Below are 216,016 nucleotides of genomic sequence, written 5' to 3'. Positions count from 1 at the left end.
AACAATGTGCAATTTATGTATCAGTTATGTGTTATGTGATATTGATGGTACCACATTTATGAGTTAATAACCACAGCAAGAATAAATTAACTGTCTAAAAAATTATCTTTTAAAAATAGGTTTTAATGAAAAAAAAACGGTACTTTCGTCCCTGCTCTCTCCTACATTTTATTTTCTGTTTTCCTAAGAAATATGTGAGATTTCAGGTCAAATGAGTTGCATATGTTGTTTTGTGTTGTCTTTAAAGTGCTAGTAGGGCAGTCATTGAAATGCTCATTGGAAGAAAACCCTGGAGTATTACTGGTATGACTTTTATAACTTTGAAAAAATGATACTGTAGTCTGTGTAATCATATATGGGTCTTTGCCTGATAAAGGGTTAACGCACATTTAATTTTTACTTTGTATCTAAAACCACATACCAACTGTTCTCTACTGTATACTGCATTTAGGTTTAGTTTAATGAACTGGAAGCGTCTGTTTTCATTGGTGCTACTGTCTGCGTTAGTGTTCCTGACACTGTTGAACACTGATAGGATTTCTTTTGAGCCAATAGGAAAAAGTCTTATGTTTTTCTCATTAGAAGTCATTGTGTGGTTCTTTTTAGCGCAGATTCTTGCCTTAAAATCTAAATGCTCTTTAATTTGAAACAAACTCATTCATTTTCCTTTCTTTTAGTCCCTTATTTATTAGGGGTCACCACAGCGGAATGAACCGCCAACTATTCTGGCATATGTTTTATGCAGCGGATGCCTTTCCAGTTGCAACCCATCACTGGGAAACACCCATAAACTCTCATTCACACACATACACTATGGCCAATTTAGCTTACCCAATTCACCTATAGCGCATGTGTTTGGACTGTGGGGGAAACTGAAACACCCGGAGGAAACCCCCACCAACATGGGGAGAACATGCAAACTCCACACAGAAATGTCAACTGACCCAGCTGGGACTTGAAACAGAGACCTTCTTGCTGTGAGGTGACAGTGCTAACCACTGAGCCACCGTGCTGCCCTGAAACTAATTCACCTGTTGGATAATACAGAAGATAGTACTAATAATAATACAGTTGAATATTAAAGAACTGCAAATATTCTTTTTATTTTTATGTATTTTAATAGGTCATTTTTAGTTTGTTGTTGCACTGGTGTTGTAGTTTAAATATTTCTTTACTATTGTTAAATACAGAACTTTAGTAATAACCAGTATGTTATAATGACACTACTATTCAATTCATATGCAACAATGACAGTGAATCTATGTAAATATTGAAACACGATAAGAGCTAAATCTGATACAGAGCCTTCACAGAATGATTATGTATGTTTTATATTCTTCAGATGCATTGATTTTGTTTCGGTAAACCCTCAGTATTTGTGTGTGCAATATTATTGAATTCATATTTTCACTGTACGTCACATAAATCTGCAGCTTTTTACAAATTTTGTATCTAAAATGTATTCCTCGTTTCTTTATAGAGGACAAACTAATAAATTGTTGATTTCTACAAGTCACTTTCATCATTGTTTTTGTATGTTTGGTAGACTCTGAATATAAAATAAAACAGCTTTAAAAGCAGATACATTTTAATAAATGTACACAGATAAGCAAAATGTTTAAAATACAAATTCCATTTAAAGTTACAGTAGAAAATAAGCAAATCATTTTAATTATAAAAATGTAAAAACGAATTAAAACTGGCCCATAGCCAGCCTGGTGAAAGAGGTGGTTCTTTTTTCTAAAAAAGTTGAACTTTTTGCAATTATAAGCCATATTTTAAATTTGATTATGACATTTAAATACTGCATTTAAGCACTATTATGAATTAGCTTGTCGGATGGTCATCATGACCACACTTTTTGACTATTTTATCCAAAGTAGGTTAAATAAACGCAAGGCCCTAAAAATGATATGTTCGTGCCCTATTGATTTCTTTATCTAATATATATTTTGGCGGAATTAGTAAGTTTGAGCACATATTCCTGTATGAAGTCACAGCACTGACTGCGGGCACGCGCGAGCAATGTAGCAAGGTGAAAGCGCGTCAGTGAGGAAGAAACTAGCGGAAAATTCGGAAGAGCTGGATGTCTAAAACACAAATACCTTGGTCCAGCTTGGGCAGAAGAATGTGTTCGTATGCCTGAGATTTTCACCATTGCAATGGCTCATTTGTCAGCGGTCTCCCATCATGCGATGCGCCACCTGGTGGCGGCTGGGTGGACTGTAGCTAAAGTGGTAAACTGCTGCAGTCAGTGTGTAAGACAGAATAATTAATTCAGATCTTTTGTAAGTTTTGATAAATATCGATACTTGGCGCCAGAATATGTATTGCGGCCGTTAATAACATTATAAATGGGCATATATTTTGTCCCACCCCATACCACAACCCAACAAACTAAAACGAAAGTCACTTAGTCATTTCATGCACTCTTGGGGGCCCCTGGTGGCCACGAGGTCCTAAGCAGCCGCTTAGTTCGCTTATACCTTGGGCCGGCTCTGTAAAGAAACAATACTAGACGAGATTACCCAATTACAGAGGCATATTCCTTTGGGGTTACAGGAAAATCATTGAATGAAAGAAATTCCCCATATGTCATCATAGTATCCTTCATTGTTCAACAACTATCCTACCAATAGAATCCCTTTATCAAGTCATCCCTACTGAAAAAAACAGCTTAAACCAGCCTAGGCTGGTCAAGCTGATTTTAGTTGGATTTAGCTGGTCATTTTCCAGCCTGACCAGCTAAGACCAGGCTGGAAATGCCTGGAAATGGCCAAAACCCCTCTAAAACCAGGCTGGTCAACCAGCTAAAACCAGCCAACCAGCCTAGGCTGGTTTAAGCTGGATTTTTCAGCAGGGATGTTTTCATGAATATACTCTTGTGGTTATATAGAATATGCAATTATTCCACATTTTAATGGCCAGTTTCTCAATTTTATAATCACACATTAACAAAAATGGGAGACCACCAAGCTGTTCAAAAAATGTACTAGAAACTATGTTCCACATTGAAGAAGAGTTTTTCAGATAATACTTCAGTTAATCTTGAAAGTATTATTTAAAATAGAAAAATCTAAATAATCAAGACCACCATTCTTATATGAGTTGACTATCACAGATTTCCTTATGTAATGCACACTTTTTCCAAAGAAAGTTTAACATTGTTTGATCAATTATCTTATTAATTTTAGAATCTGAATGAATTGAGGAAGCAACAGTAAGTCTAGAGATGCCCTCTGCTTTAGCCAACAAAGCACGTCCTTTAAGAGATGAATGGCTTTGCAACCAGATGTTAAACCTGTTTTGTACTTTTTTGATAATCGGAAAAAGTATTTGTTAGCATTGGCCAAAACTTATTAGCTGATGTCACACTGAAGCGACAGCCAACAGAGGATTCTGCTTGGTCTTAAAGCCTTTTTCAATGGGTTATTTTCACTATTTATGATGGCAAAGCAGTCCCAATAGGGCAAATGAGCTCATGTATGCAACAAATTCTTCTTCTTTTGCATACCCAATTGCCAGATTATTTAGATTTTATTATTATTATTATTATTTTGCTTGTCTGGAAAATGCTTCTTGAATTCTTTTTCTTTTTTCTTTTTAGATATTTGAACTAAAAACACGGCAATAATTTAAGTAAGAAAAGCATTTTTGCATGTTGTTTTTATTCATTAAAGCTTTATATTTGCTTATTTGTTTAATCATTGTACAGTAGCTACACGATAGTCATGATTTGTCTGTAATCTGCCTCTGCAATCTGATCCTGATGGTTTCCCGAGTAACAGACGTGGCTTTGTTTTAATCATGCATCATTAATGCAGATAAACTCATTGAGCAGGTGAGACACTTTCTCTCTCTCTGTGTTTGCATTACATAAGGTAGAACTGCTGTTTTTGATCGCGAAGTCAATCTGATTATGTAGACTGCATGTGCGTTTTTTTCATTCAGATGCAATTAAATAGAAGCATCATTTGAGGATGGAGGAGTGTTTGCATCTGGTCTGCGAGTCTGTCGGTGTTAGTGAGGATGAAGAAGTCGGTGTGGATTTGATCTGTTCGCTTTATAAGAGCATCTTTCTCATTTCTGCCAGTCTGGACGAGACAAAGACAGCCATTTCACAGGTGAACCAGAGCTGAGTGCTGTAAATGAGATGCAAGAGAGAGAGGGAGGATATGATCGATCTATCTATCTATCTATCTATCTATCTATCTATCTATCTATCTATCTATCTATCTATCTATCTATCTATCTATCTATCTATCTATCTATCTATCTATCTATCTATCTACTGTATCTATCTATCTATCTATCTATCTATCTATATATTGTTCTGTCTGTCTGTCTGTCTGTCTGTCTGTCTGTCTGTCTGTCTGTCTATCTATCTATTGTTCTGTCTATCTATCTATCTATCTATCTATCTATCTATCTATCTATCTATCTATCTATCTATCTATCTATCTATCTATCTATCTATCTATCTATCTATCTATCTATCTATCTATCTATCTATTGTTCTGTCTGTCTGTCTGTCTGTCTGTCTGTCTGTCTGTCTGTCTGTCTATCTATCTATCTATCTATCTATCTATCTATCTATCTATCTATCTATCTATCTATCTTAGTGAATGATAGTGAATGAGGCTATAGGGGGTGATTTGGGATACAGCCTGAGTGTCTGGTGTGTTCAGGTCAGCGGTCGGAGCGGAGGATCATCATGTTTGGCCAGAGCAGTCCTGCATGTGCTCCTGCTCATAGAGCAACAGAGGAAACACAAACAACAGGTATTTATTATAGCCTACTATAAGAGACAGTTCACACAAAACTGAAAACGCTGTCATCATTTACTCACCATTCACTTGTTCAAAACCTGTTTGAGTTTCTTTCTTCTGTTGAACACAGAAGATAGTTTGGAGAAAGCTGGACACCTGTAACCATTGCCTTCCATCGTATTGTGTTCAGTGGAATAAAGAACCTCATAAAGGTTTGTAATCATTTGAGGATGAGTAAATATTGAGCCATTATTATTATATTTTTGAGTGAACTATCCCTTTAATTCCTTCTGTATTTCTCATAAAGTTTATTTTTGAGCATCAAAACAAAAAAGTGTATAATATCTTAAAATCATGATATAAAAATGTGTCCTGTATGATTTTAAATTTGTTTGTTTGTTTATTGAGCAGAAAAAAAGACTATCATGCATGATTTACAAAAGACATTCAATAAAATGTTATTTAATGTCATATTGCTAGTTTAGAAACAAGATTTTTAATGGTCATGCATATATTTTATATAAAAAATGAATGCCATAACATGTAATGCCATTTTTAAAGACATTAGGTTGTGAACCCACAAATTAAATATAAATATAAATACTTTTACTTTTTATTTGCACTATATGCAAATTGACATTTTTTAAATACATTTTTGATACTTATTATTTGACTAGAGAATTCTGGGGTTGGGGATTGAAAATTATTATTACTTTTTGTATTGACTGATTTATTTTATTTATTTGTTTGTTTGTTTGTTTGTGTGTTTATTTAATTTTATTTAATTATATTTTTCTAGCTGTACTGGGAGCTCCAGATGTTGAAGGCTGGTCGAATCAATAACACTCTGAAACAAAACACACACTCCTCCATGATCAACTTCAGCTCCATACAACAGGTAAAATCAAGTTACGTTATGTATGGTATGTTATACTCATGAACTTAGAATAATTATTTTATTTTATAATTTATTCTGTGCTCCGGTTTCCCCAACAAGTCCAAAAACATGGGCTATAGGTGAATTAGGTATGCTAAATTGTCCGTAGTGTGTGTGAATGAGAGTGTATGGGTGTTTTCCAGTAATGGGTTGCAGCTAGAAGGGCATTCGCTGGATAAAACATAAAACACATGCTGGATTCATTCACTTGTCAAGTTGGTGGTTCATTCCGCTGTGGTGACCCCTGATTAATAAAGGGACTAAGCCTTACAGAAAATGAATGAATAAATTTATTCTGTATATTGATTTATCAGCTATTTGTATATTAAATGCGCATTTTCAGATATTTAAGCTGGAATGATGATCATGTTAATCACTTTAGAGAAAGGGTTGTGCATCCTTTGTGATTATTCATGTTGTTTTTCTTCGATAAGCAGGACCCAGCGCAGATCAGTATCCTGTGTCTTCAAAACAGAGCCAGGAAACTTTATACCAAGTAAACGCATACTCTTTCTCATACTCATAGTCTGTTATTGCTTATAATTCACAATGGACAAAATGAGCATCAATTCCTCCTCTTTTCTTTTCAGACTTGTTCTTGATGGGGTTTGGAGTGTCCTTCCATCGATTACTCAGAGAAACGCTGGCATAATTCGACCAGGAAAGATTTATCCCAGCATTTCTAACATCCTGGAACTCCTGGATTACAAATATAACGTGATCAGAGAGCGACTGTACAGAGAGATGTTACAGGATGAGTTTGGTAAGTGATGATCAGCCTCATTACGGATATGTACCTAGGTCTACATTTCCGGGGACAGCAAAATAATGTAACTGGAGGTACGTCTGCTCACAGTTTTTGTATTTGCAATCCACCAGAGGCCGCTGTGTATGCTTTTTTTATGATCTTAAATTTCTCTCACGCGTCCTCTCCTCACATAAATCCACCACAGGGTGCAATATATGCTTCAGCCGACCAGGCCAGCTTACTGTCGACTGACCGACTGACCGACTGACCCACTCAACCCCCTCCCTAAACCCAACTGATAGTGTTTTCATAAGGAATTTAGAAAAAGAAAAGGCCACATGATTTCACCACGTTTTCACCCTGTTGTTTATTTTTTGCTTTTGTTTTACCTGGGTTGAGGCAGTGGCGCAGTAGGTAGTGCTGTCGCCTCACAGCAAGAAGGTCACTAATTCAAGCCTCGGCTGGGTCAGTTGGCGTTTCTGTGTGGAGTTTGCATGTTCTTCCTGCGTTCGTGTGGGTTTCCTCTGGGTGGGTTTCGTGTGGGTTTCCTTTGCATGTTCTTCCTGCGTTCGTGTGGGTTTCCTCTGGGTGCTGCGGTTTCCCTTACAGTCCAAAGACATGCGGTACAGTTGAATTGATTAGGCTAAATTGTCCATCGTGTAAAAGTGTGAATGAGTGTGTGTGTGTGTGTGTGTGTGTGTGTGTGTGTGTGTGTGGATGTTTCCCAGAGATGGGTTGTGGATGGAAGGGCATCTGCTGCGTAAAAACCTGCTGGATAAGTTGGCAGTTCATTCCGCTGTGGCGACCCCGGATTAATAAAGGCTCAAACCCTGTTAACTAAAAGTCAGTTTTAGTTTTAATGGTTTTGTTAGTTTTAGTCCATCGGCTTACGAGGCAAGCTACTGGGTAAACTGGTAACGCCAGAAAAGCTGTCCGTACGGAGGTAAGTGGTCAGCTGGAGTGCTAAAATCGGTGGCATCACATCACCCCGTAGTGTTTACTTTAAAGACGAAATGTGGCCATACGTACCTCTGACTACATAATTCGTGCTCTCCAGAAATGTAGACAGGGGTACGTATCCACAATGAGCCTGTGTTGCAACATATTTTTTGATAAATAATGCAGTTTCCGAGTGCTCTCTTTGGAGAATACTTCAACTGTAGTTTTTATACATTATTACAGGTGTTGTTCGGTGGGACTCGATGTCAGCTTGGGATCAGACAGAAAGTGTTTGTGAACTGGGAGCGTCTGCAGAGCAGGCTTTCAGACACAGAGACTGGCTTCGGGTGTGTGGGCTCCCCGGGGCCCTCCGGTGCTACAGGTATGGCAAGTTCTTTGTGCATTTGTAAGTGGGTCAAAGAAGAGACTTAGTTAACCTAATTAACCATTAAATTAATGACTAATTAAGTCATTAAAAGTCACTTTAAGTTAAATACTAGTATCTTCAAAAAATATCTAGTCAAATATTATACTGTCATCATGGCGAAGATAAAAAAATCAGTTATTAAAACTATTATCTTTAGAAATGTGTTGAAAAAAATCGTCTTTCCGTTAAACGGAAATTGGGAAAAAAATAAGCAGGATGGGGGCTAATAAATCAGGAGGGCTAATAAATCTGACTTTAACTGTATTTGATGATTGTAGGAGCTGTGGTTCTGTGGTCCTGCGAGGCTGTGCTGAGAGTGTTAAACCCAGGGGTCAGGCTTGGTCGTCCAAACCGAGGGAACAGGCTTGGTCTGCCGTCATCATTCTGTCAGAGCTGGAGTCACATTATCAAGATGAGAAGGAATCCATCAGTGCGCTTATGAACAGGTCTTTTGCTATTATTCATTGGTGGATCAATTCTTATTGGCATTTTGAAATACTGATAACGTGTGATAATACATTGAAAACTCAAAACTGCAACATGTTTCTTGTCTCGTCACATTCAATTAGTAATAATACAAATAACATAAATGGTTCACAGCATTATAGTTTTGCACTTTTAAATTAGTTATTATTTTGATGTTTTTTTTTAAATTTGCTGTTTATTTGAGTTTGTTTTAATAGTTTTGTTCATTTTAGTTTAGCTTTTATTTCGTGAACACACTTCTATTTATCTTTTAGGTAACCCTTTACCATAAGGTTGCATCAGTTAATGTTCATTCATTCATTTTTCTTCAGCTTAGTCTCTTTATTCATCAGGAGTTGCCACAATGGAATGAACCACCAACTTATCCAGCATATGTTTTACATAGCGGGTGCCCTTCCTGCTGCAACCCAACACTGGGAAACACCCACACACACCCATTCTCACACACTTATACACTACAGCCAATTTAGTTTATTCAGTTCACCTATAGCGCATGTCTTTGGACTGTGGGGAAAACCGAAGCACCCGGAGGAAACCCACGCCAACACAGGGAGAACATGCAAACTCCACACAGTAATGTCAACTGACCCAGCCGGGACTCAAACCAGCGACCTTCTTGCTGTGAGGCGACAGTGCTTACCACTGAGCCACCGTGTCGCCCCTTAGTTACTATATTTACTAACATGAACAAACAATGAACAATATGTTTATTACAGTATTTGTTCATGTTAGTTAACCTTAGTTAATGATAACACAGTTGTTTAATGTTAGTTAGTGCATGTTAACTCACGGTTAACTCATGAACTAATGTTAACAAGCATAAATCTGGATGTTAATAATGCATTTGTTGAACTATGATTAATAATTGCTTTAATAAAAGTTCATGTTAGTAAATAAATATATAAATAAATGAATGTAACCTTATATTGTAAAGTGTAACCAGTTTTGAAATATTTCATTGTCATTGTAGTTAACAGAACATGTTTTTGTCAAGTTTAGGGTTTAGTTTAGTGTTTGCACATCTTACATTAACTCTTGTGCAAACCTCTTAGTGATGAAAATAAACCCAAAACCACACAAATGCAATGAGTAAACGTAAAAAAAAACATAAACAAATCAGACAAACGTCTTCATATTACAGATCATACTGTATATGTTCTGTAGTTAAACATGAAAACACCATTAAATTTGTACAGTAGACTGTTAAGTATATAAGTGTACAGTGTAAAGTGAACCATTTGGAAAAAAATTGGCAGGTATACTGAGAGGGGTCTGGATGCAGACCTGGAGCAGTGCAATCTGAGCTGCATCCAATGCTTTTTAATGTGCTTACCTAACCCCAACCCTAACCCTACCCATCACAGTGACGTCACTCACTCCATTGAGTGCATTGTGTCTGACATTTCATTGCTGAGTGATGCAATCTCAGCTTGCATCATAAAGGCTGCATACAGATACTATTGAGTATACTCTGCTTAGCAAATATATATTTTTAATTATTATTATTTTTTTTAATTTAAAGATTTGCAGTGACAGAACAGTGTCTCAGTCAACAGTGTATAGATGTCTCAATTATACAGTCGTCCATCAGAGTAATTCAAGTCTTTTGTGAAGGGTAAAATTAACAAAAAATATACATTCTCCAAAAACACCCATAGAGGATTCCAGATATGCCAGAAATCATCAGATTTCTGATGCAAGTTGTAAATCAGGGTAAGAAAATGGTAATCTGATTCATCTACATATTGACTGAAGGAATGTTAGGAGAAGACCACAACAAAATAATACATTTTCTTGCTAGAGAAGTACAAAGGTGTAACAGATTCTAGTCCATGGCTAAGGTGTAGACCAGCTTTAAGTAAAAGCCTTTAAAAAGAAACCCAAGTGGACTTAGTAAATGCTGTATAAAAGGGCTGTCAAACTTATTTTCACAAGTGCAATGCAATGCGTCGCTTGCTCTTGATTTGCATGAATTTCCGCTTTAACTTTCTGCTCGAGTTGAATATTTTAAACACACTATTGAAGCGATTGGGCTATATGCACGGGGACGTAATTTTGAATAAACCAGCTCAGGTGCTTCTGATGAACATGATGTGATACATGCCATTATAAAAATGCTGCATTTAAGATCCGATTTTGTTTTAAAATCAATGCTTTTACTAATGGCAGCAGGAGTAGTGAATGTGATTTGTTGCTCCTGCAGAGTGAGTCCTGAAGCTCTGCATCTGATATATCTCAGTATGTGTGTCTCTGTACGGAGAGCTGAGAGAGAAGATCAGTCCCACACGGCAATGCTGACCGCCAGACAACACTGGGACAGATGGTGAGTTACGCTAATCTGAAAGAACCCATGTGTTGAAACACTGCATGCTTACATATATAGATACTAGGGGCGTCAGTTATTTTATCAAAATTATTGCTTTAACAACATGCGAACTTAATAAGCACTTTGCAGAAAAAACATCTATACAACATGTCCAAACTAGGCCGCCACCTACTGGTGGTTTTATTGTTTATTTATCCAAAATATAGTTGAATAATGCTATCAAAAACTCCAAAGATATTTACATATTATTTTTATCAATACTGTACACCTCCACTTTAATTCTAGTGGCGCAAACTTGAATGAAGACCATCTCTGTGTGCTTTAGGCCTTATATGCGAAGTTCAGTCAGTCAGGACCTCGCTACAATTTGGCTTCAGGAATATCTAGATCCCACTGCTAAAAAACAGCAGGGATGGAAAACAGGAGCTTGTGCACAACAGGTATTGTGTGTACACGTGATATTCACTGCCTGCTAGTCCTCCCCTACTGAAAAAAAAAAAATTTTTAACCAGGTTAGGCTGGTTGGCTGGTTTAAGCTGTTCGACCAACCTGGTTTTAGAGGGGTTTTGGCCAAACCAGCTTGACCAGCCTAGCCAGGCTGGGAGCCCAGCCAAAATCAGCTAAGTCCAGCTTAAACCAGGCTGGTTAAGCTGGTTTTAGCTGGATTTAGCTGGTCATTTCCAGCCTGACCAGCTAAGACCAGGCTGGAAATGGCTGGAAACCAGCCTGGAAATGGCCAAAAACCCCTCTAAAACCAGGCTGGTCAACCAGCTAAAACCAGCCAATCAGCCTAGGCTGGTTTAAGCTGTATTTTTCAGCAGGGTCCAGATTCTTATTTGTGCTTTTATATGTTGTGTTTATGTTTGTGTGTATTATATATATATATATATATATATATATATATATATATATATATATATATATATATATATATATATATATATATATATATATATTTTTATATATATGTATATATATATATATATATATATATATATATATATATATATATATATATATATATATATATATATATATATATATATATATATATATTAGGCATGAGACGATAACCATTTTCAAGGTATTCCGCAGTTTGTAAAAGTCAAGGTTTTAAAACTGCCAACATTTTCAGTTATACCGTTCCTACGGTATATGTAAGAAAGATTGTTTTTTTTCTTCTAGGACAACAGTATGTCCAGCGGAAAAGATATCCAGAAATGCCATTTTAAATTGTAAAGAAATCTGTGTTTGAAACTAATGAAGACAGCAGAAGTCAAAGATTCATTTGAATTATTAAGCTAACATGTTTACTGCTCCAAAATATTTAAAATGTTTCTCAAAATAAAAGATATTGGCTGCGTCCAAAATCGCCTACTACTCAGTAGGTCCTGCGTTTGAATTTACTAATCGACCGATAGAAAAGCACATTCTATACAGTATGAATGTGAGTAGTATGAATGGAGCTCAGATGTACTACGTCCGCCATTTTATCATTATCATTCATGAATTCTTTCCATTCATGAATTCTCTCGCAGTGCATCATGGGATAGCATAGCATCCAGGTACTTCTCGCATACTTTATAAAAAATAAATATACTATGAATTCGGACATACTACTCATACTACTACTAAGATTAATCGTGATTTATCACATCCAAAATAAAAGCTTATTTAGATACAGTATGTGGATGTATTATGTATGTGTGTGTGTGTGTATATATATATGTGTATGTATGTATGTATGTATGTATGTATGTATGTATGTATGTAAATATATATACACATACATACATCCACATACTGTATCTAAATAAGCTTTTATTTTGGATGTGATAAATCACGATTAATCTTTGCCAACACAAATCATTCTTGTGCTCCAGAGAATGAGGGAAAATGTAGAGAAACCAATCAGAAATAGTTTTTTAGTATAATAATAAATATGTTTGTTTCAGTAGATTGAGATTAAGGATTTCCTATTTAGCAAGGATGCATAAAAAGGTGGTAAATGTATTGTGCAATGATTTATTTGTTTGTTATATTTGTTATTTGTCATATGTTTACTTTCTTACCCATCAGGCTCTGCTGCAGTTGTTGGTTTTGTGTCAGGAGCAGGAAAGGAGGCGATTGGTGGAGATTTTGCACAGGGTTTCTCTGAGTGACCTGCAAGAGCTCAGAAACACACCCGAAAACAACGGTTAATCAACTACACACGATTAAACAAATCATTAAAGGGATGTTTCATCCAAAAATAAAAACTCAGAAATGATTTAATCATCCTGAAGTCATTTCCCAAGATATTTTGAGGTGGTAAATTTGCCTTAAAGGGATAGTTCACACAAAAAAATTTAAATCTATATTCGTATATTCATCCTCAAGTGGTTCCACTTATAATGAATTTCTTTTTTCTGTTGAAGATATTTTGAAGAATGTTGGAAATTGGTTTTTCATTAGCTTCCATAGTAGGAAGAAAAATACTATGGAAGACGATGGCTACCGGTTTTCAACATTCTTTAAAATATCTTCTTTTGTGTTCAACATAAGATACTCCAAATTGGGAAAAAAAAGACATTGAAACGCCAGTGTCTCTCTTCTTTTTGACCTTTTGATCTTGCAAATGTACATTTTACAGACATTTATTCCTGCATAATGTATTCTCCTACACAAGGGTTGATAGAGTTAAAACCAAATTGTTACTTGAATTTTTTTATTTTATATATATATATATATATATATATATATATATATATATATATATATATATATATATATATATATATATATATATATATATATATATATATATATATATATATATATATATATATTGCTAATAACACTTTTCATTTAGTTTAGCTTGATTTTCTAAATGAAAATGAATCAAAACATACAGTGGGCGGAAATAAGTATTGAACACATTGTCATGTTTTTTCCTGGGAATAATATTTCTAAAGGAGCTGATGATATGGAGTTGAACCAGTTTTGTGTAAAACCCCAAACAATACAAACATAAAAAAATCTGGAAAATTTGTAATGTGTAATAACAATGATTTGACAGAAGGAGAAAGTGCTGAACTACTGAAATGTATTTAATACTTTATATAAAAGGCTATTTTTGTGATGGCTGCTTAAAAACGCCTCTCATATGGAGAATGAAGTCAAGCACAGTGAACATGCATTGCTCCGGTGTAAAAAATCTTGTTGGTTCTGTGGGTCTTGTCTATCACATCTGATCTTTAATTTGTATTTTATGTTGGATTCGAGTCAGGTGATTGGCTGGGCCATTCTACAGCTTGATTTTCTTTCTCTGAAAGCATTAGAGAGTTTCCTCTGTGTTTTGGATCATTGATTTTGTTGAAATGTCCACCCTGGTTTCATCTTCATCATCCTGCTAACATAGATGTTGGACTGAAGCAGCTAATATTCATTTACATTGAAGAAGGGCAGGGGGTTGCTGAAGAACTGCTGAGAGATTTCAGCTACTGTCTGAGCTTTCACTGCCTTTTCTACGCCTCTCTTTCTTCGTGTGCTCAATACTTTTTCGCTGCATCATTTCATTTCATTACACATAACTTCATTTGTAAACTAATTAGTTTTGTTTTCTTTGCATAAATGAATTTCTTTGGATGTTACTAACATCCGGGGATCATTTCATGTCAACGGCATCTTTAGAAATTCAGTCATTCATTTTCTTTTTGGCTTTCACTAGTACTGCACGTCTTTGGGCTGTGGGGTAAACCGGAGCACCTGGAGGAAACCCACGCGAACACGGGGAGAACATGCAAACTCCACACAGAAACGCCAACTGACCCAGCCAAGGCTCGAACCAGCGACCTTCTTGCTGTGAGGCGACAGCACTACCTACTGCGCAACCGCATCACCATCTTTAGAAATATGTTTTCTAAAAAAAATGTTCAATACTTATTTTCCCCGCTGTATTACAAACATAATAAAATAAATGTTATGAAGCTCATCCAGGTTTGGCTGAAATCTCCCCTTAAGCACATCAGCAGTAAAATACACCTCTCTGATTTTGACTAACTCTGTGTGCATGTGTCTGTGTGTGTTTAAGCTGTGCCGCTTGGAAACGAAGTGGACCAGAGCTGTGTTTTCAGCCTGCAGCAGATTAAATCCTCTCTGCAGGAAGCTCATGGTTCTCCTAGCGGACCCTTCGCCCCAGGGTGTTCTGGGATTGATGTCTCATGGGGCGACTCTGCCATTCATTTGCTGAACCAGCTGACAAATGCACATGAAGACGAGACCTGGACTGTTCTATACTCTCTTCCAGATTTGGTAAATCTCTCACGCACACACGCAGGTTTATTATTCCATATTCGAATTACTATATTATGATTAAAAATTGTTAGACACATTGAATTGAGTCGAATGTTATATTTGAATAACAACGATTATAATAGCATTTTGTTGTAAACATACTGCAAATTTATACGATTCCAATTGTTTTTTAATTTAACAATGGGGTGGCACTTTGGCTCAGTGGTTAGCACTGTCGCCTCACAGCAAGAAGGTCGCTGGTTCGAGTCTCGGCTGGGCCAGTTGGCATTTCTGTGTGGAGTTTGCATGTTCTCCCCGTGTTGGCGTGGGTTTCCTCCGGGTGCTCTGGTTTCCCCCACAGTCCAAACACATGTGCTTTAGGTGAATTGAGTAAACTAAATTGACCGTAGTACATGAGTGTGTGTGAATGTGAGTGTGTATGGGTGTTTCCCAGTATTGAGTTGTGGCTGGAAGGGCATCCGCTGTGTAAAACATATGCCAGAATAGTTGGTGGTTCATTCCGTGGTGGTGACCCCTGATAAATAAGGGACTAAGCTGAAAGAAAATGAATTAATTAATTAATTTCGCAATGTTTCAATATTCTGAACGTGTTGTGACAGGGAGCAGAGCAGGTGATGTTCATTGAATGTCTGTTTGTCTTCTCAGGATGATGAGGGTCTTTGGACTTTGCTCCACAAGTATGAGCGTGAGCTTCACAGACCCAGCTTTCACAACCTGAGTGAGGTTTTACAGTCACGTGATCCAGAACAAGCCAACAGAGATGCCAGCGCAGTCAACACTAACACCGTAATGACAGACTAAAATACAGCTACATAATGCTCTGCACTGACATCTGCAACAACCTTTAGCATCTGTATAACCTTTATGTACAGTTGAAGTCTGAATTATTAGCCCCCTTGTATATATTTTCCTCAATTTGTGTTGAACGTAAAGATTTTTTATCTTTGCTATGATGACAGTACATAATATTTGACTAGATATTTTTCAAGATACTAGTATTTAGCTTAAAGTGACATTTAAAGGCTTAACTAGGTTAACTAGGCAAGTTAGGGTAATTAGGGAAATCATTGTAACCAAATATTGCTTAAGGGGGCTAATAATATTGACCTTAAAATGTTTTTAACAAATTCAAAACTGCTTTTATTCTAGCCTAAATAAAACCAAATCAGACTTTCTCCAGAAGAATAAATGTTATAGGAAATACTGTGAAAAATTCCTTGCTCTGTTAAACATCATTTGAGGGGGAAAATTCAAAGGAGGGCGAATAATTCTGACTTCAGCTGTACATTCCATAAAACCATCTTGGAAATGCTTACATTTATTCAAGAAAGGAAAAAATTTTGGACCTTAATGGTACAGTATGTAAATTTGACACCCAGTGGTTGACTCAGGTATTGCAGTTCTGGATCAAAACAAACGCAGGTTGCCAGATTAAAACAAGCAATTGCCAGATTGAGGACAGGAGCAAGTGATTTAAACCGTGTTCTGAATAAAAGCCGCGGCACCGACAGAAAGAATATTATCCATATTAAAAGGAGTTTTTGTCCTAGCCAACACCTCAAATTGATATTTTAGAAACGGCTTTAATTTCTCATAGATGAACAACAGGATAAACTTGATGACAACGATCACCTCAGGAACACCTCATGTGTTTTATTCAGTGTTAAATGCTAACAATGTGAGTTTGAATGCCATTTTACATCATATTTATTGCCATACCACTGAAAGCAGCAGCAGATAGTTCACCTCAGGTCTTGAAAATAAAATAAACCGTTTGAAATTGAACTTTAGAACACATATCAGTGATTCAGCATGTACATTTAATAATGTTAAAGAGGGTTAATATGTATTAATTGGATTATAAACCTTACCATTTCGTGAGTGAGTGCATATTCTGTGCTTCTGAATGGCTGTATTTAAATTTCTGTTGTGTTTCATCTGCAAACAGCCAAATTGCTCATCACTGCAAATCTCGTCACGAAGTGTTTGTTTGGACCCGCGGTTAAAATGTAACCTGCACACCTAATGTTTATGCTGGTAGTATTTATATTATTTGCTAATTAATAACCTCATGCGGAACTGAATGTCTCATTTCAGAGTCTGCTACTGTCCACCGGACGTCGTATTTCAGTCACGGACGCATACTTTCAGAGCCTTTCCAAATGAATGAATGAAATACGTAGTTTTCCAGCAAGGCAACCCGGAGTGCTGAAATATAATTGGCTGAATTGGCATTGGGCAGGTTAAAATTACCAAAACAAAGACAGCGTTCCGGCACGGAAAACACATTTTCAAAGCAGAATATCTGACTTCAGCACTGTTTTTCAGATAAACAAGAATGTTCATTTGGCATGTTTACAAACAGCACCTTTAATTATTAGAAATGTTCATAGTCATAACTATATTTATGTCTGCAGACCATATTGCCAATTCAAAAGCCCTGCACAGTATGGGTGTGTGATATTTATCATTTACATTTTTTTGTCTTAACGATGTGAAAGTTGACATTACAGAGTAAAGAAATACACTAAAGATAAAACAAACAGAAACCTGTTTTGAAAGTTCAAAAGCATTTACTGCTGAAGATTGTGCAGTGCAGACAACACAAATCAAGATGTGAAAAAAAGCTGTATGTCCTCATCTTTTTTAGGAGAGAGAGAGAGCTGAACAGAGACGAGAAGAGCCGACAGAGGGAGAAAAACAAGAGATCTGCACTGGTAAATGACACACGTTGATTTGCCTTGATTGACTTCATATACAATTGAAATCAGAATTATTCGCCTTATTGCGTTTTTTTTTTTTTTCTTCTTCAAATATTTCCCAAATGATGTTTAACAGAGCAAGGATTTTTTCACAGTATTTCCTATAATATTTTTTTCTTTTGGAGAAAGTCTTGTTTTTTTTTTTGTTACGACTAAAATAAAAGCAGTTTTTAATTTTTTAAAAAACATTTTAAGGTCAATATTATTAGCCACTTTAAACAATATGGTTTTCCATTGTCTACAAGACAAACCATCGATATACAATGATTTGTCTAAATACCCTAGTTAACCTAATTAACCTAGTTAAGCCTTTAAATGTCACTAAGCTGAATACTAGTATCTTGAAAAATATCTAGTCAAATGTTATTTACTGTCATCATGGCAAAGATAAAATAAATCAGTTATTAGAAAGGAATTATTAAAACTTATTTTAGAAATATTTTGAAAAAAATCTCTCCATTAAACAGTAATTGGGGAAAAAAAAGATTTAGGGGGGCTAACGTTGAATGTCAAGAAAACAGTTTCTATGTGCTTTTCAATAAGAAATAGGCCTGTACGGGATACATTTGAGGTGCTGATTAAAAATAAAGTTATTAAAGAAGTGTATGAATTTAAGTATCTTGGCATAACTCTAGACATTAATTTAAAATTTGATAGTCATGTTAAAAATATGAGTAAGAAAGTTAAGCCAAGTCTAAACTCTTTTCGTCTTATTAGAAGGTTTTTAACATATCAAACTGCAAAATTATACATGCACACAATGATATTCTCTCACTTGACGTATTGCATTACATCATGGTCACAAGCCTCTTTAGCTACATTGGAGCCTATTGACTCGATATATAAACAAGCAGTTAAAATTATGGACTTAAAGCCTATGCGATGGCATCATTGTGAAGTTTTATGTAAACAGAACCGTTTTAGTTTTGATAGTTTTATTAAATTTAATTATCTTAAATTGTTTTTTAAATGTTTAAAAAATCATGTTCCAATCCTGTTTTCTGATTTAATCAGTAGACATCAAACCTCTCACAGAGTCACACGGGCAACTGCTAATGGTGACTGTCTAGTGCCAAAGTGTAAGACCTCATTTGGTCAATCTGGCTACTCTGGGAGCCTAACTGTGGAATGATTTACCTGTTAGCTTAAAATCAGAAAGTAATCTAAATATTTTTAGTAGTGTTCTTAAAAAGTGGTTAAAAGCAAAACAGCAGTGTTTGCACAAATAGTCTACTGTTAGTCTGTTGGATCATGTCGCCTTTGCTTTCGCCTTTGCTCCAGTAATGTTTATGTAAAGAATTATGATGCTGTGTATATGTTTTTATTATAGTTACATTTTGTCAAATTTGTCAAGCCTCCTGTGGACAAGTGTTGAGAATTAGCAAGTTTGCCAAAACACTTAAACAAATGCAATTGGTTGTCCAGTGTAATTGTGATAAATAAAAAATAAAAAAATAATTCTGGCTTCAACTGTATTTGCAAAAGTAATTTATTCTTGTGATTTGAAGCTGTATTTTCAGCATCATTACTCTGTATGTCACATGATGCTTCAGATGTGCTGATTTGCTGTACAAGAAACATTTCTTTTAATTATTGTTGAAGACAGTTAAGGGATGGTTATTCCGAAGAATGTTGGGAGAAAAAACAATGAAGTTCAATGGCTGTTTTTCCCCCCAACATTCTTCAGTGTATCTTCCTTTGTGTTCAGCAGAATAAAGAAACTAAAACAGGTTTATAACAAGTGGAGGATGAGTAAATGATGAGAGAATTGACATTTTTGGGTGAACTACCCTTTATAGTACTTGTTGAGATATGTTCAATGCATTTATTGTGTATTTTTGTGATTGAAGGATGCGGCATGGCTTTAGATCCAGAAGACACTCCATATTTAGAGATCCTCTGTGTCCGGGACCCACGAGATGAAGACAGTGTGATGGAGAGGAGAGATGGAGAAAGAGAGAGAACAGAAGAGCATGAGGAGATTTCAGTGGAGAAACAAAACTCTCTGATCACACTGGCCTGGAGCAGACCAACACACACTGACGATCACTTTCAGGTACACAAGCACACACTCATGCACCCTTTCTGTATTAAAGTTCCCCTGAAGTGCCTTAAAGTCGGCATTAAATCAAAATGTAATCTTCTTAAACTTTTATTGGAGGAAAGTTTACTCGCACATGAGTTGTTTGAACTACTTTGGTCCATTTAGGAACTTCGCCGTGTGAAAATGAATCACGCCAAGAACATAAAGCAGCATAGTAACAGTTTTAATCCCTGTTTGGTACAAAACAATTGATTTACAGGTGTTAAAGCATCCTAAGTTAACAATGTTTCTTCTTATAATTATTATTGTTGTTATTTTTTAGTCAGTTTTAAGTTATTTTTATTTAAAATAACACCTTAAAACTGACTCATAAGGGTAATGGGATTCAAAATAAATATTTAATGCTGTTACTACATATTTAATTACTATTACTACAATATTTAATAGTAATATTATTAATGCAACAATAATTATTTACAGTGTATTAATAGTAACACTCAAAACACTTTTGGTTTCAGGGAAACTTTAAAGGGATTGCTCACCCGAAAATTCTTACTCCTAATCCAAAGCTGTATTGATTTTATACAGGCATAAGTGAATGATGACAGTCTTTTTATTTTGTGCGGTTTGTCTATTAAATCAGCACACAATTATTTATTCATACATAGAGATATTTGATTCTGCAGGAAGTGAGCTCAGCTGGACAGGAAGAAGAGGTGGTATCTGTCACGGTGCAGAAGGATAAAACTGAAAACACACCCGTACCTGATATTAATCCTGCAGATGGGAACATTTACACGCACCAGGAGAACACGAGCAGCGTCTCCGTGCAGCACAGCGAACACTATGAACAAACACATTCAGATCACACTGATTGTGAGGAAGGAGAAACCCTGGAGGATTCAGGCATCATCATGGTGAGATTATTCATTCAAATGACTTTATCTCAGTCTGACCCATAATAAAGTGTCTTTGACATATTATCTGTAATATATCATCTGTCAAATGAGGAATGGTTAGATCACAGGTTTTCAACCTTTCTTTTCTTTAGCTTAATCCATGTGACATAAACTATATATGATTATATTTAAGTAAAGAGTAATGAATCAAAAATGTAATGAATCATTTGTAAGTGTTTTAAAATTAGTTTATTTGTAGTATTTCTACATTGACAAAGGTTAGAAAAATACTAAAACCTTATTGTTCACTAGGGAAATAGGAACTGTGCGTGTAAAAGAAAACATATATAGATAAATAAGTCAGTTGGCATTTCTGTACGGAGTTTGCATGTTCTTCCCGTGTTCATGTGGGTTTCCTCCGGGTGCTCCGGTTTCCCCCACAAGTCCAAAGACATGCAGTACAGGTGAATTGGGTAAGCTAAAATTGTCCGTAGTGTATGTGTGTAAATGAGTGTGTATGGATGTTTTCCAGTGATGGGTTGCAGCTGGAGGGGCATCCGCTGCGTAAAACATATGCTGGATAAGTTGGCGGTTCATTCCGCTGTGGCGACCCCAGATTAATAAAGGGACTAAGCCGAAAAGAAAATGAATGAATGAATAAATAACTATTTAGTTATAATTTTATACTGTCTTTCACAAAGCCTCGACCAAAAGCTAGAACCTAAATTAATAAGTAAATGAAAGATTAAATTAAAGTCTTTCTTTCAGATTTTTGATTTCCTGTCACATTGTCTTTCACATGACAATCACTAGAGCATTTCCACACAAAAGACCAGATATATCTCAAGTTGACCCAAAATAAAATGTGTTTTTTGCAGAATATCTGTAAATTGTGAAGTTAGGAGCGTTAGATCACAGATTCTCAGCCATTTTTCTTTGACTTAATCAGTAGAATATAAACTCTATATGAAAAATGTAAGTAAAATGTATAAATAATTTGTAAGTATTTTTCTAAATAATTTATTTGTATTTCTAAATTGACAAAGGTTAGAGTAATACTAAAACCTACCATATTTTGTATTTTCCTCTTTCTTTTATTCATGACAATAAAATAAACCCCATATACAACTGAAGTCAGAATTATTAGCCCCCGTTTATTTGTTTCCCCAATTTTTGTTTAATGGAGAGAAGATTTTTTTCAACACATTTCTAATCATAATAGTTTTAATAACTCATTTCTAATAACTGATTTCTTTTATCTTTGCCATGATGACAGTAAATAATCTTTTACTAGATATTTTTCAAGACACTTCTATACAGCTTAAAGTGACATTTAAAGGCTTAAGTTGCTTAATTAGGTTAACTAGGCAGGTCAGGGTAATTAGGCAAGTTATTTTATAATGATGGTTTGTTCTGTAGACAGTCGAAAAAAATAGCTTAAAGGGGCTAATAATATTGACCTTAAAATGGTATTAAAAAATTTAAAACTGCTTTTATTCTAGCTGAAATAAAACAAATAAGACTCTCTCCAGAAAAAAAATATGATCAGACATACTGTGAAAATTTCATGAAAATATTTAAACAAGAAAAACTTTTCAAAGGGGGGCTAATAATTCTGACTTCAACTGTATATATATATATATATATATATATATATATATATATATATATATATATATATATATATATATATATATATATATATATATATATATATATATATATAATAATTTTATGATACCAAGACTTAAAGCTAGAACCTAAATTAAATCGTTAAAAAATAACAAAAATATCTATCTATCTATCTATCACAAAAATAACCCCTATAAAATTATCATTATGAAGTTAAGTTGAGTATGATGAACTGCGCATGTAAAAAAAGACTAAAGAAAAGATAAATAAATAAACACATTAGTAGTTAGTAGTATAATTTCATAATAATGTAAAAAAGCTTAAATGTAGAACCTAAATTAACAAGTGAATTAAAAAATAAAAAAAACAGTATTGTGTTTCTCTCAGAATTCTTTTTTCAGATATAAAGTATATATATATATATATATATATATATATTTATTGAAATAAAATGTAATGAATCATTTCTAAGTATTATTTAAATTAATTTATTTGTAGTATTACCAAATTTACAAAGGTTAGAATAATACTAAAACCTTTCTATTACAGTTGTTGTCAGAATTATTAGCCCCCCTTTGGTTTTTTTTTTTTCTTTTTTAAATGTTTCCCAAATGATGTTTAACAGAGCAAGGAAATTTTCACAGTATGTCTGATAATATTTTTTCTTCTAGAGAAAGTTTTATTTGTTTTATTTCGCCTAAAATAAAAGCAGTTTTAAATTTTTATGAACCATTTTAGGGTAAAAATTATTAGCCCCTTTAAGCTTTATTTTTCAACATCTTTATACAATAACTTGCCTAATTACCCTAACCTGCCTAGTTAACCTAATTAACCTAGTTAACCTTAGTTTAAATGTCACTTTAAGCTGTATAGAAGTGTCTTGAACAATATCTAGACAAATATTATTTACTGTCATCATGGCAAAGATAAAATAAATCAGTTATTAGAAAAAAAACTGACAAATAAATATATAAACAAATACATTAGTTGTTAGTTATTATTTTATAATGATTAAAAAACAGAATGAAAGCAAGAACCCAAATTAATAAGTAAATAAAATTTTTTATTAAAACCACTACTGAGTGATTTCTCTCAGATTTCTTTTTCCTAGATTTCATATTACTTAATTACACAGGAAATACTGTATGATTGTTTTATCCAGGCTGTTCAGCAGCAGGAGGACATTAGAGATGGAGATTTTGCCCTCCAGCTTCTCATTGACATCCATCAGCCCGACTCAACAGCACTGCCTCAAAACACTGACACAACAGACACAAACACACACACACCACCAGCAGCAGCACATGTGTGTTCCTCAGAGAGTGATGCCACACACACACTGGAGATCCCCGAGGAGCAGCAGATGCAGAGAGAGGAGACCATGAGGTGTTTAGTGGACATCCAGAGGAGAGCAGAGCGACGCTGGCAACGAGACCGAGACCGACAACTGCTCAGAGTGAGGAAACACAGGATCCAGAACATCACACCCACAACTGCACTGTATAGTGTGGTTTCTGGATGCTAGAAAATTGGGGGGGGGGGGGGGGGGGGGGGGGGGGGGGGGGGGGGGGGGGGGGGGGGGGGTTGGGGGGAGGTATGTAATCCTAATATATTACATACAAATGAGATAACACTTTTTTTTAAGCTGACCTAATGCTCTTTACAAACTAGAGTAATTGAGGCTGGGCGATATGACAAAAATATCATATCACGATACAAGTAATCTCATATCCTGATAACGATATATATCATAATATAGTACTTTTGGTAACACTTCAGTTTAATTACTATTTACTACTGGTTTATTACCTGCCTATTATGAAGATATTCACTGTTTATTAGTGAATGTTATTCTGTGAATCCAATCAATTAATAATTTAGAGATACTAACCGGCCACTTTATTAGGTACACCTTACTAGTACCTTGTTGGACCCCTTCAGTACTGCCTTAATCCTTCTTGGTGTAGATTCAACAAGGTACTGGAAATATTCCTCATAGATTTTAGTCTATATTAACATGACAGCATCACGCTGTTGCTGCAGATTTTTCGGCTGCACATCCAAGATGCGAATCTCCTCTTCCAGCACATCCCAAAGGTGCTCTATTGGATTGATCTCTGGTGACTGTGGAGGCTATTTGAGCCATCAGAAGATGGGTACACTGTGCTCATAAAGGGATGGACATGGTCAGCAACAATATTCAGGTAGGCTGCGGGGTTGACACGATGCTCAGTTGGTACTAATGGGCTCAAAGTGTGCCAAGAAAATTATTACACCATTACACCATTAAACCATTGATGCAAGTAGAATGGATCCATGCTTTCATGTTGTTGACACCAAATTCTGAACCGACCGTCTGAATGTTGCAGCAGAAATCGAGACTCATCAGACCAGGCAACGTTTTCCAATCTTTTATTGTCCAATTTTGGTGAGCCTGTGTGAATTGTAGCCTGTTTCCTGTTCTTAGCTAACAGGAGTGGCACCCGGTCTTCTGCTGCTGTAGCCCGTCCGCCTCAAGGTTAGACGTGTTGTGTGTTCAGAGATGCTCTTCTGCATACCTTGGTTGTACCGAGTGGTTATTTGAGTTACAGTTGCCTTTTTATCAGCTGGAACCAGTCTGGCCATTATCCTCTGACCTCTGGCATCAATAAGGCATTTTCGCCACAGAGCTGCCGCTCACTGAATATTTTCTCTTTTTCAGACCATTCTCTGTAAACCCTAGAGATGGTTGTGCGTGAAAATCCCAGTAGATCAACAGTTTATGAATTACTCAGACCAGCCTGTCTGGCACCAACAACCATGCCATGTTCAAAGTCACTTAAATGACCTTTCTTCCTCATTCTGATGCTCAGTTTGAACTGCAGCAGATCGTCTTGACCATGTCTACATGCCTTAATGCATTGAGCTGCTGCCATGTGATTGGCTGATTAGACATTTGTGTTAACGAGGAGTTGGACAGGTGTACCTAATAAAGTAACCGCTGAGTGTATATTGTCCATATAAACAGTTGTTGTTGTTGTTTTTTTTACATTTTAAAGTGTGTACTCAAAAACCTCCTCATTTATAGGTGTTCATATTTCTCTATTTAAAACTTCAGTGCAAATGTTAGATAAAAAGTCAATAATTATGACAAAAAGTTGCAATTATGTGACAGTGGAAGAGATTAATTAATTAAGAGTAATTAAGAGTCAATTATGATAAAATAAAATATGATACTTATTTACATAAGTAATTTAAACAAGCAGCGAAAGTAACTTTCTGAACAAAAAAAAAGTGAACGAGATCTTAACAGTTATGATATAAAGGCAGAATTATGATGCAAAGTTTAAAATGAGTTGCTAATGTAAAGTAACAAATACTCAAATTACTGTAGTTGAGTAGTTTTAGAAATGTGTACTTTTACTTTCCCCCAGTACATTTTTAGCGCTGTATCAGTACTTTTACTCCTCTACTTTCCTTTAACCTGCAGTCACTACTTTATTTTTTTTCTTGTCTATGGTGATTAGAAAAATCAGTCCTGCGAGTCCAATCAAATCACACACAGAAGGTAAATCACATCATAATGAACTACCTCAAGACAGGGATGATTTATAATTGCAGCAAACTGTTTGGAAGTATTCAAAGTGTCCAAGAAGATCTTTACACGCATTGACCCAGAGACTGTTTAGATGCACGTCACTGATGACAAGATGACGGATGTTTACTGTATGATGACCGAAATGGCCTTAAACACCCAGCAGGCACAGGACATCAACATGACGTCAGACTGACGTTGTACCCCAACGTCATGGGAACGTGCATTTTGTTTGAAAATGAAAATCAAGTTGACGTTAGAACTCAACGTCAGGCCAACGTCCAACCTAAAATCAACCAAATATCAACATCTAATGATGTAACAGCTTGACGTTGTGTGGACGTTACCACTATTGACATTTATCAGACGTTGGATTTTGGTTGCCATACCTGATACATAAATGTCAGTATTTAACGTCAATATGATGTTGATTTTAGATGTTGGTTGACGTTGGATCTTGGTTACTTTCTAACAACCTAAAGTCAACCAAATATCAACGTCATTTGACGTCATTATTGGACATCAAAATAACATTGTCCTTAGACGCTGGCTAGACATTTTGGTCACCTGACGTCACAACCTAAATCTAACCTAATATTATCGTTCGATGATGTTGTGTGCCTGCTGGCCAATAACTAAATGCACTACAGAATGTTACGTTTACACACATCCACAAATTACATGTAAACGCATCAGCTTTTTACAGCGTAATACTCACTAATCTTGAGTACTTTTGAAAGGGCTACTTTTTACTCATACTTTGAGTAATATTTACAACCGATACTTTTTACTCTACTTGCACTACATTTTTAGGCAAGTAATGGTACTTTTACTTAAGTATGATTTTTCAGTACTCTTTCCACCACTGCTAATACTTGATATGAGGTCAAAATGATTGGTCAAAAGTTCAATTATGATAAAAGGGTTGTGATAAATAGTCATATTTATTATATGACATTTGAGAAAACAGTTTGTTTTTAATAACATGAGACACAGTAATGCACAATAGGAAAAAATTTGTTCATTCTGATTGCAAACTGACTTCAATCACAATGAAAACGTTTGGTAACACTATATGGTATTAACAAACTAATTAACAAACTACTAATCAGCTTTTTTTAATAGTTAGTAAAGTAGGATTAAGGATTTAGAATTAGATCATACTTTACAACTACTAATGAACAGCTAATATCTTAATAATAGGCAGGTAATAAACCAGTGAATTAAACTAAAGTGTTACCAGAGGGTTGTAATTGTAAAGTGAATTGTTAGTTGATTGTTTTCTTCTGCTCAGGTTCAAGAGCGTCTGGCCATCGTCCAGAGCCGGAAGGCAGATGAAGATCTGTTGGGCCTGACACAGGAGGACACACTCCGACATCTGACCGACACACTGCGACAGGTACACACTAACACACACACACTTTCAGACATCAGTGTGCGGATGTGATGTTGATGAGTGGATGTTCCAGGAGGATGAGCAGCAGCAGAAGACATTAGTGCGAGAGAAACTCCAGCAGATGAGGAGAGAACGCTCCTGCATCCTCCAGACCAGACGAGAGAGGTAACACACACACAGTCAGAATTATTCACCATCCTGTGATTTTTTATTTTTTATTTTAATTTTTCCAAATATTTCCCAAATGATGTTTCACAGAGCAAGAAATTTTTCACAGTATTTCCTATAATATTTTTTTTCATCTGGAAAGTTTGATTTGTTTTATTTCAGCTAGAATAAAGGCAGTTGTTAATTTTTTTTTAAAACCATTTTAAGGTCAATATTATTAGCCCACTTATGCAATATTTGTTTTCGATTGTCTAATTATCCTAAAACCCTTATTTTATTACATCCAATCAGTTCATGGATAAAAACGAACAAACCACATCCTCTAGCTGTATCATTCAGTTTTTAGTTTCTCTTGTGTCTTATGTGACAATACAAAAAAATAGGTTATGACACAAAAAATTATGAGCTGCTGGTAGTATTTATGAGATAAAATGTTGAAATTATGCCAAAGAAAGTTGAAATTACAATAAATATTGTCGACTAAAGTTTTAACAGTGTAAGAATTTGACATTTTCTTCTCATGTTTATGACTGTCATTATTTTGACACTTCATCCGATAAATATTACAATACAGAAGTTGGTTATGACACAAAAAGGCTCATTCAAAACAGGCTCATTCAAAAAAAACTAGCCCTGCATTTCTGGAGATCGTGAATTATGTAGCCAGAGGTACGTATGGCTGCATTTTGTCTATAAAATGAACGCTACGCGGTGGTATGACGCCGTTCCTTTTTACACTTACCCAGAGGCGTAGCGGACATTTTAAAAGTGGGGGGACGACTGTATGAGATCATACACTCATATAATTATTAATCACCTGTTTCTAAATGGTCTGTCTCTAAAAGTGAGGAGGACGTAACCCCCTCGCCAATCCCCCACCCCCCGGTTGCTACGCCACCGCACTTATCAGCTGACCGCTTACCTCCGTATAGACGGCTTTTCCGCTGTTACCAGTTTGTCCCATAGCTCGACGAGTCCGTCCGAGGATTTGAGATGCAGAGCGGAGTTGACTGCGATGATGGGGTGTGAGTCGGTTCCAAAAAAAGGTAAGAAAAATAAAAAGCCAAAAAATAAAATAAACAAGTAAATAACAGGGTGAGAATGTGGTAAAATCTGAAAACGGGGTGAAAAATCACGCGGCTGTGAGGGCTTTTCTTTTTCTGGATTTCTTTTGAAAACACTGTTAGTTGGGTTTAGGGAAGTTGGAGGATGGGGGTATCAGTCAGTCAGTCAGTCAGTCGACAGCGGCCTCTGGTGGATTTACGTGAGAAGAGCAGGTGCGAATGGCACTCGTGAGAGAAATTTGAGATCTCAAAAAGAGTACACAGCGGCCTCTGGTGGATTTGCGAAAACAAAAACTTCAAAAAAAAAAAAAAAAAAAAAAAAAAACAGCTCTTGGAACGTATTTGGCACTTTCCAGAAATGTGCATAGGGGTATGTGTCAATAATGAGCCTGAGTTGCAAAAAGTTGCCGTTATGAGGTGCTAGCAAATATGAGAAAAAATTTTGAAATTACAATAAATATTGTGGACAATAGTTTTGACAGTGTAAGTATTTCACATGTTTTATCTCACAATTACACATTTTTGTGTCAATGGTAAATATTTACAATATTTTTTGTAAATTCTAACATTTTTTGGCATAATTTCAACATGATATCTAGAGATGCACCGAATATTAGGCAAACGAAAATTTTTGGTTTTCAGCCGAAAGATTTTTAGCACCGAAACACGGTCAAAACTGTGATGACGCAAACAGAAACCGCGGCCTGCACGTGCTTGTCTGAGCAGAGCTTGGTGATGTCTATTCAGCTCCTCAGTACTTCATTGTGACAGTACTCGATCTGTGATATAAAGATCATTACTTGAATGTGGAAATAAAGCAGCGCGGACACAAAATGATCCTGACTGCGATGGATGCAGAGAGGGAGTAGTGCATTTGTAGTTCATTTGGTGATTACTATTACTACAAAAACCATAGTAAAACTATAGGTCATTTTGTGGTTACTATGGTTTTACTAGAGAAAGCATATTTTAACTATGGTTCATTTTCATAATGGTGACAGTTAAGAAGTTCATTGCCATGATCTTAATGAAATCCCTTACCTTTTTTCACCCTTTAGTTAAATTTAACAAAATGAACTACAGGTAAACTATGGGTTTTTTTTTTTGTAGTAATAGAACCACAAAATGAACATTTTATTTTATTTTTAAGCCTAAATATTTATTTATGCAATTGCAATGCCTCGATTATAGTAAGGTTAGTAACAGTCATAGCCATAAAGGGAATGTTGCTAATAATTGGCATAATTTCTTTTGGTGTTTTGATTCTGTCAATAATTTTCATTTCGGTGCATCCCTAATTATATCTCATTAATGTTACAATACAAAAACAATGGTTACAATACAAAAGGTTGCAGTTAGGTGCTTGTTATGAGGTGCTAGAAATTATGAGATCAAAGGTTGAAATTATGCCAAAAACTGACATTACAAGAAATATTGTCGACAATGGCTTTGACTGGAATCATTTCACAATATCATTATTGTGAAACTTTATCTCATAAATATGACATCATAATTTAACACTTCTTTTACAGTATGAGTTTCAATTTCATCATTTGAATCTCAAGTATGACTTTAATTATTTTTATTTTCGAAATATGACTTAATATGCCCTAATTTAAACTGTCATGATTTTTTTTCTTGTGGTAAACTGCAGAAATGAGCTTCATTATGACACTGCATGTGTCTTTTCAAAAAAAGAAAAGAGCAGCATCAACATTCTGCTAAACAACTTCTTTTAAGAGGAAAGAAAAATCACAACTGAACCATGAGATCAAAATATCTCTCAGAGAAAAAAAGAGCTTATCAAATCCGCCTTAACCTTTATCTGTTCTGATTTTAACTCTCATGATTTCTTTTTCTTGTGGTAAATGGCAGAAATGAGCTTCATTAACACACTGCGAGACCACTATAACATTTATTTGTTTGATTTCAACTGCCATGATTTGGGCTTCCTTATTACACTGCATGTGATTTAAAAAAAAAAAAAGAGCAGCATCAACATTCTGCTAAACTTCTTCATTTACAAGAAAAGAAAATGTATCTTTCTAAGAAAAAAAGAGCTCTATCAAATCCGCCTTAACCTTTATTTGTTCTGATTTTAACTGTCATGATTTTTTTTCTTGTGGTAAATGGCGGAAATGAGCTTCATCATCACGCTGCATGTGGTTAAAAAAAATAAATAAATAAAAAAGAGCAGCATTAACATTCTGCTAAACTTCTTCATTTAAAAGGAAAGAAAAATCACACCTAAACCATGAAAACAAAATGTTTATCTATCAGCTCTATCAAATCCGCCCTAATCTTTCTTTGTTCTGCTTTTGCAGAAACACCGCTGGCTTTAAAGAGCTTCTAGCCCCCACAGCTCAACGTATGACAGAAACTGAAGAAGGACACTAAACACCGATTCCCACAAAACACACAGCGCACACGGTCAAAACATTCATCAACTTTATTGATGTATGAGCACATAAGTAACTGTGTTTGAACGATGGCAACTTGTGTTCGCGGTTCAAACACTTTCCTGGTTGCCAATGATAAATGCCGCCCCCTACAGGCTTATATTAGTGCTTACGACGCATGCACACGTTGGCTGTTGATCTCAAGAAGACTGTGGTGTTTCTTTGGCAAATAATAAATTGCATGACTCGTTTACCTTAAAAACGCACTATTGGGGTTGTTAATCTCAGCGTGTCGCCCACATGCATGTTACTCCGTCCCGCAGTTGAATACAAACCAGCACTTTTATCCCAATTGACCATACAAGATGCGCGAGTAACTGGCAAGTACATAATGAAACACGTCTGAACATTTTGTTGAACCGCCTCAGTCTTGAACACATTTGTGCGTGCGTGTTAGTTATAATTTAAACAACAGCGTCTGCCTCGCTGATTCAGATATTCAGAGAGCGTATATACTGTGAACGACTACAATGGAAATGAAAGGAATGATGAATAAATTATTATTTCGCTTTGCTTTGATTCTAGTTATGCTTGTCTACTCTTTTAAAAACAGTGCATGGATGAGTGTCGATTTGAGTAAGTGGTCAAGCTTTACTATAAGGTTCCATTAGGTAATTTGTACTAACAAGAACTAATTATGAACAGTTTTGTACAGAATTTATTAAAATGTTAATAATAAAGGGATAGTTCACGCTAAAATTTCAATTGGCTCACTTTTTACTCTTCCTCAAGTGGTTCCAAACCTTTATGAGTTTCTTCTGTACTACACATAAGCAGATATAAACCTGTAACCATAATAGTAGGATAAATATACACTATTGAAGTCATTGGTTACAGTTTTTCAGCATTTTTCTAAATATCTTCTTTTGTGTTCAATAAAAAAAAATCTTTAAAATGTTTGAAACTACTAAAAGGTGAACAAATAAAAATTTGGGGGTGAACTATCCCTTTAATGCACTGTGCCTTAACAAGAACGACTATATTTTCAAGCAATAATGTTTATAAAGATGAATAAATACACTATTGAATGTATTTTTTGTTCATGTTAGTAAATACACTAACTAATGGAACCATATTGTAAAGCGTATATCTATACATACTGTAAGTGTGTGTGTGTGTTCAGTTCACTATAATATGATGATCGTGGATTGAATCTGTCCGACAAAAGGGAATCTTAACATTTCCCCTAAGAAAACAAAACAAAACAAACAAATCAAAGAATTGTGGGACTACTGGTGGGCGCACTGAACACCAGGACCATGTGGACCTCCTTCCTCATCGGAGCTGTCGTTGTACGCTTCGCGTCGGTGTCCGCCGGACGACCCCTGACTGATGTCAAAGTCTTGCAGATCCACTTCCTCTGTGTCCGCTGAGATGACAGGAACTTCTGTACGAGACGGCAGCAGATCCTCCAACTCCTGCAGAAATGAACACACACATGAAAACAGCTTCTTGAGTGTGTCTACATAAGGTGGAGATTTTGGATGAAGACGTTCAAACAAAGACCTAGTAGTAAGTCATTTTGGAAAGCATTTTAATAATTTATGACTTTTACTGTCAGACGAACACAGTTGTAGTTTTACATTTTATCCACCTCCTGCAGGAACACACACGCACACTTCTACATAAGAAAATGGAGATTTTGGATGAAGATGTTCAATCTAAGACCTAGTAATTCATTTTGGAAAACATTTTATGGGTTGTGTCTGTAGTATTAAAGGAATATTTCACCCAAAAATGAAAATTACGCCTTAATTTCTATGACTTTTTCTGTCAGATGAACACACTTAAAAGTAGTTTGACATTTTATCCAACTCCTGCAGAAACACACACATAAAAACACCCTCTTTAATGGGTTTACAGTAGAAGATGGAGACTTTGGATGAAGACGTTCAATCTAAGACCTAGTAAGTCATTTTGGAAAGCATTTTATGGGTTGTGTCTGAAGTAAAATTAGGCCTTTAATTTATTCACTGTAGAAAGAGATTAATTACTTTTTAAAAAATGGAGTAAACTCGTTGCCTTTACTTAAATAAGCAAATAAACCCATTGCAACGTGATTTAACTTAACTATTTATAATTGTAAACAGTTCTGTTACTTCATAATTGAAAGGCAACAGGTTTACTCCATTTTAAGTCTACTAATTGTTTTGAAAGCATCAGGTTTGCTCAATAATTTTAAGTAAACTCAACTAATCATTTCTTACAGTGTATGACTTTCTGTCAGAAGAACACTGTTTGGAGTAGTTTTAAATTTGATCCAACTCTTGCAGAAACACACACATGAAAACAGCTTCTTGAGTGGGTCTACATGAGAAGATGGAGATTTTGGATGAAGACGTTCAAACTAAGACCTAGTAAGTCATTTTGGAAAGCATTTTATGGGTTGTGTCTGTAGTATTAAAGGAATAGTTCAGCCCAAAAATGAAAATTACCACATGATTTATATGACTTTTTCTGCCAGACGAACACAGTTGGAGTAGTTTTACATTTTATCCAACTGCTGGAGAAACACGCACGCACGCACACACAGCTTCTTCAGTGCATCTACATGAGAGGATGAAGACGTTCAAAGACCTAGTAAGCATTTTATGGGTTGTGTCTTTGTAGTATTAACCTAAAAATTGTCGTTATACACTGTAGAAAGTGATTATTTACTTTACTTAATTGAGTAATACCTTTGCCTTAAAAGCGACAAGTTGCCTTCACTTAATAATAATAATAATACTGATTATTAATCATAATAATTAATTAATAATAACATATTAATAATTCCCCAGCCTGACCAATAGTAACAGATCTGTCAGCCAATCACGAGAGATTTTCTGTTTTTAAAAGTTGTGGCTTCATCCATTCAGAGTCAGACAGAGTCTGCAGACTTCACAGCTTCACCTTTCCACAGTCCCCTCCCCAAACTGTGCTGTTTCTGAGAATTTCCCCTTCTGTAAATGGAAACTTTCTCTGACATCCTCAGTTTTTCTTTATTTCAGCAAATAAAATTGTAAATAAATGATTTGTTGTAGTCTCCCATTCACTGCGCTCTAAGTCACCCAACTATGATGACTTCCACTACTGAGAAACCAGGAAATGTGACTGCTGAGCCATTGTGAAAATATTTTCTAAGGAACTGTTGAAAAAAAAAAAAAAAAAAAAACTCACCGATAGTTTCTCCGTGCTGATCCAGCCGTTCTCAGGAAACTGCACGTCAAACTTGATGAACAGATCTCCTTTCTCAAACGGGTTTCTGTACTGAGGCATTCCTTCCCCCCGCACAACCCTTACAGAACCTGACAACAAACCAATACCAGAATTCTTACACATTTTTCAAAGTCATATTTAAGCTTACTACAGATGCGTTTTCAAACCGGTCCAGGACTTTACTAAGTGTGGCAAATTACATATTTACATACTTCATACTATATTATATGAGATGCTATTGGTTATAGCATTCTGTAGTATAGTATAGAACAGTACAGTGCAGTATAATATGGTACTCTAATGAAGATCATAATTTTTTGATGGTATGTTTGCCCCAAGCCCAACATTGAATTAGTCATTTAGTCTCTTAAACGTAATTTACTCACATCTTAAATGTAAACAAACAAACAAACAAACCAGCAAGATCATGCTACAGACATATGCAGACTCAAGTTTTATTTTGAATTTTATACAGAAGCAAATATATTTATTTTATTGAAATAGTTAAGTATCATTACTTATTTAGAAACAGATTATTAAGAAAGCAAAACAATGACATTTTCAAGCACTTTATCCAAATTAAAGCACTTTTCAAACCTTGATTAAACACTAGATTAAAATTCCAGCATTTACCATCACCCTTAGGAACCCTGCAATACAACTCAAATGTCCTCAAATATGCTCACCTGGCTCTATGACTTTGCCAGGAGGATATTTGATGACGAGGTGCCGCCCGTCGAGGTGTGTGAGCATGAACTGAAATCCACACAGTGCCTCCACCAGCCCAATCTTGTGGCCAATGTGCAGATCATTCCCATCACGACGAAACTCCTTCACGCAAAATACAAAGACATCACAGGCTTTAACAGTAGCAGAACCATGCATTTCAATGACTTCATTTTTAATAGCACAAACATTCTTATTATGCAAAGCACAGCACATCCTGACAGCAAGTCATTAAATACCGCTTGCTGCATTTCTTCAAATTGTTATGTATTTATGAGTATATTTGCATGCATGTATGCAAATTAATCAACGGTAACCTGATCATTTATCAAAGCAATAGTCATGGTTCAACATCAAATTCATATTTAATTAATTATAACAAACCTGGATGCAATACAAGGAATTATGTTTTTATTATCAGTGATTTTCCCAGGACTTAAAAGATTCAATTTGGGGCCAAATCAAAGTCCATTTAAGGCAAGTCAATTCACTCAGCGGTCATGTTTGAAACAGCTCTCAGACGGTATACTCAGGCATCCTCTCTGAATGGGGAAACATCAAATTCTCCAAAACTGTTAGCCAAGCTTACGATTACATTTCATATTTGGAATCACCAATAAAATTAAACAGCCGTCTCAGAAGTTTCGTTTCTAAACGTTCGAATCAAACTAAATCCGCATTATTTTCACGTTCCCGAGCTAATGTGCATGCACACTCGAAAGGAACGAGATCACGACACCAACCTCATTTATGGCTGTTCTACACTTTATCATTCTCTGGATAATGATCGTCTGATCACGCTGCTCTTCTGCAGTAATTCACAACATGGTCTTGATGGCAAATCTTCTCCAGAAATGACAGCGACTGTTTGTTTACAAGTTTGTGGGCGTTTGAGTAATCACTGTCATGTGATGTGCATTTGACAGGACGGACTGTACCTCGCGTTCATTTCATACAGATTACAAAAACAGAAAAGTTTTGTTTTCAAGTATAGTGGGTTCAAGCTTTATGTGGATATAGGTCTTATGTCTGTGAAGCAATTATTCGTTGAGATTCCAGTGCGTTTGTTGACCAAATAAACTGATGTAAAAGCACATATCTGGTCTGAGCTTCTCCCCCAGAGAAACGTCCCTCTACAACAATCACTGATTGGTTCCTGTACTAGTGGTTGGGGCTTCATTTGCCATATTGACGGTTACACTTTTCCCCAGTCAAAACTATATGAGTGACACGTCTTGTGTATTCTACACTCTTAGCAAATATACAACGACAGTATTGTTTATTTTTTTAAATAGCTCTTTTCATGTAAGCCAATTATTAATAGCCAAATGAATAACTGTTTCTGTTTCCAGCTTTTATATCAAAAGTAAACCAAACTGAAATCCTCTATGCAGAAATAATGATTTTATGCACAATATGGCCTATAATTTTAACAGTAATACTATTAAAATTATAATCATTTTAAATAAAAGTTTTAATATTTTTTAAAAAGTATTAAAATATGTATATAAAATATTTAATAGATTTATAAAATATAAAAATACATATAAAATTAAAATAAAATGAATATACAATAAATCTTTTATTTATTTAATATTTTTATGCATAATATGGCCAGTAATTTCAACAGTTATACTGAAAATATTTGTTTTAATAGTTTTTTAAAAAGTACTAAATATTTAGATAAATGATATATTATTTTATATATTTATATAAAATGAATGTTTTATTAATAAATCCATTGTTGTGTAAATTCATGACCGAATGCATAAAATTTATTTTTAGCTTTTATATCAAAAGTGAAGTCAAACTCTATGAACAAAATATTTTTATGCACAATATGGCCAGTAATTGTAACAGTAATACTGAAAATATTTATTGTAATAATAAAAAAGGATGAAAATATTTTATTAAATACTGGATACATTTATATCAAATAAAATAAATATTTTATTAATAAATATTTAATTAAATAATTTCAATTTAATCATTAAATTATCCTTAGCCTTTGGTTTAGCATTCAAAGGTAATTATTGCTTTGATTTTAACCATTATACAGTATTTTAGACCATATAAATCCTTTATAAACAGAAGCTCGCACGTAATGGAATGAGAATAATCAACTGCTATGATCCGACTCTGCATTGCTCACTGTGTGTGTGTGTGTATTGTACCTCATGATCCTTCTCCTGCAGCACCAGTATAATGTCTCCAGGCTCTGTATTGGGTGACTGGTCTGCTTCTCCGCTGAACGTGATCTTCTGTCCATGTCTCATTCCTTTATCCACGTGCACCTCCAAGACCTTCACCTCTTTACACACTTTACGACCGTCACACTCTTTACAGCGGTCTTTCTCATGAATCACCTCGCCTACAAACACATCATCAAGTTAATAAAGTTCTTCACACATCATTTTAAAGGCATGCATGTAGTGAATAGAAATAAATGTTCACCCTCTCCATTGCAGTCGGTGCAGACGGACTGCATCTGCTGGACCATGCCAGGAGCCAGCTGTCTGATCATGATCCTCATGCCACGGCCCCGACATGTGCTGCACTTCTGCACAGCGCCTGTTTTTCCACCCTGACTGAGAATCAGAATCACAATTTTGTTTATTGCAATGTAAGTGAAAAGATTTCACTTTGCTGTTATTATCTCCAAAAATTGTTTAAACCCTCAAATTATAGTGCATAAAACACACTCACCCATTGCAGGCGCTGCAGAGGACGTTCTTGCTTAGTTGTAGTTTGGTTGTTTTTCCATTGTACAGGTCCTCCAATGACACCCTATTGGATTTTTAAAAAAAATCAAGTTTTAAAATGATTGTTTACATTATTGTAAATAATGCACTGCACATTATAACTCGCCACTTCTCACCAGCAAACAATAACTGGAATAATGCATACAGATATCATGAAAAATAGGAATATGCATTATGCAAAAAAACTCATTAATAGAATAATTTAAAAGAGCTATAAGTATTTTTTTTTTATAAATAGATAGATTTTTTTTATTGCCACTTTCTATTGCTACTTCCTAAGTTGTATATATGCTCACTGGCCACTTTATTAGGTACACCTGTCCAACTGCTTGTTGGTGCAAATTTCTGCTCAGCCAATCACATGGCAGCAACTCAGTGCATTTAGGCATGTAGACATGGTCAAGACGATCTGCTGCAGTTCAAACTGAGCATCAGAATGGGGAAGAAAGGTGATTTAAGTGACTTTGAACGTGGCATGGTTGTTGGTTCAAATATCCAGTGATGGGCATTTCTGTGGGCGCAAATGCCTTGTTGATGCCAGAGGTCAGAGGAGAATGGCCAGACTGGTTCGAGCTGATAGAAAGGCAACAGTGACACAACAAACCACTCATTACAACCGAGGTCTGCAGAAGAGCATCTCTGAACACACAACTTGTCTAACCTTGGGGCAGATGGGCTACAGCAGCAGAAGACCACACCGGATGCCACTCCTGTCAGCTAAGAACCGGAAACTGAGGCTACAATTCGCACAGGCTCACCAAAATTGAACAATAGAAGATTGAAAAACGTTGCCTGATCTGATGAGTCTTGATTTCTGCTGCCACATTCGGATGGTAGGGTCAGAATTTGACAACATTATTCATTGGATCCATCCTGCCTCGTATCAACGGTTCAGGCTGGTGATGAAGGTGTAATGGTGTGGGGGATATATTCTTGGCACACTTTGGGCCCATTAGTACCAATTGAGCATTGTGTCAACGCCACAGCCTACCTGAGTATTGTTGCTGACCATGTCCATCCCTTTATGAGCACAGTGTACCCATCTTCTGATGGCTACTTCCAGCAGGAAACGCGTCATGTCATAAAGCGTGAATCATCTCAGACTAGTTTCTTGAACATGACAATGAGTTCACTGTACTCAAATGGCCTCTACAGTCAGCAGATCTCAATCCAATTAGAGCACCTTTGGGATGTGGTAGAATGGGAGATTCACATCATGGATGTGCAGCCAACAAATCTGCAGCAACTGTGTGATGCTATCATATCAATATGGACCAAAATCGCTGAGGAATATTTCCAGTACCTTGTTGAATCTGTGCCATGATGGATTAAGGCAGTGCTGAAAACAAAAGGGAGTCCAACCCGGTACTAGTGAGTTGTACCAAACAAAGTGGCCAGTGAGTGTAGAAGCACATAGACTGATTTTTATTTTAAATGCATAGTTCACCCAAAAATGAAAATTTACTCTCCCTCAAGTGCTTATAAACCTTTATGGGTTTCTTTTTTTATGAGATTTCTTTTTTCTGTTTAACATAAAAGAAGAAAATTTGAAGGAATCCAAAAACCTGTAACCACTGACTTCTATAGTAGGAAAAACAAATACTATTTAAGTCAGTGGTTACCGGTTTCCAGTTTTCTTCAAAAAAATCTTCTTTGTGTCAAATAGAACTATTAGGTTGAGACATTTTGAAATTCTTAATTCTAATTTTAGTGTTTTTTTTATGACTTGATATATTCAGACTCTTCTGCTTTTGTTTTCATATTCACTCACTTCAGAGGATGTATCATGTCCTCTCCTCTTCGTCGGCCACCATTTCGGCTCTTGCTGCTCTGCCCGCCCATAAAGCCGAACAGACCTCCGCCAAAGATGTGAGAGAAGATGTCCTCCATTCCGGCTCCACCACCACCACCCTCGCGCAAACCCTGTTCCCCATACCGGTCATACAAGTCCTTCTTCTCCGGGTTGGTCAGTACCTCATAGGCAAAACTGATCTCCTTAAACTAACATAAAAAAACAGAATGTTGAATTAGAAGTATTATTTCATTAATGGCTTTCAGAACTTGGGTTTTCATAAAATGAGCAGCACTCACCTTGTCACCTGCATTGGGGTTTTTATCAGGGTGGTATTCTTTCGCCAATTTCCGATATGCCTAAGAAAATGAAAATATCAAAAACATCACTTAATATTACTTCTCATTACAAGCAGTATTAATACTCATAATCAGAGACAGAGTCAATAGTAATAATAATTTACTACAGATTTACCATGACACAAAAAAGAAAATACTATAGTAAATACTAGGGATGCTCAGATCACGGTGTTTGCAGCTGATACCAAGTACCGATACCTTGTCAAGGTGATCGGCCAATACTGAGTACCAATTCAGATGCTTTAAGCTTTATAATGCATGAAGTACATTTTGCCTCCAAGTATGATACTTAAGTGGAAATCTCTTCTTACCTCAGGAAATAAATGAAGAATGCTGCATATAATCCCTAAACACATGTCTTTTAACCATTTAGTGTGGACATGTCATGGTGAGAAGCAGCTTTACAGAAAATAATAGATTAACCAGATTAATAATAGATTAAACAGACAGAAAAATTGGTAAGAAAAATGACTAATAAAGCAATTTAACAACTAACAACACTCATGTCACAGCAGCTCAAAACACTGATATGCATCGGCTACAACAAGGAGACCATCACTTACACAAGTCGTGCCAATAAACAGTACAACCAGAGGCCGCACCACATGTATATGTATTTTAGCTGTATATGTATATATGTATATAGTATTTTACCCCCCGCCAAACATCATTTACCTCCTCACTTGTTATAGCACTGCTGATGAGCGCGTGTGCCCATAAACAAACACCTGTGATCGGTTCATGAGATTGGCCAGATTGGCGAGTACCGATCGAGTCATGAAATGTGATTATTGGTCAATACCGATTTCCGGCCGATCAATCAGAGGATCCCTAGTAAATACTATTCTAAAGTAATATTAATAGTCCAATACTTTTCTAAAGATAATCATCTAACTAGATAACATTTAGCATCTACCCAGTTTACCCTAGCAACCAAATAGTGCAAAATGCTTTGATTTATAATTAACTTATAACTATGTAATTAAAAGTACTTTTTAAATAAATAATGTAATTAAATTAGAAAATAAACATTTCATTAAGTTACTAAACACAAAGTGATAAGAAAATAAAATGACAAGTTATAAAATATATATTGTATCTCCAAAAATCAAAACTGAATTATTAATAATTACTTACTCCCAGGGCTGTTAATAAGTTGATATTAGCTGCACCCTGTTGGTGTTTCGTAACATCTAATTTTTACGAGGTGGGTCATTAAATGTGGAATGTAGGGGGAAACCCCGCGAGGAGAACATGCAAACTCCACACAGAAATGCCAGCTGACCCACCCAAGTCTCCAACCAGCGACCTTCTTGCTGTGAGGCAACTAGGCATGAGCCGGTATAAGATTCTGGCGGTATGATAACCTTGGATAAAAAATGTGGTTTCATGGTATTGTGATTACTGCTCTAAAATATGTTCTTTTTAAATGTCTTGGTAAAAAAAAACTATATATTTTATTTTGAGAAACATTTGTAATATTTTAGAATAGTAAACATGTCACTTAATAAATTTAAATGAATCATTGACTTCTGCTGTCTTCATTAGTTTCAAAAACACAGTTTTTTTTTTTTTTTTTTTTTTACACTTTAAAACAGCATCTTTGGATATCTTTTCTGCCAGAGATACTGATGTCCTAAAAAACAAACAAATAAAAGTAAATAAAAAGTCGTACAAGTACCTTAGGAACGGTATAGCAGAAAATTCTGACGGTTTTAAAACCTTGAATTTTTCAAAACGCGGTATACCTTGAAAACGTCGTAGAGGAGACAGAGCTAGCCACTGTGCCACCGTGTCACTATTATTATTAATTACAGTTTTTTTTTTTTTTTAAACATATATTTTGTCAAACTTGAATTATTAAAAATCCCAATCCTGATAGGTAATACATTTTAGTTTCATAATATTAAACATGTTACTTTAACTGCATTAAATATTCTGTGTAGGTATAAAAAAATAACCTTTTTAATATACTATCAATTTTATACTATACTGTAAAATATAAATATTTGAGTGGACAACAAAATGGGAGGTCTTGCCTTTAAGTATATAGCATGTCACATAGCTAAACATTTGGTTGAAAACCTTTACAATTTGAACACTTACTCCCCTACATATTAAACTAATGCCATTACTGAGCCAAAGACCCCAATCCCCCTCCCCAACATCTGACTGATCAAAGCAAGCAGATTTCAGAGCTTGGACAAAACCCTATCAGGCCATTTCCCACTAAGCCCATCACATGGCATTGTGCCTTTTCTTAAACCTACTGGCTTTAAATTCACAACAGCAGTTCCTTCATATACACCTAATGTGTGGGTGTGTGTGTTCCTCCTGATAACCCACATTAATGAAGATCTCACTCTGAACTCTGAAATCCTTTGTGTGCTCGGTCAACAACAACAACAACAACAAAAGGCCAACAAAACACTCAAAAACAACCTGAGCATTAAAGTCAGAGCCTGTTCGCCTTCCAAACTAAAGACTGAACACAAACAATGAGGATTCACTTCTAAAAAATAGCCAACACAACACGTTCACATTGGATTAAGCATCACTAGGTCAAAGCATATGAGCTGGTTAGCTAAGCATCTCCGTTGAACTGGAGCAGCACCTTCAGCTGTCCGCAGCACCAGGTTAGCAGACTTACGACACCACAAATCATGAACAAATTACATTTTTGACTGAGTAGCTCCTACATCCATCCTTAAATCGTTCAAATGAAGGCCTCACTGGAGGATTTGAGCAAAACACAGCAGCGGCTCCCCAACACGCAGCATCAATTCCGCGTCACGCGCATCTCCGGTTTTAATGCTAACTTATATATGATACGCAGGGCGGAAACCCGCGCGTCTAACGTTACCTTTTTGAGCTCGTTTTCGGAGGCTGATGGAGATACTCCGAGGAGGTCGTAGAGTTTTGTGTCTGCGACGTTCGCCATGTCTGCAGACCCAGTGCAGCAGCTGCGCGAGGAGGAGCGGAGAGAGCGAGAAAAGCCGGCTGCGTGACGTCACGTGCGCGCGCGCGTCTGTCAGGGCGGTGCGCGCACTCGCTTGCACTCCTGCGCCACAACCGGTATGTGATATTTATGATATATGTGTGTTTTTATATATTAAACAAATGCTGATTTGCCTTTTCTTTTTTAGAGATGAAATAGTGTCATATGTTGCCTCGACTTTAAAAGTAAAATGAACTTTTGAAAATCTTCTAGTCTGTAAGGACTGGATTTTACTTTAATTTCTGGTTCGTTTTTTGTTTAAATGTCTATTTAAAATCTAAATAAAGGATTTTTAAAGTTTATTATTTAATTGTTTGCCTTAATTCATTGGTTTACATAAGGAAAAACACCAAATGGTTTAAGTAAACACTATAAAGTTAAAAGTAGCCCACGTTAAAATTTACACTGCATAAAGTGCAAAGGTACACTGCAAAGTTACACTGCATAATATTATATAGTAATTTAATGTATTTTTTGTAATGTAAAATTAAACATAACATTAAATATGTAAATATTATTTTAAAAAAATTATACATTGTAATAACATGTATTAAATTGTAATTATGTGTTATTTTATATTATTTTATGTTGGTGCATTTGTTTTTGTATTTTTTAACTTTTTAATATAAACCTTTTAATACTGTTTAACATAATTTTTAAATATAGAACTTTCTTTAATTTCCTCTAATTTCCGGTTTTTGTTTAATTGTTTCAATGTCAAGTTAAAATTAATGAAAATATATTATAGAAGCAGCATAATATAATATAATATAATATAATATAATATAATATAATATAATATAATATAATATAATATAATATAATATAATATAATATAATCATATTCAGTATATATAAATAAGAGTAGAATTATTTTATTAAACAAAACCATGATATATATATATATCTCTTTTGTTACAATTCTTCAATAATTAACAGGAGCGGTATTTTCCCTTCCTCAAAACTGATTGTAAATGGAACCGATCCCCAAGCGCGTCCACACGCACATCATCATGCGCGTTCACGTCTCCTGGTCGGCCATTTTGACTTGAGAAATAATGTCAAAATCTTTTTCTGCTCACAGTTTAAAGCTCTGAAGGGGCCCTTGTTGAGGCAGGGCTGGTGAAGGAGGGAGGACACCGGGGCATCTGTGGATGCGGGACGATGCATCGCACACCGAATATCACCACATCTCCTCTCTGACAGCCTCCAGGACAGCTCTGATCACAGATTGCTGCTTGTCTGACATCTCCAAGTGTTTCTGGTAAGTTCACAGCAGTCCATTTGTTTACTGTAGTGCTATTTAATACCGCTAATGTGCCAGTCGATCATTTCCGATTGACAAAGCAGGCGCGTTTATGACCTGCATATAGACTCACGTGACATCACGAGCAACGATTAAATAATATACTATGATTATGTTAAACAGATATGCATTTCACCTTGAAGTGTGCGCTCATATTACAGCCTTCTAATACATTTAAATAAAATAGCTGTACGTGTTGATATGGTCATTGAGTATGTCATGCTTCTTGAGTATGTTTACTTTAGTTTATGCAAATGATTTTAATACGAATTGAACGCTTTTGGCAGCGGAGGCATTTGTAATGCTTTGCAACATCCAGTAAACAGGCATGCAAATTCCCAGCGTTCTGATTGGTGCGCGGAGTCTCGCCTCTGCGTTCTGATTGGTGGATTCACGGACAGTGACATTGAGGGACGCCTCAGTGTGTCTGTCTGACATTGATCTTGAACGAGGGATTTGACTTCGCCTCTTCGAGATAAAGTCGTTTACTGTGTATTTTTAGTGGAAAATATCGTGGTAATGAGGGGAACTGCACAGTCGCCAGGTTGTCATTGAATACTCGTAGCCCCACACGCAAACGTGGGCGTGAAGTGTGTTAGACTCGTTGGACTGTATGATTTGATCTCACACACACACTCACATGTTGATCTCTGCAGCATTTCTGCATTCACCTGTTCACACAGTAAAAAAAATCAGATGATTTTAGATATTCATTCAGGCATGAACATTTTAATACGTATATGTTGGGATTTTTATTTCTTTTACCATCTGCCTGTCTGACTATATTTTTCCGTTGTTCATTCTACCACCTGTTTGTCTGTCTGTCATTGTATTGTTCTGTTCATCTGTCATTTTGTTGACCCGTCATCTATCTATCTGTCTGTGTGTCTCTGTCTCTGTCATAATCAGTATTATATACAATAGTACATAATAAAACAACAGACATTTCTGTCTATTTAGGTAGATAGATTGTTGTTTTGTTCTGTCTGCTTCTCTGTCTATACATTTATCTATCTGTCTGTCTGTCATTCTAAGGTTCTGCCTACCTGTCTTTCTGTCTGTTGTTTTATTTTGTCTGTCTATTTAGGTACATTGATTATCTATCTATCTATCTATCTATCTATCTATCTATCTATCTATCTATCTATCTATCTATCTATCTATCTATCTATCTATCTATCTATCTATCTATCTATCTATCTATCTATCTATCTATCTATCTATCTGTCTATTTGTCTGTCTGTCTATCATTGTATCTATTGTTCTATGTATCGTTCTTTTATTCTATCTCTCATTCTATTTTATGTAACGTTTTCTTAATTTTACAATTGTTCTATCTAACGTTCTATTGCTGTATCTAACATTCTGTTGCTCTATCTAACGTTCTATCTAACATTCTATCTATCGTTCTAATATTCTATCATTCTATGTATCGTTCTATTGTTTTATCTAACATTTTATTGCTCTGTTGTTTTATCTAACATTCTCTTGCTCTAACGTTCTATCTTAAGTTCTATCTAACATTCTATATATCGTTCTAACATTCTATTTTTCTATCTATTGTTCTAACGTTCTATTATTCTATGTATCGTTCTATTGTTCTATCATTCTAACGTTCTATCTATCGTACTATTGTCCTATCATTCTTTCTATTATTCTATCGCTCTATCTATCATTCTATCTATCATTCTATCATTTTAATGTTCTATCATACTATTTATCATTCTATTGTTATGTCTTACATTCTATTTCTCTATTTATTGCTCTATCTAACGTTCAATTGCTCTATCCAATGTTCTATCTATCGTTCTGTCTATCATTCTGTCTAAGGTTCTTTCTATCCTTCTATCTAATGTTCTATCTGTCGTTCTATTGTTCTATCTATCATTTTATTGGTCTATCTATCGTACCATCTTACATTCTGTCGTTCAAGCTAAAATGCTATCAATGTATCGGTCTATTGTTCTATCTATCATTCTGTTGTTTTATCTAACATTCTATTTGCTCTATCTAACGTTCTATCCAACGTTCTTTCTAACATTCTATCTATCGTTCTATGTAATGTTCTATCGTTTTAACGTTGTATCGTTTTGTCTGTCGTTCTATAGTTCTAACAATCATTCTATCTAGCAGTCTAAAGTTCTATGTAATGTTCTATGTAACATTCTGTCTATCTTGTCATTTTATTTGTCATTCTATGGTTTGATTGTTCACTCTGTCTATCTCTCTATCTATCATTCTGTTCAATGATATTCTTATGCTGCAAAAGTCATAAGCATTAATTATATATTCAATAGTGCATATAGAAGTGAATAATAATCCTGTATACCGAGTTATACAGTGCCTGTAAGTTCTAGAACTCTGCTGACATATTTCCTCTGTGATTTTTCATCTTTATGAATGAGTGTGTGTTGTAAGTAGATGGATTACAGTAATGTGATGTAGTCTAGGAGGTTGGCGTCTGACCTCACATCCGCTCCCGAATCTGATTAATCCCATTATAAGACTTAAAAAGAGTATGCTGCTTTCTTTGGGTGTGCGAGCAGCTTCATGTGTGCTTAAACAAGAGCCCAAATTCAGGTCGTATTACTGGACCGTAATGTGGCTTAGTTCAAATGTGCATGTCATGCTTCTCTGGCTCATCTGATGGCCTGTGTGTCTCATTGCTCTTGGTCATTTCTTGATGACTTGTCTTTGTGTCTTATAGGTGTTGTGATGTGAGACGGCCCCAGTGGATGGATGTTATCTGACCACTGACCACTGACCACTCAAAACCCAGTGTGTGTAAACTGGTCTCTGCATCCCAACTGAGGAAACGGATCATCTGACTGAAGGTAATTTACTGTTTAATTTGCTGTTTATTAAGGGAATATCAAACAGTCCCAGCATTACCTGCCATGTGATTGGACAATTAAATATTTGTGTTAAAGTCAAAATTTACAACGTTAATTTTTTCACCTTGCGGCAAATGTTCCAACAAAATATGTAGAAATGTAAAATAAACATGAATAAATTGTAAAAACTTTTCAAAAACTAATGATTACAGTCGGGCTGCACGATATTGGACAAAATCTGACATCGCGATGTTTAGTTTGTCTGCGATATATATTGCGATATGAATATAATTTCACGAAATGACTTGTAACTCTATGTGGAATGAATTCCTGATTTTACATTGATTGGGATTATTTTGTAGAGGAGTGTCTGCATAAAATACAATATAACTGAACAGATTAAAATGGATTTTTACGTTTTTCTATGGGATGTAACAGTATTGAGGTACAGATATTTAATAATAATATATAAAATAACACTGTATGTTGTAGAGCAGGGGTGCCTAAACTCGGTCCTGGAGGGCCGGTGGCCTGCAGATTTTAGCTCCAACTTGCCTTAACACACCTGCATGGATATTTCTAGAAATCCTAGTTAAGCCGTGGTCACACTGCACTTTTCTCCCCATAGACTTCCATTCATAGGCATACGAATGCAACAGACCAGAAACGCAACCATGTGCGGCAAGTTTTAAAGTTGAAGCTTGGTGAACTCTGACCGGCGAAATCGCATCACATGGCTGCATGAGACCAATCAAAGATCAAAACATGTCTCTCTGTACAGAAATGTAAAATATGGATCAATCGCTCGCTGTTTTATTTGTCTAATCATCTTGTTTAATCACGCCCTTTTTTGCAGCGGCATACAACAGAATGTTGCATGCTCAAACTCTAGTGTGACCACAGCATAAAGCTGCGGTCACACTGGGCTTTTCTCCCCATAGACTTCCATTCATGCGCACACAAATGCGTCAGACCAGAAACATCATGCGTCAAGGTCATGCGTCAAGTTTCACAGGTTGCTGCGGTGCAAAGTTCAAGCTTGGTGAACTCTGACCTGCGAAATCGCATCACTTGACTGCGTGATACCAATCGAGGATCAAAACATGACCTCTGTAGACAGAAATTTAAAACATGGAGCAATCACTCGCTTTTTTAAATGTCTAATCATCTTGTTTAATCCCAGCCCTTTTCGCAGCGCCACACGACAGAATTTCGCACACACAAAGCCAAGTGTGACCGCAGATTAAGAGCTTGATTAGGTAGCCCAGGTGTGTTTGATTGGGTTGGAACGAAACTTTGTAGGACACCAGCCCTCCATGACTGAATTTGGGCAGCCCTGTTGTAGAGTCTCCATTTTATAAATAATTTAATACATTAATTTTGGTTTATACTATTATAAACTCTCGATTTAAGTATGCTTAAATCTTACACAGTCACAGGTCTTAAAAACACATTCAATTGAAAATCTTTCACTTTATTTTAAGGTTAAACTTTGCGATGACCACAAAAATCTGATGTTCTTTAACTGTGGTGCTGATCAACTATAATCCCAACTTGACATTGCTGATCCTGCTATGTGACTATTGCATGTTCACACATTGTGATATCAATGCTGAAATGACTGCCCTAAATTACAGGTCCAACATACAAATAAAATGATCAGGAAATAAAATGCAAAATGTAAACATGGTTCTTTCAAGATTTCAACTTTCTCATAATGCTGTTATTCATGTTTCTATCTGCATTCCTGTTCTGGCTTTTAATATTGTGCTTATACACTCACTGGTCACTTTATTAGGTACACTTGTCCAACTGCTTGTTAACTTGAATGTCTAATCAGCCAATCACATGGCAGCAACTCAATGCATTTAGGCGTGTAGACATGGTCAGGAGGATCCGCTGCAGTTCAAACTGAGCATCAGAAGGGGGAAGAAAGGTGATTTAAGTGACTTTTAACGTGGCGTGGTTGTTGGTCTGAGTATTTCAGAAATTGCTAATCTACTGGGATTTTCACGCACAACCATGTCTAGGGTTTACAGAGAGTGGTCCAAAGAAGATAAATTATCCAGTGAGCGGCAGTTCTGTGCAAATGCCTTGTTGATGCCAGAGGTCAGAGGAGAATGGCCAGACTGGTTCCAGTTGATAGAAAGGCAACAGTAACTCAAATAACCACTCTGAGGTATGCAGAAGAGCATCTCTGAACTCACAACACAAACCTTGAGGCGGATGTGCTACAGCAGCAGACCACATCGGGTGCCACTCCTGTCAGCTAAAAACAGGAAACTGAGGCTACAATTCGCACAGGCTCACCCAAATATGAACCAGAATTTTTGAAGAATATTTCCAGTACCTTGTTGAATCTATGCCACGAAGGATTAAGGCAGTTCTGAAGGTAAAAGCGGGTCTAACACGAAACTAGTAAGGTTTGCCTAATAAGGGGGCTGGTGAGTGTATAAATGATGAAAAAGTCTTTGTAAAAATCTTCGCCACGATGACAGCACATAATATTGTACTAGATATTTTCAATATACTAATATTCAGCTTAAAGTGCCATTTAAAGGCTTAAATAGGTTAATTAGGCAAGTTAGGGTAACTAGGCAAGTTATTGTATAATGATGGTTTGTTCTGTAGACCAGTTTCCCAACCCTGTTCCTGAAGGCACACCAACAGTACACATTTTTATTCTCTCCCTAATCATACACACCTGAAACAACTCATCAGAACATTGGAAGAGACTCCAAAACCTGAAGTTAATGGGTCAGATGAGGGAGACATCCAAAACATGAACTATTGGTGTGCCTCCAGGGACAGGGTTGGGAAACACTGCTGTAGACTATTGAAAAAAAATATTACTTAAGGGGGCTAATAATATTGACCTTAAAATATTTTTTGTAATGTAAAACTGCTTTTATTTTAGCTGAAATAAAACAAATAAGACTTTCTCCAGAAGAAAAATTATTACAGGAAATACTGTGGAAAAATTCCTTGCTCTGTTAATCATCATTTGGGAAATAGTTTTAAAAATTCAATAAAATCACAGGAGGGCGAGTCGTTTTGACTTCAACTGTATATTTTCATATTGCACAGCCCTATAAGTGACTAATAGCTTCTCTCTGTCTGTCTCAGGCTCTCTCTTTCTTTCTCTCTCTCTTTCCTATAGGCTGCAGGCATGTTCTGGAAGTTCAACCTGAACAACTCCTCTCAGGTGGAGAAGCTTTTGGAGAAGGAGGATCTGACTCTGCAGGAGTTGCTGGATGAAGAGGATGTGCTGCAGGAGTGCAAAGCCCAGAACCAGCGCCTGCTACTCTTCCTCACGCAGGACAGCAGCATCCTGGAGCTGGTCAACCTCATCACGCACGAGCCCCCTGCTGACCGGGAGGAGAAACTGCGCTATAAGTGAGTGCAGAGATCTCTCTGGATTATCAACACTTTCTGAGCGCACCAGAAATAAAGTGGCTTGAAACTTGGATGAAAAATACAGTAGTCAAATGTTTTGAAGTGATACAAAACATTTCATCAACGTTGTCCTAGAACTATTGATCAACACTCGTTTTTGTTTTAGGACAATTTTGACCAAAAATGTTTTGAACCATTTTAAATGTTGACCACTGTACACATTGATTGATCAGTAAGGCAATGTTGGACCAGATTAATTGAACAGGTGATTTTTGAATTGATCAGATCTTACAAAAAAACTAAAACATTTTAGGCCATTTTAAGTAAAGATCAACCAATATTGATATTACTTCTATAACCTATAACCATGGGCGTCGCTAGGCAGATTTTAGGGTTTGGGTTAAAATTTGACTCTTCATTTGAAAATTTGACTCTTTATTTGAAAATTTCACCCCCTAAACCCTCCCTCCTGTAAAATTTTGCCTGTCACATTATTTGCATGTACATGTGCCCAGTGTGTTTGTTGTGATGCTTTGATGCAGTGGTCTTGTGTGCAAGTTTTAAATCTACCTAAAAAAACAAAACACTTAATATTGTGAAAATGTCACTAAAACCAAAATCAACTGATCACTAATTTTAATATAATAAGTAAAATCTAAATAATTATTTGTTTGTATTTATTTATAGATTAATAACCAAGATTAACAATTACTCAGTATGTATCCCTGCGTTAAGTATTATTTATGCTATTATAATATTATATATTTATATTTTCTGTTTTTAGTTTAATGTTTAAGAGCTTACGTTATGTGCCTTTGTTTTTTCTGTTGTATGTTCTGTTAACGTAAAAGTCTACAATAAATTATAAATATATAATAATATGAAAAGGTCTGTTCTGTTAACATTAAATGTCTTTTATAATATTTTGGCTTGACTGTAACTTATTTATTTTCATATTTACGTTTTATTTTATTACTTCAGCTACAGTATATTTGTATGGATATATGTATGTATGTATCTATGTATATGCATATATACACTACCTGACAAATATCTTGTCGTCAATCCCAGTTGTAATGGCAACAAATAATAACTTGACTTCTAGTTGATCATTTGAAAAATTGGCAGAAGGTAGAGTTTTTTCCCATGAATCATCTGTTGAACTGCATCCCAATTATCACAAACACTGCAGAAGACCTATTGGAAACCACATGGACCCTCAGAAATCAGTCAAGTTTGGTAAAGGAAAAATCATGGTTTGGGGTTACATTCAGTATAAGGGTGTGCGAGAGATCTGCAGAGTGGATGGCAACATCAACAGCCTGAGGTGTCAAGACATCTGTGCTGCCTTTTACATTACAAACCACTGGAGAGGTCAAATTCTTCAGCAGAATAGCGCTCCTTCTCATACTTCAGCCTCCACATCAAAGTTCCTGAAAGCAAAGAAGGTCAAGGTGCTCCAGGATTGGGCAGCCCAGTCACCAGACATGAACATTATTGAGCATGTATGGGGTAAGATGAAGGTGAAGGCATTGAAGATGAATCCAAAGAATCTTGATGAACGCAAGAACGCTTTCTTTGCCATTCCAGATGACTTTATTAATAAGTTATTTGAGTCATTGCAGAGATGTATGGATGCAGTCCTTCAAGCTCATGGGAGTTATACACAATATTAATTCTTTTTTTCACTGCACCATGACTTTATATTCTATACTGCACATTATTTCTGTTAAGTGACAAGATTTTGTCTAAGCAAAGTCAGTTTTAATTAAATAATTAAAAATCAGGGCAGTCGGTGCCAGTGGTGTAGTAGTTGGTGCGTTGGCACGTGATCCTATGCCGATCCTTCCCCTCTCTCTGCTCCCCACACTTTTCTGTTAATGCTCTCTACTGTCCTATCGATTAAAGGTGAAAACTCAGAAAAAAATAATTATGAAAACAAATCAAGGCATGAACATATTTAGGTAAAATAAGCGTAATCCAGAGGCCTTTGCCTTTCGTATAAGCCACTTCTGATACCAAATGATCAACTAGTAGCCAAGTTATTATTTGTTGTTCCTAAATCTTGGATAGGCAACAAGATTTCTCAGGTAATGTATCAGCATTTATTTACTTGGCGAATAAATATTTTGAGCAGCAACACCGATATTGGGTGGATGGGGGGGCGCTGATTAAAATATCATAATAAAAATTAAATAGAAAATGTTTAGAATTACAAATATGTTTGAATTATTAAAGAAATATCACCTGCTTGTCATTTTTAAAATGTACATAAAACAGCATTATGGGTTAAAACGCATTCCCAGACATTTTCTAAACTATTTGGAGTGAATACTGAGAATATTAAGTCTGCTTTATCCATTTAAATAAATCAGTCACCCGCGTGTCATATATAGATTTTTCTCTCTGTTGTGCAGGTATGCCAATGTAGCTTGTGAGTTGTTGACGTGCGATGTGTCCCTCATCAATGATAAAGTGGGTGGAGACGAGTCTCTGCTGAACACACTGTACAGCTTCCTGGAGCAGAAGCCGCCGCTGAACCCCCTGCTAGCCTCCTTCTTCAGCAAGGCCATCGGAAACCTCATTACCCACAAGGCAGAGCAGGTGCACAAACACGCCTCACTGTGTTCAATTAAAAATCTTGCATGTGTTTCAGCTTTTCATCCTGATTATTTACCTTATAAAACATATTAGAATTATTAGCCCCCCTGAATTATTAGCCCCCTGTATATTTTGTGAAATGGAAAGAAGATTTTTGCAAGACATTTCTAAACATAACAGTATTAATAGCTCATTTCTAATCCCTGATCTATTTTATCTTTGCCATGATGACAGTACATAATAGTTGACTAGATATTTTTCAAGACACTAGTATTCAGCTTAAAGTGACATGTAAAGGCTTAACTAGGCTAATTAGGCAAGTCATTGAATTAGGATGGTTTGTTCTGTAGAAAGGTGAAAAATATTGCTTAGGGGGGCTAATGATATTGACCTTAAAATGGGTTTAAACTACTTTAATTCTAGCCGAAATAAAACAAATAAGACTTTCTTCAGAAGAAAATATATTATAGGAAATACTGTGAAAAATTTCTTTCTGTTAAACATCATTTGGGAAATATTTGAAAAAGTATTGGGCTAATAATTTTAACTTCAACTGTACTTTTGTAATGCCCTATTTTTAATGTTGTCAAACAACGATTTTTATCTGGAGAGACTTTAAAGGGAATATTTATAAATGGGAATCCTTCAAAAACGGTAACATTTTTGTCAAAAGTAAAGCTTAAAAATATTAAGGATCTTATATATTTATTGTTGTCGATGTCTTTTTATTGTTATTATAGAAAAGTGATATTTATACAATTTTGTTTATTTGATCTGGTTTTACCATGAAATAAATAGCCAGATAAGCTGCTATGGCAATATATTCAAATCTCTCTCTCTCTATTGATTTTCCTTATTGATCAGGTGATCGGTTTCCTAAAGGATAAGGAGGACTTTTTAGGGCAGGTGTTGAAACACTTGGACACGTCGGCTATGATGGATCTGGTGCTGCGTCTCATTAGCAGTGTGGAACCTGTCTGCTTCAGGCACGAAGTGCTTACTGTGAGTGCACACACACACTTATATAATGGGCCGCACTAATAGAAATTGTGTCAGATGGAATAATCAACAGTTGAAATAACTCATCTTTCTTTATAGTTTTCCAATACTTTGAATGTATATGCTGTTAAATTTGTAAATAGAAGTCTTTAAAATGGGTGGCGCAGTGGCTCAGTGGTTAGCAGTGTCACCTCGCTGATTCGAGTCTCGGCTGGGTCAGTTGGCATTTCTGTGTGGAGTTTGCATGTTCTCCCCGTGTTGGTATGGGTTTCCCGCACAGTCCAAAGACATGTGATATATAGTAGGTGAATTGAATAAATTAAATTGGCCGTAGTGTTGAGTGTGTGTGTGTGAATTTGAGAGTGTATGGCTGTTTCCCAATACTGGGTTGCAGCTAAAAGGGCATCATCTGCGTAAAACATATGCTGGAATAGTTGCAAAAAACTCGCAAAAAATACACACTGAGGCCCCGTTTACGCTAATACGCCTTAGTTTTAAAATGGCATTTTAGAACGAAAATGATCCACGTCCACACTGGCATTTCGTCTAGTGTATCTGAAAAGCCTTCTAAAGCTGAGGGGAAATTGCTAATTCTTTGCACAGTCAGGTGAGCAAAATGAGTACATTTTCTACCCCACTAAAGGCTTCTTTCTCATTCTGTAGTTAATAACAAAAGATATACTACGACCTCGCATTGTTTCCATGTCATTTCTCGTATGCGTTTGGTTGTGAGACGTAGTTTTCGGACCGAGACAAAGTTGTCAGCGATTCTCCTATTGTAAAGTCATGCAGTGTGAAACCCCCTGTCACCGATCCATCTTGCAGTATAAACAAAGCACTGACAGAACGCTACCCCAGATAGTCATGCAGTGTGAAAACATCCGTGACACGACTACTTTGAAAATCCTGCAAATTCTGAACTCGGCATTACTCTCTGAGAAAAGAGTGAACTTGATGAGCGGCAGCTCAATATGACTTCAAAAAGAGCTGGGCCATCAAAGTAAGAAGCAAATCAAACGAAATAAAAATGTACAAAAATCACAGACATCTCAAAAGGGTGCAAAATAATTTTACCCAAACGAAAGTTAAGCAAAAACATCCAAAATCAAAAAGCAAAAATACACAAAAACAAGATCAAAGGAAAACGCACTCTTTTCTCCGCTCTTCCTGGCGTCCTTTTTATATGGCCGCCCAACGATGACGGACCGGTCTCCTGACCAATCAGCTTTCAGCGTACGAGGACCTAACAAAATGACAGGCACAGAGAGGGAGAGGGAGAGGGAGAGAGAGAGAGGGAGAGAGAGAGAGAGAGAGGGAGAGAGAGAGAGAGAGAGAGAGAGAGAGAGAGAGAGAGAGAGAGAGAGAGAGAAAGCAAGAACGGGAGGAAATCCAATATAAGTCTATGGAAGTGACAAAAATACAACACATGCAAATATAGAAATGCACTGCAAATAGCACAGACAAGAACGAAAATGAGTTCGGGGACCCCAAACAGTTTATAGATTGTTTATTAGACTTCATAGAGATGCAAATAGTAAACATTAATTCATCAATCTCATACTAAACACGTGCCAGAAAATACTCACAACACATGCAAATACAGAAATGCACTGCAAATAGCACAGACAACAACGAAAATGTGTCGGGGGACCCAAAACAGTTTACAGATTGTTTATTAGATTTTATGGAGATGCACTCTCACTGCAGAATCATCCCAATCTAACATTATAAATTCTGTCCAATTAGAGATATTAAAGGCGCAGTATGTAAGTTTGACACCCAGTGGTTGAACTTGGTATCCCACTCCTGGATCAAAACAAACGCAAGTGCAGGTTGCCAGATTGAGGACTGGAGCGAGTGATTTTAATTTTCTAAATTAAAGCCACGGCACCTGATAGAAGGAATATTTTTCATATTAAAAGGAGTTTTTGTCCTAACCAACACCTCGAATTGATATATTAGAAACGGCTTCAATTTATCACAGGTGAACAACAGAAAACTATGACAACGATCACCTCAGGAACACCTCATGTGCTTTATTCAGTGTTAAATGCTAACAATGTGAGTTTGAATGACATTTTACATCATATTTATTGCCATACTACTGAAAGCAGCAGCAGATCGTTCAACTCAGATCTTAAAAATAAAATAAACCGTTTGAAATTGAACTTTAGGATTAAACACATATGAGTGATTCAGCATGTACATTTAATAATGTTAAAGAGGGTTAATATGTATTAAATATAGATTATAAACCTTACCATTTCCTGAGTGACTGCATCGTCGTGTTTCGTCGCCAAATTGCTTATCACTGCGTATTTCATCACGTAGCATGTTATTGGGACACGGTACAATGTAACCTGCTCACCTAATGTTTACGCTTGTAATATTTATATAATTTGCTAATTAATAACCTAATGTGGAATCTGCGTCTCATTTCGGAGTCTGCTACTGTCCACCGGAGGTCACATTTCGGTCACATACGCATGCTTTGAGAGCCTTTCTGAATGAATGAATGAAATGCCCTGTTTTCCACCAAGGCAACCCGGGCTGCTGAAATATAATTGGCTAAACTGGCAGTGGGCGGGTTAAAATTAACAAAACAAAAACAGCTGTTCCAGCACGTTTGGCACATTTTCAAAGCAGAATATCTGACTTCAGCATTGTTTTTCAGATAAACAAGAATGTTCACTTAGCATGTTTCTGAAATATCTGCAAACATATTATGGTATTTTCATGCTTTAGAAGAGTCAAAAACTTACATACAGCACCTTTAAGTCATCTGCTGAAATTGTATACATATGGAAATGTATATCCCTATGGTAGATTTTTCCAATATCGTGCAGCCCTAGCATATGTGTGTGAGTTTGTGCATGTGTGTGTGCGTTTATGTGTGTGTGCATGCGTGTGTTTTTTTTTTTTTTTTTTTTTTTTTTTTATAAAGATTTATTTTTGGCTTTTTTGCCTTTATTAGATAGGACAGTATTTAGATTGGAAGCTTGGGGGTGGCGGGGTGGTAGGGAAATGTCCTCGAGCCGGGATTCGACCTCAGGACGCCCTGATGTGCTACTGCAACATATGTCCACGCGCTAACCACTAGGCTATTGCGCCGACGCATGTTTGTGTTTAATGCTTGTTGTGTTTTCAGTGGCTGAATGAAGAGCGGCTGATCCAGAGACTGATTGCGCTGATTGGTCCTTACACTGACAGTGAGGTCAGAGACTGCTTGACATTTTCTGCACTGTCAGTTACACAACAGAGCTTCATGACCATCTGATCAAACCCTTCACCATGATTATAATGAACGTGTGTGTGTGTGTGTGTGTGTGTGTGTGTGTGTGTGTGTGTGTGTGTGTGTGTGTGTGTGTGTGTGTGTGTGTGTGTGTGTGTGTGTTGACAGTGGCAGTCGAATGCGTCTCAGGCTCTGTGTGATATCATTCGTCTAAGCAGAGATCAGGCCAGTCTGATGCAGGACACCACAGAGAGCGACCCTCTGCTCACAACACTGGAGCTGTGAGTGTGTGTGTGTGTGTGTGTGTGTCACTGAGTGATTGTGTGTGTGTGTGTGTGTGTGTGTGTGTTTGGGTTTGGGTGTGTCTGTCTGTGTTTTCTATGTCTGTATGTCTTTGTGTGTGTGGTTGTGTGTGTTAGTGGTTGTGTGTGGACTGGGAGTGAGTGAATGTGTGTCTTTCATGTGTGTGCATGTCAGTCTGTGTGTGTGTGCGTGTGCGTGTTTGAGTGTGTCTGTCTGTGTTTTCTATGTCTGTATGTCTTTGAGTGTGTGGGGGGTTTGTGTGTGTAAATAGTTGTGTGTGGACTGGGAGTAAGTGAATGTGTGTCTGTGTGTGCATGTCATTCTGTGTGTGTTTGGGTGTGTCTCTGTTTTCTCCTATGTCTGTATGTCTTTGTGTGTGTGCCGTTGTGTGTGCCGGGTGAGTGAATGTGTGTCTGTTTGTTTTTGTGTGATCATGTGAGCCTCAAGTTGTGAGTGTGTCTGTGACCAACAGTTCTTGGTCTTGTTTCATATCGGCTAGACAGTAGAGGTGTGTGATCTTGATGAACATTTTTTTTTTTTTTTGCCCTGTATAATAAATAGTGTGTGTGTGTGTGTGTGTGTGTGTGTGTGTGTGTGTGTGTGTGTGTGTGTGTGTGTGTGTGTGTGTGTGTGTGTGTGTGTGTGTGTGTGTGTTTGTATGTTTCAGACAGGAGAATGTTGAGGCTCTGCTGAAGAACATGCTAGAAGGGGAAAAGAGTGAAATGAGCATCGTCTGTGGAACACAAGTCTTACTCACATTGTTGGAAACACGGAGACCAGGGTAACACACACACACACACACTATTTTACATCACCACATTTATCAAGATTGACAATAAGCAGTTATTAAAGGTGCAGTAGGTGATTCATTCATTCATTCATTCATTCATTTTCTTTTCGGCTTAGTCCCTTTATTAATCTGGGGTTGCCACAGCGGAATGAACCACTAACTTATCCTGCATATGTTTTACACAACGGATGCCCTTCCAGCTGCAACCCATCACTGGGAAACATCCATACACACTCACTCACACACATGCACTATGGACATTTTAGGTTATCCAATTCACCTATACCGCATTTCTTTGGACTTGTGGGGGAAACGGGAGCACCCGGAGGAAACCCACGCCTACACGGCGAGAACATGCAAACTCCGCACAGAAATGTCAACTGACCTAGCCGAGGCTCGAACCAGCAAGCTTCTCGAGCTACCGTGCAGCCTCACAGTAGGTGATTGTCTTCAGAAACATTTTGCGTTGTGCTGGTTGAAAATCTCTTCACATTCCATTAGTAAAGATTAAAGTAAATGATGTAAATGTATTTATATATTCTGGTTAAGGCATATAACTAAAAAACGTTCGTCCAATTAAAATAAGTCAGGCCGACAATTCCTATAATTCTGATAAGTAGCCCAAACTGTCTGCCAACAAATGTAGATTAGTACATCTGCAGCCATTCACGCAGATCCGCCATCTGCGTGTGCATGCTTACTGTATGTACGCGCATTCACCTGCACATGAGAGAGAGAGAGCAAATGCTGAATCAAAACTTTGAATCAATATTGGAGTTACTTTTGCACGCTGAAGGAAGGACGACACCATGGCTGAAGTATTTCTGTTAGATGGGTAATGTTCTGTTTTAAAAATATTTTAGTCACGTAAAGCATGAAGTATTACACATTATGACAAGTTTTGCTGCTACACAACTGAAAACCTGCTAGATATAATAGTTTTTTGTTGAGAATTGTAGTATTATAAAGCCTATAAAGTTTTCTAACTGGCGAATGACATGATCTAATGGGTCATCTTTAATGTGTGCGTTCACATGATTTAGATACCCCTTGAAACTGAGATTTTTCAGGAGCACACTCGAAACCAATGGGTACGGAAATTTCCCAGAATACACCATCTACAAAGGCAGCTTGGCTGCACACGGAAGTAAAGAGATGCACAAATTAGTATTTTTTTTCTAATAATTATAACAAACAAGCACATGTTTTAATATATTCATAACCGCGTACATGTTTTACCGTCATGGTAAAAAAAAAAAAACGCTAAAATAAAACCGCTAAATCTCTTCACTGGCTATAATCCATAATAATAACTCCTGTACAGCAGTCCCACAACATTCTGACACTCGATGACACTCGAATACCCTGTCAGAAAAGTCTAGTGGCTTTTTACAGTGTCTGCTATAATGTTGATGTTGTTTTTGTTTGTTTAGATGAATATGGCCCCGGTGTAAATGCACAGTACAGTTACGATCTTATTGCCACATTATATCAGTATGATAACATGATATCATTGCCTTCAGTAATTTCCTGAAGATAAATACCAAAAACTAACACAACTGTATTAACTACAGCAGTCGCGATCGTCTGGTCTCATATGAAGTAAGAGATCGCGATGACATATGATGACGTGTGCAGGTGCTGTAGTGTTGTCCCATTTCTTAGGGGTAAATTTTGAAACCCTTCCCCTTCACACTCTGTTTTGAGGGCCAAGGGGAAGGGGAAGGGGTACAAAAATAAAATTGCGATTGGGCCTAAGCCAAAGGAAAAATGAATGAATGAGTGAATATTACAGATATAGAAATGTTACTGTATTCTTGATCATAATAATGCATTCCAACTGTTCCATTAATTGTAATCAATAAAATGTGTCCTCGTGTGAAATGCAGTACTGTTAATAAAGTGTGTGTGTGTGTGTGTGTGTGTGTGTGTGTGTGTGTGTGTGTGTGTGTGTGTGTGTGTGTGTGTGTGTGTGTGTGTGTCAGTGTTGAGCAGGTGATTGACCCGTGCTCTCAGGGATTGGAAAAGTCTTACACTGTAAACAACAGCATTTTAATGGGCATCCAGCCACATCTAAAGCACTTTCACCACCTTCTGTTAAACCCACCCAAGGTTGCTCCGCTCATCCACTTTAAAGCTAAATATAATCCTACAAAGACGTCACGCATATTTCGTATTTTAAGGTGCTCTTGACTCTCTCTCCTTGCTCAGAAATGTGCGATGTTGACCACAATGGGCATTTTGGAGGAGCCGTTTGGGAATGCGCGACTGCATACGTCCAGACTGTTGGCGGCTCTACTTTACACCCGAGCTCCCAGAATCCACCATGAGCTCTGCCGACTCAACATCATCAACCTGCTGCTGGTAGGAGTCACGTTATAAGCTGTTTCTAATCTGTAATTAGATGTTTTAAGACGAAGATGTACAGTTGAAGTCAAAATTATTCGCCCTTATGCATTTGCGCTGCACGTTCACACAATGCAAACACATTGATAATACACCTGCGTTTTCTCACAACACTTTTAAATTGCACAAAACACAATGGAAATGTTTCAAGGGGACCCTAAAGCGTGACGGACCTGGCTAATTAGGTTACGGTTTTTCAGGCTAGTAAAAAACAAAAGACAAGAGAATCAGGATTTTAAAATAAACAAACAAAAAACTCTCCTTTCAGAGATCACCTACACTTCACTGAGCAATAGGCTGCGTCTGAAACCGCCTACTACTCAGTAGGTACCGCATTTGAATTTAAGCGTACTACTTGGCCGTTAGAAAAGTACGTTCTATACAGGATGAATGTAAGAAGTATGAATTGAATTCAGACGTACTACATCCGCCGTTTTGTCATGATCACGTGACCTACCTGCGTCAGTTGGGTCGCTTTATTCGCATTCATGAATTCTCTCGCAAGGCATCATGGGATAGCGCAGCGTGCATGGGATGCGCACTTCAGAATCTCGCCGGAAGTAATAAGTCAACCGGGCACTTCTCGCATACTGATTTTCGAATTCTATGAATTCGGACATACTAGGTAAAGTCTAGATCGGATACGTGGCCAGCCGGAAGTGCGGTATGCACATCAATTATAGTAGCAGTTTTTTATGACACTGTTTAACAATAATTAATATTTTTACAGAACTGTGACGGTTGGGGTAGGCCTTAAAAAATACAATTTATTGTGTAATTTAATAGAGAACATATATAATACTCGGTACAACTACCATTTTTACATTACTGTGATGATTGGGTTTATGGTTGGGTGGGGGTGGACGTTAATAAAATACAATAAATGGGAAATTTTATAAATAATATAAATAATTCTCGTTAACTTCCGGCCGCATCCATATCCGATCTAGCAACAACCGACATACTACTCGTCTCGCATACTGATTTTAGCGTACTATATAGTATGGAAGTATGCGGTTTTGGATGCAGCCATAGTCACGGCACAGCGGCATCCGTCACCTTTCTGGGTCCCCTTGAAACATTTTCGTTGTGTTCCGTTCTTTTTGTAAGTGTTGTGGGAAAATTCAGCGCTTTTGTAGTGTGTTTGCATTGTGTGAAAATGCAGCGCGTTTTATTAATGTGTGTCAGCCTGCCTGTCAGACATTTCACACTGGATGAAAGATCATCATCTTCAGCTTAACCTCGCGAAAACGGAAATGCTTGAAGTTTCTGCCATCCCGACTCTACACCATAACTTTTCAATCCAGATGGATGGGGCAACCATTACTGCATCCAAAATAGTAAAAAGCCTTGGAATAACGATTGATGACCAACTAAACTTCTCTGACCACATTTCTAGAACTGCTCGATCTTGCAGATTCGCACTCTATAACATCAGAAAGGTCCGACCCTTCCTATCTGAACATACAGCTCAACTCATTGTTCAAGCTCTTGTTCTCTCCAAACTGGACTATTGCAACTCTCTTCTAGCCGGGCTACCAGCTAATTCTATCAAACCTCTTCAGCTGCTTCAGAATGCAGCAGCACGAGTGGTCTTTGATGAACCCAAAAGAGCACATGTCACTCCGCTACTCACCCGTTTGCACTGGCTGCCAGTTGCTGCTCGCATCAAATTCAAAGCTCTGATGTTTGCTTACAAAGCGACCTCTGGCTTTGCTCCTTCGTATCTGCTCTCACTTCTGCAGATATATGTACCCTCCAGAAACTTGCGTTCTGTGAATGAACGTCACCTCCTGGTTCCATCCCTAAGAGGGAAGAAATCACTTTCCCGAACTCTCACATTCAATCTGCCCAGTTGGTGGAATGAACTCCCTAACTGCATCAGAACAGCAGAGTCACTTGCTGTCTTCAAGAAACGACTAAAAACGCAACTGTTTAGTCTCCACTTTCCTTCCTAATCTGCAACTGCCTCTCTGGCTATACCACTAACTGTGCCCTCTCTCAAAAAAACATTACTAATGCTTTGCTTCTTAGACTTTACACACCTGAAACTTGTCTATAGCACTTGTTCACTGCTGCTCTTATAGTTGTGTAAACTGCTTCCTTGTCCTCATTTGTAAGTCGCTTTGGATAAAAGCGTCTGCTAAATGACTAAATGTAAATGTAAATGTTTGTGTTGTGAGGATTTGCAGCACGTGTGCTGTCAAACGGATGAAGATCTTTTCTCAATTTGAATAAAATTTCTGGATAGTAAAATATTATTTACTGTCATCACGGCACAGGAAATCAGTTATTAGAAATGAGTTATCAAAACTATGATCTTCAGAAATGTGTTAAAAAAAATCTTCTTTCCTTTAAACAGTAATTGAGGGTCAAATACACAGTAACAGCTAATAATTCAGGAAGGTTAATAATTCTGAAGGTGCCCTTTAAATACGCCTCAATTGTTTTTTCTGAATCTCTCTTTCTCTCTTTAGGATTTGTTTTTTAAGTTCTCCTGGAATAACTTCCTGCACGTCCAGGTGGAACATTGTGTCTCTGCCATCCTTAACCCGACAACACAGAATGGAAAAACACACGACAGTCCAGATCAGTTTCAGCTGGAAACAAAAAACTCTGACGCACAAAACTCTGACAAATCTGACATGTTCACACGCGCTGACCTGATCAAGCATGTGAGTATGACCCTCAGTTATTGATGATGATAATAATACTTTTTCTCATGTTGGCATTCAGTCACTTACAGCTGGGCAGGAATTAAGACCATAATGAATTACTGGTTTGTGTAAAATGTTCATTTTAATATCTTAAATCAATTTGAAAGTAGGTGTTATGTAATTATTTATGATTATTTTCTTAGTTACTTTAAAGGAAAGCATTTTGCAAGAAGGTGTTATGTAATTATTTTCATTCATTCATTCATTTTCTTTTCGGCTTAGTTCCTTTATTATTCTGGGGTCGCCACAGCGGAATGAACCGCCAACTTATCCAGCATATGTTTTACGCAGCGGATGCCCTTTCAGCCGCAACCCAACACTTGGAAACTCCCATGCACTCTTGCATTCAGTGGGGGAAACCGGAGCACCCGGAGAAAACCCACGAGAACACAGGGAGAATATGCAAACTCCACACAGAAACGCCAACTGACCCAACGGAGGCTTAAACCACTAAGCCACCGTGATGCCCTATGTAATTATTTGTCTGCAATTTATTATTTTTTTTTATTCAAAATTTCAAATACAAATATTGTTATTTAGAGCAGGCCGACAGGGTGGTTAGCACTGTCGCCTCACCGCAAGAAGGTTGCTGGTTCGAGCCTCGGCTGGATCAGTCGGCGTTTCTGTGTGGAGTTTGCATGTTCTCCCTGTGTTGGCGTGGGTTTCCTCCAGGTTCTCCGGTTTCCCCCACAAGTCCAAAGTCATATGCTATAGGTGAGCTAAATAAACTAACTTGGCCGTAGTGTGTGAGAGGGTATGGGTGTTTCCCAGTACTGGGTTGCAGCTAGAGGGGCATCCGCTGTGTTAAATATACAAAGTGTATAAGTTGGCGGTTTATTCCTCTGTGGCGACCCCTGATGAATAAAGGGACTCTGCCCAAGGAAAATGAATGAATGAATGAATGAATATTAGACTAACACTGCACAACCCTAATATGTTAGATTGAGTAATAAATAAATACCATGTTTTATGGAAATATTATTGTGTGTGTGTGTGTGTGTGTGTGTGTGTGTGTGTGTAGCTACTGAAGGACTGCAGGCTGGTTCAGAGGATTTTGGATGCTTGGGATGAAAATGACAAGACACAGTAAGGACTTATTTGAAATATGAGTAAGAGTCAATACACTCTTACTGCTTTAGTATGTCTTATGTGTGTGTGTTATAGGGAAGCAGGAGGCATGAGAAAAGGGTTTATGGGTCATCTGACCAGAATGGCCAACACTGTGGTGCAGAACGCAGAGCGAGAGCAGGAACAGACCCACATCACACAGCTCATACAAGGTACTGCAGTGGAAGTGAAATGGGCTCCCAGTAGCCCTAAATAGAACCAAACCTTTATGAATATATTTTGTTTGGTGTTGTGCCGGTAGCCTAGTGGTTGGTACGGCAAATATGAGCTTTGGGCGTCCCAAGTTCGAATCCAGGCTCTAAATTCAGGCCAAAAGCTAAATCAATCAATCATCAATCAGTCAGTCCATTCCATCTATCTATCGTTCTGTCTATCGTTCTGCCTATCATTCTATCGTTCTATTGTTCTATCATTCTATCTGTCTGTTCAATCGGTCTATCAATCTATTGTTCTATTTATCTTTCTGTCTATCGATCTATTCTGTCTATCATTCTATCTCGGGCTGGGCGATAAAATTGGTATGGGTATTTATTGATTGAACACCACTGTCAATAACGATAAAAAAAAGTTTGGTATGAAGTTTCGTCATGAAGGCTGTAGTTTTAATAAAGTGTGTCTGCTGAGCGCGCGCCTTGGAAGCAAGGCCAATAAGCTTAGGGTGTAAGTTTGTCATTTCCAATCGAGGCGCGCAACTTTGCACGACACGCACATGGGACACACGCGCACATGGTGTGGAAGCATGTGCGTATTTTCCAGTTACACCTAGTTAAAAAGAGTTCAACTTTTCCGAATGCCACGAGCGCACCGTGATTCATGTAAGTAGAACAAACCAATCAGCTTCACGCTTTGTATGGAATAGACACGTTTCAGTAACGGCAGACTAATTACCTCAGACAAACACAGAGCATGCAAACACTGCAGTGCTTTTTATTTTTCTCCATAAACTTGTATCAGAGCTGCAGCAATGGTTTGTCCGTTTGTCATCCTCTGAGAAAACGGTTGATGGTCGCCTAGCTATGAGAGACGGCATAGAAAATGGTGAAGGAATCCACGCACTCGCGCTTGTCACTTCAGGTCAGAATAACAACACATGCGAAAATGAGTGCCGTGTAGCAGCAGTGAGGAGATTGTAAATAAAAAAGGATGTAAGGATGTTGCGTAAGGATGAGTGGCTTTTTGGTTTCTTTTTCTTGTGCATCCCAGTCACTAGCACCCCATATGAAAGATTTTTTAGCATGGGGGTAATGTATTGATCCAACTTCACAATGTGTAATGTTACAGTATGTATTTCAATAATGATGGTAAGTTCTTTTACTTGAAAGCTCAGATTTGATGATCATCATTTGTTTTGTTTACAGAGTTTGAGGTTTACTATCTCATTATTATCGACACCTTACAGATGTTGATCTACCTTTACCATTGCACACACTTTGTAAAATTTTATTTATCTTTTATTTATTTAAGTTTAAGAGGTTTCTTTAACACTGTTTATTTTATTAGAAAGAGATCAGATATTTGGTTTAAATATTTTAGCCTGTTTTTTTTTTTTGTTATATAATAATTTTTTCTGGGTTTTCACCTTTATTGGATAGGACAGTAGAGAGTATTGCCAGGAAAGTGTGAGGAGCAGAGAGAGGGAAAGGATCAGCATAGGACCACGAGGCGGAATTGAACTCTGGTTGAACAAGTGCATGTGTCAACGCACTAACCACTACACCACTGGCGCTGACAATATTTTAGTTTTTGACTATTAAAACTATTTGCTTTAGTAATGTTGGTAAATTAAAATAAGGTGGTTAAATTAATAAAAAATCCTAATATTCCTAAATGGATTGTTAAAAAATATTCAATAATTATCGATATCGAATGATATGAAACATGATATCGTGATTTATTTATTTTTTTTGCAATATCGTCCAGCTCTAGTTCTGTCTATCGTTATATTATGCTATCTATCATCTATCTATCGTTCTATCTATTGTTCTATTGATCTATCGTTCTCTTGTTCTATCTATCGTTCTCGTTCTATCAAGTGTTCTATGTATCATTCTATCTATCTTCTTAGTTACTTTTTAGGGAAAGTAATTTAAAATGATGTGTTATGTAACTTTTGTGCTTTTTCCTAAGATTGTAATATATTGCTTTTAAAAGTAACTTTACCCATCACGGCACCCTTACTTCACAATAAATCTTCTAAATATAACTTTATTCAGAACAGAGAAAGACAATTCAAATATATTCACTATTAACTGGAAAATCAAAGAGTCACTTGTAAATGTTCATTTTTTCCGGATTAATAGTTGTGTTTTGATAAAACATACTGTAGATTTGTTTTATTCTGTAAACTGCTGATGACATATCTTCACAATGTAAGAGCATTTTTTTTTGCTTAAAATAACAGGAAAGTGTCATTTTCAGCCACATTTTCAACACAATACCAATGTTTTGACTTTAGAAGAGTTAAGAAATCAGTGTTTGGTCACATCTTTAATGAAAACTTTTTCTTTACTGTCTAAGTGTCTGTTAAAAAATAAATAAATCACAATATTTTTACATGGAAGAAATACTATCAGACTTTTAATGAATAAAACACTTTACTCAAAAACATACCTAGTAGATCCAGTAATCTTCAATAGCTATTTATTTATTTATGTTTGTTTGTTTGTGATTGACAGAGCTACCAGAGGGCTATAAATCTCGCTGGGAGCAGTTTGTGAATGAAACTCTAACAGAAACTAACAAGAAAAACACTGCAGACATGGTGAGATTTCACATAAACTCATCGCACCTATAAGAAACCCGACAGTCCTCAACTCACTTTTGACACGCGTCTTGGTTTTAATGCAGGTGTTCTCGGATTATCAGATCCAGCAGATGACCGCAAACTTTGTTGATCAATTTGGACTGAATGACGATGAGTTCAGAGAGCATGATGGGAGTATCAGGTGATTTCTGCACAGACGTTTGCATGTAGAGTTAAATGTAGATTCTGGTATTAAGTGCAAACCTTTATTTTAAGAAAACACCTTAAAATTGTACATTTAAACACTATTGTTTACAAAAACTATTCAACTAAAAACGGTGGCATGGTGGCTCAGTGGTTAGCACTGTCGGCTCACAGCAAGAAGGTTGCTGGTTCGAGTCCCAGCTGGGCCAGTTGGCATTTCTGTACTTCGGTACTCCGGTTTCCTCTACAAGTCCAAAGACATGTGCTTTAGGTGAATTGGGTAAGCTAAATTGTCCGTAGTGTATGTGTGTGTGTGTGAATGCGAGAGTGTATAGAGCTGGAAGGGTATCCACTGTGTAAAAATAGTTGGTGGTTCATTCCACTGTGGCGACCCCTGATAAATCAAAGACTAAGCCGAAGAAAAATGAATGAATGAATTCAACTAAAAACTATAAAAAAACTAATAATTTTACAGAAAATAGCTTACATTTGGTTCCTCAGAATGCAGAAAAAAGTAGCTTTGTTAGTTTAATTAAAAAAAAACTATGTCATTTATATTCTTAAGTCTAAATTTGCATTAAAATTTGATTATTTAAGTGAAGTTTCATAAACTAATTTCGAGAGGAGAACGTGATATGACTGAGCATGTCTGGCCACTCATCTGTAATCAGTAATAATCCAATTAGAGTGATCCTAGTTTACTATAAATGGATCATTTTCTCCCTACTGTTTCTATCTTCATTTGGAAGAATCCCCCCTTCCACCCCATCTCCTCCTTTTCCTCCCTTTTCTAAAGGGGGAGCTCTCGAGACCTACCTGATCTCGGATCTCCTGATATGCTTATCGATCAAATATCTCCGAGCTCAGGGTTCTCTCCCGGGACAGCATGCCAAACCTGCTTTATACGCCAAGCATATCTAAGTGGGAACTCTTAAAATCCTGGTTATTGTCAATTCTCTGATTCAAGCTTTTGAATTTGACGTTTATATCACAGTTTGAAGAGTTTACGCTATCTTGCAATTCATTTTATTTTTTGTTTTTGCTATTTTGAGTTTATATCTCTCAATTCTGGTTTTATGTTCTAATTCTACATTTATATCATCTATTCTGACTTTTTCAGTTTCAGAAAGTCTTGTCATTAAAATCTCACAAAACTGACTTGCAATTGGGAATTTACATCTTGCACTTCTGAGCTCATAGCAACATTTGCACGTCTGAATTATCTTTTGCTGAATTCATGATGTTAAAAGTCAGAATTATGAGATCTACACTTGTAATTCTTTTTGTTCTCTCAGAATTGCGAGATATAACATCACAATTGGGATGAAAATAAATTTAAATAAGGAAACATTTTAAAAGTGCACGTTCATACACTATTGTGTACAGAAACTATTAAACTAAAAACACTTTAAATATCTACTAATAATTTGACAAAAATAATTACATTTGGCTTCTCAAAATGCATGAAAAATTAGTTTTGTTCATTTAATTCAAATACAGTATTAATAACTTTACTGAGCAAGGTAGAAGTGACATGATTGCACCAGCAAGGTGTGAATAATCTTGTGGAGTGGTGTGACAAATGCTCTTGTGATTAACCTAAAAACAGAGGAAAATTTGTTCAGGTCCACAACATCTGATGTATATACAAACTCTGTAGTGACACATAATGTAAACATCAGACAGGTCGACAAATATAAGTATTTGGGTGTTATAATGGACAACACGGTTTCATGGAAAGATCCTATTGATGGTGTGTGTAACAAGATCTATTTTTGTGGCATCTTCGATCTTTTGGAGCATCGAAAAAGTTTCTTGAACATTTTTTTTAATGTGGGTAATTATGAGTGTTCTGCAGTATTGTAATACTGTATGCTATATGAGTCTAAAAACAAAGTTGATGAACCATATTAAAATCAGTTCAAAGATAGTAGGAAAGCCTCTTCAGAAATTATAATACAAGAGCCTCACAAGGCTGGCAAGGAACATCATTTTGAACCCTAGTCATGCCTTGAATCATAAATGTATACCATTAAAATCTAACCCTTAATTTAGAGTGCCAAGTTTTAATAAAGTTAAAAATAAAAAGTCATTTGTACATCAGGCTGTCTTGGAGCTGAATAAGGTCTGTGTAAAATGAATTATTATAATTATTTTTTATTAGTCTTTGTCTCTTTTGTAAGGAGTATTTATCATGCTGTTATGCAAGAAAAATTTCAGATGCAAGTCTCGCAATAAAGTTTTGTATTGTATTATAAAAAAACAGCCCAATGTCATTTATATTCCTTTCTAAAATAGCCTTTCACATTTAGTGAATTATTATTTTGCATGTTAAGAAAAAATGATATTTAACAGGTTAAAGTTCTGGTTATGGCCATTTTCTGAGGTCACCTTTGTGTGTGTTTTCCTGCAGTGCCACGTTTGATCGAATCACAGAGATCAACTTTAACTTGGTGGATGAAGGAGTGAGTCCTGATCATTGTCAATTCTCTTATTCCAGCTTTTTAATTTCTGTTTTGGGCTTATTTGATAACCACGTTTTTTATTTGATTTTTTATTTGATGTTTTTCTTTTTTTATTCTCTCATCTCAGAGGGAAAAAAGATCTTATGCGGTATTAGGATTGTCACGATACTGGAATTCGGCACCAATTGATACTGAAATTTAAAAAATGTCCATTTCCCACTAACATTTGAGCGCATTCTTAAACGGCACTGATTTGCCATTGTGTTCAAGTGCTCAACAGAAATGATTGTGATTGGACGGGAAGGTCATCAGTTCACCGAACTCACCGCTGTTTACTGAATGCAACCACAGGTACAGGGACACTGGAGTACTTTAAAGCACGAAGATCAGCTGGTTTGTCTATAAGCTGACATACGAGCGATCTGCTGATGAATCGTGACAACCCTATGCAGTATCTTGTAGTTCTCCTTTTGCAATTTTGAGTTTATACCACAATATAATAAAAACTTTTCCTTTTCTGATCAACTGGCATTTTCTGTCCACATAAATAAATCACAATATTTGTACATTCAGAAGAAAGGCTATTAAAGACTTTTAAAGAATAAACATTTTACTCAGAAACATGCCTAACAAATCCAGTAATTCCTGAACTTTCTTTCTTTCTTTCTTTCTTTCTTTCTTTCTTTCTTTCTTTCTTTCTTTCTTTCTTACCTTCCTTTCTTTCATTTCTTTCTGTTTCTTTCCTTCTTTCCTTTTTTCTTTCTTTCCTTTCTTTCCTTCCTTTCTTTCTTTCTTTCCTTCTTTCCTTTCTTTCTGTCTGTTTCTTTCCTTCCTTTCTTTCTTTCTTTCCTTTTCTTTCTTTCTTTCGAGTTTAAGTTGGCTTCTTGCAAATCCTTTTTTGCAATTTCTTTTTGCAAGTTTTTTCCTCATAATTCTGACATTTTTAGATGGAATTTTAGATTATATTAGAAGATTATACACTATCATGCAATTGATTTAACATTTTGAGTTTATATCTCACAATTCTGACTTTTTTAATTCTCAAAAAAATCATTTACATCTCTCTATTCATAAATCTTGAAATTCTGTTTATATTTAGCAATTCTATGTGTATATCTTGTATTTGGACTTAATTTCTCACAATTTAAAATAGATTTTTTGCAATTCAGAGTTTATATCTCACATTTCCTACTTTTTTTTTTTAAATAACAAAAAATTGTTTTTCATTCTGGATTTTTTGTTTTTTTTTTTTGCAATTGAGTTTATGTCTCACAATTCTGGTTATATTTTGCAATTGTACATTTATATCTTGTTTTCTGGATTTCACAAGTTTGTTTCTCAATCCTTTTTTGCAATTTAGTTATTATTCCTTCTAATTCGGACATATCACAATTAGAAGATTATACACTATTTTACAATTCATTTGACATTTATATCAATTTATCTCACAAAACTAGGCATGGGCTGTTATAAGATTCTAACGGTATGATAACCTTAGATAAAAAAATCACAGTTTTACGCTATTGTGATTACTGCTCTAAAATATATTCATTTTAAATGTTTGGGTAAAAAACAAGAGCTTTTTTCCACTTTGAACACAATGGCCACGTCCGAAATTGCATACCTCCATACTATATAGTACGCTAAAAACAGTATGCAAGCTGAGTAGTATGTCCGAATTCATAGTATATATATTTTTTTACATATGCGAGAAGTACCCGGATGACCTACTACTTCGGGCGAGATTCTGAAGTGTGCATACGATGGACGCTATGCTATCCCATGATACACTGTGAGAGAATTCATGAATGGGAGTGAAGCGGGTTTGTCACGTGATCATGATAAAATGGCGGACCTGGTACATCTGAGCTCCATTCATACTACTCACATTCATACTGTATAGAATGTACTTTCCTATCGGTCGATTAGTAAATTCAAATGCAGGACCTTCTGAGTAGTAGGCGATTTCGAACGCAGCCAATATATTTTATTTTGAGAAACATTTTAAATATTTTGGAGCCGTAAACATGTCAGGCTGAATAATTCAAATGAATCTTTGACTTCTGTTGTCTTCATTAGTTTCAAACACAGATTTCTTTACAATTTAAAATGGCATTTCTGGATATCTTTTCCGCTGGACATACTGTTGTCCTAGAAAAAAAAAACAATCTTACATGTACAGTAAGAACGGCATAACAGAAAATTTTGGTGGTTTTAAAACCTTGACTTTTACAAACCGCGGTATACCTTGAAAACGGTTATCGTCCCATGCCTACACAAAACTGACTTTTTACTTGCAATTCTGAGCTTATAACAACACACGTCATGATTTTGCCAAGTATGATGGAATCCTGGATTAACGTCTATGTTGACCCAACCATAACTGTGAATTATTCCCAAAATCAGACGGGAATAATAGTTGGATAACAATCATGTAGAAGTGCATAAACCCAACCATAAACCTAAATTAAACATACACCTTAAAGGTATCCCTTTATTCTGATTGGCTGATTGGAATGTTGTTCCAGGATCAGCATAGATGTTAATGCAGGAACATGTCCTACTTGTTTAAATCAGGTTGACGTTTAGCAACATTTGCACTTCTGCATTATCCTTTGCTAATTCGTGATGTAAAAAGTCAAAATGATGAGATCTACACTTCTTGTAGTTTGGAGATCAAATTAACTAAATTGCTAATTTTGTAGTTTCCTTTCTCAGGCCTCCTCTCTTTTCTTTCCTCTCTCAGGCGAGCTCCGCAGTGTTTGAGACTCGTACGAAGGAGAGAATCCGTCCATTCGATGAAGCCGAGGAGGAGGAAGATATTTGGGAGGATAAAGAAATCAACTATGCAACACAAGTGAAGGCCAGAAGCAGGTTGATAAATCACGCACACTAAACATCCACTACTCACACTGCTGTCGTGCTTTACATATTTATTTATTTCTCTTCTAATGCCATATCAGCAGCATTAACTATATTCATAGCAACATCAGTAACAAATATTCAATAAATAATTTAACAACATTCTAGAAAAAACATTCCACATGACAACAATTCTGATAAAAGGTCATCTTTCAATGATAAATACTCCACAATTCCTCCAGGAGAGGAGCTTTTCAAGCGTTTCCCTTCAAATATTTCCTGAATCGAAATGTTCTCCAATATCCTTTAAAAATAAGCAGCATTCTACTAAAATATGTTTTATTGTCAAATACTTTAGACAAGTCACAACAGTTTTCCACCCTGAATATTTAGAATTGCATGAAGACAGACCCAATTATATCAGTCCTTTTGGAATTCGTATGAAACCCCACCTGAAGAATATGGGTGTTAATATGGAAAAACTATCAATACCTGATTTGAGCCATATTCCTCCTTGGTGCAACACGAAAATAAGAATCTTATGGAACTTAACCAAACAGAAGAAGTCCTTGACTCACCCAAATGAATACAAACAAGAATTCAAACAAATAACAGGCAGTCTCCCTCATCATGAACCCATATATACAGATGGATCGAAAACAGACAAAGGAGTAACAGCAGCAGTGGTGTTTAAAGATGATGTCTTTGGTTTTTGGACGGTTTACACAGCAGAAGCTTATGCAATAAGTGTGGTTTATTCATAAACTAATTTCGAGAGGATCATGTGCTTATAATCAACACGGCTGGCTCCTCATTAGCTCCGTAATCTAACCAATTAGATGATTACGGACGCATTATAAATAACCAGAGTTTTTCACTCCAGTTACCTTCGTCTTGAAGCTTCCCCCTTCCACCCCTACTTCCTCCCTCTTTTTCCGATGGGCGACACGGTGGCCCAGCGGCTACGCTGTGGCCTCACAGCAAGAACACCACTAGTCCAACTTCCTATAGGACTGGTTGGCGTTTCTGTGCGGAGTTTGCATGTTCTCCCCGTGTTCGCGTGGGTTTTCATCCGGGTCCCCCGGTTTCCTCCCACCGTCCAAAAACATAAAACATAGTCAATCGACTAAACATTATCAATGAAACAACCCTAGTTTACACTTTTCACGCAGCGACAAGCAGGGGAGTTCTCGAGACCTACCTGAGCTCGAACTCCCCTCTCGCCCTTCTAACGGGTGGGAGCCCCGGGCTCGAGGATATTACGAGCTCAGGGCTCTCTCCCGAGACAGCATGCCAAATACACTTTATTGATTATCAGCTAAGTGTGAACTCTTGAAATATGGCTTTAGAACAAATGGAAAGGAAACAGCATCGTAACTTTAATCTGCACAGATTTCAAATCCTGTCTTCAAGCACTCGAAGCTGCTAAGTGGGATCACCCCATAATGTCCATGATATTAAAGAAAATGACAACACTAGAAAATCAGAAGTTCAACATTATCCTCTGTTGGGTTCCAGGTCATATGGGACTAGGTGGAAATGAACTGGCAGATGAAGCAGCAAAACAGGCTTTCTCCTTGAATGTGACAGAATGTTTAATTCCTCCTGAGGACTTGAAACCCACAATCCATACATAAACGAAACTTGGCTAAGGGAATGGGACAACTGCATAAATAATAAATTACATGAAATTAACCCGAAAATACATGAAAGACATTTAGCAAATTATCATTTTGAGACCAGGCATGATCAGACGTTCTATACTAGATGTCGAATTGGACATTCTAGGTTGAAACATTTTTATTTATTGAATAACAAAGAATCAACTAAATGTAATTACCATAATTACCGCCAGACTGATCTTACCATAAAACATATTTTGTTGGAATGTAGAAGTTTAAATTCCATTTGACAACATTTTTATAAGGAGAGCACTTTGATGGACATTTTTAAAAACGTACCACCATGAAGAGTTTTACATTTTTTTATAAAAAAATGTAATTGAAAAATCATATTTAACTTTGAATAAATTTTTGTGTGAATTTTATCTATTTATATATTATATATTTATCTAAGTAACTTTTTTAGTTTAATACGAAGTAGTTTTTTATCATGTAATATTTTATGTATTTCCATTTGGCCACGAAATAGCAATAAGTTGCTGATGTGGCAATAAATAAATAATAAATAAATAAATAGACAAGTCACGAAGGTTTCTCTTCCACTTTTAGTAAATATCAGTGTGTAAGTCTTTAGTGGCCCATTCTAAATCTCATATGTACAGGCTCGCCGTGTCTCTTTTCAAAATGGTGATTATTTCTTTCATTTACTAATGGATTCACTTCATACAATTTGTTGTTTGTACATTCATCCCGTTCCACTTGCCATTTTTTTAATAATGTAAAGATTCTTGGTAGGTTTGAAATCAGAAACTGTATTTTTAACATTCTGTTTCCTCCGACTGTATCGCTTCCTTAGCTGCTTTATCTGTCTGTTCATTTTCATTTAATCCCGTGTGGCCAGTAGGGATGTAACGGTACAGCAATAATAACTGTGTATTAAAGTAAGATTCAAAATCGAAATCTCTTTAAATGAAAATGCAAGCACTCTGTGTCCATCATAACAGCGGGTGCAGCATGTGTGTGTGTTTATATAGAGAAGAGGCTGACTTGCGTGCACATGTGATGAGACGGAAACTCATTATTAACTCTTATTTCCGTCAGCGCCTATAGCCTAGTGATTAGGCGTGCTGACATATAGCACCATGGTGCTCATGGCGACCCGAGTTTGATTCCCGGCTCGAGGTCCTATGCCGATCCTTCGACTCTCTCTGCTCCCAACACTTTCATGTCTGTCATCCTCTATCCTATCATATTAAAAGGTAAAACCCCCCTAAAAAATATTTCCATTGTTTTTTTATGTGAACTTAGTTGACGGATTTGTGTGACCATCATACATTTGCATCTATTGCAAGCAGCAACCTCCTGCTCTCCCTTGTGGAGCTAATACAGAACTGACACTGCAACTCATCGACTGGCCACTGGGGGCTTACTCCAAAACAGAACAAATTTACATTCACTCTAATTTAAAATGCCCAACATTACAGAAGGACATTACATTTTTTGCCGTTTATAGCTAACATTACCTTTCATGACAACTGTGAAGGGGGTGAATTTTTTTTGTAACTCATCCGTTTCACTTTTATTAGTCTTTAAAATTCTGCATAATTAGAACGTGGCTACTTGAGTGACATGTCTCCGCAGCTCACCATCGCGTCATCTTACATCACCTGATTCCGGCTGATTCTTGCAGCTGAACGCAGCATATATATCATATTTTTTCTTTTGTTTTATTTGTATTGTGCTCCCAAACCATTCAAGTCTGGCCTAACAGACACTTTGTTCATATTTTTTTACAGTCTATGGTATTTTGCAGCATCTCACACATGAGCACAGCTTTTTTTACATGCTGTGTGTCGATAAAAGCTTTGAGATTTTACACAGAGCATCGCTCATTAATGTCAGTTCCAGAGTACTCAGAGGCGAGACTAATATTGCAAGGTTCTGTTTACACTGTTTTAATATTACTGTTTCTGTTTTACAGTAACAAGTTGGCATGACAACAGCAACATGGCGGAGCATTTCTGAGTGTTGCGTCTTGCATTTTCAGAGGCAAAGATGTGTTCTTTGTGAATAGCTGCTAAGTTGTTGCTCTGCTGTGGTCTTTTATTTATTTTTTTTGTCTAACTCCAGTGATTGGCACATCTGGACCGAAACATGACCCTTAAACCGTGATGATTCTGTATGAATACATGTATTATTACACCCCTAATGGCCAGATATCCAACATAAAATACCAGTGTCTTCTTTTTTTAAAAGTTGTGCTTTTATTTCTGAAGGTTTGGCCTGGTGACGAACCCTCAGAAGAGCGAGGCGGACGGTGGCTCTCGTAAGCGTCTGGGCTCTCCTGACATGGAGTGGTTTCCAGAGATCAAGCCCAATCCAGACCAGAGCAAGATCCAGGAAGCGAAGCAGCCGAGTGATCCGCAGAGTATGCTCATAACTCACAAACTTTATATTGTTCATTTACACTATCAATATTATTTACACATCTCACATGTACAGTCAAGCACAAAATTATTGACACCGCTGTCAAATTCTGACTGGAAATGACTCCAGCTTCTCCTAAAAGATAATTAGACGATGTATAAGAGGCATCATTGTGAAAAAAAAATCTCAGCTTTTATTTACATTTAAACAAAAACTTTGTCAGAATTTGCCAGGGGGATTAATAATTTCGAGCTTGACTGTATATCTCAAATACAGTCAAGCCCGAAATTATTAATATTCATCTCAAAACTGATCTAAAAAAATGTCTCTGCCTTAAATAAAGGTTAAAGAGAGTAAACACGTTTACTTGATTTTACTGCATTTGATAGTACTGCAAAATGTCTTGTAAACAGTGAATGTGCTCTTCACTGTCCCCATCAGGTCCCGGCTGGATCGCGAGTTTTGAGGATGACTTCAGCTGTCGGGATCTGGCCAGTATAGCGATGGACACGGGCTCCAGTGTGTGGGGCGGCTCTGGCTCCGGCTCTGACTCTCAGCTCAGTCAGAGTGAGGACAAAGGCTGGGCCACTTTTGGAGACTTCCAACCCTTCTGCTGGTGAGAAGGAGCTGGGTTTTAACTCATTTCTGTGTTTGGAAAATTAGCTTGAGAGTGTAATAAAAAAAAAGTCCAAATGTTGTGTGTTCGAGCTGATGTTGTCTACTTGTGTCACTCTGTGCTGAATGCTCTTGTGTCTGCAGTTCAGATGCAGGACCCAGATGTAGTTCACCTGTCAACCCAGAAAATCCCAACAAACAGAGCGAGACTGAAGAACGTAAGTGCTTTATAGACATTTCTCTAATAGTATATTCACGCTATTCAAGTGTTTCAAATTTTGTATAAAATTAAATTTTCATTATGGTTGGGTTGATAGACGATGCCATCGTCCATCACTGATGGCAGATAGACATCACGATGCTGAGCTGGCATCGCGATCCTCCACCCCGCCCCCATCGCAGCAGCAACCCACTCGCAAAAAATACACACTGAGGCCCCGTTTACACTAATACGTCTTAGTTTTAAAATGGCATTTTAGAATAGAAACGATCCACGCCCACACTGGCGTTTCATCTAGTGTTTTTGAAAAGCCCTCTTTCCACACTAAACCGCTGAAAACGCACATCCCATGACCACACACACATACTCTGTCATGCAGCGTATGTGCACGTCTGAGCTCCAGGCAGTCAGCTTTGAGCACAAAACCCCAGAGAGCAGTGCAGGTCGGACGGTTTATCAAGGATGTACTGCTGGATCGCGTCTCACTAAAGTTGTTAAACGTGATATTTAATTCATTTTGTCTCTATCTAATGACTCTTTGTTCTTTTAAATCTATCAGGTAATGTGTCATATCGTCAGAACACAGCTTCAATCTTTCGCTTTCCTGCTTGTACTAAGTAATATTAGCAAAAACCTCAGATACTGTTGGTTGGTTCCTGTTGTTTTTGCACTTTTTTACCAACCAAGTATGTGGACGCCATTATAACAACACAGATCACTCTGCCTATTCATGCCAGAGTCCCGTGAAAAAAGTGATTAACAGGTGGTAATTTTGTGTGTAACTTCTCTTTATTTATTCATGATTTGGTTATGGGTAAAACAAAGACCATACGGGTCAGGTAGTTGAAATGGTAGGCTACAAAGAATTAATCAGTTATGAATTAATGAATTATTCAAAAATAATTAATTCACCACCGCCTACGACGATGATGTCATCGTCCATCGCGATGTTTCACATTACACATCGTACGATGCCAAATTTGTCGACATTTGTCGCCCAACCCTAATTTTCATCCATATGTATTTGTAGTATTATTTAGGTAACTTTACTTAGTTGTAGTGTTTTGCATGTCATTTTAACGTCTTATTTACTGTAGAGCTGTGGCAAAAAAATAGATTGAAAAATGTGTGTATTCTCTCTTGAATCAATACTGTGCTTTGTTTTTTTGTTTTTTTACAGCAGATGGCACTCTATGATAGTTTTGAACAGTAGATGGCGCTCTAGGCTAGTTTTTAACAGCAGACGGCACTCTAGGCAAGTTTTTTAACAGCTGATGGCACTCTAGGCTAGTTTTGAACAGTAGATGGCGCTCTAGGCTAGTTTTTAACAGCAGACGGCACTCTAGGCAAGTTTTTTAACAGCAGATGGCACTCTAGGCTAGTTTTGAACAGTAGATGGCGCTCTAGGCTAGTTTTTAACAGCAGACGGCACTCTAGGCAAGTTTTTTAATAGCAGATGGCACTCTAGGCTAGTTTGAACCGTAGACGGCACTCTAGACTAGTTTTTTAACAGCAGACGGCACTCTAGGCTAGTTTTGAACGGTAGATGGCGCTCTTGGCTAGTTTTTAACAGCAGTCGGCACTCTAGGCTAGTTTTGAACAGTAGATGGCACTCTATGCTAGTTTTTAACAGCAGACGCACACTAGGCTAGTTTTTAAACAGCAGATGAGCAGATGGTGCTGTAGGCTAGTTTTGAACAGTAGATGGTGCTCTAGGCTAGTTTTTAAACAGCAGCTGATGCTGTAGGCTAGTTTTGAACAGTAGATGGCGCTCTAGGCTAGTTGTTAACAGCAGGCGGTTCTCGGCTATTTTTTGTCACCTAGAGTAATGTAAACACAGCTCACTGTGAACTCTCTTAAACGCTCTTTGCTTTAACCTTTCGTAACGTTCTTAATGATTATTTTATGTAAATAAATAAGTGGTATTTGTAAAGAATTAGATGCAAGCAGAGTATGACTGATTGCAAAGCATACAGCGCCATTTGCTGGTAAAAACTAAGATCTGAATTGATTTAAGAGAGAATAGCGACGCATTTTGAAACTCACAGTATTGTTATTATTACTGTTAGTATTGTATGTTTATGTGTGTTAGTGAAGGGCTCGACGGCTTGTGTGTGGAGTGTGTGTGGAGCGAGGAAAGCTCCTCTAGTAGCGTCTGACAGCAGCTCCAGTGGATCAGACAGCGAGGAAGAGGAGGAAAAATCCAGCATCATCACTGAGAGCAGCGTCAAACTCAAAACGGACGCAAAACACGAGAAAGCAGTCTACAGCAGGTAAACGCACAATAATACAATACAAACACACATTCATGCCAACTTATTGCCAATAGTAATGCTGTATTTTCTATTAAGAATAATTTTAATTAGAGAATTATCTATTGTTGCTTAAAAGTGAAATAATTATTATTTGTAGGAATTTTATAATTTTATTTCATTTTACTTTTAAATATTATTACTATTATTATTAAATTTAATTAAATCAAAAGTAGCACTAATAATAGAACTAAGAAATATAAAAGTAAAAAAGAAATATTTAAGATTAAAATGTAACAACATTATTAGTATTATATTAGTATTATATTACATTTATATTAGTATTAGTAATATTTTTAATACTACTGCTAATAATAAAGTAAATAAATTATGATTATTAGCAGTAGTAGTAATAATAATCTTGTTATATTTGAAACATTTTACTGTTACTGTTATTAGCACTTCTATTTACTTATAAGAATTATTATTGTTATTAGACATGGGTCGGTATAAGATTCTAACGGTATGATAACCTTGGATAAAAATATCACGGTTTCACGGTATTGTGATTACTGCTCTAAAATATATTCATTTTAAATATCTGGTTAAAAAAACAAGAGCTTTTTTCCACTTTGAACACAATGACCGCGTCTGAAATTGCATACCTCCATACTATATAGTACGCTAAAAACAGTATGCAAGCTGAGTAGTATGTCCGAATTCATAATATATTTATTTAAAAAGTATGCGAGAAGTACCCGGATGACCTGCGGGTGTGTCACGTGATCATGATAAAATGGCGGACGTTGTACATCTGAGCTCCATTCATACTACTTACATTTATACTGCATAGAATGTACTTTTCTATCGTTGAGTAGTAAATTCAAATGCAGGACCTACTGAGTAGTAGGGGATTTTGGACGCAGCCAATATCTTTTATTTTGAGAAACATTTACAATATTATGGAGCAGTAAACATGTTAGCTTAATAATTCAAATGAATCTTTGACTTCTGCTGACTTCATTAGTTTCAAACACAGATTTCTTTACAATTTAAAATCTTTTCTGCTGGACATACTGTTGTCCTAGAAAAAAAAACAATCTTTCATGTACAGTAAGAACTGCTTAACAGAAATTTTGGTGGTTTTAAAACCTTGACTTTTACAAACCGTGGTATACCTTGAAAACGGTTATCGTCCCATGCCTGGTTGTTATTATTATCCTTATCACTTATTGTTGTTCAAAATTTAAGTGTAAAACAATTATTAGCAGAGTCAGTATGTATAATAATTATTTTATTTTCTAACAATCTTACTTTGAAGCAGTATTATTATTTCATTATCATTACCAGTACTACTACTCCTACCATTACTAATAATAATTTTATTCCACTTCAAAACATTATCATTATATAGATTTGCCACTGTCATTATAATTATTCCTACTAATGAAACTGTAACATCTTTTAAATTCTTTTGTCCTTCTGGAAGCTGTTAATCTAATAATGTCCATTTTTATACAAAGATGCGTATTTCTATAGTTAATAACAACAACAACAATACTAATAACAATAATAAAATGCTCTAATACACAATTCGCATGCATTTTTGCAGATAGTACAAATTATCAGCTGCTTTGACTCAAGACGTCTCAGAAAGTGTTTTCAGGACTATGATGTCCATAATGCTTCCTTCCACTGTCTTTCAGTGACACTAATGCCAAAGCAACAGGTGGCATGACAACAGATGTCAAAGCAACAGGAACCATGGCGATGCCCATCACTGGTACTCAGTCGCCCAAGGAGAAGAAGTGAGTGTTTTACCACAGGAGCTTGCTGGACATATGTTTGAAAGGAAACCCGAGGTATTCATATTTGTAAGACGCATATATTTGGGTTCATAGGATTACAAACTCCTTATATTCATCATGAAGCATGTGTTTAATTACTGAGATGCTACTGAGATTTCAAAAATGTTTTTAAAGTCATCCCCATGAGAAACAATTGGGGCACTATTTACGTTACATTAAGTCACAGAAATCTTAAAGGAATAGTTCACCCAAAATTGAAAATGACCTCATCAAAAGGACAAAGCCTTGCTGCAGCTCTGATACAACTTTTATTTATGGAGAAAATGAAAAAGCACTGCAGTGTTTGTGTGCGCTGTGTTTGTCTGAGGGAATTAGCCTACTGTTATTACTGAAATACAGTGTTGGGCAGGCTACTTGAAAAATGTAGTGAGCTAAGCTATGAGCTACTCTACTTAAAATGTGGCTTAATCACACTAAAAGCTAGCCCCTGGGAAATGTAGCTTTTAGCTAAGCCAAAAGCCACTAGCCAAAAGTAGCTCAGCTACATCTAAGCTATTTTTGTAGTATTCATTTTTAAATTAAAGCAACTTAAATCCAAGTCAATCATATCTTAGTGATCAATAAAACTGCCAATGAAACATATAAGGTATAATTGTTCAGTTCAGTTATTTACTGTTATTAATACCAAACAGAAACAAATTATAGTATATAACAGCAAAAACAAAAAATCCAATAAAACCGGGTGTTACACAGTATTTAAAATACTATAGTAATTTATAGTAAAGGGAAATATTCAGGAATAAGCATTGTATTGTATATATATTTACAACTCTTCATGAATGAATTACACTATATAATGTAGCATCATTCGTAACAATCATGAACTAATAGTAATTACCATTACAAACTTTAGCCTTTACTACAGTAAGCTATATATATGTATATTTAGTAAAATCACCACAGCAAATTAATTCCTTAGAGTCCTTCACTATTGTGTAGTTCAAAAACATTATTTTTATATTTACTATAAATTGCTAAAGTATTTTTGTAGCCCTATATGGATGCACTTGGGCTCATTTGCTGGACAAACTATAAGTTAATTTAAAACCAACTCAACTAACAAACAACATTTAAAAAAAAATCTAATCACATTTAACAAAAGCACAGCATCAGAATTAACGTTATTACAACTTAACATGTACTTCTCAAGGTGTAGTTATGAGGAAACCTGCTTCAGAAATAACCTTTCTCCCTCAGTCTCGTCTTTCCATCAAGCAAGTTTCTCATGTTAGCCTAATTGTTTGGCGACGTCACCGGCCAGAGCGAGAGGTAGCAGTAACGCACCAAAAAGTTTTTTGTTGACCACTGTAAAACAGGAAGAAGAAATCATCATTTTTGCCATCATATGGATTTACTTTTATCAGCTAGACACCGGCTTCACAGCTCCGTGAATGTCAGTGCCGTCACTTATTGATCTGTGATTGGTAAATGTAGCTTGTGTGGACGCTACTTGACTAAAAAAATAGCTTTGCTTCTGAAAAGTTATTTGATTTAGAAAGTAGCCACGTTACTGCCATGCTACTGAGAATCGTAGTTAAGCTAGCTGCGTCACTACTTGTACTTGTACACTACTTATATTCCATACAAAGCATGAAGCTGATTGGTTAGTTCTAGTCACAGGACTTGCTGTACGCTTGCAGTATTCTGAGAGCCTGAAAAATGAGAGTGTGGACGTTACTATTAGGCATAGGAAAGAAAATACTATGGAGGTCAATTGGTGCCAGCTACAAGCATTAGAAAACAAATACTATGAAAGTCAATTGGTGCCAGCTACAAGCATTAGGGAAAATACTATGGAAGTCAATTGGTGCCAGCTACAAACATTAGGAATAAAAATACTATGGAAATCAGTTGCTGCCAGTTACAAGCATTAGAAAACAAATACAATGGAAGTCAATTGGTGCCAGTTACAAGCATTAGAGAAAATACTATGGGAGTCAGTTGGTGCCAGCTACAAGCATTAGGAATAAAAAATACTATGGGAGTCAATTGCTCCCAGCTACAAGCATTTGGAATAAAAAATACTATTGAAGTCAATTGGTGCCAGCTACAAGCATTAGAAAACAAATACTATAGACATCAATTGGTGCCAGCTACAAGCATTAAGAAAAAGTTCATATGGAAGTCAATTGGTGCCAGCCACAAGCGTTAAAAAACTTTGGAAGTCAATTGGTGCCAGCTACAAGCATTAGAAAACAAATACTATAGACATCAATTGATGCCAGCTACAAGCATTAAGAAAAAAAATAATATGGAAGTCAATTAGTGCCAGCTACAAGCGTTAAAAAAACTTTGGAAGTCAATTGGTGCCAGCTACAAGCATTAGGAAGAAAAATGCTATTGAAGTCAATTGGTGCCAGCTACAAGCATTAGAAAACAAATACTATAGACATCAATTGGTGCCAGCTACAAGCATTAAGAAAGAGTTAATATGGAAGTCAATTGGTGCCAGCCACAAGCTTTATAAAACAAAAACAATGGAAGTCAATTGGTGCCAGCTACAAACATTAGGAATAAAAATACTATGCAAATCAGTTGCTGCCAGCTACAAGCAATAGAAAACAAATACTATGGAAGTCAATTGGTGCCAGTTACAAGCATTAGGGAAAATACTATGGGAGTCAATTGGTGCCAGCTACAAGCATTAGAAAACAAATACTATAGACATCAATTGGTGCCAGCTACAAGCATTAAGAAAAAGTTCATATGGAAGTCAATTGGTGCCAGCTACAAGCATTAAGAAAAAGTTCATATGGAAGTCAATTGGTGCCAGCTACAAGCATTAAGAAAAACTTAATATGGAAGTCAATTGGTGCCAGCTACAAGCGTTATAAAAACTTTGGAAGTCAATCGGTGCCAGCTACAAGCATTAGAAAAAAAAATTATTTTGTTTAACAGAAGAAAGAAACTCAAATAGGGTTTAAACCAGTTAAAGGTGAGTAAATGATGGCAGAATTTTCATATTTGGGTGAACTATCACTTTAATTATTAAATATTCTTTTAAAATCTCTAAATATGTCATTTGACCTGTCTTGTTCTCCAGGGGCGACTCCAGTAGTAATGGCCCGATGTAACCTCATTCTCCTCCATCCTCACGACAGCCGTCGCTCCATCTGTGAAATGCTAAAGGCTATGGGCTTTCCTGTTTTCAGACACGTCTCCTCTCCATGTGTGTTTTTGGTATGAGCATGAGCGGTACTCTGCGTGATCTCCGTCTTCCCTGATGAAGACACATATTCACTGTTGGAAACACTACACTTTACATCAACACCCACAGGTCAATCCTCACATATGCATCATCCAAAGGCTTGATTTATTGTGTTGTTTTTTATGTTTCTGAAGCAGTATTTTCCAGTTTGAACGAGGCAGGAGATCAAGTCTGTGTGTGTGTGTGTGTGTGTTTGTGTCTTGATCAATATCTCTGTTTGCTGTAGCCTTTAGGCCAGGTACTGACATGATTTCAGTACTGATTTGTTTGCACTTGCGTTTCCACCGCATTTTTTTTCCAGCTCCGACCAACATCCATAAACATATTTATATGAGCAAAAATAATTGGGAGCAGGTCTCAGTGGTTGTTTTTTAACTTTCTTTTTTTATTTTAAAGGGATAGCTCACCCAAAAAAAAACGGTCACACTACTTTTTTTCCATACAAGGAATTCGGTTCCAAAAAAATGGGGAAAAATCACAGAAAATTTCATCCTTTCTTGAAATGAACCAAAAAAAAGTGGCATTTTTCCATTGTCGGTACTGTTACACTGTTATTGGCATTAGTAAAAAAAAAAGAAAAGAGAAAAATGGTATTTAATCAACTGTAATCTGTCTTATATCTTGGGGTGTGTGATTTATGACTATATATCTATATCAGTATATTTAGGGATTTTTTTCTAGTAACAACTGTATGTGTATATAAATATCAAACTTTGACTCGTGGTTTGTTGAAACCAGTTGATTTAATTTGGAAACAGCCATGTTTATGGATGAACAATTAAATCATTCTGAACCAATCAGCTGTTTTCAGTGAATCATTTCATCAAACCAAGTAACTTTATAAATGGGTCATTGAATCATTGACCTAAATGATTTGTTCAGGAGCGCTGATTCATTTAGAAATTAAACAAGTGACTCTTTATGAATGGATCTCTTTTTTTCAGGAATACTGATTCAATTAGAAATCAGACAAGTAAGTCTATGAATGGTCCATTGAATCACGTGATTTGAACCACGGAAAAGAATGAATCACGTAAAAACTGTTGGATTTATTTAGAAATTATATAAGTGACTCTTTATGGATGGTTCATTGAATCAGTGACTCATGATTTGTTCAGGAGCGCTGATTTGTTTAGGAATTCTACAAGTGAGTCTCTTTATAAATGGATCATTCAATCACTGAATCAAATGACTTGTTCAGGAGCACTGATTCATTTAGAAATGAAACAAGTGATTCTTTAGGAATGCATAATTGAATTATTGACTTGAATGATTTGTTCTGGAGTGCTGATTCATTTAGAAATTATGCAAGTGACTCTTAATGAATGGATCATTGAATCATTGACTCAAACGATTTGTTTAGGAGCACTGATTCATTTAGAAATACAAATGACTCTCTTTATGAATGGATTGTTGAATCATTGGCTTAAATGATTTGTTCTGGAGCACTGATTCATTTAGAAATTATACAAGTGACTCTTTATGAATGGATTATTGAATCATTGACTGACGTTATTTGTTTGGGAGTGCAGATTCATTTCGAAATTATACAAATGACTCTCCTTATGGATCATTGACTCAAATGATGTGTTCAGGAGCGCTGATTCTTTTAGACATGAAACGAGTGACTGTTTATTACCGGATCATTGATGATTTGCTGAAACCCGCTCTATTAGAATCTAAGAATGAATCACGGACAACTGAATCTGAATTGAACACTGCATTGTTGCTCTGAGATGCACAAGTATTTTGCTTCATCTTTGTAATGTTTTTATTGACGGAATAATAAAAACAGACAAGCGAATGACTTTATTCCGAGTATTGAATTTTAAGGTTTTCAGCAAATAACCATTTCACTTCTGGTCTTTTCCATATGCAAGCTTGTTTCAAAACTTCTTAAAGGGACTGGGAATTTAAATAGGCATTTGGCAGAAATTTTATCCAAAGCGGAAGGTACACTGTTATCAGTTCTGGAATTCCATGGGCATTGAACCCACAACCATGGCATTGCTAGAATCATGCTTTTTGTGTGAACTATCCCTTTAAATCTTGTTCTTGTCTGTGTGGTTGATATCAGAATGAACTCTCAGGTGAATGTTGTGTGTGTGGAAGAGGAACCGAAAGAGGTGCGTTTTGTGTGCCTTCAAACTAGAGAATGGACACATCAGTATGTTTATTGTGTGCACAGATATCTTTAATCACATCTTCCTATATCACTGTCAGGTCTTAGTAATACTCGTGTGTTCTTTATGATATATTATATTTTTATGACTAATTACTAGCGAAACACTAGAGCGCTGCAGTGTCCGTTTGAAGCTAGAGCGATAGCAATAATAGTACTTGTTTTGGGATTCATTTTCTCTTTTTTTTATTAGAAATGTAGCTTTTTGACGAAATGTGCACACAAGCTGTTTGTAAGAGCGAGTGTTGTGTGTGTGTATTAGAGGCTCGGTGTGTTTTCAGTTTGTTTTGCACTTTTAAAAACTTGATTTTGATACCAAATGCAAATGTTCGTGGCGGTACGATGATGAAAACGAGAGCCAGTTTTTGTGCATTGTTGCGTTTACAGTTAGTTGTGTATTTTTTTTTTTTTCGAGCACGATTGAGTCGTGTTAGTGAGCGTATACAAGCAAGACGCAGGAAATATTAATTGATCAGTCTCTGTGCTTGAATGTAATTCATATTTTTATAAGTTTATTATCTTTTTTTTTTTGCCAAATATTCCGTCCGTCTTTCCCCATTCAGGATAACAGGGTTGTATTCTCTCCTCATGGAGATTAATACATTAACGTCATTTCAGATAGTTTAATCAATTCAGTACTTACAAACTGCCACTTAAAATAGTACAGCGGTATTTGCTAGAAATAAAAGGTAAGACACTAACTCCCATTGATCTTGTCTTCCACTTGTATAAAGCTTTTTATTAAGCGCTCTTTCTGTTTAATCTAGTCCAAGCATTTCTGTCAGTAGCTGAACTAACATGTTAAGTTAACCTGTCAAATACACACATTTAACCAGTTTTGCTGCTGTTAAAGGGTTGGTTCTCACACTGGGTTCCACACAATGTTGTTCCAACACAAATCGGTTAAGTCAACTTAATCATACTTACAAATTTAAGTAGATTGAACATAAAGGAATTAAGTTGTCCCCCCCAAAATGTAAGAATTGTGTTGTTTCAACTAGGGCTGGGCGATATGGCAGAGTTGCCATCTAGATCAGGGGTGTCCAAACTCGGTCCTGGAACGCCGGTGTCCTGCAGATTTTAGCTCCAACTTGCCTCAACACACCTGCACGGATGTTTCTAGAAAGCCTAGTAAGTGCTTGATTAGCTAGCCCAGGTGTGTCTGATTGGGGTTGGAACTAAACTTTGCAGGACACCGGCCCTCCAGGACCGAGCTTGGACATGCCTGATCTAGATAATTATTTTCCATATTCAACTATAACAATATATATGAGCGATATCACACAAGTGCACTGGTGGGAGGCGTGCATTATCTCACCTGTGACGATATACAGCCGTATCGCACTGCTTAGAATGTGATATTGTATTTATACACCAATTCAACAACAAAATCATGTATATAAAGAAGAAAATCAAACACGAAGAGACTAAAAACCCTTTTGTATGAGGAACTACTTTCTTCCACAATTCATTCATATCTGCAGCTGGTGTCAGAACAGCAGAAATCGCTGCTACTTCACCCAACATTACACTAGAAAATCATTTAAATACTAGCTCTTACGTGATGTCTAAAATAATGACAAAACAGGTGATTTTGCTCACATTTTAAGATTATAAGGCTGAACGGCATCAAATGCAATCAGTTTAGAGAGATTTCCCAGTATTTCTCTATTGCAATCAGGAGATCACAATAATTAACCCAAAAAAAAAAGCCAAAGTAAAACAAATACTACCAGGTTACTGTGGTATAAATGCAGCAATACAAATTAGAGAGAGATCGACTTAGAAAGTAATTTACCTGTTTTATAATGATTTGATCAGCTGTAGTTTGAAATTATGCTGAGTTTTGGCATGATGACAGGTTGATGGATGCCAGGCTGTATCTCAGAAATTATAAATATTTCCAATTGCCACTATTCTTATAAATAAACTGCATAGTTGCAATCTAAACAACTACATTCTCGCCTAAAAATACCTCAAAAATACATTATGTTGTCCAACAGCTGCAATATTTGTCAAACTGTAGTGAGTTTATTGATCTGCTGTCCCTCTATGTGGGCGGAGTAATACAGAAAGGTGAAAAGGCCATAAGAGTGCTGTTATTGCAGAATATCACACTGCTATCAGCCAATCAGATTCAAGAACCAGATAGAACTGTTGTATAAATTTCGATATACGCTGTTAATGCTTCCAGCTTTAAAACATTATCCCAACAATGACCGAAGATACAAAAATTAGAGGGTTCATTAAATAACATTTTAAAATATTGTTATTAACAAAACAGATTATGCATTACTCAGAGTTTTACAGATTTCTGCTGTGTGATTGGCTCTTAAATCATTATCGAGTAAAAATGTCCAGAACTTATCATCATTATCGACACTCGCTATGCGATTCAAAATGATATCGTTTATCGGCCCAGCCCTAGTTTCAACTCGTTTGAAATGCGTAGTTGGAACAAGAAGCAAAAGTCATTTCTTGAGTGCAGGTAATACAATTTTGGTAGCCAAAACTAGTTTCTGATTCCAAGAACGTTTCCAGAATGTTCTGCATTGGTTAGCCAGATTTTTCTTCTCTTACTTTAGGGGAACATTATGGGTTTGTTTCACCTCAAAATGAAAATTGTCATCATTTACTCCGTCATTCCAAACCTATTAGATGCTTCAGATCACAATGAAGATATTTTACATTTAAACAGTATTTGACCAAATAAATATCCCTCCATTTAAAAATTTAAATGCTTCAAAATATTTGTAAAGAGAGAAGAGATGCAAAAGGGATAAAAATGGAAATTTGCTGTTAATTTATTTAAATTTTAAGCTAAAACTGGTTCTTGCACTGTTGCAAGTCAAGGATTACCAGCAATATTTGTTTCTAGTTATTAAAAGTTCAAGTGATCATATTATATGTTTTTGGATTTTTGGCAAATAACAGTAAAAAAAAAGACTAAAAATAAATCTATAAAGAAAATATATAAATCAGATCAACTTAAGCGCATACACTGAAATAAAAACAACACCATACCAACAAATAGAAAAGAATATAATGTGTCTTAACAAAAACTAAAATTGATCAATCTGTATCACACAATACACTTACAGAGTCAAATATAGGCATACAGGCGACACAAAATGAATCCCTGCAGCTCCTGGTGGTTTACTATGAAGCAAAACTTTATCTTTTTGACTCTGGAAGTGCTGATAGCCACTTACAAGCCTTTTAAAAATCAGGAAAACTTCTGGGAAAAAGGTCACATATAATTTGAGAGTGCCATTACCATTTATTTATTTAAAAAAATAAATAAAAAAAAATACAAATTTGAGGTGAACTAACATTTTAGAAAATGTCTTTTTCATCATGTCAAGTCATTGTGCCTAGTGTAACCCTTGTGTGCTGTTTGGGTGATGTTTTTATCCACTTTAAGGGGATTTTGAGTCTTTATTTGGCCACAACTTTCTCTGTGTTTCAGTAAATGGATGATAAATCTTATTTTGACGCATATTTTGGGAAAATGCTTTTAAAATGTTCAAAAACTCAAAGATACACTCTGGCAAATCAACTACCCTTTCGTTATGTTAGTGGCTGTTTTGGACCATTGACTTCCATAATAATGACACTTTCTGATTGCAAAGCCATGACACAATATTATCTTGCATTCTTGATTGTTGGTGGTTTTCCCTGGTGGTAGAGGTAAAATGTGTAGATTTACTGCATTGAACTCCATACAAAAGGCAGAAACTGTTTTGCCCAGGTCTATCTAAAAGGTTAATGGTGGATACAACTGAAGATCAACAGTAGAAATGACACATTTTACCTCTTCCCAACAGGGAAAACCACCAACAATCAAGAAAGCATGATTATACTGTATGCTGGCATGGCTTTGCAATCAAAAAATGTGGTTATAATGGAAGTCAATGGAGCAGAAACAGCCACCAACATAATGAAAGGGTAGTCAGTTTGAACAGCACACAATGGTTAATCTTATGTTGATTTGCTGGGATAGAAGCGGTTCAGATTTGATTTCAGATTTGATTAAAACATTCTGTGTTACATAAATTCAAGGTCTGGAATGACATGAAGGTGACTATTTTAATTTCATTTATCACTTTAATAATAGTCATAGTTTGTCAGCACATTAGCAGGAGAGAAGGAAGAAGTTCTGAGGTTTTTATCAAAACTGTGATGTAACGATTAATCCAACGTAATGAAACACAATCTAATTTTATTTTGCACATTTAAAGTTTCATATTTCCCCATGGAGATTTTCTAGCTCAATAATGGATGCATCAGAACCTGCGATGTGAAGTCTATGTTCATGTTGTTGGGAGTTTTAACTCTTAAGCTCTTGTATGTGTACATGTACCTAAAACACACACATACTGTACGTACGTTATGACCTGGTACAGTATTTCTGTGGCATGTTCTGCCTCGAGCATCCGTCCATGGTGTGAAACTGAAACACAGGTCTTTGTCATTTAGTCAAATGCCCTTTTTAATGTACATTGATGCTGGTGGTTTTCTTTTTTGGTATAATGCAATACTGTACCTGTTATCTGTTGTCAGAGTTAGGCTTTAAAATCAGATATAAAACCAATAAATATTTCAAATGGGGTTCTGTGTCCTGTGTGTTATTTGGACTATGTGAAATTACTAAAATTTAAAAAGTAGATGTGTGTGCATTAACACAATGTTTAGCATGAAATATAATATAATATATAAACATCTGACAAATAGTTTTATTTTTCTTTATGTAAGTGCTGTTTGAATTGCTATTACTATTACTATAATACTATTTGAATACGTTTAAATCAGGATAAATAAAAAAAAAGACAATTAAACGCACTGTAAAAATGACGATCAATTAGTCATGACAACATGTTTTTAGTTCAGTGTAACTTAATCATGTTCTAACTTAAAACAGCTTGCAAATTAAGTCAGTTTAACATAATATAACATATGGTTAATTTCATTCAGCTTAAAAATTTAAGGCAACCAGGATTTTTTACAGTGTATTTATTTATTCATTAAAAATACATATATTACCTGGGTAAACATACAGCCTGTAAACAAACTGTTTGTGTCATTATTAAAATAATGGAAAACAATATGCAAGTTGTCCACATACTTTCATGTACTTTTGCATATCAGAGCAAGTGCATTCATTAAACACATTTCATACACAGTGATCAGTGCTAAATAATGTCTGAATTACATGTGTGTGAAAATGTTTCTCTTGTAATTCTGATTTATATGCGAGTAAAACATTTTTTTTTTTTTTTTTTGCAAAATACTGATCATTTATTTTAAATGTAAAATTTCTAAATATTTTTTTTTGGCATAAAATAATAATAAGGTGTTATCTCTCATTTGGGGGAATAATCCAGATATTTTTTTTTCAATCACAAAAAAATTAAAACATTTGTTATTCTGATCGTCAATATCTGATTAAATAAAATCTTTATATATTTCTTCCCTTATTTTTAAGGTGATTATTTGTTGTTTTCTGGAAATAAAGGCTGTAAATTATAATATTTCAATTTGAAAATAATAAAATAATGTAAAAAAAGAAAGAAACTTGTCCACATGTTCATATACAATAATCAGTGCTAAAAACTGAATCACACACACACGCACGCACGCACACACACACACGCACACATACGCACACACACACACACATATATATATATTTATACACACATATACACCCATAAACACACACATATATTAGACAACAGTACCAATGTTTCATTTTCAGAAAAGTTAATCAACATTTGGTGGAATAACCCTGATTTTCAAATCGCAACAACTGATAACATTTCTTATTTTGATTGTGATTTTTGAGAACAAAAAAAACTAAAATATTTTTGAGCATATCGTTACCTTTTTGTATTGTTTTTATTATTTATTTGAAATAAATAAAATAATGTGGAAAAACAAGAAACTTACCCACATATTTTCATATTCATATTCATATACGGTGATCAAAGTGCTAAATGTGTATATATATATATATATATATATATATATATATATATATATATATATATATATATATATATATATATACACATACATATATATATATATATAATATAAATATATGAATTACATATACATATATATATATATACATATATATATATATATATATATATATATATATATATATATATATATATATATATATATATATATATATATATATATATATATATATATATATATATATATATATATAAATGTTGACTTTGTCTGAACATTTCAATGTGTGTTTGAGTAATTTAACAATATATATATATATATATATATATATATATATATATATATATATATATATATAATATATATATATATATATATATATATATATATATATATATATATATATATATATATATATATATATATATATATATATTTTTTTTTTTTTTTTTTTTTTTTTTTTTTTTTTTTTTTTGCATTACCAATGTTTTAACTTCAGAAGTTAATTAATCAATATTTGGTGGAATAACCCTGATTTACTATTACAACTAATGCAAACATTTGTAAAAACACATTTAAGGTGATTTTTTTGTTGTTTTTTCTGTAAATAAATCCTTTAAATAATAATGTAATATTCTTATTTGACAATGTACTATTATAACAAAACACAAATGTATTCAGGTATATGATAACCTTGGATAACAATATCACTGTATCACAGTATTTTATTTTGAGAAACATTTCAAACATTATGGAGCAGTAAACATAATTCAAATGAATCATTGACTTCTGCTGTCTTCATTAGTTTCAAACACAGATTTCTTTACAATGGAAAACAGCATCTTTGAATATCTTTTCAGCTGGAGATACTGTTGTGCTTAAAAAAGTAAAATAAAAAATGTTAAATAAAAAATCTCACACATACCTTAGGAACGGTATACCACAAAATTTGGAAAAAAAATGTCAACATATATGTTTAGTTTTAAGTTTAACATTGTATAAGTATATTAAGTATGTTTATTACAGAGGAAATTAGATGAATAATCAAAAATATATACAGTTGTTGGTTTTTGGTGCAAATGGATTGAGTATAACTCCTATTCAACTTGATGTGTTTCTGCTATAAAGCCTTAAGCTTCATGGCTATTTATAAACATTACTCCCACTCCCTCTTACTTCTGTAAATAGTTTTGTGGAAGATCATGTAAAGGGATATGTTGCTCAGTTATTATCAAGAGTATTTGTGTATAACTGTTTTTAGTTTAGGGATTTCAATTTGGAGAATTTGCTGTGTCTCTTTGCAATAAAAACACTTTAAAAAAAGTTTTATTGAGATATATTGTTGGTGATTGGATGGATCTCGGCCCGATTGGGTAGCTTTCCTAGGACAGAGAAAGTTTAAGACCTGTTTAAAATTATTTAAGACCTACAATACAATATTTCAGTGAATTTAAGGCTTTTTAAGGTCTAAAAAATGTTGTTTTGAAAATGTAAGGATTTTTTAAGACCCCACGAACACCCTGATATTTGCAAAATGTTTTAAAAATGGCTTCGAATTCTTCCAGAGCTGTTTCCAATGCAGTCACATTCAATCATCTTTAAATCCAATGTCTTAATCCAGTTTGGATTCACAATCAGTTTTGTCATCATGACAGTGAAACCAAAGGAATGAAAAATAAATTCCTCCAGCAGGAATGAAGCCAATCCAGTGTGAAGAAGCGCAGAAAGTGAAAGTTCCCCTGGAGGCACGAGAGGGGCGGGGCCTCGCATAAGGGGAGGCGGGAGCTTAGGAAAAGAAGAAGGCGTGGCTTTGAGAGTGTAAATATTTTTCAGCCCTGGTGGAACCTGCTTGTCTGCTTCACACACACAGAGAGGGATAGAGAGAGAGAGAGAGAGAGAGAGAGAGAAATTAGACACACAAAGAACAGTGGACAGGACACAAACACACATTCACCAGCCAGAAAAACAGGAGACTGCTAAACTGGATATATTTTTAGATGGGGACAGCGCACCGAAATGGATCTGCTGTGTGTGTGTGTTTCAGTGTCGAGTGTATCAGTGTTTATAAATGAGTGGTGTGTGTGTTTCTGAGGACTTTCATGGGTAGAAGCGCTCTGGATATGGGGGGATGTCAGAGTTACAACAGCTCTGATGAAGAAGATATCAGCGCTCTCAAAGCAAACTACAACAACATCAGCCTGTTCAAAGTGTAAGTATATACCTCGCAGACATCAGTAACATAGGGAACGTACACATCAGACCGAAGCAGCTGAAGAGATAAGAGCCGGCATACCTTTAGATAAAGAATGCGCCATACATGCATTTCTTCAGTAGTTTCAGTCTCTTAAAGTCAGGAGAAATTTACATGTGTGTTTGTGTGTGAACATACGGACCCTCTGTATAAGGGTTTATGGGTAAACACACCTGCTGTGGCTGTGTATTTACATACTGTGCACCTGTGCATGAGTGGAGACCAAAAAAATACATTGGTTGATTAATATATATATATATATATATATATATATATATATATATATATATATATATATATATATATATATATATACGTATATATACATATATATATATATATATACGTATATATACATATATATATATATATATATATATATATATATATATATATATATATATATATATATATATATATATATATATATATATATATATATATATATATATACGTATATATGTATATATATATACATATATATGTATATATATATATATATATATATATATAAACGTATATATATATATATATATACACATATATATAATATATATATACGTATATATATATATATATATATATATATATATATATATATATATATATATATATATATATATATACACATATATATAATATATATACATACATACAGAATTATATATATATATATAATTCTGTATATCTGTGTAAGCATTAAATACACTCAGAAAAATGACTTTGCTGCTTGTTTAAACTACTTACTTAAAATAAGCTAAAACAACACAATTCTTGAGATTTTTTTTTTGGTGACAACTTAATTGTTTTACATTCAATCCACTTAAATTTACTGAGTTAACTTAATGGATGTGTGCTGCGACAACATGCATGAATTGTGTGCAATGCTACACTTTTTACAGTGTATGTGAAATAGCTATTTAAAAAGTAGTGTTTGATGGAAGAATATTTCCAAACACAATATTATTAATTGTATTGTATTTAAAACAATCATTAATTATTTTTCAGCTTAGTGATATAATAATAATACATGCCCACAAACATGGTCTGTTTGACAATGCTGTCTATTAGCGTAGTTACTGCAAGATTAAATATATATGTGGCTTTTAATATTTTTAATAGTTTTATCTAACATACTTGGGAAATGTATTCATACTAAAAATAAGTAACTATTCAAAACATTTCTTTTTTTAGTTTTCCACATCCACCTAAGCTAAAATGCAAAAACACAAATGTATGTGTTATTAGACCACAGACTTAAAATGAGCATTAAAAATAGGAGAAAAAGAAACAAAGTCTAACAAAATGTACAAGAGTTCTGATAAAACATGGAAGTAGTTATAGTCATCAGAATGCATTTAAAAGGGGAACAAAACAAGTGCAAATTCAAAATGAAATAGTTTATACCGCAAATAGCATTAAAGATGCCAGCAGATATTACACTCAATAAAAAAAATGCTGTTAGTTCAAACTGCTTATTTAAAATGAGCTGAAACACAATTCTGGAGATTTTTTGGGGACAACTTAATTGTTTTATGTTTAATCCACTTAAATTTGTAAGTTTAATAAAACTGTTTAAATTTGTAAGTTTAACCAAATAAAAACGTAACCGATTTGTGTTGGGACAACATGAAGGAATTGTGTGGAACGCTGAATTTTTTACAGTATAGCTATTTAAAAACTAGTATCTGAGAGAAGAATATTCTATTTTAAAATAGCAATATTAGTAGTTGTATTGAACACAAAACAATAGCATATTATAATAGTACATGACCACAAACATGAACTGTTGTGTAGTTACTGCAAGATTATATATATATATATATATATATATATATGGCTCTTAATATATCTCTTAATATTTTAATGGTTTTTAATAGTTTTATCTAACATACTTGGGGCAAGGAAATACAAAAAATTACTAACTATTAGTTATGTGATGAGTTTTCAATCATCTACATCTAATTCTCATTCACCTAAGCTAAAATGAACACAAATGTATGTGTTATTAGACTACAGACATAATATGTGCATTAAATAAAGGAGAAAAAAAACAAAAAAGTTCAACAAAAAATAAAAGATCTTATTAAATATGGAAGTATAGTTATCAGAGTGTATTTAAAAGGGGAACACGACAAGTGTTTAATGAAACAAATTCGAAATTAATTAGCTGCAAATTAATGTGCAAATTCGAAATTAAATAGTTTATATAGTAAAAAATTGCATTAAAAGATGCAGCAGATATTACACTCAAAATATTTTTGCCGCTTGTTTAAAGTACTTATTTAAAATGAGCTGAAACACAATTTTTGGGGGGGACAACTCAATTGGTTTATGTTCAGTCCACTTAAATTTGTTAATTTAACAAAATAAAAAACTTATATTTGTGTTGGGGAAACATGAATGAACTGTGTGAACCCCTGCATGTTTTGCAGTGTATGTGAAATAGCTATTATAAAAAATAGTATTTGAGAGAAAAAAATGCTATTTCAAACTAGTATTACTAGTTGTATTGTACACAAACAATAGCATGACATTATATTCGTACACAACCACAAACATGGTCTGTCAATGCTGTCTATAGTGTAGTTACTGCAAGATTAAAAATATATATGTGGCTCTTAATATTTTTAATAGTTTTATCTAACATACCTGGGACGCGGAAATACTAAAAATAACTAACTATTCAAATCATTTATTTGAGTTTCAATCATCTACATCTTTCACCGAAGCTAAAATAAACAACACTGTATGTGTTATTTGACCACAGAGATAAAATGTGCATTAAAAATAGAGGAAAAGGCAACAAAAGTTCAACAAAATATAGTTATCATGTAGTTATGTAGTAATATAGTTATCAGAGTGCATTTTTAAAGGGGAACACGACAAGCGTTTAACAAAACAATGTGCAAATTCAAAATTAAATTTATTTATAATTATAGTCTTAAACAACATTGAGTTTTTTTAGAGGCAACTTAATTGTGTTATGTTCAATCAACTTAAAATTGAAAAAAAAATATTAAGTTAACTTAATCGATTTGCGTTGAGACAAGATGAAGGGATTGTGTGTAACCCAGTATCTTTTACAGTGTATATAGGACATGTGCTCATATGAGCCATTTTTATACAGAAGAGCATTAATGTGTGCACTCAAAAGTTTAATAAACATATTTTTTCCAAATTCCAAAAATCTACAATGTAAAATAGTTTAACAGTGCACGTGTTTTAAATGCAAGATATAAGATCCCAAAAAATAATGAAGCCAATATTATTTAAAAAAAGTGTGGTTAATTTGGATGAAATCATGCAATAACTGGGGTGTGATGAGAATCTTGTCAGCTTTAATACCTTACGAATGTAATCAGCTCAGTACATAACGAGACAGCATATTTGTGTAATGCTTTAACTATAAAGTGCATGTGCTGTAAGACACATCAGACGTCAACTGATATTTGATATCCTGCATCTAATCCAATCACATTCAACACATGGCGTATAAATCCAAATACATTCTGTGACACCACGTGGAAAAAATGCCACATCACAGACAGTGTTTTAATCAGTTTGCACAAGGCCACCGTCTCCAAATCTCCTGTTACACACAAACACACACACTATCAGTTATTTCAAGGCTGAAGTCGGGAGGTCTATTTTCTCTCCAGGTCAGCGTGCTCCGATATATGTGCGGTTTGTCTCATTTGCATGAAGGAAAATGAGGGATCTGTACAGTAGAAAGCAGCACTCTGTTCAGTAATACTGTGCTGATTACTCACTAATGCTGTCGGAAAACACGAACAAGCAAATACAAACCCTTTTAGTAAATACAGTAATCGACTCATGACAGACCCAAGCAAACTACATCTCTGTGTGTCCTTGTGAAACGTCACACACCGTGTGTTCACAGACTGCCGGCTATTTGCTCAGCGGCGTAACTATTTAAACACTAATTAACCAGCCGACGAGCTCACTGCAGGAATTTCACATTCAAGTCAACCTGGCCTACAGATATTTATACTAGAGCTGTCAATCATTTCGCATTTTTCATCTAATTAATTACGTTGCAGCGATTAATTAACCCTCGTGTCGTGTTCACATCCTGCCCCTTACTTTAGTGTTCCCGGTCAAAATTGACCTGTCTGTTTTAACTGCTCTTATATTTGCATTTTTCACCAGCGCATTTTTCTTCAACATTCTTTAGCTGTGAACAATGTCTCAAAGTAGTGTTCAAAATGAATTTATAGAAATGCACCAAAGATAACTGCAGTGAAAATACAAATAAGCACTGAAAACTAATTACAAAATGAACAATAGATGACAGAAATCAAAATACTTTGTTTCATTATTAATAATAAAGACAGCTCGCTAAAATAACTATCATTGGGTGTGACCAAAGAAATTCAAATTTTATTCCATCTGAATGATTTATCAACCAGCAAAGTACAAACAAAAGGGTATACTTTCCTGTGTACAGACTGCTCAAATTTTCATTCAGTCCTTCAATTGGACTACATTAGTGTAGTAATATAGGGAATAGTGACTGAGGGTACAGACGGTGAGTATGGACACAGAACTAGAACTAGTTATACTTTGGGCATTTCTGAGTGAGATGCTAATGGTCTAATGCAATAAAATAATTGATGCTAAGCTAAAGGTGCTCCTGCTACATCCAGAGATGAAGAGCTGAACAAAAAATGGCAGAAAGAAAGAAAGAAAGAAAGAAAGAAAGGAAGAAAGAAAAAAAGAAAGAAAGAAAGAAAGAAAGAAAGAAAGAAAGAACTGAAGAAAGAAAGAACTGAAGAAAGAAAGAACTGAAGAAAGAAAGAAAGAAAGAAAGAACTGAAGAAAGAAAGAAAGAAAGAAAGAAAGGAAGAAAGAAAAAAAGAAAGAAAGAAAGAAAGAAAGAAAGAAAGAAAGAACTGAAGAAAAAAAGAAAGAAAGAAAGAACTGAAGAAAGAAAGAAAGAAAGAAAGAAAGAAAGAAAGAAAGAAAGAAAGAAAGAAAGAAAGAAAGAACTGAAGAAAAAAAGAAAGAAAGAAAGAACTGAAGAAAGAAAGAAAGAAAGAAAGAAAGAAAGAAAGAAAGAAAGAAAGAAAGAAAGAAAGAAAGAACTGAAGAAAGAAAGAAAGAAAGAAAGAAAGAAAGAAAGAAAGAACTGAAGAAAAAAAGAAAGAAAGAAAGAAAGAAAGAAAGAAAGAAAGAAAGAAAGAAAGAAAGAAAGAAAAAGAAAGAAAGTTTTGTTGTAAGGATGTAAGGAAGATAACTAGATAAATAGAGTTAATAAAGTTTACTATTGTTAAATGTTTTTTTTTGGATGGATTGTTAGGTTGTACCAATTGTGTAACTTTACATGGACAAAGGCAAAATAAGACCTGTTTAAAAGTATTTAAGACATACAACACCATCTTTCAGTGAACTTAAGTCTTTTTAAGACCCCGCAGATACCCTGTTAAAGTCTTTACGCCACATTCTCTCCTCTCCGTATGCACCAGACACTTGATCAACACTATGTTTCTAGAAAAACATCTTGAAATTCTTACTATGCTTCACACAGTTGAGCAGACTCAACAAACCACCTGTAGCACACACACTCTTTTCCTCTCCATATGCATCAGACACCATCTTATAAGTCCCCTTATAACCATTTGTGCAATTCTGAGAGTGCTCCACACTGGTGAGTGGGATTGACAAACCACCTGTAGGACACACTCTCTCCTCTCCAACTGCTCAGAAGGAAAAAGAAAATATGTTTTTAACTAACTAAGATTTTTCATAGCATTTATTCCTTTATAGTGCTGCTCTTTGAAGTGTTTTTATCCTCATTTGTAAGTCGCTTTGGATAGTTGCTGAATTAAAATGTTAAATGAATAACTGCAAATTTTCATAAATGTAAAAGTGTCAATTAAACATTTTCAACAAGTAGCTTTGGAAAAAAAATCTTTTCACAAAGAATTTATTAAACAGCAATTTTTAGACGACAACAGCCATGCTTTTTCCCCGTTTTGTTTTTCACATTAGTATTTAGATATATTTAAAGACCATTTATCACATCTCCAAAACATTTTTGATTACCAACAGTCTTAAAAATAGTTCTATTATGCAAAAGAAATTCATAAAGGTTTAAAATCATGAGTAAATGATTACATTATCACATCTATTTATTTACTTTTTTATTATTTACTTTAATTAATATGCGGTTATACAGGTTTGAGGACAGGTTTTTACATTGTTTCCCCCCATAACTAACTAAATAAATTAAGTGAAGTTTAGTTATAAACTAATTTCGAGAGGATCACGTGCTTATTATGGCTAGCGGCTGGATCCGCATTATCCAATTCTCAATGCACCAATCAGACGACTCCTAAGCTACTACAAATACCCTGGGTTTCGTACCACCGCTATCTTCATTTTGAAGAATCCCCTCATCCACCCCTACTCCTCCTTCTTCCTAGATGGGTGACACGGTGGCCCAGTGCTTAGCACTGTTGCCTCACAGCAAGAATGTCTCTGGTTCCAGGCTTTACCAAACCAGCAGACATTTCTGTGCGGAGTTTGCATTTTTCTCCCCGTGCTCAAGTGGGTTTCCCCCGGGTTCCCCGGTTTCCTCCCACCGTCCAAAAAACATGCAACATAAGTTAATTGACTAATCCAAACCGGCACTATAGACATGCTCCTAGTAAATGGTTATCTCTCAAGAGCAATCACTGGCTGTTCATTGGTTATTACAGCGGGGGAGTTCTCGAGATCTACCTGAGCTCAAACTTCCCTCTCGCCTTGCAACTGGAGGGAGCCCCGGGCTCGAGGATCTTATGAGCTCAGGGCTCTCTCCCGGGACAGTATGCCAAACAAGCTTATAATTAATCATCAGCTAAGTGTGAACTCTTGAAATTAGTTTTAAAACATTAAGAAAAACATTTTTAATGAAACTTCAAAAACAGAAAAATAGATTTTTTACAGTGAAGTGAAAATGTACCTTTTAAATTCATTAGTGCATGAAGAAATGTTAGAAGCTGTGAATTCTCACTGACTGTGTGTGTGTGTGTGTGTGTACGGACAGCAAGAATAACAGTCTACATATAGTGCCTTCAGCGGAGGTCAAACCCTACCTGAAAGATCATTTCCTGTCCAAACACATCACTGACATCGACCTCCTGACTCTCTCAGTCCTGCCACATGGCCTCGACCAGCAGGAGTGGATCGCAACAAACAGTGAGTATCCAAACACACACACACACACACACACACACACACACACACACACACACGCACACACACACACACACACACACACACACACACACACACACACACACACACACACGCACACACACACACACACACACACACACACACAAGCGCACACACAGTATATAGTATATGGTATTGGTGGTTTACAGGGGCTCTTCATAGGTGTAATGTATTATACAGTAAAAAAGGCTTATTAAATGGGCTTACCCCACCCCTACCTCTAAACCCAACCCTCACAGGAAACCTGTGGCAAAGTTTGAATGTCAAACGTCTACATTAAGCACGATTTTTAAGCGTCTTGAATTACAAAGACATCAGCCGTGTCCTCATAAACCACCTTAATAGAGTACAACTACAGTATGTCACACTCATGTCATTATAAAAAACACACACACACACACACACAGAGAATCACCGATTAGTCCAAGAAATAACAGAAATATATTTTTTACTGACTAGCCCCAACCCACATCATACTAATAGAGATACTTTTACTGTTTTAGACAAATGATTTAAGGGGTGGTCCACTGCGATATGTGTAATGTAGCTGTGTGAACATAAATAACATCTCTGAATATAACAAGCTCAAAGTTTAATGCAAAGGGAGACATTGGCTTTTACAGAGTTAGCTTAGCAAAAGCTATAGCAAACTAAGTTTGGGGACAAAAAAATACATCCAGGTTAGTGAAATCACAAGAGCTTCAGGTTACACACATTCACCATGCGCAGCGAAGGGGCGTGGCCAGAGATGCTGTAATGTTGTAGAAGAGGAAGCTAAAATGCAGTGCAAACGCTGCTATTTTCACTGAGCTTCTTTGGTTTCTGTATTTGGGCCTCCAAAGGCACGACACAAAGAGAGAAGTCCTTACAATTTAATTTTAATTATGTTCCATTCATTCATCCATTTTCTTTTCGACTTAGTCTCTTTATTCATCAGGGGTCACCACAGCGGAATGAACCGCCAACTTATCCAGGATATGTTTTTCGCAGCGGATGCCCTTCCAGCTGCAACCCATCACTGGAAACACCCATACATTCTCATTCACACATACACTAGGGCCAATTTAGCTTACCAAATTCATCTGTACCACATGTCTTTGGACTTGTGGGGGAAACCGGAGCACTCGGAGGAAAATGCAGGGAGAACATGCAAACTCCACACAGAAATGCCAACTGACCTAGCCGAGGCTCAAACCAGCAACCTTCTTGCTGTGAGGCGATAGCGCTACACACTGCACCACTGCGTTACCCTAATTATGGTCCAGAGAATTATAAAAAATATATAGCTAACATTTGACAAAGGACAGCTTTCAGAATCTCTTCCAATTCAGTGCTGGATTCGGCTAAAAACTCCTTAAAGAAGGAGCAGCTCCAACCATAATAGACAAAGCTGTGGATTGTGAGCCACAACCTGTAATTATTTTTATTTGTTAAAACTGATCTATTACATGCACAGTTTCTAGCGTTAACGGTAAGCTGTAGCAAGTACGTAAACAAGGATGTAAACAACGGGAAATGTTGTTTGGCACTGTTAACAATTTAGCCAGAAGTTTTAATAACTCATTTCTAATAACTGATTTCTTTTATCTTTGCCATGATGACAGTAAATAATATTTGACTAAATATTTTTCAAGACAAGCTGTATAGAAACAGCTTAAAGTGACATTTAAAGGCTTAACTAGATTAATTAGGTTAACTATGCAGGTTAGGGTAATTAGGCAAGTTATTGTATATTGATGGTTTGTTCTGTAGACTATCAAACAAATATTTAGCTTAAAGGGGCAAATAATTTTGATCTTTAAATAGTTTTAAAAAAAATGTAAAACTGCTTTTATTCTAGCTGAAACAAAACAAATCAGACCTTTTCCAGAAGAAAAAATATTATCAGACATACTGTGGAAATTTCCTTGCCCTATAAAACATCATTTGGGAAATATTTAAAAAAGGAAAAAATTCAAAGGGGGCAAATAATTCTGACTTCAACTTTATATGAAAAAATCAGATTTTATTTTAGAAAGCAGGCATAAGGATCAGCTGTGGTTTCTATGTCATGTTCTGTCTGATTCAGGCTCAAACTGACACAGCTAACAGCTACACTGACTGACAGTAATTACACAGCAGAGGCACTGCGTGTGGTAGTAGAGGCGTGACGCTTCCTGGTGACGTGGAGCCGATCACAGCACATATATGTTAGCAGACCAATCAGAGCCTCTTGAGGGCGGGCTTTTGGAGGAATTAGAAAATATGGCAACTGTTTTCATGTTAGCTGAGTAGCTGTATATATTTAATTTATTTATATATATTTAAAGATAAATGAATAAATAACGTGATTTTTTTGTACAAATGAAGCATGAGCACACACCCATAAACACAACTAAGCCTTAAAAATACACTCTGGACCACCCCTTTTATAAATGTCACACTCATCCGCAACTTTTACCTAAACTAAAATGTAAAGAAACTGTATTGTATATTTAGCAAACAATTTTTTGTAATGTTATCAGACACCATGTGCTTAAAAAAGTGGGAAACTGCACCAAAGTTTCAACAAAACAATGTAACAGTAAAAAGTGAAAGTCGATTCAGTCCCACACACAGAATTATTTCCTGCATTTTACCCATACGTGCACACACACACATGCACACACACACAGCAGTGAGTAGTGAACTTTATATATGAATTCTTATTCTTAATTCTTAGCTAATTACCTGAGAACAAGCCCTTTTTAAAGATTTTTAGAGCAATTTTTCACAAGTAAAACATGACAAGTATTATTACATACTAAGAAAACACACGTTCCCATGCATACAGTACAGTTAACACCCAGTCATTACAAACTGTACACAAGAAACACTCAAAAGTGTTTTCTGAATGAGAAACTCAGGGCTGAAAGACGCACTAGCCATGAAAACATGCCAAATATTTGTGAACATATGTATAATGTTCAGCAATGCGTAAGGAATGCTGGGAATGTGTTGGGCTAGGCTTACAGTACATAACAACTGTTACAGTATATAATAACAGACACTCAAGACATCTGACTAACACACACAAATACACAACTCGCTTCTTAATATGACCAAACTGACATCTTCTTTGAGCTTCTGTGTGTATGTGTGTGTGTGTATGTGTGTAAAATCAATCTGTTCATTTCTTCCAGCTGTGTCGTTTTTCCAGCACACTACACTCTTCTTCAGTGCTCTGTCTGAATATTGCTCAACGACAGTGTGTCCAGCAACCAAAAGCCCAGCAAACACGTGAGCAGAACACACATACTCGCACACACATTTGCTTATACTGTACAAACTGTATTTTCTTTCGTTTCACCACAATGCTTACCCAAAACCCAATCCTCACTTCACCTCACATTTGCTTCTTAAAAAAAATGTCCTGGTAAAACCTAATGTCCTCATAAGTCTAAGTCACATTCTCCTTACAATAGCTGTGTCATACCATTGTCATTATACTAGTTTGTGTCCTAATATGTTGCAAAAACAAGCGCACACACACACACACACACCATTTCATCTAGTTCAAAGAAACAACCTTAAAACGTCGCTTGGTCTAAAATTAAATCCTTTCAAAATGTTGTTATGGCAACCATCGTTGTTAACCATATTGTTAACAATACAAAATTATAACAGTTTTACAGTATTAGCTCTGTAGTCAATATGATATTTTGGTGGAAGCTAAACTGTTAAACAAGACAAAAAATATAATATAATATAATATAATATAATATAATATAATGTAATGTAATGTAATGTAATGTAATGTAATGTAATGTAATGTAATGTAATGTAATGTAATATAATATAATATAATATAATATAACATAATTCAACATAACATAATTCAATATAATATAATATAATATAATATAATATAATATAATATAATATAATATAATATAATATAATATAATATAAAAATATCTAATATAATATAATATAATATAATAAATATAATATAATATAATATAATATAATATAATATAATATAATATAGTATAATATAATATAATATAATATAATAAAATATAATATAATATAATATAATATAAAATAATATAATAAATTTAATATACTTTAATTTAATATAAAAATATATAATATAATATAATATAATATAATATAATATAATATAATATAATATAATATAATATAATATAATATAAAAATATCTAATATAATATAATATAATTTTATATAATATAATATAATATAATTTAATATACTTTAATATAATATAAAAATATATAATATAATATAATATAATATAATATAATATAATATAATATAATATAATATAATATAATATAATATAATATAATATAATATAATATAATATAGCATGGTGCCGCATCACGGGCAGCATGGTGGCGCATCCACTTCATCAGAGGAAAAATCTGATCACAACGGGCATTAAGCGGCTGTCTGTGAACATGTCAAACCAGCGATCATAGATCACAGATATTAGCATTAGGATTTCAGAAATTTTTTAAAGATTTCCCAAATTTGTCTCAGATGACAAAATCGTTGCTGAAATCTCACAGTGTGTTAGAGTCCCGGCTGCACCAGAGTTTGAATGTTCTCCCCATGTTGGCGTGGGTTTCCTCCGAGTGCTCCGGTTTCCCCCACAGTCAAAGCACATGCGCTATATGAATTTGGTAAGCTAAATAGTCCGTAGTGTATAAGTGTGAATGTGAGAGTGTATGGGTGTTTCCCAATACTGGGTTGCAGCTGGAAGGGCATCCACTGCTTAAAACATATGCCGGAATAGTCGGTTCAATCAGCTGTGGCATATAATATATTATATAATATATTCACACACACCCACAGTGCGGGATAATGGAGTGAATCATTTTCTTTCTTCAGCTATTTAGACTTTTAATTGTTCCTATTACATAAAATGACATAATTAAGGCATATTTATGTAAACAACTAATGTTGGGAAAATGTGTAACAGTGTTGTGGTTATTGTCGTTTGTGAATTTTAATATGAGTTGTCAAGCAAACACACATACTGTACATACAGGTATCACCAAACACCCAAAGCTGACAACTATCAACAACCATCATTTCTGAAACAATTATAGCAAAACACACATCAAATGTTACATAATTAAATCTGCTTTGTTTTGTCATAACAGAAAACTATTTTTTTTCTTTCAATTACAATTATAATTGATAACTTTTTTATTTAAAAATTATTATTTATTATTATTATTATATTTATTAATTATGTATTAATTATTATTAATTATTAATTATTTATTGAAAATTATTTTCTATTCATTTTACTTTAGTTTTATTTATTTTAGTACATCAAACATATCAAATTTAAAATATGTCACTTGTTTTATTTGTTTGTTTGTTTGTTTTTGGTGTTAGTTGTTGTTGTTTCAGGATAGTACTTACAGAAATGACAACAGCTAAAGCAAAAAAAACACTAAGAATAGAACTAAAATTAAACAACTATAATTTATTCATACAGCAGTGCATGCTACGAACCTACTGTAAATACCAGCATGGCTCTGTTTACATCTCACAAGTGCAGTAAATATTTAAGAAATGACCACGATAACATACATCACAATGATTTTATTACACCTAATGAATACAAGTCGAGCATATGCCGTTAATTCAACATCTGCAGTATTTAAAGTGCATGTTTTTCTCCGCTGTTCATGTTTGTGATTTCAGTTTGTATGAATGGACGGATGAACATGGGAAGAAAACGAAGTGTTCAGCTCCGGTCTACATCGACTACGCCTTGTCTTACATCCAGGAGTTACTCACAGATGAGCGCGTGTTCCCCACCAAAATTGGTATGAAACGTTTCCATTCAGAAAAATGCAAGACTTTAGTATAGTGACCAACAATTAACTAGTAGCTTACCTGCCTATTGTTAAGATTGGCTGTTCATTAGTACTTATGTATAAAGTACAGCCAAATAACTTAACCCAGCTAATAACTATTAACCCTCTGAGGTCTAAGGTGATTTTGGGGGCCTTTGGATATTTTTTAGATTAGATTAGATTCAACTTTATCGTCATTACACATGTACAAGTACAAGGCAACGAAATGCAGTTTCGGTCTAACCAGCAGTGCAATAGCAGCAAGTGCAGGATATACTGTAGGTATAAGTTATAAAGTACAGTTTTAGAAAAACTATGGTGATATTTACAGATGGATGTACTATCAACATTATATACAGGTTGTATTAGCTATGAACAGATTTACAATAAATGAATATATGTACAGGATGCTATTAATAATCAGGAGTGACAGATAGATAAGCAATTACAAATGTTCATGTGCAGTGGGTATGTACAGTTCAGATAAGTGAATCAGTGCAATGTAGTGCAATGAATATGTGCAAACTTTAAATGTGCAAATATAAAAAATATGCTCAGATATTTGTGCTTGTTTTCTATTTTTTACATACCCTTGACTATCATGTAATTTGATTTGATTCAGCACAATATATACAAAAAATACTAATAATTCTGCAAGCATTTAAAAATGTGGTTGGTATGTTTCAGTAGAAAGATAGTCAAAGAAACAAAGACAAAAAACACATACTAAGGGTGTACTCACACTATGTACAGTTGCCTTGAACCGTCCTGAAGCACACTTGTCCCCCCTCCCATCTCCTCCGACTGCCCGCACTCGCATTGCATCCGAGCTGAAGCACGGTTCCGTCATCGATGACAGAAGAGAAGCGCTCTCGCTCAGCACAGTGAAGATTTCTTCAGTTATATCATTTTAGTCATTTGATATGCAGAAACACACAGTCAAATATTTCACCAAACAGATCAGCCACTTTGACACTCCTAAATAATCATAAAAGTCCTCGTGCTGCAGATATTAGGAGGTTTGCTGAAGGTGCAGCTGACGTGCAGTGAGGGGTTTGTGTTTTTAATAAACTACCACAGTTTGCGTTCATTGAACAGTAAGAATGATTAATAAATCCATATGAAACAGTCCCTTAAAAGGCACGTCTCGTCTTCAGTTTGGGCTCAAGCGCAATTTGCACTCACACTACAAGCGTACCGCTCCAAAGCCCAAGTGAACCATGCTCTAGGACACTTCTTCCAACCGGGTCAAGGCTGGGCACCTGAACTGCGCCTGAGCCCGATTCAGAGCACTCACACTTCTCAAACGAACTGGGATCTGGCCTGGGCACGGTTCGGATAGCATAGTGTGAGTGCGCCCTAAGGAGTGCTAGATATGGGTGATTGGGGTGGGATAAAATGTCATTACTGATTTTTGTATGTATAATGTTGTATCTGCACAAAATGTTAATAAATCTAAATGGAAAAATCATATCAAATAGTTAGGAATAAGACCTTTAAGAAACCAGTCTTGTAGGCTAGAATATTTACAACTACATCATGAAAATCCTTGACTCATATTAAAGCAACAATACAGTAATTTACATTTTGTAAAGCATTTTTTTTTAATTAGTGTTTGATTGGTGTTTTTAATGATTATAATTATTCATTCATTTTCCTTCGGCTTAGTCTCTTTATTCATCAGGGGTCGTCACAGTGGAATGAACCGCCAACTATTCCAGCATATGTTTTACACAGCTGATGCCCTTCCAGCTGCAACCCATGCTAGGAAACATCCATACACACTCATTCACACACATACACTACGATCAAGTTAGCTTATTGAATTTTTGAATATCACCTATAGCGCATGTCTTTGGACTGTAGGGGAAACCGGAGCACCCGGAGGAAACCCACGCCAACACGGGGAGAACATGCAAACTCCACATAGAAATGCCAACTGACCCAGCTAAGGCTCAAACCAGCGACCTTCTTGCTGTGAGGCAACAGAGCTAACCACTAAGCCACTGTGCTGCTGCATATTTTTTAATAATTATTATTGGGCAATGAAATTTGGTTTACTGTAAAATATTGTAAAACTTAATCAAGACATGTTATACAAAATAATAATGAATGAAGTAAAATAAGAAAGTTTGGTTTAAATTCAATGTTACTGAACGCAATGTAAATTTAATTAAAATTATACATATATATATATTCATTCATTCATTTTCTTTTCGGCTCAGTCTCTTTATTAATCTGGGGTCGCCACAGCGGAATGAACCACCAACTTATCCAGCATATGTTTTACGCAGCGGATGCCCTTCCAGGCGCAACCCATCCCTGGGAAGACATATATATATATATACTTATCCATATATACTTTTCAATCCTACTTGATTCTTATTGGAAAACTGCTTCAGAACAATTATTATTTTGCATTATTATTATTATTTTATGGGTGACGCGGTGGCGCAGTAGGTAGTGCTGTCGCCTCACAGCAAGAAGGTCACTGGTTCTAGCCTCAGCTGGGTCAGTTGGCGTTTCTGTGTGGAGTTTGCATGTTCTCCCTGCGATCGCGTGGGTTTCCTCCGGGTGCTCCGGTTTACCCCACAAGTCCAAAGACATGCGCTACAGTTGAATTGGGTAGGCTGAAATTGTCTGTCGTGTATGAGTGTGAATGAGTGTGTATGGATGTTTCCCAGAGATGAGTTGAAGCTGGAAGGGCATCCATCCGCTGTGTAAAACATATGCTGGATAAGTTGGCGGTTCATTCCACTGTGGCGACCCCAGATTAGTAAAGGGACTAACCCGAAAAGAAAATGAATGAATGAATTATTATTTTACAATTAAAATTATTATTTGGATTTGTCATTTGTTTTCGCTTTATTTTATTCATTTTTACATCCTGTCCTTTCATTTCTATACACTTTGTAACATTAGTATGTGACAAAATGTTATCTGATATCATGGGCAAACAATAAAATAAATTAATTAATAACAACAATAATAATAATAATAATAACAATAAACTAATAATAACTAAATAATCTGTCAGCAGTCCAGTATGCACGGGAGGTTTAATGGGCCATAAATATTTAGTAGATTTAGACAAATTTATTTAGTTTATTGAGCTGGAGTTTATTGAGCTAAAGTCTTAATTAACGGTTTGTTCATGGCGTATAATATAATATAATAATAATTATTAATATTAATAATAATATAAAATTATTGTACCTTAAAATAAAAGTGTTACTATAAAAACTTTACTCTCACTTGAAGTTTATGTAAAATTTATTTTCATTCCTCTGTGTGTGTGTGTGTGTGTGTGTGTGTGTGTGTGTGTGTGCGTGTGTGTGCGTGTGTGTGTGTTTGTGTGTGTGCTTGTGTGTGTGTGTTTAGGTTCATCATTTCCTCCAGGGTTCATGTTCCTGATTCAGAAGGTGTTTGTGATGCTCTTTCGGACACTGGCTCACCTGTTCAGCGTCCACTACCAGGACGCCATCGCAGTAGAGCTCCATCCGCACCTCAACACACTCTTCACACACTTCATCACCTTCAGCCACATGTTCAAACTGCTGGAGCCCTCGGAGACAGCCCCGATTGATGACCTCATCGCCATACTCACACACTGACCAATGAATACACAAACACACGGACAGTGAACATGAGCTCTTCGCAATTCATAAACTCAAAATCTTCATGGACAAGGTGGAAAAAGCAAGAGAAGACCACAAAACTGCAGTGATTAGATTTCTTTTTGATGTTTTGACTCAATAGAACTACAATGTGTCAATCATCTACAGGCTAAGCTCTGATTGGACAGCGCATCTGGCTCCACCTACTGTGAAAGATATTTCAGTGTCAACTGTGAACGTAGGTGATTTTCTTTTGGCATTTGGCCCCACAAAGTCTTTCAACGAGATGCAATTCTGGGAAATCCACACTGCGAGCTTTCAACTCGGCTTTGCAAATTAAGGCCACATTCCCTTTTGATGTGTTTGTTGGACAGAATGATTGAAAAAAAGAAGAAGAAACCAAAACCTCCAAAAACCTTTAAGTGCCATCTGAAATTTTCTTCTAAAATTAGCATTTCTTTCTACTCAGTCTGCTATGTTAAGGTCCAGTAATTTAACTTTTATGTCAAAGAACAGGTTATTTACATTGCCTTTAATGTGAAATAACTGCACATAGACATAGGAGGCTGAGAAAAATGGAAGAAAATTAATATTATTATTATGTATATTATTTTAGTGGACATGGGCTGTTATAAGATGCTAACGGTATGATAACCTTGGATCAAAATATCACAGATTCACGGTATTGTGATTACTGCTCTGAAATATATTCATTTTAAATATCTGGGTAAAAAACAAGAACTTTTTTCCACTTTGAACACAATGGCTGCATCTGAAATTGCATATCTCAATACTATATAGTACGCTAAAAACAGTATGCGAGGTTAGTATGTCCGAATTCATAATATTTTTTTTCATAGTATTTAAAAAAAAAAGTATGCGAGAAATATGCGAGGAAGACCTGCTACAGGGGATTTCATACTCAGTCCTGGAGGGACAGTGTCCTGGAGAGTTTAGCTCCAACCCTAATCAAACACACCTGAACCAGCTAATCAAGCTCATACTACATATACTAGAAACTTTCTGGCAGGTGTGAAGCAAGTTGGAACTAAACTCAGTAAACATGTCAGGCTGAATAATTCAAATGAATCTTTGACTTCTGCTGTCTTCATTAGTTTCAAAAACACAGATTTCTTTACTATTTAAAGCGGTATTTCTGGATCTCTTTTCTGCTGGACATACTGTTGTCCTAGAAAAAAAAAAAAACGATCTTACATGTACCGTAGGAATGGAATAACAGAAAATTTTGGTGGTTTTAAAACCTTGACTTCTACAAAACGCAGTATACCCTGAAAGCGGTTATCGTCCCATGTCTATATTTTAGAAGACATTTTCAGATAGCACTTCTTTTGGCAACTAATATGTTTATTGAGACAACAGCTTTCTGAAGGATTCACTACCACCCACAAGTGTACATGTTTGTAATAAAAATGTTTTTTAAAGAAATTACTTTTTTTTAAAAACAAGATTTTTATGAAGAAACAACAGCACAGACATTACAATGTAACAAAATAAATAAAAAATTATGCTGTACTTTAAACTTTCTATACAAAAGAGCCCTACAAAATGATCACTATTTATTTACACGTTAGTATTAAACTAAATGTTTAAGTTTTTTTTTTGTAAATCAGCGAATGACTATCACTCCTAAAGGACCCTATTCAGAAATGGGGTATATGCACATGGACTTTTAATTTCAGTCAGCCAGCCTCAGGGCTTCTGGTTAATTGTCGTCCCATACAAAATCGCTGCGTTTAAAGATCTGATTTCTTTAAAAAAAAAAAAAAAACAGCGATCATCACTTCCTGGCTAAGATCTGATATAAAGTGGGCATCAGACCAAACAAGAAGCACTGCATTACATTATATTTTTTGCGCCATGTCTTTAAAATATGGAAATTATTTTTACCCCAGTATTTTTAATAGAATTTCTGAGCTAGCCTGCTACTATTGACGGCACCTGCGTTTAAATGCAGTCTTTCATCTCATTCTACGCTTGAACAACTAAAAAGCTCAAGTCTATTTAACTGAATGTATTGTTATTAAATTACAACATTAATGCTGTAAAAGGAACCATATGAAATTGAAAATAGTCTCATTAAACTTTCACCGGAAGTTTATCATTGGCTGAAAAACACTAGCTGTGCATATAGCATTGTAATGTCTGTTTAGATTTTAAAAACTTCTTCAAAAAGCAGCATATTAATTGCTGTCATGTGATGCAATCCCAATAAATGAGACTATTGTATTTTGTATACAGACCTCTCTAACTTTTGAACGGTAATATATTTTTGAATTAATTAAAAACACTCTTTACATTACACGACGTCCTAATAATAGATGCTATGGGATAAAGCAAAATTGACCACGTTTTTCCAGAGTTCTTTTCAGTCTGTCATGAGGACTGACAAGCGAAACAGTGTTGCTAACTATTGTCAATAAAAAGGCTCTAAGCTCTGCTGGAAAAGTCGCTAGATTACGTCATACTTCAGTTTGCATTTACTAACCTCATCACGTCCAGCAGTTTTTGCCTTTTTAACAGCCTATGGTTAATAAAGGGGTATTTATATTTGCACTGCGCTTTATATATGTGCATGTCAGTTTATAATGAATTTTACATTGATGAATATTGTATAATGAATTTGCAGTAATCTCCCAGACATAATAAACTCAGACAAGATCCGAAACTGTCACTAAAATCTATCTGATTGTAAACAAGAAAGATTAAACAGCCAAACTAAATTGTTACATTTAAAACAAATTTAACCTTACAAGGGAAATACCTCACGCTCGCGGTGCTAAGTCATTTGCCGTTGGTACTCAGAGAAACATCTGCTCTCAGCCTGCATGTACTGGCCGCCTGTGAGTGCTGAGGAGGAAGACGGGCCGACGGCCTCACCCGCAGCTCGTTGAGAAGTTTAGGAACAGTACAGTACAAACACATAAGAGTCTATACAAATCTAAATCCAGTAACACCAAAAAAAAGCCGCTAGATGTGTTGCTGTTTGCTAAGGGGGTCTGACAATTCGCTAAACTGGGAAGCCACGCCCCACCGCGAATCTCATTGGTCTAAAAACCTATTCACGCGTAATGAATATTAATCAAGTGGGTCCTCATTGACTGCGTGCGCATTTTTAGTTTTATATCAATAATAACATCGAGTTGAGAAGCCTCTGTAGGAACTATCCCATTCAATAGATTCAAATGTAAATTCAAATGGGAATCCCATCATGTTTTTCAGGATATTTGTGAAAATGTAGATGTTTCAGTCATCAGCATTACGAAAGACTAGAATAAGCTTACTTAAGGAACATTACCATTACTGAGGTAAATGTTCATCACAAACGTCATTTTACACACATTTTCCTCATACAATTTGGTAATCTCTTGCTTGAATATAATAAATTACAAACAATTAGGCCTAAATCTTACGAAACTCCTCTAGAATTATACTGTGATTGAATAATATAGCCATAGTTTTTTTAATCGCTCGTCTTATACTATAGTATGGAGCTGAGATTTGTTCAGGCATGCTGAAAAGCAGAGGAATATGAGGACAGGAGATCAAATGATTTTATCCCAAGCCTCCATCAATGAACAGCCCTGAGGATATCAGAAATAACACACATGAACACACACACAGCAGGCAGAGAGAGCTGGTCTAACTGGTTCCCAAGATGAATTAGATCCGTTTAGACTGAATACATATCATGTTCATCCATTATCCGCGCTGTATTTATTACGTTATCTTTTAGTATTTTCGCGTGAAGGAGCTGAATTTGAACACACACTGTTCAATATTTTTCACAAGCATTATTAGCATGTCCTGTAAATGCCACTATTTTATAGAATGTTATTTACCTTGCGTAAATATACTATAGTTTTGTCACAAGTTGCATGCATTCTTTGTTTTAACCAAATGAATTTACATTGTTTGTGTAAAAATGAGTACGCTCAATTATTTTTTGTCTTTTTAATGTTATTTTTTGTGAATATTTTGCAGACAGCAGACATTGTTTACATTATTCACCCTCATTTACTTTCATAAATCAAAAAATAGTTACACTATGGACGTGAATGAAACAAATTCACATTAGACACATTAACATACACTTCAAACTATTTAAAATGAGTTGAAACAACACAGTTCTTTAGTTTTTTTATGGACAACTTAATTGTTTTATGATCAGTCAAATCAAAATTGTACAAACTATTAGGTTAACTTAATCCATTTGCATTGAGACAAGATGAAGGGATTGTGTGGAACTTTACAGCGTCTACAAAATACATAGCCACTACAGAAACAACATGCTATTTCAAACGCTCCAGAAACAACACATTTAGCAGGTTGGATTTGAAACACCATATTAATCTTTCTTACTAAATAGCATTATTAGTATGCTGTCATTACTGGAGCATGTTTTTCCAGCATGTGCATGCATCAATTTTACATAGAGTGTTGTTCCACCAGAGGGCAGCAAATGAAAAGTGTCATAGAAAGACACGGTTACACTATTGAGAGCTAGGGAAGGGGAGTCGACTCCCACAGTTGAATCTGTTTTTTCAAACCCTCCTGAATGAAAAGTTACACCTTTTGCATCTTGGATTTCAAGATCTACCTGAAATATAGCTAGTCTTACATAATACATACATATACATTACATATAGTCTTACATAAGCACTGCAGGTAAAATTAGGATGTTATGTTATTGGCTGCTGCTACATGTTCATGTAAAAGTTTTATTTAAATGTTCTCAAGACATTCAATGTTCTTTTAACTCTTATGTGCTGGGGATGTTTTGATCCACTCTGGGATGATTCTGTGTCTTAATTTGGCCATCATTTTTCCTGTGTTTCAGCTTGCAGAATGATTGTTGGTGACCAATCATATTTTGATACATATTTTAGGGATATGCTTTGAAATAAAAAAAACTTAACGATACAATCTGAGCAAATTTACTACCCTTAGCTATGTTGGGGATGAAAAAATCCACTTAATTAAACTGTAGTTTAAATTTTTTTTTTTTTTTGCATAAATCTGTTAATCAACCCAAGGGCCTAGGTTTGCACTTGACATTGGTGGGGACGGGTGAAAAAAAAAAAAAAAAAAAAAAAAAAAAAAAAAAAAAAAAAAAAAAAAAAAAAAAAAAAAATATATATATATATATATATATATATATATATATATATATATATATATATATATATATATAGCTATTAATTATTTAACTGCTATTAAAGTATAATGTTAATTAATCAACCCTCTCTTCATAAAATGAATTAAGTTAAATTAAATAGTCAGGCCTGTAGCCAAGGGGGGTTCGGGTGGTTTGAAAGACCAAAAGTTGGATTATTATTATTATTATTATGTTTGAATTTTTCTTTTTCAAATGGCCAAATTCTGACAGAGGCAAGTTGAATGTAGTTGAAAGTTTTTGTGAACATTTTGCAGACAGCAGACATTGTTTACATTATTCACCCTCATTTACTTTCATAAATCTATTTTATACAAGATACATTCATTCATTTTCTTTTCGGCTTAGTCCCTTTATTAATCTGGGGTTGACACAGCGGAATGAACCACCAACTTATCCAGCACATGTTTTACGCAGTGGATGCCCTTCCAGCTGCAACCCGTCACCAGGAAACATCCATACACACTCATTTACACACATACACTACGGACAATTTTAGCTTACCCAATTCACCTATGGCATATGTGGGGGAAACCGGAGCATCCGAAGGAAACCAACACGAACACGGGTAGAACATGCAAACTCCACACAGAAATGCCAACTGACCCAGCCGAGGCTCAAACCAGCAACCTTCTTGCTGTGAGGCGACAGCACCACCCACTACGCCACAACATTACCCTACACAAGATACAAAAAATAGTTTTCTTTGTTCTCTATTTCCACTTTGGGATACACATCCCGAGGCCTCTAGAGATTGATGCTGTGGCGGTCATGAAGGGGTGGAGAGCATGAGACTGATTCCTGAAAGACCCAGTGACAGATGAGTCTCTGCAATGATACCTTGGGCCAGCCTGAACACCCGTCAGTGGCCTACTCAAACCTGCAGCTTCTCCACGAGGGTAGGCTACTAGGGTTCTATTTTAACGGTTTAGGTGCAAAGTCTAAAGCGCAGGGCGCAAAAGCATTAAGGGCGTGTCCGAATCCACTTTTGCTATTTAAGGATTGAAAAATACAGTCTGCGATGCAGCGCATGGTCTAACAGGGTTGTGCTTATTCTTTTAATGAGTTCTGGTTGTGTTTTGAGAATAAACCAATCAGAGTCTCATCTCCCATTCCCTTTAAGAGACAGTTGCGTTGCGCCATGGTGCATTTGCTATTTACATGACGGACTTTGTAAGAGAAAAAACTGAGTGCTTCACTAGTGAGAAAACAGCTAAACAGACCATCTGCAGCGCGAGGATTAAGAATGAGCCCCCTCCATTCAGCCTTTACTTTCACTTTCTCTTTCTCTCTTTAGTGGAAAAGGAAACAGTGTTGTGCGCACAAACATCCATTAGCCTACATAATTAATTTAATTTGTTATGCCCAAAGATTTATTTCAAACCGATTTCTAAATTCAGTTCTAATTTCCTGCAAAAGAATAAATGAACAATAATAAAGAAGTGTGGTCAAAAAACTGAGCTTTATCCAAATACACATGCTATGCCCCATATGGTCAAAAACCTGACAGGTGGACAAATATAAGCTTGTTTTTAATTAAACAAATATAAATATGCATATAATAAATAAAACTGCTAATAATAATAACATGCAACTGCAAATTGTCATGAATAAACTAAAAAAAGCCCCCGAGATGAAGGCATGGAGGCAGTGGTTTATATATTTATGTGGAAAATAATTTTTGTAATATTTTAATCCTTTTGTAAAGATATTTGTGCATTGCGGTACATCCTGTGTGTTTTAAGCAATGTGTAAGTGAGGCGCACAACTAAAGCGCTCTGTGCTGGACTTTAGACCTGTACTATTGACTATTGCTTTAGATCTGCTTTCAGCTGGTCTATTGCACAGTCTATTTTAGTTCCTCAAAATAGCAACGTGGCAATAATGCGCCTTAACACACCTCTTTTCTAGACTGAAACACCCATGAGTCCACAAAGTGGCACAAATGGATTTGCTATTTAAACAACGTGGCGGAAAATGGGAAAATTAAGGTTGTGTTGCTCTGAAAATTGCAACACATTGGGGCAAACACATCTTGTTCCACACCACTGTCGCCACTGGCTTGCTTGGATTGGGACTTGTGGAGCTGCGCATCGATGGATTTGCTCTTCAGTGTTTGGACTTTGAGCAGTAAAAATCAGAATCAGAATCAGAAAGAGCTTTATTGCCAGGTATGTTCACACATACGAGGAATTTGTTTTCGTGACAGAGCTTCTACAGTGCAACAGGATTACAGAGACAGGACAAAAAACAGATAATAAATATATTTTTTTAAAAATAGAAGTAAGTAGTGAGTGCAAATATACAGATTGACAAGTGTATGTACATGTTTATTACTATATACAACGTTATATGTGCAGCTGTTATGTGCAAATTGGCATGTAAGTGTGTTGTTAAATAAGTGTATATGTGTATAAAAGTGTATAGCAAGTAGTGATGTTGGTTCCGCAATTATTATCATCAAGTGTTCATGAGATGGATTGCCTGAGGGAAGAAACTGTTTCTGTGTCGGGCTGTTCTGGTGCGCAGTGCTCTGTAGCGTCGACCAGAAGGTAAAAGTTCAAAGAGGCAGTGTGCTGGGTGTGAGGGGTCCAGAGTGATTTTGGCAGCCCTTCTGCTCGCTCTGGATAAGTACAGTTCTTGGGGAGTAGGAAGGGTTGTACCAGTGATTCGCTCAGCAGTCCGAACTATTCGACGTAGTCTTTGGAGGTCGTATTTAGTAGCTGAGCTAAACCAGACAGTTATTGATGTGCAGATGACTGATTCAATGATGGAGGTGTAGAACTGTTTCAGCAGCTCCTTTGGGAGGTTAAACTTCCTCAGCTGACGAAGAAAGTACATCCTCTGTTGAGCTTTTTTGACAATGGAGTCAATGTGAGTGTCCCACTTCAGGTCCTTAGAGATGGTGGTGCCCAGGAACTTGAATGACTCCACTGCTGCCACAATGCTGTCCATGATGCTCAGTGGGGGGAGAGCAGGGGGGTTTCTCCTGAAGTCCACTATCATCTCCACTGTTTTGAGCGTGTTGAGCTCCAGGTTGTTGTTACTGCACCAGACAGCCAACTCCTTAACCTCCTGTCTGTAGGCAGACTCGTCACCGTCCTGAATGAGGCCGATAAGTGTGGTGTCGTCTGCAAACTTCAAGAGCTTCACAGAGGAGTCTTTTGATGTGCAGTCATTCGTGTACAGGGAGAAGAGCAGTGGGGAGAGGACACACCCCTGGGGGGCGCCAGTGCTGATTGTGCGGATGCTAGATGAGAATTTTCCCAGCTTCACCAGCTGCTGCCTGTCCGTTAGGAAGCTGTTGATCCAATGACAGACAGAGGTGGGCACAGAGAGCTGAGTTAATTTGGGCAGGAGAAGTTTTGGGATGATAGTGTTAAACGCCGAGCTGAAGTCAACAAACAACATCCTCACATAGGTCCCTGGTCTGTCTAGGTGTTGCAGAGCATAATGCAGTCCCATATTAACCGCATCATCCACAGACCTGTTTGCTCTGTAGGCAAACTGAAGAGAGTCCAGTGAGGGTTCAGTGATGTAAAAAAATTAAACCACACTGAACTGAACTAAACTGAACTTCAACACTGAAAACTGGACTGACACGGATTCAATTTACTAGAACTTCTATGTTAAGCTGCTTTAACACAATCTACATTGTAAAAGCGCTATAGAAATAAACATGAATTAAATTGAGAATGGACATTAAATTCACATTGTACACAATATATAACATACAATCAAAAACATAATTTTGCTGCTTGTAAATGAGTTGAAACAACACAGTTCTTGAATTGTTTTAGGGACAACTTAACTGCTTTATGATCAGTCAACTTAAAATTGTATAAAAACTATCACATTAACTTAATCCATTTGCTGTGAGACAAGATGAAGGGATTGTGTGGAACTTTACAGCATCTACATAATATATAGCCACTACAGAAACAACATGCCATTTCAAACGCTCCAAAAACAACACATAAAAAAAAAAACACATAAAAACCACAAAACCACACAAATCTTTCTTAATAAATAGTGTTACTAGTGTGAGTGGTTAGCAGTGTCACCCCACAGCAAAAAGGTTGCTGGTTCAAGTCCACCACAATCCAAAGACATGCGGTATAAATAAATTGGAGGTACTAAATTGGCCATATGTTTGAATGCGAGATGAGTATGTGAGAGTGTGTGGGTGTTTCCCACTACTGGGTTGTGACTGGAAGGGCATCCGCTGCATAAATCACATGCCGGAATAGTTGATTTGCGTTGTTCCAGCAGAGGGCAGCAAATGAGAATTGAACATTAAAACACACTGTTACACAGTTGAGAGCATTGCAACAAACATGCAAAGTGAGTTGTGGAGATTTAAAACGCTCACACACATTTTATTAAATAAAAGAAAAAAGGCTCTTAACTCTACATCGTAAAACTGTGTTTGGATAAGAAATAAAGCCCTTCGACAAGGGAAACATCGTCATCTGTTGATTGATCTACTGTAGCTGTGTTCATCTGCTGATGAGCTCAGATTGGAGGAGTGGATGGAGTGACGGAGACTGTATGTGCAGTAAAGTACAGTACAACATCTGTGATCACCAGACTGATGCATTTCAATCCAGCTCTTTTCTGATTTTTATAATTAATTAACCATAAAAACTAATTGAACTAATTTACTAATTCATTAATATGCTAACATAACAACTAATAAATATGATTTTATTATTGTCTAGCAATAAAGGCACTGCAAAAAGTGGTAACCTGTTAGTTTAAGGAGAGATTTCAACAATTTGACACGCATAATGTAGTTTGCATCAAAACGCAATGTAATATATTTGATCACAGTTTAACAATATTTAATCTGCTCTGTATGTGAATAATGGAATAAGCAATCATTCAAATTTTTATTATAATTTATGATTCTTGTTGTAAAAATGTTTTCACATCAATTATTATTAAACACCAATTTTAGTGGGTAACCGGAATCTTCTGCCAATCAGGGTCAAAGTATTTGATAGTCGTTCCTTTTTTTTGCCCATAAGAAAAATCAATCACACAGGATGCATCCTTTAAAAAATAGCTACATTAATTATCCTTTTATTGTCTTTATGCTTTTATCTATTTGTCGCCTTTTCTTTCTAAAAATGCTGTACAACACTCAGCGTGTAATTCTTGAATATGTAATCTAATACGTTTTAAAAGCTTGTCTATGTCTATGCTTCTAAAAACTGAAAAGCTTTTTAGTTGGAGATTTCAGTTGTTCAGTTTAGATATGATCTGAAATGAATCTGGCACAATATATCTCCATTTAAACAGGATTATAGCAATAGTGTGGTGAGTTTCATATTACAGTAGTGGATAATGAAGAGGGGAGAAAGACACACACACACACGCAGGAAGCTCAGTCTGAGAAAACTGAATGCAAGTGTATCCTGTTGCTGTCTGACCTATGACGCACAACAACACACACACGCCGACACACTCAGACAGACACACATGCGCACACAAACAAAAGCAGACGCATGTACGCACACATGCACACAGACATACATGCATACACACACACAAAGTGAAGTTTAAATTTTAAACTAATTTCGAGAGGAGCATGTGCTTATGATTGACCCAGCTGGTCCACATTAGCTAATCATGATCCTCCAATCAAAGGATCCCAAGTCACTACATATATCCTCATTTCCTCTCTACAACTATCTTCGTCTGGAAGAAACCCCCCCCCCCCTCCTCCCCTTCTTCCACCTTTATCCAGAATGGGCGGCACGGTGGCCCAGTGACTAGCACTAACTAACTAACGTTTGCCTCACAGCAAGAATACCAATGGCGTTGGGTCTTCACTGGGCCATCTGGTGTTCCTGTGCGGAGTTTGCATGTTCTCCGTGTGGGTTTCCCCCGGGTTCCCTGGTTTCCTCCCACCATCCAAATGTGCTCTATATTATAGATAAAATAAGCCTAAATCTTTTTTCTATACTCTCAGGAAGTTCACCTTGGCCTCAGCAGCGGGGGAGTTTCAGATCGACCTGAGCTCAGTCTCCCCTCACCCTGTGAAAGGAGGGAGCCCTGGGCTCGAGGATACCTTGAGCTCAGGGCTCTCTCCCGGGACAGCACGCCAAACAAGCTATGTATAAATCGTGAGCTAAGTGTGAACTCTTGAAACACTATCACAGGAGTTATCTTAAGACACAGAATGACTAATTATTTACACAGTCAGTGTTATGTAATTAATCCTTTAAATTTCCAATATCTGGACATTTTGCTAAAGGGCATTTGATTAGTTCTCATGAATTTGCAGTTAAGGATACCGAATAGGACATGATAACGGTTTTATTTATTCTTTTTTGTTGTCTTGTCCCTGACTTGTGCTGTTTTAATTGAAAAAAAAGTAAATAGAATGTTTAATAAGCTCATACATAATCATAAGTGGAATTTCATTTCTATTTTGACCATTGACCTAGAAACTTTCCCATTTCTAGAATAACCTTTCCAAAACTAGTTAGTAGTGTGCTGTCATCATGTCTAAGATGTGGTGTCACAGATCTAATATAATGATACACACGCAATTTCTTCATCAAATGTTTACTAAATACATAACCAATGTTAATTGTGTGCCTTTGACACACTTGTGTATATTTGCCAGTTTGAAATGCAATCAATTGATTTGTTTGTTGTTGCCAGAGTGACCGAGGCACAAGATGTAAAGGCTCCGCCCTTTTCTGCAAAAAAAGTGGGATGCAGAGCAGCTCATTTGCATATTCAGAGACGCACAAAAAAACATGTTTTTGCTTCTACTTAAGAAAAGGGTCTTTAAATCATGGTAAATGATCTGTGAGATAATTTGAGCAACCATGGGACACCTTAATTAAGCCTAATAATAATCAATGATATTTTGATACATAAGAAATAAAGACTTATAAGGTTATCCTCACAAGTTCACAAAATTCATATTTAGTCAATTTAATATAAAAAAAACTTTCCAAAAAACGACACCCAAAGTTTATGACATCATTGATGAGGCTACTTTTAAAAATACAAACACGTGTGTACCTCTGAACACACTGACACAAAAACACACTTGACCTTTATGCTACTTCGCTATAAAAACCCAATCAAACCAAAACACAATCTGTTATACAATATAGACTATTGCTTTGCTCTGGAAAACCACACGAAGGTCAAAGTATAACTATAAAAATGACTTTGAACAGTGGATCTACTGTATAGATTGAGGACTGAGTCTCATGTGTGACTGACTCTCATTAACATTAACTCAGCTGTTGCTAATGCTCTTAAAATCCTCTTTAAAAGGCCACAGGACACGGCGAGCCCCACAAAACCAAACACACACTTCTTTTATTGTCTCTGACCTTTAAATTAAACCACCATGTTACACTGCACAGCACAGTACATAAGTTAAATTTACTTAAAAATATTTTCCTTGCTTCACTTTTGTACACAATTATACTTAGGTAAAAAATAAATTAATGTTTGTCTACGCTAGACCAAAAACCATGGTTACTTGGGGAAATTGAGCAATAACCAAAAATACATTTTAAGATTCAGAATGATTGATTTCTCGTTTTTTGCCAAAAGCCATCATTAGAATATTAAGTAAAAATCATGTTTCATGAAGATATCTTGCAAATTCCCTACTGTAAATATACTCACTGGCCACTTTATTAGGTACACCTTACTAGTTCCAGGTTGGACTCCTTTTGCCTTCAGAACTGCCTTAATCCTTCGTGGCATAGATTCAACAAGGTACTGGAAATATTCCTCAGAGATTTTGGTCCATATTGACATGATAGCATCACACAGTTGCTGCAGATTTGTCAGCTGCACATCCATGATAAAAATCTCCTCTTCCAGCACATCCCAAAGGTGCTCTATGGGATTGGGATCTGGTGACTGTGGAGGCCATTTGAGTACAGTGAACTCATTGTCATCTTCAAGAAACCAGTCTGAGATGATTCGCGCTTTATGACATGGCGCGTTATCCTGCTGGAAGGAGCCATCAGAAGATGGATACACTGTGGTCATAGGGATGGACATGGTCAGCAACAATATTCAGGTAGGCTGTGGTGTTGACACGATGCTCAATTAGTACTAAAGGGCTCAAAGTGTGCCAAGAAAATATCACCCACACCATTACACCACCACCAGCCTGAACCATTGATACAATGCAGGATGGATCTATGCTTTCATGTTGTGAAATTCTGACCCTACCATGCGAATGTCGCAGCAGAAATCAAGACTCATCAGACCAGACAACGTTTTTCCATCTTCTGTTGTCCAGTTTTGGTGAGCCTGTGTAAATTGTACCCTCTTGTTTCCTGTTCTTAGCTGACAGGAGCGGCACGCGGTGTGGTCTTCTGCTTCTGTAGCCCATCCGTGTCAAGGTTGGACATGTTGTGTGTTCAGAGATGCTCTTCTGCAGACCTCGGTTGTAACGAGTGGTTATTTGAGTTACTGTTGCCTTTCTATCAGCTGGAACCAGTCTGGCCATTCCCCTCTGACATCAACAAGGCATTTGTACAGAACTGCCACTCACTGGATATTTTCTCTCTTTCAGACCATTCTTTGTAAACCATAGAGATGGTTGTGCGTGAAAATCCCAGTAGATCAGCAGTTTCTGAAATACTCAGACCAGCCTGTCTGGCACCAACAACCATGCCACATTCAAAGTCACTTAAATCATCTTTCTGATGCTCTGTTTGAACTCCAGCAGATCGTCTTGACCATGTCTACATGCCTAAATGCATTGAGTTGCTGTCATCTGATTGGCTGATTAGAAATGTGCATTAAAGAGCAATTGGACAGGTGTACCTAATAAAGTGGCCGGTGAGTGTATATCAAAAGTCAATTTTTGATTAATGTGCATTGCTAAGCACAAGCACAAATTGCCCTCTCCTATCAAAGTATACATAAATAGAAATCTTATTTTTTCAGCTTTCAGATTATGTATAAATCTTATTCATTCATTTTCCTTCAGCTTAGTCCCTTATTCATAAGGGGACGCCACAGCTGAATAAACCACAAACTTATTCAGCATATGATTTACACAGCGGATGCCCATTCCAGTTGCAACCCAGAACTGGGAAACACCCATACACACACCATAACATTCACACACATTTAGTTCATTCAACTATAGCGCATGTCTTTGAACTGCAGGGGAAACCGGAGCACCCGGAGGAAACCCACGCCAACACGAGGAGAACATGCAAACTCCACACAGAAATGCCAACTGACCCAGCCGGGACTTGAACCAGCGACCTTCTTGCTGTAAGGCAACAGTGCTAACCACTGAGCCACTGTGACGCCTGTATAAATCTCAATTTAAAATAAATAATTAAATAAATAAATAAAGTAAAATAAAAATGATACTTTACAATTTACTAATACCTCTTAAAAGGCAAATGATCTTGAAAGCCAGCCAAAAAAAGATAGAAGAATTAAATAAAAAGTAAATAGTACTAATTAAATATATATTTAATATTTAAATGAGTAATATATATTTGAAATAAGAATGTTTATTATTATTACATTAATTTTTATTAGCATTAATACAGTTAACACATAATTAAAACACAAACAGGAAATGAACATAATTATTTAATTAATATTTATATTATTTAAAAAACAGTAATGATCCATAATAACAGCCAATTAATACCTCTCATCGGTTCTGTGGAGTGTCAATCATCCGTGTCTCCTCCCTCTCAGTATTTAAGCATCTGCTCGAGACTCCAGCTTTCTGAGTCAATCCTGAGAGAAAGACAGAGCGAGTTTCTCCATAAATCAAAGTCCATCACGAAATCTACCATTTCAGCCCACCCACTGTTTGTTTGCTATTGGGAAATTATGAATGGGATGCTTCGGAATCGTCTCCACATTAGAGTGTTTTTCAACGTCAGCAGTTTTAAAAGTGACTTCTCGTGATAATAACTCTTCAAATCTGACGAAGCGTGAGAATAAAGCTGTCTGAGGATCATCATCATCATCATCATCTCCCCATCAGTGGAGGATAATCAGCCTCCTGTCATGAAATCTGTGCTGCTGGTCTGCGTGTTTCTGCTGCCTCTGCAAACACTCGCGCTGCCGCTGCGCCACAGGTAAGAGACGCACGCGCATCATCACCCGCGTCATCATTATCGTCATAGATCAAACAGCGATAATTACTATTCATATTATCATTCATATCAGTGTTGAATATTGTGAATTTTGGAGATTTTCATTTATAACTCCCGATATTCGTCTGAAAATTAGCGCTAACCTTTAATATCTCGATTTAAACCGTTAAGATGACTTGCAGAACATTGAAAATACATATTTAAGTGCTTTTATTAAACATTGGTTATATGTTAGTGAAATGTGTTCATAAAAATAACTGATAGAACCTTAAATACTTAAAATGATTTGCTAGTTTAAGTTAACAAAAACATTTTGTTAGGCTATGCTAGCCTCAGTACTTCAACACTAAAAACGCAGTCAGTTGCAGCCATTTAATTTTGGTTCACGTTACATAATTAATGTGAACAAAATCTTACTGTTAACTGAAATTTTATAAAACAAATATAGCCTATATAATTCAGATATTACATGTAGGTTACTATGCTAAAGTTTTTGTAACATTCATTCCTTTAAGCAAATTAGCATTGCTAGTGTCTAACATGATAAATGTTGTAATAAGAAATGTTTTTGAAGTTAATTAGTATTGATGACTGCTGTAGATGTATTGTTCACTGTTAGCTCACACTGTAACTAATGAATACACAAGGAGTTAAAGTTTATACTTATGGCAAGCTGTTATAACATTAACATCGATAGTAGCCTCTAACCTATGTATGTGCTCATCAGTTATTTTAGTGGCTTGTAAATAATGTAATAATCAATGTTTTAAGCTAATTAATAACTGCTTGTTAATTGTTAGCTTGAGGTAACTAATGTAAAAAATAATTGTAAAGCTTAATCAGTAGGCTAGTTTTAAATAAACATAATTCAGCTTTAGCTATTGGCTAAGTTCAAGTTTGTTTATGGCAGGGCGTTACTTAAAGCAAACTATGCTAGTATCCAATAGCTTGGATTTTAACAGCATAAAAATTAATTAGCCCATTTTGATTTAGATTTAATACATGCTGTAAATGTATTTGCCATTGTTTGTAGGCTAACAGTAAAAAATACAAGTTGACTGTAAATTGTTACTAGAAATAATAGACTAAGTTTAGGTGAATATGTTTCTGGCAAATCATTTTAACATTAATTAAGGCAAATATATTGTTAGCATATAGCACACATGCTAATGCTACATGTTTTCAATTGCTTGTAAATAATCTTATAGTTAGCCTAATATATTTTTATTAATGAATTAAAATGCTCTACTGTAGCTATTATATTGCCCTATATAGTAACCCTTTTAAATAAATGAAACAAAGTGAAATAAAATGTTGGCAGCAGTCTTATACAAAGATGAAATTAAGGATACATAAATTTATGTCAAGCTATTTCAGAATTAATTTATTAAGATATATTAGTAGCATTCAGGATATGTGCATTAATTATTTTTAATACAAAATATATTTCTCAAACAGAGAAGCATGAGCCGAAGCTGAATAGTTATGCTACAAAATATGTAGTTGTTATGTAATAAACAACTGAATACTATTCATTAATGGAATAAGAATGGCTACAAATATTAACCTTACATATACACAAGTATAAACCTTTAATTACACAAATTACAAAGAAATGACAACAATAACACATTAAAATAATATGACATTTTGACGAAGAAAAACAGTTTGTTCTTGTACTTTAAAAACGTTAGTATAGTGAAACTGAATCCACATACCTAAATAAAAAACTGCTGGGTTGTTGCCATAACCCAACGTTGGGTTGAAAGGTATCATTTAAATTTAATTGAAAAAAATTAACCCAATATTTTGTTTGTACATATTAGACCTGACATTGGATTATGACAACCCTGCATTTTTTTAGAGTATAGTAATCACTTCAGAGTTGTTCTTCTAACAAAACTGATTGACGTTTGTTATTTGTAAAGAGTAGATGTAAAAGTGGCTTGCCACATAAGTGTGTCTGTGTGACGTGTAGTTCTCCATGAGATAGTGTGTGTCACTTGACTGTCTGCATTTGGCACAGAGTGCGTGAAAGAGACGTGCCACCTGTAACGTACTTTCTCAGATTTCCCCATCGTGACTGCTTGCTTAGTCATGATATAGAGCAGGTTATTTCTAACTCTCGACTTGCAAGATGCAACACTGAATCACGCCTTCAACACAATCCACATACCTTAAAGTTTGCGTGAAAATTGACTTTTTTTTTCTGCACTGAAAAAACTGATTCATTGGATGTACTACATTTTAAAGGCAAGTGATTGCAAACAATTTATATGGGCTGAATTTAAACACAAATTAGGTTAAACATGACAATTTAATTTGATTGTCTCAATTAAGCCCATATAAATTGCTTGCAACCATTTACCTTAAAAAATGAGTAAACACAACAAACCTTTTTTGTTCAGTGTAGCAAATATTACGATGTTATTTCTTGATTTAATCAAATCTACTCCATTTTGACCAATTTTAGAAAACAAGACTTTTAATACCATGTAAATTTCCCTTGATTTAATAATGTTTATGTTTGCATTGAAAAACAAGACCGTTAGGAAAAGCATCACTTTATTAATTTAGCATTTTTTTAGTGTGATCAGTAGCGATGGGCGATACCACAATATTTTAATGTGATACGATATCAATACTTTTTGTTAACATTTTAACGATACCGATACCACTTATTATTTAAAATGTTAATGTAATTTTTCAAAATAATGTTAATTTAAAAAATCATTACATATATATATATATATATATATATATATATATATATATATATATATATATATATATACACTGTAGTGTGTGTGTGTGTGATATATACATACATGCACACTTATCCATAGTGTATGTACACACTGCATACACATACATACTGTATTTATACACTGCACAGATACACACACACTTATATTTATTTTCATTCACCTAATGCTAACGAGAGAGAGAGAGAGCTGATTTATTTTTTGTCTGATTCATTATCTCATTTATTTATTTATTTGCATTTAATTAATATTATACAATATATTATGATACTATAACCTACAACTATTTGCTGTGTTTACTATGTTTATATATATCCTCCTGAGACCCTGCCCATTGACTTGTGTCCTCTGTAGTGAACATTGCGTTTTCATGAATTTTCTTTGAATTTTTTGAGTTACTCTGTCGAGACCTGTTGTACCAGCCTGATCTCACGAGAAAACATAAGTATTTTACGTTTTGACAGTTTAGTGGCTAATTCGTACGAGTTCAGTCGTACGAAATTGTACGATTTTAAAAAGGAGGCGTGGCACCTAACCCCACCTCTAAACCCAACCGTCATTGGCGGATGAGCAAATCGTACTAAATTGAACTAATTAGATCGTACGAATATGTACGAATTAGCCACTAAATCAAAAAGTTACGAATTGCCATGAGATTGTGTTGGTTGTACTGTTAAGAGGACATCCTGGGTTCTCTAGTGATATGTCATTTGATTGGCTTGCATGCTAGGAACCACTTCTTTCACTGCATCCAAAATGGCTGACATACAAAAAAAGCACATTTTATGGGAAGGAGAGAGGCATGTCAAATTTGGCTTTTTAAATGTTTTTTTTACTATTATTATTACATTTATATATTTGTTTATTAAAGTGTCAGGGACAATAACTTTAGCTTTCAAAGCTGTTAACTTGTTTGTGTTTCAAAATATCCTCCTTTTTTGAATGTTCACTATAGTGGACACCAGGACCATCTTAATGTAATTAATGACTGCATGTTGTAGGAGGCAGAACTGAAGCAGAGAGGATTCTTTATAAGATAGTTGAGGGAGACTTAGAGAATTAGAGCAGTGTTTCCCAACCCTACTCCTGGAGACACACTGACAGTACATATTTTGTACATCTCCCTTCTCTGACCCATTAACTTCAGGTTTTAGAGTCTCTTCTAATGTTCTAATGAGTTGATTCAGGTGTGTTTGATTAGGGAGAGGTGGAAAATGTGTACTGTTGGTGTGCCTTCAGGAACAGGGTTGGGAAACACTGAATTAGAGAATCAGAGACAATTAGAGAATGACAATCAGTTTTAAATCACTTTTATGTTAAATCTGTTTTGGATTAACATCACTTTTTTTTGAGTTCGGCTCTCTTTCAGATATTAATAATATTATATTATATTATATTATATTATATTATATTATATTATATTATATTATATTATATTATATTATATTATATTATATATATAGAGAGAGAGAGGGGGGGGGGGTTGCCTCCTTTAAAACTCTCCTATAATGTCTTTTGTCAGACAGAGGGAGTCTGAGCAGAAGAACACTGGGCAGATTGTTTTTGTTCCGCTTCTTTATAAGTTTCAGGGTGTGTTGTTTGTAAGTGTTTATAAAGGCTTCTTGTATTGTTGCGGTGTACGACTTTCTTATCACAAATATTGCTCGTGCAACGTTTTTTCAGCTGATGGCCACCACAACATGCTGCCTTACCTCTCTGCCATCGTGTCATTCCGTAATGCAGAAGTGTGCGACTTGTGTGTGTTGAGTATGTAAGTTATCTGAAAGGCTCATGATCACTCACGTCACGTTCTGCCACAGATTGAATGGTGTAAAGTCTTGTATACAGCGCTAAAACGTTTAGTTATGCATAAATTATAAAATATAGTTAATATATCGATACTTTTAAAAAATATCGATACCAAATTAAGCTTCTGTGTATCGATATATCGTTACTTGAGCATCAGTGTGCACATCGATGTGATCAGTTATTATATGTTATTTGAACAGGACATATTTCAGCGTCAAGCGTACGCATATGGTCCGGCGCAGCCTTTGCGCGGTCGCAAATCTCTCACCGTGGCTGAAGCCGACACGGTCACGCACCTCTCAAAAAATGTAACCACACGTCACAACAACACGTAGCGCAAGCTCTGTGATTGGTTGGCTTGGTAGCTGTGACCAGTTTGCGTGGGACTGAGAGTCGCGCAAACCAGTTGGAGTGAGGGTCGAGTCCCGTAGCTCTAAATGGAACCTTTTGTTTTGTGTTTACCTTCTGTTTAAAGTTGTTGCACGTCCACCAGCTCCCGCCTCTAAATGAGCGATGTTTCGCTACTTGTACACTAAGGTAGCATTCAGAAAAAACACCCGCAAAGAAACTCAACACAGAGGAACATACAGAAACACTGTTAAGTGAAGATCACACTTCTACAAAATAGTCAAAACAGTAGGCTTTAAACACAAAGAATGAATATAATAACAGATGAATAAACACTATTTAGATACTGATTTAAAGGGGCCCTATTATTCAAAAATCCCTTTTATTAGGGGTTTAAACACAGTTGTGTGGTGACAGTCTGTGAATATAACCAGCTTCTAATGGTACTAATACATTAATTTTATTTTATATAATCACACTTAATTAAAACAGTCTGCAGAAACACTTTGACATTCTCCCTTTGTACATCAGATGGGGAAAGCCCCGCCCATTAGTGATGATCTCTCCCTCATTAGCATAGAACGTTACTGTGTGTTTACACCGAAAGCGGCGAGAGCGTGAAAGTAGCTGGAATTCATTCATTTTCAATTGGAGCCAGCTTTGACAAGCGGCGAAGAGTTGCGTGACGTGTTTTCACTGGTGTGGGCATCGAAGAGAGTTGAAATCAAGTCAACCTTTTTGGTAATGAGCTATGACACGGTTCGGCGGCAACCAGTCGAAATGTAGAAGGTCCACCGCTTGAGAGGATTCCAGAGAACACAGTCCTGAGAACTTTGGTTCCGACCACATTTGTTTCCAAGGGTTTGAATATTGCAGTCACCTGATTTCCAATTATTTACGATGTTTTCATAAAGGGACATACATGGCGACTGGCGACGTGCTTGATGTGCATTAATGTTATATATTTTTTTTTCATTAAAAAAGCGGGAATCTCATGGTAACTATAACGACAGTACAAAACAGCATTGCTGCTTCATAATATTTCAGACATACAGTATGGCCACATATTGAACAAGTGAAGCAAAGCCACAGCACACACAACAACTTGATCTTCCATTGTTTGATAAAAAGCGCGCAACATTTTCAAGCTAGAAAGCATGTTTTTATGCAGAATTGTAAGTGATTTGCTGATATGCTGCAACTGCCCCTTTAAATACGAAATCAATGTAGCGAATTTTGACGCTCTCGCCGGTGGAGCAACGCCGTTGTCGCCAGGGTGACCAGAGTATTCTCGCTGCCTCTGCCGTTAACGCACAGTTAGTCTTGTTTTTGAATCTGCCACCATACTGACACATAGACATTTATAGCTCCGCCTCTTTTGAAAAAAATTAGAATTTAAAGCGACAGTCAGCAAAACGGCACAATTAGGATCAAAGCCTAAAAGGGTCCGTTTTAAAGAGTTATAAAACATCATTTGTGTGTTACTTTGAGCTGAAAATTCACACACACACACACACACACACACACACACACACACATGCACACACACGCACACACACACGCACACACACACGCACACACGCACGCACACACACACTCAAGGGACATCAGAGACTCATTTTACATCTTGTAAAAAGAGGCATAATAGGTCTCCTTTAATACTTTCACTAACAAACAGAACTTTACTTTAGATTCTGCCAAATCTTTAAACAGGTTTTGCATTTTGGGTCTTTTAATGAAGCCAAATTTGATCTCAAAGTCTGATTAAACACAATCTCAGTGTTTGTGTGGCCTTCAAAGGTGAAACAAGCTTCCAGAATAAATCTGAATACACAGCGAGCGTCTAATGTGAGAAAAGGTCAAACAGACTGTGTGTGAGGTCACAAACACCAAGTGATTTAGGACTTTAATGTTCAACTGGAAATGAAATCCTCTTTTGTGCGTTTATGTAAGGTGGACTTAAGCGGTTTTCCCCTAAATTAGCCTTGTTTTTTTAAATGTGCCTCTCAGAGAGTGGATTGCAACATCATTCTTAACAGTTTGTGCGATTAAGATGGATATTCGTGCATGTTAACATCTCTCGTAGCCGGCCACATGCAGGGCACTAATGTGGGAACGTTTCTTAACAATCTTTCCTTCTTTCTGTCAAACTGCCAGACTTCCTCCTTGTCTGAAGAAAACATCCCAATACGTCTCCTCTTCTTCCTCTACAACCCAAGAGACTCTTCAACCTGTTGTCTTCTATATTCCCTGACCTGTGTGCGTGTGTGTGTGTGAGATTGAAGTGTATGAATGGAGCAGGGACACAGTAGGACTTTAGCTTTGGGTCAGAAGCTTAGAAAGGGCTTATGTTGGGACGGGGAGATTGAGAAACCTGCTCGGATTTCTTTTCAGCATATGATGCTTTTATGATGCAGCTGAGACATTTCTATCTAATCAAATGTGCAACTGCAACAAAGAGTGTTAAACAAATTAAGATAAGAAGGCGGAAGGACGAAGTGGAAATAAACGCCAAAGTGCAAGGTAAAGAAGGAAAGGTTGAAAGGAAAGGACAGACCTTGAAGAAAGATCAAAGAGTTTTACTGATAAAGAACACCCGGCTGTCTGGAATTATACATTTAAATTTGAGAATGTGGAATAAAGAAAAAACATTTAAGTTTGAATTAAAACAGATTCCATAGAACCAGAAAAGCAAAGTTTGTCAACAGATATCTGTTTGTAAGTTCAAGGACAAAAGGAATTTAGAAGTTTATGGGCCCTATCATACACCCGGCGCAACAAGGTCCAAGACAAGTTTGGCGCGATTTGTTGCTATTTTCAGAGCAACACAACCCTAATTTTCCTGTTTTTCACCACGTTGTTTAAATAGTAAATCCATTTACGCCCCTTTGTGGACTCATGGGTGTACCGTCTAGAAAGGAGGTGGTTAGGGTTTATTGTTGGCATGTTGCTATTTGGAGGAACTAAAATAGACTGCGCAATTGACCAGCTGAAAGCAGATCTCTAAAGTCTAAGGTCTAAGATAAAGACCTTTTAAAGGGAATGGGAGATGATACTCTGATTGGTTTAATGCACGTTATGCTCAAAACACACCCAAAACTCATTAAGAGAATAAGCACAACCCTGTTAGACCATGCGCCAGGGCGCAGACCGTATTTTTCCATCCTTAAAATAGCAAAAGTGGATTTGGACACGCCCTTAATGCTTTTGCACAATGCGCTTTAGACTTTGCACTTAGATCGTTAAAATAGAGCCTTATATGTTTGCAGGTGTATTTACACTTAATACCAAGTTTGGTGAATTGAACAATTTTTTAAAAAAGTCTACAAAATAAACTTAAATGTGCAAGTTTTGGGAGACCCCATTACTTAATTAAATTGAGGCAACGTGTTTACTCAATTAAAGTTCAGTCAACTTATTAGGGTTTTCAGTGTGTATGTGTATATATATATATATATATTAGATACCATCATTATGAAACTTCATTCCTCAATTATCTGCAAGTTGTTAATTCAACGCAAAAGTAGATCAACATATTTCAACGCACTCAATGTTTTTTTTTTACCCCAAATCAGTGACCAGTTTTTTTTTTTCTATGCATATATTTTATTTCTTAGATGGAAAATATGTTGAATTGGTCACTGATTCGGAGTAAAAAAAACATTGAGTGTGTTGAAATACGTTGATCTACTTTTGCGTTGAATCAGCGACTTGCAGATAATTGAGGATACTGAGAAACTTCATAATGATGGTATCCAAAACGTCAAATCTTATTCAGACAGCATATACCAATACATTTACCAAGCATTCAGTTATCTGGACAATAAAGAAGTTCTTAGGCTGTGCTTAAAATGCAAAGTTTCCCAACAAGGACTTCACAATACAAACAGTTTAAAGTAGCTCCAAGCAACCACGCGTTCCCTCTACCACAACAATCTCTTCTTTATTCTCCCACTCACCTATTATACATTCCAGGTGTCTGACCAGCACCCTCTAGTGCCCTGTAGTTCCATTAGAACAGTTTTTTTATTTCCATTGTTGCATGGATAACAAAAAAAAAAACAAGTGAGACATTTCATTCTGCTACTATATATATACACTATATATACACTATATTACTATATTACTATAAATATATATATATATATATATATATATATATATATATATATATATATATATATATAAAGTAGCCATTTATTCACATTATGATATATTTATGATTATCTTTATTTATGATATAATAATTATACCTGAAGCCATTTGTTTTCTGATTTAAAAAAAAAAAGACCTTGCACTTAAAAGGTTGCACATATTAGCATTTTACAGTCAAGTCTACATTTGTGAAAATGAACTATTTTTTTCAAAAGATTAATTATGATTTTGAGCTCACTACACTTGAAATCTTAAGTTTATGCATGGTACATAAGTTAAATTAACTCATATTTTAAGTGATAGGACCAAAATGCTGAATTTTAAGTTTTGTTCAGTCAACTTTACTTAATTGTTTAGGTAAAGACAACATTAGGGTTTTCAGTGTAGATATAATAAATTATGCACAACAGATACAGAATGACAGATAGACCTACTATGTATATTTTCTGAAGTAGCTCTCTCCCATGTTTCTGTGACACTGCTATGTAATGTTATTGATGATATGACTTTTAATGGGATCAGATCAATGTATTTTAATAGGATGTGCCTTCCCCATTCTATTTCAATAGGGCCAATTTGGGGTGGTTTTGATCCCCAGGGGTACAACTTTTACCCCCTTGCGGGGTATGTGCTTACACAGACTGTAAACCTCTTCAAATATAATAAATCCCATGCTTTTGAGAGATACACATTTGCCACTATGTCAAATTTGGCTCAATGTCAAGTCAATGGGATTTTTGATTGATAGAAATAAAATGACAGAACTATATAAAGTTATATATATAATGATTTGGCTAATATATAAGTATATCTGTGCTGAAAGCAGTGTGTGTTGTCTTGCTATTCTGCTGAAAGCAATGTGTGTTGTGCTGAAAGCGGTGTGTTATGAACTGAAGACATTGTGTGTCGTGCTAAAGGCAGTGTGCTTTGGGCTAAAAGCGTTGTGTGCATTGTGCTGAAGGTGGTGTGTGTTGTGCTGAAAGCTGTATTGAAATGATGGCATGGCGTGGTGTGTGTTGTGTTGAAAGTGGTGTGTGTTGTGCATGTTAAATGATGAGGGTGTTTTGGAAACTCCAGTGATTCAGGCTTTCCTACTATGGCGCACATTGAATTGTATGTAGAAGCAGGAGTCCAGCAAACACAGACGTGCACTGACCCTAAGCCCCCCCGGTGGTCCCTCAGCTCCGGACCTGCAAACAAAGCCTCTGTATTGCTGCAACACAAGACTAATGGCAGACATTCAGCTGAACACAGTGCTGCTCACGTGGACCAAACTAATCTACATCTGCAACCTCACACATTACACACTTTAAATATATTCAACCCATGATCAGCAGGTCCTGTTAATACTTACTAGTATATATAAGAACTACACAGTCTGGTCTACATTAGCTATGATTCCAAAAGGTTTTCTATGTTTCCAAGATGTGATGCAACCAAATTAAAAGCTTGTATTTAGATAACTTTATATATATATATATATATATATATATATATATATATATATATATATATATATATATATATATATATATATATATATATATATATATATATATATATATATATATATATATATATATATATATATATATATATATATATATATATATATATATATATATATATATATATATATATAAATAGGGCGACGCAGTGGCGCAGTAGGTAGCGTTGTCGCCTAACAGCAAGAAGGTCGCTGGTTCGAGCCCCGGCTGGGTCAGTTGGCGTTTCTGTGTGGAGTTTGCATGTTCTCCCTGCGTTCGAGTGGGTGTCCAGATGAATTGGGTAAGCTAAATTGTCCGTAGTGTAAGAGTGTGATTAAATGTGTATGGATATTTCCCAGAGATGGGCTGGAAGGGCATACGCTGAGTGAAACATGTGCTTGATAAGTTGGTGGTTCATTCCACTGTGGTGACGCCGGATTAATAAAGGGCCTAAGCCGAAAAGAAAATGAATGAATATATATATATATATACAGTTGACGTCAGAATTATTAGCCCCCCTGTTTATTTTTCCCCAAATTTCTGTTTAACGGAGAGATTTTTTTTCAACACATTTCTAATCATAATAGTTTTAATAACTCATTTCTAATAACTGATTTATTTTATCTTTGCCATGATGACAGTAAATAATATTTGACTAGATATTTTTCAAGACACTTAAAGTGACATATAAAGGCTTAACTGGGTTATTTAGGTTAATTAGGCAGGTTAGGGTAATTAGGCAAGTTATTGTATAATGATGTTTTTTCTGTAGACTATTGAAAAAATAGCTTAAAGGGGCTAATAATTTTGACCTTAAAATGGTTTAAAAAAATTAAAAACTGCTTTTATTCTAGCCGAAATAAAACAAATAAGACTTTCTCCAGAACAAAAAAATATGATCAGACATACTGTGAACTGGGAAAATTTCTTGCTTTATTAAACATTTAGGAAATTTATTTAGAAAATAAAGGGGGGCTAATAATTCTGACTTCAACTGTATATATATATATATATATATATATATATATATATATATATATATATATATATATATATATATATATATATATATATATACAGTATATAAAATAAATGTATTTTAATTTATAATAAACGTCTTTTTTTAATTTACTAGTTTTTGACTATCCCAAACTGGACAGACATGACATAGAAATCAAATAGGTATACAGTAGTATATTATTATAAACCTTCAACCAAGTGCTGCTGAGCAAAGTCTTGACAAAGGGATGGATTTTACACTGTTACAATTTACTATGACCTTTTATGTGAAGCTGCTTTCACACAATCTACATTGTATAAGCGCTATACAAATAAAGGTGAATTGAATTGAATTATATTTAGAGTAAATGTTTTTTTTTTTATGAGTGGAAGCAGGTGGAACTGTTTTTGAAAGTGGTTTTGTGTGTATATATAAGTGTTGTTTTAACTGGCAGTTCAGACTAATCCCATTCAGAAACATTCTGCTTCAGATTAGACCACAGTATTACCCTATATACTCCACTAATGCACAACATAAACACATTCAGCCGCTCAAAAATCCCTAACACCCGCTGACGTACAGCACACATACATGCAGATGCTCAGATTTCATTTGCCAAACATTAAACAAATACAAGATTTCCTAAGAAGAAAATCTCCTTCATCTCCAGGATTGGCAGGATGTGAAACTCTGATGGGCAATGCTGCCAGTTTAGTTCTGAGCTAGAAAACACAAAGCACAGGTTTAGATGTGACCCATTCAGAGAACTGGTCCATCCAAATCAAGTCATTTGGCCCTGTACTCCACAAACCATTTGAACAGGATTACACTGCTGGCTATTTGGGTTCTGCAATTCACATTTTTATTAAAATCATGGTTTTACATCATCTCAGAGTTTAGATGAGTTCTGTGATCATAAAATAAATTATTAAATAAACAAAGACTAGTCAAACCAAACAAAAACAGTGGACTACACTGTGTTTGTGATGCTCTGTTTCAAGGGCGTAGGTTTGCACTTGACAGTGGTGGGGACGAGTAAATACTATATATATATATATATATATATATATATATATATATATATATATATATATATATATATATATATATATGTTCTGGCCAGTTTGTTATTTGCCTGTAGGCTTCAGTTTTTATTTTAAAACAAGTTTTAACAGACTTCTAAAACAACAATAATGGTATATGATAATAATCTTTTCATATTTCTTTATTCTTAATTTTCATTATTTATAAAACTGTATGCACATGGGCCTGATAGTGTAATGTTAAAAGAATGTTTATTAACTGATAAAGACAGAGTTTAATAAAGAGTTCTGTTTATTTTAGCCATAATGCAAATGAAACATGTTTCATATATCAATATTAATAAAAGATGGAGCACAGGCTGTAGTTTTTCTGACAAATTGTTTCAACCAGAATTGGACATGCTACTCTGAGAGATCAGGAGAACTGGGATCATACACTTTTACATTTAGCTGTTTATTCTGCAGTTCGTTTTCTGGGCATATTATTCACAGACTATGAGTAATATGCACAGGTTTACCTGCACAGCATTTAGCTGGCCTCCGTTACACTATCGTTAGACCTTCACACATCTTGTTCTTGGACGGGAAAATCCCCTGTGCAGTTTTGGCGCTAGCTGCTTGTATCTGATCCATTGATCTAATCTGAACGCAGCTACAGCTTCTCATGTGAGAGCAGGGAAAGGCACAGTCAATCACAATGTTCATATGGGTTTCAGGGCGGTGCGACTTAAGGAGAGAACGTGATTTAACCCTTTCTGCATGTCTAGGTTAATGTTGACAGCGCGTTTTTTTTAGTGAATTAAATTATTGTTGGGGACATTTCAAAAGTTGATGGATATTGGTGGGGACACGTCCTCTCCGTCCATGCTAAACCTATGCCCCTTTTCTGTTTGAGCAGCCTCACACTTGAGCATATGGTTGAGCAACAGGATTACCTGTCTGATTGAATAATAGCAAATGCTAGGAAAATTGTCTCTGGGACAAAACAAACAAACAAATACCAATATATATATATATATATATATATATATATATATATATATATATATATATATATATATATATATATATATATATATAGTTGAAGTCGGATTTATTAGCCTACCTTTGAATTTTTTTTTTTTTTTATATATTTCCCAAATGATGTTTAACAGAGCAAGGAAATTTTCACAGTATGTCTGATAATATTTTTTCTTCTGGAGAAAGTCTTATTTGTTTTATTTCGGCTAGAATAAAAGCAGTTTTTAATTTTTATGAAACATTTTAAGGTCAAAATTATTAGCTCCTTTAAGATATCTATTTTTCGATAGTCTACAGAACAAACTGCCTAGTTAACCTAATTAACCTAGTTAAGCCTTTAAATGTCACTTTAAGCTGTATAGAAGTGTCTTGAAAAATATCTAGTCAAATATTATTTACTGTCATCATGGCAAAGATAAAATAAATAAATTATTAGAAATTAGTTATTAAAACTATTATGTTTAGAAATATGTTGAAAAATCTGCTTTCCGTTAAACAGAAATTGAGGAAAAAAATAAACAGGGGAGCTAAAAATTCTGATTTCAACAGTACATTATGTAAATACAAACAAGTCACAATTTTCAAACCACAATCTGTATACCGTATTATATATTATCATTATAAGTCCAGGTAACTTTAGAGAAGTATGTGGTGCATATGGAGAGGAAAGAGGTGTTTTTTCAAGCCCACTCACCTACGGTATGTTATGTTTTCCCAGAAAATGGATTATTTATAAGAAAGTGTCTGGTGTAAATAAATAAGAATGCTATTGTTGGACAGTAAAACATTTGATAAAACAGATGCATCGTAACAGATGCAGCATCAGAACACAACACTTCTGGCCATGGATGGAATTTTCTGAATTATGAAAACGAATTTTAATGCAAGGTATACACGTGGCCTTACAAACACTCTGAATGTCTCCTGAGGTGCCAGACGAAAGACAGCGAAGACTTGCACGTGAAGGAGTGCACATGCTAGAGTGAGAGAATATGAGTGCATGCCACAGATAACTAGGACTACAGCCAGAGAAACACTCCACTAATTACAGCCTTCACATACTCCACCTAAAGTGCTCTTAATCCTGACAAGCCTCTAATTTAAAACTAATCAAACTACGTGTAAACGTCTGATGCATTAAAAGGCATAGCTCGCCCAAAAATGAAAAATGGCGCCATTCATTCATTTTCTTTTCGACTTACTCCCTTTATTAATCAGAGGTTGCCACAGTAGAATGAACCACCAACTATTCCAGCATGTTTTACGACGCGGATGCCCTTCCAGCTGCAACCCAACTCTGGGAAACATCCATTCACACTTACATACACACACATACACTACGGCCAATTTAGTTTATTCAATTCACATATACCTAATGTCTTTGGAGTGTGGGGGAAACCGGAGCACCCGGAGGAAACCCACACCAACACGTGGAGAACATGCAAACTCCACACAGAAATGCCAACTGACCCAGCCGGGGCTCGAACCAGCGACCTTCTTGCTGTGAGAGGATCATGCTACCCACTGCACCACCATGACTCCTAAAATGGCAACAATAATATCAAAAATAATTATTTTTTTCGATGAGAAGCCACTGTGGGTCCACTGTGCGTACACTCGCTCTAGTGAACTCGCTAGATGTTTTTCCCCCCGAGCTCAATGCCAGCTCATTTATTTGCACTTGCATGGTAGATGATTGAGAAGAATTTCATGCATTTGCAGCAAATGCATTGCACATTTTGCATCATTCGTGCCATGCAACAGTAATTCTCTTCTATTTGCCTTTTGCATTGACTATGAATCAAGCAGGACGTAATTTGAAAAGACAATAATGTGTTCGGCATTATGTTCCACTGCCATTTAAAAAAAAAACAGGGCTAAAAAAATCTCGTTGGCCAAAATGCCCCAGTAACCCTGAACTCAGCTCCTGAAACTTTAAGCTCAGGAATGTTTGATGCAAATTAAGAAACACATTTGCGGTGCTTTGGGTTATATGGAACTAGGCTCTGGTTCTAAAACAGCGCTAGAATGTTGACGTTCTTGTGAGACCAGTCAAATTTCACGAGCTCTCATGGCAAGAAATCTCGTCCCTCCCCTATGCCAGAATGACCAACCCTGTCCCTAGAGATCTACCTTCCTGCAGATTTTAGTTGTAACCCATATCAAATCCACTTGCCTGTAATTATCAAGTGCTGTTAAGCTACGACTGCTTGCAGTTTTTGTTTTTACAAATCCACCAGAGGCGGCTGTGTACCACCCAAAACGTGAAGCCAAATATCTCAGAGAGGACCCACAGAAAAATAATAAACAAAAAATACATCATGGCCCAGATAGCCCAGTGGTACAGTGGACCAGCTTTATACCCTTACCAGGGTGCTCGAGGGTTCATGGGAGTATGTCCAACCAGTCCACATGTGTTTTGTGGACTTGGAAAAGGCATTCGACTGTGTCCCTTGTGGCATTCTGTGGAGGGTGCTCGGGGGTCAGAGGCGATCTTTAAAGGGCCAGCTTGTCCCTGTATGAACAGAGTAGGAGTTTGGTTCGCAATGCTGGCAATAAGTCAGACTTGTTTCCAGTGCATGTTGGACTCCGACAAGGCTGCCCCTTGTCATCAATTCTGTTCATAATTTTTATGGACAGAATTTCAAGGCGCAGCCTTGGGCTGGAGGGGGTCCGGTTCGGGGACCACAGGATTTGATCTCTGTTACTCGCATTCAATGTTGTTCTTTTGGCTTCATCAAACATGGACCTTCAGCATGCACTGGGGCAGTTTGCTGCCAAGCGTGACATGGCTGGGATGATAATCAGCACCTCCAAGTTCGAGGCCATGGTGGGGCCATGGTGGGTCCATGGTGGTTTGCCATCTCCAGGTTGGAGGAAAGTCCTTACCGCAGGTGGAGGAGTTCAAGTGTCTTGGGGTTTTGTTCACGAGAGAGGGAAGGATGGATCGTGAGATTAACAGGCGGATTGGTGGAGCGGCAGCATTAATGCATTCAATGTACCGGTCTGTTGTGGTAAAAAAGGAGCTGAGCCGAAAGGCAAAGCTTTCGATTTACCGGTCAATCTATGTTCCTACTCTCACCTATGGTCATGAGCTTTGGGTCATGACCGAAAGGACAAGATCTCGGATACAAGTGACCGAAATGAGTTTCCTTTGAAGGGTGGCAGACATGGCATCTTATAGATAGGGTGAGGAGCTCTAAGGTGGCTCGGGCAACTGTTTCGGATGCCTCCTGGACGCTTACCTAGGGAGGTGTTCCAGGCATGTCCCACTGGGAGGAGGCCTCGGGGAAGACCCAGGACACGCTGGAGGGACTATGTCCTGGGTCTTCTATGTATTCTCCGCGGAAGTGTGTGGGGAGAGGGAAGTCTGGGGTTCTCTCCAAAGACTGCTGCCCCCACAACCCAGCCCCGGAAAAGTGACAGAAAATGAATGAATGAATGAAAAATACAAAAATCTACCCCAACCTCCCTGACTATGTATAAAAAAAGGAGAAAATATTTACATAAAAGAAAGTGTGGCATCCAACAGCTTCTCACCGTGTACAGAATTCAATATTTACAGTATCAAAAACCAAACAAAAAAAAATAACAAAAGTGGAAAACACGGATTGATACACAACAAAGAGTCAAAATATACACACCAACATGGGAAACACAATCAAAAATAACACGTAGCAACAAAATAGTTTTTATATCACACCAAATGCAAAAAAAACACGCTAACCAACTAGCTCTCGCGCCCTAGGCCCGTTTTCCCTTTTTTTTAAAGGACGCCCTGGGTCACTCCAGCCAATCCCAGGGCATGTCGTCTGCGTAATTAGGGCGGGGACTGCAGATGAAAAGAGAGGGAGAGAGAGAGAGAGAGAGAGAGAGAGAGAAAGAGAGAGAGAGAGAGACACACACACCTGTCAACGCAACAACTTTTTGATGACCTAAAATTTCTCTCGTACATGCCATTTGTGCATTCTCATTTCAGCCAATCAGCTTGCTGTCGACCGAACAACATACTGACCCACTCACCACTTCGCTTCCCTAAACCCAACCAATAGCGTTTTCAAAGGCAACCTAGAAAAGAAAAGCCATCGCAGCCATGTGATTTTTTTTTAACCACGCTTTGAGATTTTACCACATTTTCAGCATGTTATTTATTTAATTTTGCTTTTGTTTCACTTGGTTTCTGGAATTGTTCTTCACCAAACTCGAACCCCATCGTTGCGGTCCATTCTGCGTCCCAAGTCCATAGTCGTATGTAGGAATGCGAGGTTGGGGGGCAGTTAGGATGATTCTAAGGGCCCACGCCGATTTGGGGCCCCCAGAGATACTATTAGGTGCCCACCAGAACACAATTCCCCCCAACCCCTCTTCAGTTTCGTCTGGTACAATACCACCCCAATGCTTTCATAGGGCCCGTACCGGCCGGTGCCCCTGGTCGAGCTACAGGGCAAACTTGGAACATCGGAAGAGCCATCCACATGGAGGCAAGCGCTGGCAAGAAAAGGGACAGAAGCTGTCAGCAGCGTCAAACTGGCCCATATCGTCCGTTTAACAGCAAAATGCAGACACACATACCTCTGTGTACATATTTCGCAGTGTCCAAAAATGTAAAACTGGGTACATATCACAATGAGCCTGCGTTGAATTAATTGATTCAAGTGTGTTTGATCAGGGTTGGAGTTGAACTCTGCAGGAAGGTAACTCTCCAGGAACTGGGTTGAGCACCCCTGCTCTATGCTATTGACTTACATAGTCATTTTATTTCTACTATGAACATCGATGGGTGTAATCCATTAGCATTCTTCAAAACATCTTCTTCTGTGTTCAACAGAAGACAGAAACTCATATATGTTTAAAACCCCATGACTGAGAATAAATGAGGTCATTCGATTTTAATGTGAACTATCCCCTTAAATAGATTTGCTCACATTGCTCAATGGTGGCCAACCTAACCATTTCTCTTTCTCTCACCAGATTGAGCTCTCCAAGGAATCTTCCAGAAACAGGAGGTGGTGTTGCTGAGGAAACCATCACCATTCCCTCAATAGCTCCAAGCAGCGGAGCAAGAGAGCGGCGACTGGTGTGGAGGGCTCTTCTGCAGAAAGGAGCCCTGTTGAGACAAACCAACACACCGGTCAGTCAAAACAGTGGAGCTCAGGGACATTTCCGGGAGCGTCGGCATGTCTTCAGAGGGTCCCGTGGGCACCCGCAGCTCATGCGTGTCGGATGTGTCCTCGGAACTTGCCAGGTACAAAACCTGAGCCATCGTCTCTACCAGCTGAACAGCCAAAGCAGACGCCAGGAATCGCCAATCAACCCCAGAAGCCCACACAGTTATGGATAAGACCACATGATAAAGCACTTCCCAAAAAAATGTGAGACCAACTGGCATAATCCATTTACAGATGTTTATTTGTCAGAATTTGAGACTATATAAAAACATCCATTAAGGATGAAGACATTAGTATGTAAATGTTGGCGATTATTCAGAAAACGTCTATTAGATGTTCATAAACTTCATGCAGAGTTATGAGGAATATGATAGATGGATATTATTCCTAAACACCAGAAGGACTGAAGTGCAAAAAAAGGGGAAAGTTTGTCAAAGACTGTGCTGTTCCTGACTGTGTTTAGCATCTACTGCCCTGCTGAAGGAGCTCAAGAAAAAGAAGTTTAGTATTGATCATTTCAGACTGATCTGAATAGTTTGAGTAGAGCACTTCAGCTTGGATTGCTTAGTGTATCTCATGAATGCTTTAGAGTGCTGTTTTTGGCAAAAGAAGCCAACAGAATTACTTAGTGGACCTCAGGGAAGAGAAAATAATAGATGAATGACCAATTTAAAGGGATAGTTCACCCAAAAATGATGTTGTTTTATATTTCTACAGAAGTCAATTGGTGCCAGCAACCAACAGTCTTCAAAATATCTTCTTTTGTTTTCAAGAGAAACTCAAACAGGTTTTGAACAAGTGTGAACAGATGAATTAGAAATTTTGGGTAAACTATCCGTTTATCAGAGGACTAAAGGTCTCAATGTTTGCAGCCACCTTTTAAAACTTCTTAATGCACTTTTAGAATGAAGTACTTGAAGCTTCATTATCTTTATGGAAATCCCTCACAGTTTGAGAAGATTGCAGTCTCCGTCTCTGAGCGGAGACAAATCGCCCTTGACTGAGCCAATGAAAGCCTCACGTGAAAACACTAAGAGTAAACATCCCAGATTCAGACATTCAATATGCTTAAATATTTATGCATTTCAGTGCATTTGGTAAACATTAAACCAAGTGGCATTTATTTAAAAGACAGAACAGAATGTGTGTGTTATTATGTTTTCATTGTCAAACAATATTATGTTTATGGTCAAAGGAGCAGTAACATGTGTCATTATTTATTCATGTTTGTCCAAAAATTTGACCACACTGTAAAAAGCAGTTAGTTGACTTGACTTTAAAAAAGTGAGTAAACCTTATGCATTTAAAGAGAATTTTGAATTTATGCATTTAAAGAGATTAGTTGAATTTACTTTTAAAAAATTAAGTTGTTGTTTTTAAAAAAGTTTGTTGGCTTTAAAAATGTGAGTAAACGCATTACTTTTGAAGCAATTAGTTGACTTTACTCAAAAAAATAGCAAACCCATTGTTTTAAAAGTGATTAGTTGACTTTCCAGTTCAAAAAAATTTAGTGAACCTGTTGATTTTAAAATCGATTCACATCAAAAATGAGTAAACCCATTGCTTTTAAAAGCGATTAGTTGAGTTTATTTCAAAAATGAGTAAACCCATTGCTTTTAAAAGCTATTAGTTGAGTTTATTTCAAAAATGAGCAAACCCATTGCTTTTAAAAGCGATTAGTTGAGTTTATTTGAAAAATGAGTAAACCCATTGCTTTTAAAAGCGATTAGTTGAGTTTATTTTAAAAATCAGTAAACCCATTGCTTTTAAAAGCGATTAGTTGAGTTTATTTTAAAAATCAGTAAACCCATTGCTTTTAAAAGCGATTAGTTGAGTTTATTTAAAAAATGAGTATATCCATTGCTTTTAAAAGCAATTAGTTGAGTTTATTTTAAAAATGAGTATATCCATTGCTTTTAAAAGCGATTAGTTGAGTTTATTTCAAAAATGAGTAAACGCATTGTTTTTAAAAGTGATTAGTTGAGTTTATTTTAAAAATGAGTAAACCCATTGTTTTTAAAAGTGATTAGTGGACTTTACTGTTTTAAAAAATTTTGTGAACCTGTTGATTTTAAAATCGATTTAAACCAAAAATAAGTAAACCTGTTGCTTTTAAAAGTGATTAGTTGACTTTATTTTAAAAATGAGTAAACCCATTGCTTTTAAAAGCGATTAGTTGACTTTATTTTAAAAATGAGTAAACCCATTGCTTTTAAAAGCGATTAGTTGAGTTTATTTCAAAAATGAGTAAACCCATTGCTTTTAAAAGCGATTAGTTGAGTTTATTTCAAAAATGAGTAAACCCATTGCTTTTAAAAGCTATTAGTTGAGTTTATTTCAAAAATGAGCAAACCCATTGCTTTTAAAAGCGATTAGTTGAGTTTATTTTAAAAATGAGTAAACCCATTGCTTTTAAAAGCGATTAGTTGAGTTTATTTTAAAAATCAGTAAACCCATTGCTTTTAAAAGCGATTAGTTGAGTTTATTTTAAAAATCAGTAAACCCATTGCTTTTAAAAGCGATTAGTTGAGTTTATTTTAAAAATGAGTATATCCATTGCTTTTAAAAGCGATTAGTTGAGTTTATTTAAAAAATGAGTAAACCCATTGTTTTTAAAAGTGATTAGTTGAGTTTATTTTAAAAATGAGTAAACCCATTGTTTTTAAAAGTGATTAGTGGACTTTACTGTTTTAAAAAATTTTGTGAACCTGTTGATTTTAAAATCGATTTAAACCAAAAATAAGTAAACCTGTTGCTTTTAAAAGTGATTAGTTGACTTTATTTTAAAAATGAGTAAACCCATTGCTTTTAAAAGCGATTAGTTGACTTTATTTTAAAAATGAGTAAACCCATTGCCTTTAAAAGCGATTAGTTGACTTTATTTTAAAAATGAGTAAACCCATTGCTTTTAAAAGCTATTAGTTGACTTTATTTTAAAAATGAGTATACCCATTGCTTTTAAAGCGATTAGTTGACTTTACTTTAAAAATTAAGTTAACCCTTTGCTTTTAGAAGTGATTAGTTGACTTTACTTTTTTAATAATTGAGTAACCCTATTGCTTTTAAAAGTGATTATAGTTGAATTTACTTTAAAATGAGTAAACCTGTTCCTTTTAAAATCGATTAGTTGACTTGTTTTAAAGATTAAGTAAACCCGTTGCTTTTAAAAGCGATTTGTTGATTTTACTAAAAAAAATTTAGTATACCCGCTACTTTTAAGAGCGATTAGTTGATTTTACTTTAAAAATTAAGTTAACCCATTGCTTTAAGAAGTGATTAGTTGCGTTTACTTTTTAAAAAATGAGTAAACCCATTGCTTTTAAAAGCGATTAGTTGACTTTACTTTAAAAATGAGTATACCCATTGCTTTTAAAAGCGATTAGTTAAGTTTATTTAAAAAATGAGTATACCCATTGCTTTTAAAAGCGATTAGTTAAGTTTATTTAAAAAATGAGTATACCCATTGCTTTTAAAAGCGATTAGTTAAGTTTATTTAAAAAATGAGTAAATCCATTGCTTTTAAAAGCGATTAGTTGAGTTTATTTTAAAAATGAGTAAATCCATTGCTTTTAAAAGCTATTAGTTGAGTTTATTTTAAAAATGAGTAAATCCATTGCTTTTAAAAGTGATTAGTTGACTTTACTTTAAAAATTAAGTAAACCTGTTGCTTTTAAAGTGATTAGTTGACTTTACTTAAAAAATTTAGTAAACACGTTGCTTTAAAAAGCAATTTGTTGACTTTACTTTAAAAATTGAGTATACCCGTTGCTTCTAAAGCGATTAGTTGACTTTACTTTAAAAATTAAGTTAACCCTTTGTTTTTAAAAGTGATTAGTTGACTTTATCAAAAATGAGCAAATCCATAGCTTTTGAAGCGTTTAGTTGACTACTTAATTTTAAGTCAACGGGTTTAATCACTTTTTAAGTAAATGAATTATGTGTATAATTATACAAATTAAGTCGAGTTAACAGCTCCTAGCTGCAATAGGTTAACAAAAAAAAATCAACGAGTTCCTTTTTACAGTGCAGCTGTGTGTATTGGTTGTTTTGGTAATTTATTAATGCTCATGTCAAAATGATATTAATCTGGACATTAGGCATTTAAATATTTGAATGAATGTGAACATCAGAGACATTTGTTTTCAGTGAATAACAACATCCATTTTAAATTGTTTAAATTCAACTGGAATTAAGTTAAGAGCCAAAATAGTTATGTAACAGGCCAGAAACTGCTTTTCTTCTTGCAGAAACCACTCAGTATTATATGTTGCCTTTTTTTATAGGAGTATAGCACTGTCTGTACAAGTCACCATATGCATAAGTGAAAATAGCAACTGTTTTCGAACAGGTTTCCGGAACATTCCTCTTATCAGCCATTGGCTGGGCAAAATGAAAGTCACGCCCCACAACCACACCATTGGTTAAATAAATGTTAACATAAAGGTTTGCTCAAACAAACAAAGTAAAGAAACAAGCGTCACAGACCCAACATGTTTAAACGAAAGTCTTACTTATAGCCATCTTTGCACTTTACACTAAGACTGGAGAAAGTCTTTTCATTTAGAATATCACACACATCTACTTGAAGTGTCTGCATGCCTTTCAAGAGCACTGTATATTTCCATTGAAACTTTTAAGACGTCAAGACTTCATCCATAAAGCTTCAAAACGTTCAACACTGTCTGATCTTGTACGTATGTTGCACACGCCAGTCTCTACAGCATGAAATCACAAACACAAATACAATAAAACATGGACGATGACTTGAAACACAAACACTGTCCCAGATCGTCACAGAGGTGGAATGTCTGCTATGTTCACATATAGGTCAAGTGTTACTAATAAACATAAAGCACTTTAATAAAAGCAACACGATTGATCGCTTTCTTTAACGTCATTGAATTGAATTGAGGAGATGCTATATACAGTATTTAATTGTATGTTTTTGAGGTGTAAATAAATGCTGTCTAATGATTTAATATTTGTGGTTATGTGTCACTGTGGGATATTTTGAATGTGTCAATAAACACAACAAATGCAAAAGCTTTCTCGTTTTTCTTTCTTTATAAGCAAAGATATAGACACACACTGTGATACACAGATCACTGTGACCATTAATGTCACAGTGACATCAGTCAGACATTATCAGTAGTGATCTAAAGTACCTTCTTAAAAATGAAACTGTGGTCAAATCAATTAAATGCAACAAGAACATTAACTGAGCAACAGGGATATAAAGTCACACTTTATTTTGATGGTACATTTGTTACATTGCATCTACATGCCAACTAATTCTCATTAGATTATAAGTAGACTGTTAGGTTGGGGTTGGGGTTAGTGTAAGTTGACATGTACTTGCAAAGTTTCTTATAGTCAGTTAAATGTCTGTTGAAGGAGCGGTATCAACAGATATTAAGCAGACAGTCAATACTCAAATGGACCATCAAAATAAAGTGTTACAATATTTAATAATGATACCATATAATAATAATAATAATAATAATAATAATAATAATAATAATAATAATAATAATAATAATAATAAGTACCCTTAATTACGATGTACTTACATTCAAATGAATCATTTGGTACGATGCACCTAATATGCAAGTACTTACATTGTCATTTAAGATAAAAATCTGTATGCAAATACATTCCTAATTAATTTCTGTAATTAATTACATTATTAATTACACCATCTGACCATCTGTTATACACTTTAACCTACCCATACCACCAAACCTGTCACTAATCTTGTGCAATACAGTATAAGCACAATAAATACAGTGGATTGTACTTATTTTTTAGTACCTAGTAGTTAAAACCACTTAATATAAAAGTTACACTAAACGTTTGATTCATTGATGGGCCAGATTTGTAAAAACTTAGTATTTTAAGAATTTTTCAAAAATAAACATCTTTTGTCAGATAATAAAGGTGTATTCCTATTGTTTTTGATCAATACAAACTTGTTAAATAAATGTATTAATTAGCAGGTCATTTGTGGACTTTTTAATGTTAAACACTGTACAGTTTGACTAACTTCCTCATTTTATTCTCGTGGTTATTACTTTTATTCTGAATGCAAGCATAGATTAGATTAGACTGCCATCTGCTGGATTTAGACTGACATTTTTATATAGATAAATGATCACAGAGACTCACGGATTATATCAAATTTATTTATAAATGTATTTTATTTATTAATTTATATCTCAAACAATTAAAAACTGCCTTTATTCTAGCTGAAATAAAACAAATAAGACTTTCTCCATAAGAAAAAATATTATAGGAAATACTGTGAAAAATTCCTTGCTCTGTTAAACATCATTTGGGAAATATTTGAAAAAGAAAAACTAATTTACAGAAGGGCGAATCATTCTGACTTCAACTGTGTGTCATGATAAAGTTTTTAGTAGGTTTTCTCCTATAAAACAGTCATTTTCAGCATTCTTTGCTCGTATTTACTAAGGGTGTCAATAATTCTACCCAGAGCTGTATATTGAATGTCTGTCAATAGAAAAAAGGTACTTTATGGTATAGTTATAGTATCTACTAATGGGGAATAACTGTAACATTTAAAGATAATAATGTTTAATTAGAAAGAGTTTTAGATCTCCAGAATTGCATGATGTGTCAAACAACATAAAAGTATGCCTCAATATTGCATTTTATCTGTTTGCTTTTTCTTTTATCAGTGTCCTCAGCCTTTGTGACTTAATACTTTACATCAGAGACTCACCCACAAACTACTGACCAATCGAAATCAGGGGTGTATCTTACTGTACACAAACACTAGTCTTTACATTAGCTCAGTTCAGACAAACAAATACGGATAATTCCCCTCAACACACTACACAGCGACTGACAGAAGGCTCTGAATTCAGGAACAATCTAATGCAGAATCACTGTTATCACGATCTCTAAATGTTCTGGAGATGATCCACTTAAATTTCAATTAAATTTCAATTTAAAACTAAATAGAAAACCAAAACAAAAGCCAGATTTAAAAACTACATAATAATAAAATAAAATAAAATGTTTATATTTATAATAAAATATATATATATTTTTTAATTTAGATTTACAAAAGACATTTTCTAGAAATAAACCAAATATTCATTCATTCATTCATTTTCCCCTCGGATTAGTCATTTTATTTATTAGGGGTCGCCACAGCGGAATGAACCGCCAACTATTCCGCCAAGTGTTTTACGCAGCAGATGCACTTCCAACTGCAACCCATTCACTGTCATTCACACACACCCATACACTTTTTTGACAATTTTTTGACATGACAATTTTGTTTACACAATTCACCTATATCGCATATTTTTGGACTGTGGGGGAAATCGCAGGACCCAGAGGAAACCCACGCCAACACAGAGAGAACATGGTCCAGCCGGAACTCGAACCAGTGACTTTCTTGCTGTGAGACGACAGTGCTAACAACTAAGCCACCATGCCGCCCTCAAAATATGCAGTACAGTATGATACAATACAGTATTATCTTAAAGCAACATTAGGATTAGTACTGGATAAAGAAAAATATAAATTTTTACAGAAGATTAAATTTCTTTTTAAGTAAAAAAAATAAACTAATTAGTCGGCGCCAGTGGTGTAGTGGTTAGTGTGTTGACACATGCACTCCGGTGCTCACGGCGACCCGAGTTCAATCCCCACCTCATGGTCCTATGTCGATCTTTTCCCTCTCTGCTCCCCATGCTTTCCTGTCAATACTCTCTACTGTCCTGTACATTAAAGGTGAAAACCCCTAAAAATAATTATAAAAAATATTTTTTTACTTTGATTTCTGCTTACTGAGGCTAAAAACCGTATTAAAATTCATTAAAACAAAAGCCAAATGTAAAACAGATCAAACAAACACTGACAAAGAAAATACTAACTGATTAAAAATGTACTCTTAACAAAATATCATTTTAGAAATGAGCTAAATATTCTATACAGTACAGAAATCAACACAAATGAAAGTTAAAATATGCACAAATAGTTCATTCATTCCTTTTCGGTTTAGTTTAGACCCCTTTATTTATTAGGGGTTGCCACAGCGGAATGAACCACCATGTGTTTTAAGCAACGGATGCCCTCCCAGCTGCAACCCATCACTGGGAAACACTCATACACACTCATTCACACGTGTACACTACAGATAAATTTTAGCTTACCCAATTCACCTATACCATGTCTTTGGACCATGTCAACCAGAGCACTCGGAAAAATCCCAACCCAACACGGGGAGAACACAGCAACACAGCCGGGATTCGAAACAGCAACCTTCTTGCTGTGAGGTGATTGTGCCACTGCGACACCATGCTGCTCTGCATATGTAGTATATATACTTATATATATATATATATATATATATATATATATAAATAAATGTGTATATATATATATATATATATATATATATATATATATATATATATATATATATATATATATATATATATATATATATATAAATGTGTGTATATATATATATATATATATATATATATATATATATATATATATATATATATATATATATACATTTATATATATATATATATATATATATATATATATACACATTTATATATATATATACATATACACACATTTATATATATATATACACACACATATATATACACACACACACACACACACACACAGTTGAAGTCAGAATTATTAGCCCCCCTGTTTATTTTTTCCCCCAATTTCTGTTGAGAGATTTTATCAGCACATTTCTGAACATAATAGTTTTAATAATCATTTCTAATAACTGATTTATTTTATCTTTGCCATGATGACAGTAAATAATATTTGACTAGATATTTTTAAGACACTTCTATACAGCTTAAAGTGACATTTAAAGGTTAACTAAACTAGGTTAATTATATTAATTAGGCAAGTTATTGTATAATGATGGTTTGTTCTATAGACTATCAAAAATAGCTTAAAGGGGCTAATAATGTTGACCTTAAAATGGTTTTTAAAAAAATTTACTTTTATTCTAGCCGAAATAAAACAAACAAGACTTTCTCCAGAAGAAAAAATATTATCAGACATACTGTGAAAATTTCCTTGCTCTGTTAAACATCATTTGGAAAATATTTAAAAAAGAAAAAAGAAAAAAAATCAAAATGGGGGCTAATAATTCTGACGTCAACTATATATATATATTTTTTTTAAATGAGCAAAATGAACTGTTCTGAACCAGACTGCTGTATTTGGGTCACAATATGTCTGATGGACCCCTGGAATCCTGAGAGAGAAAGTAAACTGGGGAAAGTTAAAGAGTTACTAGTAATGCAGACTACAGTTCAGAGAGCTCATATAAGCACCATTGATAAACTCTGAGTGCTGACAGACACAAAACACACAACATCATCAATCACACTGAAGCACAGCTCAACATGAGGGTGGTAAACATGGTATGTACCTCACATTCATTTCTTTTACATTACTTACATGTTTCACAATCCTTTTATTCAATGGTGGAGTCTATTTAGCCAGTTTTCTTACACATTCATTTATTTGTTTTACTCTCAGGGTCCTGACCCCTCTTTGGCATATCGACCTGAATGTCACGAGAAAGACAAAACTGAATTCAGGAACTTTGAGGTGAAATTAGAACTTTTGAAATTTGCATATTATAATTCATGGTTGTATTTTTATCTTTATGTGTACTTGTGTAATTCAGAAAGGAGATCTGTTTGACCGTGTGTTAAACACATACAAGCTGATGCACACACACCAAACGCTGGACTTTGTCAAGCAGAAGGTTGGTACTTCATTGCTGTACGTATAGAAATTATTATATAATAGGGCTGCACGATGCTGGAAAAATATGATATTGCGATATATTTTTTTCTCTGTTATACACATTACGACATAAATATTTCACCAGATGATTTGAACAACCGTTTGGAAAGATAACATTCATTTAGACAGATTAGAATGATCAAATCTTGTCTATGTAGTGCTTTGCGTAAATTATGATGAATTACAAGTGTATATAAACACAACAGAGCAAAGATAAAAGTCAAATAAAAATGAGCAAATCAGTGCTTGATGGTTTTTAACGGTAGTCTAACAGTATTCAGGTACAGAAATTCAACTAATGTAAAATAACATGGTCATCATTGTAGAAATTGTTTAAATATAATGATCTTTAATAAATAATCTAATCCTGCGATGTGACTTTTGCGGATACACATATCAATGCTCAAATGATATATTGTGCAGCCCTATTATATATCCATTTATTTAACATGATGAGATGTGTTAGTTTCATACTATGCACTTTTTATATATAAATATATATAGGCTATATATCGTGACTTATTTTTGTGACTTTTTTCATTTTGTTTTATTCCTCCTGAAATACAAATAAAAATGAAATATTAAATTATATAAACACAATGAAATAACATGAAAGCAAATAAACATGACATCAAGTCAAAATCCCCTTTTACACATGCAGACCTTTCTGAAAAATTACCTGCAATTTTCCGGAAAGGGATCATGTGTGAACAGGCCCTTTTTGTAAATTTGTTCCACCAATTTTCCGGCAAGAGAAGTTGTAACATTACCGGTAATTTGCCGGAATGCTGCTCTGTGCGAACACAGAAGGAAAATTGCTGGAAAGAGTGCATTCACGTCTAGAATACGCTGACGTGAGACATCTATCCCAGCCAATCACAGCATTCAAACGCATTCACATCTGCGCTGTTTATGAAAATAAAAGCCTTTGAATGTTTTTTCCAGACACATTTAGCTGCTCGATGTTGATAAGATAATGTTTCAGTGTTCCTTAATGCCTATTTTCTAATGTTCCTTCTTAATGCCAACTGTGTAAAAAATTATTGATAAAATGCTTATGATAAACCGCTGTTTGTTTACATTCAAGCTCTGCTTCAGTTGCTTGACGCGTGTGCACGTAAAACAGCCAGTGAGCACACACACACACACACATAGTATGTAACGTTACCATCAACCACCAACAAAAGCCCGACCTCTTCTATGTTTACTAATACAAGCGCAGCCGTTTATAGGTCATTTCGGGTTAATGATTTCAGAATTCACCGGTATTTTGGAATGGATGCGTGAACGGTCTTTTCCCGAAAAATTCCGGAACGTCCTTGCCTGTGTGAACACCTTTTTTATGAATTTACCGGTAAAGTCATTCCAGTAATTTTCTGGATATTAACCGGTATCACTGTGTGAAATTGGATAAAGTTTAAATAAAAAATAAAATAAAATAATAATAATAATTAAAAAAATAAAATAAATAAAAAATAAAATAAAAATCGCATAAAAGCACATTCACTTAAAAAAAATCTAATTCAATATATAACAATTAAAGGTGCAGTATGTAAGTTTGACACCCAGTGGTTGAACTAGGTATTGCACGCCTGGTTCAAAACACAAGCAAACGCAGGTTGCCAGATTGACGACATCAACAGCCTGACTGCGGAGTCTAAAGGCTGATTTAAATCGTGTTCCATACAAAAACAATGGCATGCAAAAGTGCCAAGAAATATTTTTCATATAAAAATTATTTTCTGTTCTAACCAACACATGAAATTTATATATTAGAAACAGCTTCTATTTCTCACAGGTGAAAATGTTCAGAGATGTTTACCTCAGGTATAGTACACCTCATGTGCTTTATTCAGAGTTAAATGCTAACAATGTGAGTTTAAAAGCCATTTTACATGACATTTATTGCCATATACTGAAAGCAGCAGCAGATAGTTTACCTCAGATCTTGAAAATTAAATAAACCATTTCAAATGGAACTTTAGAACTATACATTTGAAATGTACATATAATAATATTAAAGAGGTTTAATATGTATTAACTAGAACATGAACCTGACCATTTCGTTGGAGTGCAGTGAGTGCACTATTCTGTGTATCTGAATGGCTGTATTTAAATTTCTGTCGTGTTTCGTCACCAGATTGCTCATCACTGCAAATCTCGTCACGTAGCGTGTTGTTAGGACACGGGGTTACAATGTAACCTGCTCATCTAATGTTTACGCTCGTAATATTTATATTATTTGCTAATTAATAACCTCATGTGGAACTCTGAATTCGCATCTCATTTCGGAGTCTGCTACTGACCACCAGATGTCGCATTTCAGTCACAGACGCATGCTTTGAAAGGCTTTCTAAATGAATGAATGAAATGCCCTGTATTCCATCAAGGCAACCCGGAGTGCTGAAATATAATTGGCTAAACAGGCATTAGGCGGGTTAAAGGGACCAAAACAAAGACAGCGTTCCGGCACGTATGGCACATTTTCAAAGCAGAATATCTGACTTCAGCATTGTTTTTCAGATAAACAAGAATGTTCACTTGGCATGTTTCTGAAATATCTGCAAACATATTATGGTATTTTTATGTTTTAGAAAAGTCAAAAACTTACAGCACCTTTGATACAAATCAAATTGAAACAAAATAGCAAATAAATAATCTAATAACCTAAAAACATAATATATACTATTAAATCAACACAAATAAAAATACATTCATAATAAAATTTTCCATTTTAATTTATTTAATAATAAATTAATATAATAATTATGCAAAGAATTCATAAATAAATGTCACTTCTGTAAATACAATATTAAGGCTTTTTTATTGCTCTGTCAGTGTTTTTTTGTCTATGGCTTTATTTTTATTTACTTTTTAGCTTGTTTGTTGTTATTTAGATAAATTTTATCAATAAATGTAATCAATAAATGTAAATCAATAAATAAATCTGAACGCTGCGTTTCTCTACTGGAGTTAAACTAAAATACCTGCGTACATAAAGATGACCTCTGACCTTTGACCTCCAGCACCAGGTGTGGTCGAACTGCAGTCACTTCAGCTTGTCCATGATGGACAGCATCGACTCCCTGGACGAGCTGGTGGATGAATCCGACCCCGATGTTGACTTCCCCAACTCCTTCCATGCGTTTCAGACGGCCGAGGGAATCCGCAGAGAGCATCCTGATAAAGGTGAGCCAACAGCAGGACAAAGATCACAAGAGGCACTCGACGTGCTCAAGATAACACAAGCTTTTACACAAACACCAACCTCAAGCTGTTTTTCTCAACTTTCTGATCAATGCAGAGCTGTAAAGGTCATTCTCTAAAAAACAAAACTAAATGAGGCTTCTATTATCTATTATTAATTAATACTTAATAATAATTAATAATTAAAGTCTCAGGTGACCCCATAATGTAAAGAAAAACTCAGCTTAAAGAAGATTCTGTTTTTAATTACTCACCCTTGTGTTGTTTCAACCTTCATTTATCTTCAGAACAAAAATGAAGATGTTTTAGACGTAATGGCAGACCTCTCTTTATGTTTAACCCCTGTGTACTGTTCAAATTTGCTACCCTTCCCCACAGCCATATCACCCTGCAGCCCAAGACCGGTTACTCACTTAAGCTAAGCAGGGCTGAGTCAGTACCTGGATGGGAGACCACATGGGAAAACTAGGTTGCTGTTGGAAGTGGGGTTAGAGAGGCCAGCAGGGGGCACTCAACCTATGGTCTGTGTGAGTCCTAATGCCCCAGTAAAGTGAAGGGGACACTATACTGTCAGTGACCGCCATCTTTCGGATGACACGTTAATCATTTCATTAAAAATCCTTTGACACTTCTTGTAAAGAGTAGGGGTATAACCCTGGTATCCTGGCCAAATTCCCTGCTTCAACCCTTACGCATCATGGCCTCCCAATCATTCCCATCCACCAGACTGGCTCTATCCACTCCACCTATAGCTGGTGTGTGTTGAGCGCACTGGCGCCATTGTCCTGTGGCTGCTGTCGCATCATCCAAGTGGAGCTGCACACTGGTGGTGATGTGGAGAACCCCCTCATGACTGTGAAGCACTTTGGGTGTATGGGCATACACGATGCGCTATATAAATACACATTACTTACCTACTTACTTACCCTTTTGTTATGTTTGTGACTGTTTTTACCTCATTGACTTCTATTACGCCATAAAAAAATCCAGAAACTTTGCTTTTTTATCACTGCAATTGTTGATCAACAGTAAAAATGGCTAATTTTACCTCTTCCCAACAGGAAAAACCAATCAAGAATACATGATTATATGGTGTCGTGGCTTTACAATAAAAAAATGACATTTTAATGCAAGTCAATTGCCCAGAGTGTATTGATGAGTTTTTAAAAAAATTTCAAAGTATTTTCCCAAAATATGTGTCAAAATAAGATTTGTCCTCAAAAATCATCCCATTTGTAGAAACACAGTGAAAGTTGTGGCCAAATTAAGACTCAAAATCACCTCAGAGTGGATGAAAACATCCCCAACAGCACACACGGGTTAAAGTCCAGAAAAGGAACCAAAAACATTGTCAAATCGTTGATCATTTAATATATCACACTCTAAATGGTCTGTTTTGGCTGGAGACAAAAACATCTTTGTGTGTGTTTCTTTAAATGCAAATGAGGTGCTGCTTTCCGTCCACTTTTCATAGGGAGGAAAAGATCACATACTTTGTCAAAAGAAAGCACAATGTTTTTGAAGATGTCTAGAATATATATATATATTCATTATCATTCATTCATTCTTACTTTGGTGGTTCATTCCGCTGTGGCGACCCTGGATTAATAAAGGGACTAAGCCGAAAAGAAAATTAATGAATAAATGCATTATTCTTATTTTAATGTTATTATTAATATATATTTTTTATACTTTTTCTATATCATTTTGATTGGGGATGGGATGATTGGAAGGACATTGGGATGTAAAATGTTTGCTGTAGTTACATGATTGTTATATACTGTGTACCCTGCAATAACATGCAAACTGAAAAACGAATAAATATATTGTAAACTAAATAATAATAATAATAATAATAATAATTTTTAAATCCAAAAAAAGCTAATAAATTTAAAATGGAATCTCTCATTTTCATCTGTTTCCAGACTGGTTTCAGCTTGTTGGTCTGATCCATGATGTTGGAAAGGTCATGGCATTGTACGGCGAGCCGCAGGTGAGAGATAAATGCAGCCAATCAGTCTAATAAGCTGTCAGTGGTCTCATGGGTTACATGGGTATGTAGGGCAGCATAATATTTGAAAAAAAATTGACTATGCGGTATTTTATCTTTCTGCGATACATATTGCAATAATTTCACCAGAGGAGTTGAATGGCTCTATCTGTAGGCCAGTACATATGCATAAAGTATAATAAACCAATCGCAAGCATTGATAAATACAGTAGCAAAGACAATAAGTGAAGTTTTATAAATTAATTTTGAGAGGAGCACGTGCTATGATTAATCACGGCTGGTCTCTTATTTGTAATCATCGATAAACCAATCAGTTGAATCCAAGCCAACAATAAATAGCCCATTTCTCCTTACTTCCCTTGTCTTCGTTTTTTGAAGAATGCCCCTGTCCACCCCATCTCCACCTTTCCCATCTTTACGAGGGGGAGTTCTAGAGACCTACCTGATCTCAGACCCCGTTTCAATGCTAAATGACCAGGCGGGAGCCCTGGACTCAATTATTTCCGAGCTCAGGGTTCTCTCTCTTGAAATAAACAGTGCTCTATTGTGTTTTCTGGGAGTCTACAAGAATCGAGAGTTACATAAATTGAATTATCAGCTGTTAAATTACACTGTATAGTCTTCATCGTATATATGCATAAATACAATTCCTTTTTCTGTGCTTGAATGCTTTAAAGTGGCCTGAAATGCTTACACAGTCACAGGCCTTCAAGACACACGGAAATAATAAACTTTTTGTTAAATTTGTGGAGTTACAGCAAAGTGTTTTTCAACTGCACTGTAAAAAATATCTGTTAACTAACAGTTTCTGTATTTTGTGATTTAAAAGTGCTTTATTTACGGTTGTAAATTCCATTATGGGACCTTGATCTCTGCTCTGTCCACTTTTGATGTTGTAAAATTCAACTCTACAGTGACTTTTATTGACATTTTAGTTGTTTGATATAATAATATAATGCATAAGGCATAATATATAGAGAAATAAGTCTGTAAAAAACAGGAAATGTGCTGGCAGTTTATTACAAGGTTTTTGTACCATAATATACAACACCAAACCAGATGATATATCACTTTAAACTATTAAAAATGTTACTAAAAGTCACTTTTTCCTAATGTTTCAAGGTTAAAAGTTGTTGGAAGAAATATCAAGGTTCCATAATGCAAATCAAAATCATAAATACATGTGGGAAAATAAAAACACGAATCACAAAATACAAAAAAACACTAATTCACGGATATTTTTTACAGCGTGTGGCTCGTGGTCAACTATTATCCTGACTCCACATTAAGATTCTGCACTGTGACTATTGTAGATGCACACATTGCTATATTGATGCTGAAACGATATATATTGTGCAGCTCTAATTATATGCAACACCCTGTTTCAGTGGGCTGTAGTTGGAGACACATACCCAGTGGGATGCAAGTTCCAGAATTCAATAGTGTTCAGAGACTCGACATTTGAAGGCAATCCAGATGAAAAGAACCCTGCACTCAAGTACAGCACCACACCATTAACAAAACACAACTGTTTCAGTGAAAATATCAGTGTACTTATTTAGAAATGCTACACCAGTATACTATTGTAAAAATAGAGAGATAATTCTGATTTAAAAGATCATTTTATTTAACTTTGAATTATTCTTTTAAAGGGTTGGTCACATCAAAATTTTTTTAAATGACTCACTATTTATTCTTACTCAAGTGGTTCCAATCCCTTATGAGTTTCTTTCCTCTGTTGAATAATAAAGAAGATGTTTTGAAGAAAGCTGAAAACCTGTAACCATTGACTTCCATTGTAGAAGTCAATGGTTATCTTTTTTGAAATGTATTATTTTGTGTTTAACAGATGAAATAAACTCATAATGGTTTATTTTTGAATCTCTTTAAGTGATTTTGTTTGGTTTAATATTATATTTTTGTTTTTATTTTTTATTTTTCTTTCATTTCAGTTTGATCATTGATTTATTTCTGTTTGCCTATTTTTATTACAATTACCTGTAAGTATTATTGTAATTTTTATTTTAAGTTTAAGTTTTTTTTTTATATTCTAATAATCATAATTTACTTAAAAAGAAGAATTTTTTATATTTTGGATTCACAATAACCAGCCTTTTCCTGATGCTGGCAGAAACTATTATAACATGGTAAAAGAATAATAATAGCTTCATGTGTGACTGATTTTTTTTACATGAAACACAAAATAAGATGTTTTGAAGAATGTTCATGCTACTCAATAAGCCTTTTATTGTACTTTAAGCCAAACTGCACAATTTTAGCTCAGATTTTGACTCGACAACAATTTTTTGAAAAATGACAATATTTAAATAAAATCAGAGGACCATCTGTGCTTATTCATGGTAAAAATCATTGGGGTGTTAGATAATAAATACACTACCTGACAAAAGTCTTGTTGTGCATCCCAGTTGTAAGAGCAACAAATAATAACTTGACTTAGTTGATCATTTGGAAAAGTGGCAGAAGGTAGATTTTTCTGATGAATCATCTGTTGACCTGTATCTCAATCATCACAAATACTGCAGAAGACCTATTGAAACCCGCATGGACCCAAGATTCTCAAAGAAATCAGTCAAGTTTGGTGAAGGAAAAATCATGGTTTTGGGTTACATTCAGTATAAGGGTGTGCGAGAGATCTGCAGAGTGGATGGCAACATCAACAGCCTGAGGTATCAAGACATTTTTGCTGCCCATTACATTACAAACCACAGGAGAGGGCAAATTCTTCATACTTCAGCCTCCAGATCAAAGTACTGAAAGCAAAGAAGGTCAAGGTACTACAGGACTAGCCAGCCCAGTCATCAGGTATGAACATTATTGAGCATGTCCGGGGTAAATTAAAGGGGAAGGCATTAAAGATGAATCCAAAGAATCTTGATAAACTCAGACCTGCAAGAACGCTTTCTTTACCATTCCAGATGACTTTATTAATAAGTGATTTGAGTCATTGCACAGATGTATGGATGCAGTCCTCCAAGCTCATGGGAGTCATGCACAATGTTCATTCTGTTTCCACTGCACCATGACTTTATATTCTATACTGTACATTATTTCTGTTAAGTGACAAGACTTTTGTCTAAGCCAAGTCAGACCTTACTGTCCTAATTAAATAATTAAAAATCAAAGTATGATCATTTTATTTTGGTCAAATAAAGGTAATCTAGAGGCATTTGCCTTTCATATAAGCCTCTTCTGATACCAAATGATCAACTAGAAGTCAAGTTATTATTTGTTGTTCCTAAAACTTGGATAGGTGACAGGACTTCTGTCAGGTAGTCTAAATATAAAAAAACATGAATATTTTTTAAAGTTTGGCGATACTCGATCAATTCTCAAAAAACATTCAGCTAGATTTAAGAGTCTACACCTGATAATGAAAGATGTTTCTCTCATTGCAGCACAGAATTTGGGATTTATGAACCACAATGTGGCCTTGATAAGGTGCTAATGTCTTGGGGACATGATGGTGAGTGATTCTGGTAATCATTAGGACATTACCTCTGAATGTTTTATGAATGTCTTGAACGTTTGGGTCAGTAAAATTAAGGGAAGTAGCAACACGGTGACTCAGTGGTTAGCACTGTCTGGTTTGAGTCCCAACACAGCTAGTTGGCATTTCTGTGTGGAGTTTGCATGTTCTCCCCGTGTTGGCGTGGGTTTCCTTTGGGTGCTCCAGTTTCCCCCACAGTCCAAATTAACCAAATTAACAAAATTGGCCAAAGTGTATGAGTGTGTGTGTGTGTGTGTGTGTGTGTGTGTGTGTGTGTGTGTGAAATAATTCACAACGTGCCGTTGAGCTTATTAAAAGATAATTTGCCCCCGAGGTGGTTATGTGGCATTATTTTCTTATAATTCAACAGCCCGAGTGAATTATTCTGCTTATAAAATGGTTACCATAGTGCAAGTACAGTATTTCCAAATCTAACGCCTGTTTCACACCGCAAGCGAAAGCAGAGCGTGAGCAGCGCATATGGAGATTAATGTTTGATTGTCAGGATGTTGTAGACCTAGTTATAACGATATTTACACATGATCAAACTACTGTTACTTTCTCTGCTTTAGCGATGTCCAGCGGCAGAGTAACAGCTCGTTAATTCATGCTCGTGCAAAGGAAGAGACGGACAAAAGTAATCAATGCATGCCCTTCTTTTACTTATTTCCGTGTTGTCAGGTTCACAGTGTAAACAGCTCCCAGGTGGAATAACTTCAGTGAACATAAAACAAAGCCGAATAAAACGTTCTTCCTCTACTTCAACTGCACAGCACACAGCGAGCTCACATCCTCCAGCATGAGTGTCGAACTACACTACACACAATACACTTTGCTATGGACTACAACTCCCGTAAATAACAGTCTTAAAGCAGCCACTTCTATTTCCCCTCTCCTGCAACACTAGTGTGCAACTTTAGCAAAACAGATACTAAAATTGTTTTACATTTGGTTTTGTAGTTTGGGCCTAAATAAATGTTTGTTGCAGTTCTTAATCGTTTAAGTTCATTTGATTGACTATATATAAATCAGTGGATATTATCGATGCATCGATAGGTGAAATTGCTACTTTACTGTCATTCAATGTGTTTTGGTCATTATCAATGCACTGTCACTTTAATTGAGCAAGAGCAGCGTGGCAAAAATAGACCTAGCACTAAAACTATCGCGGCACTGCTGTTTCAGCGACGCTCACGCCACGCTCTGATGCGCTGCTTCTGCGTGTGGTATGAAAGCTTTAATCTGTTAACATAGACACTGAAAAAACACTTACGTTCTGCTCACGTTTGCAGTGTGAAACAGGCTTTAGTCATCTTCGTCTCATCTAGATCCTCTCCCCACTGTTCTGGTTAAAGCCTGTCTCCCTTCTCTCATCCCTCTCATTTCAGTCATTATTCACTCTTCTCTTTGCACTGGAACTGTTCCTGCTTCCTTCAAAACTGCAGCAATTACTCCAATACTCAAAAACCCTGGTCCAGAAATCATTTTAATAATTTATGACCCATTTCTAATTTACCATATATTTCCAAAATCCTCAAAAAAATTGTAGCAACACAACTCCAAACCCACTCATCTCAGAACAACCCGTATGAATAGTTCCAGTCCGGTTTCCACCCACTCCACAGCACAGAAACTGCCCTTATTAAAATCACTAACAACCTACTTATGGTATTCTGGCCTAATATTCTCATTCTCCTCCACACTATTTGTCAAAGCACCCTCATCAATAGCCTATCGTCTCTTGACATCACCAATATCCCACTTGACTGGTTCAAATCTCATCCTGGGGCCCCTGCTTTTTATCATCTATCTCCTTCCACTTGGTAATATTCTCCCTAAATATAACATACAGTTTCATTGCTATGCAGATGACACCCAGCTCTATCTCTCTGGCAAACCCTCTTCTTATTTTCCACCTTCATCCCTTACAGTCTGCTTAGCAGAAATCAAATCTTGGCTCCCTCAAATTAAATAGTTCAAAAACTGTTTTGCTTGTTGGTACCAAATCAACACTCTCCAAAACTGACAGCTTTTCTCTTTCTATTGATGACTGTTTCATTTATCCCTCTAAACAGGTTAAGAGTCTGGGTGTCATCCCTGACAGCACCCTATCTCTTGTTTCTCACATCAATAACATCACCCAATCTGCTTACTTCCACCTACGCAACATTAATCGACTCAGCCCTTCTCCTACCCCTCATACCACTGCTGTTCTCGTCCATAGCCTTGTCACATCTTGTTTAGATTACTGCAACTCCCTTCTCTTTGGTCTCACTCACAAATCCCTCCATAAGCCTCAGTTGGTCCAGAACTCAGCTGCCCGTATCATCACCAGAACCCCTTCTTCTCATCACATCACCCCGGTCCTGCAGCAGCTTCACTGGTTACCGGTTCATTTTCGAATTGATTTCAAAATTTTGCTGCTAACATTTAAAGCCAACCACAATCTCGCCCCTCCATATTTGTCAGCCCTCATCCACATTTCTGTTCCTTCTCGCAGCCTGCGATCTTCTTCCTACCTCCACTTGTCTGTTCCCTCTGCTTGTCTATCGTCTATAGGCAATAGAGCATTCAGCCGCTCTGCTCCCCGGCTTTGGAACTCACTACCACCTGCCATCAGAAACATTGACTCCCTCACATTATTTAAATCAAGACTAAAAACCCACTTATTTAAGATGGCTTCTAATACTTAATAGTATCTGCACTATTGCTGGGTATATTTTTATATTATTTCTCTTGTTGTTTTATTGTACGGTGTCCTTGAGTTGCCAGAAAGGCACCTTTAAATAAAATATATTATTATTATTATAGATTGTTTAATCCAATCAGAATCAAGCATTCAAAAGCCAAGTAGTATAAACTTAATTTGAAAAATATAATAACACTGACTGTGCAATTTTGACAGCAACTTTAATCAAATTCAGCATTAGAGAGCTCTTTTTTCCCCAAAACATTCCCAAATCTTACCAACACCCTATTGATTCTTCCCATTTTGGTATAGAATTTACAGTATTTAAAGTGACAATGTGTGATTTGTTTCCTTGCACTGATCTAGAGTATCTATACCAGGTCATGAAGTTCAACAAGTGCACAATACCTGAGGAGGTAAAGGCACAGATCTCACCCCCAAAACAAACACAACACACCTACATTTATGCTTTTAGAAGATATCACTCCCAACTTCTCACACTTTTTTTGTCTTCCACAGGGTCTTTACATGATCCGTTTCCACTCCTTCTACCCCTGGCATTCCAACGACGACTATATGCACTTATGCAACGAAAAAGACCAGCAAATGCTGCCCTGGGTCAAAGAGTTTAAGTATGTCACCGGTTTCTCAATGAGAGCTCAAATTTGTGTCCATTTAATCAGTTGTTTGACCTCTCTTTTGTGCATTTCTGCACGTAGATCAATAACATGTGTCTGTTTGTCTTTCCTCCCCGACAGCAAGTTTGATTTGTACACCAAGAGCACTGAACTACCAGACGTGGAGAGGCTGAAGCCATATTATCAGTCTCTCATTGATAAATACTGCCCCGGGGTACTGCAGTGGTAAATGTGTGCCGTAATTCTGTGAATGTGTCTAATTCCAGTGACACACACTCATTTGTTAATACTGAATGATAGCGTAAATCATGTGGATTTGCTGAAAAAAAGGCTAGCACTATATAGATGTTTTGAATGAAAATTAAAAGACCACTGAAAATTCAGTTTGTTCCAGATTTACTAGATTTATCAGGCAAAATGAATGAAATATAATTAGTAATTTAAAGCATTTGTTTTTCTCAGAAAATGATAATTGGTCAAAATAACAAATATTTTCATTTGCTGTGATTGAAAGTCCAAATTTATTCCACCAAATATTGGCTTTTAACACTTCTAAAGTTAAAACATTGATGTTGTGCTGTCTAAAACTGTATATAAATACATATTTTTTAATTTAATGTAAAATAAGGAGCTCTAAAATCACAACATTTTTTTAAATCCAAAATACTGAAAGTTTTCAAGTGGTCTCTTAATTATTTTTCTACAGTGATTAAAACAAAATTGTATGCATGTGTTTTATTATTATTCTAGTAAAACTTTACAAAATAGTTCTATTTGTTAATATTAGTTAATTGCATTAGAACACATTGATCGCAATAAAATGTGTAAATCAATATTTTTACATGAACCAAGCCAGCAGGTACAGGACACCAACATGATGTCAGATTGACGTCGTACCCCAACGTCATGGGGACGTTGCATTTTGTTTGAAAATGAAAATCAAGTTGATGTCAGAACCCAACCTCAGGTCAACATCAATGTCCAACATCCAACCTAAAAATCAACCAAATATCAACGTCTAATGATGTTGTGTGGATGTTACCAATATGACGTCTATCAGATGTTTGATTTTGTTTGCCAAACCTGACGAATAAATGTCAGTATCTGACATCAATATGAAGATGTTGGCTCGATGTTGGAATTTGGTCAGTTTCCAAACCAACCTAAAATCAACCAAATTTCAACGTCATTTGAGGTCGTAATGGAAATACTGACAATTTTCAAGTGGTCTATTAATTAGTTTTCCACAAGAGATTAAAAAAATTGTATGCATGTGTTTTATCATTATTCTTGTAAAACTTTACCATATGGTTACATTTGTTAATATTAGTTAACTGCATTAGAACGTATTTTGATTGTAATAAAATGTGTAAATCAATATTTTTTACATGAACCAAGTCAGCAGGTACCGGACACGAACATGACGTCAGTCTGACATTGTACCCCAATGTCGTAGGGATGTTGCATTTTGTTTTGAAATAAAATCGAGTTGATGTCAGAACCCAACCTCAGGCCAACGTCAATGTCCAACCTAAAATCAACATCTAATGATTTTACAGCTTGAAGATGTGTGGATGTTACCAATATGACGTCTATCAGACGTTTGATTTTGGTTGCCATACCTGATGAATAAATGTCAGTATCGAACATCAATATGACGTTGGTTTAACATGCTGGAATTTGGTCAGTTTCCAACACAACCTAAAATCAACCAAATTTCAACATCATTTGAGGTCCTTAATGGAAATACTGACAATTTTCAAGTGGTCTATTAATAATTTTTCCATAGAGATTAAAAAAAAAAAAATTGTGTGCATGTGTTTTATCATTATCCTAGTTAAACTTTACAATATGGTTACATTTGTTAATATTGGTTAACTGCATTAGAACTTACTTTTGATTGTAAACAAATGTGTAAATCAATACTTTACATGAACCAAGTCAGCAGGCACAGGATGTTAACATGACGTTAGGTTGACGTTGTATTTTGTTTGGAAGTGAAAATCGGGTTGATGTCAGAACCCAACATCAGGCTGATGTCAATGTCCAATGTAAAACCGAAAAAACAACCAAATATCAACGTCTAAAGGCTGGTTTATACTTCTGCGTCGAGTGACCGAGTGACCCATGGTGTCTACCTTGGACGTAGCCGTGGATTTATACTTCTGCATTCTGTTTGTTTTCCTCTGCAATAACACTATCGAAACGATAGCTGGCAGTAAGCTTTTAATGTTCCTCTGTGTCGAGTTTCTTCATGGGTGTTTTGTTTTTTTCTGAATGCTACCTTAAACGTACATGTAGCTAAAACTCGCTCATTTAGAAGCGGGAACCAGCAGACGTGCAACAACTTTAATCATAAGGTACTCACTTTAATTCACAGGACTCCATGCTTGTAAACACTCATTCCATCGGACTCGCAATTCTCAGCACCGCCCATGCTCATCACCGATACCAAGCCGACCAATCAGAGAGCTTGCGCTACATGTCGTTGTGATGTGTAGTTAAATTTTTTGAGAGGAGCGAATGAGCGTCGGTGCCAACCACAGCGAGGGGTATGCGACTGCGCAAAGGCTGCGCCAGACCATACGAGCAGTATAAATCAGCCTTAATGATAGCTTGATGTTGTGTGGACATTATCACTATGAGGTCTATCAGATATTGGATTGTAGTTGCCATACCTGAGGAATAAATGTCAGTATTTGACGTCAATATGACATTCGTTTAAAATGTTGGCTTGATGTTGGATTTTGGTCAGTTTTCAACATATCCAAATATCAACGTCATTTGACGTCGTTATTAGACATCAAAATAACCTTATCCTTAGACAGTGGCTAGATAATGAATTTTTATCACCTGACGTCACGACCTAAATCTAACCTAATATTAACGTCTCACGACGTTGTCTGCCTATTGGGAACGAACTAACTGACCTAATTGTAGTGTTACCATTATTCATTTTTTTTAAATAAATTGAGTAAACCAATTTACACAACTATTGTCCAACAAGAAACAAAGGGAAATTGTTATTATCATCCAAGACATTACATTACAGCTCGGATTAACTGATAAAAACAATTAAATCTTCTTGTGTATTCATTTATATATTGAGCATTACATTAATTTACTTGAGATATTGGGTAACAGCATTACTGTTTTGTTAAATATTCTGAAAATAGCAGCACTTAGACTGGTGCATATTTTTCTATGTTTATTAAAAATATTACAAAACATTAAAGCAGAGTGTTTTTTGTGTGTGTTTGTGTGCATTTCACTTATATTAACACAATAAACATGCAACATTTTACAGACATCACAGTGCTTAATGATGTCACAAACATTAATACAATAAAGACCACAGACCATAACCTGTTACAGTCCAATAAACAATATAAAGACTTTCATATCATATAACAGCACATATACAAGATGATACTCAGTTCATTTAAAATATTTCTTTGATACTCTTGATATAGTGTAAGGCAAAGCGCATACTGGGCTTCATTCATAAAGCATTCAATTTTATGTCAAATTTATGCAATCAATCATCACTTTATTACATGATGAGGTCCAGTATGTGTTTTTACAATTCATTTCAAGTCTGAAGACGGAAGACATCAAGGGTTTTTGTTAATATGATTGTAGTGTGCAAGCAAAACAGTAACCTACCTTGTTTTGCCTGTCAAAGCAATCGAAGGATATTTAAAAACCTTTCTTTTTTGCAGTTTGGTCCTTCTGCCTGTCTGGTTGAGCTGAAATACATCAATGTGTCTCTACACTGCCTACGTCTCTCAAAAAGCGCCTGTGCAAACAGAAAAGCCAATGTTTTGACACAGAGAAGGTGTAAGTGCTAATATTGTGGGCTAGATGTCATTACCCTGAGCTGGTGTTAGAAAGTCCACACTGTGAACAATTTATATATAGGGTACATGTGTCAAACTCAGTTCCTGGAGGCCCGCAGTTCTGCACGGTTTAGTTCCAACCCTAATTAAACACACCTGATCCAACTAAGTGAGTCCTTCAGGCTTGTTTGAGACCTACAGGTAGGTGTGTTGAAAGAGGGTTGGAACTAAACTGTGCAGAGCTGCAGCCCTCCAGGGACTGAGTTTGACACCTCTGATATAGGTCAATTAACAGATTTGCATAATTTTTGATTCATGTTTATGCTTTTGAATTGCATTATGGGACCTTGATCGCTCCTCCAACAACTTCTGATGTTGAAAAACTTTGGCTAATTGGCTTTTATTAATATCTCTTATTATTTTATCTTTTTTTATGAATTAATTTCTATATATTATTTCTTATACAATACATTGTTTCAAATATATTAATGTCAATAAAACAGCAGAATTTAATTTTAACGTCAAAGTTTTACAGAGCACAGATCAAAGTCCCATAATGCAATTTACAACCATAAATAAATGTAAAACACATGTGAATCACAAAATATGCAAACCATTTAAAAAGAATTAAAGGAGTAGATCACCCCAAACTGAAAATTCGGTCATCATTTACTCAACATTTAGTTGTCACAAACCTGTTTGACTTTCTATTTTCTGTTAAACACAAAAGAAGATATTTTGAAAAATGTTGAAAACCGGTAACCATCGACTTCCATAGTATTTGTTTTTCCAGTAACACTTTATAATAACTACACACTATGAATCATTTATTAAGCATTAGCATATAGTGAATTCATTATCTGTTAAGCATTAACTCTACATTAATCGACGTTAGTAAGCAGTTTATAACTACAGCTAGAAATGCTCTTTTCTTGACTTACAGTACAAGCGCATTTATAAGTGCTTAATAATTGTGTTTTCATAATTTGTGACTGATTGATTTTTGATTACTAAATAAAGTATTGCATCATTTACAAATCATTTGTATTTAAGAGTAGTTGGGGTTTTAAGATCATTCAGAATGAGTTTATAAAGCCTAAATAGTCCTCACTTTAGATTAGGTCACAAAACTGATGAAGTTGAGTTCATAAAGCATTTATTAACATACATAGTAACCAATACTTTATACCTGAATAATAAGATATATAAACATTAATTTAATTAGTTTATTAATCATTTACTTACACATTCTGAACGATTTTAAAAACCCTCAAACTATGCTTAAATAACTGGTTTGAAAATAATGCAATACTAAATCAATACTTATTGAAAACACAATTATTAAGAACATTACACATGTGCTTATAAGTCAAGAATAGAGTACCTATAGCTGCATTTATACACAGCTTACTAACATTTATTAATATAGTTAAAGCTTAACAGATAATGAATAAACTATTTGCTAATGCCTAATAAATGGTTCATAGTGTGTAGTTATTATAATGCGTTACCACTTTTCCTACTATGAGTGAACGGTTAAAGGTTTCTTACATTTTTCTAAATATCTTCTTTTATTTTTAACAAAAGAAAGAATCTCAAAGTTATGGAACCAACTAAGGGAGACTAAATAAGAATGATTATTTCTCCATTTTTTGGGTGAACTATCTCTTCAACAGATATTTTTTTACAGTGCAGAGATTCATTTAAAGCCTTAGTAGAATGACTAAAAACCTCACTTCCGTTTCCTAAGGCTGTCTGCTTCTGTTTCCTCAGCACTTTCCTCTTCATCAGTCTCTTCCTTTTGTTCCTCTTCACTTCCTGTTTCTTCTTCCTCCTCCTTTGCATCCTCCTCTGCATCATCTTTTGTTTCCTCCTCATTATGTCTCTTCTCCTCCTCCTCCTCTTCGGGTTTCTTCTCGTCTTCTTCTCCTGTCTGTCCTGCAGGCTCTTTCTCTGTGTGTTGGTTCAGGAGTGATTGGTGTTGTTGGTGATGTGTTTTGTGTGGTCTCAGAGAGTTAAGGAGACACACAGTCGCTGCCGAGATGAAGAGAGTCCAGAGCAGAAGAGGAGCCGGTATCCCACGCACATGATCTCCAATCCACCGCAAAAACCGAGGCAGAAGAGCTTTGGAGACGCGCCTCGGAGGAGCCTTATCCTGATGGACAAACACATGAAGAGCTAGTTTTGTGGTAAACAATTCATCTGTGCATGTTTTTAAGAATAAATAAATAAATAAATATATAAATAAATAAATAAATAAATAAATAAATAAATAAATAAATAAATAAATAAATAAATAAATAAATAAATAAACAAACAGTTGTAATCTGAAATTGAATTCTAAAAATGCACTTCCTGTTTGTTTTCAGTTAAATTCTCAGATTGTGTCTGTCTGAGAAGCCTTGATGAAGATACTTAATTAAAAATGATACTTAATTCAAAAACTGATTGGTAGTGCACACATAAAATGTATGTTTTATAGCTAGCAATATAGTTAAAATGTTGTTATAGGCCACTGCATATTCTTGTCTATTTTACAAAACATTAAAGTACACTCTTAAAACCATTAGCTGTTCTCACTAATAAACTAAAGTCCAGTGAACTTATTATGAATAAGTTTGTTTACCTTGCAATATTTAAACTTATCTTATTTAAAGTAATCCCAACCTTTTCGCACATTAAGTTGTTAAACTAAATAGATTCAAGTAATCTGGACTTACAACAATATGTATTCACAACTTTTGAGTGGTCATATGTCAAAAGCATGTTAATGATAAAGAATGGTGATGAGGGAACTGAGGAAACAGGTGGAAGAATTAAAAGCATAATCAGACATAAGCATAATAAATCTGAGAGCTTTTTCAATTATTTGATGTTCAAAATGTATAAATATATTAATATATATTCATATTAATACATTTAATATTATTTATATGACTGCATTATAAATGATATCATAAAAATATTTATATAATAATAATAATAATAATAATAATAAATAAATTATATATAAATTAAACCTTGGTTGAAAATTACTTGTTATAGTTTTCTTGCAGTACATGGATGCTATATAATGCAATAAAATGTTTTAGACGTTTAGGTAAAGGTTTTTAGGGTGGCACAGTGGATAGCGCTGTCGACTTACAGCAAGAAGGTCACTGGTTCAAGCCCCAGCTGGGTCAGTTGGCATTTCTGTGTGGAGTTTGCATGTTCTCCCCGTGTTGGTGTGGGTTTCCTCCGGGTGCTCCGGGTTTTCCCCACAGTCCAATAACGTGCTGTAGGAGAATTGGGTAAGCTAAGTTGTCTGAAGTGTACGTCCTAGTCCTCCAGGTTAGGGGTTATGCATTGGGCTAACAACTCGCCTAATAAAAATCTAGATGTTACAAAACACCAATATGGTGCGACTAAATATCAACTTCGATATAAATGGCCTTGGGAGTAAGTAAGGTATTGTCTTTACTTAAATGTTTTACTTCAGATTACTTGATAATTTTAAGGCAATCGGTTTCCTAATATTTTCCTAGAAATGTAAACACTAATAAGAAGTTAACACAACTAATTATTTTGAGTCAACGGTACTGAAGTTTACTGTTAAGAAGTAAAACAAACTGTTTTAAGTTATGCTCACCTAAAATCAATACACTACTTTACTGTGAGGAAAAAATTGAGAAAACCGATTGCCTTAAAATTTCTATGTAAGGTCAACTTTTTACATTTTACAGTGTTGGTCCCCCCCGTGATCGCGTGGGTTTCCTCCGGGTGCTCCGGTTTCCCCCACAAGTCCAGAGATATGTGGTACAGGTAAATTGGGTAAGCTTAATTGGCCGTAGTGTATGAGTGTGAATGAGTGTGTATGGATGTTTCCCAGTGATGGGTTGCAGCTGGAAGGGCCTTCGCTGTGTAAAACATATGCTGGACAAGTTGGCAGTTCATTCCGCTGTGGCAACCCCAGATTATTAAAGGGACTAAGCCAAAAAGAAAATGAATGAATGAATGAAAGAATGAATGAAATGCCGCCTTGATAAACAAAATTATTTTCTTAAAATAAACAAAAAACTTTATATATTTATATATAACTCTTCAGGGTGAAATCAGATCAGACATTTTCACTTTTGGATGAACTCTATCTTTAATCCATTCCTGCAAGCTAATGAAAACGCCTTATAAACGTCACTGAATCAAAGTACTTTGCAGATAACAGATGATGAACTTTAGGTGTGTTTGTTGTCTTTCCCAGCTAAAATCAATATCCAAATAAAGTTACATTTTGGGTTTTGACTGCAGATTGGCTCCTGACCTTTAAATCATGCTGAACCAGCATCTGTTCAAGGTAAGAGTCGCCCAGCTGCACTATGGGATAGAACTCCTCCACATACACCCGTCCCCACCATCGCTGAGGAAAAGACCTAAACACATCCAAGACGCAAAATGCATGCAATGAAGATTACACACATTACACATTATCAGTTAGAACAATAATAATGTATTATGTTGTGCATTAACAGTATGGGAATGTGTGTGTGTGTGTGTGTGTGTGTGTTCTCACCCGTCTTCTTTAGGCTCACTGAACCAGTATTTGTAGCGATGAGCTCGCAGATACACAGGAGGCTGTTTGCTGAACGGATACTGAGATTCATCTGTCTGAATGAGTCTGATCACTACACAACACACACATATGAAATATTTACACACTATATGTAATATACATTCATCTGGAGGATTTTAAAAGCATCTGGCACTCGCAGGTCTGCATGACAGGTTTAATACTGAATTGAGCGTATTGAATGAGACAGTGCCTTGAGATTAACCATCTCATTTTCAAGGGGGTCTCCAATGAGACATACATACTGTAAATCAAAATCAAATCAGGAGAACAACACATCAAAACAAGACTAACAAACCCCCACAGCTTAAAGCAAACAGAAACACATACAGTATCCGGATGCTGCATACAGAAATGTATCCGGATTAACGCTCAATTAAAGCATGCATGCAAAAACAAGCCTGTCATCTCACCGTCTGCTTTGCCCTGCAGGAGTCTGTGCAGGAGGCTGCTGAACCAGGGGCTCTGTGTGTGTGGACCCAGTGCTGCAAACCACATCTGCCAGTCCAGCCTTGGCTGATGCGGAGTCACCACAGGGGGCGCTGCGCTCATGTTCCCCGGCTTATACATGAACTCGATCTCCTGCACAGACATTACAATGAGGTTTATGCACAGCTGGTGTTTTATTCCCCTACCTATAGTCTTCCAGTGAACGGTTAATGGGACCTTTCTCAATATCACAAGGTTTCTTTTACAGCATCCATATTGTAATGTTACTAAAATACAATCAGTTAAATAGACTCAAGCATTTATTTAGGTCACGCTTACACTATCAGGTCTTGATGCCCAATTCCAATTAGTTGACATTCATTCATTTTCTTGTCAGCTTAGTCCCTTTATTAATCCGGGGTCGCCACAGCGGAATGAACCGCTAACTTATCCAGCACATTTTTACACAGCAGATGTCCTTCCAGCCGCAACCCATCTCTGGGAAACATCCACACACACTCATTCACACACACACTATGGACAATTTATCCCACCCAATTCACCTGTACTACATGTCTTTGGACTGTGGGGGAAACCGGAGCACCCGTAGGAACCCGCGAACGCAGGGAGAACATGCAAACTCCACACAGAAACGCCAACTGACCCAGCCGAGGCTCGAACCAGCGACCTTCTTGCTGTGAGGCGACAGCACTACCTACAGAGACACTGCGTCGCCCGATTCGATATCAATTTTTTTTGCCTGTCCATTTGCATGTTCTTTTAATTGTGACCCATATCTGATTCATGTGTTTACACTTGCCATACAATTTACAACGTCACGCATGCATAAAGGCGGGTTCTAGCATCTGCGCCACACTAGCCACGATGGAAGAAATTGCCAAATGATTTTGAGGTGGAGGAGGAGGAATGAAAGGGCCGTCATCGCAGCTTGTGCCTATGGTTTATATATGGTGTCCTCCACCATTCAGAAGAATTTGTGGGTACAAGAGAGATCTCAGGTCTGGTGGGAACAAATTGTGGCGGCCTTTAATGAGGAGGAGCAGTGGGTCCGAAATTTTCAGATGAGCAAACCATTAAACCGCGGAGAAATACCACATTGTCACAAGTTTAATAACGTCCAAAACGGAACGCCTCAATAAATCCGATCTGCCTGTTTACATGATAGTAACATTGTCACATATCCAATTCACAGCTGAAGTCAGAACTATTAGCCACCGTTTTAATTATTATTATTTTTTTTATATTTCCCAAATGATGTTTAACAGGGCAGGCAATTTTTCCACAGTATGTCTGATAATATTTTTTCTTCCGGAGAAAGTCTTATTTAATTTATTTCAGCTAAAATAAAAGCTGTTTTTAATCTTTTATGAACCATTTTAAGGTCAAAATTATTAGCCCCTTTAAGCTAATTTTTTTTTCGATAGTCTACAGAACAAACCATCATTATTCAATAACTTGTCTAATTAACATCCCTAGTTAACCTTATTATCCTTATTAAGCCTTTAAATGTCACTTTAAGCTGTATTGAAGTGTCTTGCAAAATATCTAGTCAAATATTATTTACTGTCATCATGGCAAAGATAAAATAAATCAGTTATTAGTAATGAGTTATTAAAACTATTATGTTTATAATTGTGTTGAAAAAAAATCTCCGTTAAACAGAAATTGGGGGAGAAAATAAACAGGGGGCCCAATAATTCAGGGGGGTTTATAATTCAGAGGGCTAATAATTCTGACTTCAACTGTATATATGATTTATTTCCACACATAAAGGAGGCCTGAAACCAATCTCTGAATATCCGGATGCATGTGTTTTCTTCGTTTACACGGTCATAGAACAGATCTGATGTGTCACATTTGACATGGAAAAAAACATAAGTTCAAGCATAAAACGAGATGTAAAGCCATTTACATGCACGCGACATCAGGATCAGCAGGCGAGCGCAGAAACTATTGAAAATACTGGAGTAAAATATTTATTTATATTTTACTTTTATAGACATTAAAAGCATCAGTAGATGAAATGGTGGCAAATCTATACATTATATTGAAACAAAAGCACATTTTTAAAACACACACCTTCTGTAATACATTTCGAGGTGTGTCATCGTATTTCCATAACTGTATTCATCATTAGAACCATCATGAATGGTTCACTGAATGATCAGCTTCACCTTGTCAGGCATGTAGATTCACTTTCTGGAAGCATTTTCTGAGTAGTGTTTGGGAAATTTGTGTTTTTTGCAATTTTGCAGCACAAAATTCAGTGTTTTTAAACCAACTTCTCTGAAATGATCCAGTATTTCAGACCTTTTTTCTTAAGTTTTTTTTTTCATTTAATATTTCTTATATGGATAAACACTTGTATACCGACCGTCCATGTGTTGCGATCCATGCTGCCCTCGATGATCACCTCTGGACGCCCTCCGACTCCGGTCATTCTCCGAAAGAGTCCGTACGAGTTGGCCAGCTGGTAGCGGTCAGTCATCTCAAACGCTGTCCGAATCCCAGGCCAGAGTTTACTGTGTGCGTCATATTCAATGTAGGTGTAGGGAACCTGCACACATATTGCATTATTATTATTATTTGCACAGCTTAAAAGCACAGGGGATTTTGTTTTTAAATAAATAAATAATAATAATAAATTAAATTACAAGTATAAAAAATATATTAAAATATATAAAATAAAACAAATAAAAAACAAATAAAAAAATTAAATAAAATATAACAAAATAAAAAATATAAAAATATATATAAAATGAACTAAAATAAAACAAAACAAGGTAAAAAATAAATATAACTAAATAAAATAAATAAATAAATAAATAAATAAATAAATAAATATATATATATATATATATATATATATATATATATATATATATATATATATATATATATTCATTCAGGTGCACTAAATTTATAGCTGCATGCATACAAAAAGAGCGTGAATGTCACCACAAGTATGAACTTCATTAACAATAAGACTTTGAGAAACAATAAGAAAGCCTGGTACAAGTATTTTTTTTAAATTCACGTGTACCAGTAACTTTAAATTTACTTCCCCTGCCTCTTTAATAAATACAAACAGCATTAAAAAAAAGTTAAGATCACATTTTTTTTCATTAATTAGGAATGTTTGTGTCTTGTTTGTACAAGCAGACTTATTTATTCATACATTTTTACCATAATTTACATAAGACACCCATTAAGTGTCATTAAAGAGACTTAAATGAAAATTCACTCACTATTTGATCACCCTTTACTTGTTTCAAACCTTTATGAGTTTCTTTCTTCTGCTAAACACTGAAGCAGATACTTTGAAAAAAGCTGAAAACCTGTAAACACTGACTTTTATAGAAGGAAAAACAAATACTATGGTAGTCAATGGTTACAGGTTTTCAGCATTTTTCAAAATATCTTCTTTTGTGTTCAACAAAAGTAAACAAGTAAAGGATGAGTAAATTATAACAGATAACTGTATCCTTTAAGCGTAACATTAGTCTATATTACAAATAAAAAGCATATTCACAACAATAATCATTTGATGACACAATAAAATACTCTATTTAAGAAAGACAGAGCAGCTCCAAAACACCTTTTTTTACTTGTAGTTTTACTAGTACTCGAGTCAAAAATTTTGGCTACTCTCCCCACCTTCAAATATAACCCTGACAGGAAATGGACTGACCAGACTGATGGCAAACATGGAGACTGTAGCCGCAGCCATAACAGCCCATTGGATTGAGGTCCAGAGACGCCACAGCACTCCTCTGACACACGCACATCTGAAACACGCATGCACGCACACAATCAGAAACATCTACTCTACCATCTAATAGACATACTGAACTAACAAACCATAAACAAACCTGTAACCTGTTAGCCGTGGTTGACTATTAGACTGGTTTTTAAAACTATACACACCTACAGTATGGTAAAAACCATAAAAAAAATGCCTTTTGACTAAACATAACTTATAGTAAAGCACAAATTATGGTTAATTCTATAAACTACTGATGACATTTCTTCTCAAATTAAAATATACCTTTTGTAATTTAGAGCATTTTGATAAATAATATAACAAACAGTGATTGTGTTAAACTTTAGACAACACAATAGCAACGCTTTAACTTCAGAAGAATTGAGAAATCAATATTTAAACATTAGAACAAGCTTAATACATTAGAATAAAACAAAACAACATGTTACTGAAACACACACCTACTGTAATGGATTTTAAAGTGGACTCTTCCATTTTTCCATAACTGTACTTATCACTAGGGCCAGACGGAATCTGCGGACATTTTTTGCTATTTCTGCGCAGAATTCTGTTAAACATTTATGCAGAATTAATTTGGGAGTATCATAACTAAAACCATAATATATTAAATAAGTAATACCTTTTAAACTTTTATTTAATTTTTACAATGCAAATCCAATTAGGTCCAATTTACTTGGTAAACAAAGCAAGTGTCGCATATAATATCTCTACTAAAAGACAGAAAATATTACTGTACAAACTGTATAGTTAATAAATCATATAAACATTTTTATATTAGTCAATAATATTACTGTAATTAATTTAAAAACTGAATAAATATCAATTTTCACACATTTACAAGGGTAAATAAACAGAATCAATGATTGGCTAAAAATCTGCGGAGATCTGCGCGCGCAGATTCTGTGTGGGCCTACTTATCACTATACTGTAACTATCATGTCTAGATTTAAACAAGCCTTTTACAGCGTTCACTTAACCAACTGATCAGTTATACCTTGTCAGGCATGTAGATTCACAGCATTTTCTAAATAGTGTTTGGGAAACCTGTGCAATTTTGAAGCACAACATATGGCTTGTTTAAAACCACCCACACCCACCCACACACACTCTAAGAAACATCTATTCTACCAGGACGCCATCTAATGGACATACTGAACTAACAAACCATAAAGAAACCTGTAACACTCACCTAAACATAGCAGTGATGATCTCCCAGGTGAGAGACAGCACACCTATCCAGATACTGGGCACCGTTACTGTCTTCAGAAAACCATTAAACTCAAAATAGGTGAATGCTGAAGAACAAGAACACGAAGAAAGATGAATCACTATGAACAATAAACACTTTTACATGCACGTCAATATGCAGAAAATACAATTTAATAAAATAAAAAAATAAAATAAATAAAAAAATAAAATAAACTTTTAATAAAAATAAATAAATCACAAAAATGTTAGCTTACTAAAAAAGCCTTTTGTCTCACTTTAGATTTAAACCAATAATAAAGCAATCCATGTTTTTAGGACTTTAATAAACCGATAGTTCATCCAAAATGAAAATTACTTCATTTAGTCTCCCTCATGTGGTTTTAACCCTTTGTAAAACTCTCTCTTCTGTTAAACACAAAAGAAGATATTTTGAAGAATGTCGATTGCTGGTGCCCATGGAATTCTATAGCAGGTAAAGTAATAACTATTAAAGTCAATATGTGCCAGCATTTTTCAAAATATCTTTTTTTTTATGTGTGTTTACAGAAGAAAGAAACTCAAATGGGTTTTGAACAAGTGAACAGTAAAAGATAAAATAATTTATTTTCGGGTGAACTACTAACACGTCAATGAATCAGTTTTCTATAGCATTTCACATGTTATGACAGCTGTTGTTAGGGATGCCCTGATCTCGATACTTGGATCGGATATCGGTTCGATACCGCATATTTTTGCTGGATGGGGTATCAGCCAGATGGTACCGATCCAAATCGGATCTTGCGCGTGCAATATATTCTTTTTTTTAATAAGCCAACTAAGCCATGAAGGTAGCCTATTATAAGGCACTAGAAAGTTGTCATGCACGCCTACTATATCCCAAATGTTCTGAAGTCATTCTATAGTTTAATGTTAAGTACAGATGAATATTCAAGTGGTTAAATTCATGTTCATTTCAGCACTTCCAGCCCATGCGTCTGTCAATCATTCTCCCCTCATTCACAATACAAACTGTGTGTCGCGTTCATGACAACACGAAAAACTTTCTCCAAGACTAAGTATTCCTGTTTATACAAGTAATCGGTGGAGAAATGAATTTAGTTTAGCATTAAATGGGTTTATTTTGACCTGCAGCATGGAGATCATTGCTGTTTCTAAATCATGTTGTGCTGTGTCTGTTAGATCAGCAGATCGCATTCGCAACACTGGAGTAGAGAGGGTTATTACCTGCTCTTTCACACACAAAAGTAGGCCTACCTGAAACTTTAAATGAGAAAAGGCTCAATAATACATTGGACAGATCCTCAACGCACTGATTTCTTCCCTTTGTGCTGCTGTTTTGAAAGTGTCCGCAGATACCGGAGGGCTGCGTGCTGTGTCTCAGTGATGCATCAAACGCTTCATTCACGCATCCGGCTGCAGAGACTCGACAAGCATCTCTCCGTAAAATTATTCTCACAATGAGTTTCTGTTCTCTCATCCTTCCGAGTTTATTCTGCCGAGACTTTCAGTGCTGCGAATAGTTTGTAAAGCCTGGCTCATTGTGGTCAAAGTAGTTTTAAATTAATTAAATAAATAAAAGTGAAACTGATGGGCACAATATGGAAAAATTATTTAGTCTAATATGGGCTACTCTGAAACTGTGTTAATAATAATAAAAATACAGTAAAATATTCATTTTATTTAACAGACCAGTTTGTGTTTTGGCGCTGAAGTATATAAGTGGACCTTGTTTTGAACTTTCTCTGATCTCATGATTTGGCAAGGGATTATTAAGTAAAACTGGCCTCAGGCAGTTTAGCTTAGTCTGCGTCAAACCTGCAGGAAAATGTCAGGCTTTGCTAAAAGGCTGGTTATTTTACCAACGATTACGGTCAATAGTGGTGGCCTATTACAGATTTCAAAGAAAAATCTTAACATTTAAAAGGAAACATAGGCTGGACAACAGATCATATCAATGTCTTAACGAATGCTCAAATAATGTAGCCTAGTATACAGCAAGCATCACGTTTTTAGTGAGATTGTGCCATCTGTCATTACAGTAGGCCTTTAGGTCTGTTATTTTTTACTAAAGAAGATATATTATTTGAGTTTATCACCAGAACACTATAAACTGTATTATGCTTAAAAATAAGTAAATAAATAAATGAATAAATAAAATGGCGCAGTATGTGGATCGGATCTGTATCAGTCAATAATCAGAATTTTGGTTTCGAGATTAAATCGATTCCAAAAAAATGGTATCGGTGCATCCCTAGCTGTCGTGTCGAATAAATTGCGTATTGCGTGAAACTTATGGCTCTTATTTTACCTTCTCCTGGTGCAGCTTTCAGACTGTAGTACTAATGAGAACTCATTTTTGGAATTCTTTGGCTTGAGTTTGCAATATATTTCCTCCTCCTTTAAAGCAATGTGTTTTCTATTTCTGGATGCTCTTAAATCTGCAGTTCACAGCACACATACAGCAGATTTCTGAACTTACTCTAATAAAGGAAAACAGGAAACGTGCACTGCATGCATTGTGAGCTTATCAAGCATAATAGGGTTAAAACTGCATGTAAACACGCTCACCTGTTTTGGAGGAAACGCTTTTCTTTTCCCAATCCACCTGCAGGTCGAAGCATTTGACAGTCCAGTAGCAAAGCAAAGCATAAACACCAAACTCTGACATGACAGCCAGTACAGAGAAGAGAGTCTGCAATGATGCTGAAAAAACAACAACTAAAGTAATGAGTCATGCAATATTTTCAGCCTAAACTGAAAATACACAGCATGAGCCAGATATCTAAATAGTTTAAAACATTTGGAAATGTAATTAAAAAATAATAAAATTGAAAATTATCATTTAAACAAAAAATCTATAATAAAAACAACAAAAGTAATAAAATTGTACTGAAAAATAGATTTCAGATAGATTTAATTTCATTAAATAGATAAATATTAATAAATATTAATTTACTAATGCTATATTTACTTCTCTATTATTCAAAGAAACCTGAAAAACATTAAGCAGCACAACAATTTTCATCTGCAAAACCAATAAGAAATATTTCCTAACCACCAAATGATATTAGAACAAGGTCTAAACAATCTTGTGGCACTTAAAGGGCACCAAGGTTACTCCTTTTTTCAGATTTAATACAAGTCTTTTGTGTCTCCAGAAAGTGTGTGTAAAGTTTCAACTCAAAACACCCATCAGATTTTTTCTTATACCTTTTATTAAATTCCTATATATACACATTTTTTCACTCTTTAAGGCTAGTCCTCCCCGCCCACCGTTTCTACGTGCCTTTCTGCGTGCCTAAAGCTACGGTCACACTGGGCTTTGTGTGTGCGAAATTCTGTCGTACAGCTCTGCGAAAAGGGGCGGGATTAAACAAGATAATTAGACATTAAAAAAAGCCAGCGATTGCTCCATGTTTTAAATTTCTGTCCAGAGAGGTCCTGTTTTGATCCTCGATTGGTCTCAGGCAGTCAAGTGATGCAATTTTGCAGGTCAGAGTTCACCAAGATTGAACTTTGCACCGCAACAACCTGCGAAACGTTTCCGGTCTGACGCATTCGCGTGCGTATGAATGGAAGTCTATGGGAGGAAAAGTCAAGTGTGACCGCAGCTTTAATCTCCTCCCTCGGCAGCGTCAGACAACAGACAGACTTAAAGGAAGCAGATCTCACGTAGCGTTTGTGAGAAATACTACAGTAAGAACTTTACCAATGAGTATTTATTGTGCAGTTGCATGGCAGGGTCACACAAAGTTCACGCGCGCACACACACACCGCAGTAGACACACACACACACACATGCACGCACACACAGACAGAGCGCCCGTTTAGCTTTGCACTCTTTTTGCACGCAAATGTGACAGGATACAGGTTAATCTCCACTGCTGTATGGATATCTGTTATATCAATGTACAAAATAAACCTGATTTAACATCCACAAACCGGGACTGAAGCGTCTTCCTTTATAATTGTTCTGACCCGCGGCTGTGCTGATGAAGTAAAGCTGAGCTAAATCGCTGTAATTCATTACACACATGCTCTGTTTTAAAACATTTTAAACTTGTGAAACTCACTCTTGATCACGTTTGATGATGATTGATGATCCTAACGAACTGAACACACCTTTTTTCCCGATTGCTTTGTGCACGTCTGGTCTTGTTTATATGATTATACACGTGACTACCGGGACATGTTAATACGCAGCTGTCAATCAATATTGGTGGGCGGGGGGACCGCACTCCTACGTAAAGTTGCGGTCGATCTGAAAACCGCTCCAATTGGTCCACCGCTTTTTATGTTGCTAAATTGAAAAAAAAAGGACTGGGTGTGTTTATTTCACCCCAATATGACGGTCTATACACCATACATATGTCTGTCCAAACAGCTTGAAAAGTAGATTTTTCACCATAGGTGCCCTTTAAGGCTGGAGCAATAATGCAGAATATTCAGGAATAATATATCTAAAATTACAAATAAAAATATATTCACATAAAAAACTGCTAATATTTCACAAGATTACCTTTTTTACAGCAAATAAATGCAGCTTGTAAAACATAATTTTAATAAAAAATAAAAATAAAAACACGTGTCCATACTTTTCTCTGTCTTTGGCGTTGGTCTGCGGAGCCAGAAATTGACATGTTGGTCATCCAGCAGTGACAGACACAGGGTGATCGTAAGAATATTAAAGAAATTATAATTCCCAGACATGATGATCAGCACCTGAAGCAGAACCTATAAAACACAAGTGTGTCAAATTAATGCATAAACACATGGCAGCGTTCTCAGATCATGAACAAACATGCATACACAAAAGAGATGGCAATTTCCCATGGTTGACCGTTACTTAAAGGTGCTGTATGTAAGCTTTTGACTCTTCTAAAGCATAAAAATACCACATTATGGTTTGCAGATATTTAAGAAAACATGCTAAATGAACATACTTGTTTATATGAAAAACAATGCTTAAGTTAGATATTCTGCTTTGAAAGTGTTCGTTCCATGTCAGAATATTAGTTTTGTTTTAGCCAATATAACCTGCCCACTACTAGTTAACCAATTTAGAGTTTAGAAGAGTTTAGACGCAAAACCCTCTAAATCCATCAGACCTCTGGTCTTGTAAATGCGCATTTTCTATCAGGCTCCTCTGATTAGGTTCATAGGTTTCATTTGATATGTAATGATAAAGTTATTAGCTAGTAAATAAAATACCCTTTTTTCATAAATGTCACTTTAGAAAATTCAGTTTTTTAACAAGGCAAATTTTCTTTTGCGTCAAAAGCAGCTAAATCCACTTCTGCTTTTTATGCAAAACCCTCTAAATCCACCTATTGAGACAAGACAGGGTAATTAGTTGAAAAAACACTAAAGATGCAATTAGAGGTTATTTTACCAAACATAACACATACACAAACCACCTGAAATTAAAAATACATCTGACAAGTAAGTGGCGGTTCATTCCACTGTGGTAACCCCTGATAAACCAGGAACTAAGCAGAAGGAAACAGAATGAATGAAATCTGTCAAGTGCGTTAATCAATCACATTAAAATTGACATTAATTAAATCTTAACAATCTATTGTCATTTCTGATATTTGGGATTTAGATTTAATGTAAGTAATGTAAACAAGCTTGTTAGATTCAAAACATGTAGTGTAAAAAACATTGTGAAACATCCATATCTGTGCATTGCCTAATACTAAAAAAAATAATATAATTTATTGAAGTATTATAAATAATGTATAGTTTTATACGTTATTTTAATCTTCTAGAAATAGCTTGCATTAGCAAATAAAACACAAGGTAAGCCTACTGTGCAAAAAAAAAGAGGATGTCTCTCAGAAGCTGTCATTTATTCATTCTCACTATACTAAAGGTCTTGGTCTCTTTTTCATCTCTTGTTTATCCACATAGCATCCATGTGGGATAAAAGAACAGCATCTTAACTTTGTCTTTCGTGAAATGGAGTTGCTGTTTAATATGTAGTAAATCGGACTCAAAGTAGCGTCACTGCACAATCAAACGTTGTGAATGCATGCTACATTTCCGACTGTACAGTGTGTTTTCTGTTTCTTGTAATGCTCAGAGTTTTGAGGTAAGAGACATTTTCATTTGCCATTCACTGACAGTCGGACAGGCTCATCCAGTTCAAACTCTGTCTTAAAATCGAAATCAAAAGCGGACTAAAGTAGGAAGAATGTTAATCGCCCCTCCATTGGGCTTTGGTTGAGAAACCTTATAACATGCTTGGCTCTTGAAAAGCTCACATATATAATAAAGGAAAAAATCCTCTGAATTTTGTGATATCTGGGAGGTGTTTTTGGACTTTGTAAAAAAATTTGAAGTTGTGTAATGTGAATTGGTGCTTCATTAGAAATTTATTTTATTATTATTATTAATTTATTTTTTATTTATTAATTAATTCTTTTTAATATTATTTTTATTTTTAATTATTTTTTAATAAGGATTATTATTAAATCCCCCCCCCCCCCATCCTAAACCTGTCTGGGGTAAGTTCTGGGTACTGGGATTTGAATTATTGTAAAATCTTGAAAAAACTCAATAAAGACATGTTATACAAAAGCGGAATAAAACAGTCTCCTCATAAAGCCGGCGTAATAGCGCTCTGCTACATTGATAAAATATGATTCGATTCGCGCCTTCTTATTGGCTCTCGGGATTTAGCGGCTTTTGCTGTCAAAGGCAAGTGGCGTTTAGCGGCTTTTGCAAACAAACTGTTATTTCTGAATATGCTGACACTGCGAATTTAGATGATTTCAAACAAAACTATTTGTTGAACATGTACATTGTGCCTAAAGCATTCACTCAATGTCATTATCTCATTTTTTGGCGGAAGTGGCGTTTAGCGGATTTTAAACTCTTCATTTCATCACTTCGGGTTGCCTTCATGCAGAACAGTGCATTTCATTTCAGTCTTGAAGGCGGTCTCAATATATGCGACCAAAAATCCGAAATGAGACACAGATTCAGTTATAAAAATCCACATGAGGTGATTTTATTAGCAAACAAAACAAATATCACCAATGGAAACATTAGCTGATCAGCTTACAGCGTAAGGCACAATCACAAGGCATGTTCGCTTCTGTTTGTGTTGTCAATATGGCAACCTGCATTAGTGTCAATCCTACATACTGCATTCTTTTAAGAGCTCCAGCCCACTGCCAGTTCACCCAATTATGTTTCGGCAACCCGTACTGCCTTGGTGGAAAACACAGCACATTTCATTTCAGTCTTGAGGAGAAAAAAATGCAAACTCTGGAGGCAAATAGCAGCCTCCGAAATGACACGCAGAGTTATAAAAATCTACATGAGGTGGTTTTTAACTAGCAAATAATACAAATGTAAACATTAGCTGAGCAGCTTACAGCAGAAGGCTTAATCGTCAGGCGCACTCTGGCAACCCGCATGTGCATAGTACAAGGTTCATACACATGTTTACTACTAAAATTCAATGACTTTTCCAAGGCTTTCAAGTAAATTTAAATGACCTAATGTGTTCATGTAATGTCTACGAATATGTGGTAAATAATAACAACAACAACAATGCACATTCAAATTTATTACAGCATATTATAAAACACACAACAATCTATTTAGTTTAAATTTATTTTTATATCTTCATTTATTAATTTTCCTTCAGCTTAGTCTCTATTTCAGAGGACTCCACAGTGGAATGAACTGCCAAATATTCCAGCATATGTTTTAAGCAGCGGATGCCCTCCCAGCCACAACCCAGTACTGGGAAACATCCATACACTCTCACATTCACACACACACACATACACTATGGCTAATTTAGTTAATTCAATTCACCTACTGTGCGATATATTCTGTGTAATTTATAAGCCAACAAAAGCCATGAAGGTAGCCTATTATAAGGGCCTAGAAAGTTGTCATGTACTATATCCCAAATGTTTTGAAGCCATTCTATAGCTTAATGTGAAGTAAAGATACATTTTCAAGTGGTTAAACTCATGTTCATTTCAGCGCTTCCAGCCACTGCGCCTGTCAATCAATCATTCTCCCCTCATTCACAATTCAAACTGTGTGTCGCGTTCATGACAACACGAAAAACTTCCTCCAAGACTAATTGTTCCTGTTAATATAAGTAATCGCTGGAGAAATGTATTTAGTTTAGCATTAAATGTGTTCATTTTGACCTGCAACATGGAGATCTTTGCGGTTTCTAAATCATGTTGTGCTGTGTCTGTTAGATCAACAGATTTGTGCTGCTGTTTTGAAAGTGTCCGCAGATACCGGAGGGCTGCGTGCTGTGTCTCAGTGATTCATCGAACACTTTATTCACGCATGTGCGCCTCTCTGTAAAATTATTCTCACAATGAGTTTCTGTTCTCTCATCCTTCCGACCGAGTTTACTCTTCTGAGTGGAATACTTTTGGTGCTGCGAATAGTTTGTAAAGCCTGGCTCATTGTGGTCAAAGTAGTTGATTAAATGAATAAAAGTGAAACTGACAGGCACAAAATGGATTGTCATTAACAGAAAAGGGAATGTTTATCAAGTAAAACTGGCCTCAGAGAGTATAGTTTAGTCTGCAGGAAAATATCAGGCTTTGTTAAAAGGCTGGTTATTTTACCAACGATTACGGTAAATAGTGGTGGCCTATTACAAATTTCAAACAAAAATCTTAATATTAAAAAAGGAAACATAAGCTGGACCACAACAGATCAATGTCACAACGAATGGTCAAATAATGTAGCCTAGTATACAGCAAGCATTATGTTTTAAAGGGCACCTATGGTGAAAAATCTACTTTTCAATAGATTATACCGTCATATTGGGGTGATGTAAACCAGTCCTTTTTTTTCAAATTAAACACAATAAAAACGATGGACCAATTGGAGAGGTCCGACCGCAACTTGACATAGGACATAGGTCCCCCTGCGCAAGGCAACCGGGAATAAAAGGTCTGTTCAATTTGCTAAGATCATCAATCATCATCAAATGTAATCAAGAGTGCGTGTCCGCGCTATGTGTGCGTGAACTTTGGAACGACATTGTGACTCATCGTTGCAACTCCACAATAAATGCATCAAATACTCATTGGTAAAGCTCTTACTGTAGTATTTCTCACAAACGCTACATGAGATCTGCTTCCTTCATGTCTGTCTGTTGTCTGACACAGCCGAGGGAGGAGATTAAGGCACACTGACAGGCACGTGGAAACGGTGGGCGTGAAGGACTAGCCTTAAAGCTCACAAAAACCGCTTCCTGCTGCTCAGAGCTATGAAATACAAACTTCTGAAAGCTATAATAAATAATCTGATGGGTGTTTTGAGCTGAAACTTTACAGACACATTCTAGAGACACAAAAGACTTATATTAAATCTGGAAAAAGGGGTAACCTAGGTGCCCTTTAAGTTAGATTGTGTTGTCTCTCATGTATAGTAGGCCTATAGGTCTGTTATTTTTTACTAAAGAAGATATATTATTTGAGTTTATTATCATCAGAACTATAGAAACTGTATTATACTTGAAAAAAAAAGGCCCAGTATCAGGATCGGATCTGTATCGGTCTTCAACGGATTCAAAAAAATGGTATCGGTGCATCCCTAGAGGAAACCCACGCCAACACGGGGAGAACATGCAAACTCCATACAGAAACGCTAACTGACCCAGCTGGGACTCGAACCAGTGACCTTCTTGCAATGAGGCAGTGATAGCCAATGAGCCACCATGCCTCCTATTTTTATATATCAATGTAAAATTTATTTAGATAATGCTTACACAGCACTAATAACGTGATGGCAAATTTTTCCATGGAAATATTCCATGACTTTACAGGTTTTCCATGACCGTATGAACCCTGGTAGAGTCATTTTCGGAGAGCTCAGGTCAAAAAAAAAAAAACCCTTTCTAATAATATGAATTTTTGTATCCTACACACTGCACCTTTAAATGAATGATAGTTAACCTTACTAAAACACAAACATGTCTACTCACCTGCATGTAGAAGGCAGTGAGTCTGTGTCTCCGTATGGGACTGAAGAACAGGAAGGGAACGGCGATCTCGATAACATACGTTCCCACCACACTGAGTTTCTGAAACCACACCGGCAGCTGATGAGCAAACCAGGCCAGTGGAGTCGGTATACATTGAGTCTCATAGTGATAGGTCAAAGCTGAAGACAAAACAACACAAACCTTTAATCTTGAGCTATAACCTATGATCTTATACTCATCTGATGAGTATTTTTAAAGACTTGCACACTGTATGCTTAGTGGCGCCACTGCCAAACTTTCAGTGAAATCAGGTACACATGCACACACTAGCCTGCACTTATATAGCTGTATTCAGACTCATAGGCACTATTTGGCATTTAATGCATTTATGTTCTTCTCACAGAAACCGTACACCTTCTCAACACATACCCTCATCCTCACAACTAAAGCTGTATTGTTAATACCATAATAATATATGGATTCAGGCTATCAGAAAACTTAAAGCAGCACTGTGATGTTTAGCTCTGGAACAAATGTGCTTTTTAAACAAAGTTAATGGGCTCTATTTAAACAACATAAGCCAGGGGTGGGCAAACTCGGTCCTGGAGGGCCGGTGTCCTGCACAGTTTAGCTCCAACTCTGATCAAACTTGCTTATAGATAATTAGTTATCTTGGAAACACTGATTAGCATGTTCAGGTGTGTTTGATTAGAGTTGGAGCTAAACTATGCAGGACACCGGCCCTCCAGGACCGAGTTTGCCCACCCCCACATGGTCTAAAGTGCATTTGCGCCACATCCAAATCAACCTTTTATATTTTAAAGCAAATATTAAAAGATAAAAAAAATGGTTGGCGTACACGAAACATGGGATAAAAGGGTTGTCCTTATTCTCTTAAGGTATCGGTGTGTTTTTGGCATAACATGCATCAAACCAATCACAGTCTCATCTCCAATTCCATTTAAAAGCAAGTTGCAGATTGGCTATATACATGGTGGAATTTTGAAGCAGAAAAACTAAATGATTCTCTAGCGCAGTGTTTCCCAACCCTGTTCCTGAAGGCACACCAACAGTACACATTTTCAACCTCTCCCTAATCAAACACACCTGAATCAACTTATCCTAACATCAGAAGAGACTTCAACACCTGAAGTTAATGGGTCAGAAAAGGGAGACATCCAAAATATGTACTGTTGGTGTGCCTCCAGGAACAGGGTTGGGAAACACTGCTCTAGCGAGGAAACAGATCTGCAATTAGCCAATGTCGTTCATCATTACTGCAAATATGCATTGGGTTAATTATTGGCTTGTTTCCACTGAGTGGTACAGTACGGGTCACCTTTATCAGGCTTGCGTTTCCACTGCTAAAAGGGTACTGATGGTACTCTTTCGGTGGGCGTGGTGTACAACAGAATGTTCGCTCGGGAAAATGTCTACAGTAAAGCTGTACGGGTCGTTCACATATACGACAAGCACTTCTCACAAAACAGGTGCTTTATACACATAAATACTTGTGTATGAATGTTTTATTACTAACTTTTCTATGAACATGATTTGATTATAACTGCAGATCAATGATGTGAAATAACTTATTGTTACGTCTGCAATTATATAAAATAAATAAATTAACGCAACATATATGAACACATACAGACCCTTACAGTCTCCAATATGTTACCACTTACAGAAAAACTACAAACAGCATACATTTAGTCCTTATTTAGGTTCAAAAACAACACGAAATACAGCCCACAGTCAGTGCAAATCTCTCATCTGTGTCTGTAATCTTCAGCAGCATGTGTAGCCTCTTGTTAGAGAGTAATTACGTCATTTCGAGTTCATAATAGTCCAAAAGGTGATGATAATAGCTAAACAAGGCAGTTTGTTCATGTTTTAGGTTACAGCCGGATCATTTGCTGCTGTTTTTCCGGATTCTCCTTTGTTTTTTCTCCTTTCTGACAGGATCGGATATCAAAGTGCTTCAATGATCACGAGCACGTTATTGTTATGAGCTCAAAAAGTTCGTTATTTCAAATAGAGACGCAATCGCAAGCTCTCTGGACAAAGTGAAACCGCTCGCACTTTTAGACGGCCTCGTAAAACAACAACAGGGCACGGCAGATTTTGTTCTTCTTGGCTTTATGGCTGTTCATCAATAAGACGACCAGGTTTGTTTGAGCTCGGGTCGTCCATTGCTCATTATTATATGTATATATCATTACGGTGTAATGTCTCGGCTGTGTATTTAAAACATGGCGGTTCCTTTGTTTTCATTCTGGCTTGTTGTTGCACAAGCGAATGACATATCTCTGTAAACCAATAGCATTCAGCTGCGCGTCTAGCTCCGCCTTTTTGTACCTTTGATACCCCTTTGCAAAGGGTGTCGAAAAAGTGGTATGGTTTGGTTCGGTATGCGTTTTGACAGTGGAAACAGCCATAAAAGTGTACCGTACCACTCAGTGGAAACAGGCCATATGACTATCCACACATAATGACATTTTTACAAGTTAACAATAATAATCTTTTTACATTTTAATCTTTCAGATTTTCATATTTAAAGATGTCTGTGTGCTGCTGCGCATCCCTGTGTGTGTAATAAGCAATGTATATGCATATTGTGGACCTGCTTACAGGGGCATATCACAAACACACTCTTTAACTAACAAAAATAAATAACCAAAATAAATAAAACCAACCATGTGCCCTAACACACCTCGTTTTCATCGCCTCATGTATTTGTAATTTAAACATGGCACAGGACATGAAAATGATACCTAGCAAAAAAAAAATTTGGGTCGCATCAGCCACATGACACATTACAATGAAATAGAATTTCAGCTTCTTTTAATGTCTTATTTCAAGAGTTTACACTTAGATATGCTTGGCCTTAATAGCAGGTTTGGCATGCTGTCCCAGGAGAGAACCCTGAGCTCGGAAATAATTGGTCCGAGATTAGGTAGGTCTCAAGAGGTCCTCTGAGAAAAGGGAAGAAAAGGAGGAGATGGGGTGGAAGGGGGGATTCTTCCAAAACAAAGATAAGGCAGTGGGGTAAAATTGGTCTATTTATTGTAAGCTTGGATCAATCTGATTGAATTATTACGGATTACGGATGAAAGACCAGCCATGCTCAATCATGCTCAATCTCATTCTCCTCTTGAAATTAGTTTATAAAACCTCACTTATTTGCCAGGTCTAAATCAGTAAGTGCATTAGCCCAAAAAAACACACTTATCAAATTAATAATTATCATTTCCCCAAAAAAATCTAGACGAGTCTTTCCTCACCTGTCAGGCCCCACCAGGTGGGACAGCGGCTGGTCAGTTTGACCACACCAGACGCAAACATCAGCCGAAACAGCAGCCAGCGCAGCAGCCAGAATGTCACATTATCATACAGACGCACCTTTGAGGACCAGGGCATTTTCATTGGAGCGATGAGAATGGCCAAGAAGCCAGTCTCCAACAACAGGTTATCCCTGAGGACAAGAGCAGCCAGAAATGAGGAAAATGTGATGCATTAATCTTGATGTTTAACTGCCAACTTAGATTGTTGAATTTTACCAAGCAAACTGCCAGAACCTAATTTGAATATCTTTGTTAGGGGTCTGATGGGAGTTTGGGGCATTTGTGCTTCTTATACAATTTGGGTATGAATTTGTACTTCTTATTTCTATAGATGTACTTCTTCTGATTTCTTCTCTTTATCATGATGACAGACATAATATTTGACTAGATATTTTTCAAAATACTAGTATTCAGCTTAAAAGTGACATTTAAAGGCATTTAAACTATGTAAATTAGACAAGTCATTGTGTAATGATGGTTTGTTCTGTAGACAATAAAAAATTGCTTAAGGGGGCTAATAATATTGACCCTAAAACGGTTTTAAAAAAATTAAAAACTCATTTATTCTAGCTGAAATAAAACAAATAAGACTTATTTTTTTAGAAGAAAAAATATTGGAAAAACTGAAAATTTCCTTGCTCTGATAAAACATCATTTGAGAAATATTTGAAAAAGGAAGAAAAAAATATACAGGATGGCTAATCATTTAGACTTCAACATAATGTGTGTATTATTTTTTAGAAAAACTGTTTTTTTTTTTTATTTAATTGTAAAAAAAAATTATAATAAAAAATAAAAAAAATAAAAATAATAAAAAAATAAAAATAAATCACAAAATATAAAAGCATAAAGATTTGACTTTAGTTTTGCGAGAAAAAAATAAAAATCTAGCAAAAAATAGAAATCAAATTTTAAACAGCTAATATTATATCATTTATATTGGTGTGTGTGTACAATGTATATTGGTGTCTCCAAAAAAAAAAAAAAAAAAAAAGTAGACAGGCTGAATAAATTTGCAAATGCACCCTTTGCCAGCAGGGGGCGTTTAATAACAGAAGAAATAACAGAGTATCCTTTGTTACTGATGTTGACAAATCAGCCCAGCTATTATTTAATATCCATTATATGGAGGTAATCTAAAAATAAAATAAGCTGAACTAAACTTCTACAAGGAAAACAGGTTCCCTTTATTGACCTTATACTTTAATGCAGAAGTGCGCTCGTTTTTGCGATTGTTTTAGAACTTCCGATTCAGTTGCCTATTGGAGAAATGACTAGGAATAATAAACGGCAGAAAACGGTCAAACTACTCACTCTACAGACAAGTGTTTGCATGATTATACAGACAAAGCAGAATAATAAGCAAGTTTTTAACGTCTAAAAATGAATGGAAGTGAATGAGATCGGAAGTCTTGAGCCAAAGAAAATTCAAATGGCTCGTTCGTGAAGAATAAGGTCAATAGACAATAGAATAAAACCTCCTGCCCCAGTTCAATATTTAGGATATTTCACACATTTTTCTTCCAGTATTTTACACATGATGGACACTGAGCTGCTGTCTCTGATTTTCGAATACCACAAAAATGAAATCCACACATAAAATGAAATTAACCAGTGCACAAGTTTACTAAACAAAACTAATGTACGGTATTATTCAGTATAGATGTTTACTTAAGAATTACATAGACTTTTCACACAGTCAAATGGTGCTTCTCAATGTCTGACACGTGTTGTAATCGTGGCTTCTGGGGTGCTGAGATCATTTCACTTGTTATGAAAGCAGATTAACACAGATGAGTGAAGACTGTAAATAACACTAAGTGTCTGTCAAGGTCGAGATTGTTTTGTTGCTACGGTTGTGACCATTAAACCAAACCAAATACTGTTACATAAGAGATGCAATTTAGGGAACAAGAACATTTGCATATGAGTGTAACATTAGTAACACACAATGACAGGAAAAACTACTCACCACTGAAAGTATAAGAAGACCTGGCCCACCTACAGAAACAACAAGCACAGCGCATTTCAGTACATTACACTTTATCTTCTAAAATATCATTTGCACTCATTCATTTTCTTTTCGGCTTTGTCCCTTTATTAATCAGGGGTCGCCACAGCGGAATGAACCGCCAACTTATACAGTATATGTTTTACACAGCGGATGCCCTTTTTTTTTTTAAGTAGTGATTATTCAATGTCATTTGCTGACACCTGCTGTTGCTACATGCTGCAATCCTGAAGTAATATGTAATTTATTATAGAAAATCAGATAAAAATCTATTTAAAGATAAAAATCTGTTTTTAAATACACAAATAGGTTTTATTTATTAAATTACATTATTTATATTTTTTAAATAAAATGTAATATATATATATATATATATATATATATATATATATATATATATATATATATATATATATATATATATATATATATATATATATATATATATATATATATATACACACACACACAAATACAAGGAAATTTTCACAGTATGTCTGATAATATTTTTTCTTCTGGAGAAAGTCTTATTTGTTTTATTTTGGCTAGAATAAAAGCAGTTTTTAATTTTTAAAAAAACATTTTAAGGTCAAAATTATTAGTCCCTTTAAGCTATTTTTTACGATAGTCTACAGACCAAACTATCTTATACAATAACTTGCCTAATTTCGCTAACCTGCCTAGTTAACCTAATTAACCCAGTTAAGCCTTTAAATGTCACTTTAAGCTGTATAGAAGTGTCTTGAAAAATATCTAGTCAAATATTATTTACTGTCATCATGGCAAAGATAAAATAAATCAGTTATTAGAGATGAGTTATTAAAACTATTATGATTAGAAATGTGTTGAAAAAAATCTTCCTATTAAACAGAAATTGGGGGAAAAAATAAATGGGGGCGAATAATTTAGACTTCAACTGTATATCCATCCATCTACCTACCCATCTAATCTATATGTGAAGAGTTCAGATGCAAAAACCTCTCAGTACCAGCTGAAATTTTTTATTAAAATTAGTATTTTTCTCTCTTTATTTACATTAAAGACAATCAATTTAACCTATTTTATGTCATAAATGTAAAATTACTGAACCTACACACAGGAACCTTAGAAGAATGCTCATTTTAGAGGAAAATTTCAGATGGAAATTTTGGATAGAAGGTTTTTGCGCACACACACACACACACACACACACACACACACACACACACACACACACACACACACACACACACGCACACACACACACACACACACGCGCACGCACACACACGCGCACACACGCGCACACACGCGCACACACACGCGCGCACACGCGCGCACACACGCGCACACACGCGCACACACACGCGCGCACGCACGCACACAATTAATTTAAAAGACTAATTAAAACAATTATTAATACAAAATTGCAAAACAATAATCATTTATAATATTTTACTTTCACTTAAAACACAATTTTGCATAAAATATCAGAGAACAAATTTGAAAATTAAATATTTCAGAATTTAACATCTGAAACTATACATCAAACTATACTGTTAATTATCAACTATATCAAGGTTACAACTAATAAGCAGGCTACAAGTAAGGCCAAATTAATGCAAAAGGGTTTTTTGTTTCTTCCATTTCTCAAACATTTGAAAAAACATTGCAATTTTTTTATATTTATTTATTTACATCCTGTTTTTGATGTGATTAAACATTGGCAACAATTTTTCCTCAATCCCGGTCCTAATACAGGAAGACAAGAGAGGAAAATGACAACAGCCAATAAGATTCAGAATATCTGCTGAGGTTTTCAGTCATATTTCAGTCCCATCTTTTGGGAAAATGCTTTGGAATTTTTAAAAACCTCAATACACTCTGGGCAAATTGACTACCCTTTCGTTGTGTAGGTGACTGTTTTTGCCCCAATGACCTCCATTGTACTGACATTTTTTGATTGCAAAGCCATGACCCCATATGATCATGCTTTCTAGATTGTTGGTGGTTTTTCCTGTTGAGAAGAGCTAAAATCTGTCATTTTTACTGTTGATCATCAGTTACGGTGCAAAAATAAAAGCTTAATTTCTGGCTTTTTATATGGAGTATAGCGTTTACGTGTGTGTGTGTGTGTGTGTGTGTAAAAGAGACCTTTGCACACTTACCTTGATGTGTTTGAAAAAATTTAAAATAAGCAGCTCAGCTCTCAGAGCATAGTAAACATAGTAAGTGTATTTGGGCACACACACACTATAATCTGCTGTTTTTCTCAATAACACACAAAATAAAAGCCAGTAACTTTTTTAAACAGGCCTATCTAAAGAGTTAATGCTGCCAACTAATGATCCACAGTAAAAGTTATACATTTTACCTCTTCCCAACAATCAAGAATGCATGATTATCATACTGTATCATAATGATTGTCATACTGTAGCTTTGCAATTAAAAAATGTCATTATAATGGAAGTCAATGGGGCAAAAACAGCCCCAAACATAACGAAAGGGTAGTAAAATATCACATATTTCCCCAGTATCGTGCAGCCCTAGCCTAGGCCATCACAACCTCTAAAATAAATTAATAAATAAAAACCCACAGGAGTAGTGACAGTGCTGTACTGCATGTATGATGAGTGTGTACCTGGTAGAGCGACAGGTAGAGAGTCCAGAGCAGCAGGAAGACTCTGCAATCTCGGAGCACCGGCAGAGCCACCGTCATCAGGCTGAGCAGAGTCCCGGTCAGACTGAGCAGCTCCATACACTGCTGAGAGTCCAAACCCAAACGAGGAGCAAACCACAGCAGGGTGGGGGAATCCTTCAGCTGCTCCACAACACTCTTACCAGACACCCGCATCCGCCAGCGCACCGGCAGGACGCCCTCATTCCCATACAGACCTGCACATACACACAAAAACACACACAGGGTTTCTGCAGGTTTCAAATGTAAGACTTTAAAGAACATTTAAAGACTATTAAGAAAGAAATTTCAGAATTTTAAAGGACTAAATGCTAAGGATTTTTTCTACTGGCTCGGTTGGGCCAATGGAAAAGATTTTTACTTGCCGCATAAAAAAATAAATAAGAAATAATAATAATAATAATAATAATAATAATAATAATAATATTATTAATAATAATAATAATAATAATAATAATAATAATAATAATAATAATGATGATGATATTAATAATATTAATAATAATAATAATAATAATAATATCGAATTATTTTCTTGGCCACATATTTTAAATAATGTGCCAAAACAAGCAAACTCTAATTGCATACACACGTAGGTATGGGCGGGTATAAGATTCTGACGCTATGATAACCTTGGATAAAAATATCATGGTCTCACGGTACTGTGATTACTGCTCTAAAATATATTCATTTTAAATGTCTGGGTTACATACAAAAACTCCCTTTCTTTTTTGAACACAATATATTTTATTTGGAGGAACATTTAAAATATTTTGGAGGAGTAAACATGTCAGGCGAAATGAATTATTGACTTCTGCTGTCTTCATTTGCTAACAATTTAAAATGGCATCTTTAGATATCTTTTCTGCTGAAGATACTGTTGTCCTAAAAAAAAGTGTGAATAAAAAAAATTCTACACATACCTTAGGAACGGTAATGCAGAAAATGTTGACAGTTTTAAAACCTTGACTTTTCCAAACCGCGGTATACCTTGAAAACGGTTATCGTCCCATGCCTAGACACACGTACATGTTTCTTAAAAAAAAAATCTTTAAAAAATTTGAACTAAATGTATGCCTGTCCAGGTCAGTGTCCTCCTCATCATATATGGTCTATGTTCCATACTTGGAGAACGTTTAAACAAATGTTATTTTAGGGAAGATAATCAAAACATATCAGTAAATAGAGTTATAAATAGAGTTGTTAAAAGTCTCACTGGAATGGATTGTTGCTTAATAGATGCGCGCTTGCCCGATTGGGTCATTTTATATAAACATTGGAAAATTAAGATTGCTTTAAACTGATTTAAGACCTCCAACACAATATTTCAGTGACTTTTTAAAGCCTAAAATTTAGTTTTTTTAAATTGGCATGTTTCAGTTTTTTGGGATATTCAGATCACTATATTCATGTGACATGCTAGATAGCTATAAAACTGTAAAGTGAAAGCAATGGCTGAAATCTTCACAGCAATGCGAACATCAAGTGCGATTTATTCAAGTTAGTCAGGTTTACTTTTTATTTTTGTGTGCCGGTTGACTTAAATATTATTTTTGTGACTCTGTCTAAAGCTGCGTTAGGGTATAGGTATAAATCTTTTTTTTTTTTTTAAACAAATCATATATGCTATATGCCCTGTGTACATGCCGTTAGGGCTGGGCCGATAAATTCAATTCAATTCAATTCACCTTTATTTGTATAACCTTTATTTATATATACATATACAATGTAGATTGTGTCACAGCAGCTTCACATAGAAGATTACAGTAAATTGAAACAGTGTCAGTCCAGTTTAGCTCAGTTCAGTGTGGTTTAACAATCAATACTGAGAGTCCAAACACTGAAGAGCAAATCCATCGATGCGCAGCTCTACAGATCCCGAACCATGCAAGCCAGTGGCGACAGCGGAGAGGGAAAAACTTTTTTCACCAATTGGCGAAAGTGAAGAATTAATAAACCTTGAGAGAAACCAGGCTCAGTTGGGCACGAAATGATATCATATTGAATCATAATAAAATCTGTAAATAACAACGATAACCTCTGGACTTTTTTATTCTATATTGATCTAAGAGCCAATCACAAAGCAGAAATGTGCAACAATGGGAATCTAAAAGTGTGTTGATATTAGAGATGTATCGAATTTTTGGTCACTGAAAATGTATCGGCCGAAAATACAGTATGTCATGCCATTTAATGGACTCTAATTTTTGTGGCTTCAGTCATTGTTGGGGTACTCTTTTAAATCTGGAAGCATTAACAACGTATATCGAAATATATATCGTTATCGATCAATATGGAAATTACTTAGCGAGATTGCATTTTTGTTATATCGCCCAGCCCTATATGCTATCAGTTGTTTCTCTATAACAATGTCAAGAGTATAATATGATGATGTTAAATAAACAACAAACATGCATTAACATTAAAGCATTTAAAAGAATACTGGTGTGCACGTGTGCCTTTTATTGCGTCACTTGATTTATATATGAAGACAACTTGAAGATTCTCTGTCTCTATAGATTCATTGTTTTTGTCAGAGAAAAACTGTTTTAGTTTTAATTTGGTAAAGTACCTCATGGCAATTCTAAATTAAAAAAAAAATATTCTCATTTAAAACATTTCTGCAAAAGGTGGCATGTTTTTAGACAAGTTTATATTCATTTTTATATAACACAACACTAATACTTGTGGAGAGTTAAGAAATCAACATGTAGTTGAATAAACCTTATTTTCAATCAAAACAAATAAAATCTTTGTTACTGTGATCATTTCTAATATTTTTGAAATGTATGTATATATATTAAATTAAGAAGTAATGTTATCAGATCTTTAAAGAACAAAACCTCAAATCCATACAGCAAATTCAAAGAAAACGAGAATCTTCAAGTGGTCACTTATTTGTCCCCATCACTGTATACACAATAGCAACAGTAACACCTATAAACACGTGCATATATGCATTCACAGTACTTGTGTGCCCACTTGAGTTAACCCTTGGGAATGTTTATTATCCTTTTGTTATTTTATGGATGAAAACATCCACTGAATTAAACTCCTATAAAAATGCATCAGATTAATTAATATATATATATATATATATATATATATATATATATATATATATATATTTTTTTTTTTTTTTTTTGGCATAAATCTGTTAATCAACCTCAGTCCAGATCAAAACTACTAAATTGCTTAGAAAATTACAGGATTTTAACTCTTTAACTTCCAAGTTCACAAATGATGTCACAGATTTTGTGAAAAAGCACACAAAATGACGCATTTTCGACATAAAAAGTAATTGAGGACTGGATTTTTTATTTTTTTTACCACAGTCTTAGACGTGAACGATTAGAAGCAACATTGGCTTTGATGCATTGTTAGATTTTCTTTCTTTTCCTCCCTAATGTACTGTTGGTGGCTGTTTTTGTCCCATTGCCTTCTATTATAACCACTTCTGATGGTGCATGATGGTCTTTGTTTTAATTTACTCCATGTAGTTCTGAGAGCTGAGATCAAAAACAATGCATCAAGGGCAGTGTTGTTTCACATGTCCAAGACTTTGATAAAAGGTAAAAAAAAATCCAGTCCACAATAACTTTTTCTATTGAAAATACATCATTCTGTGTGTGTGTGTGTGTGTGTGTGTTTCACCAAATCATTTGTAAATTTGGCAATTAAAGAGGTATCTTCTGTCATTTTCTAAGCAATTTAGTAGTTTTGATCTGGACTGAGGTTGATTAACAGATTTATGCAAAAAAAAAATAAATAAAATAAAAATTTATCTGATGCATTTCTGCAGTAAATTTGCCCAGAGTGTATTGTTTAGTTTTTAAAAGCATTTTCTCAAAATAAGATTTGTCAGCATAAATGATTCTGCTAGCTCAGTGGTAGGGAGGGAACCTATGGCTCTCCAGCCACATGTGGCTCTTTGACAAAAAATATGTGACTCTCCAGCCTTCTTTCAATATTATTTTACTGTTTAAAAAAACTAAACCATCACAAAAAAATTAGTTTCCTATCGAAAATACAATTACAATCCCCTTTTAAATTGTAATTTTACACAGCAAAATGCATAAGAACTCAGTTAACAATGAAAGGATGTTTCGACCAGTGTGCGTTTGTGGCAACGTGGATAAACTTGAATTGCAACACAAATAAAGGGCAAACAAGGTAAATTCAAACAACATTCATGAGTGGTGATGGCGAAAATAAAAATACTATAAATTGTTCTTTCCTCATTCATGGATTTGCTCAACATGTGATGCTTCATATTTTTTTATTTTTGAGTTATGCATGGACATAAATTAAGGTTTTGTTTAAACCTGTATTAATTACAGTAATGTATTATTATACAAATAATAATATAGTATTAGTAGTACTATAATTTTTTTTGTAATGTATAGTAATACAGTAGCAAATGCATTTTTAAAATGTTGACATATAATATACACATCCAAATGGCTCTTTACAAAAATATATTTGCTAAAAAAATCAGAAATGGCTCTGCTGAAAAAAGTTCCCGACCCCTGTGCTAGCTGAAACACTGACAAAGTTTTGGGCAAATTAAGACACATAATCACACCGAGTGGATGACAACATCCCCAATAGTAAGTTACATAAGGGTTTAAGTATAGAAACAATGTGAATGCTCAGATATTTACTTTGAAACAGCTTCTGCATGTTATTATTTTGCCCAAACAGTTCATCATGCAACACGAGTGCTTTAAAATATATATCTACAGTAGATATCTATAGGACTGTATCATCACACTGCAGGAATAATGAAATAAACACGAGATTCACATATAAGAACTTCAAATTGAAATCGAGGTCTAAAAGGTTTCTACAGCATGCTGCACAGTTAAACTTATTGTTACTTCAGGATATAAACTCAAGAAATCACGCAAACTCACCTGGAATCTGCACGTAAATAGACGCGAAGGCAAACATGTAAATAACAGACAGACACCATAAGAACATGTGCCTCGGCAGACTTATATCGCCCATTGTTTGTGCAGTAACGTTAAAACTCCAGAAGGAAACAGATATGGAAAAATCTTTCGTCAAGATGGAGAATTAGGGAGGTTTTGAGCGCACAGGAATGACTGACTGACCGAGCGACACGTCTGACGTGCAGAGACAGAGACCCGCGAAATGTTTTGCTAACGAATCCTACTATGGCGGAGATTTGGCTCATGAATATTAATTACGTCTCGCAAGGAAGTCAAACTGATTGGCTGACTTAGAGGACTAGCGGATTAATAAGTCTTAAATATTCATGAGAATATGTATTACGTAAACAGACGCTTGTCCAGTAAAAAATTCACCGATTTTCCTAAAGTCCGATTTTTTTAAAACGGGTGTTATAAAATAGTATATATATTTGCTCATGAATATTAATTACGTCGCGTAATAAAGAAAGTCAAACCGATTTGCTAACAGCACATTGGTGAAAATACGTTAGAGGACTAGTGGATTAATATCTCATAAATATTCATGAGAATATGTATAACGTAAACAGACACTCGTCCAGTTAGAATATCCAGATTTCCGAAAAGTTAGATGTTGGAAAATGGGTGATACAAAAGAGCAATTTACACTACATGACAAAAGTCTTGTCGTCTACTCAAGTTTTAGGCACAACAAATAATAACAACTTCTAGTTGATCATTTGGTTTCAGAAGTGGCTTATATGAAAGGCAAATGCCTCTAGATTACGCTTATTTTACCAAAATAAAATATGATCATGCCTTGATTTGTTATTACTTAATTAGGACAGTAAGGTCTGACTTTGCTCAGGCAAGTCTTGTTATTAATTTTGTGTATGTTGTTAATACGGTGTATCACTCCCATGAGCTTGGAGGACTGCATCCATACATCTCTGCAATGACTCAAATAACTTATTAATAAAGTCATCTGGAATGGCAAAGGAAGCGTTCTTGCAGGACTCCCAGAGTTCATCAGGATTCCTTGGATTCATCTTCAATGCTTCCTTCAGATGCTCAATAATGTTCATGTCTGGTGCCTTGTCTGGCCAATCCTGGAGCACCTTTACCTTGTTTGCTTTCAGGAACTTTGATGTGGAGGCTGAAGTATGAGAAGAAGCGCTATCCCGCTGAAGAATTTGCCCTCTCCTGTGGCTTGTAATGTAAAGGGCAGCACAAATGTCTTGATACCTCAGGCTGTTGATGCTGCCATGCAGATCTCTCGCACGCCCCCATATTCAATGTAATCCCAAACCATGATTTTTTTTCCTTTACCAAACTTGACTGATTTCTATGAGAATCTTTGGTCCAAAAAACATCAGAAAAATCTACCTTCTGCCACTTTTCCAAATGATCAACTAGAAGTCAAGTTATTACTTGTTGCTCTTACAACTGGGATCCATGACAAGACTTTTGTCAGGTAGTGTATACATTAAATAGGTTTCGTACGTAACTGGACGATCCCGAAATATTGGCAAGAAAAAAAAAAAAAAAAACAATCAACATGACCTAATTCCCATTTACGAGTTAAACCTTTGCCATAGTATGAACTATGAATATCAGTCACCCTCGCACAATAATTATTTTTAAGCGCGAATATTGTTTATTTTGCTTTCATCTTGATCAAACATGCTCATTGGAATAAACAGTTTTATACTATATATACATATATTGCAAGTACATATTTATTGTATGTATTTAGTTTCTCAATTATTCGCATGAAACAAATGTACAACCACTTTCTGTTGGTCATTTCGTACACCAAAATAAATATTAAACATGTAAAATAAATTACAAAAAAATTATATAACAGTCATTTATTCATTTTCCTTCAGCTTTGTCCCTTTATCAGAGAAGGTAACTGGTTCGAGCCTCGGCTGGGTCAGTTGGCGCTTCTGTGTGGAGTTTGTATGTTCTCCCTGCGTTCGTGTGGGTTTCCTCCAGTCCAAAGACATGTGGTCAGGTGAATTGGGTAGGCTAAATTGTCCGTAGTGTATGAGTGTGTGTTTCTCAGAAATGGGTTGCAGCTGGAAGGGCATCTGCTGCCTAAAAAACGTGCTGGATAAGATGGCGTTCATGTATAAGCTCATTCATTCATTTTCTTTTCTGCTTAGTCCCTTTATTAATCTGGGGTCACCACAGCAGAATGAACCGCCAACTTATCTAGCATATGTTTTACGCAGTGGATGCCCTTCTAGCTGCAACCCATCTCTGGGAAACATCCATACACTACGGACAATTTAGCCTACCCAGTTCACCTATAGCGCATGTCTTTAGACTGTGGGGGAAGCCGGAGCACCTGGAGGAAACCCACGCGGCCGTGGGGAGAACATGCAAACTCCACACAGAAACGCCAACTGCCCCAGCCGAGGCTCGAACCAGCGACCTTCTTACTGTGAGGCGACGGCACTACCTACTGCGTCACCTACAATAAAATTCATTTAATAAAATAAAATATAATTTATAATATGCGTTTACAGTCATTTGGTACTGGCTATAACATATAAAGTCTTCATTATAGCATATAAAGAAATACCTTACACTACTTTAGATCAGAAACACAAGAAAAAATTAAATAATTACACCTAAAAAACACTAACAAAGTAACCCTGCTTCATTAAAAACAACTAAACACACCCGAGCCATAATAATTTTATTCAGTTATATCTTAATAATGTGCAATTCTGATTTGTCCTCAGGCATAAACATGTACAAAATGATAGCAATAAAAGTCAGTCAACACAGGAGCAGAGCAGCTCACCTCGTATCCAGACCTGTCAAATCTGTACATTCAAGTGTCAGTCCACGATGAGCCCATCTCCACCATTAAAAACACCTTATATCTCAATCATTAACTGCCATTGCACATGCACGACAACCAGACCGGCCTCACAAAAGCCCGATCCAAACATTTGGATTAAAAGGAAGAAATAATAAAGCATACATTGTGGCACATGAAAGCAAACAAATGTTTCCAGCATTCAACATGATTTAAAAGAGATCAGTAGGACATGACAGGAAGCGTTTAATTAATTAAAAAAATCCTGAACTGGATGTCAATACGAGTGCATCAGTAGTTTATTCCTGTATTTAAATATAAAACATGGCCTTTTAGAGAGTCGCCTGAACGTTTATGCACTCTTTATGAAGTTTTCAGACCTTATTTTAATTGTGTAGCTGCCTCCGGCACATTTGGACAACATGGAATGTGAACAACATATGAAACATGGCAGATGGCGGAGGGATTTAAAACATTATTTTGAAATAAAACAGCACAAGTGACTGAAAAATGACACTTTGGCAAACTAACCAATCAGGAGTCTAGAATTTTGCTCGTTTTTGGAGATTTGATTGGTAGTTTTAGGCATGACGCCACTTTAAATGGCTGAAGATGGCATGGTTTATGTTAAGACTCATTAACTTGAGATTTCGTGTGTGTGTGTGTGTGTGTGTGTGTGTGTGTGTGTGTTTTTTCACGTTCCTTCCCCACCGTTGGAGGTGTGTGTGGTTGACTGTGGTTGTACCGAAGCGGCCTCAAGTTCAGACTCTCTGACGAAGATGACGGCATCTCCGCTGACGTTGATTAGACACTGCGCCTGAAAAAAGTTCACAACATCAGTGTAACGTCATTAGGGTTATGGCCATAACCTACAACTATGTGTACACCTATTCATTGTACATATCGCTGTCAACCCTGCCAATTTTACATTGTCTTGTTTTGAGTATGTTGTTGTATGTTGTAGTATTTAGCACTGTCTGTATTTTGGAGCCAGCACCAAAGCTTTTCACTTATCATAGCACACGTGCTGCTGCTGATGTGATAATAAAAGTGATTTGATTTTAATATCCAAAATTTTAAAATGCATAAAGAATGGGAATCCACATCATGGTGAGTTGCGTTTCGCCATGTTTTCATGCTCAGAAGTGCACACTGTAAACAAATGCAAATCGCTGACCATCTTATAGTAGAGGGTATATGCAGGAATCAGACAGTGACACTCAATACCTTTTAAGACCTTTTATAAGACTCTTTCCATACATTTTAAGACCTAATAACGACTTTAGGTTTCAATGAGAAACACTAGCGAAATTTTAACCTACAGTATATTTACTAAATATTAATGTAAGAAACTAATTCAAAACTAAAATATGAATATACTGATTAAAAATCTATTAAATCGAGCTAATTCAGCAGGTTGGCACCTACAGAACTGCAGAAATAATGGTGTTGCCTTGGTTACAGCAGTAAACAAAGCAGCGTGATGTCAAATCTAGCAGGATTTCATTAATTTCGTAAACTACACAGCATCCTGATATTCGCAGATTAAATTAAGGCAAACATTAGCATACAACCATACATCGCATATTCAAAAATGATATAATAATTTCATACCTTGCAAAATAGCATTTAAGACTTTTTAATTCTTTATAAGAGCTTTAAATTTCTCTACATTGATTTATCAACCTTTAATACTGTTAAGGCCCGGCGGACACTCTGTAGTAATCATTTTTGAAAAACATCTTGCAAACACAAATAAAATGGACTAACTCTGTGTGTCAAACAAGTTGAAAATATTCATTCTATAATATTTTGAGCACAGATGAAGAGGATTGGAGCAAATAAATGAATAAACTGTATGTGTAAGTGACAGGCTATTAACAAGCTGCTGCAAGAAAACGTTTCCATATATGAATGTTCATTCATTTATTCATTTACTTTTCAGCTACGTCACTATATTAATCTGGGCTTGCCACAGCAGAATGAACCGCCAACTTATCCAGCACATGTTTTACGCAGTGGATGCCCTTCCAGCTGCAACCCATCACTTGGGAAACACCCATACACGCTCATTCACACACATACACTACAGACAATTTAGTTTAGAGCCCTGCATTTAAGCCCTGACTTTTTTATGCCCCTAGGGCCGGGCTTCAGGCCAATTTTCACTTCATAGCTAGCACGCATATCGGGCTTCGGTCTGCTTTATAAAAAACTTTTTAAAAAGTTTAATGACATCTAATGCGTGCGGTCCGGAAGTGCCAGTAATGCCTAGCGTATGGAGATTTCGAGCCACGTGAAACTGAAAAATAGGATGCTCAAACAAAAATATTTGTGTATTTTTCTTGGGAAAAAATATCTTTTAAAATAAATTTCGTATAGTTTGTCTCTTAGTTTAAATATTTTTGTTGGTCAGTTATCTTCTAGATAAAACAAGAATGAATAACCTTTGAGGTGAACACATTACCTCTGTAGAACAAACTCGGTTGGAAGGTTGAGAGAACTCAGAAACTCGTTGTGTGTGAGATGTGAGAATGGAGATGTCTGCTTATTTATGCCAGTCTGTCAGATAAAATTGTTTAAAACACCCTGAATGATAGCGGTTCCATGCGAGGAAGCTGCGCAGCAGCTGGACCTAAATTGTCCGATGAAAGATACACGGGGTGAGCCTGGAGTTTCCCCGGCTCAGGTGCTGATGAGACTCTTGTCTCCACTCTGTGTGGGGGATCAGGATATGTCTCATTCATTTTAGGCGTTTTGTCAAATGTCTCAATTAAGTTGATCTGTTTTAAAGAGTGTTTACTCATTTTGAACCTTGTTTTAAACAACAGCTATCTGAATTGTAAGTTTTATTGTGCGGAAAAACTGCCAGCAAAACTAAAGCCAATAGATTTCTTTACCCAGTTCCCACCATGCAAATACATACGCACATAAACTTTATATTAAATACAAATCTGGTCTATTTTAATGGCTGTAACAGTATAAGCTGTTTGGTGAGAAAAAAACAGGCTTCTGGTCAGACTCGGGCAACAAATTTTGATGAGCTGTTGGACAAGGGCAGGTCCTGTGCGAGACGCCAGGTGCCAGGGCTGGGCTAGGGCTCAGATTTAAAGCCCGCGCAGGGCTCTAATTTAGCTTACCCAATTCACTTATACCGCATGTCTTTGGACTGTGGGGGAAACCAGAGCACCCGGAGGAAACCCACGCCAACACGGGGAGAACATGTAAACTCCACACAGAAATGCCACCTGACCCAGCTGAGGCTCGAACCAGCAACCTTCTTGCTGTGAGGCGATTGTGCTACGCACTGCGCTACCATGCAGCCATATATGATTGTCTACTTTATTTTTAGTGCACAGAACAAAAGCAACCCCAGAAACCCCCTGCAGCGATAAAATTAATTTATTATTCATTTTTTTCCAAACAATGATTTTTTTTATTCGGTGTATTAAGATTTAAGCAACGGCAGAATGAAAAATATATAGAATTAAACTTAAATGAAAATATAAATGCTTATTTTGGTAGGCTAATCAAAAACACTGTTTAATTTTTGTTCAATTGCAGTTGAAAATGTTCAGTATTTAACAATAGGCTAAATAAAAATGTTTTATAAGATCTCACTGTCATTTAAAGTGTATGATGCATAACTCAACACCAGAGCAGTATATGCAGTGTGCAAAGCCTTATATGCAGGGGTGTTTGGTGGCAATACCACATTTCGCACCATTGAACCATCCAGATGAACCGCAAGTGAAATCTCCACATCGCTGGCCTAAATGTATCAGACACGATCGGCTGAGTGTGTGCTTGTGCTGACCTGGTTCTTGTTGGGATTCTCCATAAATACACACTCCTTCATGCTGTAGGAAACCACAGCATTTCCTCCAAGAGCAGCGACGTGAGCGCGGACCATCGCAAACACTTCAGCTATAAACGAATGTAGAAAACCGCTCACACCTCCCTCCTGAAACACAATTTACAAAAATGTCATCAATACTTAGGACAACAGACAATAAAAATTACAAATACTAATTACTATGAGTGTAAATATTCTTAATAATAATAATAATAATAATAATAATAATAATAATAATAATAATAATAATAATAATACTATAAAATTGTATTTAGTTTTTATGTTCTTGTACAATATTTATATTTTTTACCACAACTAATTTAAAATATATTGTATTCAGAGCAAGATATAAAAGTACAATATTTCATTATCAATAATGTTGATAACTGCAATTCATTTCATTATTAATATAACAATATTAGTGTTAACTGTGTAAATTACTGATCTTAATATTAAAAGCATTCAAATGTAAAAAATATATATAATAAATAGCAAGAGTAAAAATATTCCATTTTCATCTCTATTAATTTAAATAATTAATACTATTAACGTTATTATAATTAGTATTTTACTTTATATTATTGCAACATTTTAATCATAGAACAATAAGTATAGAAAGAAATAAAATATTCAATATCAATGTAACAATAATGATCAGTAAATTTTATTACTGTTAATGTCAATAATTGTAATTATTTTAAAAGCACTAATATTATAGACTATTCAATATAAATATAATAATTATTATTATTATTACTACATTATAATTATAATAGTCTCTATAATCTATAATGCTATAATATTCTATCATTACAATACTATTATAATATAGTATATTAACAAAACATGTAATATTCATTCATTTGGCTTAGTCCCTTTATTCATCAAGGGTCGCCACAGAGGAATGAACCACCAACTTATCCAGCATATGTTTTACACAGCGGATGCCCTTGCAGCCGCAACCCAGTTCTGGGAAACATCCATACAAATTCATTCACATACTCATACACTTGGGACAATTTAGCTCATTCGATTCACCTGTACTGGATGTCTTTGGACTGAACTGACCACACTGAACTGAGCTAAACTGAACTGAACTTAAACGCTACAAACTGAACTACACTGTTCCTATTTACTGTGACCTTTTATGTGAAGCTGCTTTGACACAATCTACATTGTATAAGCGCTATACAAATAAAGGTGAATTGAATTGAATTGTGGGGGAAACTGGAGCACCCGGAGGAACCCGCGAACGCAGGGAGAACATGCAAACTCCACACAAAAATGCCAACTGGCACAGCCAGGACTCAAACCAGCGACCTTCTCTTTGTGAGGTGATAGGGCTAACCACTGAGTCACCATATTTCTCAGTTTACAGTAGTTACAGTAGTAAACTGTAGAACTTACAGTAGTAAAAACAGTAAAACTGCGACGGTACTATTATAATAGAACAATAAGTCAACTAAAGTAATAAAATATTTAATATCAATGTAATCATAATAATAATCAGTCATTATTATTACTGTTCATGTCAATAATTGTAATACATTTTAAAGCATTAATATTATACAAACTATTTAACAATTATAATAATAATACTAATTATTATTATTATTGTTATTATTATTACTACTACAAGTACATTTTTTATAATTATAATATTAATGTAATAATAATTGTTGTTGTTATTATTATTATTATAATTCTCAATATGTTTGAAGAGAATTCATTTGTAAGTAACTTCCCAACAAACACACGTTGCCTCAACTTGACGACCTTCCTACAGCGTTGTACCAACCTTGTAAAAAGGTTGAGGATCTACGTTGTTGTCGAAGGTTGTCACAACGGTGTCATAATGTTGCCATTTAAACAGCTGTTGCTTTAGGTTGTGCTTGAACAGAACTACAGTGTGCGTGAACGACCACTGTACAACATTCACTCGTCATTAAAGGGCACCTATGAAAAATCTACTTTTCAAGCTGTTTGGACAGACATGTGTAGGTATAGTGTATAGACCATCATATTGGGGTGATATAAACACACCCAGTCCTTTTTTTTCAAATGAACAATATAAAAACGGTGGACCAATTGGAGCGGTTTTCAGACCGACCACAACTGAGGTTTCAGACAGACATAGGAGCGCGGTCCCCCCGCCCACCGAATTGATTGACAGCTGCGTATTAACATGTCCCGGTAGTCATGGGCATAATCATATCAACAAGGCAGGACGTGCACAAAGCAACCGGGAATAAAGGTCTGTTCAGTTTGCAAGGATCATCAATCATCATCAAATGTTATCAAGAGTGAGTTTTACAAGTTTAAAATGTTTGTAATAAATTACAGCGATTTACTTCAGATTTACTTCATCAGCACAGCCGCGTGTCAACGTGTGCAATTATAAGAGAAGACGCCTCAATCCCGGTTTGTGGACGTTAAATCAGGTTTATTTTGTACATTAACATAACAGATATCCATACAGCAGTGGAGATTAACATGTATCCTGTCACATTTGCGTGCAAAAAGAGTGCCAAGCTAAACGCGCGCGCGCTGTCTGTGTGTGTGTGTGAACTTTGTAACGACATTGTGTGTGACAACACTGCAACAAATGCATCAAATACTCATTGGTAAAGTTCTTACTCTAGTATTTCTCAGAAACGCTGCCACTTGGGCAAAGCTGAGCTCCAGCAAGGGGGAGCTTGAGGTCCAGCTCCTCCTTGCTGCACTTCTTCTACAAGTGATGTCACTGGGGGTTGGGGTTAGGGGTGGGGTTGGTTGTGCGCATTAAAAAAGCTTATAGAAGGAGAAGCAAGAGCTCATGCTCCTCCTCATTGGAGCCCAAGTTGCTCTGCAGCGAGCAGCGTCTCATCTGTTGTGTGAGGCAGCCGAGGGAGGAGATTAAGGCATGCCGTGAAAGGCACGTAGAAACTTATAAAAGGTATAATAAAAAATCTGAAGAGTGTTTTGAGCTGAGACTTTACAGACACATTCTGGAGACACAAAAGACTTATATTAAATCTGGAAAAAGGGGTAACCTAGGTGCCCTTTAATGAATCAATCTCATTCATCAACAACCGAGGAGACGTGAGTATTGCTTTATTTCTTCTTGCTAAATAAGTCATGAGTGGTCATTTGTGTAGTCCGGTTGTGTCAAGCTCTGATCTGTCTTCTTATTCACTGCCTATTTTGACTTGTGGCTGCTGTGGATCCATCTCTGAACTGGATTATCTGTTGGATTTCTTTCTGACTGCTTTCTTCGTACCAACAACTACACCTGGTCTTTGGCTGCGCTCCCCCGTCTGCTGTATTCCCCAGTCCAGAGCTTCAATGTAGTGTCTGCAGTTTTATTTATTTATATTTTAATACTTTTTTGTTTACTTTTCTTGTTTGTTTACCTTCTCAACTGACATTTTAATTTAGCCTACCCTTTGATTTTAGTTATATATAGTTAATTATTTAATATAATCTAAACTTTATTTTACACTGTTTTCTTATAATTAGATGTGTACTGTATGTAAAAAATGTAGTAAAATGTATATTAAAAAAGTTTGATTATACACATTTGTGGGGCATTTTTACGCATAAAAGTTAACATATGCTGTTGTTAAATTAAAAACAAACAATGAACGAACAATATTTAATATTAAGCAATACTGGAAAATTATTTCTGCTTATCCTGTGCTCTAGGCAGTATTGATAAACTTCCAGGAAAAAAGCATTAATACATGTAGTAAGAACGTCGTCTCACGGTTGCTGAATGTCACACAACAACGTTGCTACAGCCTTCTCACGTCTTACATTTCTACGTTGTAACAATGTAGCGAGCACGTAAGTGGCGACGTTGCCTTTGAAAAAATGCAACGTTGTACAGACGTCGCTACAACGTAATTGTACAGTAGGACTGCTACGGTACTATTATTATAGAACAATAAGGTAAGTGAGTATATATAGAAACAACAACATTTAATATCAATTTAATAATAATAACCAGTCATTTTTATTACTGTTAATGTCAATAATTGTAATTATTTTAAAAGTTATAATTATACTAACAATTTAATATAAATATAACAATTATTATCATTACAATATTATAATTATAATTGTCTGAATAATCCTCTATAATATTCTATAATAAAAAATACTAATATTAATAAACACAAAGTAATAAGTATAGTAATAAAACATGTAATATTAATAGTTTTTGTTATTATTTATTATTATTACTAAACTTTCAATAATTATACTAATATGGACTGTTATGCAAGGGTACGGTACCTCTCTGAGTGACGTGGTCTCTCTAATGAAGAACATGTTGATGATGCCCAGGTATTTGATGATCTTGGCTCCGGGAATAAACGAGAGTGGTGTCATTTTGACCACGGCCACGG

At 35.6% G+C, this 216,016-nt stretch overlaps 6 protein-coding genes across 20 annotated transcripts in view; 3 read left to right on the top strand and 3 right to left on the bottom strand.

The window, feature by feature from the left end:
- Positions 1 to 30,901: 30,901 nt before the first annotated feature.
- On the bottom strand, positions 30,902 to 42,767 carry dnaja2b (DnaJ heat shock protein family (Hsp40) member A2b). The gene is made up of 9 exons (XM_056478527.1): positions 42,627 to 42,767; positions 39,704 to 39,763; positions 39,384 to 39,613; positions 37,557 to 37,637; positions 37,305 to 37,438; positions 37,025 to 37,221; positions 34,811 to 34,955; positions 34,086 to 34,213; positions 30,902 to 32,344 (listed from the first exon to the last, which is right to left on the bottom strand). Exons 1-9 carry the CDS (start codon positions 42,702 to 42,704, stop codon positions 32,156 to 32,158), a joined length of 1,242 nt encoding a protein of 413 aa, XP_056334502.1. The 5' UTR covers positions 42,705 to 42,767; the 3' UTR covers positions 30,902 to 32,155.
- Positions 42,768 to 46,820: 4,053 nt separating this feature from the next.
- Positions 46,821 to 114,354, top strand: ppp6r2b (protein phosphatase 6, regulatory subunit 2b). The gene is made up of 24 exons (XM_056478602.1): positions 46,821 to 46,901; positions 50,028 to 50,297; positions 52,715 to 52,901; positions 53,763 to 53,900; positions 57,046 to 57,111; positions 57,298 to 57,410; positions 58,100 to 58,213; positions 60,208 to 60,334; positions 60,434 to 60,586; positions 63,106 to 63,303; positions 64,367 to 64,431; positions 64,510 to 64,625; positions 67,149 to 67,234; positions 67,321 to 67,418; positions 69,834 to 69,885; positions 72,632 to 72,759; positions 76,646 to 76,797; positions 77,238 to 77,412; positions 77,556 to 77,629; positions 79,724 to 79,904; positions 102,432 to 102,583; positions 105,784 to 105,880; positions 108,329 to 108,453; positions 111,865 to 114,354. Exons 2-24 carry the CDS (start codon positions 50,071 to 50,073, stop codon positions 112,095 to 112,097), a joined length of 3,057 nt encoding a protein of 1,018 aa, XP_056334577.1. The 5' UTR covers positions 46,821 to 46,901; positions 50,028 to 50,070; the 3' UTR covers positions 112,098 to 114,354.
- Positions 114,355 to 127,069: 12,715 nt separating this feature from the next.
- On the top strand, positions 127,070 to 147,416 carry adm2b (adrenomedullin 2b). Its single transcript, XM_056478671.1, has 2 exons — positions 127,070 to 127,406; positions 146,023 to 147,416. Exons 1-2 carry the CDS (start codon positions 127,336 to 127,338, stop codon positions 146,390 to 146,392), a joined length of 441 nt encoding a protein of 146 aa, XP_056334646.1. The 5' UTR covers positions 127,070 to 127,335; the 3' UTR covers positions 146,393 to 147,416.
- An 8,153-nt stretch (positions 147,417 to 155,569) lies between these two features.
- On the top strand, positions 155,570 to 169,901 carry miox (myo-inositol oxygenase). Its single transcript, XM_056478995.1, has 10 exons — positions 155,570 to 155,662; positions 155,781 to 155,852; positions 155,932 to 156,012; positions 159,080 to 159,242; positions 161,186 to 161,253; positions 162,660 to 162,769; positions 164,688 to 164,755; positions 167,835 to 167,884; positions 167,988 to 168,100; positions 168,227 to 169,901. The coding sequence occupies exons 1-10, from the start codon at positions 155,645 to 155,647 to the stop codon at positions 168,333 to 168,335; spliced, it is 852 nt and encodes a 283-aa protein (XP_056334970.1). The 5' UTR covers positions 155,570 to 155,644; the 3' UTR covers positions 168,336 to 169,901.
- Positions 169,902 to 173,531: 3,630 nt separating this feature from the next.
- Positions 173,532 to 205,148, bottom strand: lmf2a (lipase maturation factor 2a). The gene is made up of 14 exons (XM_056478983.1): positions 204,922 to 205,148; positions 199,949 to 200,202; positions 197,290 to 197,318; positions 195,258 to 195,448; positions 191,974 to 192,152; positions 186,587 to 186,725; positions 184,560 to 184,694; positions 181,972 to 182,077; positions 180,690 to 180,786; positions 179,373 to 179,555; positions 176,962 to 177,130; positions 176,492 to 176,603; positions 176,243 to 176,351; positions 173,532 to 174,100 (listed from the first exon to the last, which is right to left on the bottom strand). Exons 1-14 carry the CDS (start codon positions 205,013 to 205,015, stop codon positions 173,678 to 173,680), a joined length of 2,220 nt encoding a protein of 739 aa, XP_056334958.1. The 5' UTR covers positions 205,016 to 205,148; the 3' UTR covers positions 173,532 to 173,677.
- A 2,481-nt stretch (positions 205,149 to 207,629) lies between these two features.
- c2cd5 (C2 calcium dependent domain containing 5) overlaps positions 207,630 to 216,016 on the bottom strand; it is a 69,721-nt gene continuing 61,334 nt past the window's right edge. For all 15 annotated transcript variants that reach the window (XM_056479016.1, XM_056479029.1, XM_056479015.1 and 12 more), the window contains 3 exons: positions 215,904 to 216,016; positions 211,590 to 211,736; positions 207,630 to 208,589 (listed from right to left, as the gene is read on the bottom strand). The exon at positions 215,904 to 216,016 is cut by the window's right edge and continues 81 nt beyond it. In XM_056479016.1, the coding sequence (XP_056334991.1) occupies positions 208,467 to 208,589; positions 211,590 to 211,736; positions 215,904 to 216,016 (383 nt within the window). In that variant the 3' untranslated portion in view covers positions 207,630 to 208,466. The remainder of the gene's footprint in view (positions 208,590 to 211,589; positions 211,737 to 215,903) is intronic.

This window comes from Danio aesculapii, chromosome 18 (genome assembly GCF_903798145.1).
Source record: "Danio aesculapii chromosome 18, fDanAes4.1, whole genome shotgun sequence".
NCBI classification, from domain to species: Eukaryota; Metazoa; Chordata; class Actinopteri; order Cypriniformes; family Danionidae; genus Danio; species Danio aesculapii.
The sequence above is the reverse complement of the archived record's forward strand: the minus strand, read 5'-3'. Positions and strand labels throughout refer to the sequence as shown.

Excerpts from the sequence above, each read along its gene's own strand:
- dnaja2b (XM_056478527.1), bottom strand. The coding sequence starts at position 42,704 with ATGGCGAACGTCGCAGACACAAAACTCTACGACCTCCTCGGAGTATCT. Across the intron at positions 37,638-39,383 it reads GACATGATACATCCTCTGAA|GGTGTCATTGGAGGACCTGT; the intron begins GTGAGTGAATAT and ends AAAATCCAATAG. Across the intron at positions 34,956-37,024 it reads TGCAGGAGAAGGATCATGAG|GAGTTTCGTCGTGATGGGAA; the intron begins GTACAATACACA and ends TTTTGCGTGAAG.
- ppp6r2b (XM_056478602.1), top strand. The coding sequence starts at position 50,071 with ATGTTCTGGAAGTTCAACCTGAACAACTCCTCTCAGGTGGAGAAGCTT. Across the intron at positions 53,901-57,045 it reads TCAGGCACGAAGTGCTTACT|TGGCTGAATGAAGAGCGGCT; the intron begins GTGAGTGCACAC and ends TTGTGTTTTCAG. Across the intron at positions 57,112-57,297 it reads GTCCTTACACTGACAGTGAG|TGGCAGTCGAATGCGTCTCA; the intron begins GTCAGAGACTGC and ends GTGTGTTGACAG.
- adm2b (XM_056478671.1), top strand. The coding sequence starts at position 127,336 with ATGAAATCTGTGCTGCTGGTCTGCGTGTTTCTGCTGCCTCTGCAAACA. Across the intron at positions 127,407-146,022 it reads GCGCTGCCGCTGCGCCACAG|ATTGAGCTCTCCAAGGAATC; the intron begins GTAAGAGACGCA and ends TTCTCTCACCAG.
- miox (XM_056478995.1), top strand. Across the intron at positions 159,243-161,185 it reads CAGAGAGCATCCTGATAAAG|ACTGGTTTCAGCTTGTTGGT; the intron begins GTGAGCCAACAG and ends ATCTGTTTCCAG. Across the intron at positions 167,885-167,987 it reads AGTGCACAATACCTGAGGAG|GGTCTTTACATGATCCGTTT; the intron begins GTAAAGGCACAG and ends TGTCTTCCACAG.
- lmf2a (XM_056478983.1), bottom strand. The coding sequence starts at position 205,015 with ATGGGCGATATAAGTCTGCCGAGGCACATGTTCTTATGGTGTCTGTCT. Across the intron at positions 197,319-199,948 it reads TCTACCTGTCGCTCTACCAG|GTGGGCCAGGTCTTCTTATA; the intron begins GTACACACTCAT and ends TTGTTTCTGTAG. Across the intron at positions 182,078-184,559 it reads AAGCGTTTCCTCCAAAACAG|CATTCACCTATTTTGAGTTT; the intron begins GTGAGCGTGTTT and ends CTTGTTCTTCAG.